The sequence below is a fragment of the Haemaphysalis longicornis genome, unplaced genomic scaffold (assembly GCF_048455015.1).
Source record: "Haemaphysalis longicornis isolate Haplotype H1 unplaced genomic scaffold, Haemaphysalis longicornis Haplotype H1 scaffold_6, whole genome shotgun sequence".
Lineage (NCBI taxonomy): Eukaryota > Metazoa > Arthropoda > Arachnida > Ixodida > Ixodidae > Haemaphysalis > Haemaphysalis longicornis.
The window spans coordinates 149,745,956-150,034,313 of NW_027526407.1; the positions used below are offsets into that span (position 1 = coordinate 149,745,956).

The 288,358-nt window shown below is 48.7% G+C and overlaps 3 protein-coding genes and 1 non-coding gene across 7 annotated transcripts; 2 read left to right on the forward strand and 2 right to left on the reverse strand.

The window, feature by feature from the left end:
- The first annotated feature begins 64,727 nt into the window (after window positions 1–64,727).
- Window positions 64,728–183,617, forward strand: LOC144141196 (USP6 N-terminal-like protein). Of its 4 annotated transcripts, none has more exons than XM_077672755.1 (17): window positions 64,728–64,879; window positions 122,424–122,579; window positions 124,388–124,559; window positions 126,057–126,099; window positions 130,022–130,102; window positions 130,966–130,998; window positions 134,102–134,209; window positions 135,642–135,751; window positions 141,061–141,109; window positions 144,450–144,515; window positions 144,759–144,813; window positions 145,990–146,250; window positions 147,788–148,074; window positions 152,750–152,898; window positions 154,034–154,294; window positions 170,026–170,425; window positions 175,962–183,617. In XM_077672755.1, exons 2-16 carry the CDS (start codon window positions 122,576–122,578, stop codon window positions 170,369–170,371), a joined length of 2,025 nt encoding a protein of 674 aa, XP_077528881.1. In that variant the 5' UTR covers window positions 64,728–64,879; window positions 122,424–122,575; the 3' UTR covers window positions 170,372–170,425; window positions 175,962–183,617. The 4 variants fall into 4 exon arrangements, with proteins under 4 accessions (XP_077528881.1, XP_077528884.1, XP_077528885.1 ...); XM_077672756.1 differs by lacking the exon at window positions 64,728–64,879 and adding an exon at window positions 118,384–118,471; XM_077672758.1 differs by lacking the exon at window positions 130,966–130,998.
- Trnaa-ggc (transfer RNA alanine (anticodon GGC)) lies at window positions 138,539–138,611 on the forward strand. The gene has a single exon. It is a non-coding gene; the product is annotated as a tRNA-Ala (tRNA).
- Window positions 183,618–214,527: 30,910 nt separating the features above from the next.
- Window positions 214,528–263,088, reverse strand: LOC144141987 (cytochrome P450 2A6-like). Its single transcript, XM_077673417.1, has 9 exons — window positions 262,965–263,088; window positions 251,253–251,528; window positions 246,173–246,297; window positions 242,103–242,209; window positions 238,546–238,850; window positions 234,687–234,802; window positions 225,337–225,595; window positions 223,557–223,747; window positions 214,528–215,081 (listed from the first exon to the last, which is right to left on the reverse strand). The coding sequence occupies exons 2-9, from the start codon at window positions 251,516–251,518 to the stop codon at window positions 214,891–214,893; spliced, it is 1,560 nt and encodes a 519-aa protein (XP_077529543.1). The 5' UTR covers window positions 251,519–251,528; window positions 262,965–263,088; the 3' UTR covers window positions 214,528–214,890.
- An 8,779-nt stretch (window positions 263,089–271,867) lies between these two features.
- On the reverse strand, window positions 271,868–275,789 carry LOC144143299 (uncharacterized). The gene is made up of 3 exons (XM_077675072.1): window positions 275,026–275,789; window positions 272,840–273,159; window positions 271,868–272,046 (listed from the first exon to the last, which is right to left on the reverse strand). The coding sequence occupies exons 1-3, from the start codon at window positions 275,787–275,789 to the stop codon at window positions 271,868–271,870; spliced, it is 1,263 nt and encodes a 420-aa protein (XP_077531198.1).
- Window positions 275,790–288,358: the final 12,569 nt, after the last annotated feature.

Sequence of the window (288,358 nt, forward strand, 5' to 3'; positions counted from 1 at the left end):
CTGAAACGTTCGATGCGATCGCACCTGGTCTGGTGCGATCGCACCAGATTGGTATTCTGGAGGTCGTGGGTTCGGATCCCACCTGGCGGGCATTTTTTCTCCACTTTCTTATTTTCCAAATTCTTTATCCTGACCAACTACATCCTCCCCTTTGCTTTCCGTGGTTTTCTTGACTGCCAATTCATATTTCTGTCTTATATATATATATATATATATATATATATATATATATATGTATATATGTAGCAGAACAGAGAGATACGGGACGAGGGACTCGGTAAAGATACATATCAAGGTTGCAGTCGTCATTGCCAGTGCTATTCGGCTTTTTTCGAAATATTTAATAGGGCCGAATGACGTGTGCTTGTCACGTTTCTTTGATTCATTGATAAATAAGCTTATTTATCAATGAATCAAAGAAACGTGACAAGCACACGTCATTCGGCCCTATTAAATATTTCGAAAAAAGCCGAATAGCACTGGCAATGACGACTGCAACCTTGATATATATATATATATATATATATATATATATATATATATATATATATATATATATATATATATATAGCCAAAAAAAGAAAGGCACACGTCTTAAAACGAAAAGGTTGAACGTTTAGGCCGAGGGACCGGCCTTCGTCAGAATAACCAATTCTGGTTATTCTGACGAAGGCCGGTCCCTCGGCCGAAACGTTAAACCTTTTCCTTTTTCGACGTGTCTTTCTTTTTTTTTTTGCTACGACTTGCCAGTGTCCAAGAAATTTTTTCCTGCAATGTATATAAATATATATATATATATATATATATATATATATATATATATATATATATATATATATATATATACATATATATATATATATATATATATATTGAGAGACTTCGACCAGGGGTCCTGGTGAAGCGTTTATTGCAAGGCAACGGTGCAACCGGCTTTGGTGTGAGACCAGCCAAGATGGAGCCCGAAACGAACGCGCCCGTCGGCGAGATGATGGTAATGGGAATGTTCCTGGATGGTGCAGGTTGTGGTGAGATTGACTACTGACGACACGATATCCGATAAGACTGAGAGACTGTGCTCACACTATTTCCCCCCGGGTGGCGAGGCGGCCACCTGGCCGAAAGTCAAGGGGATGGAGAACGGTAGACGAACGGCTTCATACGTGACACGTGCGCAATCTCCACGCCACGGCACCGGCGGTCGGTGACAGCACAAGTAGGAGCTACTAAGTAGTTCACTGGAGAGGTACGCTGAAGAACTTTGTAGGGGCCAGTAAAGCGGGGCATACACTTTTCGCACAGTCCTGGCGCACGGAGAGGCGTCGAAAGCAGCACTTCATCTCCCGTATGAAAGGAGACATCTCGGTGAGCTGCGTCATAGCGAGATTTTCGGTCGTTCTGGCAGGACTCAGTGCTCAATCGGGCGAGGTTCCGACAATGCGCTAGCCGGGAAACAAAACGATCCAGTGCGTTGTCTGTTGTAGAAAACGGGCAGGAAAAGAAAGAGGAGTCCAGAACAGAAGGGGGTGGCGGCCATAAACAAGAAAAAACGGCGAAAATCCGGTGGTACTTTGAACGGCGGTATTGTAGGCGTAGGTTATGAAGGGAAGGATAACGTCCCAATTCTTGTGGTCGGGGTTGATGTAGCAGGAAATCATATCGGAGAGGGTACGGTGGAATCATTCTGTCAATCCATTCGTCTGAGAATGATAGCTTGAAGTTGTTTTATGGGCAGTACCGGCCGATCGAAGGACTTCCTCAAGTACTGCCGAAAGGAATGTTCTGCCACGATCCCTTAAAAGAGTGCGAGGAGGTCTATGGCGCAAAAAGATAGCTTGGAGGAAAAATCTGCCACCTCGGAAGCGCAACCCGTACGGAGTGGGGCAGTTTCCGCATACCTGGGCAAATGGTCTACAACGGTCACGATCCACCGATGACCAGTCGGCGTCAGAGGAAAGGTCCATACAAGTCGATGCCAACACTGTCAAATGGAGCAGGAGGACAAGGAAGAGGTTGTAGCATCCCTGCAGAGGCCGAGGTTGGGCGTTTACGAAACTGGCATGAAGGGCATGACGCAACATATTTAGCGACGCTGGCCGAAAGGCGCGGCCAAAAGAACCTGCTTTTGAATCGGTCGTAAGTCTTGTGGAAAGCAAGATGTCCAGCGGTGGGGTCGTCATGGAAAACTTCTAAGATCTGGTTCTGAAGGCAGCGAAGGATTACTGGAACCCATCTGTCGCCGGTGGGGTGATTGTTGAGGCGGTAAAGAGCTCCACCATTCAGAAGACAAAATTTGTTTAGTCGTCAGCGGGAACGTCCGTTGGTTGGTGATTCTGAACCTTCCAGTTGGTCGATGAGTGGTCGGCAGAACGTGTCGTCGCGTTGTAAAGATACAAGGTTAGAAGGGAGAGTTTGTCCGGTGATGTGCAGAGGTGCCATGGCAATGCTGTTGTGGAATCGGAAGAGGCTAAGGTATCTGGTGGGGATGACTGTGAACAACGGGACAGAGCGTCAGCATCCTTGTGGGTTCTGCCGGACTTGCAAGTGACAGAGAAGTCGTACTCCTGCAAACGCAGAATCCAGCGACCAAGACGTCCCGATACATTTTTAAGCGACGATAACCAGCAAAGGGCGTGATGGTCTGTTACGACCGAGAAATGCCGCCCGTACAAGTAGGGTCAAAATTTTTGCACAGCCCAGACAACGGCAAGGCACTCTTTTTCTGTTATGGTATAGTTCTTTTCAGCAGGGGACAAATTGCGGCTCGCGTAGGCGACAACACGTTCCCAGGAGGCATCGGTACGTTGGAGAAGGACAGCACCAAGACCATGCCCACTGGCGGCGGTATGAAGAATGGTGGGGGCGGCCTCGTCAAGGTGACATAGTACAGGTCCAGAGGTGAGTGCTTGTTTTAGGGTTTTGAAAGCTGTTTCACAGTCTTCAGTCCAGAGAAATGAGGTACCGGATGAGAGCAGCGTGTTAAGTGGAGAAGCTATTGTTGCAAAATTACGAATTAATCGTCGAAAGTAGGAAGCCAATCCAAGAAAACTGCGGAGTTCTTTTTGACTAAGAGGCCGGGAAAAATTAAGAACTACATTGATCTTATCAGGGTCGGGACGGATTCCGTCCTTGCAAACAACATGGCCCAGGAGTTTGATGGAAGTACTGGCGAAGTGGCATTTTTTTGTGTTGAGCTGAAGATTGGCTTGGGCTAGACAGGTCAGCACTTCGTCCAAACGTTGAAGATGTTCAGTGAAAGTGGAAGAAAAATAACAATGTCATCAAGATAACAAAGACAGGTCTTCCATTTCAAGCCACGAAGGACGGTATCAATCATGCGCTCAAAGGTAGCTGGAGCGTTGCATAAACCGAACGGCATCACGTCAAACTCGTAGAGTCCGTCCGGTGTGGCAAAAGCTGTTTTTTTCTTTATCGGCTTCGTTCATGGGTATCTGCCAATATCCCGACCGAAGGTCAAGACTCGAAAAGTACTTTGCGCCGTGTAATGTGTCGAGGGCGTCATCGATTCGGGGCATAGGGTAAACATCTTTCCTTGTTATTTTGTTAAGAGCCCGATAGTCAACGCATAAGCGCACTGAACCGTCTTTCTTGCGTACCAAAACAACCGGCGATGACCAAGAGCTTTCTGAAGGACGAACGATGTCGCGCCGAAGCATGTCGTCAACGTTCTCTTGCGCTCCGACGATGAAACCCGATATGGGCGGCGGCGGATAATACACGAACCATCAGTGTCTATGCGGTGGGATGCCGCTGATGTGCGTCCAAGCTGAGTGGAATGCGAGTCGAATAAAGTTTTGTGCTTATTAAGTAGGCCCAAGAGTTGTTCCTTCTTTTAAACGGGGATTTCAGGGCTGATAGTGGAGGTGAGGCACGGGGACGTAAGTTCTGGAACACAGGTGCGCTGAACAGGCGCAACAGAGCAAAGGGGAAAAGGACCAACTTCGTCTTGGGAAACAGACGCAACAGTAGTGCCTTGAGGAAGCAGAATGGACTGAGAAGTAGTGTTAGTGGCGGCAATGAGAGCTGATCCCCCTGAAAAGCGAATTACACATGGAGGTATTAAGACGCCTTTGCAAGCGAAGGTACCAGCGGCTACAGCAATCACATCTCCGTCGGGATTACTGGCACAAGTAACAAAAAAGACAGTTTCTTGTCCGGGAGAGAGAACACAATCGGCGGTTGCGACCAACCGCGGGGCTGGGACGTCTGATAAAGTGGCAAGGTCGGTGTCGGAAAGGTGAATAAAGGGTTTACGGCAGGAAATTACGGCAGCCGATGATGAGAGAAAGTCCCACCACAAAATGATTTGATGAGCACATGGCGACAACACTGCGAACTGAATATGATAAAGAACTCCACTGATGAAAACACGTACCGTGCAATGTCCAGAAGGCTTAATCATGGCTTCGTTAGCACCGCGTAGGAGTGGACCGACATAAGGAGTGCGCCCTTTTCGGAGACGAGAACACAAATCTGCGTTGATAATCGAAATGCTGGCACCAGTATCTACAAGGGCGTCTACTCGAATGCCTTCAACAAATACAGTCAACGTGTTCAATGGTTGAGCAGGACGATTTGTAATTTTTCCAAGTGACGCAGTTTCCACTCCAAAAACTGCTCCTTCTAGTTTTCCGGGTTGTTTTCATGGAGTCGAGAAGCCGGGCGAAGGGGCGATGCAGATCGACGGTGAGGAGAAGGCGAACGGCGTCTGAAGGAGGTCGAGTTGCGCTGTTGGTCCAACGAGTCCGGCGGCGGGGAAAAGGAGCGACGTGGAGCATACGGGAAATACTGCTGGTAAGGGTCGTAAAATTGGCGTCGGTCGTTGCGAGAAAAATCAAGGTAGGCACGGCGTTCATCCTGCTGGCGTCTCCGACAAAAGCGAGATATATGGCCTCGAATGCCACAGTAATAACACGAGGGACGAGGCTGACTTAGTACAGCATGTTGTTGGGCTAGTCGGTGCAGCATCATGAAAGTAGAAAAAACTGCGCGTAAAAGACAGGACCGTGACAAGTCCTGTCCTGCGCTTGTCCTGTCTACTTGTCACGGTCCTGTCTTTTACGCGCAGTTTTTTCTACTTTCATGACGAGGCTGACGCCAGGCCGAGAAGTAGAGGGACTGCGGAGGAGCTGCAGACAATGGAGCCACGTGTGGATGATAAGGTTGCGGGAGGGATGGAGCAAGAGGAACCGCGGGAGCACTGGGCGGCGGCGGAGGGACGGCGGGAGGCGGCGGGGATGTGGCAATGTCTCGCTTCGGGGGGAGGCCCCACGTGACGGAGGCGAGCTTTTCGCGAATTACCCCACGCAACCCAGGAACGGATGACTGAGGGTGAACACCCGCATACTCAGATGACGGCTGTCCGTAAAGTTCCTCACGGATGATGGACCGTATAAGCGCCCGTAGGTCGGAGTCATGGTGGGAGGTAGTGTCCAACTTGGTCTGTTGCAAACGCAACGACTGTAGATCGTCAAGGCGCTGACAGGTTGTGATGATCTGACGAACACTGGAGGGGTTTTGCATGGCGAGCGCGTTGAATGCAAATGCGTTAATTCCTTTGAGGATGTGGCGAACAAGGTCTTCCTCCGCCATGTCTGTGTTGGCCCGTCGACAGAGGGCCAAAACGTCCTCAATGTATGACGTATATGAATCGCCTGGTTGTTGAATGCGGTCTTGCAATTTCTTTTTGGCCTCTTCTGAACGTCTGGAGGCAGTCCCGAAGATACGACGCAGTTCAGCTGTAAAGCGATCCCAGTCCGTCAAATGTGCTTTGTTGTTGTAAAACCAAGTTTCTGCCACCTGGGTCAGAGACCACGACACGTTCTGGAGCTTGAAGGAGTCGAGGCTAATTGAGTGAACCTGGAGGGATAAAGCCGGCGCTGGTATGCCTAAAAAGAGGATTGGTCACGCAAGAAGCGAACGGAAGAAAGGCGAGTAATTATTGTGGCATACATGTCAACGCGCCTACGCCTTCGTTCAGCCCAGAGGATGCGGTTTTGAACTTAAATATGAGATATGATTCGGGAACTTCGCGTGCGTGGTTGCTGTTGAAATTGGATTCAATTATTGTTACCTTCAAATTATTAAATGAATGACCCGGGATTCCGACGTGACGGGACAAAGGAAGGTTAGGAAGAGACTTGGCGTGTGCCCTATGATTGTTGAACCTTAATCTAAAAGCGTTCGCCGTCTGGCCAATATATTGCAGGTGGCAGGTATTGCACTCGAGCAGGTAAACTACGTTGGCGCTGTCACAGTTAAAATTTCCCTTCAGTTTTACAGAGAAGTGCGAGGCGGTGCTAGAGGCGGTTTTTGTTTTCGTCATGTGGGGGCATACCTGACAACGAGGCTTGTTGCAGGGCCCACAACCGGTCACTGGTGCATGGCTAAGCCTCGAAGATGTCAGAATGTCGCGCAGGTTTTTGTTTCGCCTATAGACAACACGTGGTGGTTCGGAAAATATAGATGCTAGTCGAGGACTTTGATTTAATATGTTGTGATGCTTTCGAAGTATGCCAGAAACATTCGGCACAGATGCGGAGTGAGTGAGAACTAGGTTACTTGAAGGGCGTCGGTCGGCTGGCTTCCTCGAGTTAAGGAGTTCATTGCGGCTCAGCGCTCCTGCTCGGCGAATGGAATCGTCAATTAATTGGAGCGGGTACTTTTGTTTGAGCAGATCGTTTTTTAGTCCCTCACAGTTGGAAAGAAAATCTGTTTCCTTGGAGCATATCCGGCGGAAGCGGTGCGCTTGACTGTAGGGTATGCCCGTTTTCCAGTGCTTAATGTGACTACTTTGAAAATGCAAATATTGATGGGAGTCCGTCGGTTTTCGGTAAAGGGTGGTCTCTAATTTGTTCTGCGAGACAGATACCGTCACGTCGAGGAAGTTGATGCTGGTAGCGGAAAACTGGTGTGAGAAAGAAATGTTAGGGTGGACCGCGTTAAACACGGCTATAAATCTTAGGAGATTGGATTCTCCGTGTGGCCAAATCAGAAAGACATCATCGATGAAGCGCTTGTAAAAAAATGGCTTCAAGTCGATGCTTGCAAGAAACTCCTCCTCGAGGACTGCCATGAAAATATTTGCATAATTTGGCCCTATCCTTGTGCCCATGGATGTACCACTGACTTGAACATAGTGTTTGCCATTGAACTCGAAATTGTTTAGCTCAAGAATCAATCTCAGTAATAAGGCCAATGTGGAATTCTCGACGGGCTTAGGCTCCCGTGATTCACTGTAAGCGTGGATCACCGCTTGTATTCCATAAGAGTGGGGAATATTGGTATATAGTGACGTGACGTCCATGGTGACAAGCAGACAGCCACTGGGAATCTCAAGGTCTAATATTTCAGAGAGAAAGTGGTTGGTATCTCGTATGTATGAAGGAAAGTTAGGGGGAATTTTGTTGATTAAGTTGTCGACATAGAGGGAAATATTTTCGGTAACCGTGCCTATGCCAGATACGATTGGGCGACCAGGGACATGTGCCTTGTGAATTTTGGGCAAAAGGTAGAACCTGCCTGCTATTGGGCTGAGTGGTATCAGAGAACGCACCGCCGTTTTGTCTATTTCTTTGGCCTCCAGTAGTGCTTCGAGGTTTTCCTTGACAATTTCTTTATATTCAAAAGTTGGAACAGATTGAAGAATTTTGTAAAAGGATGTGTCGGATAATTGTCGGTCTGCTTCTTTGATGTAATCATCTCGATTCATTATCACTATTGCTCCACCTTTATCAGCGGGCTTGATTACAATTTCGTGGCGACATGCCAACTTCTCAAGTGATTCTTTCTCTTTAATTGAAAGGTTGGGTATAAAAGGCGTCTGCTTTTTATAGGCTTCAAGCACGTCATGTTGTACTGCTCTAATATATAGAACTAGACATTTATCGCGCTGAGTCGGTGGCGTCCAGTGCTTGGAGCTGGGTAAAGAGCCGGCATTGTCCGTGTTAGGGCGCCTATGAAAGAATTCACGCAATCTCATGTTGCGAGCGAAATTGTCTAAATCTTTAAGAATCTGGAATTCGCTGAAACCTCCCGTTGCTGGACAAAAACTTAGGCCTTTGGATAGTGTGCGAACTTCGATCTCTGTCAGCACAACACTGGACAAGTTCACTAAATTACTGGTGGGGAAGTCACTCTCCTCGGTCATTTTAGAGGATGATGGCATAGGAGGGGGTAATTAAAATTGCTTCGGAGGAGGGACCATGTCGCGAGACATTTTTTTAGACTTCATCGTGGCTATTGAAGACTTTTTCTTGAGTTCAAAGACAGCTAGAGAATCAGATTCATGTTTGGTGAGAAGAGGCACCAAAGTCGATTCTTGCTCATGCACAGATTTAACTTCCGATTTGTAGTGATCTAAAACAATACTGGTTAATTCTAGAGATGCAGAAGTTAGGACATTTTTCCATCTAGCTTGGTTATGAGGGGACAATTCAGACGTAGCGGGTTCTAATTTCAACATGAGACCTTTCGGAACAGCAGATTCATTCAAATAGTGGGTGAGTGAGGTGACGTGCAATTCAAAGCGAATGCGTTTTTCTGCCAATTTTCTAGCATTTTGGAAGTTCCTAGACACGGTTAAAGGAGCAGATTTACCAGTGTCTAAGGTGGGAAGTCAATTTTGGCGGTTGCTTGTTGAGGGCTCAGCATCGCTGCTCCGAAGGTTGTAGCGGCGGGGGCTTGGCTGGGGTCTGTGCGGAGCCGACGGCTGGGGTAGACGGCCCACGGCTGGAGCCGATGGCGTGTGTCTCTGTGGAACCGATGGCGTCCTATTATGTCGGGGGGAGTCCTGGGTTGTCTGGCTCCGTGGATCAGCTGAAGCGAAGCTGCACCACGTAGTATCATCGCTGGGTCTTCGAAGACGCAGGCGCCGGATATGACTGGTCATGATGGCGACTCCCTCAAAACTGACGTGAAGTCCATCGGCAGCTAGTACCCGTGCCGCCGGGAGCCACTCCAAGCCATGGTCCAGGTAGACTGTAGTCCGGGAACGGCGGCAGAAGTTACGGAGCAGTTGATTGAAGCGGCAAGCTTCCTGATTGCAGCGGGTCACCAGGGAACGGTTTCGGCCGCCACGACGGCGATCAGTGCTCCTAGGGAGAATTAGGCTGGCGTACACGCGCGACACTTGGGGCCGCTTCCTGGTGATCGCGTCAAGCAGGGAGCGGTATTCTTCGAACACGGCCGTCGCCTTTTTTGAAGGAAGGTCATTGGTGCCCACATTTAGAATAACATTTAGAGGCGCCAATTTACCTCCTTCCTAGACGCCCCTTTGCATTTTTCTTTTCTCTTTGTTGTACCACTTGCCAATAACTACTTTTAAACAGGGCGCATTGTAGCGCACCTTTTCTCCCAAAAAAGAGGGAGGGCAGTGCATTCCCTCTCATGTGTACGTCTTGCGTTTTTTCTTGTTTTGCTGAATGATGACGTATGATTTCTTTCAAAGAGGGCGCACTGTAGCGCAACTTCCTCCTCTCTCCATACGCACCTATAAAAGCGTTCAGCAGTGTACTGTAAATGTTACTCCGATGAAGACTGGACCACCAGTCGAAACGTTAGTAAACATGTTTGTTTTTGTTTTTTGAGACTTGCGTCGGACTCTACTTTTTGATATATCTATATATATATATATATATATATATATATATATATATATATATATATATATATATATATATATATATATATATATATATATATATATATATATATATATATATATATATATATATATATATATATCGTAACGGAGATAGCCGACGCCTGGGTAGTCGCTTAGAGAGGGGTAGAGGGGTTTATTCACGGTCGAGACATGCACACTCAAGAGCCGAGGGCAGGGTTCCGCGAGACCAGACGCTGAGCGTTCTTCTGCTTCTTCGTCTTCTTACACCGATGCACCGCATACCCGCATAGGCGGATAGCGCTGCGTTAGTTCTACTTGCTCTGAGGCGTCCGCTCATACTCTTCGTTACAATCACCCCCCCGTCAAAGAGGAGCCATCCTGGCGTCTCAAGGGGACGATACGATGAGTGGTTCGACGTAAGTTTTGAGGCGCTAAATGTGAACGAGCTCACGGCCGCAACAGCGCTGGTCGGCAGAAGGGGTGACCGGCTCGACAACGTAATTTACTGGAGACGTGCGTTCAACAACGCGGTAGGGGCCGTGGTATCTCGAAAGCAGTTTAGTGGATAGCCCAAGTGACTTATTCGGGACCCACAGCCAGACGAGAGAGCCGGGCGAAAAGCTGCAGGCAGGTGTGGACTCATCATGGCGAGTCTTCTGGCGAGCTTGTTCTTCGGTCGTGAAGGATCGCGCTAGCTGACGGCACTCTTCGGCGTGTTTCACAACGTCAGAAATCGGCCTGGTTTCAGAAGCATCGGCGTGGTATGGAAGAATCGTGTCGATGGGGCAGGAGAGCTCACACCCATACAAAAGAAAAAAGGGAGAAAAGCCAGTTGGGGACTGTGTGGCGGTATTATAAGCGTATGTGACGAATGGAAGCAGGACATCCCAGTCAGGGTGATCCGACGCCACATACATAACCAGCATGTCGCCCAGTGTACGGTTGAAGCGCTCGGTTAGGCCGTTGCACTACGGATGGTAGGCCGTAGTGGTGCGATGGACGGTACGGCATGCTGTCAAAAGTGCCTCGATGACTTCCGATAGGAAAACCTTACCGCGGTCACTGAGGAGTTCGCGGGGCGCTCCATGACGCAGAATAAAATGGTGAAGAAGGAAGGACGCAACATCGCGGGCCGTAGCAGCGGGTAACGCAGCAGCCTCGGTGTAGCGGGTAAGATGGTCAACAGCTACGATGACCCAGCGGTTGCCAGCCGCGGTTCAAGGGAGAGGGCCATACAGATCAATTCCGATGCGGTCGAATGGTCTCATTGGACAAGGTAACGGTTGCATGGGGCCGGACGAACGCTGAGGCGGGGATTTACGGCGCTGACAGTGTGTGCAAGAGCGAACGTACTGGTGCACAAAGATGTACATGCCCCGCCATTAGTAGCGGAGCCAAAGACGTCGGTAGGTCTTCAGGACACTGGCGTGGGCACAATGAGGCTCACTGTGAAAGGAACCACATATTTCTGAGCGCAAGTGGCGGGGGTTGACGAGAAGCCACTTGCGCCCGTCGGAGTAATAGTTGCGTCGATACAACACGTTGTTATGAATGTCAAAATGAGATGCTTGGTGCCTAAGTGCCCGAGACGCTGCAGTTGGGGTGGCACTGGACAGATGGTCGTAAAGGACAGCGATCCACGGGTCTTTGCGTTGCTCGGTTGGCATGGAGTCAGCGTCAAGGGGAGCTACATAGCAGCTTGCGCTGGAAACGCTGTCAGCATCCGATGTCAAAGGAGAACGCGAAAGGGGGACAACCAGCAAAGCGCGTGGTGATCGGTTACAACGTCGAAGGGGCGGCCATATAGGTAGGATATGAACTTTGTAAGGGCCCAAACGACGGCTAGACATTCTTTCTCAGTGACTGAATAGTTTGTCTCTGCTTTTGTGAGGGGCGACTGGCGTAGTCGACTACGTATTCATCAAATCCGCGCTTCCTCTGGGCTAGGACTCTCCCAACCCGATGCCGCTGGCGTCAGTGTGGATTTCCGTCGGGGCCGTGGGGTCGAAATGCCTCAAGATGGGCGGAGATGTCAACAGACGGCGTAGTGTGGCAAACGCGTCGTCGCAAGCCGGTGACCACGCTGAGAGGCCATTGTCGCAACCGAGGAGCTGAGTTAACGGAGCGCTGATGGATGCAAAGTTGCGTATGAAGCGGCGGAAATAAGATCACACGCCGAGGAAGCTGCGAAGAGCCTTTTGCTTGGTACGTTTCGGGAATTCCGCCACCGCACGGAGCTTAGCTTGATCGGGAAGGATCCTTGCTAACGATGTGGCCGAGGATCATCAGCTACCGAGCACCAAAGTGACATTTTTTTAAATTCAGTTGGAGTCCTGCTGCCTACATGCACGTCAGTATTTGGTCTAGGCGAACGAGATGCGTCGAGAAATCCCGAGAAAACACCACGACGTCGTCAAGGTAGCACAAGCAAGTCTTCCACTTCAGGCCACGAAGAATGTTGTCCATCATTCTTTCGAATGTTGCGTTCGCGTTACATAGACCAAACGGCATGACGTTAAATTCGTACAAGCCGTCGGGAGTAACGAACGCCGTTTTAGGTCGATCTGCGTCTGCCATGGGGACTTTCCAATAACCTGAGCGTAAGTCGAGGGAGGAGAAAAATTCAGCTCCCTGCAAGCAGTCGAGGGCATCATCTATTCGTGGCAGAGGGTAGACATCCAGAGGGTAGACAGATGGTAGAGGGTAACAATATATATATTGTTACGGGGCTAAGGTGGACAATGCGTGACAGCTCCTTGAACCAACGACGATAACGACGACGAAGTGCTTGGCGCGAACCTTGCGCAACCTCTGTCATGGCCGCGCTGTACATAATGTGAATACATCGCTTCACCCCATCGCATCGTTCGCCTCATACAACATATATATATATTGTGAGCATTCGCGACCACACTCCCGGAGGTGGAGAACTCCAGAGGACAATTCCCGCACCTCGTCTTCATCTGTACATACTCATCAGCACCAGCCATGCGGTACTGTTCCATCATCTTCTACGGACATGATCATCATCATCGTGTGTTCTGCGGTGCTTGCGGCTCGAACGCCTCAGTAAACGCCGTTCCTAGCCCTTGTCTCTCAATATATATATATATATATATATATATATATATATATATATATATATATATATATATATATATATATATATTGTAAGGCCGATGGTAGGCGAAGGCAGACCAGTACGCGCAAACTGCTTTATTCGCAGGCCGAGCTGCAAGGCGGCAAGATGGCGACCGACCCAGGTTACCGATGATGATAGTTCGAGAAGGTAGAAGAATCGGTGATGATGAGTATATACAGAGATGAAGAAGCCATGGCCGCAACCGGGCGCCAGTGATGATTGCATTCCACTGGGACATTGCATTCAGCGCTCCGAACTTCCACAAACGAGGCTATATCTCACACTATTTTCCCCCCCGGGGCGGGAGCGGCCGCCTGGTCGCGTTTTACTGCGGATTATGCCGGTGGAAAGCCTTGAGGCGGGAAACGTGGACAATCTCCGTGCCACGATGACGGCGGTCCGAACTTCCACAAACGGGGGTGACGCGATAGTTCACCGGAGATGTAGCCTCAAGAACCTTGTAAGGAGCAAGGAACCGGTGTAGGAATTTTTCGCAGAGGCCTGGAGAGCGAACCGGTGTCCAGCCCAAGACTTCGTCACTAGGTCGGAAAGAAACGGACCGGCGAACAGCGTCGTAGCGTTCTTTGCGGTCTTGTTGGCTTGCTTCTGTGCGCATGCGAGCCAGTCGCCGACAGTGGTCGATCCGAGACACGAACTGTTCCGGGAACGATGCAGAAGCGGACACAGGAGCGGTAAAGAAACAGGTATCAAGCACGTGCGATGGATGACCGCCGTAGACAAGGTAGAAAGGCGCGTACCCTGTAGGGCTTTGAACTGCCGTGTTATAGGCAAAGGTGACTGAAGGTAATATAGTGTCCCAATTTCGGTGGTCAGGGCGTATGTACATTGATATCATGTCAGAGAGCGTGCGGTGAAAACGTTCGGTGAGCCCGTTCGTTTGTGGATGGTAGCTTCATGTCATTTTGTGGGTGGTATTAGAGGCACGAAGCACTTCGGCAAGGATCTCAGATAGAAACATCTTGCCGCGGTCACTTAACAGTACGCGAGGGGCTCCATGTCGTAGCAGTATGTGTCGCAAAAAGAAGGCAGCGACGTCGCCAGCGCTAGCCGAGGGAAGTGGCGCTGTCTCCGCGTAGCGAGTCAAGTGATCAACGGCCGTGGCGATCCAGCGGTGACCAGTAGATGTCGTCGGTAAGGGCTCATACAAATCATTACCAACCACTTCAAACGGCGTAGTTGGACACGGAACAGGCTGGAGGAGACCGACAGAGCGTTTTCGGTGCTGACAGGATGAGCAAGATGCGACGTATTTCACCACACTGGACGAGAGTCCTGTCCAAAAGAAGCGACTTCGAATGCGGTCGTACGTCTTTTGAAAGCCAAGGTGGCCGGCGGTGGCGTCGTCATGAAAAGCTTGCAAGACGCGACTCCGAAGAGAACGAGGCACAACTGGGACCCATGTGGCGCCATTTGGCTGTTGGTTTCTGCGATACAGTGCACCGTCTATGAGCTGGAACTGCCGCAGTTGGCGACGTAGGCGGCTATTCGGTGGACGTGTCGAACCAGCGAGTTGATTCATTATTTTCCGGTAGTAACTGTCTGCTCGTTGATGATCGACCAAGTCGCAGCGGTCGTCGGGCGGTGCATAGTCGACAGGTGCAACTGATGATGGCGGTGTATGAAAAAGTGACGCCATGTCGTTTGAAGACGGCATCAGCGGACACCGCGAGAGTGCGTCTGCGTCTACAAGCTTGAGACCGGACTTGTAGGTAACCGTAAAGTCATACTCTTGCAATAGCAGAATCCAGCGTCCCAGGCGTCCCGACAAGTTTTTCAATGAAGACAGGCAGCACAGAGCTGATGGTCTGTGACGACGGTGAAATGTCGGCGGTAGAGATATGGCCGAAACTTTTGCACAGACCACACAACGGCCAGACACTCCTGTTCCGTTGTCGTATAATTCTTCTCCGCTCGTGTTAGAGAGCGGCTGGCGTAAGTAACAACCCTCTCACGGTGGTGAGCATCGCGCTGCAACAAAACGGCACCAATGCCATGCCCACTAGCGTCGGTGTGGAGGATCGCCGGTCTCGAGTCATCAAAGTGGCATAATACAGGTGCGGAAGTAAGCGCTTGCTTGAGGTCTTGGAAGGCCTTTTCGCAGTCGAAGGGGGTATCAGAATTTAATAGCTGGTTCAGAGGTGCAGCGAGAGTAGCGAAATTGCGGACAAAACGGCGAAAATAGGACGCCAGGCCGAGAAAACTACGCAGCGCTTTTTGTTGCTGAGGTCGAGGAAAATTGGCTACAGCAGAAATTTTGTCTGGTTCGGGGCGTATGCCATCTTTACTGACGACGTGACCACCAAGAGCCTTTATCGATTTGGTAGCAAAACGACATTTCTTGGTGTTAAGAGTCAGACCAGCCTTTGCCATGCAAGTCAACACCTCGTCCACACGCTGCAGATGTTCCGCAAAACTTGACGAAAAGATGACGATGTCCTCAAGGTAACACAGGCATGTTTTCCATTTAAGGCCGCGAAGGACCGTATCTATCATGCGCTCAAATGTGGCTGGGGCGTTGCATAAGCCAAAAGGCATTAAGTTAAATTCGTAGAAGCCGTCTGGAGTCGCAAACGGTGTTTTCTCTTTGTCAGACTCGCGCATGGGGATCTGCCAGTAGCCAGATCGCAGGTCCAGACTAGAGAAGTATTCAGCCCCTTGTAGATGGTCCAGCGCGTCATCTATGCGCGGCATCGGATATACATCCTTCCGGGTAATCCTATTCAAAGCCCGATAGTCCACGCAAAAGCGTACGGAACCGTCTTTTTTCCTTACCAGAACAACAGGAGAAGACCACGGGCTCGAGGAAGTTCGGATAACGTTTCGTTAAAGCATGTCCGCGACGTTTTCTTCGATGACTTTCCGTTCCGACGACGACACACGGTACGGGCGACGGCGAACAATGTGAGTCCCATCTGTCTCAATACGGTGCTCTGCCACAGACGTCTGTCCAAGGTTGGTGAAGATGCAGTCAAATGAGTTTTTGTGTTTTTCGAGCAGCTCAAGTAGGAGTCTCGTTTCGAACGCCGTGAGGTCTTCGCTAATCGTGGCTGCCAGGGTGGGACGTGAGGGGCCGGAATCTGAAGACAGGGCAACAGAAGACACAGAGCAGAGGGGAACCAGAGACAGACTGTCATCAGCCACAACGGAAGCGAGCGTGGTGCCTTCAGGGAGGAGTATCGTCTCAGAAGTGGAATTTGTAGCGACGAGCGGCGCAGACCCACGTGCAAAACGGACAAAGCAGGTCGTGATAATGATTCCTTGGGGAACAAAACGCGCAGACGGAACGATTAACGCATCACCATCACGAATTTGGGTTGAGTGTACTGAAAGGATTGTATCGTGGCCCGGGTGTAAAACGTAATCGGCACTTGCTGTCAAATTCAGTTGTGGCTTTTCTTCCAGAATGTTGGTGTCCTCCGTATCTGCGAGTTCAATTTGCGGTTGCTGGCATGAAATGACGGCGGATGCGGATGACAAAAAGTCCCAGCCCAAGATAAGGTGACGCGCTCATGGTGACAACATTGCACACTGAACGTGATGACGAAGTTGACCGACTGAAATTCGTACCGTGCACTGTCCGGATGGCTTGATCGTGCTGCTATTGGCGCCATGCAAAGAAGGTCCACTGTAGGGTGTTCGAACCTTGCGTAGTCGTGCACACAATTCCATACTTATCACCGAAATACTGGCACCAGTGTCAATAAGGGCATCTACACAAACACCTTCAACCAAAACTGACAACATGTTCGATGGACGCTCCGGAGGCATTGTAAGTTTCCCACGTGATGCAGTTTCCCCTCCCGAAACTGCATTAACTAGTTTTTCGAGTGCTGGTCGGTGACGTAGGTCGCAGGCCGAAGGGGCGACAGCGCCCGACGGCCTGGCGATGGTGAGCGGCGTCGCGTATCGCGTGGCCTACGAGGAAGGTCGCTTGGTGGCTCGGGTGGCGATGGTGAACGGCGTGAGAAAGACGGCTGCGTACGCTGCACGTAGTCGAAGTAATTCGGGCGTACATAATCGTGTTCGTAGGCTGCGTAGCCGCGTCGTTCGTCACGTTGGCGCCTTCGACAAAATCGGGAGATGTGGCCCCGGATGCCACAATAATAGCATACTGGCCGGCCAACGTTGGGGTCGTGGTGTGGCGGGAAATAAGTCGGCGTGGTTTGCAACCGAGGCATGGCGGCCACATAGCCGGGCGGGGCCTGTGTCGTAATGGGAGTGAGCGGTAGAGGATGCCGACCAGCCACATCCGAGTAAGATGGCGTTGCCACAGAAACAGGTTGGGTGGGAGGCGGAAGTACGGCCATAGCCGCGAGCTCCTCCTAAACGATATCCCGTAGGCCAGGCACAGAAGGAGCTTCGCGAACACAGTGTGTGCACTGGGAAATATTAGCGTGAATCTCCTCGCGAATTATAGAGCGTATCAACGCACGCAGGTCTTCATTTCCCAGATGGTGGGTACGAGCCGTGTCTTGACGAAGGCGGATGGACTGTAGTTCGTCGAGACGCTTACAAGTGGAGATCACGTCCGAGACGGTTGTGGGGTTCTGCGTTGCCAGTGTGGTGAACGCGAACTCACCGATTCCTTTCAGAACGTGGCGTACACGGTCAGCTTCCGGCATGTTATTGTCGGCGCGACGACACAGCGCCAGAACGTCCTCGATGTATGAGGTGTACGTTTCATGCGCATGTTGCACACGGGTCTCGAGTTTCTTTTTCGCGCTGTCGCTCCGAGCTATAGAAGAGCCGAAAATCCGGCGGAACTGAGCAACGAAATCGGCCCAGTCGGTGATGGTATGCCGGTTATTTAGATACCACGTCTCGGCAACCTTGGTCAGGGAGAACGAAACATTTTGCCGCTTGAGGTTATCGTCCCAGCGGTTAGCGAAGGCCAGCGAAAAAAGGAGGGTCACGCTGACGGCTGGTTATGATGCACTGGGGAGTTGGTGGAGCCGTGGCGTTCGCCGACTCCAGCGTCATCGCTGTAGTTTCCAGCATTAGGCGGCGACCCGAGCGGAGCTCCAGTGGGGCAGCTTGAGAGGTGGATTACGGGACCGAAACGCACCTTCCACCACTTGTAAGGCCGATGGTAGGCGAAGGCAGACCAGTACTCGAAAACCGCTTTATTCGCAGGTTGAGTTGCAAGGCGGCAAGATGGCGACTGACCCAGGTTACCGATGATGACAGTTCGAGAAGGTAGAAGAATCGGTGATGATGAGTATAGACAGAGATGAAGAAGCCGTGGCCGCAACCGGGAGCCAGTGATGATTGCATTCCACTGGGACATTGCATTCAGCGCTCCGAACGTCCACAAACGAGGCTACCAGTAGTCTCCCAAAATATACATATATATATATATATATATATATATATATATATATATATATATATATATATATATATATATATATATATATATATATATATATATATATATATATATATATATATATATATATATATACAGAAAGATAGGGCAGCAGTCTACAACGCCAAAGGAGGCATAGGGGTGTGGTTAGGCTCCTTTCTTTTTCACTACGGTTAATGAAGTAAACATTTTTTATAATATACAGAAGAAAGAAAGAAAGAAAAACACGCGCCCAGAGTGGGGACCATACTTCATTAACCGTAGTGAAAAAGAAAGGAGCCTAACCACACCCCTATGCCTCCTTTGGCGTTGTAGACTGCTGCCCTATCTTTCTGTATTTCCTCAACGAGCCCCTCATTTCCTTATATATATATATATATATATATATATATATATATATATATATATATATATATATATATATATATATATATATATATATATATATATAAATTTAGAGAAAGATAAACTCACAAAGCGCGCAGAAATAGTGTAAGTCGGATACACAGCAAGAACAATAACAAACAATGTTTTCTTGACTGCCAACCCTTATTTTCTGTCTTATTTCACGGAGCCCCTCATTTCCCCTTTTCTGATTCGCTACATGCTTAGCGAGGGCCTCTGTTCTGGCAGTCTTGGTGCCAAAGGGAGCTTAAGAGGGTTCAACGCTGGTCGACCACTCTCGACATGTCGTAGACACTCGAGTCACGACCCGGGGGTTAAAAAGAAGGTCCCCTTCACCCCGAGTAGTCCGAGTGGCGCTGGCTACCACCCCCAAGTGCAGGAAACAAAAACACCTTAACATAAATACCCGAGAAAGTGCTGGGGAAACAGCCCCGCTGGTAGCGTAGTGGTTATCGCACCAGACCGGTATTCTGGAGGTCGTGGGTTCGGATCCCACCCGGCGGGCATTTTTTCACCACTTTCTTTTCGACTCAAAAAATTCTTCATCTCTTTCTATGACCCACCACAACCTCCCCTTTGCTTTCCGAGGTTTTCTTGACTGCCAACCCTTATATATATATATATATATATATATATATATATATATATATATATATATATATATATATATATATATATATATATATATATATATATATATATATATATATATATATATATATATAGGGAGTAGTAGAACTTTGAAGATTCTCTTTGCTGAAAGTTAGGCCACAATCGTGCTTTTACCTTGTTCGAAGTTTTTCTTCTCTTATATCTCCACTGTGCAACCGACGGGGTATGTGGCGGAGGAAGGACTGCTATGTGCCGCATGATGATGGCAGGCGCAAGGCGCTGGGCGAGAGAAGAAGAGGAACGGTCAGCATCCCGAGTGGCTCGCTCTAAGAGAACGCACCGAGACATCGGTCTGCGCTGCCTTGCCCGTCTCTGGTCTCTGCCTCTTTCCAAGCGTCTTGCTGGTCCCCAGCTATAATCCCCCTTATAGTGTGCTGGAGGTGCAGTCCCCCTACGCCTTTCAAGCCTGGAACTACGGAGCAAGCGCATAATACAACCACTATCCCAAGACATCGGTCACGACATGGCGCCTCCGCAACATGAGTCCATCATGTGCTCCGGATCCCTTCCTCACCGCGACCCTGTCAAGTTCTCCGGCACCGACGACCGCGACGCAGAAGACTGGCTCTCGTACTTCGAAAGAGTGAGTGCCCACAACCGCTGGGATGACCGGATGAAGCGTGCTAACGTCGGCTTTAGCCTTACTCAAATAGCCGAGCGGTGGTTCCTAAACAACGATGCCGACATGACAACTTGGTCTGCCTTCAAAACGAGGTTTTTGAAGTGTTCGGTCGCCCCGCGGTCCGCAAGCTTAAGGCTGAACAGAGCTTACGTGGGCGCACACAGCTTGCCGACGAAACGTACACGAGCTACATTGAGGACGTTGTCGACCTCTGTAGGCGCGTAAATCCTGCTATGCCCGAGTCCGAGAAGATCAAGCACGTCTTAAAAGGCATAGAGGACGGCGCGTTCCAGATGTTGCTCAGCAAGGACCCACAGTCGGTTCGAGACGTCATGAAATGGTGTCTTAGCTACGACGAGCTCAGGAAGCAGCGCATTCCCACCCGCCAGTGCTCCCCGAATGACGAACCGCATCGGGCCTCACTTTCAGCGCTTGCAATCTCATCTGATGTTGCACCGCTTCTTCCTCACATTGAACAATTCGTGCGCGAGGAGGTTGCGCGTCAACTCAACCTTCAGCCGTTGTCATCCACGCCTTCATGCCCGTTGCCTACGTCAGTGCGCCGCGTAATTCACGACCGAGTCGCCGAGGCGCTGCCGTCAGACCGCCAGCCTACGTCCTCGACTGCGCACCTGGTCCCGCCTGTTACTGCCCACCTCGACTCGTCCATGACCCGCCCCCAGCCGTACCCGTGGCCGCGCCTTTCTTCTCACCGATGGCAGCACCGATTCCTTCCGCTGTGGCTGCGCCCTTCGCCTCGCCCGTCGCAGGGCCTTACACTTATGCTGCCCAAACCAACCACCGCCAGCCACATTTCAGCCGTTCCAGTACACCACGAGCCAGCGGGTGCTCCCATATCCTCGAGCGGCAGCTCAGGGCCCCAACCCGTGGCGCACGTCCGATAATCGGCCCATTTGTTTTGCGTGTAACGTTCCCGGACATGTCGCACGTTTCTGCCGGCGCCGACCTCCTCCTACGAGTGACGTTCTTCGGGGGTCCGCATTTGCGCCTCAGTTGCACTCCGCTTCCGTTCCTTCCGGATCAACGCCAAACTCATATTCCCCAGATGGCTTCCCCTTTTCTGGACGCCGTTACCCTTCACCACGCCGCCGTTCTATTTCTCCGATGCGCCCCCGTGGCAACCCTGCAGCCGAGGGAAACTAGCAGCCGCAGTTCCTGAGGCACGAGCTGGGCAACCGTCGAACGTTCTAAGTCCTCATATTTCGCCTTCAAATGTGATTGATGTGATTGTGGATGGTACCCCTGCACTCGCGCTTATTGACACTGGAGCCGCCGTATCTGTGATTCGAGAGACTTTTTGCCGCAAAATTCGTAAAGTGATGACGCCGCTTTCGGGATTTACTCTTCGCACTGCCAACGCACAGCCCATTCAACCGCTAGCCATGTGCACCGCTCGCATTACCATTCAAGCCATCCCTCGCATAGTTGAACTGGTCGTCCTTCGTGCATGTTCTCACGACGTTATCCTCGGGTGGGATTTTTTGTCACATAACCACGCTATCATCGATTGTTTCCGCGCAGAAGTTTAACTGTTTTCACCCAGTACTAGTACCCCGAATACTAGCAGCGTGAAATTGGTTGCTGCTGAAGATGCCACCATTCCCCCATTCTCTTCTGTCACTGTACCTGTGCTGTCACCCGTGACCCCAGACGCCACCGTTGTCTTCACGCCCTCCCGTCTATTTTCGTCGCGCACCAATCTTCTCCTGCCTTTCGCTGTCCTGGAATTGAGGTGTGGTTCGAGCATGATGTCGATTAATAACCCGTCACCTTGCCCGTCCCGAGTGCTTCGTGGCGAATGTCTTGGATGCATCGAGGTTGTTCCACCACATCTTGTCGTCGACATCCCGAACGAGTCCGCTCCGGCCCATCTCGACGCCCTGAGCCCCGACGTCCCTTTTAATCCGGCAGCTTTTCTGCCCTCCATCGACGCCGACCTCACCCAGGAGCAAAAAGACCAGCTCCTGGCTCTTCTACAACGATTCCATACATCATTAGACTGCCAGCAAACATCCCTGGGGTGCACGTCAACTGTCTCTCATCCGATTGACACTGACAACCATGCACCACTGCGCCAGCGACCGTACCATGTATCACCCAAGGAACGCCGCGTTATCGAGGAGCATGTAGCCGATATGCTTAACCGGGACGTTATTCGCCCCTCCACAAGTCCCTGGGCCTCTCCAGTCGGGCTAGTCACCAAGAAGGATGGGTCTATTAGGTTTTGCGTCGACTATCGCCGCCTAAATAAGATTACACGAAAGGACGTCTATCCACTACCTGGAATAGATGACGCGCTAGACTGCTTGCAAGGTGCCGAGTTCTTTTCTTCATTAGATTTGCGCTCGGGTTAATGGCAAGTACCTATGGCTGAGGCTGACAGAATGAAAACGGCGTTTGTGACACCGGATGGGCTCTATGAATTCAACGTCATGCCCTTTGGTCTGTGTAATGCGCCAGCGACATTCGAGCGAATGATGGACAATGTTCTGCGTGCGCTGAAGTGGCGTACCTGTTTATGCTATTTGGACGACATTGTCGTATTTTCACCGGACTTTACGACCCATCTCCAGAGGCTTGACCAAGTTCTTACGTGCCTTACTTCGGCTGGCCTGCAAATGAACCTCAAGAAATGCCGTTTTGCTGCCCGCAGACTTACTATATTAGGTCATATGGTATCTAAAGACGGCATCCTACCAGACCCAGCCAAGCTGCGTGCGGTTCGCGAGTTCCCTAAACCGAGCACAATGAAGGAGCTTCGAAGCTTTATTGGGCTTTGCTCCTACTTTCGGCGGTTTGTCCGGAACTTCGCGTCTATCATCGCACCGTTGACGACGCAGCTGATCGGTGACGCCAAAGAAGTTTTAAACTGGTCAACGGCTTCTGAGAGAGCGTTCAAGACCTTACGAAGGCTTCTGACGTCGCCGCCGATATTGCGCCATTTTGATCCTACCGCGCCCACTGAACTTCACACGGGCGCCAGTGGTACCGGTCTCGGCGCTGTCCTGGCTCAACGCAAGGCTGGTTTTGACGAGTATGTCGTGGAGTACGCAAGTCGCGCTCTGACAAAAGCGGAGTACAACTACTCCGTCACAGAAAAAGAGTGCCTTGCAATCGGTTGGGCGATTGATAAATTCCGACTCTACCTCTATGGCCGCCCATTCGAAGTAGTCACGGACCACCATGCTCATTGCTGGTTGGCATCATTGAAGGACCCTTCCGGACGTCTAGCCCGCTGGTCCCTTCGGCTCCAGGAGTACGACTTTCGTGTTGTTTACCGCTCAGGAAGAAGACACACCGACGCAGACGCCCTTTCTCGTTCGCCATTGCCACCGGAAGCCACGACGTCAGCGCTGGTGTCGAATAGCGACGTGTCGTCGCTACAAATTGACGACATGGCTACCGAGCAGCGCAAGGACCCTTGGATAGCCTCACTACTAGACTTCCTTGGAAACCCCACAATGTCTTCCGCATCCCGCACAATACGGCGCCAAGCAGCGCATTTCGCCATTCGAGAGGAGCTCGTATACCGGCGCAACTATTCCGCAGAAGGCCGCAAATGGTTGCTGGTGGTACCGTGTCACCTGCGCTCACATATATGCGCATTGTTTCATGCCGACGCCCAGTGTGGCCATGCTGGAACACTTAAGACATATCAGCGCCTACGCCTACGCTACTACTGGCGAGGCATGTACACGTTCTTCGCGAAGTACATTCGTTCCTGCACTGACTGCCAGTGTCGCAAGACCCCTTCACGGCACCCCACTGGAGAGCTGCGGCCGCTACCATGCCCGGAACGGCCTTTCGATCGGGTTGGGATTGACCTCTACGGACCCCTTCCGAGCACTAAATCAGGCAACCGTTGGATCATTGTCGCGGTGGATCACCTGACTCGATACGCCGAAACAGCCGCCCTGGCCACCACAACGGCACGCGACGTCGCCATTTTTCTACTCCGGCGTTTCGTCTTACGACACGGTGCTCCCCGAGAGCTGCTTAGTGACCGCGGCCGGGTATTTCTCTCCGACGTCGTGGAGGCGCTGCTACAGCAATGTCAAATTGTCCACAGAACCACGATTCCATACCACCCACAGACAAATGGCCTAACTGAAAGGTTCAACCGCACCCTTGGAGATATGCTTTCCATGTACATATCGTCCGACCACTCAAATTGGGACATGGTGCTACCGTTCGTCACGTGCGCATATAACACCGCCACGCAAGCGATCACAAGCTTTTCACCGTTTTTTTCTTCTGTATGGACGTGAGCCATCTTGCTTGATCGACACTATTTTGCCCTATCGCACCGACGCCTCATGTGCCCCAGTTTCCGGGATGGCGAGATATGCTGAGGAATGTCGACAGCTCGCTCGCAAGTTCACATCAGAAGACCAAGGACGCCAGAAGTCTCGACATGACAGCTCCGCCGCTGCACCAACGTTTGAACCTGGATCCCTTGCATGGCTTCGTGTGCAATGCCCCACTCCTGGTCTTTCGGCGAAATTCCTTGCTAAACACCACGGCCCATATAGGATTCTCGAACAAACATCGTCCGTTAACTACCTCATCGAGCCCGTGACTCCAACCTCAGACCTTCGGCGTCGAGGTCGTGAAATAGTGCACATCGAACGTTTAAAGCCCTACTACGATCCCCTCATCGTTTCGTCCCCTTAAGTCGCCAGGATGGCTCCTCTTTTCGCCGGGGGGTGATTGTACTGGAGATAGTTGTCCCCGACACGACGACATACCTTGCGCTTAGTGTGCGCCAATCTCCACTGTGCAACCGACGGGGTATGTGGCGGACGAAGAACTGCTATGTGCCGCATGATGATGGCAGGCGCAAGGCGCTGGGCGAGAGAAGAGGAGGAACGGTCAGCATCGCGAGTGGCTCGCTCTAAGAGAACGCACCGAGACATCGGTCTGCGCTGCCTTGCCCGTTTCTGGTCTCTGCCTCTTTCCAAGCGTCTTGCTGGTCCCCAGCTATAATCCCCCTTTATAATATGTATATAAGACATAAATAGGAGTTCGCAACAGGGAAGACAGGGAAGCAGACAGGGAACCAGAAGAGACGGTAATACTTCCCCGAAGCTCTACGAATGGCTTTTTGAAGTCGCCACTGTATTTCCATGCTCGTTTAATGGTTTCAAAAAAAGGTTTCGACAATCATTCATCACTCCCTATACCCTAATTTGGGGACGTCACTACTGAATTCCGTCAGTAATGAATGCGAAGCGTGATCGGGTAATTTCGCACCGACATACGTGGAAGGTCGCTGGAGCGCTGGTACCTGCACGCTTCCTTACACAGACCCAGAACAGGCATGGCGTTCCTCGTTCGTGCTGCGAAGCTGGCAAGACAAAGATATGTCCTAGTTCAATATGGCAACCCATTCGCTGGCGCAGATCCTCGTATCGACCAAGCATAAGACCATGAGACAGGGACAAGGACACGGTCTTACGGCTTGGGGATAGCTTCTTCAGGCCTTCCGTTTATCGGGGGTAAAGTTGTATTCCCCTCCACAACATTTGGGTTAAGTAAAAATACAACTTAGCAGTGAAATGCTTGTAGAGTCCCTACGCTGGCGAGGGTCGATGTCTCTGTCTGCCTGTACATCCGTGTATCTATGTATCTATCTATGTGTGTATCTATGTATCCATCTGTGTATTTATCTATCTATGTGTGTATCTATGTATCTATCTATGTATGTATCTCTCTGTGTATCTATGTATTTATCTATCTATATGTGTATCTATGTATCTATCTATCTATGCATCTATATATCTATATATCTCTCTGTGTATCTATGTATTTATCTATCTATGTATCTATCTGTATATTTATGTATCTATGTATCCATTTGTGTATTTATCTATCTATATGTGTATCTATGTATCTATCTATCTATCTTTGTATATATGTATCTGTGTGTGTGTCTATGTATCTATGTGTGTATTTATCTATCGATACGTGTATCTGTGTATCTCTCTCTCGATCTATCTATCTGTGTATCTATGTATCTATGTGTGTATCTGTGTATCTATCTGTGTATTTATCTATCTATATGACTATCTATGTATCTATGTCTATATCTATCTATCTGTCTGTGTATCGGTCTCTCTATCAGCTATGTGTGTATCTGTCTATATATCTGTATATCTATCTATCTATCTGTGTATGTATCTATCTGTCCATCTATCTGTCGATCTATCATCTATCTGTGTATCTATCTATCTATCTATCTATCTATCTGTCTATCTATCTGTGAATCCATGTATATATCTGTCTGTCTGTCTGTCTGTCCATCTAAAGAGATGAATAATTTTTTGAGTAAGAAAGAAAGTGATGAAGGAATGCCCGCCGGGTCGTGGAGGTTCGGTCATCGGTTCGGATCCCACCCGGCGGGCATGCGGGCATTTTTTCACCACTTTCTTTCTGACTCAAAAAATTATTCATCTCTTTCTATGACCCACCACAACCTCCCCTTTGCTTTCCGAGGTTTTCTTGACTGCCAACCCTTATTTCTGTGTTATTTCTACGAGCCCCTCATTTCCTATTCTGATTCGCTACATGCATAGCTAGGGCCTCTGTTCTGGCAGTCTTGGTGCCATAGGGAGTTTAAGAGGGTTCAACGCTGGTTGACGACTCTCGACATGTCGCAGACACTCGAGTCATGGCGCGGGGATTAAAAAAAAATCCCGCGCCTTCCCGCGAGGGGAACACGAGTAAATGCAGAGCATTGGGGCCTCAGTACTGATTAAAGGCAGTGTTGCTTCCATCGCTTCTTCCGTGATGCTGGAGTAGCAGACACGAGTAAACGTGGGCACGAGCGACAACCAAGGAAGGAAGGAGCAACGCAGTGACTGAAACACGAGCGACCGCTAGCCGCTATATTTGCAGCGCGCGCAGTAGAGGGAGAGCAGTACGGGGGGGAGAGCGCGCATGCGCAAGCAGCGCGCGCCCTTCCACGACCCACCGCGCTGCTATCACGCACCTGTTAGGCCGAGACCGCGACGGAGCGAACGGGCTGACTACGACGCATGCGCGCGCCAGCTGCTGTTGAGAGAGAGGAGGGAAGGAGAGGCGCACCTGCTGCGGACACGGAAATGCGCCCGCTCGCTCGTGCATTGAAAATGCTTCATAAATGTCGCCTATTCTTTGATCGCCAAAGCGATTTGGAGTGGTTTGTAGACATTGCGGGATTACAAGCACAAGTTGCTGTCTGGAGTCTCTAGGTTATGTTTCTACCACGCTCGCTACGCTTACGCGACTTATTCAGTAGAAAAATCTATTCGAAAATGCAGTCGAAATGTACGCTGCTAGAAAAATCCAAGGCCAATTGAAAACCAGAGAAGAGTCAGCGAAGCTATTATAGGTACTGAGGAATTAAAATCAACCGCACTTTTTGTCGTACAGCGTAAAGCCGAGGCGCCGGAAGCACTTTTTGTGCTTGGTGAACTAGCCCCAGTAGTCAGCATCACGACTGCACATCTGCGAACGCTTATCCACCTAAGGCAGGCAGTCGCTACAGAGGAGATATTTGTGGAAATTTGGGGGACGCTTTCTGTACGAACGCTATTCAAGAAATAGTTTTCTAAGGAGCTACGAATGCTAAAACTAAATAAAAATGTGAACTGGCTATACTTTGTATGTCCACACCGGCAGCGCTGGCTTATTGGCGAGTGGTCCAATAAAGAAAAAAAAATTATTGGCGAGTGGTCTGGAGCACTAGATGCATTGTTTCGCAATTCGCAAGTTCGAATAGGGCATGTTTATTATTTTTCTAAGTTTATTTATTTGTTTTTGAAGTTGAAGTTGAAAGTTTATTTCCAGTAAAGCACATACAAATCTTTATCAAGGGAAATCGGGAAAAAGTTGCTCAATTGCAACTTGACGGGCCCAAAAACCCTTTCAGCAGCAGGGCAGTGGGGTAACACAATACTCTTACATATAGAAGAGGAGAAAGAAAAAAAAAGAATAAGAAGAATAAAAAATAAAAAAAAGAATTAAAAAAAAAAGAAACATTGCAAAATTGAAAGGCATAGAGACAGCAACCGGTATCATGCACGGGGTAAAAAATAAAGATACGAGAATACCTTCAAACTGCAGGTCATTCACAAAAAAAAAGAAAAAAAAAAAAAACGCGACAGACACAACGGCAATACAGTCACCGACATCACTGTAGTGAATGGTAGAGCAAGTAAAAATATTCAAAGCAACGTACTGGCAATACTAATTGGCAATGGCAGTACTACAAGGCACAGGAACAAAAAGCCGAAAACGAGATAAGAAAAATGTAGAGGGCAAGATTCACAGCGCTCAGACCATTCTAGGAAATAAAGCAATCGTGTAAGCTAGATAAAGAGGTGATATCAACCTGCTTGGCAGCAAGGTTGTTCAGAAGAGTAGGCAATGTGTGGCGAAGCATTTGCATACCGTAATTCGTTCGTGAGCGAGGTACTTGCCAGTATTCTGGTGACCTAGTGCTATACAATTGAACGCGTCGATTTAGGAAGGCTATGTTACATAAACGGTTTTGGCCAGATGTTTGATCCTTTCTATATGCTAAAGCTAATCGATAGTGGAATAAGTGATGAATTTTTAGAACATGTAGTTGTCGAAATAACGGTTCTGTGGGGCATGCGAATGGTGCGTTACATATTAAACGAATTATTTTCTTCTGTAAAAGAAACAACTGATTTAAATTTGAAGCTGATGTCGTGCCCCAAACGAGACAGCAGTAGTTTAAATGACTGAAAAATAAGGCATCGTAGATTATCATTTTTACCTTTAAAGGGAGGTATTTCACACAGAACAGCATTCCTACAACTTTAGAAAGTTTGCCCGCAAGAAAGTTTATGTGGTTAGTCCATGACAGGCACTCATCAAAAATCACACCCAGTGTTTTGACTGAGCTTACAATTTCAATTTTGGAACCAGCTAGCATAATGTCATTTTCCAAGGTAATATTCTTGTTTTTTGCCTGAAACAGAAGGGCTTTCGTTTTATCGACATTTATTTTAAGTCCATTATCAGTGGTCCAGCGGTAAAGTTTTTCTAAAACAACATTTGCCGTAGTTGCAAGGCTGGCAGCACAGTTCGAGGTAAATAACAGAGTTGTATCGTCGGCATAAACCACATATTTGGTGTGGTGATCAACAAGCACTATATCATTGATATAGATATTAAAAAGAAGAGGACCCAGTATGCTTCCCTGTGGAACACCAGCTTTCACTGGTAAACTTTGGGAAGCAGTTTTTATCACAACTAATTGGCTTCGATGTTCCAGATAGGATGTAATCAGGTCTAAGGCGACACCACGGATTCCATAACGACCTAGTTTTTGGAGTAGGAGAGCATGATTAATGTGATCAAAAGCCTTGCTGAAGTCTATGAAAACACCAAGCGTGAGCAGGCGTGTTTCTAAATTTTTTAGGATAAATTCTTTTTGTTCAAGAAGGGCGTGTTGTGTGGATGAGTTCTTTCGAAAGGCGTATTGGCATTCAGTAAGTAAACCTTTACTTTCAAAAAATCCGGAGAGACGATTAAATATAATTTTTTCAAGACATTTGGAAAAGACTGGCAGTATTGATATAGGTCTATAATTTGTCATTTTAGTTTTATCTCCTTTTTTGAAAATGGCAATAACTTTTGCTACCTGCATTTTTTGTGGGAAAACACCGGTGGAAAGACAGAGATTATAAATATGTGCTAGTACCGGAGCGATAATATCTATGCAATATTTTGCAGGTTTAATCTGCAGGCCATCCACGTCACACGCGCTGCTATTGCTCAGCTCAGAGAAAAGACATAACTTCGGCTTCATTTGTGGGGCGCAAGTACATAGTTTCCGGGCAGCTAGTTATGGAAAGACATGCATTAAGATTTACCGTTGAAGTTGCGATTTTCGTGAAGTAATCATTAAATGCATTGGGTAACGATTCACCCCGAACTTCTGTGCCGTTCTGGACGATTCGTTCGATGGTGTGGTTGTTTTGCGTTCGGTTTAGCAGTAAATTAATTTTTTTCCATAGCTTCCTGCCGTCGTTACCGCAAGTTGAAAATTGCTTTTCGTTGTAGCGAGCTTTTGCACGGCGTAGCTCGTTATTTAAATTATTGCGGAAGCTCTTAAACGTTTTTAAGTCGGCTATTTCACGCGATTTGATAAACTTATTGTACAGATCTTTCTTAATTCTAATGTTCCTGTATAGTAACTCAGTAATCCACGGTTTACGAATTTTAGCAGAGCGCTTTTGGTGAGAGCCAAGGGGAAAATGCTTCTTGTAGCAAGTACTAAAACGAAGAAGGAAAGTTTCATAGGCAATGTCTGGTTCTTGCGTTGTGTAAACATCTCGCCAGTCAAGAAGGCCCAGTTCATCCCGAAAGCTCTCAAGACGAGAAGGTGTGATAAGTTGAGTCATGGGGATTTCATGTGGCACGTGCTTTTGGAAGCTTCGATTTAAACTGAGAAAAATTGGCATGTGGTCACTGATGCTACAGGAAAATACACCTGCCTTGACAGTGGAAGGGTCAACGTTTGTGATGAACAGGTCAAGGCAAGTTTCCGTAGTACAGGTAATTCTGGTAGGCACTGCTATTGTATTCAAACAACCGTATGTACTCAGTAGAATGTTTAACTCACGCTTCATTTGACTATCAGCTAGCGTATCTATGTTAAAGTCACCTCCCCAGACTATACTATACTTTAAATCAGACATTTGCAACAGAAACTGCTCAAGGAACGAGAAAAATGCCTGAACATTTCCATTCGGTGGGCGATAAAAAACAGAAAAGACAATGCGACCATAAAGGACAGATAATACTTCATAGTTGTCAGTTATATGGCAAAAGTCTTCAAGGTGGTTTACATGAATATTATCTTTTACAAGAAGACTGACACCACCCCCACGCGAGGCAGTTCTAGACTCTGTGAAACAGTTATAGCTAGGTAGTTTCCACGGAATTGTGCAGGCATCATACCAAGTTTCTGACAACATAATGAAGTCATATTGAAAATCAAAGGAACCAAAAAATGAATCCAGTACATCGAACTTATTTTTCGCCGACTGACAGTTCAAGTGAATGCATCGGGTAGCGTTTTTGTGCTCAGGACCAACATGCGTAGAATATTTGAACGGATCAACCCAACCTGCGCGTGCCATAATTTAGTGCTATCACTTCTTCCAACTTAGTTCATCATGGGTTCAGTCGCTCAAGGTCGGCCACGCATTTTATCAGATGAGCACGATCGCCTTCCTCCTTTCTAACGAACACCTTTCCGTTTCGGTGCCAGGCAAAGAGAAACTGGTTATCACGAGCCCAATCTTTTGCAGTTTTTAGCAGCGTCCTGTTGTGCGCAGTTAGGTTCTCAGACATATAAAGGCCGGTTTGGATTGTTGCCAAGAGCTTTCTTTTTTCCAGCCACAACTCTTTCACCGATTGACGTGCGAAACGAATGATGACTCCAGGAATCTTATCAGCCTTGCACGGTAGCCTGTGAAGCGCCGTAACGGTGCTCTCTGTTAAAGGCGGAAGTTCTAGTTTTGATGCAAGATGGTTCAGCTCTGTCATGAGGCACTCATCTTTTTTCTCTTTCAGTCCATGTATCTCAATGTTAAGTTTTCGCGTCTGGTATTCGAGGTCGTTCACAGCGGCAGATACCCTTAGGAGTTCAGCATCGGTTCGGCATTGTTCCAGCTTTAGCACTCTAGATTTGATGCTTTTAATCTCACTGCCGTGCTTCGTGACGTCTGCAAGAATCTGGTCGTACTTTTCCGACATGTGTTTCATGGATGCTTCGATCTCGCTGACCGTTTTTGTCAGAGGAAGCAACTCATCAAGTTTCCTGTTCATGTCTAAAAGCAGGGTGGAAAAGCGAGTCTCGTTACATTCTTTTACACCAGGCGTCCCAGATGTCCCCTTTCGGCATTCAGGGCATCTCCAAGCCTTCTTGTAGTCTTCCCCTTTCGACTTAAAGGTGGACTCTGAAACACCTGAGCAAGCGCCTAGATGGTATCTGCTTGAGCAATCACTACATGCCATTGAGCAGGCATCAGGCACAAAGGCCTCACAGCATTTGGCACAACAGGTTGCATCCATAGCACTGACTAGGCGTTCGTGCCTAGGGCGACAAGGTTACAACACCAGTAGCGTATAACAGGGCACAATAGTGTGAAACGGCATTAGAATGAATACAATGCAAGCAGTGGTGGCAGCAACAGCAGTGCAATAAAATCTTTCAACGCTTTAGGCAGGTTCAGGAAGAAGCTGACACTAACCTGCAAGAACGTTTTCACACGTTTAGATCGATGTGTCCGCCACACTGCTGCTGCTGCCAAATGCCGGGGAAGACGTCGTCGGGCTTCCTTTATAGCTGCAGAAGATGCCGTCACCGTTGTGGGCGATGTTTTCTACACCTATTTCACCATTATTGCGCGGTAATGTTATTGCTCCACTAACGGGTTCGCAGAACGCCTGCAGACTGACACAGGTGCGCTGGCGAGTTATCGTTGACGGGGTGTTCCCATCAGCACCGACTGCTTGCGGGCATAGGCCGGAATCAGCCGACCCTTGGACTGACACGAACACGCCTCTTACGATACAGGCACGAGCCAGGCTAGCTCCAAAGTTGGGGGAAAAGCGCAGCGAATTTTTGCGTCTCCGGTGACACGGAGAGCGGTCATCCATTGCGTACATCTCGGCTGGTGATTGTTGCGATTCCAAGCCGCGCTGGTACACTGTAAAAAATCCGTATTTTTACAAGAAAAGTTTACGTGCGTTTTGTATGTACGTTTTGTACGTACGTTTTGTACTGCTTCCGTATTCTGAAAAACGTAGGGAGTGTCCGTAATCTCGCAGAAATCCTCCGTAAAGAAACGTAAACAGTTCCTGTATTTCAGAAAACGTGGGAAGTTGCTATAATTCGACAAAAAGAGTGAGGAAAACAAAATTGAATCTGGCTTAAGTGAGATATGTTAGCCGAACCTAATTGCGTAACCTTCAGGGATGATAGAGACCTCATAAATGTATTGTCATGTAGCCATACCTCACCAACTTCTTATAAGTTGGTGAGGTGTGTTGGAGTACTCAACCGAGAGACAGAGAGGTGCTGCACAGCCGGAGCGGTGTACGAGATTCTCCGGTCTTGCGGCGGCTCGTATGTGGGACAAGCTGGACAATGCGTGAATGATCGGCACCACGAGCACGCGAACGGCCTCGAATCCGCTCCTGGCAGCAACCTTGCCCCACATGTTCTTTCGTGTGCGAACGAGCCCTCGTGCGAGCCCCTGTTTGAGCAGTGTCACGCCCTTAAATGGACATTGAAGTGACTTTGCAAAGCTCCTGTTTTGCTTGCACTGCATTGACTGGTTCAAATAAGCTCACTCTTCATCGTTTACCCGGTCGATAAGGCAGTATTTCTTTTATAAAGCCCGAAAGAAGAAAAACTACCACGCGCTCGCCAGCTAACAGCAGTGACGTAAATACCAGGTGCTCATCATTGGACCATGTCCAAGATTGAAGTTAAACCAGTTTCGGCTTCGGTTCTGTGACACAACATACTTGGCCCCCGAAGTTATCGTTGGATGGACATTCTCAATATCTCAGTAGTTGGCATACCGCGCTTCTGCCATGTTGTCGGCGGGAAAATGCGTCAGTTAAGCTACGTACAGACACACTACTCACACCTCTGGTAAGCTTGCGTGCCCGAAGCATGAATGCGTAGGCGGTCCGCGACGTCTTGCGCATACGTCAATTCCGACGGGCCCGAGAACGCCGAAGGCGGCGTCAGGTGTGGCGGCGCAGGTGTGACATCGTCGTACGCGTTACCGCCGGGTATACTTTTTCTCCCGGGAGCACTGGACACCGCGAGCCACACCATGGTTTGTTTAGAATCAGCTGGTGGTGCATGACACGGAATCAGCTTCCGTGCGAGGGTCGATGTGTGCCGCCGTGGAAAGGGGCGTTTGCACTGAACAGTGTGCAGTGCTAGACAGAAACTTGTCAGTGTTGTTTGGCGCACACTTAACTGTTAGCGTGTTGAGATTGTTAGCGTGTTGAGATGAGGATTATTGTTAGTTTTACCTCTACTATCGTTCTCCCCCTTGTTCTTATTTTTTGTGTGTGCATGTGTTGCAGGAGGGTTTCAAGCTGGGCTAGTTGGAAAGACATTCTTGGATAAAAACCAGCGCGAACTCAGACGAACACGAAGGAAGTGAATCCTTGATTCCCAGCGGCTGTCCTTGGGTATCACTTCCTTCGTCTTCGTCTGAGTTCGCGCTGGTTTTTATCCAAGAATGCATGTAGTGGTTGCGTTTTGCTGTCGTAAGGCGTGGTATTTGCGAGTAGCGCAGCTGGGCGGTTTTAAAGCTGTCTTCTTGAGAAGTAGCTGCTGCTGGTATAGCACGGTAGAGAGTTTACCCCTGGGTACAAAGGAGAGTGTCTCCCATTATTCGCGTTCGTTGGCATGTGGTCATGGTGGGGCGTCGCGCTTGTGCGCGAACTAGTGTCTGAAGTACTGAAAAATGAACTTTCAGTACGTGGCAATTGGACAGGAAGTGAACCGCAACGGGGATGAACAATCTGTTCCGCATTCTGAAAGAACCGGCGTCCGTGAGTGCGTGGAGAGACGCTGTTCATTCTTAAACGCTTTGTTATTGGTGCAAGACTAGCCTCATTTTGTACGTTTGGGTGTATGTTTTTTTCCTTAGAGTGAAAGAATGTTCCTGCGTGCGCTTAAAGGAGTACTGACACGAAATTTCAAAGCTGTGATAACTATGTAAAACGCTTCCTTTTTATCAGGAGATATCTCCCAGCAAGTTTCAACAGCAACAGTTCAGCAAAGCATATTTAAAATCCATTTTAATCTTCGCCCGCACGAGAAAGCCCAGAGCGGGCCGACATGACATCATGTACTACTTCCCCCAAACTGCCGACGTTGGGGCTCCCGTGACAAAGCCGACGCGCTGGCTGTGGTTGGCGCGCTGCTCGGGCGTGTGTACACGTCATGGTTTTGGGACTGACGTCATGCTGCCCGGGCCTGTGGGGACGGCGAAGACCTCAGCCGGTCTGGGCGCACGCGTGCGCTCGCTCGCGAGCGCTTCCAGAGAGGCAGCGATGCGGCAAGAATGGTGACGTCATGTGATACATCCTGTTATGGCGGCCGCTCGGCGTTTTTCAGTCGAAACCGAAACTGGCACGAATAAACGACGCCGTAAATGAATGTTTACGCTCCGCTCGACCGTCGAATCTGTCATTCTATGATTAGTGGGCTGGTAGGCACCCATAGCAGCGAAAAAAACGTAACACGAAAATTTCGTGTCAGTACTCCTTTAACGTTTAAGAGTGGATGGTGTTGTTCACTAAGTTGTCCAGTTTGAACATATACACCCTTCGTGGGGTTGGTTGCCTTCAATGGTAGAGAGTGGCACGAATTTGTTCTCACGGGCCCTGTACATGAGGTTGAGCGCTTTCATTTATTGTTTGAAGTTGCGGAAGGCAGGGCTAGGCCAAGGCACTAAGTGTGCCATGTGGTATCCGTTATTGCTGCAGTTGGCCGGTGTTAATGTTCGTAGCTTCGGTGTGTGCAGTAGTATTGTGTTGCAGTAGTACTGCAGTAGTATTGTGTTGCAGTAGTATTGTAGTATTGCAGTAGTACTAGTAAAGACGGCTTGAACAGGAAAGAGGATCGCTCGGCCGATCTAATGCTACCAAAATGGCCGCGAACGGTGGCACTGTTGCGGCGATACTACGCTCCGAAAATTGCCGTTTGTTCGTTCTTTCGCGCTGATATTTTGTCACGGTGGATGGAAAAAGCGTTTTTATGCCATTTGCGACGGTTTTCGGTGGAAAAACCTTGCTAACTCACAGATTAGAAAACATATAGGCCGGATATGTGGCTCAAAAAAAAACGAGTTTTTGGTCATTTTTACGAAGCTGAAAGCTGTGTCCCCCCCCCCCCTTAGTTATTCGATATTTGATTCGATATTCGAAGCTGGATATTCGTTTTCGATTCGTATTCGAAAAAGTTAATATTCGCACACCCCTACCCATCACCCTATGCCACCTTTGCGAAGATGTCGGCACCATCTGCAACACTATGTTTGCGTGGCCCCAAAACCATTTACCCCTAATCCCCTGTGTTGAATAATGGGAGGCGGCGTAGGGCGGCTCTGACCCCCGGCTCCAAAAAGCCCTGGTGGAGCGTGCTGCCGAAGTCACCGCTCGGCTGCGCCCGGTGGTCACCACTCGCCCCTAAATTGCATACTACAATAAAGTATATTCCTCCAGTTCCTCCTCACGTAGAGATTGTATTGCTGTCGTGAATTTTGATGAGGCTGAGTTTTGTTCAATGCCTCCTGTTGTTACTGAACATGCTGCATGGTGTTGGCGTCATTGATACCGCAAAAGTGTCCTCCGCTTCCGGTGTCCATAACATTATTAAATGTTCTTAAAAAAACATTGAACTTATTCACCAGTTACCTTCCTCAAATTTTTCAACAATCTCTTTATGTTACATTCTTCCAGGGGACTAAAAAAGTTTAGCAGTATTCGCTTGAGTTGTGGTGCCCCATCCAAGTGACAATACTGGAGATGCGATGGAAACATGGCCCCATATAGTACAAGCTTCACACTGTTCGGCAAACAAAACCTAAGTTTGGAAAGAACACCAGTAATGCGAGAAAGTTTTGATAACACGAGGTCAACATGAGCATTCCACGACATGTGTTGCTCAAACACTACTCCAAGACATTTCACCGTAGGTACAATTTCAATTTCGGAATTGCCTAGTTTTAGCGTGTGCTGGCAGTGAACTGTACGGTTTCTTGGTCTAAACAGGACTGCTTCAGTTTCATTTGCATTAATTGTCAATGATTTCACTCGGCTCCAGCGTGACAGTTTATCAAGAAGTTAATTGGACATGCGAAACACATCACTTTGGTTTTTCGCGCTAAGAAGCATGGTCGTGTCATCGCCATACATTATAATATTAGCAGAGCTGTCAATATTGACCAAATCATTAATATATATGCAAAATAACAGGGGTCCTAAGATGCTTCCTTGCGGTACTCCTGCAGAAACAGGCTTGAAACAGGAACTATAATTATTAATTATCACTTTCTGCTGGCGATTGCCAAGGTAGGAGGTTAGTACCCAAGCAGCCGAGGCCGATTGCCAATGATTGGAAAGCCCATGGGTCCCCATTGGCTTTCGAGCCGTCGGCCACTCATCGGTAACTTGGCTGAAAGATTGAGTGAGCGCCAAGCAAACGGCGACCGGAAGTAACGTCACACGGAAGGCTCATCGGAAGCCGAGCTTCAGCTGACGGATAAAAGCGCATTTTGACCTTGAGCTTGCCGAGCCCGTGACGGCGACGGTTACAGCGGGTGAACAGGCCACAACGCAGCAAAAAGTAGTTACCTAAAGAGCCACAGCACCGGGCCATGAAACAAAGCGTACTTAAACTAAAGTGCAGCGTATTCAAAAAAGCGTGAGATAGTGTTACACGTTCAGTAGGAATGGGTCTTCTGTGTGTCCTAACGCAACGGTGACCGTCGAACTACTTCAGCGTTGTGCCTTTCCGCGTTCTTTGAACCCGCGGGACCGGTGGACGGACGCGTTGCACCGACGGCTCCGATTTTTTTTTTTTTTTTGTGGCATTGAAACTGCGGTAGTATATACTCCTACGTGTCTGTGAGGTGCGTTTTGTTCTCGGTGGCTCTGTGAAGTATACCTGACTGGTGGAATAACATCGTTTGCCTGCTGTGGCCGCCGCTGAAAACGTAAGTCACCATTTCATTTTTCCTTTCGCGGTGCGGGAGAGCTCGCGCTCGTTCCCGCTAAAACTTCAGCTGTCGTTTATAACAACTGGCGCCCGTGAGTGCTGCTTAGCGTTGTTGGTTCTTGCGAGGAAAAAAGCGGTCACATACATGTACTTCCATTTGTGTAACGGCAGTTCTAGTTATCCTTTTTCCGGTTTTGTGGGAGAACCTCCCCAGCTCTCGTCGGGGCTGGTCATGCCGAGGGAGAGCTCCTCGCAGGCGACCGACGCAGCCGCGCCGGACCGGTTTCCCCGCGACCCGCCCGCACCGTCCGCCCCGGCTGCCTACAGGACCCTTCTGCCCACGCTTCCCACCGGCAAACAAAGTGAACTCTCCGTTTTTCTCCATGGAGACCCCTCAGCGCGACCGTATGGCGTAGAAGACTTTGCTTCAGCCTTGGAGAAAATAATCGACCTGAGAACCATCGAATGCCTCGGACCATTTCAGTACAATCATGTTTGAATGGTGACTTTTTCTTCGGAGAACGACATGGAAACACTGGCGGCCCGGACATAGATAACCGTGAAAGGGAAACGTTGCTTGGTCATAGACCCAAACCAACGCGAGGTCGCCGTCAAAGTGCACTGGCTTCCTCCAAAAGTTCCCGACGAACTGATCGTGCGACAGCTGGAACGGTTCGGCAAAGTGCAACGTGTGGTGCGTGATGGCTGGCGAAAGCCGGGGTTGTCGCACATGACCGGAACCAGCAGGATTTACTATGTGATCCCGAAAAGCCCAACAGCACTGGAAGGCGTTCCCCACCAGGCCACAGTTCAAAAATGCCCGATACTCATCGAGGTGGCCGGCCGGCCGGCACTGTGCCTGCGGTGCTACAACGCCGGGCACTACCGCAGGAGCTGCAAAACGGCCTGGTGCCGCGGCTGCCGCTGCTTCGGTCACGACCAGGCCGAGTGCACGATGTCATACGCGGCCAGGGCGAAGCGGCGAGCGCCCGCGCGGCCCCAGCTGGAGGAGTTTATGGACGCGGACGACATGGCGGCCATGATGAACCCTACGGATCCGGAGGAAACCGCTCCAGCTGAAAGGTGGTGGTGGTGATTTATTAACAAAGGAGGGAAGAGAAAAGGCCTGGGGATATTGTTGAACTCAACGGGAAGTTCACCCTCATACGACCCAGTCCAGGGAAGGGGATTGGGGCTTCAAAGGATAGGAAGAGAGAAGGGGGAAGAGAAGAGCGGTAGGAGAGTGGGAGATAGTCTATATCGCGTTCGTTTAGTCCATGACTCGATGGCTACAAACGCAGCGCTAGTCCTGTTGTAACCAGGAAGTTGACTAGGTGCTGGAAGACCTCCCGTCGGATGGCGTCCGGTCCCGTGGGGAACAGGAAGTCTTCTAGCTTGTGGCTTGGGGCACCGAGTCGCTGGAGTTCGGCCCGAAGTTGTGCCCTTGCGGTGTCGTGCTGCGGGCAAGAGCACAGCAAGTGCTCTAGCGTCTCGGGCTCTGGGCAGTCAGCGCAGGTGGGGGATGCTCGGCGGCCTTGGTGGTGCAAGCGCGCTCCCACGTTGCAGCAATTGAGCCGCAGGCGAAGAAGGAGCGACCGGGCGTCTCTGCTAATGCGTCCGGGCAAGACCCGTGGGGCCTGGCCACTGACTACTCGGGCATCTGGATGCATGGCCTCCACCACTCGTGCCAGGATAGTCCTTGCAGCGTCAAACGACACCACATCCCGGGAGGCTGGAACCCCTGCCTGGCGAGCAGCACCTTTGGCCAAGGCGTCTGCAACCTCGTTGCCCGTGATGTTCACGTGCGATGGCAGCCAGTGAAGTCGCAGTGGACACCCCTGCGCTTCCACCGCATGAAGCTTGGCCGCCAGCGACCGCTCAACGTAGCCGCTAGAGCTGGCTGGCTGGTCGGCGGCACGCAGACGGAGGAGGGCAGACCGTGAGTCAGTCAGGATGATGGCCCCCCGGGCCTGGGTGCCCTGCTTGAGAAGAAGGTCTGCAGCCAAGTGGAGTCCAGCCAGCTCTGCGTGGGTGGATGAGGCAGGGAAGGGCAGGCTGCACACCTGGCTGGTGCCGAGTTCTAGGGCCGTGCAGGCGGCTCCGGCTCTGCCCATTGGCTGTTGTACAGATCCATCCGTGTACACTTGCAGATGTCCGGCAGCGTCGCCCTGCAGCAGGGCAGCCACCTCTTGGTGGACGGCCTGGGGTGGAGTCGACCTCTTACTACGGACCCCCGGCAATGTGGTGACAATGCGTAGAGCCTGCCCCGTGCCTGGGGGTGGTGGCTCCAGGCGTGGCCGCTGCGGCAACGCGATGTGGCTCTCGTACGTACTGAGTAGCATGCCCATCCGAGAGTTGGGCCGGCTGCGGTAGCGCTCAAGGAGTGCCACGCCGTCAGGTGTGCCCTGCAGGCGGTGGATGTGGTGGAGACCCACCTGCAGGGCCCGCATCTGGATGGGCCAGAAGCCTGCCTCCGTGTATGTCGCCGCCACCGGAGATGTGCTAGGAAGGCCCAAGCAGAGGCGGATAGCCCGGCGCTGATCCACCTCCAGCTCCTCCCACCGGCGCGGCTTGAGTTCCACTAAAGGCAGAGCATAGAGGATGGCGGACGATGCCATCCCGTGGAACACCTTCAGGGCCACGGTGTGTGTGCAGCCCTGTCCATGCGCCAGCAACCTCCGCACGCCCTGGTGGACCCTCGTCGTGCGTTTCCGAAGCGCCTTCACCGCAGGTAGCCAGGACAACTGGCAGTCGACCAGGAGCCCCAGATACTTGGCGCTAGTGCACCACGGAAGATTCTGACCGTTCAAGGTGAGCGGCGGTGTCGTCTTGCGTGCTCTGTAGCCCCTCGAGTGGAAGATCATGGCCTGCGTTTTCGTCTCGGACAGCTGCAGGCCACGGCTTGTCAGGAAGGCGGCGACTGCCCACAGCACCCCCTGGAGACACGCCTTCACCTTGGAGAGTAGCCTCGTTGGTCCGTGCGCCCAGATGGCGATGTCGTCAGCATAGACTGCCATCCCCACTGGAAATGCAAGCCCAGCTGGGATGCAGTCCGGGAGTGGAGCCAGGACGAGGTTGAAAAGGAATGGGCTGAGTACACTCCCCTGGGGAACCCCCGAGCTGACATCTCTTGGGCTGCTCGTTGCTCGGCCCACCCTGACTCGTAGGGTCCGGTTAGTCAGGAACGCCCTCACGTATCTTCGGAGGTGCCCCGAAACGCCCATGCTGTCCAGGGCGTCCAGGATGGCCGTATGAGGGACGGAGTCGAAGGCCGACTTCATGTCCAGCAGGAGCAAGAAGGCCACCTCCTTGTCGTGGCGGGCCTGCTCCAGCATAGACACCACATCTCCCAGGGAGTCAGCCGTGCAGCGGTGGCGCCTGAAGCCGCTTTGCTGCTCCTTGAAGACGCCCCGACGATCAGCAATCCACTGGAGGCGGGCCAGGATCGTGTTCTCCATCAGCTTTCCCGCCACGGACGTCAGGGAGACCGGCCGGTACGATGCAGGCTCGGTGGGCGGCTTACCGACCTTCAGCATCGGCCTGACTAGGGCCACCCGCCAAGTAGGTGGAAGGCTGCCCTCCCTCCACACCTGGTTGAAGAGCTGTAGCAGCGGCTGCAGCTGGGTGATGTCCAGGTTCCGGAGCATTTGGTATGTCACCCCGTCAATACCAGGGGCGCAGCTGAAAGGTCATCTAACCCACCCAGCCCGCCCGTGCCTCCTCCTCCCCCACCACCTCCCGTAGTAGAGGAAACCAGCAGAGCCCAGCAAGGAGAGGGCAGCGGTGGCGAGGGGGAGCCGCCAGCCCGGGAACAACAGAAAAAAACTCCCCCTCCCGCAGTAAAGGAAACCAGCAAGGCCCGGGAGGGAGAGGACAGCGGTGGCAAGGAGGAGCAGCCAGCCCGGGAACAACAGAAACAACCTCTGGAAGACCCCTGTCCGAGCGTGTACCCGTCGGCACAGCTAACATCCCTTCCCCCGGAGGGCCCCGTAACAAAGGACCCCCCGCCAGCCCCCCAGGAGCCTGAAAGGACCATCGAGACGCGCCGTAAGGCCCGCGGCAGGGCAGGGATCAACGCCGGACTAGGAGAAAAGAACCCCGATGGGTCCAGCCAAACGCAGCCTAGGTGAGTGCCGTCCCCACAATGAGCCACCCCCAACTCAGACTAACCAAAACAAAAACGAGTACAACTCTTGTTTACCAATTGGACTACAGAGGAATCAAAAACAAACTCGGAGAGGACCCAAAACCTTCCGTCACTGCCCTTCAGGAAACTAACGGCAGACCCAAGTTGTCCGGGTACATTACGTACACAGACCCCACCGAAGAGAATACAGCACTCTTAGTCCGCAGCATTATTGCTGCGACACAACACGGCACTCCCCAACGTGGTTGTGAACACGTTCTCATCGGAATCCACAACCGCAGCATAGGCAGCGAGCAAAACATTTTCGTCCTCAACGCCTACTGCCGCCCACCGAAAACGGATCCCGATTTCGAGAAGACCTCCCAAGGACGCTCCCGGTCCAAGTCGTCGAAGGGCGGCGGCCGCCGATGGGAGACGGCGGAACGACCGGCGCCAACCACGTGGAGCGGCTCGAGGCGTCGGAACGAGGAGGTACCGGGAACGAGGAGGCTCCGTCCGGCTCCGCACGTGCGGAGCCGGACGGAGCGGTCGAGATCCAGAGGAGGACCCGGAGACCAACGCGGACCAGCAGACACCAAGGTGGGCTGGGCTAGCGGGTCTCCCAAAACTCGCACGCTCGATAATGAGCTCCCCTCCCTCACTTCCCCTACCACCCTCACCCAAACAACCCCTAAGAAAAATGCAGAAATCGTAGAACTAAAGCAAATTATTACGCGCCAAAATGCCCAAATACAGGAGCAGAACGCTGAAATCAGAAATCTTACGAACAAGATAGAGCAGCTGGTCGCCAAGTCAGGGCAGGCTATAACAAATGGTCAGGAAGGGATAGCAACTGCAGTTGAAGGACCGCGCAAAATACCGCGCAGGAGGCCGCTCCCTCCGACTAACGACAAGACGCCAGAGCAGCCAAAACAGAAGCAGGAGGCAATGGAGACCGAAGAAGCCCCAGCCCAGGGACTCCGGAACCGGGGGGGCAGGGGGGGCGGTCGCCCCCCCCCCCCCCCAACATTTTTGCACAGGGGGGCAGGGCCCCCCCACTTTTCGACCGCTTACTCTGAAATCAAAATTTTCACAAAACCTATAGTTAAGTGTTCAAACTGGCGGTCGTGTGGTCCAATGCTTTCCAAAAGTCTCTCTTTGCGAGCTTTGCGAGTCTCTCCCCAGGCTCCAGAGGCTCTCGCACTGCGTACTGCCGCGTGAGGTCGTTCTTCACAAACGACAGCAGTAAGTCAAAGACCCCCGGTGTCATCCTGTAAAACTTGAAAAAAAAAGCGTGGTCGCCCTCCCGCATGAGCCGCATCTGAAAAATAAGAAAAAAAGATCTGTCTGGAGGGTGGGAGAAATGTGCGGCATCGTAAAATGCACCCCCTTTCAAAATGCAGAATAGGTCTGCATAGCCGCCGGCCAAGTTTTTTGCCGGGCAAAGCAAGTGCGAAATGTAGGCGAGAATACACTCATGCAAGGCAGAATTGGATGCATAAAAGGAAGTTTATACTTACTGCCGTCCAGTAGACCCCTTCTCGTTTCGTGGCAAGGAAAACCGGTCGCACCCAACAGCCCGGCAGATCACCCGTGAACAAAGTCGCATATCCTTCGAACTGACGTTGTTGTTTCTTCGAGCGTGCGACCATTAGGGAAATTCGCGTCTAAACACCTATCAGATGCATGGGCTTACAAATAACGAAGCACAGCAATCAAAATAATTGCGGAGGGGTGCAGCCCCAGGCGACGGCCCCCTCGGGTCAGCCCAGCCCCAACCACGCTCAGCGCAAGGGACGCCAAAGCCACGTGTTTTCTTTTGTAAGGTGAATTACTTGTACAGAAAACTGCAGTTTTCTGTACAAGGAATTCACGGAATTCAAGGAATTCAATGTGTGGTCGGGTCACAACCTACATGAAAACAAATAAATATACTCCAACCAAATACCTCTTCGAAGCTTCATAGGTTCCCTTTATCAGAACTGACTAAATTTGGTCATGAACGGCAGTTATACAGAAAATGTTTCTTTTTAAATTTTTTTCTCCCCATGGCGCACCGAAGGTCGTGCGTGGCCTTGGAGGGGGAAGCACCAAGAAAACTGCTATTCAGCTTTCCCCGACTTGGCTCGAGGAGAATGCCTCGAAATAATTTATCTCGGTGTCAGTCACCTGCGCCCTTCCGAGGTATATGCGGTGGTCTTATGTTTCGCAGTGTTAAGCTAATGGGCTGCGCTGCTTGACATCAGGACGTCATTGTGTGTCGGCGGAGTCATTCCGGGAAGTTTTGCGTTTCACCGCTGTAAATGGTATGACCGCTGTAAATGGTATGGCACCGCCCAAAGGAATTTCGCAAATAACCCCTCGCGCTTTTTCTTATGGTTTTGTGGGCTACAAGAAGGCCTACCTTTTTGGGAATTCGGGATATCGTCTTGCTTGCCGCTTCGGCGTACACGTAAGGCAGACGTGGGGAGGTCGTCGGGAGATGGGCTTGCCTGGGCGTCATTTCGCTTTTTCGCGCTTCTTGTAATGTGTTGTGCCCGTACTGACCGAGACCCGTCTGCGCCTGCGTGCATGGAAGGGCGAGGAGGCGCGGGCATGGCGAAGGCAGGCCCTCGGAACTAATCCCCCAACCGCGACGAATGCCCTCTCTAATACCACACCTCGGCGATGCTACGTGCCACCGGACATGCCGGGAAGGGAAACGCAAGGCTTCATCTCAGCGGAGAAAATTGGCGCGTCACGCTTTGGAGGGGGAAGCAAGGAAGCTGGAGTAGTTTGAGGCGGGTAGAGAGGGACGATTGTCATTGATTGCTGAAGAGCGCAGTGATATATTCTCCAAAGGGGACAGGTAATCTTCCCCGGTCTATGCAGCACTGCGTGAAGCACAAGCACACTGCAGCACAGGCACCGGCAGACTGCTGCAATAAGTGGTCAATTAGCTCTCCCAGGCGGCAGAACAGTGATTGGTCAATGTATCCTGCAAATGGGTGCTTTAGCTGGAAGTGAGTCGAGCGCGGGCAAAATTCATGGAGGTTTTGCCGAATAAGCACGCAATAAAAGATGGCCATGTTCGTTGTGTGTGTCACCCCTGAACCCCTCTCTCCCATTTCTTAGGAACCGGGAAGGGTGCCGTGCCCGTGTTGACTTTACCATGCGGTCCCCACATCCCCGTATGGCGGAACCCCTCCCGAGGACGGTTTTGCGGAAAGAGGCTTTTTCATTCTTGCGATTGGGTAATTTCGTTTTGCTGCGTTTATCCCTAGCTTTAGAGTCTAGGGAACGGTGCTATAAAATGGCAGGGCCGAGGCTCTCCGGACGCAACAACGGCAATGTCTAAAAAACAGAAACGCCTCTCCGAGTTTTGGGAGAGCTCATATATTAAACCGTCCACGTGCAAGCGATGCCTCGCCTTGTAAGTAAATTTCTTCAGCTTATCTTACTTTACATTGTAACTGATGGCTTGTGTTGGCTGGCAATGTGCACAATTTTTCTGAAATACATGCATGTTGACTTCATGATGTTTACGCGAGTTCATAGTAATTTTGAAGTTCATTTATTTTGCCTCATTTTACTTGTTTCTATTCCACCACTTCCACATTCTTTTGAATAAATATTGTCATTTCCTCTACGGAGAGACATCGCCTTTCCTAACAAACTATTTCAATGGCTTTGTTCGCGCTTTCGTTTTCGTACATGCATTTTGTATTTTTTCATGACACGTCACCCGTATACATTCTTTCACAACCTGTTTTACGATGTAAGAGGTTTTTCTCACACTTGTTTGTGTTGATGGACATGTCTCGCCCTCAATTTTTAACTTGAATGTCGTATCTTTTTGTTACACATCGCATAGCATTGTATTTATTCTTTTACTTATCTTTTAAAAACTGCAGTACTTTTGCCATTGCCCCACCACCTTCCCCTAGTGGCTTTTCCACATGAGCGGTGCCATGAATGTTTGAATTAGAACTTTACAATTCTTTTCTGAACGCGATCGTTCAGAAAAATGCCGGGACAAGTGTTCATGCTAGCTACCATATGTAGGGAGACACCTGGAGATTCATTGTGGGTGGCATTCTTTCCTCAAAGTACACACAGTACACACAAAGTACACACATTGCGTCCAGCATCATCTGCGCACGGCAAAATACAACCACAATAATCAACGTCATTTGCATAAGAGACCCTAAACGCGCTTTGTAAACCCCCGAGCGGACGGTTGAACCTTAGCCCCCCCCCCCCCGAAAAAAAATCCTGGCTACGCGCCTGTTCACAAGGTATATTGCGTCACATTTTTTTTGTCGCCAGTTTGATTATTAATGTGTTTCTAATGACCCTTCGTATTTGTGCTTGGGCTGGCAGCAGGAAACAACTGTCATGAAAGTGAACCAGATGACCATGCGATAGGAGCAGCGAATATTGACGGTACGTCTTTGCGATGTTTTTTTTTTCTACCATGCTATTCATGTGCTTTTCCTACTCTTTTGTGCGTGTCGCGCATTTTTAGCACTTCTCGGTATTTTTTTCAACGCATTATAAAAACGACTCATACAGTGTGGATCGACTAATAAATATTTTTATCTCACTTGCTACAGAGACCCCAGAAACGGTGGCACCATGTGGTGAGGCCCGCTCGGCAACAGACTTCAGTCAGGCAACCTCGAATTGCGGCGCCTGCGCTCCGATGGAAATGGCAAGCCACAACGACTCGCCCCCGCACGTTCGATCACTGCCGCCAAAGAGCTACAAATTCCCACGCAACCACAGTGGAAGGTCCTGTAAATATGCATGGTTTGAGAAATTCACGTGGCTCTCGTACGACTACGAACGCGACGTCGTGTTTTGCCATTTATGTCAACTAGCCTTCAAGGAAACAGGAGAAAAAGACGTTGCAGCAGTGGAACAATGTTTTATTCGCAACGGGTTCAATAATTGGAAAAAGGGTATTGAAAAATTTCAGCGCCATGAGAAGAGCCTATTTCACTGCCTCTCCGCGAGCCGCCAACTGTCGAGAGAAAAGGGAATTCGTGTAGTGCAGTTGTTATCCCAACACAGAAGCAGACAGCAGGAGGAAGCCAGGCAGGCTGTGCGCGCAATAGTGAGTTCAGTGCGCTACCTATGCCGCACGGGACAAGCTTTGCAAGGGCAAACCAAGGATGACGGAAATCTTCTTGACCTGCTAGATGAACGATCACAAGACGTGCCTGCTTTGAAGAAATGGCTGGAGCAGCGAGATAAATGGCTCAGCAGCGACATACAGAACGAGCTCATTGAAATCATGGCGCACACTGTGCAGCGGGACATCATCAAAGACATCCAATGCAGTCCATTTTATGGAATCATAGCTGACGGTACTACTGTCGTAACAGGGAATGACCAATTCACATTTTGTGTGCGTTGGGTAGACGGAATAACACTGGAAGTTCGCGAGGAATTTCTTGGCATGTACAATGCACCCGATAGCAGGGCTGAGACCTTGTATAAAGCCGTGAGGGACATGATTTTGCGTCTGGGCTTGGACTTCCATAACCTAAGGGGGCACTGTTTTGATGGGGCCGCGAACATGGCAGACAGATTTACAGGCGTGCAGAAAAGGATTACCGAAGCGGAACCACGGTCAATATTTGTGCACTGCAGCAACCACTGCCTAGACTTAGCACTCCAGGAGGTAGCAAGAAACTGCGTTGTCGTCGGCGACGCTCTGAACATTGTAAAGGATGTTTCCAATGCAATCCTGGAATCGAAAAATAGGAAGGCTGTTTATTCAAGCGTCGTACTTCCTCCGGGTAATGATGGCGGTGAGCAGGATTGTTCCGGGCCAAGCACCCTACTGTTACCACTGTGCCCAACGAGGTGGACAGTAAGAGTAAAATCAATGGAAAGGTTCGTTGAGAACTATGAAAGGGTGCAGGCGACTTTAACGGGACTGCTAGAAGTTCAAAGCTCTCTAAGTGGCACAAGCAAGACAGCCATGAAAGGGTATGAGAAGGTATTAACGAAGTTCGAAACTTTACTAGGGATTAGCCTTTCTATAGCACTGTTTGGCCCATGCGAGCTATTAGCGAGGATTCTTCAATGCCCAGTTTACCGCGCTGCAGGAGCCAAAGAAGCGGCAGAAGCCCTTTGTGACCGCTTGGCAAAGTTGCGGTCTGACGCATCATTTGACGTCCTATGGCAGCGCACAAACTCAAGGGCAAGAGAGTTGAATCTAAAGGAACCTAGTGTGCCTAGAGTTTCGCAGCCGCCCAGAAGGCTTCAGTTCACAGACAAGCCTCAGGAGCCTGCAGCGCTTGACACCAAGCCGTCACAGAGAAACGAGTTTTTTGCCGCTATCGATCGTATTACCAACGAGATCCGACGGCGATTCGAACAGCCTGGCATGGAGCAGCTGATTGGCCTCGAGCGCGTTTTCGCCGACGCTGCTGAAGGTCGATACTTCGCGGCAGACGACCTAAAGGATCTTTTAGGAGTACACACTGCAGATTTTGACATCAGTAGGCTTTCAGCGCAACTCGTGCTTCTCCCAACACTCCTGCGTGACGAGGGTCCGGCAGCAAGTGAACGCATTCTACAGATACTGCAAGGTAAGTCTGCAGTTCTGCGAGAGATGATGGACCAGGTTGTCCGGTACCTGTAACTCGTGTTTTCTGTGCCTGCGTCAGCTGCTCCAGGAGAGCGATCTTTCAGTGCTCTGAGGCGAGTAAAACATTTTTACGCAATCGAATGACGCAGAGGAGGCTGACACACCTTCTTCTACTCCACGTGCACAAGAAGAGAGCTGCGGAACTGCAATTGGATGCCGTTATGAGAGAGTTTGTGTGTGGAACGGCAGAACGAACCTCAACCTTCGGCCGCCTTTGAGAGCCTCCCCTGCCCTGTCCCTCCCGTGCCAGCCATGAAGCTCGTCTATCAGCGCTAATAGCTTTGTAACTATAGTGTCTACTTTCTTGTTTATTGTAACATTTCTGGAGTTTCGCCCGTTCAAATTTACTTCACTACAGGAGCGAATGCTGAAATATAAAAAACATGTTTTTCCAGCTTTCGAACCCGTTTCATCATTTGCGCAGTCTGCGCAAGCATTCCTTACTTCTGGAACTATTTTTAGTGTATACCAATGCAGAATAAACGAGGATACAAACATGTGAAAAAATACGAATAAATTTAAACAAAAAATAATAGACGTCAATAAAAGTATACCAATTAATAAAATAATAAAATAAAAATATATAAAATGGCCAAATATGAGAAATAAAAAGAAAACAAAACGTACAAAGCCGACAGACGAGATCAAGAAGCTTGCGGGCATAAATTGGTCGCAGTTAGCACAGGACAGGGTTAATTGGAGAGCTATGGGAGAAGCTTTTGCCCTGCAGTGGGCGTAGACAAGCTGATGATGATGATGATGATGAAAATACGGCAGTACTTGCCCCCCCCCCCCCCACTCCCAAAATAGTTCCGGAGTCCCTGCCCCAGCCAACAAGGAAATCGCACAACCGTCAAAAGTCGAGGAACAAATGCAACTCTGGCGGCGCAAGGACGGCTAGAAGTTCGGCTTAACACACTAGAAGCGAAACACGAAAGACTGGTATCGCGAGTTGCCTCGATGGAAGTTAGGATGAAATCCGCGTCGCTGAAACGCGACCGGACGGAAAGGATTAGAGGCCATAGCAAAACGACGAGGCCGGCTCGATATGATCAACAAGGATGAAGCAGAAAACAAACAACAGGAACAGTAAGCGAGGGGGAACCAGGGAGCCCACAGCAATATTTCAATGGAATTGCAGAGGCATCCGAAACAAAGATACGGAGCTTATGTCATACATGAACGCAGTAACAGTCGACCTGCCATCATAGCACTACAGGAAACAAAGGGAAGACCGAAAATCCCGGGGTATGTTACGTACACCGACCACACGGGAATGGGCACTGCGATCCTTGTAGAGAATCACGTGGCGGCAACCCAACACATCACGGCTCAGGCAGGATGTGAACGCACACTGATCGAAGTACATGCAAGAGAAATCGGAAGCAAGAGTAACGTATTCAAAATGACCGTTTACTGCAGACCGTCGCTGAAGCAATATGATTTCGACCGCGTTGTGCAAGAGGCGAAGAGGTTGGCGGGGACCAGGCCGCTCCTGATCCTCGGCGACTTCAACGCCCCGCACACGCTATGGGGGTATGAATTCCAACGCAAGAGAGGCAAAGCTCTCGTCAAAACAATGGAGGACCAAGACGTGGACCTATTGGACGAGCCAGGGATTCCAACGCGAAGAGGGAACAGCGTAGCAAGAGACACTACACCCGACCTATCATGGCTGAGTGGGTCGCTCGACGTCACATGGAAGTGCGAGGACGAAGACCTGGGATCAGATCACAGCATCATCATCATCATGATGCAGGGACCCAACTTCCAAGCCAAGTTAGGAAAAGTACAAATTACTGATTGGGACAAGATGCGAAAATACATCCAGCAAGATGATGTCGAGGAGGAACCCGACGACGGAGTAACAGAAGGACAGTCATACAAGGAGTGGGCAAACAAACAGAAACAGGCACTCGAGAAGTTCACACAAACACTCACGACGACAACGCAGACGCCTTTTGTCGACACCAGACTCATTCGCATGTGGGCGACCCGGCACTCGTTAACCAAAAGGTTGAAGCGGCAGAAGCGAAACAGAAAGCTAGTCCGCCGCATAGCCCTACTAAACACGCAAATATTGGAGTATGCAGCAAAGTTTAGCAACGAAAATTGGCTGAAACTATGCGACAGTCTTCAAGGCCAACTATCAGTGGGGAAGACATGGAGGCTGTTACAATACCTCATCGACCGTACCGGTAGTAAAACAGCAACCAACCGCACGCTGACGAAGGTGCTAAACACGTACGACGGCGATGGCAGCAGACTACTCAAGGCATTAGAAGACAAATATCTCCAAACGGAACAAGGACAGTACCCAACCCCGGAGGGATATGAAGGACCAGAAAATGAAGACCTGGACAGGCCATTTACCATCTCTGAGCTCTGGCTAGCTATCGACGATAGCAATAAGAAGAGCGCTCCAGGAAAGGATGCTATAACATATAAACTCCTGACCAACATGAGCGGCAAGGCGGCGCAGACTCTCCTAGAGCATATTAACAATGCATGGGAGAACTCGCAGCTACCGCCGGATTGGAAGGAGGCCGAAGTCCGCTTTATCCCCAAGCCCGGCAAGGCCCCTGCCATAGAAAACATGCGCCCCATCTCGCTGACCTCTTGCGTTGGAAAAGTGATGGAGAGGATGGTCCTGCGCAGACTACAAGCCCACTTGGAGGAAACGGGACAAATGCCTGGAACCATGTTCGGCTTTCGGAAGAACTTTTCCACGCAAGATGTCATGCTCCAACTACAGGAATTGGTCATCAAGAAGGCGACTCGAAACAGCCCGAGGGCAATCCTGGCCCTCGACCTAAAGGGGGCATTCGACAACGTCACCCACGCCAGCATACTTACAAACCTGAACAAGACGAGGTGCGGACAACGGGCTTACGGTTATGTGAAGAACTTTCTCGCCGCAAGAACGGCTAGCATCGCGGTTGGCAGCGAAAGGTCGGACCCTATTAGATTGGGGGAGCGGGGCACCCCTCAGGGGGCAGTTCTATCACCCCTGCTCTTTAATTTGGCGCTCCTACCCCTGCCCCACATGTTCGAGCAGATAGAGGGCATAGGACACGCCTTCTACGCAGATGATATCACCATATGGACTGAGCAAGCCGGATCCGATGGGTGGAGTGAAGAAACCCTCCAGCTGGCAGCGTCCACAGTCCACGAGTATGCTAAGTCATGCGGACTGAGCTGTGCACCGCAGAAGTCTGAGCTCCTGGTGGTCCTGCCAGGAAGGCCCAAAAAGACACCGCCACCAACCATTTCAATCACAATAGATGGTACGGAAATCAAACCAACAGAGCAATGCCGGATCCTCGGTCTCCTCCTGCAAAGCAACGGCAAGGCGCATGCTGCTGTAAGCAAAATCAAGAACAGCGCCGACAAGATTCTATCCATGCTCCGTCGGGTGGCTAAAAGGAACAGAGGTCTGAAGGAGGACGACGCCATCCGACTGGTACAAGCCTTCATAATCTCAAGAATTACATATTCGGTCCCTTACCTCAGTCTCACCAAAACGCAGAAGAATACTATAGACACGATTATCCGCAAGGCAACCAAACAGGCCCTAGGCATACCTATTTATTCGTCAACAAACCGGTTGCAAGCCATGGGCTTACATAACACCGTCGATGAGTTGACAGAAGCCCATCTATCCAGTCAGCGGGTCCGACTAAGCCAAACGGCCCACGGACGCGTAATACTCACCAAAATAGGATGGCGCATAGAGCCAATACTAACAACAACGCCCATGAACGAGGAATGGAAAGAGGTCATACACACAAAGCCCCTTCCCCGTAACATGACTACGGGGAAGGACGATGGCAGGAGAGAGGCAAGAGCTCTAGCCATTTCCAAGCAACTAGACGGACACCCAGGAGTCATCTACACCGACGCCTCACTACAGAAAGGCAGCGACCGGGCGGCAGTAGTCGTGACCGACAGAGCGCGGCTTGTTACCAGCGCCGCAATCAAGACCAAAGACCCAACGACGGCGGAGGAAGTGGCCATAGCCCTAGCACTCGTTCAACCGGGGGCAGAGGTAGTGGTCACCGACTCCAAAAGAGCGTACGGCAACTACCGGAGGGGGATGATCTCCTCAGTGGCGGCTGCAATCATCTCCAAGAAACGAGCACCGGAGAGAGCCATAGAGCTCACGTGGGTGCCCGCCCACTCAAAGGTAGCCGGCAACACCATCGCCGACTACCACGCCGGAGCAATGACCCTCCGGGCAGGGCACGACGCAGACACCCCAACTCCAGTGCTCACGTACAGAGATATAACAAGATCATATCGTGAAGAGCGGTGCACCCTCCCTGAGCCACACCGCTCCTTGACTAGGGACCAGCAAACAATACTCAGGAGACTACAGGCGGGATCGCTCACACACCCCGTCCTGTTACATAGAATGTATCCCGAGAAAGAAGGGGCCACGTGTCCATTCTGCAAGAACAACACTGGCACTCTTGCATACATAATCGCAGAGTGCACTAAACCCCAGACACCTCTACCCACCACCCCCCTCCCCAACGCCCCACCCCCACTCCACGAGCGATGGGAGACCTTGCTGGCCAGCCCCGCCACAGAACAGGGAGGGCCCCGCCCTGCCGACTCAACTCGTGCTAGCGGCCAGGGGCCAGGAGCTGTTGGCAGCATACGGGTCCCGTGAACAGGGAACCGCCCCGTCCGGAAGTTAAAAATGCCGCCGCCTTTTCGGGCTTCAATAAAGTTTACTACTACTACTACTCCGGCTTTGTGTTTTCCGAACAAGCGGCCGTGCTCCCAGTGCAGGTTCACGACGTTCAGCATGCGTTGAAGCAAGACTCGTGTGCAGTATAAGAGTTGCGGATGTTCTTAGCTGACTTACTTAAACTCTAGCTATAAATGAAGCTTCCGTTTCATTATTTCCTTGAGCAAAGTAAAGATATTGTCGAGCGACAAAGTAATTACACTGCCGCTGGGCTTCTCCGTCGGTTCCGTTCGCATCTGGCGCGTCTGACGAGGCAGACATGTGAACGCCGGCGACAGCAACACCTTAACCAGTTTAATACTTTATTTGTGGCTTTGTTTTGTTACCCCTCAAAATATACCGCCTTCAAAGGTCACAAGGTTTGTATTCAACCGCCAAATTGGCATAGATGCCTTGCAAAAAAAAAAAAAAACCCTGAACGTTCATGCATTCCGAACTCATTGTGTAGTGCGTTGCCTTGTAGTCTCTGGGTCCCGCGTTGTTAGCGAACAAAACTTACGATAATAAAACGTTTACGGCACGACATTTCAGTCGCGAATAAATGTTTATGGGGTTACCATAATGAAATGGAGCGCGAAAAAGGACGGGACAAAAGAAGAATTAACGACGACACGACATCGGGTACAGTAGCCACAACAAAATTTCGCGGAACCGCTGCCGTGTTGCTTTGTGTATTGGACTTTTTTAATTACCTTGCGTGACTGCAACAAGAGTGAAGCCCATTTTCGGTGAAATTCCGGACTGTTTTCTCAAGAACGAGCCAAGTAACTGCTACCGTAGAACGACGTATTGAGAAATGAATAGTGCAGTACGTTTTATGTTTCATAGCGAGTGTTAACAAGCTAGAACTTTAGGCACGGACATATTTTCACACGGACATGTGGTAAGGCTGGTGCAAAGTGCTGTATTTAGTAAGCTGCGTGCATTTAGCATTGTAGTGAACTATTTTTTTGCTTATTACAGGCGCTACGACGTAAAGGTGTTTCCCGTGGACAAGTGGCGGATGCAGCCGAGACAAGCTTTCCAAGCTGGCCTATTCTACAATAGTGCTGTTGAACAACATATCCGGATCTTGGCAGGTCGGATAATTACCGGGGATAAGGGTCCTGTTTTCATTTACCTGAATGCTTCTGTTTTGTACGCATCTCAAGCAGTTAAACGAAGCATAATCGGTTCGCGCTTCATGAGCAGTGCTTTTTAAAAAATTTTCTCGACTAATGTGTATTCTTGCCACTGTTAAGCCAGGTTTCTTGTAAATTTGATATGCATAATAAAAAAACTACACACTCGGCGTGTTGTGTTGCTCAATTGTTTTTGACAAGTCACGTAATTGCTTCGCAAAGTTGATGCAGTTTGTTTATTGTGTCTCGCGGTACCATTTCTGTTTTATACATGTCATTGTACAAAAAATTATTTAACGAGCGCGCTAAAAATAAATAATGCGCTCTCGTTAAATAACTTCCTGTACATGGCATGTATAAAGCAGAAGTCGGGCCGCGAGGCAACTCATAAAATAGGCATTGGTCATAAGGACTAGCCACAAAGCCAAAAATGTGCATGAAAATAGCCTGGGGTCCACTTATAGGCAATATCATGGCAACATACTTTGCCAAGCGTTGTCCAATATTGGCCTTCCAGAGCTTGGCCAATTGTTGGCTTGTCACCTTTCCCAAGCGCCAGCCAATGATGGCGGCCGGGGTAGTGCCAAGCTCGGACACATTGGCCACTGATGATTTGCCATGCTTGGTATTGGCAATTTCTGCTGCCTGGGTAACTGCAAAAAGGTACCACGAAAGCCGTTGTGACTGAGCTTTTCTAGCAAAGTGACATGATCAATGCAGTCAAACGCCTTTGAGTAATCGATGAATATTCCTAGTGTGTACAACTGTTGCTCAAAGGAGTTAAGAATTGCCTCTTTTTGTGCTAGAAGGGCAGTCTCAGTGGAAAGGCCTTTAACGAATCCAAATTGTGCAGTGGTTATTATTTTATGCCTATCAAGGAATGAAATCATGCGAGTGTGTATAAGCATCTCTAGGCCTTTTGAAAATATAGGAAGTATCGCGATCGGCCTATAATTTGTGAATTCGTTTTTGTCGCCTCCCTTGTGCAAAACGATAACTTCAGCCATTTGAAGTTTTTTAGAAAAAGTACCGGCAGTAAAAAGAAGGTTAAAGACATGCTCCAACACCGGTGAAAGAAGGTCTAGAACATACTTAATCGGTCGGATTTCTAAGCCGTCAACGTCAGGGCTACCACTATTCTTCTTAGAAAGAAAAGCACTCACAATTTCAGTTAAAGTGACGGGGGCCAAGAAGGCTGAATCACAGGTGCTTTCATTCATGAAGTTTGCATAATCGGAGTTGTGAGCGCTCTTGCATACTGATATGAAGTAATCGGTAAAGGCGTTTGCTAGCTCGGCATTTGTTGAGATTTCATTGTTCCGGATAACCTCGTGTATCGTGTCATGGCTATTGCCATTACGATTCAAAACAGAGTTAATGTTCTTCCAAGCAATATCTGATCTTTTCATTACACCACTACTGAATAAATTGGGCATGTATCGTCTTATTTCGTAACGCAGGATGCTATTAAGTTTTTTTCTTTGCGCTTTGAACTGTTTGAACTTTTCATTGTCTTTGGTTTGAAATAAATTTCCATGTACAATCTAGTTTTTATGCGGATTTCCTTCAAACACTTTTTTGTCATCCATGGTTTCTTGCCTTTGCGTACGCAGTTGAAAGATTATTACGGGAAGCAATTATAGTACCCCATTTTGAACTATTCATGAAAACAATCGTAAGCCGTATCAGGGTCCGTGGTGCGCATGATATCTGAGAGATATCGCGTCACGAAACCTGTCTAAGTTTGTGCTGCTAAGGTCACGAGTAATCACGCGACCATCTGGCACTTTATGTATAGAAGGAGGGGCAGATAGCAGAACAATAGGAAGATGATCACTAATATGTACGTTAAGAACACCAGAAAAAGAAATACATTCGTGAATATTGGTGATAAAAACATCAAGTAAGTGGAGGAGCTGTTTTGGATGCGTGCAGGCGCTTGAATAGCATTAACAAATCCATTCGATGCCAAACAGGCGTGGAGGTCTCGTTGCGTATTAGAAATTTCGAGGAAATCGATATTCAAGTCTCCGTCTAAGATTAGTTTGAAACGATTTTCGTTCACCCAACCTAAGTAGCTATCGAAAAAAGACTGAAAATTTGATACATTGCTTCCCGGTGGTCGGTACAAAACGCAAAAGAGAGTGTACCTAGATTTTACAGTAAGCACTTCGTAATCGCAAGTGACATAAGAATGCGACGCAACCACATGGCAACGCGAGTTGTTTTTTGCACCCCCCTTTTAGAAGATCGATTGATGAAATAGGTTGTGTAACCGGGAGGTCTGGGTACATCGAGATCGGTTTCGTACCACGTTTCAGTTATCATAATAATGTCATGCTCGAAAGCAAAGGTGGCAAGCAGTGCAAGAATTTCATCCTCTTTATTTCTTGCCCATTGTGCGTTAATATGAATAAAAGACATCGTGTTTTGATTTTGCGCATGTAAACTGCCCACTTCGCGTGGCGTCAGATAAGCGGCTGCCATGACGAGCCGTCGTAGTTTCAGATAGAATAATTACAATCATTCCATTTTTTCGAGGTCGCTGACACGTGTCACCTTCAACGTGCGCGAGGATTCGGTCACATACGTTGATCGTGTCATAATGTGAGACAACCTGCACTTGCAGTTAGAGCAGCCGACCTATACTCATTCAATGCCCGCCTTTTATGTCTGACTTTCATGCTTATGCACATAATATTGCCAAACAATTTGCTCTTGCAACCGAGAATCACCCATCGTTTTGTGTGCCTGGCTTTTTCGCATAGCCTGCATGACGTGCAGAAAGCCAACGTAAAACATGGGCTACGCGGAGAAAATAACGCACAATTCATGCAGCGAAGTCACCTTTTCCCATTTCCAGCAAGGTTTAGGAGGAGGAGGAATAAACTTTATTTCTATATTAGTTCCGGATTATGGCAATGGGGGGTCTTCTCAGTCCAGAAGTCGCTGGGCGGTCGCTGCCAGGTGGGCCCTTTGAATTACTCGAAGCTGATCGCCGGGGTCCGGGCTGGCTAGCATGCCTTCCCACTGCTCATGGTTGGGGGAGGGGATGGGGGAGTGGGGAGGGAGGGTATTTGGGAGCATGCCCACATCATATGGTAGAGTGTGCAGGGTTTGGGACGCTAAGGTTTAGCAAAGAAAACGAAATGAATGAGGTCGAAGGGTTCCAGGAGAACATCGGAGAAGGCTTCGCGGAGCCCTGAAAGGCTCTCGCGGGTCCCCTGGGGTCCGCGGACTCCAATTTGGGAACCACTACTCGACCACAACGCAAACGCGTATAACCTTACGCTGCTTCAAACACGAGCAGTACGAGAATAAGAAATCGATAGTACTTTCAAAGCTTTTCAGCATATTTTGAAATGAAATATTATCAGTACGGCAGCTTTAAATTGACCGTTAAAGTGCTCCGCCAGAATAATTTCGAAAAATATTGTTTGAATCGAATTACCATATGCACGCACATACATAGTAGCACATATAAACTGAGAACATGTGCATGATAGAAAACTGCCATTCTAGGACAGCCTATGACCATATATGTTAACATGCCCGGCAGATCCCTTAACTTGTCAATCAATACCTTAATATTTTAGAGCTCATTCGATGCAGTACCTTAACAACGTAATTGAAATAATGAAAGGGAAATTCTTTATTGAAACAACATTTCGCGGTGACAGCAGTTGTTAACGCCGTGTTTTTGGTCGCAGTCGAGGGCCTGAATAATCATTTGTGTGCTCGTTATATTAGTTTTTTTTCTTTTTGATTTTGTTGGTTGTACAATCGGATGAGTGCTTAGCACTTAGTCCTGGTATGATAACGCCAGTACGCGCTTTATAAGATTAATTTGGGGAACATATGTAACTCATTTTCCTTGCACGATCTTCGGGAGGACGTTAGTCCTGATGTGGCGCAGTTCAGCCTGCCGGTCGGGGTCCATGTTCTTTGGCAGGGGAGCAGTGGTGATGCGTGCTGGGTGGTCAAGGTACAGGCATCTTTCCTCCTGCGATGCGGACGGTGGTGGGTCCGCAGAGTAGCCGAGATCACGCAGGATGGCCCGGCCTTGGTCGGTGCTACGGAGTCGGTGGAAGTCCTAGGCGCTGCGCACTTAGGAGCTCCTCCAGTGTGTTGGTGACTCTAGTGGCCTGGAGCAATTGTGTCGATGTATACTCCCAGTGCTTGCTTTGCCTCACGAGCCATATACGCCGCTACCACCGACATAGTTCGTCCGCAAACACCTATCATCATCGTCAGTGCCGTATTAGGAAACTTTGGGGCCCGGGGCTACTGCGTCCTTGGGGCCCTATTGATGATGATGATGATGATGATGATGATGATTATGATGACGATGATTATGATAATGATTCCGCTTTAATATAGCGGAAATTTTCGAAGCCCATGTTATGCTCTCTGATCAGTGATAAATTATACATAATTTTACGCTTTCCGGAAACTAATTTCTTGGCTTGATGTCTACTATTATATAACGGATTTTATCAGGCGTAAAAGTTAGTATTGTTTGATTGCCGGTCCACCACAGATTCACAATTAATCGAAGCGCCGTGTCGGCCTGCACACGCCATGGTACAGAAGAGTATTTTCTTACAAGAAGCATATTTTATTAAATTAAACCTGTAAGGTTTTAGTTTTATTGTAAAGTTCTCCACCTGCACATATGGGAGGGCTCAGAGTGCGCGCAGGCAGCTGTCACTCACAGACATCTACCAAACAGTTAGCTGCCATGACTTACGGGCCAAAATCCTGTAGGTTACCCGCGCACACGAGGAAGCACGCGGCGGTTAGAACACGCGCCGCCTTTGAAAAAAGTTAGGGAGGGGTGGGGGGGGGGGGGGGGGGAGGGCTCAGACGAGTCGCGCAACGCAACCTTCCTATCGCAGCACGATTAGCACAAAGACGATAAGCAGAGAAATGTCGCTTTTTGGGCTGGGGAGCGGCCCGCTTCGTGGTTTGCGCATGGCCGTCGAACTTTCAGCGGCGATGAACTCCTGTTGCGCAGCTGTAATGGTCTTGCTAGTCGGCAAGCCGTTACACATTAACGGTTCTCCTTTGCGTTGGAGAGAGACAGGTGAGCACGAGAGGTGGAATCAGACAACAGTTTAATAGGGATATAATGTCTCTGCTCAGCCCCGCACTGCTGCTCCCGTCGGTGCCGCGCAACAGTTCCAGAAGTCAGTAGTTCGTTGTCGATCGGTCTGGTCGTCGTTCGGTCGTAACTGGCAGTGGAAACACGCTGAAGCTTCTCGTCTAGATTCGGGGTCTACGACGGAGGCGAGTATGGGTGGACCTCTCGTTTTCGAGTCCTCAACACGTCTGCCGCGTCCACTGTTTTTCCCGCGCTGCTTCAGGGGTTCCTCTCCTCCTGCCGCCGCGCCCAAGCGGGACCAGATCTGCGGCCCACCCTTTGGACCGCGCCGTCCGCCGGCTCATCCCAAAGCGAAAAGCGCACACGGGGACAAACAGCTTAACATCCCCGAGTCGCGGCGGAGGTCCGTTTTCAAGACGGCATCGAAGGGTCCGCACGCAGGATGCGTTTTTAAGTGGACATAGCTTTCGCCATTTCGAAAGAAAACAGACGTTGTTGTTGCTTTGTTTGGCGTCCACACCCGAGCTCTTCACACCGCCTAGGCCTGCTCATTCCCCAGCTCGAAGGGAGCCGCTAGGGTCGGGCTGGCCCGGCGGCCTCTGCGTCCACACGGAGTGGCGCCTAGAGAATTACGCTACGTATGGAGTCGCGCGGAGATGTAGCTTCCGCAACGATTATTGCTCAGACAGCCTGCAGAGGCTACAGCACATAGGCGCGGGCTGAAGCCGAACGATCCCGCGAGTGGCCTACACAAGCTTTCAACATTTAAATAACCATATATACGCTGTCCATTCAGCGAGAAATATCGAGTCGATATCAATCACGCTTATGCAAGTCAACTAATCCACTAGCTTTATTGAACAGGTCGTCATCGCAATGAACTTCCTTGTCAAGCGCTATTCGCCGCGAGCTCGACATGTAGGTGGCGACACCGTCGCGCTGCTAGTGTGGATGCTCCGCAGAGCGGCCCGTAGGAATGCACACTGTGGGCGCGCTTCGTGCTTTTTTCTCGCAGTATGAGCGCACGAAAGGTGCAAACAAGAGTGGTATGCTGTAGTTCGGTTCCTCAACGTTCAATGTATAGCATGGAAGCGGCAGTCAGTTTTTATTACTACGCCAAAAAAAGCGACGGCTCATCGGGAATCTCAGAATGGCCGTAATTGTGACAATGAACTTGTACGCTGTGGCTCGTAGCAAGCTCGATCTTTCCCGACTATGGCTTTGAGCCTTCAATAACAGCATAAATAGAAACAAATCAGGAAGCCTCGATCTTTGAAATTCAGTTTACAACGGCAATCTCAATCGCTTTCACTGGTAGCATGACGCATTCTTGCATTTGTGGGATGCCCTGAAATGGTAACACTACTTAACTGCCCCGAAATTCTTTCTAAGAGCTTACGATATTTTTTGTGTGTTCAAAAGGCAACATAAAATTACTGAATTTTGATCAGCGCAGAGATATAAATGTAACCGCTCTAACGGGTCTTTTAAATGAAATTTTAGCGACTCTGAAGGAAGGTTTGATGAATAACGGTTTCGGATCACTTATTTACGGCTTTCGTCGCAAGTGAACTTGCGAATTGAATTGTCAACGCACGCAGTACAATCAACATCTCATGTTTAGCTAGGTTTTAGCAAAGTGACAAGCAGGTTTACAGTGTGCAAACCAAGCTTCTGGGACCTCACAGTGAGCACAAATTTTCTATTACGGCTGCTCTGTTGACCAATTGCGTTCCTTTTAAAATCTAACAGGTACCTGCAACACTGAGATGTGTTTGCATTCTTGCGTATAAGGTCGCTTACGAACCCTAAAGATGGCAATAAATGAAGTTGCGCTGTTGCAGATGTAGTAAAACATTTCCTTTTTATTTCTCGTTGCTAATCAGCGCAACGGGTTCCCGGTAACTACTTTGTTTTGTAAACTGAATATCGCCTTTGTCTTTTATTTCTTGAGGATTGGTTAAAAAATGAAATTCTGTGCATTTCCTTTTTTTTTTCGTGAAGAGGGGGGAGGTCCTGCCAACGGTGCAAGAGCAGAGAGAACAGAACGCACGTAATGCGAAAAGCCAAACTATGGTTATCAGTATTACTTACAATCGAAACTACACTAGGCGTTGTGTTCTGTAGCGGTGAAAAAGCAGTACTTTAACACGTATTTTTAAAATTAATTAACCCCCCTTTGATCCGAGATTGTCCAGGAATTGTGGCTCGCCTTTTTCAAAAATGTATTGAAAGCAAGCATTGTGGGAAAAATTTTTTTAAAAAATCAGCGAGTGAAGGCACACACGCCCCTCACACATGTGGGCAACAACGTGCATTATATTACGCGTTTTCTCCTCTTTCTTTAAACTTAGGTCCACCTTAAGAGGTTAAGACGTGACCATATTAGGCATTTGGTTATGCTGAGTGAGACACGTTTCTGGACAAGGTGATTCATGTCGGATTTGAAATATATGAAAATGACACACGAAATGCCACATGACAGGCGCAAAGTCACAACTGCTTAATTTTACCGAAAAATCCCCCCTAAATACTCTTGCGCATCCATAGAAACGTATTTTAAATAATACGTAAAATTAGCAACTCAACACAGCTGAATAAATGTTTATTCCTCCTCCTGAGTATAAACAACGACTGTCCAAAAATGGTATTTATTTTAGAAATATACGGGAAGGACACGATCACACAGGCGCTTGCTGGTGTAAAATACGTGCCCGGTAATGTATGGGCGATAGCTCAGGGGTCGTGTGCAGTGTAAATGTTTTTGTTTGTTTCTTCTTTCTATAAGGACACAGCGCAGTTTTACAAGGGTGTGGAATTTGCACGCGTACGCAGGTCTTGTCGCTTCCTACCCGTTTCGCGTACTAAACTTTTATGCTTTAAATAATCACCACGCCACCTTCAAAAAGCACCCTTCGACGTTCCCGAAACGGCAGACGACTGCACTCAACAATAGGAAAAGTGCAATGTGTGGAAGCAATGTTCACACTCAAGCGGTGACCACGGCGAAGATGTTTCGTGGAATTAAACCAGCGCATTAACCCACAACGGCCGCTGATTATTGCGTTTCTAGAGGAAATGCGCAAGCAGAGGTAACTATGTCATTGCTTACTGCCAAACGAGCACACATATTGGTTGTTTTGTCGTGTGCAGCACGCGTCTTGCGCCGCACGCAACGTGAAAAAGCAGACGACGCGAGAGCGCCATCCACACTAGGAGCGGTTCGTCCCGCCGCCGCCAGGGGCCGACTCTGTTCGCGCTCGGGGCGAATACATGAAATTTCTGGCAGAAACTGTGTATGAGCCCGTAGGGCAGTGCTTAAGTTGTCAATAATTACATATAACGTTCCTCCGGATTAACCAATTTACAATGTTCTTCAGACATTATTTCATTATTCGCATGCCTGACCCTTTCTTATACCGAAACGTGCGCGCGGCGAAACGTCCGCGTACTTAGATGTTCGTGTACCGAAAAGACTATCGAAACGACCTGTGCCGAAAAATACCGGAGCCGAGCTCGGGGCCTTTATTATGTGGCTTCTTAGGATCGGTCAAGCTGTGTACCCACGACTTTTGGTCCAAGACGTTTTCTCATAAACGTCGGGAAAACAAGGAAGAGGAGTAGGAATAACTAAATTAAATTGAAATGGACTCGAAGGTTGTCAACCATAACGTGAGGGGCCCCCCACTCCTCCCCAGTGTCCCGAGTCAGTCAGCTTTAGTGTGAAGGTGAGGTTGAAGCTCCCACCTTCAACTTTCAATGCGGGCAGCGAGCACACTCACGATATATTTTTTTGGTCATATGATCGAGCGGGGCCCCTGACAGCGGGGGGCCCGGGGCTGCAGCCCCCGTAGCCCCCCCCCCCCCCCCCCCCCCCTTTAATCCGGCCCTGATCATCGTCACCGATTCGCAAGCCGCCTGCAGACAATTGATCACAAATGACCTGCACCACTGCACAGCCCGCCTCATCAAAGACGCGCCCGACGACCAAACGCACACGTTCCAGATTATTTGGACTCCTGGGCACGAGGGTTTGGCAGAAAATGAACCGGCACATAGGCTCGCCCGAGCAACTATTTACCGGGCACCTTACCAGCTCTTGTCAACCTTAAGCGATGCGCAGCCGTCTTTCAGCCCGCGCGAATATCTCGAGCCTTTTCGCGCGCAGCGCGAGGTACGTATCCCCCCCCAATCGTACACTCAGAAGGCGGCAGTCCGTCCTCCTCCGACAGATACAGACGAACACACTGCCAACTGAACTTCTCACAGTAGTAGTAGTATGAAACTTTAATGAGCCTTATAAAGTAGGAGTGGTTCAGGCCGAGTCCGGGAATCCAAGTGACGACCGGGCGACCGACGCCCTAGATGCCAGCAGTTGCTGGACGTCCAAGTGGTCTCACACATCGCTTTCGAAATTTATCCGGCACCCCTACTTGCTCGTTCTGCGGATGTTACCCAAACATGTTCCACACAATATGGGCCAGTGATCGGCATCCAAAGTTGACCCGCATCAGCCGATTCCAACTCTGGCATCCTGGGAGGCAAGTCTGGCTGGCCCCAGCGCCGCGACACAGCTCCTGCTGACGTCCAGAGCGGAGGAAGCCATGGCCACCGCTTCCCAAGACGGCGCCCCGGAGCAAGGGTGCTTAGGAAAATATTCCTTCCTTCCTAGCACGGTCTCCTTTGTGCTCTCTCTCTTACCAGTTTTTGGGGAAAAAAATTCCCTCGTTTTTTATGATCCCGCTGCTCACTTGGTAGCGTGTGGAATGGCCGCGCGGCCGGCAAAGCCGGTGATAAGTGACAGCAGTCATTTTCACTCTCTCCCTTAATCACAAATGTTCACTACGATGAAGCTCCAAAAATCGCGCGAATCCGCTCAGGGATACTGGAATAGCCGTGAAAGGACTACTCGTCAGCTTCGATGGACCTTAATTTGATTCACTCATCTGTGTTGAAAATTTTAGTGATCTGTTGTTCCGGTAACTTTCACTTTGATGGAACGAATTTGATCGCACCGCCGTTCCGTGAAGATCGTTAAAAAATCCGGAAATTTTGAGTCATTTAACATGCAAATGGCATGCGAAGATTTCTTTTCAATCTAATATATTTCTACACGGACAAAGGCAGTTCTAAGTTCCTGATTGTGCGCGTCTTTTGTGTCTTTTGTGCGTTATTGTTTTCCAACACTCACCCAAATTCGCAATTTCAAGCTGAACCGTAACCGAAACTCACCTCTTCGACGCGTTATTGCTGTCGTCTGGCCACGGCTCAACTCGTTTCCTTCTCACTCTGAGAGATGGCGCGGCGACTGCCGTCACGTGACCCTGGGAGGTGGATGCGCCATGGCCCGCTTGTGCAGCCTGTTCTGTCAGCCCGTTACCAAGTTTTCGTGAGTGAATTGTGCCAGCGAAAAGGATTACCAGGGCCGGCCTATGCGACTTCGCACATCCTCGGTGAGTGTCAGCGTTTTTTTCTTTCGAAATCCGCGCCGCGGGCGACGCGCGGTGCCAGCGCCGACGGTCAAAACTCGCGGAGCGACTCGGCCCCGCTCTCCAGCCCAGAAACCCAGCTTCGGCCGCCGTTTTCTGTTGCTTGTTTATCTTACGTGCAGCTCCCCTAGCCAACTCTTGGCCCGCCGTGGTCGATATTCGTTAGGCTTATGCGCTCCGTGTCTGTTTATTCACGACGACCGTTCATCATTCAGTGGACCGCTTTTCGCGTTCAGCGACTGCCCGTGATGCCGATCGCCGAGATCAATCCGATTCGAGCTCTACCTGACGCCTCCTTCGCTGTTTCGTTCGATGCCGCTATTGCGATTACGTTCCAGCCGCGCGAACTTTCTCGTTCTCCCCCAACAACACGCCCTCGGAGTGTCGCCCACGCAACGTGCAGCGGCGGCAGCGGCGATGTCAAAGTTTCAGCCGGCTGCCGCGGCGGTCGGTATGCCGGTTTGGACGACTTCCTCCTTCAGGCGCTAGGCTTGGAATGTAGCTAGCCCAGTACGCTGCGACGTGCCACTCTTCGAAGCCGGCTTTCTCTATCGGCGGTATGTTTTGCGCGCGGGCGATCAGCTGTTGCATTTTAGAGAGCTTGGAGGAAGCTCGAGTGAAAGGTGACGTCAATCGCCGTGGGAGAACGTTAGCTTCCGATGAATTTGAGTCACACCGACGGCGATCTTCTCCCCCGACGACTTTCTTTTTTTTGTGTGTGTGTGTGTTTTTTTTTTTTTTTTGCTTCGTTTAACGCGTTCACTTCGACAACCACCACCGCCCGTGCATAGAACAGGTGGTGTCGGTGAATGTGGAGGCGGGAGGGGTTCTTCCTTAATCGCAGATTCACCGTTATCAGTCGCTTCCGGGTCCGTTTTTGCGAGTGCGAGCGAGCAAAATAAAAACGTTTTAGGTCCGCGCCGAGTGCGAACGATGCTTGCTGAAACGTCGTGGAACTCTACGCGGCAGAGAACTCGGCCAGCTAGCAACTCAGGCGACGCGACGAAGTCGTCTTCACGTTGTGCAATACTATGATACGCGCGACCGCCTTGTTGCAGATCGCCTCCGGCGGGCGCTGTGCCATATCTCGTGGCGTACGCTTGTCGAAGCATGCGTCGAAGTCGTTCAGCGAGCGCGGCTTGATGGGGCGCGTTGTCCGTATTAATTTAGCGGAATTAATTGCAGTAATAGTAACGAGATATCCCGCGAATAAGTCTCTTTCACTTCTTTAATTACTTACTACGCTATAAAATTCGCTTAATGGAGTTTGCATCTAGTTGTAAAACAACTTCCAGCGCGCGCTACGAAACTTCAGTTGAAATTTCAGCACGTCGTGGTTTCTTTAAGTGTCAAAACTATCGATATCGCACGAAGGAAGTACTGTACGCGTGTGCTGTGGCTGTCTATCAAATGTGCTTTGCAGTCAATCCTGAGTTTAGTGCCGAGATAAGATTAGGACATTGTTTTGTTGACGTTTTGTTGTGGGGCAGTCAACTCCTATTTCCAATCTGAATAGCAACGTATTGTTGAATTGCTTTTTTTTTTTCCTGTTACCTAGCTGTATAAGTACACGAATTTTTCAGTTATCTCTTTCAAGGGTTCATCGCAGAGGTAGTGGGGAAAAGCGGCAGGGAGCAAGTAAACAGAACAACTTGAACGGCTTGCTGATTCATTGTGTTACGTCTTTTCCACGCTTTGTTCTCCATTGCCAACTTGCCAAGATTTCGTATTTAATTTCAGCACTTATAGGGTATTGGGTTTGGGTTGGTTGGTAGTGGTAATCCATGACTTCGTGTAGCGCCAACAAAACGACAAAGGAGGGCGACGGGCACCAGCCCCTAGAGAAAGCTCCTTTGTCCTTGTCGTTTTGTTGGCGCTACACGAAGTCACGGATCACTTGTAGGGGTTTTCTGCCTGCGCACCAGGTTCCGCTCGAGCTCAATTTCTTTGCTGCTTTGCAGTAAACCCCTTGCCTGTTTTGCACACTGATTCCACTTTTGGGTATAGCAACCGTGGCAGCTTGGATTGTTCCAGATGAAGCCCAATCACTTACAGAAATGGGTAGCTCTATTTGCCATGCTTTATGCTTTGGTGAGGAAGCCGCTGACATAACGCATAGAGTGAACTCAGCAGGCCAAGGATAGAGAGGTGACACATAAGTGCTTGGCTTCGAGACGACGATGGGCTGCAAATGTCTGCACATTTAAACACACGGCACCTATTAGTGTAGAACAGCCGAAACTATTGCCTTCGGCTTGCACTGGCCGGTACATTGTCACTCTTTCCTGCGGCATGAATTGGATTCGCACACTGTACGGACAAAGAATGTTATGTGACCGCACATTCTGCGGTACTCTTACAAACGGCCATTAAGCGAAAATCTTTAATTAGAGAAAGCCCCAGTTTTTGTTCTTATTTCGGCACTGGATTGGCGCTACAAAATTCTGCAACGAATCCTTAAAAAGCCGTGATGACAAAATACAACGTCGTTCAGTTTGCATGAACTACCCTGTCATAAACAGCACACTAACCTCAGGTGGTACGGTCACACAGCATTAGAGGCCCCGCTACAATCACCCAGTCACGGTTCGTGGCAGTGACTTTGACCGGCATCCACAAACAAGATTCCGTGACCTCGTTGAAGAATTGCTGGAAAGTGGCTCGGGAGTTGCCGGTGCTTTACAAGTTTTATTTTATATTGACTATTTGCTTGAGGCTTGCAATAGCATTGGTATCACTGTTATAGACAAAGCAGTCTTTTAATGAAACAAACCTATATTTTGTCTTCGTAGTCCTCACTATGAGATCTTTCTTAGTGTGTTATGTACTTTCAAATAATGCTTGGCATCATTTGAAATTACATAAATTGGTATTATTTCAACAACAAACACGATGAAATAATTTCAGCCAGGAAACGGCAGCTGGTACCAAATCATTGTACTTTAGTAGTTGTTCTAGTTGGAAATTTCGAGCTCTGGGTCCTGTTTGGGGCCTGTTTTGTTTGAGTGCTTTTGTCTTTGCGTTTGTTTTCTTTCTGTGCTATCGCAGCTGGTCATATGGCACTGTTCGTGTCTTTTGTGCACTGAGACAGCAGTTTGCGAGTCTAATGCTTCAGAGCAAGAAATGAATATTTCAATTCCGCGCCAGTTTTTCAATGAGTGAATCTTCTCTGCTTAAGGAAGAGCGCCGTCGAAAAATGTACTTATTCCACACTTTAGACTGGCTGCACACAGGCATGGATTTCATCTGAATGCGCCATGTTTGCAAAGAGCCGGGGCATTTGAATTTGCTGTGTTGAATCTGAGGAATGGCAAGGGGGGGTGGGAGAAGAAATGGACTCCAGGCAGCACTGATTCGTAAACGCAATCACTGAGAGAACAGTCGCCGATAGCAGGCAACTGTCGGGGCAAGTTAAAGGGGCTGTGAAGAAAACATACACATTTGTTTTATTTGAAAGATTTGTCGTTTTAGAGTGCCCCCAGTGCTTGCCTAGCTACTTTATTCACTGAGAAATTAATTTAAGCCAAAATTTTTATTCTCTTGTTGAATTGTGTGTTTTGTGACGTCTGCGATGACGTGTCCAGGGCAGGTACTTAAGCGAACCATGCTGACTACACGCTGCGGTGGCTCAGTGGCTAAAGCGTTGTGCTGCTGAGCACGAGGTCGCGGGTTCGATTCCCGGCTGCGGCGGCCGCTTTTCTGATGGAGGCAACAAAGCAAAAACGCTTGTGTGTTCGAGATTTTGGCGCACGTTAAAGATCCCTCGCTGCTCAAAATTAATCCGAAGTTCTCCTCTACGGCGCGCCTCATCGCCTGTGTAGGGTTGGCACGTTAAACCCTACAACCAATCAAGTATGCTGACTAGGGCTGCAGAACGTCTTGTTTATGGTCAGTACTCAGATGGCACTATAACACTGCTCAGGACCGCTGTCCGCACTGGCTTTGTTTTTGACTGGGTTTGTACCTGGCTAGTTTTTGTTACGGTTGGGTAGTAATCGTTTCGTGAAGCATTGAGTATGCTCTACAAACAGCCACAGAAGACAATGGCCAGTGTAAGCCCAACATGGCGCGGATGGCTATGCATCTATAATTGGCATAGTGCGCTATTACACACTTGTGCTTTAGTGTTTACGTGTGTGCTCGTAACTTCCATTATTTGCCCCACCATTCTTACTACTATAAAAGGAATATGCAGTAAATTTAAGTGCACATAACTCGTTCTGCAAGCTTCCCTAAACCGTGCCTAACTTGCGTTTGCTTTTGCCGGCTTCAGCCGATCGCACAACCGCCCGTAATAGGTCATAGGTTATAGTACGGGAAATCAGCTAGCAATTCGTAGTGCTTTGGCGACCCTAGCTTTCTTGTTCAATGGGCCATTCTTTTTCTTTTGGAATAATAAATCACTTTTGACAGCAAAGCCGTTAGTGTTGCTTTCACCAAGATCCTTCGGGAGCGTCGTCGTTGACAACTCTTTTTTTCTTCTGGTTTATTGCCTCACCTATGCGGCGTGCACGCTTCTATTTTGGGTTCAACCTAAGGGTGACGGAGAAGAGTTTGGCACGAAAGCAAAAAAGTTTCGGTCTCAGCACAGCTTGCGAAATTGCATTTTCTTTCTTTCTTTTTTGTATAGAAGATACAATTATTTTTTTAAATTTTCACTTGTGAGCGGTATCGGTAAACACTTTTGAATCTCTTTGAGGTAAGGAAAACAGATCGGTAAAATGCATCCCGTTTATTACGTCCTCGCTGCTCTGTTGTGGGGGAAGTATGAACATTGTGGTGGTTTTTGTGTTGACTCGTCACTGCTTCTGCCAATTTTTATCTACCGATAGACCAGTTCACAGCCCATACTTATCGCATTAATTTTGGCGTTACCTGGCTCACAACCGCACTTAAGTAACATACTGAAACAAACACTAGCAACCCGCCGCGGTGGCTCAGTGGCTAAGGTGTTGCGCTGCTGAGCACGAGGTCGCAGGTTCGATTCCTGGCCGCGGCGCCCGCTTTTCTGATGGAGGCGAAAAGCAAAAACGCTCGTGTGTGCGAGATTTCGGCGCACTTTAAAGATCCCCAGGTAGTCAAAATTCATACGGAGCCCTCCAGTACGGTGCGCCTCATCGCCGGTGTTGCGTCGGTGCGTTAAACCCCACAAATCAAATCAAACACTAGCACCGCCATACTTATTACATTTGGTTTGTGCACCCAATGGTCCGGGCTTCTCGTGTCGTGTGGACTACAATGTGTCAAAAAATGCAGGTTTTAAAAAGTGCCAAATAAAAAATTCGAAACAAATTCACGGAATTCATCGTTTTGTCCTTAACTTCATGTAATCTTTATTTCAACACCTTTAGCCCTTACACTTAGAATTTAGTGCCTATACAGAACAACAAGAACCTCAAAGAACGTTTATTTTGGCATAATACGATTAAACTTTTGTTAAATATTTAATGCCCAGTGTTTAATTCATATGTAGTGCCTGCGAGGAACCCTGTGGTCTGAATAAGCTGGCAAAGTAATTTCTTAGTTCACAGTTAGCATTGCTTGGCTCGTCTAATTCTGGTGGTAAGCTGTAGAAAAATTTAACTCGAGAGATTGTTCCCCTGTAAACAGGGCAGGTTAGGTTTGCGACTTTGCGTAGTATGTGAGTAAGTTGCAAGTACAGGCGCATTGTTCATCTATGCTGCTAGCAACGACTGCTGTTTTTATTTCGCCTGAAAGGTCAAATGGCAGTTGTTCGAATGGTTGGTTTCTTTCTTCAAGCCGGTGATTATCGTCTATGGTAGCCACATGTGTGCGAATGTGTGGCCTTTCATTCCTTGTTCATTCCAGGGATGAATTATCTAAAAAAAAAGCTGTAGTATGCACTTCATCATGACTTTGTTTTGGGGTTGATATTGAGGCCAACAAACAAGTGAGTCATTGCACAGAGTTGAATGGTAATGAAGGTCGTCGAGCAGTGTTAGGCAAGGAAGGTTTCGTATTGGGGAAGTGAGTTATTCCATGGGGTCATGGGTAGTGATAACTTACTGGTGGCATAGGCCTTCCCACTGAGGCAGCTTTGGCGGTTGTCCAAGTGGGCAGTGTTTGCTTTGCTATGTGCTAATTCTGCTTCAAATGCGGCTTCCTTGACCCTTGGCGACCTGTGTAAACGTAGTAAGAAATGCAGCGTGCCATAAATGCAGTGTAATGCAAGGAACTTATTGCGGATCGCGTAGAAAATTCTGCATGTCGGTCATTGTTTTTCGTTGCGTCATCGGAAGTACTGGAATCAGAGCTTCGATTGCGTATACAATTTTAATGGTCGTCAAAGCCGCCCAACCTAAGGTCCCTAAAATTTGAGGGACCTTAGCCCAACCCACTCTCTGTTCAGCCGTATTGCAGTAGCGGCAGTTGTGGATTATCTGCCAGCTGGACCGTGCATTGTCTTTGCTTGCTGCCCCGCCGGCCGGTACGGATTTTTGACCACTTGATTGTCACGGCTGTGGACAGTTGGCCGCTGGCAGGTGGTCGGACACGCCTCGTCGGAGCGAGTCACGCAAAACCTTTCGAAGCGCCCCTCGTCGCCGTCAGCTTGGTCGCTGCCGGGTCGCTTGGTCGTCTTCGTGGCTCCGTTTCTCGCGGAGCTCCGGGTCGTCGTCGCGCCGTGGCCTCGACATTGGGCTGCTCCGATAGGAGCGCAGATGTGAGGAGATACGTGACGGACGGGTTGTCGAAAAGCGCGTATCAGTCAACTAGTGTCTTGTTTGGCGGAGAGTGGAACTGCGTATACGGTTGTACAGCCTCCCAAATTTTTAATAATGTAGCGCGAGCGACGACCGATCGGCATGTCAGCGCCTTATCACGGTGTTCAGCAACGAAATAGGCGAGAGTACGCGCACGCGCATAGGACTATCTGCTGTGTCAGTGTCGTCTGCTACGCTGTTTCCTTGAGAGTAGTACACCCCCTACCATTTTGTTCACGAGAAACCGTGGTTGTTGGGAGAGCATGTGCATATCAAATGCGCGTTTGATTTTTTTTTTTCGGATCACTTGCCCCAACACAGCGTGAGGAATGACACTGGAATGATTAATAGAAGTAGAAGAGGACGGGTTTATTAGCCGGAATGGCCTCAGGCCGCTGTGCGATATAATGCGATAAATGAAAGAAATCCGATAAAAATAAAATCTTGTGCCTTGCGAGATAAGGAACAGAGGGCAATTGAGGAGAACAGCGGAGCAGACGACGCTCCACACAGCAGATAGCTCTATGCGGGAGCGCGTACTCTCGCCTCTTTCGTCGGTGAACATTGTGATAAGACGCTGATATGCCACTCGGTCGTCGCTCCCGCTATATTATTAAAAATTTGGGAGGCTGTACCTCAATTTGAATACTTGCGGTCCATTCCTGGCGCAAACCACGCGTCCAGCAAATCTTCGCTGTTGCCCTGGGTGATTTCTCGGCGTGGGTTTTGTAACTTTGTGCTGTTTTTTTTTTATCAGCCTCGAGTTCACAATGTGCGTGTTATTTATTTCGATGATATCTCCGATTTGTAAACGAGCACGAGTATTGCCGTAGAACGTCGTTCCACGACCCAGTTCGGACTGTATTCCTGATTGCTAAAATCAGGAAGGCAGGTCGAGCGTGCAATTAACGTGCAGTTAACACCAGTGTGCTAACTGCACGGTAGCATTGGTGGCACGATAAAACGAGACTATAGAGCCTGACTACAACTGCCAGTCGTGCGTTTTGGTGGTGGCTTGTGTCGGCGGGCTCCAACCGCACGAACGAGGATCTCTGACGTCTCATAGATGTCGCCGGAGTCGCCACAGTTGAATGTTTTCCCTAATATTTCGATTATTTGTTGGAAGTTTTGGATAAAATTGGCGTCGTTGTTGCCGGGACAAAGCGGTCTTTTAAAGTGCCACACTTGTATTTTGTTTCCATGGCCTCCTGGCTGTCCGCGGATGTCAACACTGATGTCCCATACCGCAGAGCAAAATTCCCTATTTCCCCGCGCGTTTCTCGAATTCCTGGCATCATCATCAGCCTGTCTACGCCCACTGCAGGGCGAAGGCCTCTCCCATAGACCTCCAATTATCCCGGTCCTGTACTAACTGCGACCACGCAAACTTATTGATCTCATCTGCCCACCTAACGTTCTGCCGCCCCCTGCCACTCTTGCCTTCTCTAGGGATCCACTCTGTTACCCTTAATGACCAGCGGTTATCGTGCCTTCCCATTGCATGCCCTGCCCACGCCCATTTCTTCTTCTTAATTTCTGCTAATGCGTCCTTAACACGCGTTTGTTCCCTGATCCACTCCGCTCTCTTCTTGTCCCTTATGTTACACCCGTCATCTTCCGCTCCATTGCGCGCTGAGTCGTCCTCAATTTAAGTTGAACCCTTTTAGTAAGCCTCCAAGTTTCTGTCCCGTAGGTGAGTACCGGCAATATGCAGCAGTCATACACTTCCTTCTTCAGGGACAAGGGTTAGGCTGTCATTCATTATCAGACAATGCCTGCCGAATGCGCTCCACCCCATTCTTATCCTTCTAATTATCTCTGCCTCGTGGTTGGGGTCCGGGGTCACTATTTGGCCTAAGTAGATATATTCGCTTACCACTTCCACTGCCTCGCCACCTATCTCAAACCGCTGTGCTCTCCCGAGGCTATTAAGCATTACTTTAGTTTTCTGCATAGTAATTTTCAATTCCTGTACATTCCGCTAATGCAATTCTGTAGCTGATTGATCTTTTTCGCGGATTCCTTTGCTGTTCAGATTAGGGCGCTATGCAGCGCCGCCTATGTCTACTCACGTACCCGGGTGGTGGGGGGGGGGGGGGGGGGTGCAGACGCCGTTTATGGTTTTAGGGTGAATTAAATTCCCCACGTCTGGTGCTCAGAGACACTTTATGAATTATTGCAGGACAGTGATGCGATAGTATACGCATTTCGCGTTTTGTACCGGACAGCTAAGATGCTTCCATTGCATGCTGACGCTCCAAGTTGAAAATGCCCCGAATGAAAACAGCACAAGATGCTCCGGAGTAATCATCATCATCATCATCACCAGCCTATCTACACCCACTGCAGGGCAAAGGCCTCTCCCGTTATGGGAGATCATTTGCCCTGCGGTAATACCGGAGTAATACGGGCTTGTTTGTTATTCCTAACGTGCCGTTCTTAACAATTTGCGGCAATGCTGTATTAGGAATGATGCGAGGTCCGGTTTACTGACGTATCTTACTCCACGACTCTCGAAATTCCCCGCATCTAGAAAAGATTCCCTTTCGGCCAAAATTGCAGTCGGAAATTCCACGAAATAGGGGAAAATACCTGCACGGAACATCACTGCGGCTGTAAACGAAAATGTTACATTTTCGTGTCCGCTCGTACGTAACCGCGGCCGGTATTCAGCGCCCCTGAGCGGAACGGACGAGGGCGCTCCAGACCGGCCCGCGTGATCGACAGGCAAGCATGTATAGCGTAGTGTCAGTAGATAAACGTTATTTAGTGACTGTAGTATAGCTGTACGTCAGTTGAACAAGATCATCGCGAGTCTCTTCAAGGTCGCTGCTTGAATTTGAAGATTTTTTAGATGCGAAGCATGTCATGCTCGGGGCTGTGTCCCTCCCTCCCTCGTTGTCCTTGTACGCCGTCCGCACTCTACTGCGCATGCGCGTCTCTTCAGCCCCGTCAGCGTTTGGCCTGACGTCAGCGCAGTCCACTATAGATAAAAGAAATAGTTAGGCGGCGCCCAGTTTCGATCCCACGACTCTCTGGCCGCAACGGGAGGTACGTGGCGCTCTTCCCACTGCGCTACAAACCGAGACGGGAGCATGTGCTACGAACGCGTCTTATGTCAAACTACGTCAAAAAGCTACTGATACAACGAAGGCCCCCGCACGGGGCACCTTGAGTAATCTTGGTGACGGTGAGTGGCGACACCGCGTACCCCGAGCCCCCCATACTTAAGCTGTTACCTACCGTGGCGAGAAGTTGAAAGGTGAAGGGTTAGAAGCCGTGAACGGTGGCCGTCGGAGCCCTGGTCAAGCTCCGGCCGATGGGCTCCCTGTCTGTCTATCAGGCTGGGAGCTCCGGGACCTCTTTGACCATCAGGGTAACGTCAAAGAAGAAAGTACCCCAGTTCCCTGCTTTATACTATGCCGCATGGTACTTTCGAAATCCTCTCTTCCAAATGATCGGGCCCCAAAAAGGGCCCGCACCGATGTAATTTTCAAACCTCTGCCCAACATGAAATTTAACACCCCGGACAACTTTCCTCGCTTCTTAGTGATACAATCTAAGAACAAGGAATCTCCAGTTACCTGCAAGTCGGTCTTCTTAATTGCCAAGTTCATTGAGAGTGTAGTTGGCGCGAACTACAAGGCAAAGAAGCTGACATCGGGGGACGTGCTTGTAGAACTATCTACTAAAAAACAATCTGATAGTCTCTTGAACCAGACCGACCTACTTGGCCTTGAAGTAGCCGTAACGCCACACCGGAGCCTTAACAGCTCGCAGGGCGTCATATCTGAGATGGACCTGCTCAATGAAAGTGAGTCTGACCTCCTCGAGGGCATGCGTGACCAGGGCGTTACTGCGGTAAGAAGAATAATGATCAGACGCGATGGCAAAGAAGTAAAAACGAAACATGTGATTCTAACTTTTGACCGAAGTGTCCTACCGGAGTCTGTCACTGCAGGCTTCCTTCATTGCAACGTACGACCTTACATACCCAACCCACGCCGCTGCTTCAAGTGCCAGCGGTATGGGCACAGTACTACCACCTGCCGCGGAAAACTGACATGTGCCAAGTGCGCAGGACATCATGACCCTTCAGAGAACTGTGCTTCTAACGTATTGAAATGTGCGAACTGTGAACAACCCCACGCTGCATACTCTCGGTCATGTGCTAAATTCAAAGCCGAGAAAGAAATCATAAACATGAAGGTCACCCAGAACATTACCTATCAAGAAGCACGACAGAAACACTCAATGTTTTCGCAAAGGTATGCCGATGCAGCTCGCCGGGGGGCGGAGCGGCGTCTAGTCACGGCGGCCACCCAGTACTGCGAAGCAGACTTGGTGCCGTCCCAGCCCCCCCAGGTGCTGCCCAAGGCAGCCCAACCATCTGACACGACACCTGTGGCGCCCGCAAGTGTTGTGTTAGCTGCAAGTGTGAGGAGTGACGGCTCTGCCGTCAATCCTCCTCTTCCGGCTGCCAGACTGCAGGCGGCCATGGACGTAGATGTGGTCGGTCCCACGACCACTTCTGTGTCCAACAAACAGTCGGGGACGGCAGGGGCTCCTGCCTCCACTTCGAACATATCTCGAGGCGGAGCCCGCAAGGACTCCATCCCGTCACTGTCACACCACTCAGATGATGACATGGAGGTAACACCGTCTCTGCCAGTGCCAAAGGCGGAAAGAGAACAGCGCACCATGGCGGGGCGAGGCAAAAAGCCACCAGCCAACCGTGTCACAGGCCCAAGTCAGAACCGATAGATAGTATACATCCAGCCCGAGTCCTCATCTACACCAGGTAAAATCTCCTCCCTAAACATTTATGGTAGCACAAATAATTACACAGTGGAACTGCCGGGGCCTTATTAAAAACCTAGATGATATATATGAAATCCTACACAAAACGCAATCAGCCATCCTATGTTTACAGGAGACACACTTGAAACCTAAGCACACCAATTTCCTGAACCAATACTCAGTATTTAGGAGAGACAGAGATAGCTGCACGCACTGCTCTGGTGGCGTAGCTATAGTTACGCAAAAATCTATCCCTTGCCAATCTCTTCAATTGCGTACCGCCCTAGAAGCGGTTGCAATCCGGGCAATTATTTTCAACAGATTAACAACAATTTGCTCACTATACATTCCCCCTGAATATCGTTTATCTAGCTCTGAATTTGAGTCTCTCATAGATGAGCTGCCGGAACCGTTCCTACTCGTAGGTGACCTGAATGCACACAGCCCACTATGGGGATCTGAACGCACAGATTCCGGGGCCGCTTGATAGAAAAATTCCTCTTCTCATCCGGAGCTTGTCTCTTTAACAAAAAAGAGCCGACATACTACAACACTACACACAATACATACTCACACATAGACTTGGCGATCGGCTCTTCTGTCCTCTTTCCGGCTGTTGAATGGGAAGTGGACGACAACCCCTATGGGAGCGACCACTTCCCTGTCATCTTGAAAGGCATTGATAAAGCCCGTAACAGTTCCATCTGCCATAAAAAGTTTAAGGAATCTGGTGCTGATTGGTTAAAATTTAAACAATTATCTCAGCTTTCATACACGTCCTTAAGCTATTTGGGCATTGACGATGCCTGTGAACTGGTGACTGCACACATTCTTCATGCTGCTGAGGGCTCAATTCCGCAAACATCCGGTGCCACACCTAACACTAGGAGGCCGTGGTGGAATGAAGAGTGTAGGCTTGCACGGCAGGCTCAAAATAAGGCGTGGGGTGTCCTTCGCAGGTACCCCACTACGCAAAACTTGATTTCCTTCAAACGTGCAAAAGCACAAGGAAGACGCATTCGCCAGCAAGCAAAAAGAGATAGCTGGCGCTCTTTCGTGACTTCTATCAACTCGTACACAGATGCAGGCAAAGTATGGAACAGAATTAAAAAGTTTAATGGACGGAAAACACACACCCTACCTTTGGTCAACAGTACAGGCGATACCCTAGAGGACCAGGCAAACACACTTGCGAAATACTTTTCATATGTATCGAGTTCTGCTCATTACACGAATGCTTTCTTACGACACAAAACATCTATGGAGAAGAAACCGATTCGTGATAACAAAAGATCTGACGAACCATACAACACGGAATTTTCCATAACAGAGCTTTTGGTCGCCTTGGGAACATGTAAGGCTTCAGTGCCTGGGGCAGATAGTATATCATACACAATGATACAACATCTGCACCCAGAAACTCTCCGAACACTCTTGCACTTGTTCAACAAAATATGGGCGGCGGGATACTTTCCGAGAGCTTGGAGAGAAGCAGTTGTAGTTGCCGTATTAAAACAGGGGAAAGATGCCTCACTACCTGCCAGTTACCGACCGATAGCTCTGACAAGTTGCTTAGGAAAGGTTTTTGAAAAAATGGTAAATAAGAGGCTAATCCATTTTCTTGAATATAACGGCATCCTGGACAGTTGTCAGGCTGGTTTCCGATCAGGTCGAAGCACAACTGACCAGCTAGTTGCCTTTGAGTCGTATGTCAAAGATGCTTTTATCCACAAACAGCACTGTCTTTCTGTTTTCTTTGACTTAGAAAAAGCATACGATACAACTTGGCGTTACGGCATACTGCTTGATCTCAAGGCATTCGGTGTGTCTGGACATATGCTAAACACTATTGAAAGTTATTTGTCGGAGCGGACATTTAGGGTAAGAGTAGGGACAGTGGTATCAAGAACATACATACAAGAAAATGGGGTTCCCCAGGGTGGAGTATTAAGCTGTACTCTGTTTATAATTAAAATGAATTCACTTGGGAAATCGTTGCCACCCTCAATCTCCTACTCAATGTATGTTGACGACGTCCAAATAAGCTTTAGGTCATGCAATCAGTCCATATGTGAAAGGCAGATACAGTTAGGTGTGAACAGGCTTGCAAAATGGACGGAAGAAAATGGTTTTAAATTGAATCCTCACAAAAGTACATGTGTGTTATTCACAAGACAGCGTGGAATTCGTCGAGAACCCGATGTCACACTGAACGGAGAACGGATTGCTGTCAAGAAAGAACACAAGTTTTTAGGTGTTGTACTTGACGGAAAACTAACGTACGTACAGCACTTAAAGAAACTCAAACAAAAATGCCTAAAAACCATTAACATTTTAAAAGTATTGTCACATCAGTCTTATGGTGCTGATAAAGAATGCCTTCTACGTCTCTTTGTGAGTTTAGTTAGGTCACGTATAGACTATGGAAGTGTAACATACGGGTCCGCGTCTAAAACTGCCTTAAAAATGTTAGACCCAGTACTACATTTGGGCCTTCGCCTTGCCTCTGGAGCCTTCAGGACAAGTCCAATCCAGAGTCTTTATGTAGAATGCGACCACTGGTGCCTAGAGCACCAGCGTGCTTATACAGCACTCCTCTATGCTATTAGGACAATGTCTATGACGAATCACCCATGCAATTCTATTGTGAATGACATCTCATCCGCCCATTTGTATTTAGCGCGCCCGTCGATCCCTGCCCCTGTAGCCTTGCGTGTCAAAGGCCTTGCAGAGGAGATAGGGGTGTCTTTAGATGATGGCATAAAAACCTGTATCGCCGATATAGTCCCACCTTGGGACATGTCAACTATTCATTGTGACACATCCTTTAAACAAATTGACAAGCGTCGTGCACCCCGCGAATTGATTTTACAGCATTTCTTAAGTTTACAACACAGATATCCATGCGCCTCTTTTTACACAGATGCTTCCAAGTCTTCTTCTTCTGTGTCCTGTGCTGCACATGGCCCGGACTTTGCCAGCACAAGGACATTGAACAGAAATTGTAGCATCTTTACAGCAGAAGCCTATGGTATTCTAATCACAGTGGAACACATTACACAGAACAAAATACAACAATCAGTCATCTACACAGACTCCTTAAGCGTAGTAACTGCATTGGATTCCTTTAAGCCCACAAAAAACGTTATTCTAAACCGCCTTTTTAAAGCTCTTATAACTGCCTATAAGTCAAAGCTAAAAATACTTGTTTGCTGGATCCCTGGACACAGTGGCATTCTGGGCAATGAAATTGCTGACCAGAACGCCACTTTGGCGGCCCTACGTAGTGGTGTTGATGTAGCGCAGGTCCCTCACCTCGATCTGAAACCAGTAATCCGGAGGGGAATCCGTAAATGCTGGCAGCACATGTGGGACACACACACAGACAACAAGCTCCACTCAGTAAAACCAAACCTAGGAAGATACACAACAGAAAAACAAAACAGATTCATTGAGGTATCCATTTGCAGACTGCGAATAGGCCACACTTACGGTACACACGCATATCTTTTGAATGGAACACTCCCACCTGTTTGTAACAAGTGTGGGGAACGGCTCACCGTCCTCCATGTATTAATTGAGTGCACATTCTGCAATGAAGCCAGAAAACGGCATTTCCCGAAAATATATACCTACAACATTCCACTACATCCTTCACTGTTTTTAGGAGATGAACCTATGTTTACAAACAAAAGTCTTTTAAGTTATCTTGCAGACATCAAGTTTTTAAAACTCATCTCGTACAGTGCGTGACCTCAGAGCCTACGAGCAGTGAGTGAGGCCCTCATGCTCCCTTTGTCCGCACGGGAGGCCCACTCACGTCGCATGCTCTTTGGCTCGAGGTGCATCACGTTGCACCCATAATCCATTTCAGCCACCATTATGAACATCTTCATGCTTTAGTGGACGGGCCCTCTACACCCATATATACAGTATTTTAAGATGTATCATACTCATTTCATACATATTTTAAGCACAAACATGACTATTGAAAGACCACGTAACATAGTTCTGGCGCTCTTTGGTCTTAGAAACCCTTGCGCCAATAAACCACAAACATACATACATACATACAACGAAGGCACGCGAAGCTGAACGTCAACGGATACGATGAACTGAAAACTAATGGGAACTTCAGTCGACCCCATGGCTGCTTCGCATGCTGTTGTATCCTGTACATAGTTACGTAGTTTCAGTTTCGGTTGCAGTGTTTGGGTTTGCAACACTGTGTCCTTATGCAACGTCTATTAAGCAGGGTATGCCACACGTGCAGCTGTGGGCAGGTCACGTCACTCCTTCATTACACGTACTACTCAGGGTTCCCCTAGTGTAATTATTTCTTATCTTCGTTTCCTTGGCTGCAAAGCGGTCACAATGAAACCTCTCGGTCTTACAGAGGAGCCTTCCCGTCAGGAGGGGCGTTGTGTAATTACTGCCGCTCCTACGTGGGCGTTACTTTGTTCAATTTCCTTGCAGTTCCACTTTTGCACGTATGTGCCGCTTTTATTTTGCTAAAAAAACTTCGAAACGTGCATTAACGAAAGCGCTGTTGGGCGGTCTTTAGACAACGGCGCAGTTAATTTGAAATGTGGGCGTTACCGCTGATTCCCCGTGGCTGGCTGAACGGATGCGCCGAATTAAGAAAACGATACCACGCGCTTATGCACGAACGCAGGCACGCGCGCACACAAAGAGGTGGCTGAGTTCTGCTGGGCTCGGTGAACATACGCGCCTTTTATGAAATCAAAAATGCCGTATCAAGCTGGAACGTCGGAAGTGCCTTCATTTCTGCGTGTTCTTCCGTCCGCGTGCATGTGGCCCGATTGTGCTTCAAAGCGGTATTTCGACCCGCGCTTTCAACCGCACCGGCTGCACTGCGCAGATCAAAGCCCCGTGTAAGTGGCGTCCACTTATTTGGTGCCAGTTGGCTGCTATGTGCATTGGTTCTTCACTTCGAAAACAAGCCGAGTGGCCTAAGCACTGGCAGAAGAGACGGTCCGGGAAGCTGGCTCACGAAGCTATGGCGAATGAAACAAAATTTTGAAGAAATGTGAAATATTTATCGCGAACTAATTATCGCATGTAAATAAAACTCGGTGTCCTGGCAGTCGTGTAGCGGCCAATCGTCATATTTTTATTAAAGCGAGAGTTGCAGCTGTTTTCTGCTGGTGCTCTCAGGATTACCAAGACCACTGCAGCACGTGTGAGAACATCTATCGGTAATGCACGTTCTACTAAAATAGAAGGCACTCAACACAATGCGACATATATACTTCCTGGAACTCTACAAAACGACATATTCCATTATACCCGTCATACATTTTAGCTGATGATCCCATGTTTTCTATGTAACGCGTTTTTGAGCGTTTGTTAGCAGTTAAATTGCTCCTTTCATATCAAACATAATCATCCTGGCCCTGTACCATCTTCATTGCCGTCTGCTTAGGTTCACTTTTCTTTTTACTTTATTTTATTTTTACGTTGACATCACTGTCATTAAATGACTCTTCTTGTTGTTCCTTGCGCCAGTTGGCCTTGCCCAACTATCATCAGAGTTTTTTTAGATGCAGAGCATCTGATTCACTCGCCTTGTCCCTCCGGCGTCGTCGTCGTCGTCGGCGTTGTCCGCCCCTCCCCCATTCTCCTCGCCGCGCCAGCTGCGCTCTCCGCCGCTCACCGCCTCTCCTTTCCGATAACGAACACTCTCTCGCGAGGGGCATTGGATTGGATTCGATTGGATTGGCTTGGATTGAATTGGATTGGATTGGATTTGGATTGAATTAAAGTGGATTGTGGTGGATTGTGTTGCGTCATAGCCGCGGCAGGGGGTTCACGGCACGTTTCACGCGATGGGAGAATCAATCTAACGGAAACAACAACGGAACCCCCTATGCGTCGCATCTACACAGGGGTCCCCGTGAGGGGAGGTGGGAGTTTTTGTGTTGAGCATTTGTGATAAAGTTGGCTTTGCCGCAAGGTCGCTGGCGTGCACGAAAAATGCACGTAACTCTAGCCAACGCCGCCTGTATAAACATTGCCTAACGCGTGAACAAAAAATGGCCAAACAGCCACTCTCCTGTTGCTCTCTCCTACCCTTTCCCGCTCTGTAGCCTTCCTGCGTGCTTTCATGTCCGCCAGCCAGCGCCGCTTCTCGGAAACTGCAACGTAGTTGAGTTTGTTGGAGTTCGCTCAGTTCTACTCGATTTTTCTGCGTTCACATGTACAGCTCGCGCACGCCATCTGCCGCGACCTTTTCGTGCCGAATTGGTCTCGAAACACCTCGAGGAGACGTGTCTTTTTTTTAAGGCGTTACTTTTACCTCGCCGGTGGTTTCGGTGCCTGTTTCTTCCGGTTTCTTCCGCGTTTTTTATTTGCTTTCGCGTACCCCCCGCCGTGTGTTACCGTATTTTCATTATTATAACGCACTCGCTATTGTAACGCGAAATTAAGTTTACGTAAGAAAACTAAAAAGAAATGACTCCACCGTGATTCTACCACGAAGATTTACAATTGGACTTTGGAAGGAGTTAGTGTCCATAGCGATGCTGCTGTTCGCTTTGCAGCCGGTCTAAAATATATGAGCCCGATTGTAACGCGCACACAAATTTAAAGGCTAATTTTAGCCAAAAAGGGGGTGCGTTAGAAACTTGCAAATACGGTAATTGAAAGAATGGTGCTGCTATCACTAACGTTCTTGTGTTTTGCCTCAAATATGCGGGTTTTTTGTGTTCTTTTTTTTTTGTTTGTTTTTGCTGAGCAGTGTTGGTATGTCACCGGTGCACGCCACCCGTTTGAGTAGTTTGCCAATATCTTGCTATAAGTACGTCTTGTGCGAGACTTTTTTTTTTTTTACCTTTAGGCGGGGCGTCTGAATCGGGTGACAGACCTACCGACAGACCAGGTTGCACAAGACAGACGAGAAAGACAGAGAAACCGACGGACAGCGCGAAGCTAACAAGGCGTGAAACTGCGCTCTCGGAGCACACCGGATGGATGCTTCCTCCGTTTTGTCGGTCTCCCGTTAGCCTTGCACGCTGTCTGCTCTTTCTCTCATTTTTTTTTCTTTCTGCGTTCGTACTTTCACTATTTAAAGCCGCGCCGTCGCCGGTGGTGAAAAAGTAGGTGACCGGAGAAAAGAGTGGGAACAGAAGTTGTCCCGCCTCGGGTCGTGTTCGCGGCTAAATTCGACCGCTTCCGCGTCCGTGCGCGCGTCGCAACACGGCCAGAGGCACCGTTTTTCTTCCCCTCACCTAGCGCGGGAGAAAGTGGGCTGTTTACCCGGAAGGAAGGGGGGGAGGATGCGCGCTTCCTTGGGGTAACGGAAGCGCGCGGCGTGCGACAGCGTCGCCAAGCTGTTGGCCGCAGCTGACGACCGGAAGCGGCGGATTCGGCGCTTCGTTCGAAGCGCGCGCGAACGGTGGTTGCGGAGGGCTCTATCGGCTGCACTACGGCGTTGGTTGTTCCAGACAGTGGGGGGTATACTCAGGGGGTGTTAAGGGTAAACCGGCGTCGATAGGGGGACGAGGTTGCTCATACCCGTGCCACATGTACAGGAAAAAATGACATGAAGTGTTTAAGGCCTTAACCGAATGGCATTATTAAGTGCAGAGCACTTGATGGAGGGCTCGCCTTGTCGTCGTAGCTTGCTAACGGTCGATGTGACTGCCGGAATCAAGCGGCGCAGCGAGATAACGGCGTCAGGCGTCAGGGAGTCACGCGGAGGCTTCTTAAAACGACGCGGTTTAAATAGTGATAACCGTTCGGACCTCGTGAACCGCTGGCGCTTGTCATGCATCTCCGCATTGTTTAGCGCAAAGAACACTGCAGGTACATTCCAGGGAGAATTTGTGTATATAACCGGCAGCCCCCGCGTACATTTAGTTAAGAACGCTCGTTGGGTTGGCTTTTACTACAGTAAGCGAAAAAAAGCGGCCGCGCAGGAACAAAATGGCGCGTTGGAAATGCCGCAAAAAGGCTCCAGCCGCGCAAGAAAAAAATTACGCGTTCGAAATGACGCGAAACAGCTCCCGGTGGCGCAGTTCCGGGCAGGGGGCGCGCGAGCACTGCGAAGGCGGGAAATTTGAAATGCTTGCAGTGGGCGGAAAACGGCGCTGCAACCAATTATGGCGAATCACTGCTGTGCACTTCCGACAGTTTTCACATTGAGTGGAACGGCTTTAATTTAATTTTATTTTTTGGCGGGCCGTGCTGCACGTGAAAACGCTGAGGCATTAAATGTGTTCGGCATGATGGTGATAATGACTAAACAATAATTCCACTCATATCTTTGAAGTTTTTAACGTAGAAGAAAACGTATAACAAGAGTTTGAAATTTCTTTTATGTAAGAAAACGTTATGAAAAATAGTTTTCTAAAGAATGGTGTGTGCCGTTTGTAAAAGTGGCTTCAGCAGCTGCCGTCGCCTGCCGGCGGCATCCAACGCCGAAAAACTCAAAACGACGAGTACACCGGCCTTTTGCCGATTTTTTTTTTTTTTTTTTTTTTTTTGTGAACGTCGCCTACTTCAAAACTTCGCCACCAAGAGTAACTTCGGCTACGTTTCCGCGTCAACACTGGTGCTGAGAGTTTCGTTGGTTTCATTTGGGAGAGAGTGGGCTGATTTAAGGCGTTCGTGACGGCGAATGAGTTGTTCGGAACTCCTTAAACCAAAAATGACATTAGAACGAATTGCATTTGATTTCTGCGTGTATCAGTGAATTCATTGCATTAAAACTTAAGGCATTTTTGTGTACGCGTGGCATCGTCGGCCAATGACTATCTATAGTACTTCGACAAGTATCATGACTGACAACACGCGAGCAATGCCATGTGAATCACGTGAACGAGTTTATTCTTGGATTGCTTTTTACTGTACCGTATTTACACGATTGTAGGTCGACCCATGTCTCCAAATTTAGAGACATGACCCGCCGCGGTGGCTCAGTGGCTAAGGCGTTGCGCTGCTGAGCACGAGGACGCGGGTTCGATTCCCGGCCCCGGTGGCCGCTTTTCGACGGAGGCGAAAAGCAAAAACGCCCGTGTGCACGAGATTTCGGCGCACGTTAAAGATCCCCGGGTGGTCAAAACTAATCCGGAGCCCTCCACTACGGCGCGCCTCATCGCCTGCGTTGCGTCGGCGCGTTAAACCCTACAATAAGTCAATTTAGAGATGCGAAGTTGGGGCGGTCCACACAATCGAAACTGATACTTGTACCGCTGCGATGGCAGGTCAAACGAGAAATCGGGGTTTTATGTTTTTTGTTTTAGCCGCCCCCACTGCTGACCCAAAACCACCTAGATTACCGCTCTTCTTGGTGTTGGCTGACTCGTTCGTTACGTGTGGGCGCCTTTGATGTTCGCGGAAAAAAGGGTTAACGGCGGCGTACCAGGTGGATGAGGAGATGACGCGTGCTGAGCTCGCAGGCGATCGTCGGCCAAAAGTGCTTAAGCACTGTGTCAGCAGGAATGGCCCCCTTCCGCTGACTCCTAATTCGCCTCAGCTCGGCGGGGGGCTTTTGAGCGTATTTTTAAATGCAGAGCATTTCAGTAACTCACGATGTCACCCGCGTTGGCGTCCGTAATCCGCACGCGAGGGGCATTGGATTGGATTCGAACTCTCTCTCGCGAGGGGCATTGGATTGGATTCGATTCGATTGGCTTGACTTGACTTGGATTGGATTGGATTAAAGTGGATTGTGTTGGATTGTGTTGCGTGTAGCCGCGTCACGTTGCGTCATAGCCGCGGCAGACGCGCTAGGGCTGGCGCATGTGCAGTACTCTCTCTTCCGCGCAAGTACGCCGACGTCGTCGACTGGGACCGGCTTACGCAGTCCCCTCAACGTATATAAGCGGCGGAGCGCGCGTTCGGAATTCAGTCAAGGGCGTCTTGCTTGGCTTTCGCTTGACGTGACGCTTTGCTTGACTCGAGTAGATGCGACGCATTTACTCGAGTTCCCCCTGTGGGAAGATGCGGGCGGCTTTTTGCGTGGAAGCGAAGTACCGACACGGCCGTCTATGCCTGACTACGGAGTGCGCTAAAGCAAACCCTGCGCTTCGCTGTACGACGGGCTTTCGTATACGCGTCACGACTTGAAAAAATTCCTTCCGGGCGCCGTGGTGTTTTGAGTGTTCTGGTGTATGATTTTCGAGGAGTTTTCAAGTGGTGTGGTACCACGCGGGGCCGTCGCTGCTGGTTTTATCGAAGGGACCCTGCAGCACTTTTTCCAACTTCTTTCTGAATCCCTAAGCGGTTTCGGAACGTAGTCAACAAACGCACCCAGTACTTAGAATAGCAGGTCACAAAGTACCCCTACTGCCAAAAATGACTTCTCTATGCCCGTCAGATAGAAACTTGCTCACGAAAATCTTCTCTCTTTCCTGAGTATTGGCGTTCCTCGGTCACTATAATTGCGTCGTTACGGCGGTGTAGCGGCTATTGAACGCCTTTATTTCAGTTGCAGCGACGAACGCATTCGGTAGCCACTTAAAAAAAAACGCGAAAGCAAAGAAGAAACGGATGGCGTATCTGCTGCGGCGAGCAAATACCGCAGTGCCGCTCCGTGACTTCAGCTTCGCAGGGCTTCCAGACGCGTATGGGGAAAGCGCTTATGGGAAGCGTTGCAGAGTCCCTTTGTAATTATTCCTCCTCTTGCCGTTGTTCAGGCTGCACCCGCTACACGTGCACACGCGAAAGCCTTCGCTTTTGAAGCGTGGTGGGGAATTGTACCATGTCTTCGCTAGTCGCTTGACGCGGATTAGAGCTCGCACGGCGGTTTCGGATGACGCGACGACGTGTGTGCTCCGGCGGAATGACGTCACACTCCCTGCGGCTCCGTTAACGGCCGTTAGCCGACCGCGTTAATTAAAACAACGGCTTCGCGAACGCGCCCGCGTAGCCGCCGCCAGGTGCTAGCCTTCCATCACGATGGCGTAACAATCCAATCACTCGGCGGTGGCGCGTGAGATGTTTGAGTGGCGCCCCCTGGCTCTGACGTCAGCTTAGGGGCTCGCACCGCTGCCGTCTGCTACACTCCGCTTGTGAGGGGCAGCAGTGTCTGAGCTAGAAATCGCCCGCTTTGTTGCTGTAGTGCATTAAAAAGCGCATTTCTAGTGCTTCAGTTATTTTGCCAGCTTCTGACGCATCTGAATAATTTGAAGCTGTATCCCCCCCAAGTATGCTACACACGAGGAGATAGAGAACTCGTGTGTAACTCGTCCTTTCTAGCTTATTCGCGAGGATCAGCGCTCAGAGCTCCTCGATAAGTATTCAAAATGCGAAGGCTTCCCTGCAGAATTTTTGAGGCGCTCTTATGAAGACCCAACAGTCTAATGCTGCGTACCAAGCAGCGCGGGCCCCTACACGCGCATCGCACGTACAGCAGGAAATAAAACGGCTGTCTTCTATTTCTTTTGTTGTTGTTGGCTTGTATCAGATGAATGTATCTTGTTCTTTTTTTGTGCCCCACGCATTAGTTTTTCTGCAACATCCCAAACGTCTTATTAGGAAGGTTGGGGATGATTGGGAAAAGATACTGTGGATATTTTGTTCAAGTTGTATGGCATACATTCCCTTCTTCACAAATTGGCTTTCACTACGGCTGCGTGCAAGAATGTGCATATCCGCAGCGTGCTTTGCTTATTCACATGAAAATACAATGAGGAGGTTTGTGCTACGCCACCGCGATCGCGCCCCAGACAACGTTGTCCACATTACTCGAAGGCGGCTTTTGTGCCCCGAATTTCTATCGTAATGATTATTATCATAACGAACTGACTCTCAACCCGAACAATGATGACATGATTACGGTGTTGAAGGCATTATATACTCGCTAACTAACGCAATAAATAGTATACCTGCAAATAACACAAGAATCGAAACCGATGAATATTTCTAGGCAGGTCTTTATTATTTTCCAACCATTCCAGGCGCAAAGAACAAGTCCTAGTCTACTCGAGATGGCGTTCTAAGAATTAAAAAAAAATTGCTTTTACTCTCTTGTTCTGGACTGATGACCCGGCCCACTAACCGCTCGATTTCATTGTTAAATAAAGTTTTCTCCTCCTCCTGTTCCTCCTCCTCCTCTTGAGTGCAGTTTTCCTATAACGCATATCCGAATATCGGGAGGATATGGCTGTGGGAAATGCACCGAAATATCCCTCCAGGTCTGAACAAACAGAGTGTTATTGTATCTTTAACGTAGACGTGACTCGTTTTGCTCGATGAACCTCATACTGGTTAGAAGCCTCGTACAAAACCAGCGCGCGCCGATACACACAGTGGGTTATTCAACCTATAGTTCTTGCAGCCTATAGTGCAGGTCGGCAAACTTTCATGCCGTGACAAATTAAAGTGATGTGATACAATGTGATGTGATACTTTCGAGCGTTCGGCAAGGTCGCAAAAACTGTTTTGCCATACATATGATTACCGGGAATCATAATGCCTTCTGCCAAAGCCGATAGCCCTGAAGGCCTAGAATTTGTTTTGGTCTTTCATATTCGCTGTTGTCGGATATTATTGCAGCTGACTGTTCCCTTTTCGAAAAATTGCTTAATACAGAAGCTGACGCCTAGCTGCGACTCGTCGCGCTCCGCACAGGACCGGCTTTGCAAGGAAGGGGGCGACGCCGGCAATGTTTCTTCCGTAGCGGTATCAAAAACTATACTTTAACTCACACTTTAAGCTTATTATTATGATGCAATGTTACCCACACGCCAACTCTGGTGCAGACAAGCATCGGACGTTGACCGAGCGCAAAGAAACAGCAGGGAGAGCGAGCCTGAGTGAAGCAGACGACAAATGCGCGATTCCCTAAGCTGACGTCACGGAGGCGTGCTCTGCAGCGCCGCCCGTGTTCGCGCTCACCGCCAATCATAGTTTCTTACAATATAACTAGAGGGGAAACTGGCGCTGCGATCGTACGCCTCAATGGGCGTGATGGGTAATTGTGGATTCGGATTGGCGCTTGATGGCTCGTGGAACTTACTATGGATTGCAGGCAGTTTCGTTTTCGTTTTGGATTTGCATGAACGCATTTGCCTAAGCGGGGTGTTGGGAGGAGTGATCAAAAATACGTTTCTCTTTGAACTGCATGCCTCGCGTGAGCTGACGCCACCCTGAGTGGAATGTTTTACAACCAGAGCTGCGAACTGGGTGGGTTATCAATGCATTGCCGCACAGCGAGCATGAAAACACAAATGACGGCGCTCTGTGCGGCGAAGTTGTCTGCTGATTAGGAGTTGCGGCGCTGCTCATTTGGCAGAGCAATGTATTGTCAAAGCTGACGGCGGTTGCGAATCGCTTGGAACAGCCACACCTTTCGTGCGAACGCCGGCTCCTACGGCGTAGAACAGCAGCACCGGCGGCTGATAGGAACGCAGCTTGATGTATGTCACTATATAACTTCTCCAAAGGTAATCGGTTTCTTTTTTCTTATGAGCACAAAACTACTCTTACTATTACAAACCACCAGCGCCGAAACTTTTGCAAGTAGTTTTTAAAGAAGTCCGCGTCCTGCTGTAGTTGGCGGAAAATGACAAACCTGCTCCACAAACCTTCTCGACTCCGCGTCTGCTTTTTATTTAAACGCGCCGTTTTATTTCGTAAAAAACCGGTTTTTCGTCACTAACTTTTTTGTTCGCCATGTAATTTGTAAACGAAGAACCGGGCACTAAGAGCTTTTTTGTCAAAAAAGACGATTTGCGCAGCCATAAGCCCGTTTTGATCCTACGCAATCCGGTTCCAGAACTACCCATCATTCCCATTGAAGCGTAAGCGCCGCTGCCATGTTCACGTTGACACTAGCGCCAGTTTCCCCTCTAGTTATTTGTATGAAACTCTATGCCGCCAATAGCGTGTAGGACGACCCCGACAGAGCTAGAGAGAGTATACTATTCCGCTGTCCTGTTCGTTTGCAGTTGTGGCGACGTCTTCCCGTCGTCTGCTCTGTTCGACTCCCAACCCCGCGTGGTGCAGCTCTTTTTGTTTGTACCCGATGCCTAATGGCAGCGCGCTTGGTGGGCTAAGTGCTCTTTCGGACCTCACGCGTCGTGGAAGCCCCGTGCCATGTATGCCGACGACGCGGCCGCAGGTGCGGGGCGGAATATTGGAATGCTCCTAAATCACGGCGCCCCAGGTCGCGCGCGTATGCATAGACGGGGAAGACGACACGGGGCAGGACAGATCGATAAGGAACGACCCAACCCGCTCGCTGGTATTTCTCTGCGTTGTTTCCTCGAGGCGTCTTTCGTTACCGCACGGTGTGAAGACACACGTGTTTATAACTCGGCTGCTAAATCTCAAACGGTAACGGAATGGAGATATGTTGTTACGTGCGGGTAACGACGGCCGCTCAGTATGGCCGGCTGCAGCCGCGAACAAGCAACGTCATCCTCCTCTGCCTCACCCAAGCACCCCCAGCCCAGTTAGTTCAATTCACCAGCCCGCCTTTGATAATGCGGACCGTGAGGACCAATTTCGGCGGCGGGGGATATTCTCCTGCTTGCGGAAGCAAATTACACCCAACTCTGATCACGTGTTGGCTTGGTTGCAGTCATAGCGGGCAAGAAGCTTCGAAATATCGGGCTTGACGAGGGCCTCTGCCGCCTACGTTGGGCATTTACGGTTACGCAACCAAGCGTGACTGACCCACGAAGATATGCTGGGCAAGGGTGGATTCACTGACACTCGACAGACGTGGCTGGAGATCTTTGGGATGGCCTCCATCCCGCAGTGGACACAACGAGGCTGATGATAATGTTGATAATGAAACAAGCGCCAGCACCATAGCGAAAATTGCACGGATACATTTCAGAGTACAAGTCACGCAAACGAGGTTCGCAAATTTATTTTTATGCAGTATAAGAAGTACATCGAGTAGCATAATAGAGAAGTACAGTAAACATGAAGTGCGTTGTGCTGCGCGGCTCGAGGTCGCGGGTTCGATTCCAGCCCGCGGCGGCCGCTTTTCTGATGGAGGCGAAAAGCAAAAACGCCCGTGTGTACGAGATTTCGGTTCACGTTAAAAATCCCCGGGTGGTCAAAATTAATCTGGATCCCTCCACTACGGCGCGCCTCATCGCCTGCGTTGCGTCGGTGCTTTCAATCAATCAATCAATCAATCAATCAATCAATCAATCAATCAATCAATCAATCAATCAATCAATCAATCAATCAAGCGAAGAAAAACGCGCACAGAGCAACAAACAGAGTTCCTATTAAAAGGGCCGTGTGAAGAGAAAATACAAGTTTGGTTCATTAGAAAGTCCGCTTTGTCCAGATAACAATGACATCAATCTCATCGTAAAGTTCCAACAAATAATAGAAATCTAACTAAAGTTTGGGTTTGGGCTAGTTGGTTCATAATTAAACTGTGAAACAGCGCTTTAAACGAGGACAGCGAGAGAAGATACACTAGCGCTGTTGTAGCGCTGTTGTCAGCGCTAGTGTCTGCGTCTTCTTCTCTAGCTGTCCTCGTTTAAAGCGCTGTTTCACAGTTTAAATACTAGAAATATTAAAGAAAACATTTGAGGCAGTGGCCACTCCCTTGGCCACTTTCTCGGCAACTTTTCTTTGACGCCACAGAAACTTCTTTGTGCTATTGATGGCCACCGAAGTAACCACATCGCTATAAGACTCATGACTGGACGATTGTTGTGGGGTCTGTAGTTCTGTTCGATCGTATCACTTGGATGTTAGCGCGCAGATAACGCACTGATAACTGTATTCTTATTGCTGGACCCTGTCGCGGCTATCTTGCACTTATACGTTCACGTTACTGTAGCGCGAAATTTGAAAGTTCGTCAATATTTCTTGCCTTTTCTCGGTTGAAAAACGTGTTTCGTGGCTGGAATATAGCTTAGTGAAGTACTGCAGCCTGAATTTTTTTTAAATAAAGGAATTTGTATTTTGTCTTCATGGCCCTTTTAGATGCTGGTTTCCCCTCCCACATGGTGGCAGCGGTCGCTGAATGTTTGCTAAAGGAGATAAAAGGGTTTCATTATCGCGCAAGAGCGTTAACCGGGCAGGCCAACTCCTGAAAGGGACAAGGGGCGCGGAAGAGGAAGTTACCGGTCATTAAAGCGAAATCTTTCTTATCGGTACCGATGGCGTCCTGTGAACAAGCTAATGCACTTCCCCATAGACCGGTTGGTCGACCGAAAAGCCCTGATAAGATCTCTGGACGCACCGCGCATGCGTGAAACGGGGCTTCTCTGATTGTGTGAAAACGGTTACTTGAAAATCGCGGAACAGGCACGTTCTAGATCAGACGATACACGCATCGATCATGAAGGATCAAAATGGTATACCTTACTATTTCAGTATACCTTGCTAATAGTATAAACCACGTACCGGTACACATGTAGATGCGCTTACTTATTGCGAGAAAACACGTCGCCTGCGTTCATTCTTCGTTTGCGTGGTTTGCTGATCGATTGGACGCGCTTTGAGCGAAGGTTCTGACTCAGTTTTGCCGCGAGAAAACTTTCGCGCTTCCCTTAACGTTCTCTAGGAAGGGGCGGCAAAATTTTCTGTATATATGTGGCGCTGCCGGCAACGTGAAACTAATCGCAGGCATACTTGATGTAAACGCACGTGCTTGTTCAATTCGCCCCCGACGAGCTGTCAAGGTTGGCCAGGATCGTCAACCCCTGCACCAGCCAAGGCCGATACGGCTTGCAAGAACAAACGTCGTGACCGTTGTGCAATGTGTGCTTGGAAGGGTCTGTACTGCCTTCCCCCTTCGTGCCGCCCCAGCTGGCCAAACGCGTGCCGCTGTCGTAGCGACCGGCTGAGAGTAGAGCGCGTCCGCCGACTGTCCTTGGGGATCTCTGCAGTCGCTTCGTCATCGTGAGTGCGGCTAAGCCCCGGCTTCGACGATGTCGCGTTAGGGGCTATGAAGACGAAATGCAACGTAGCAGCCGGACAGATACTTTGTTATTTCGCTCACTGGTTGCGGTTTTTCCTAATGTTGGCAACGCTGCTATTAAGTGGACGCGAGTGTGCAGGGATTGGTAGGTTGAAACATCGTTCGTATTGGGATTCCCCAAATAAACGGCTGTGCTTCGGCACTACTGTCTACTGTGTTCTCGTATCGGCGAATGGGAGCCCGCGTGGTTGACACGCCGGGAGCTAGCGTGGTGGCCTACTCCAGAGTGCTGGCAAGATCCCCGAGGAACCCCTGATATCCCGCAGGAGCTTTCACTCTTGTTCGAAGTGGAGGACCGGCGTGCGCTGGCATGCGTCGTGGATGCATTCCTGAAGGTCGCGCAAGTTGGCGGGGGAGTGGGTAACCACCGGAGGCGAAGTCGTCATCAACAAAGCTTTCCCGGCCCCTCTGCCCCAATGACGAGACGGGCACTGCTCATTATTCAGTTCTGTCCACTCATTTCAATGAACACGGGTTAATATCTCCCTAAACGTCGCGACCGAGAGCCATCCATCATATCTGTCCGCCGGCCCGCCCGTCTGTCTGCCGGCTTGTCTGTTGATAGCTGACCGTGATGCGCACTTGGCCGTGTGCTCGTGCGGTTTGCATGACGCCTCTGGTGAGTGGCTTGCTGATTTATAAAGGAATGATTGAATGAATGTAACCATCGCGATGTTTTTCACCGCCGGTCCATCCCGCATCAGACGCATCACGGAAGCCTGCGCCAGTTCAACGCCATCACCGTCGGTCGCATTCTCCGGAATAATGCCGCCGGACGCGTCGGGAAAACGAAGCGGATCCATTATTTCTTCGGCTTCAAAGAAAGAAAAGGTATTTTCGCCATCCTGCTCCGACGGCGGTGCGCCCGTAAGACAATAAACGTTTCCCCCGTGAGGCCTTCGCTCTTTTTGTTTTTCCGTCCGTGCTTTGTAGCGGCATCCGGCGCGGCTGGCAGCGGCAGCCTTGTGTGCGTGAAGAGGCTTTGTTTTGAGACGCGCTGGCTGCTGCGGTACTCTCGAGACCCTCGAGATGCCAGCCCCCGCCGGCACCAGGCCTGCTGCAGATGTTTCTCAAGGCCTGCTCGAGAGCGATCCGCCGCGGCCTTGGTGGGAAGGGAACCCCGGGTTCGCTTCGCGGGACCGGGGTTCGGGTCAGGTCCCGGGGGAATTGAGAGTAACCGTAACTGAACTCGAAGTTCGCTCACGCGTGAACAAACTTCGCGGTCATTGCCGAGTTGTACGGCACTCGGCGGGAGGAGAGGGTTGCCAACCTCCTCCCCTTTTGCTACTTGGTGGGTGACTGCTTTTAAAGGGGCCTTGAAGAGAAACTTTAACTTTGCTTATTTTGAAAGGGGTGGCCTTTGGTAGCTCAATCAGCTCCATTCCATCCGTGAAAGACGTTTTTTTAAACCGAAACAATACAAGAAAGGTTAACATGATTTCACATTTCTCGCCACAGCGACACGTGATGGGGTCAGAAATGGCGCAATATGGGCGAGAACTAAAACCACAGTTGTCAGCGTGTTAACTGCGCTTTAGTGTTCGAGGGATACGATCGCACGGAACTGGAGGGTTTCACTGCATGCCCCCCAGTCCTTTTGCTCGGCGGTGGCCAAGGAGATCTGTGACGTCATAGGGAATCGCCGGACAGTGACCGGGTATGGTTTCCACTGCTTCATCTTTCTTTCGGACTGTCTCCGTTATGTCATTGGGGCTAGATGTTGTACAGTCCGTATGAGGCCGGGGGGGGGGGGGGGGGGGGGTCGCGCCCCCCTGTAACCCTGCTGCGAGGGGCCTATAGACTGATCTTCTCTGGCTGCCACGGGACGTGCTACCACGAGCTACTGGGTGTTCCGCACGGGGAAAACGAGGAAAGGTGAGGTTAGTACACCAACTGGGGAAACTCTTCTGGCTTAGTAACGGCTAGTAGGCCCGGACCTATCTCCTCTGCCGAGCCGCCCGACCCAGCGGCAATGCCACAAGACTCTTGTTCCATTGAGCGATAGAGTAGGTACAGAGGAGGACATAAGAAAAGGGCTCGCAGAACAGCTTCCCCTCTGTGGGAGCCTTGCGAACGTGGTTGGCTTGCCAACGTGGATTTCAGTTAACGTTCGCATACAAACTTCCGGTGTCCGGAGACCGTGAAAAGCAGGTGTTGCAAGTACCCGTGTATAGTGGAAAGCTTCACTGGTGATTCATGAGTACCTTGTGCGGGACAGTTGATCGAGGACGTTAGTACGCATCGGCCGCAGAGCTGGGGGTCGGGAAGGACCTGACCGTCGCCACTAAATAGGGTACTTCCTGTCTCCGACAGTTGGGGCCCAGTTATCGGACCCTATGGGTGAGCGGTAACCCGTGGCAGGGACCGCATATTTGGCAATTGGCACTGTCTGATGCCCTCGCTGAGCAATCAGTCTTGGAAGAGAGTCAGACAAAAGGATTGGAGCAAAATTGCTCCCCCCATTCCCGCCCTTCTTCCCATAACCCATTCCGATGTCCAAGTTCCCGTTCCCAGCAACCCACCCTATCCGGCTTCTTTTTCCTAGGGGGGACAAGGGGGGTCCCCCCGGGCTCGTCCCCCTGGCGGTGGGTCGCAAGAAAGTCTTTCCCGTTAATTTCTCTCCACCTTCGTGTGGACAAAATTCTCTTTGCCATTTGGCCTGTTTTTGTACTGTTGCAATTGGGTATAACCGGTTGTACTTCGTGTGGTACCGGGGAGCTATTGAAAGCTCCATTTACTCATGTCTCCGTTATGACCGGTTGTACTTTGCGGCAGGATTGGTATCACTTTTATCGGGGCGAAGCAATCTTTTTAAGGATCCGAACGTTTTATTTTTTTTTTTTTGTCTTTATGACCCCACAAACAACCCCTTTTGGCTTCTGCGAGCAGGCTTTTATTCAATTCGGCGCGGCATCTGGCCTCTCTGGCCTTCACGAATGAGCCAGTTTCCTCCTTTGTCCTGGTTTAGGTCCCTTTCGGAAGCGTTCGATTTTCCCGCGTTTTTTTTTTTTTTTTCTGCTCGCTCTGCGGCAACGTCCTTCTTCTCACTGTCGTTTCACTCGAGGAGGGTGCGTGTTCATCTGGAGGCGTAATGCACGCTTCACGGGGGAGCACGCGCTCTGTCGTTACGCGCGAATTCAAAATCGTTTTGGTTCACTCGACGTATCTGGGGCGCACGTGATTCCTTTTCTGGTGTTAAGGCGGTTGCTTAAAGTTTGTCGTTATAAAGTTATTGAGGGACGTTATCCTGACTGCGCTTTTTTATTTAGTTTCTTGCAGCCGTCCAGGCCGTTGTGGACGCAGCAAAACCGGCGCGCTCATTTTCCCGGTCTAGTTTCAGTCCATTTCTAGTCATTCAGCTTGTTAAAAATCACGTAGTTTGATCCGTAGCGCTTGGTGCGGCGAGTTGAGTGATGAAAACACGTTTTCTTTTTTAGCTTAAACATTTCTGTGTGGCCTGAAGTATTTCCGCGTGCAGCGCGTGACGTGTCACACTTTTGCTGCGTACGAAAATGTTAGTAATGAAAGGCCCTAGAGGGCCTCGATATTTTCCTATAAGACAGGCAGCCAACAATCGGCCCTATAAAGATATCTTCCAAGCATTGCACATATGTGCATTAGTCAGCCTATTTTAAAAGGATTCACCGTGTGGCGCTCCGTAAAAATACACGGCATCTTATTGATACATTTAAAGGGACACTGAAGTTAATTTGTCAAGCTCCCGTTTTTGCTTGCACTGCGTAGACTGGCTCAAATTAGCACACTTTTCATCGTTTATCCGGTTGACAAATCGGTAATTATTTTACAAAGCGCGAAAGAAGAAAAACTACCATGCGCGGTTTGCGGCGGCCGCACCAACTAAAGCTGTGACGTTGGGAGGAGCGGGCACCGTGATTGGACGATGCCCAAGGTTAGCAATCAAACAAGTTTCGGTTTTGGTTTCGGTTCTGACATCCGATGGCGTCGTTGGATGGGCATTCTCAATAACTCAGTAATCATCGTACCGCGCTTCTGCCATGTTGTCAGCTGTAAAAATGCATAAAGATAAGCCTCCCAGGACGGCTTGGAATCGTAGCATTCACTAGCCGAGACCTACGCAGTGCATGAACGCCCTCCGCGTACCCGCAGACGCCCAAATGTCATGCGCTTTTCCCCCATATTCGGAGCTTGCCTCCCTCATGCCTGTATCGTAAAAAGCGTGTTCGCACCAGGCCAAGGGTCTGTTCATTCTGGCCTGTGCCCACTGCCTGCAAGCAGTCGGTGCTTATGGCAACAGCACGCCAACGAGAACTCGCTAGCGCGCCAGCGCCAGCCTGCGCGCGTCTTGTGAACTAGCTCGTGGAGCCATGAACGTTGCGGCCCAAAAAAGGTGAACTCAATATAGAAAACATCGGCGAAAAACAAAAAAAGTTAACTCATAAAAAAAAAGCATGTACCTGCGGCGATTCGAACTTGTGGCTGGCAAGACACTTGCGGTGACATACCTAGCGCACCAGACGACAAGGCCACAGGGGGCTTTTTTTTTTCTTTTTTATTACCGTTTTTCAAAACACACATCAAGTCAAGGGTATATTAAAAACCGTCTGCCATGCTTTGGCTGACAGAAAAACTTAAAATAAACATCAAAAGTACACAGTTCTTCCAAAACTGGCAGCCATTCGTGGTCAGGGTCTTGTAGCTTGTGGATCTCGTACAGCATGGTTATACTTTGTGCAAAGTACTTGCTCACAGTGAGCGCTTCAGGATCAGCATGGCGTACGGCCATCCTCGACCTCCACATGGCATGCAGGCCTAGGGCCATGATCAGATCGTACGGCACACTGCTATCACTTTGTACAGACAGAAACCGTATACCATCTGGTGAAACGGGCAGGTCTTTCTTTAAAGTCCTTTGCAAGACATCCCAGAAAAAAATGGCGTCCCAGCACTCCGTGAAAACATGCTCAACTGTTTCTGGCTTTCCACATAATGTGCAATTTGTTGGCCAGGGAACAAACAAACCTTTTTCTTCCATCCAAGTTTTAACAGGGAGGGTGTTGGTGTGCAACTTAAAGAAAAATGTTTTCACGGACGCTGGGACAGCCATTTTCTTTACCCGAGAAAAAACATCCTTATCAAGAACAGAGCTGTATAACGATCGATACAGGGGTACCGGGAATAGCATTTCTTTCAAATTCTTGGTGAGCGTCCTCCTCGATACGGTTGTTAGGTATTCGAGGGAAAACCGCACAGAAAGAAACTTGACCCAATCCAGTACCTCCTTCATGTAGCCTTTGATTGTTCCACATCTTTCAGTCGCAGAGGAGACAATAAACATGGGCAATGAACTGGCTAGTGATCTTTGCATGAAAGTTCGTAGAAAGGGTTCTTGCGAGTCTCGTAAAAAGAAAAACCGGTTGACAAGCTGTCTGGCATAAATGTGACATAGGCCGACACCACCTTCTCTCACCCGTCGAAAGAGATTAGTTCTACTACAGCGCTCCCACACCGATGACCATATGAAGACAGCAAACACACGATGTACTCTCTGAACATGAACTCTAGAACAATGAAAGACTTGTAACACGTACCACAGTTTGGCTAAAAGAAAAAGATTGCAGGCTGTGGCACGAGCAAAAACCGACAATGCGCGAACGCCCCACTTTGTTGTCTTTTCACGCAACCTTGCTGTTTCCCCTTCCCAGTACTCGTCGTTTTGTTCGTACTGGTCCAAAGGTACCCCCAGATAGCGCACCGGCGTGCGCGACCACACCACGTTCTCAAACACATAAGGTGCCGATTCCCACTCACCATGAAAAAAAAAACGGTACATTTCGACCAGTTAACAGAACTATTCGTCACATGACAAAAATCCTTGGTTATCCTTATCGCTTTGCTAATACTTTCCTTGTCTTCACAGAAAACGGCTACGTCGTCAGCGTATGTAAGCAGTTTCACCTCACTCGAGTGAAAACGAAAGCCGCGCAACTCAGTGTCATGAATTATTTTTAAACAAAATGGTTCCAAAAACATACAAAATAACACAGGGGGCCGCTGGCGGTAATGGAAAATATCAGGTATATAATGTATAACCAGTTTACATTTTTATTTAGTTGTAGTATTTCAAGCAGCTTAGGTGACTATTTGTTGTATTGCGCTCGTGCAGTAAGCGTCGCCCGAGTTTCCACAGTAGCTCACGTCTAGCAATTGCATTTCGTAGACGGAAAAGCGTTCGCAGATGCGTAGTCGTGCTGCTGACCGCTGTGCTTGTTCGCCCAGCGCAAAAAAGTGCTTCCCACACCCTAGTTTTACGCTGTACGGTAAAAATATCAGTTGATTTTATTTCCTTAGTACCTATATTGACTTCGCTCACTCTTCTCCCCCTTCAAGAGGCCTTATATTTTCCTACTGGCGTACCAGTCAGCGAAGCGTCGCATGTGCGCTTGTGCAGCGCTTGCGTGAAGCGACCTTGACGTGTAGCTAGATACAGTGTACAAACTAACCAAGTAAAGAAAGTCAGATTCTTCTATTCACAAACGTGTCCTGGCTTCGTTTCAACTGAGCGAACGATTTGCGACGACCCGTCGGCGGCCGGCGGACGAAACGCTGGGCCGACTGACTCTGTCTGAAGGCCGGGGAGCCGTGCAGTAGCGCAGCCAATTGCGAGCTCGGCTCCTCGCGACGTCACACGAAAACGCCGCAGAAAATGGGCGAGCGTAAAGAGAGGACAGCATTTTCGAATTAATTTTTTTACTAAATAAAATCGCGTAAACGCGCCCAGGGTGGTCGAAACATGGCCTGGGGACTCCGGACTACAATTTGCGCATCCCGCAATGTTTACATATCACTTCAGTGTCCCTTTAATAGTAGGCGCCAAGGGCCTATTCGGACTGCTTATTGCTGTATTGGACGGAGAACAAGTGCTTTCCCGCAATGCAGAGCGTACAGTAGTGAAAACGGCTTTAAGGAGGCTCGGTGTATAGGTTTGGGGTTTTTGACATTTCAGTGCGCAGCGCCCGCATCTGCGGTTTCGCGGCTCCGTCGTGCCTATTTGTAAGCGAGCGAACGAAGGGACAGAGCGGGAATGAGGACGGCGAAAGCGTGAGGGGGAGGACGGTATGCCGAGACGGCGCGAGAGTGTTAGCAGTCCGTCTGTTCCGCCGTGTACGTAGTTGCCGTGTTCCTTCTGGGCACTTGCGCATTCGTCGCGGTAGGGGGATTAGTTACATGTCCGTGCATTCGTTTAGGTGGGGTGCGCCTCCTCGCCATTCCGACCGCACAGGCGCGGTGGGGTCCCGCTCAGCACAGTAACTACGTAAACGGAACAGACGGGCTGCCAAAACTATCTGTTCTCCCCGTTGGGAACGCGCTGTGAGACGGCCGAGAGAACGAAGAGGCCACCGAAGATGGAGCGAGTAGGAAAGCGGAGGGTGACAGCTCGGCGAACGGCGCCAGACATGGTCCACCGCAGCGAAGGGCTTCGAGACGGCGCCAGAGTACCGTGCGAGAGTGGATAGATTAGACAGACTTAGTTGTGCGTGCGCTTTTCCGTAGCGTATACGCCCCGGAGATGAGGGCTGCGACTGCGCATGCGCAGTACGCTATGCTGCACCCACCCCGACGATGCGTTGCTTGGGGCGTGCGTATTCGAGGGCGTTTGCGAGGCGCTCCGGCCGCCCTCGGGCCGAAAGCCGAATCGCAGCTGCTCCGGCGATGCCGGCGGGAGCAGGCGAGCGTGCCGGTGTTCCGACTGAAAACGCCGACGGTAGCGTGTGTTCGTGTGCTGACAGTGAGGGGCCTGCTTAAATTTGAAAAAAAAAAAAAATGGGCCCATCTCCCCGCGAGGGGGACTCGAGTAAATGCGTCGCATAGGGGGTTGGTGTATTGCGTTAACGTTTAGTGGTTGGGGGGTTGGTGCTATCACGTGTACACCACGCAGCTATCACGCCGCTGAGTCGCCAACGCACGCCGCTGACGACGTAGTTTGAATGAGTCAAGGATATAAGGCGCGTTCGTAGCCTTCCATTCTGTGTCGGTTTTGTGGCGCAGTGGGAAGAGCACCATGTACCTCGCGTTCCGCCCACAGGTAGTGAATGCGTTGTATCAGCAGCGTCCTGACGTAGTTTGAATGAGTCAAGGATATAAGGCGCGTTCGTAGCCTTTGAATCTGTGTCGGTTTTTTGGCGCAATGGGTAGAGCACCATGTACCTTGCGTTCCGCCCGCAGGGTTGTGGGATCGAAACCAGGCGCCGGTAACTGTTATTTCTTTTTGTAGTGTAAGGGGAGGCTGGCTACTGCGGACGCCGACGCACGGGTCACATCGTGAGTTATACAAATGCTATGCATTTAAAACCTAAACTACCCCCCCCCCCCCCACCACTTCTTCTCGCGGCCGTAGCTCGACGAGTCCGGCGCAAGGAATAATGTTTTATTTGGCAAACATTAAAAAAAAATTGCAGTGGCTTAGCTCGGCTATGCCAGGATATACGTAGCGTGAGCTAAGGTTCAACTGGTCATTCTTTTTTTAAGGGGGCGCACCGAGGCAACCACCTTTGAATTTTTTCTTTCAAAGAGGCAAGAGTGTTTTCCACGCTTTCACGTGATGCACTCGGAAAATGAGAACACAACAATGAGAAAGATGTCACCATTTCTTGTGTCCAAATGTCTGTCGAACCTCATTGGGGCTGGCTACAAGGCACAAAAAATGTCCAATGGCGACCTGCTGATTGAAGTTAAAGATAAGACTCAATGTGACAAGCTCCTCAAAGTTGACAAAATTGGTGACAACGCTGTTACTGTCAGTCCTCACCGCTCCATGAACACCGTGCGTGGTGTCATAAGTGAAGCAGACCTCCTAGACCTTACTGAAAATGAACTTCTTGAAGGCTTCCATGAGCAAAATGTCATCAAAGTTCAGCGGATAGTCATCCGCCGCGAAAACAAAGAAATCCCCACCAAGCACATTGTTCTCACCTTTGGCACAACGGTTCTCCCGGAGACCGTAGAAGCTGGCTACGTGAAAATCCGAGTCAGACCTTACATCCCCAACCCGCGCCGGTGCTATACTTGTCAGAAATTTGGCCACGGATCACAGAGTTGCAGGGGTAAGCAGACATGTGCAAAATGCAGCAAAACCGACCACGTGTCGGAAAGCTGCACTGCCCCACCACACTGTGTCAACTGCAGCGGTGACCATGCTGCATACTCACGCTCATGCCAGCAATGGAAAAAAGAAAAAGAAATCATTGCGTTGAAAGTAAAAGAAAACATCTCTTACCCCGAAGCACGCAGGCGTCTCGCTATCACGCATAAGATAGCATACGCCGACGTGGCGCGTCAGGGGGCGGCGTCACGTGCGGCAACTGTCCAATCAGGGACCTCGTTGAGAGGGCCTGAGGAGACATCTTCAGCTCCCCAGGTGCAAACAGCGACACCTGCTGCACCTCAAGGAAATGGTGGCCCGAAAACGGCCAATGTGTCAGCTGCAGCCTCGCGGTCTGCACAGCTGACTAACACCACTGAGACGGTCGTAACTTCACAGGAGAACCGGAGGCCAGCCAAGGCCCCAGGTCTCAAACCGTCAACAAAGAAGCCTTCTTTGGAGGCTATGGACACAAGTGAGCCATCCTCTGCGTCAATCACGCCGAAGGATCGCCACAAACCTCTGGAACGTACGAACTCCCAGGAACTGACTAAAAAAGCAGAGCTCCCTAAGGTGTCTCCTACTGGAAAAGGCTCTGGCAGCTAACAAGCTGAGCCTGTCTTTAGTAACAAACGTCTCAATACTAGCAATGGCTTTTTGTAGTGTACTGCAGTGGAACTGCAGGGGGCTTCTGAAAAACTTGGATGATGTTAAAGAGCTGCTCTGGGAGCATGCACCTTTGGCAGTGTGTCTCCAAGAAACCCACTTAAGCAGCAAACACACAGGCTTTTTACCCCAGTACATCACACACAGAAAGGACAGGCAAAACACCAACCAACCATCGGGTGGTGTGGCTATTATCCTTCATAGGTCAACCACAGCTAAGGAAGTTAAACTCAGGACTGAACTAGAGGCTGTAGCCGTGAGAGTTATATGGTTGCAGCGACTAATAACAATTTGCTCCATTTACGTTCCCCCAGACAAGCGACTACAGAAATCTGAATTTGAAAATCTAATGGACCAGCTCCCAGAGCCATACATAATAGCAGGAGACTACAATGCCCATCATCCTCTCTGGGGCTGTGAAAACTACGACTCAAGAGGGCGAATGATAGAAAAATTACTAGTCTCCACTGGAGCTTGCATATTGAACAAAAAGAAGCCCACATACTTCAGTCCCACGCACAAAACATCCTCATCAGTTGACTTAGCTCTCTGCACTGCTACTCTCTTCCCACTACTGGACTGGCATGTCCTGGATGACCCTTATGGAAGCGACCACTTTCCAATCGTGCTGAAAGAAAAGGTAATGTCGACACATGATCAGAACAGTGTACCACGATGGAGGACGGGGTCTGCTGACTGGAAAAAGTTTCGACAGCTCACCTGTCTTCCACGTGACTATCTAGATTCACTGGACATTGACAGCGCACTTTCCTTTATCGAAAAGCACATAATTGAAGCCGCTAGTGAATGTATCCCACAAAGTTCTGGTAACCCAAAAAGAAAGCCGATTCCTTGGTGGAATGAGGACTGCCAAAGTGCTAGGAAAAAACAAAATGCAGCATGGCGCCTCTTCCGTAACTCTCCCACGACTGAAAACTACATAAACTTCAAACGCATCAAATCCCAATCGAGAAGAGTGAGACGGATAGCAAAAAGTGAGAGTTGGGAGAAGTACATAGAGGGCATTAACTCTTACACCGACCAAAATAAAGTATGGAATAGGATATGCAAGCTGCAAGGGCAGCAGACTTGCCCCCGCCCTTTAGTTGATAATGCTGGTGGCACTCTGGAAGATCAGGCAGATGCACTGGGAGCATACTTTGAGTCGGTTTCAAGTGCAGCGCAATACTCAGCCAAGTTTCTTAAATTGAAACGTAGGGAAGAAAAACTGCAACTTCATCGTAAATCAGCTCTAAGTGAGGCATATAACGCTGAGTTCTCTATTGCTGAGTTCGAAGCTTGCCTAAATGCACTTGGTAAAGCAGCACCTGGACCTGACAATATTCACTATGAAATGGTCAAGAACTTGCACCCAGAAACTCAACTTGCATTACTATCTCTTTTTAATAGGATCTGGAACAATGGATATATTCCTCCAAGGCTGAAAGAGGCCATTGTTGTTCCAGTATTGAAGGAAGGGAAGGACCCAGCAGTTGCATCTAGCTACAGACCTATAGCTCTGACTAGCTGTTTGTGCAAAGTATTTGAAAAAATGATCAACCGAAGATTAATGCATTTTCTAGAATCAAACAGGCTCCTGGATCCATTCCAGTGTGGCTTTCGAGAACAAAAATCCACGCTTGACCAACTTGTGCGCTTGGAGTCCCAAATAAGATATGCGTTCGCGCATAAACAGTACTTTCTATCTGTATTCTTTGACCTTGAAAAGGCCTATGATACTACTTGGCGGTTTGGTATATTGAGAGATCTTTGTGCCCTTGGGATACAAGGAAACATGCTTAAAACAATCGAAAGCTACCTCTCTGATAGGACATTTCGTGTAAGGATAGGCAGCACTCTGTCTAAACCATTCACGCAAGAGACAGGGGTGCCACAGGGAGGTGTGCTGAGCTGCACACTTTTCATTGTAAAAATGAATTCCCTACGCACTGTACTTCCGCCAACCATGTTTTACTCAGTGTATGTTGACGATGTGCAGATTGGCTTCAAGTCCTGCAATCTCTCCTTTTGTGAACGCCAAATTCAGCTGTCGGTGAATAAGCTGTCCAAATGGGCAGATGAGAATGGCTTCAAGTTTAACCCCTCAAAAAGTGCCTGTGTACTGTTCTCGAAAAAAAGGGGCATTGCCCCTGCACCAGAAATCTACTTAAATGGACAGCTGCTTCCTGTTAAAACAGAACATAAGTTTCTCGGATTGATTTTCGACTCGAGACTCTCGTTCACCCCCCACCTGAAGCATCTGAAACTGAAGTGTTTGAAGGCAATGACTGTGCTTAAGATACTAGCACACATGAAATGGGGCACTGACAAGAAGTGTTTACTACACCTGTACAAAAGTCTTGTTTTGTCCCGCCTAGATTATGGATGTATAGTTTATGGGTCAGCCTCTAGCACTGCACTGAAAATGCTTGATCCTATCCACAATCTGGGCATCAGGTTGGCCACAGGGGCCTTCCGCACTAGTCCAGTACTGAGCCTCTATGCTGAATCAGACTGTTGGTCTCTGGAGTACCAGCGAACTTTTATTGGTATTATTTATGCCCTGAAGGTCACGTCACAGCCCGAGCACCCGTGTGACTCCCTGATTAGAGATAACTCAAAAATGCTGCTCTTTTCAAATCGACCTTCCTTAGCTCAACCGTTTCCACTGCTGATCAATTCCCTCTCTACAAAACTATCGATCTCGTTTGATGACACCCTCAAAATGACCCCAGATGAATGCGTGGCACCCTGGGATACAAGCATCATATCATGCGACACCTCATTTAGACAAGTAGACAGGAAAGGCTCACTATTGGAAGTCAAACAGCACTTCGCATACCTCCAAGACAAGTACAAGGCTTCTCAGTTTTTCACTGATGCATCGAAAACCAAATCGGCTGTGGCCTGTGCAGTTGTTGGACAGCATCTTTCAATAGCAAAAACAATGCATAAAAACACAACCATATTTACAGCAGAAGCACACGGAGTATATCTGGCTGTGGACCACATTATCACAAGCAAAACACAAAAGTCTGTTATCTTCACAGACTCACTCAGCGTTGTCACGGCCCTGTCCACAGGAAAGGGCCCCAAGAATCCCACATTTACTGCCCTTCTTAAAGCTCTGTACAAAGCACACCAGCTAAATTTAGAAATCATAGTGTGCTGGGTTCCTGGTCATTGTGGCATAGCTGGCAACGAGGAAGCCGACCAGGCTGCTGCCAGAGCAGCTGAAAGAACCAGTATTGACATCACGCAAGTACCTTACCTGGATATGAAACCAGCAGTAAAACACATACTCCTTCAGCTCTGGCAGAAAGAATGGGACGGAGAAGTAAACAACAAGCTCCACTTGGTACAACCTCTAATCGGCCGATCAGCTGCCAGGGAAAAAAACAGGGCCTTTGAGGTCTGGCGATGCAGACTACGAATAGGACACACACATGGCACGCATTCCTACCTCCTGACTGGTGACCAGCCGCCAAACTGTGCCAGATGTGGCGAGGGTCTTTCAGTCCTCCATGTTTTGGTTGAGTGCTCGGCCATGGAACCAGAAAGGAGACGCTATTTCCCGGAAATGTACCGTAAGAATATGCCACGGCACATTGCAATGTTTTTATCAGACTGTCCTGTGTTCGAGTTCAGCAGAGTTTTAGAATACCTTGATGTTATCGGTTTTTTAAAGCAGGTTTGTTTTAGAAAGTAGCATTCTCGTCCACCTCATTATCTTGTTCATCCGTAGGGTTCTATTTACCATGGCCCTATACACCGTTAGCTCATTCCATGCCTCATCACACTCCTCACTCATCTTTTGGATCCGGCCCTTTACACCGAAGTAATTTTATGCACTATTTGCACTCATTTCATTAGCACATTTTTACCTCATCGCAGCAATGGCGCTCTTGGCCTTAGATGCCCTTGCGCCAAAAATCCCCACCAAAGAACTGGTCATTCTTAGCTTTCCTGGTTGTCTAGGATTAGCGTGATTATCATGCTTACGGCTGCTTCAATGACACACTAACGGTATACGCATTATGTGACAAATGTATATTCATCAAGCGGCTCCGGCGCAGCGTCACCAATCGCCCAGAGCTAAGCGGGTTCCACAGCGCACCGCGGTGTTGCTGCGACGCACCAGCCATCGGTTCCCCACCCGGCCACCCCTCGCATGACCGTCAAGTGGACCGGGCCGCCACGTGCGGAACGGAGGTCGGCGAAGACGCTGGACGCGTGGGGTGTGTGGGAGACGCCGGGCAGCGAGCAACGTTCTGTGTGCCGTGTGACGTCACTGCTCCTCGCGCATGCGCAGCACGGCTCTCCAGGAGCTACGCGAAACTACTTAACCGCGGCCAGTGTAGCTCAACCTAAAAAAAGAAAAAAAAAACCAGGTACAGACCGTAAACCCACCGCTCACTTTTGATACTCAGTCACCCTCAGCACCATTCGGGTCCGTTGTGCCACTCGGGCAGCCGCTGCCCCAGCTGGTCGTCTTCTGTTCCGCTGAAGGTGCTTGTGATTCGAAATTTCGTAAATGACTCGTCCACAACGTCGTCTCGGGCCCGCACCACGCCTCTGATTTCCACCTTGTTATGGTTGCTTAAAAAAGGGGGCGCTTAGATTCGCATGCAATTTTTTTTCAAATCCCTAAAGTAGGGGAGGGTACGTGGAATCGGGAGGGCATGGGGCGGTGGGGTGGGGGGGGGGGGGGGTGCTTAGAATCGCAGGAATACGGTAGTTATCGCGCGCTTTCGTGCTTAGGCTGATGCGGCGACCACGTCGTGAGACGCAGCAGGTATGCGCCGTGGCGCAGAACACTGCAGTTCGCCCTGCGCACTAATTTCGCATTAGGGAGTATCGTCCGATTTTTTTTTTTTTTTCATGTTCTCGCGCGCTAATTGTGCCGCGTTGTTCTGGCCTTGGCCTCTCCGGACCGCAGTATGCTGCGAGTAAAGTAATAGCGTCTCGCGGTGGCTTCGTAGATCTGGCTTTGTTCGACGCACCAAGAAGGCAGCGGACGAAGGCCGACGCCAGTCGCATCCTTACGCAATGGTGGCCCGCTTTGCTGGCGGGCGCGATTACGCGGCTCTGTTCGTTGCGGTCGCAAGGCGAAGGATAAACACGCACCGCACGTTTTGTGCATTGCGTAAGCTCTCTACTCCAAGTGGCCTCTAGGAGGGCTGGATGGAGCTCAATTGGCTAATTGTAGGGTGCGCTCTCTCCGACGCCTTTCGCCGCATCAGTCGCATGCGAACACGGCTCACGCGAGACTAGTCCGATTTCCTTAACGGCCCTGATGGACCGCGTAAGGATGCTGGCGGTATTTGGTGCGGGAACAATGAGCCGCTTGTGATGGCAATGCCATGCATGGGCTCGATTGAGGGAAGATACAAGAAAATTGGGACCTAAGAATGGACTCGGCAAACTCGCAGTAGGAGTGGATGGAAATTTTTGAGAGAGACTTTCGTGCTGCCTGATAATAATAATAATATTGATGAAGATGGTGGTGGGGATGTGGGCTTCTTGTGCAATAAAAGGCGGGGCCTACCCGTTACGGAATTTTGCCTATCGAACTATCGGTCACATCGAACGGTTGTCCGATCCCTTTTAGATGCGGTGCGTCCTTCTGGAACTGTATATCAGCGTCCCTTAATCATTGCATTATGATATAAAATGGGTTCGGAGGCATGCCTGGGAATAACGATTTTAAAGAACTGGTAGGAGTCTGCTTTCGTGTTCACGAGGGACGCTTCGGTGGGTTCAGCAGAAACGCCCTTGGCTGCAACGCTGGATGTGGTAAGCGGTCGGCCCTTCTCTGGCACGGCGAGCGACCTTTTCGTACCTCCATGGCTCCAGAGGCGAGACGTGGTTCCCGCGTGTAGGTCTCCGGCTGCGTGTTTGGCAGCTCGCTTCGTTTCTTCGCCACGACGCCGTGACGAAGGGCAGAGACTGCGAACTTCTGTCACCGCTCACGCGGTGACGGCTTCCTCGCGACTCGTCCCCCCCTCGCCCCTGGGCCACGACGTCACTCCCGCCTGCTCATAGGATATCTCCAAAACCCCCGTGTAGCAGCTTTGGAGAGGGCCCATCCGTCATCCACATTCTCGTTCAGTTCAAAGCACGGCAAGATGCAAACACTTTCCATAGCTGTGCGGATACTGCATTCCACTGCACCCAGCCCACTTTTTAGCCGATCGACTTTTCTGTTAAACGTGTGTTTAATTTCTTTGGCAGATATTTAAGTTTTACAGCATCTTTCGTGTTACCCATAATTATAATCTGGCCCTTTACGCCAGCCATCTTCATCGCCTTGTGTTGATTTTGCTTGGTTTTGATTACCCGTTTTACCCGCCGCGGTGGCTCAGTGGCTAAGGCGTTGCGCTGCTGAGCACGAGGTCGCGGGTTCGATTCCCGGCCGCAACGGCCGCTTTTCTGATGGAGGCGAAAAACAAAAACGCCCGTGTGTACGAGATTTCGGCGCACGATAAAGATCCCCAGGTGGTCAAAATTAATCCGGAGCCCTCCACTATAGCGCGCCTCATCGCCTGCGTTGCGTCGGCGCGTTAAACCCAACAATCAATCAATCAATTGATTACCCGTTTTAGCACTCACCTTTGTGTCTCTCTCAACCACGTTTTGGCGCTCCTCAAAAAGCAGCCATCATCGCCGTCACGGCGGCTGCGGCGAGCAGGCCTTTCTTTCCCGCCCCCTCTACGGAGGCACCTTGTCGCGCCGGCTGGCCACCCGAGACCGCAAGCCATGGATTGAGCAATTTGTTCATGGTGAACAAATTTATTGGCCGCGAATTTGCTCGCTTCGCTGCAAATGTTGTCGAAAGAAGGTAGCCTTCTGCAGGCCCTGTCACGTGACTCCGTCTCCGATTTCTGCTCCCACGCGCCCGCTCTTCCCAACACCAATAGATACTAGATTGTGTTGATAGGTAGTGTTAGATTGCTAGATAGAGCAACTAGTGTTGCTCTCTCTCTCTCTCTCTCTCTCTCTCTCTCTCTCTCTCTCTCTCTCTCTCTCTCTCTCTCTCTCTCTCTCTCTCTCTCTCTCTCTCTCTCTCTCTCTCTCTCTCTCTCCAAAGATGAATTCGGTGGAGCTTTGTTCAACCCAATTTAACTTTCCCGCCTTCACATTGCTCACGCGCACCTGTTGGGACGGTGCGCTTCCGTCTCCCGTTTCTTGGACGCGTTCTTGATTTTTAAATATGCTATCGCAAAACCCAATCCAGCGTATACTCAGTAAAAGAACGCTGTCGATTGCGTACCCATATTTTTCCACAAAGGTGCCCCAGGTTGTCTTTGCCCCGAGTAATGTCGCCATGGTTGGCATTTTCAGCGAAGCAAACGGATACGCAGCCGATTTCTGGGCCGGGCGGAAAAATCGAGTGGCCCAAAGGGGGACGGACCGAAATTGTCGCTTTTAGGTGTAGGCCTTTAAAGAGGGAGCGAGGAGGCGCAGTGAGGGCAGGGTAAAACTGTACTCTCCAAAGTACTCTCCAAAGTACTCTCCAAGTACTCTCCAGCGCGTCTTGGCCTGCCCCGGTGGTGATCTGCGGGGGATGCTATGTGCCGGCCACATCCCCGCCCCGCATCCTTGATCCGTCGAGCGGATCGCTGCTGGGCGGCGCTGTGAAAATAAACGTCCCCGACCTAAAACCCCCACGTCGAGTAGACGACGGCCCCGCGTTCGCCTCGTTGTTCCGCGCCCGCTGCATTAATTTTAGTGTGGCCGGAACGGCACGTGTTGAACACGTGCTCGTGTTATGCCTCTCTTACTCTATGCCAGTGAAGGTTGCACGGCTTTCTAGTGGCCATTGGAACCGTACACAATGTCGAGGTCAACGCTTTGCTGGGTGGTCGGTTTATAAAGACGATTGTCTTGGCCTGCTTAGACCCGAAAATTTTGGTCTGTCTTTCTGTCTGCCTGTTTTCGTCCGTCCTCCGATTCGGCCTTCCGGACAAAAATAATAACACTTGAACGAGAGGTTCATATAGGCAAAACTATTCCAGGCAGCTAAATCTGGTAGCACGCGTCATACTTCTTGTCAACGTTGTTGAGCAAAGAGAAAAAACAGTAGGCATACTTGGGGCGAAACATCAATGCGCAACTGCTACTCGCGGTATTCTTTTAATTGAAAACAATTGTGTGCTTGATATTTGCCATAGCGAATAAAAAATACGCGTTGGAAACAATGTCTTGATCGAAAAACACAAAAAGAGTTCGCGCGAGCCTGGACCTCGTGGCAGTGTTCCAAGTTTAGCAGTAACGAAACTTTCCGGCAGATGGCGCGCAAGGAGCGGAACGCGGCAAAATTGAATTGACCAGCGCAAACCTCCTCTGTATTTATCGCGGGAAGAGCGAAATGGAGCGGGAGAGATGGGCGGAGTAGGTGAGAGATGCATTTGTGTGGCAGAGGCTGCAAAAGACGTCTTTCGACGACGTTTGGGGCGAACTGGGCAGATACGCAGCCAATTGTGCATCTGGTTTCGCTTCTATAGTTCATCTCACAAGCTACCTGCAGCACTGTGGAGGCTACATTGTTATCAATAGTGCGCCCACTGAGGGCGCTTAATCCGCCCTGAAGGGGGTCCTGAAAGGACACTCCCTTCTCCCCTCTCGGCAAGTGGCACCGCACGGCCCCGGCGCCTTTTGTCGCTTCCTTCGCGGTGAGTTAGGCGCCCTGAGGGGGACAACAATGTAGCCTCCACAGTGCTGCAGCTAGCTTCTGAGATGAACTATAAATGATCCATGCAGTGGAAGCTGCAAAAAAAAAAAAAAATATTGTGGAGATGTCACGTGGTTCGCATGATTGGGATAGAAGTGTCACTGCTCGCCAAGTTGGATGCACTCGCAACTCGCTTTCGAAATCAAAGCGGGCCAACGAAGTTCCGTCAATACTATTGGCGAGGAAAAAAAATTCAGGAAACTCAGTTGGTCGCAATTCTGATGATCCGTTTGCAATTTTTCCTTCCGTCGCCAATTTCAAATGTCTCTTTTATAAACGAAAACTAAAAAAAACGGGGATTTCTTTTATGCATCTCCTTTGTTTCAGTACCGGCATTATGTATTGAATCAGACTGATGAACTCTGCTGGAGTAACTGGGACGCCCTGAGGGAACCACCGTCCTTCCGGTTTTTTTCCTTTCAGTTGTATCCGTCGCTTCAGTCAAGTTCGCGCAAAAAGAGACGTCTACGAGCTCAGGTACACGCCAGCAGGGAGAAATAAAAGTGTAAAACGACGCTCTGCGTGACTCATTCGGCGCATTCCTCGGGTATGGGTTTCGTGTGACACTACACTACTGTCACGTGAGCGTGACTCCTCACGCTATATCGTTGTAAACCGCGCATGCGCGCGCCGCGTGTGCGTGCCGAACGTGTGTCGGGGGCTGCTGCGCTGTCGTCGAACGCCTCCTCGGCATGCAAATTGCTGCGCGTTCGAGCGGGGAAAAGGGCGCGGGCGTGGCTGCTGCTCGTCGGCACGCACGTGATGTTGTGACAGCAGGCTGTGCAAATTTGCCTGCCACTTCGACGCTGGAGACGGCGATATTGGCGACCGGTTTTTCCGCACCTTTTTTTTTTTTTCGTTCTTAAGGGGGGGAGAGGGGGGGCACGAAGAAAAATTACAAATTTGGGTAATTAAATTGGCTACTGTCGCAGTGACACCACTTTTATCGCAAGCTCAAAGCAAGTAATGGTAGTAGAGAGTTTTAGCAGTCTGTTCGGTTGGTTACGTTGCTACCGGGTTGGCCGGGACCCGCCTGCGCGCGCGGAAGGGCGAGGAGGTGCGGACATGGCGAAGGCAGGCCCGCGGAACTAATCAAGATGTATACGAACAATAAATAAATAAATACGAACAATACAATAAAGATGTATACCAACGTGGAGGACACGCTTGTTTATGCACGAGTCTATCGTGCGTGTGTGTTTTCATTCCTCGTCTTGGGATTCTGGTGCTGCTCATAAAACGGAGGGTGTTATCGGCCGCGAAACGCGACGTAGAAGACACCTGTCTGTCGCTCGTGTGTGCATACCGCTTGTTCGCGCACGCAGCCGCGCGTTCAGATCTGATTTGCGGCTCTTCGCACCGAAGGAATGGTCTGGCACGCCGGCGCGGGATGCGTATACGATTTATACGAGCTTCGACGGTGGCGGTCATGATAATCTAGCGCGGATAAACGCGGATAGAAGGGCGTTGTTTGGGTGTAGACCATCCCCGAAAGAGCTGTATAACCAGTGTCCCGTTGTCTACACCTGCTTCCAGAGCACATACGTTTGTGGTTATGACAGTGCTCTCCAGGTTCAGGGGACAAATTGACTTGAACATAGATGAACAATGTTCAAGTCTTCCTTATTTTACCTTTCTCGTTGAATATGACGCTGTTGTGTGTCTCCGTTGACACTCGCACCGCGGTGTGGGCGTTTAATAACCAAACACTTCTGTCGACTCGGGCCGTGCGTGATTCGATGTGGCGTACAAAGCAAGCCGTTTATTACGCGCTCTGCGGCGGCCGCGAGGCCAGCCATAAAAAAAAGGGGGCGGGACTGTGCCGGCAAGGTATCTACTGCAGGACACTACCTTGCACCCGAAACCTGTATCGGCCCCTTCGAAACGACGCCGCGCGCGCGGACGTAACTCTTACCCGCTCCTGGCGCAGCCTCGGAACATAAATCTGTCCGGTAGAAGTTGCCTCGAAGCACCGGTTGAGCGGCGCTATTTTCCCTGCACGAAAGGCCCGGAAGAGAAAACGTTACATCATGCGCGGCGGCTTTCCGCTGCTCCAAATCGGGCCTGCGCTGCCTGCGACAATTGATCGCAGTTCCTCGGCCACTCCTTGTTCGACGGTGCCGGCCTGCTCGAAATGAACAGAACGGCCGCGTATGTGCTTATCGAGTCAGGGCCCTCAAAGCCCTAGGGCTCTGGGGTGGAATTCTGAGTTTGTTCGTTTCAAAAGTGTCCATTTCGCGTCCGTTTCACTCGTGACGCAGGTGCACTTGCGAGGCCTCTGGCCAATCACGTGCGCGGAAACCGACGTCACATCCGGGTCGTCTGCTTTCAGCCAATCAGGGCTCGCTCGAAACGGACACGTAATGGGGAAAAGCAGAATTCCGCCCCTGCCGTCGAGTAGGGGTGCGTTCCAATTCACCCGTTAGACGGCTTCGTCGCCGTCTTCGCCATGTTAAACTCCGTTCCAATTCGAATGAAGCAGTCAACTGCTTGGAAGAGACAGCATCGAAGTCAGCAACGATGCAGGCTACCATCCTAACTACGAAGTGACGCCAGCGCCACCTTTTCGTGTACTAATGCGTGACAGATTAACTTATTTTATTGAAATATTTGTGTAATTTGCTAGCAGTGTAGATGCTTTTGCTTAGTTTTTAAATCGCATAATGTTTGTAATAATAACGGTAATATTATTTACGAAACTGCGGCTTGCGTTACTCAACATGTCTGCTACAAAGTTGTCCAGAGGTTGTCGTCTGCGTTGGTGACCGCTGCTAGAGTGAACAAGAACACAGAGTGGATCAAACGCCTGTACTTTCAATACATCAAAAGTGAAGCAAAAAAAACGGGTAAAATTTGTTAGGGGCGCTGCGATCGCAAGACTTCCAAATGTGGCGCAGTGGTAGAATACTCGCGGGAGCTGGCACTTGACCGCCCACACCAGCAGAGCGAAATCCGGGCGACGTCCAACGGCCCGCGCTTGCAACGGGCCGCCGAAATGAAGCCCCACCGAAGCACAGGAGCACGAAAAAACACGTCCGCTCAACTCCGAAGCGACGACCGAACTCCCCTGACGCACCCGCAAAAGCTACCTCTCCGAGCGTACGAAGTACCCGCTAATCTACCCGCTACCCTTCTCAGTTGCGGAGAATGCAAAACTGCATCTAACGTGGCAGTGGTAGAATACTCGCTTCACACGCAAAATTCACACGTTCGATTCCCACCAGCACCACGGTGTTATACCTTTTTTTTTTATTGTCGGTGAAACCTTGGGTAAATACGCTTAAGGGTCACTATATAGGCCTTTAGTACTTACTTTCTGTTCGACACGACATGCAACAGTCATACTTTGACACTGAAAGAAATGTTCATGCTTCCTTGGAACAGACAATCACGGGCAAATTTGTAGTTTGCGATTAAAGAAAAGGCAGCACCGCAATTTTCTTAGCACCGAATATACATATTTACGCCTACCTACACACAGTTTCATACAAATATTATTGTATGAAACTCTATGCACATGCTTTTATTCTATGCAACGTCACACTTGCTGAATCTCCGCCTCATAAGTGCGTGTTCATGCAGCGAGTTGCTTGTCAGAGCCCGGCAGCGCTTTTCACCAAACGGTAAAAACCGAGGGTAGATTAGGCGAAAAACATATATTTGGCGAACTGATGCGCTGCCGATTCATATTTTAGACGAGAGGACTACTCGCTTCACGCCGGTTTTTATCATGTATGCGCTGTCTTCAAGCCACGGGGTGCAGTATCATCCGTGCGATGGCTCCGCGACGCAGAAGTTCGTGAGCAGACGATGCGAGAGTTGTGGGTGGCCACCGCATGACGGCGCCGGCATCGCAAGAATACAGTAATTTTATGTCGCAGGTGTTCACATTCTGTCGAAGATGTTCACAATCAAGTAATTTTCTCTTCACTTTCGCAGTATTAGTAATAAAGTACAGTTATTTATGTAAATAATTATTTGCTTGCTTATGTTTTTATAGAATTTTATAAATATTGATTTGTTTGTTAGTTTGTTTTTAAATTATTCACGCAGAAGCTCAAGTTGCCACTGACCACCGTGTGGCGGCGAGACGATCGCAAGACTTCAGGGGATTCGCCTTCCGATGCCGTTTTTGCTTCATTTTTGGCCAGCTCGTTTGAAACACTCTGTGTTCTAGTTCACTCTACTGCTGCGCCGGTCCAGTTCTGCTTCCTTTAGACGTCTAATTAGACTGCTTCGTAACCTGTGGACCAAGCTGTCCGTGAATTGGAACGCAGCCAAATTCTCACGACGTGAGGGGAGTTCTGGCCAAGGAGGTTTATACAACCTCCTTGGTTCTGGCGCGCTGTTTGAACCCTCATTCCTGTTCGTGCCCGTGGCGCCATCTGGTGTCTTCCACGTGACACGGTGTCTTGATTGATCTGTTCTGTCGGCGGCGGCCCGGGAAGAGAAGAATGAAAGTTCCGCCGAGCTGCTCGAAGGACAGACATGCGGGTACACGGACGGGGCGGGTGCGAACGACACGATGGCGTGCTACGGCAATTAGCGCGAGGTCAACGAGAGTTGTGTTATCGCGGCGGCCGCGTTTTGATTTGCGCCGCTGTATCGAGGCGGCGGCGGTCGTTGAACTTTTGGCGCGAGCCTGCAAAACGCCGCCGTCTCAGTGACCTGAAAATTTGTGGAGTGTGACCTTACTGATGAGAGAACGGTGCATTCCGGGACACAGACATCCAGGTTGAGTTTTCAGCGGAATAAAATTGGCTTGCTTGGCTGCAGTCTTCCTAGCCCTCACGCTCCTTCACTTTCTCCCGCTTGTTTGTTCAGTGAAGGAGGTTCAATGGAGGTTTGTTCAGTGAAATTCAGTTTTCCAAACGTGCTGCTTGGGCGCATGCACCTTTTCCTTTGGCTTTTGTTTCTTGTTCTGCCTAAAACGTATGGTGGACCTTGATATTGAATATTCGGTTGTTTTTTGGACAACCCATGAGTTAAACTTCGCAAGTGACCCTGCGGCGAGGATCGGTTGGTCAATAGGTGATGTTGTGATGATTTGCACGATGTTTACAGTTTATTTACAAGTATGCACAGTTGAAGAACATGGCAGATCGTGGCTCGACAAGAGCCTCCATCAAGCAGGGCTGCCTCGTTCCCCCTTAAAACGGAGAACAGCAGAGAGTGAGGAGGAGCATTAAAATCTCGCACTTTTGTCTGCTTACAGGCCACAAAATCAACCACTCGAGGCACGGTGCTGATAAATGGGCACAAGACCTACGTACTCTCCAAGTATTGCCTCAATGTCCCCCGGCAAATATGAAATGACAATTCTAGCTACACAATTTCAACCAAACGCACAGAAAAGAAGAAAAAACAAAACCTAACGTGGTGCGGCGAGCCCAGAATGGCACGAAAGTGTCTTCAAAGAAATGCGGCCTCCCAAAACCGTCCATCCAGCCAGCCGCCCACTGCCCTGCCTTCCCCCTTGCTGAGGGGCTATACCGTATTTATTCGATTATAAGGTGGGCACGATTAAAAGGCGAGGGTGCAGTTTGGGGAGTCAAAAAAATGAAAAAGGTATATTTATGAGCTTCGAATATAAGGCGGGGTATGACTTTGAGACTACGGATTTTTGAAAAAAACCTCACCTTATATTTGAATAAATACGGTAATTGACCATGACCCCTTCACATAGACGCTCGCTAGAATACTCCGAAGCTCTTGACCGTGAGAAAGGCGAGGTGAGACACCGTGCAAGCTTTATAGACGAGCATGGTTGGTTGCAACGTCCCGGCCTTCAAAGAAAATAGATTAGTAAGTGAGAGGAGCTCCAAACAGCTGCAAATTGCACCTCTCGGGCCAAACTAACCGAAAGGCAGTATTAGCGTCAACACACAAAAAAGAGGAAAAAGAAAGATAGTGCAGGAAAGCCGTGGCAATGGAAAGATCTGCCCCAAATTTAACACCGTGGACGTCCATAATTCTTTCAGCAACACCCTAACACTTTGGGTGTGCGGGGAAGCAATAGCTTTGCAGCCACTATTTGTACTTCGAGGTTGTGGAGTTTACTTCAGTACCACCTTTAAGGGCCCAGTGTGCAGTCAACAGTTCTCTGTAATTTATGCTTTACAAATAATGGTGATGAGGACAACATATCTAAGAGTGTTCAATCCCCCGTGGAGAGGGAGCCCTGCTGGTGTGTTATCATCCGGGTGAACTTCCGCCACCTTCCAAGTTCATTCAAGATGCGAGTTTATGAATCACAAGCCCCCCAGGAGCTGAATACCTTTAGTCGATCGTTCCGGTTTCTAGCAAATCTAAGGTGCCAGGATCTGCCCCCCTTTGTCTCTGAATGGAATGTCCTCCTCCGAGCCGTACATTGTCCCCCACACAATGGCCGCCGTCTCCATTGTTCCTTATCTGCGCTTCTCGCTCGTGCAGAAATATCGGTTGGCACTCCGGGAGAATGCGGTTTATCTAAGGGAAGGGGAAAAAAAAAGACTTTGTGTCGTTGATAGTGGGGCGCAATGCCGATAGGATTCTTGTGTTGCCCTTGCCAAGTTGTCTTGCAAACTGGAGGCCACAGGACGGGCAGGTGGGATAATGTTGGTTATTGGTGTGTTTTATTTTTGTTTAGCCATCAAGCTTAAATAATGACTATCATTTAGACCTTCAATACATGTTTTGGTTTTTCCTTTTGTCTTTTTGCTTAACTTCTGTTCTCGCCATGTGACTTGCTAGACTGAAGTGCATATTGGCAGCAGTTAGTGCTGTTTTTGCGTTCCGATTGTATGGCTGTCTGCCTTGTAGTATGTCATATTGTTGCCAAGCCTTGTTTTGCCACCTCAGTGGAGAAGAGGTGTCGCCAAGGCTCGTGAATTGGTTGGAAAGCTTAATCAACTTGAAGCTTGATGGTATTGTTCTGACTGACTTGGTTGCTGGTATTTCTTGTCCTCGTCTTTTTTTTTTTTTAATCTTCCAACCCAAGCTGCTGTTTAAGCCTTAGCATGAAGCTTTTGCATTGCCTCATCAGCCTTTCAACTTTCTTGGCACTTTCAAACTGTTTTGAGTCTGTGGGAGTTTCAGTAACCCGGTGAATGCTACCTCTTGCAGCGGTTTGGCCTTCAGGTTGTTGTGGGCATTTGGGAGCTTTGCGAGTTGGACGGTTTTGGGGGAGGCACTAAGAAGAATGAATCAATGTGCCTAGCTGGCGCGTTTTGCCACTAGCGCTGCATACCTTTCTTCGCTGTTCCTATTTGTAGCGTCACAACCTGTTGAAGCTGATTTGCAGGGGAACCTGTTGCAAAGCGTAGGCTGCGAACGATGCTGCTTTTATGATTGTCTTCTAAAGGCACTGCTGGGTTTCTCTCACAACTCCCGATTAGTAGAAATGTGAGTCGTTCCTTTTTGTTTGCCGGTTTCTGAAGAAGAAACGGAATCAACTAGCTTGCCTTCTGCGACTACTGCTTTCAGGGTGTGTGCATGGATGGCTCTTTTGTACAGTTTTTTTCCCTGCCCCTCAGCAGGGTTCTCGTTTGAGGTGTTCTTTTTTTTAATTTATTTTAAAATACTGAAGCCCCTCTGGGGCTATAGCAGAACACAAAATACAACATACAGTGTACAAGCAGCAATCAGTTTGGTAAAGATATTAAGCATAGGCAGTGTCTTTAAAGGAGCACTGACACGAAAATTTTGTTACACTTTTGTTGCTTTTATCGATGCTTAATGGTCTGGCGAACCTGAAACAGCACTTCAAATACTTCAGCGCGCGGTAGTTAATTACATTGAACGGCCTGAAAATCGTTTGTTTCAAATTCCCGCGCTTTCATCCCGAACGGCGCATATGACAGCCTCCCGGTTTGACCTCACCGCTTTGTGCGGACGTCACCGGCGCGCGCTTGAGAGGGTGTTGCGCCCGCTCGCCGCTCGTGGGGCCGCGCGCGTGAAGTGACGTCACGAGTTTTTGACGAGCGCTGTCGCGTCACTTCTTTTTCCTCTCCTGGAGTGATGTCACGCTGATGTCCATTTGCTGAGTGCCGCTCCGCGCGCTGCTCCGTCGGTGCGATAAATGCGATCCAATTGAACTATGTTCTTCGCGTCGCAGGCCGCTCATATTTCAGCCACGGTATTCTGTTGAGTGAAGGAAGCGAACTGTGCAATAATATTAACGCCGAAAATTGGTGTCAGTGCTCCTTTAAGATATTTAACATTACAGCATGGTATTTGAACAGCAACTTGAGAGGAAATACAGAATCCCAATGGCAAAGTAAACACTCACAGTAAGCTTCATTTAGTACGCGTCTAAGTACAAAAATATGCTCGTACGAAGAAGAAAAAAAAACCGTGATGTGGTACATTTGTATGATTACAGTGCTTGGAATTTTAGTGAAAAATGCGTCCGAGTCAAGGAACGCATGTGGCCAGGCAACGAATTCCAATGCTGTATGGTTCATGGAAAGGCGCTTTATTTAAACGTGTCTGCGCGGGGATGATAAGGGGGAAATGTTAAGTGCATGATTGCTTCTAGTCGATGTGGGTTTGGCATATGTCACATATTTGTTCAAAGATAGGCGATATGAATGGTGCATTCTCCATTTATATCGGCGAAAAAGCTTTGATTCTATTTGGTGACGGGCAGATAAGGTGGTTCGGTTTAAAGATGATGGGGCGGTGGATGGTGCGAAGTTTGAACGTACAGTCATACTGCTGATAGATAAACCGGATGGCTTTCTTTTGAATGGCTGTTTGTGCACAGAGCATTTTGCACCAAAACTACTAATGGGATTTAAGAAAACATGATAACTGACACTATAGAAGGATTTCGTTTTTCTCCTGAATTCTGCGTAGAATTCACAAGTTCATTTTGTCCCCGAATTCAATTCGCAATTCACAAGTTTTTTTTAGTGTAAACAGAACTTTGGAAAATGTGTAAATAAGCATCTAAAGAAAACATTTTTTTTATAAATGAAGGTTGGCCATCATTTTTTAGCTGTAAATCTCTCACATCCTATATTTTATTGATGGGCTTTCACTGAAACAAGACTGGAAAAAGCCTGGTAGAATGGCATACTGTCCTGTAGTGCTTGGGAGGTTATACAGGTTGCCTTGATTTTTGTAAGTGTGAAAGCGTTAAATGGCCCATTGAGTGGAAAAACCTGCGTAGGCATTGTTCATTGTCTGCAACGACTCCTATACTCCAATCAGCTGGGACTCGTTCCATTACGTACGAGTCAAAAAACAAACAAAACACAAACAAACATCGAGAAAAGGAGCGTGCCAATAGGAGTATGTGGCGACCTGGTTGTGACACTTCATGTCGCTGCGAATGCAATGTAAAGAAAATGATTGCAATGTTGAGTTGGATGCTCAGTGGCTGAGTGCACATTAGCTTGACGTTGGGCCCGACGTTACATTATCAGGTGCAGTGTTGTCAATCGGTAACTGCTGGGCATGTTGTTTGGCTTAGCATTATGAGTACGAAATGTCAAGTTGAAACATAGGCCTAATAAGGGCTGTTGGGCAAGTTGTAATGGAGAGATGAACAGATGCCGAGGGAAAAGGACCACGATGAGGGGATGTGCGGGTTCGTACATCCCGCGCTAAGCTTTGCTTTCTCCACTTCCTCGCCCAGCGACCCAAACAGTCACCAGGGGGCTTTACATGGCTCACTAGTGGCGCACTAGTGCCGCACTAGTGGCGCACTCGTTCAGCAGATGTGTTGTAATAATTTTGCATTCACAACTGATAAGTGCTTAGGTGTCCTCACCCACTTTTGAAGAGCAAGCTTCTGATTTGTTCAGCTTTCCGGTTCCCAGTGTCAGTTCCAGAAATGCAGTAAACAATTATTGGAGTTGGAGCCAGCGTGCGTTGTCCTTGTTGCTAGTCTGTTGAGTGTTTAGTCTGGAAGTTGCATTTAGTAAAACGGTTGCCTGCTGTGATCACAACACAGAACTTGTGTTGCAGTCACTGCCGTGTCTGGTGGATTCTACTGGTTGATCCAGCGTATTGGCTACGGGAGTGTTGCCAATGGAAGATCCCACGAAAGGAATTGCTGAATTTGTCCATAACTGCATGTTTAGTGTTCTGTCCAGAAAAACCTGTGGGTGTGTTGTGAGAGTTGCTTAGTTCATACCAGTTGCAAAACTCCCCGTAGGCCCCACATCTAAAAAAACTGTCTGCAGTTGGCCCCCTGCACTGAGGGTAAACGAGGGCATGCATAGCATGGCGCAAGTGGACTCACTAGCCTGTCATTCGTCTGCAGAAAGCTGGAGCAGTACTCAAGTTCTTCTGGCTACTGCCATAGGTCATAGTAGAGGAACCATGTAAGCTGAAGGGAACATTACCTAATTTGACATTCCTCAATTGGAAAAGGAAGCGTTAAGGTTGTGTTATTAAGTAAATGCTTAGCAAATAGTTGGCACTAGGTGGCACTCCAGCACCCACAACTTGAACGGTGCTTGCACAGCCTGAACTCTGGGGTGCTGTGGCTCGTTGGATGCATGACTGTCATGTTTAAGGGTCCCCCTCCTTGTGCCCTCGTTGCGCAGGCGGGAGCGGTGGCGGCGGCGACCGGGCAGCGGGCTGTGAGGAGCCCCCGTCGTCCCATGTGCAGCACGCGGCGTGGCGACCAGAGCAGCGAGGAGGCACCCTTGGCAGCGACCGGCATGCATGGACGGCCCCCCTCGACGGCCCATAAGCCATGAGTGAGTGCGCGCCTCTCTCTGGCTCTTAAACCAAGAAACTTTATTTTTGCAGTTATAAGGATGAAAATTGGGGGACATGTGTAGTCTTTAATTCTAAATGTGGATATAAAATTTGTTTTTGCACAAGACGACTATATTCAGATTTATTTCAAGCGTTCCAAGCGGAACGTGGATCCCATCTAGTGGAACCTTTCGTTGCTGTTGCCGTTTGATTTCTTAAATGCCGCCAGGAGCTGTAGTAGCACGGGCAACAGCAGGCGACGGTTTTCTGCTGTTTATGGTGTATTTCGTTTGCCATCTCAGAAACCAAGCATCCGTGAATTTTTTAAGAAAGGAACACTGCAGATACCACTCCTGTGTTGATTTTCTGCCTTATATTTGCGTAATGTCTTGTTCTTGTTCAACGGTGTTGACAAGTATGAACATTGACATTGGACTTACACGTTTAGATTTGGATGTGGGTACGTAAGACTATTGCACAGCTTTTGTTTTTTGCTCTGGCCGGGTGGCTGAATCGAGTCACAGACAGACAGACGGACAGATAGACCAAAATTTCTGCGTTTATGTAGCCCGAGAATGACCATCGTCTTTGAAAAGGAAGGGATTGCGTAAAGAGTCATTGCCTGCCCTTACCTACGTAAGAGCCAGCTGGCTTGAGACTTGTGCCAACTTGAATGCCCAGCAACAGGTTATTCATTATGTCCGCTTTTAATCGGCTAGAGCTGCAAATTGCAAGTGGTGTCGGGGATGTGCGGTCGACTCGCTTTAACTTCACTTTTATTCTCTCTCGGCAATCAGGGCTGCTTTATGGCCGGACACTTTTTTCGAAAATAACGAGCCCAAAAGGAAAGTGCACGAAACCCGTAAAAGTGCAAACAAAAAGCACGCTGGAAATGAACTTCTTATCGGATTTCAGTTTTCCACAACACAATTTAGTGTGCGGACAGGGCTTTGCCAGGTTGAGGTGAGCGGGCCAGAAATGCCATGTGCTGGCACTGTGATAAGGGACGCAGAAAGCTTGCTGTGCTTGCAATATATGTTTCCGTCCACCTTTTGGAAATATTGCTTTTGTGAGTGGTGTCTCTTCCTATTGTTGTGTTAAGTTTTGTTCTGTTGTTTGGATTGCCTCTAATGTAATTATAATAAGTGGTGCCGCTTCGCATTGTTGTTACGTTTTGTGCTGTTGTTTGGCATGTTGTTTGCTTGGCCTGTTGTTTGGCCTCTAACGTAATAATAAGCGTTCGCTTTGTTTTGTTGTCCCGTACCGGCGCGCTGCCCGTGCACTGCGCCTCAGCAAAAATGAATGTGGCACCACAAAGTACCATGAATGGTAAGAAAGGTTGCACGAGAAGGTTGGTTTTTGTAATGGCCTTTAAAAAGGCCATGAAGACACTGTGCAAGTTCGGTTTATCAAAGAGGCTGCCTTGTCTCAAAATTTCATCGCAGACTTTAAACAAATGATCGAGATATTAACCAAGGAAACTGGGTGCAGCAGTGGCGATTTCCCAGCCACATCTCTACGTTGTCAAACAATCTTGTTTGTGTAATTGGTGGCCGCCAATTTGAACCATTGCCGAGAAACACCACAGTGTGACTGCATAGAGTGGCCTCGAGTTATCTTTGATTGCATCACTTGAATGCTAATCTGCACTGAACACACCGACAAAGGTTTAGTGCTGGTCCCTGTTGCACCACTCCTGGGAATGTCATTGTAGCGGGAAATTTGAAAGTTTCGCAACACTTCTTGCATCGTTGCTTTGCGGGTGCCGAGTTGTGTTTCACGCGTCCACGTGCCCCGCTGCGTGCAGGTAGTGGTAACCTGAGCGAAGCGGAGCTGCTCGAGCGGGCTGCGGAGGAGCGGGCGGCCATCGTTGCACGCTACGACCGTGGCCGGGACAAGGACAACGTCGCCCAGATCGACCCCTGGGAGGACCCCAAGTTCGAGCTGTACCACGTCACCGACAAGTACGGGTTCATCCAGTGAGTAGGCCTCGCTCCGTCTCCGGCACTTGTCCCTAGCATGTGTCCCTAGCGGGTGTCTTCAGGGAGTGTCCCTAGCCATCGCCTCCTGTGTTTTTTCAATGCCGAGCACATTGCCTGCTTCACAGAGTTTCGGCCACATGCCGTCAGGTGGGGTGGCAAGAGTAACCGGCTTCGATTGACTGTCCGGAATTCGAGAGCGTCAAGTGCCTGGTTGCCCAGGCAACCAATGCGTGAGACCGCCAAAGGGACGGCGCTCTGGCCAGTGATAGAAAACTAAGCACCACTGTGGAGCACATTGCGCATACTTTGCCGCTTCCCACCACGTCGTCGCCCCCCAGAGTGACTGGAGCACTGAGAGGGCTAGCGACTGGGGGACAGTAGCGGGAGTAGCGGAAAGGGCCCTGATGTACATGGCATTATACCGACCCCCTAGTCGAGGTAGGTTTGAGTGTGTGGTTGTCCGATACCAGGTTGTTTTACAATGTCCTGGTAAAGAAATGTGGGAGAAAATATGATGTCTTTGGGGAACAGTGTACAAAGGCTGACGTGGAGCTTGGTGACGGTCAGTGTGTGTTCGTGCGTACTCATGTAGCTTTATCGTAGACAGGTGATGTGTATTTGGTTAGGCTGCCTTTGTGCTGTTATTAAACACAATGGTCATTGTCACAAAGGTTTGACTCGATGTATATTTCGCGGCACTGAGTAGTGAATGCATTGAAGTGTAAACTACCCGATGAGCGCGGAAGCAAGTCGGGTGAAATCTGTTGCTTTGATTAGAGACTGTGAAAATCTGGTGAGCACTGATTTGCACCCAAGACCTCCAATATTGAAGATGTGACTGGCAAACTTACAAAACTTGGTGCCTTATTTTTTTTTTTATTACTCGGTATTGTGTTGTAGTGTCGTACATGGTGAAAGCAATCGCGGCAGTTTAACCTCCACTTATTATAAGGGCACAATTCACCTCTCAAACAAGCTTGCAGGCTATTACTAAGAGCTGTATTTACGTGACAAAGTGCAGTCAAGGGCAACTGGGCCTGGAAAAAAAAGTAAAAAGATGGTATATTTCCAATCTTGAAACTGCGATATGTTGTAGCTTCAGTCAATTGCTGCTTGGCTTGGCTGTAGTAAATTGAGCGTTATAATAGCACCTCCCAGACATTCCTGAGTTGCGTTGTAATTTGATGACCCCCTGGAACTGATGTGTTCAACTTTGTGCTCAGTGAGGTCGAGTTTAAGCTCCCTTTTCAGTGTGTTGATGCACATTGTGAACCGTTGAAGCTGAAATGTGATAACCCATGCGCGCAGTGCGTACCTTTACGTCTAGAAGCAGTAAGAAAGTACTGCCTCGAGATAGCTTCTTGTGCTGGAAATTGTGGTTCGAATTGCATGCAGCTGAGTGTGATGTCTGATGTGCCCTTTTTTTTTTTTTTTTTTTTTTTGCCCGGAGGCAACGCACCTGTTCTTATTTATTTTTTCCACCTCTTCTTGCAGCAATGAGCGGCTACCCGACAGATACACGGTCCACGAAGCCAAGGTGAGTCGTGCGTGTTGACCTCTGGGGTCACGTCGTTGACCTCTGGGGTCACGTCATCGACCTCTTGCGTTATGTTCATTATCACCTCTGGAATGACATGGGCCAGAATTTAAAGGGGCACTGACACAAAAATTTTGCATCTTGTTTTTTTTTTTGTTGCGATAAGTAGCTAGTGACCTGTTTATAACCTGTAGAAACCTCATTTGCTTCAGCGTGCGACGGTTGTTTAATTAGAATGCGGCCAGTCGCAGTTTCGGTTTCAGCGAGTGCCGCGAAACGATGGATTTTGTGGATTTTTTGTGAACAAAGCTGACCACGTGACCGTCGGAGGGATATCACAGAGCAGAGCCGCCGTAGCACTGTCGAATCTGCATCGATGGCAGTTTCTGCGAATGCCCCCACGTACTTATCTCGTGGGGCGCTCAATTAAAAAGTGACCGTGGATGTGACGCAGGCGCTGCGAGTGCAAATGCTACCGCGGCTAACGAACGACACGCGACGCTCGAGACGGTGGGTGGCAAGACGCGTGCTGGGAGCAGCCGGCCGGTCTGCCTACAGGTCCGCCTACAGATGTTTTCGGCTTAGCACTGCGGCGGATATTCGAGTGCCGCTCTCGTAAGCAGTGCAGATGACAATTTTTAATGCAACCCGCCATCGCATCATTAACTCCTTTCTCATGTCGGGACTTGGGGACAATTTCGTGCAGCGGTAACAAGCTATCACTCGAGCTACCTGCGCCGGCGTGGGCCACTTCGCGGCCGTGGCCGCCGCCTGCACAGCGACGGTGCGGCTAGCTCAGTGGGCTTTTCAGTGCCTGGAATCGCTGTAGAACTTTGGTCACGGCCAGCTGCCCGATTAGCTGACGAAATCACGGCGCCTCCGCCGGCAACGACCGGGTCGTTCGTTCTTGAGAGCAGAAGCTCCGCCCTCCGGCCCTCCGATTGGAGCGGCGAGCCGGCGAAAAACGCCGGCAGTGCGGAAGCGGCAAACACAAACTCGTGACGTGTTTGAATGTTGTTTATTTACACAATAACCTCGGGATGTCGATTGCGCGTGGTCCTCTGCTTGCTGCTCGGTTGCGTTTCGCACACTTTAAAATTGATTTTAAATATGTTCTAGGCTGTATTCGCCGCTGATGTTTTGCAGATGATGTATGTGTGTTCCCACCAATCTACCTCCGAAGTTATCTCGCCTTCAAAATTTTGTGTCAGTGCCCCTTTAAGGCGGCGAGTTGTGTGGGCCCCTGTGTCGTCACAGTCCCGGGCGAACGAGGCCTCGTGTTGCAGCGGCTGGTTTGCTGAGACGCCGCTTTGAAAAGTGGCTGTGAAAACAACGGACAAGTGGGCTTTGTTGAAAACACCGCGTTGTTCCTATAATGATAGTACCAGTGTTATCGCAAGCTTCGAACAAATAACTGAGATAGTATTAAGGGAAACAGATGAGGTAGTGGTAACCACTTCTTTCGGGCAATTTCTCTGTGACGCCAGAGAATCTCATTTGCAGGACTGGTGGCCACCGGCGCAAGCCACCACGACCACAAAACACGGCCGGAAGGGCCTCTAGTTCCATTCGATCGTATCCTTGTACGCTAACGTGCAATTTACACAGTGATGGCAATGTTTCTAGTGATAGCCTCTGTTGCTCTCTCCCGCCCACAAAATGTTACTGCAGCGCGGAAATTGGAAGTTTTTTCTTATCCCTTGCATTTTTTTTTTTTTTTTCCCCGGTTAAACGACGCTCTTTTCTGGCTGGCTGGATGGGAGCTGAGTGAGTTACCAAGGACTAGATCATTCAAATTGAAGAAAGTTGTGTGTTGTCTTCAGGGCCCCTTTAATGCATGTGTCGATGAGGTACTTTATCAATAAAGGTAAATGCGAGCTCTCATATGCGGCCATTGCCGTAGTCATCGTCATCGTCATCAGCTAGTTGATTGATTGATTGTAGGGTTTAACGCGCCGACGCAACGCAGGCGATGAGGCGCGCCGTAGTGGAGGGCTCCGGATTAATTTTGACCACCAGGGGATCTTTAACGTGCACCGAAATCTCGTACACACGGGCGTTTTTGCTTTTCGCCTCCATCAGAAAAGCGGCCGCCGCGGCCGGGAATCGAACCCGCGACCTCGTGCTCAGCAGCGCAACGCCTTAGCCACTGGGCCACCGCGGCGGGTATCAGCTAGTTGTTTGCTGCAGGATGAATGCCTGTACCGCAGTCTTTGAGGAGCATTCATTCAAGCAACAGCACAAGTCTAGGAAGATCTGAAGCTGTTTTAATAAAGAAATTTGGTTGAACTTGAAGTTTGTTCAGATGAAGGAAGTTTGCATTGGGTAGAGTGCCGTGTTTGACAGGATTGTGAGAACAGCCTATACACCTGAACTGTTCTGGAAGGGAAGGTCACTTGTGGAGCACTTCACTGCACTATGCCTTCCTTTCACAGCCCTCAGAGAATTTTTAACGGGACCTCTTCAGAATCGCACAACAAGGCCTGCATGTACCTTGGGTTATGCTAGACATTTCTGTGGTGCGTTCCGTGATCCGAGGAAAGCCTAGCCCAAGTTCAGTCTTCACGTGGAGAATTTCAAAGCAAGTAGGGCCATGAAGTGAGCTATGTTGCAGCAGTTCCTTCCTTTTTTTTTTTTTTTTTTTGCATGAGTGAATAAATTGCTGCTGTTAGTCTCAAGTGTGTATTTTCTGCCTGCGAGCACATTAGTAATATAACTGAAGTAACACTGCTTTTCAAACTTGGAGTATTCGGTTGTGATTGCTTCAGTGAATATTTGCGTTACTTTCTGGGGTGTTTGTAATGAAATTTTTACATATCGAGCTTTGACTATGCTGAAGTAATGTGCAGCATCTGCACTGTTTAATGTAGCAAGGTTTTGCTGTACCTGTTTATGGGATAAAAAAACTGACCGTTTTTTTTTTTAAGTTTAAATCCCTTTTCAAAACATCACCTTTTTTATGCCTGTGCAAAAACATGTAAGAAGGTGTAACATTTGATTGCCTTGTTTGGGCCAAGACAGGTCGCAATTCATGTTTACGATAGACAAAAAAAAGAAAAGCGAAAGCCCCAAGTTTTTGGCTGTGCTATGCTAACATTATGCTAACATGGCTGGCATGCTCCAAACATACCTAAGCATTTGTTAGATGTCGTCAATAGCTAACGATTGGAAGTGGATGGCAGCCGTGAAGACGATAGGGCGGTGCGTTATCATCAGCCAAAATTTGTTTTGCTGAAAACAAGCGAGCAAAACAGTCGCCCTCAAACAAATCTGGGTACTGTGTCTTGCAGCTGTAATTGCTCCAAACAAACAGCGTGAATATTTTGGTGCGGTGGGCTAAATATCAGCGTACGGGATAAACCGAAGCCCAGCAGTTGGTTTCGTCTTGCGCAGCAACGCATTTTGTTTTAAAGCCTAGTTGCGTAACGGTTGGGACGTGTAGCTGTTAATTGCACATGAACGGGCTTAAAACAGTAATATAGCTGCTGGTGAAGTAGGGAGTTGTTGACAAACAAAATGTAGCAGGCAGTCTGTCTAGCTGTGCAGTGCACTGTGAGCTGTTGTTGCAGAAGCATTTTATTTTTTGTTTTCTCGCTAATTCCAGGAAGTATCTCTTGATGAGACATTATGGTTTAGCTTTGCCAGACAACAAAAGCCTGCACATGATGCCCGGTGCTGGGCGGGTCTTTTTCACGCATACTCTTTGGTGTTATATTAGTTTGGTTTGAAAACAAACAAAAAAAAGGAGTGGGGGTGCCGAGTAGGATGATGTTTGCGCTGACGCACGGACACACACACTCGAAGCTCTGGGCTAGCCTCGGGCCAAGGCGTGCGTCTATGACCAGAAAGGCTGGAGCCCTGGTTGGCCTTTGACCCATTCGGCGAGGTCGTTGACCCGTCTCCCTTCTTCCTGACATTGCAGGTGCGTGACCAAGAGAACGTGCGGCTCAACAAGTGGCGCAAGATGCTCGAAAGCTGGGACAAGTACTACCCCAACGAGAAGGTGAGCCAGCTCTCTGGCACGTGGCTTCTGGGGCACATGGCACTGTGTGGGCACGGAAGAAACCTGCGGAGCTCAGTCTGGTGTTGATTGATTCATTTTATTGATTGATTGCGGGGTTTAACGCGGCGAAGCTACACCTGCGCTGTGAGGCGTGCCGTTGCTGAGGGCTCTGGATTGATTCTCACCTACTGGGATCTTTGGGATGCGCCAAAGCCTCGACACACGGGCGGTTCCACTTTTTGCCACCGCCTGAAGAGCGATCACCACGGCTGAGATCGAACCCGCATCCTTGGGCTCAGCAGCACAACGCCTTAGCCACCGTGGCGGATGACAATCTGGGGCCAAGACTTGTGGTGGGAAAGGAGGGCCGTAGTTCCTGGGGAGATACAAAAGAAACAGGCTCCCAGGAAAGTACTACATTGCATTGAGGAAAGGATTGTATCCAATCTTTGCCGATAATGCTAAATCAAAAATAGCCTCAGTTTGGGAAAGCTAGTTGTCTTGAAGTTGCCAGTGTGCGTTTTTTCAATGAAAAACCCAAAACATACGGGTATGTCAGTGGCACCAAAAGGTTTGGAGAACTTTTGCAGCACGGACGATAGGAATGCATCGTACACTGTTCTCATGGCAAACGAGGCTGCCAAAGGCAAACGATGCTGCCGGTGTTTGTCGGAGGGGTTCCGCGTGTAATTTCTGCCGAGCTGGGCCACTGTATAGAGTTATCAGTATCGCGAAAGGTAGTGTGTCCCCCTGTACTAACTGCTCTTCTTCTGCCTGCTGCATCTCTCTCTCTCTCCGCTGCCACTTCTTCCTCCTCCTCCTCCTCCTCCTCTTCTTCTAACCTACTAAAAATGGCCTCCCAGGAGCGTACAAAGAGCACCAAGTACACCACCAAGGTAGGCCTGGGCTTGCCCCACTCCTGCACCACTCTTGCACCAATCTCGTTCTGCTTTCTTCAGTGCGCACATCTCTTCGTGCAGTGTTGGCTAGCCTAATCACGTCCAAAGATGTCTACATGTACAAACACACGGTATTGACCAAATAAAGGAAAGACTAGGCATCGGGGCTTCTGATAATAGTCTATGCCCGTTACAACGGACCCTCTTAATTAATCCGGAAAATAATGTCTGCTGTAGCCGAAGTACGCAGTATCCGACATCCGACCCAGAGGGGAAGGAGGGGGGTATGAGAGCTAAAGTGGCTACTTCGACTGATATTGCATATACATAGTGCAGAAGACACTATGTTCTTTCTACATGCCTGCAGCACCTCTGCACAGCATTCGCATGAGGGCAAAGAATCACGTAAACACCGTTTGCAAAGCTTAGGCACCAGCACTGGGGAAAGGCCTAGCGCATGCGGCGGTCAAGTATGTAAAGACACATGATAACCTGAGCAAATAAAGCAAAGATATAACTAGGAAGGATTATTAACCAGCCATAAAAATCAATTGTGGCCATCAGAATTAGTTTGGCTCTTCTAAATCCCTTCGTGGCGAGGCAGGTTTACCCGAAACCGTTTGTCAAACAAATCTGATCGCTGTCTGAGGTTCCCCCAAGGCAGCTTCCGCATTTTTTTATGATTTTAGTCTGGTCATTGAAACAGCTGTTATGAAATAATCTGCTGAAGGACAGCTGTAAAATCGAAAGTTAGACCAGTTGGATTGTGCACGGCCACCGGTAGATTGCACACAATGGATGGGAACCAAACCCCCCCACTTGAGGCATTTCTTACCTTTTTCACCGAACGGAATTTTTACTTAAAAAAAACTGTGACGAGGGCAGACGCACCTTTGGGTGCATCACTTTGCGTATTCGATAGCTGTTGTTCAATCTCACCGAAGTCGCGTTTATTGGCCGTGGCCTTGTTCTTGACGGTCAAGCGGACTGTCGGCTCAGACAGGCCTGTACTTCTGGCAATGTCGGCCTGTTTTTCCCCACGTTCGACAGCTTTAATTACGCTTAATTAATCCGACATTGAAATTAGCTACTCTGCCGTTCATGCCACTGGTCGCACAAAAAAAAAGGCCAGTGGCACTGGCTTGGCTTGGCTTCTCCGACGAGCCGGCTGCCAATAATGTTGCCAGATATAACCGTTTTCTTGCCAAACTAAACAAAGACAAAGCATATCGGGTGCCGGCCCTGCAGGAGTCCGCTATAGACATTCATTCTAAACAATTTTTGCCTAAAATTTGGTCTGTTGTAGCTGATAGTCTGTTGTAGCCAGGTTCGTTATGAGCGGAGTGGACCGCATTTAGAATGCATGGGGACCAGACAACCGGAAGTCCATTGTTGCCTTATCCACTGTAATGAGCGTAGACTGTAGTTGGGATCCCATCATCACAAGCAGGCTTGTATGATGCTTGCTACGCGTGTTTGTCATGATGCTTACTTGCATATCTTTTCGGTTGTCGGAAATGAACGGTCACTTCCCTTCTAGCATGGGATGTGAGCGAGACAAAAGGAAGCGCTGTCTTGCCCTTCTCACGCCCGTTGTCGTTTAGGCGCTTGCTCGTGTTCCACCTGGTACCGGGATGGCTTTTGGAACAAGGAGCTATGTGCTACAGCAGTAGGCTTTGCTGTTGCTTTGAACCATTCAGGTTTGTTTACATTGCTTAGAAGAACAGCAAACTGAGCGAGATAGTACGACAAAAACTGTGCAAAGACAAACAAATGGATGCTACGAGCTCAGCGCCATCCGTTTCTTCTTCGATAGCGTTTGTGTTTTGTGCAGTTTTTCACGATTGATCATATAGCCAATGCTTTTCATGTACTAGTAGTGGTGCAACAGTGCGAGCAGATGGGACAAAGAACAGAAACAACAACGCAGTGCTCGTGTTGTTTCCGCTCTTTGCACTCTTTCACCACTATGAATCTGAACCAATTGTCCCAATTCTCAACTCTTTGTTTAGGTTCTGCTCCCTGTACCGTGCTTGGGAATTTTGGGCACGCGTTATGTGCCAAAATTTTCACCACTAATGGGGGAAACACAGGTCATCGACTCCCCTCTGCATTGCCTATACTCTGTTCACTGCCCTTTTTACACACTCTTATCTTCCATGCTAAATGCATGCCAGCTCACTGCCCTGGTTCGGTGCAAATGTGTCGTTACCTTTGTCTGCTCATGCTGCGAGTTCGTTCTGGTGAGGCAACCTGGTGTGAACCTGGAACTGAAAGGTGGCACCACTTCAACCCAGTGGGTGTAGTAGCAGTGCATAGTAGTTACGCAAGCACTTGGACGGCATTGGCTAGCGAGTGTTCACCTCTGACCTCTCTGCGTATTCAGAAAGGCCACGAAGGCAAAATGCAAGCTTGGTTCAGTGAGAGCACTGCTTTGCGGCGATAACAGTGGCACCAATTTCATCGCAAACTTCAAACGAGTAACCGAGATGTCCGTGAAGACATATGGAGCAGTGGCAACTTCGTAGCTACCGTATTTATTCGATTGTGAGGCAAGATCGCAGTTTGGAAGATAAAAAAAGTTGCCACGCACGCATGCACACACACACGCTCTGAGCTTCGCATATAAGGCGGGTACAGCTTTGAGGCCACAGATTTTGGAAAAGAACGTCACCTTATATTCGAATAAATTCGGTAATTTCGTGGCAATTTCTCTACGACGTCCCGGGATCTTGATTTTGCAATTGGTGGCCACTGGCCAAGGCCACCGCCAAGAAACACGGCAGGTTAATTGTGCAGAGGGTTCTTTAGAGGGTTCCGTTTGATTGCATCGCTCGAATGCTGACACGCAGTTACGACACACTGATAGCTACATTTTTAGTGCTTGCCCGTAACACGTCACTTTAGTGGGAAATTTGAAAGTTTTCCAACATTTGTTGCGTTCTTGTGTTGTTGGAGAAGCGTTTTTCGTGGTGAGTTACCAAACGCTCGTTCTTTCAAGCTGAACACAGTTGTGGCCCCCTTTAGGCTGTCACAGTGACTGGGCTGCCTTTAGTGTGAGCTTCTTCCCTGACCCACCCGGGTGGATTGTTTCCTACAGCTTCGGCGGCGGGTGTACAAGGGTGTGCCGAACGCGGTGCGGGCAGAGGTGTGGCTACGGCTGCTGGACATCGCCCGCATTAAGGCCGAGCAGGAGGGCAAGTACCTGGTGAGTGGCGGCGGCCGTTTCTTTTTTTTTTTTTTTTTTTTTTTTTTTTTTAGTGTAGGGTGTTGATACTTGCTGCCAGAGTCAAAAACTGGGCGCTCGTAAAACTTCATTTGGAAAATGTTTGGTGTAGCGGCATCCGTTTATTGACGCTTTCCTAGTGGGACCGATCGGTCGATCTGGACGCACGGCGTGTGCGGGAAACTGGGCTTCCTGTGTGTCAAAACGGTTACTTGAAAACAGCAAAGAAGGAATGCTTCTACGACACACACGTCGATTGCGAAAGAAGAGTGCCGAAGCATGCTTTTATCTCGTAAACCACGTATTGGTATAGCACACTTAGATCGTTCTTAGGTGCGTTGCACTTTAGTGTGCGAACAATCCTCGCACGGGTTCATTCTTCGTTTCCAATGTGGGCCTTTCTAGGTTTGATGATTGATTGGACGCACTTCTCACAGCTTTCTTTAGGAAGGCACGGCAACGTTTTAGGCTAAGAGTGCTTGCTCAGGCCTCTGGTGACCTACCAGTGTGCTGGGGATGTTGCAGTGGGCTTTACACACACACTGTAGCTAGTAGGACCGGTCGGTCTCCTCGGGCTGCAGCGAGGGAAAAGCATTGCACGCAGGTTTGCTCCAGCCGGCCGGCTGCCTGCGGCCGCTCACTCGCCGGCTGGGCCGACTGGAACGTCACTTGAGCGTGGCCGTAATTGAGCCGCGGTCTTCTCCATTTCAGTTTCAGAATATCCGATTTTAATGCGTAGCATTCTTTGCCAAGTACCCCCACAGCCAGGACCGTGTAACGCCCTGCATTTCCACAAAAATGCAGGTTTTGCCAAAAAGTTCCTCCTATCGTCGTTATAATAACGTAAATGGAGATAATTGGTCAGACAGGCTTTAGAAAAACTAAGAGTAAAGAAGATATAAAAAAATTATGGGAAGTGGCAAAACGTATAACGCATGGCATTTCCACAATAAGGCAGATATCGGGAAAGTTCCACCCGTAATCATTATAATAGTGTAAATGGAGATAATTGGTCGGACAGGATTTAGAAAAGCCAAAAAATTTGGCTGGAAAGAACTCGCACTCAAGACAAGCGTCATAAGAATGCTACGCATTAGAAGATAATTCTCTGAATTTCTGCAGAATTTTTTTATAATTGTTTGCACCGTGAATACACGCATTTCTTTCAGCTGTCACATTTTGTATCTTGCAGTCTTTGTAGGCAGTCTGTATGAAAATGAGGTGTTCAAGAGGTCGAAATTTGGAGTGCAGTTGACCTCTAAGTGCTCCAAGTAATCTGATGTGGGAGTGGATTGTTGACTCGATAGGAGCGAGGTTGGCGCGTGCGAAGAAGCGCAACATGTGAACAGAGGTGTGGGCAGGGGGGACCCTTGCTTACCTCTGACGTCCTCCCTCTGGGTGTGGCTGCATGCAGGAGATGCGGGAGCGAGCGCGCAAGTGGTCCCCGGACATTCGGCAGATCGACCTGGACGTCAACCGGACATACCGCAACCACATCATGTTCCGGGAGCGGTACTGCGTCAAGTGGGTGTCTATTTTGTTTCCTCTTACTTCACCCTTCGGGTTGTCCAACCAATCTTGTTCTTCCTGGGGGGGTTATGTGCGGTCGCCTTCACTTGTGTCTCCAGCGGGGCCAAGGACATACGAGTACGAACTGAGCAGTTTGACCTTTTTAAAGATGTGTCTGGTTGCTCAAATAGGAGGTGGACAGAACTACCGTATTTATTCGAATATAAGGTGAGGCTTTTCCCAAAATCTGTAGTCTCAAAGTCACACCCCGCCTTATATTCAAAGCTCAGTATATATATATATATATATATACAGTGAAATCTCGGTGATACGAATTCGGTTGATACGAATTTCGTTGTGATACGAATTTTCGAAATTCCCCGGCCAAAATGCATTGTGTGCAATGTAAAAAAAATTCGGATGATCCGTATGCATTTATCTCTGCGTTGCGGGTGATACGAACGCGCGAGCAGACGGCTGCGGCGTGGACGAGAGGCGGGAGTGTTGGTGCGGCCGTGCGGCCTTGGTTGTGCGTGGGCACAAAAGCATTATTCCTCCCCCGTTGACGGTAATCCTCCTTGTGCGGAGGTGCTGTTCCGAACGAACCGAAAGTTTCGCCCTCTCGATGCCTGTTCTTTCTCCCTCCCTTCTTTTATCTCCCGCTGCAATCTCTTCTCTCTGTACCTTTCGTTTCCGCTGGCTGCAGCTCGGGTGCCTCTAGCTTCCTTTTTTTTTTTTTTTTTTATTATACTTCTTGAATAAACCGCGGCAATCAAGCGTTCCCTCATTTCTGACGGCGATTACCCTCGCCATTTTGCTTTCTCCGCATTCCTCGCTTCCGTCTATGCCCCGCGCTCGACCTATCCTGTTGTCGCCTTGCCTGCGCCACTTGCGCATCGATTATGTTGAAGCGTGAACCGTATGGAGCGTTTTCTGCTCACGAAAACACGCCGCAGGCGCGCTGACGCCGCCGCGAATATCACCCGCATGCTGCGCGCGGCGGCAACATGGCGGCGTCACCGGCCGCGACGTGGTGCGGGTAGCTCGACCGACCGCTTCTGATCGCTCTTTATGATGCCACTTAAGAAACAAATGAAGTCGCTTGTACAGTAAAGGAGCTGCTGATGTGGGCGAAAACGACACTACAAAGCATTGTCGGCGCGGTTAGGGAAAGCGCCGATCAAATATCCGCAACCGTGGTAAGCCTAAACATCTCCGGCGGGTCCAGCGGGCTGTCTAAAGCGCTTTCAAACTGCCGCCGTGAAAAGCGCGCCTCCCCAATGGAGCAAGTCGGCAGGCTACCCCCACTGCCGCGCGCGTCGCGCATCATTTTTCGAGCAAGGTAGAATCTGACGCTGGGGCGAAATCGTCGACGCAGGCGTAAAAATAACGCACGCGCCACGCCGACGCGCACGAATTGCATGCGGTTCACACTTGAGTTGTGTGCGTGCGTCGCGTCGGCGATGAGCGCGCGTTCTTTTGACGCCCGTGTCGACGATTTCACCCCTGTGTCAGATTCTACCTCGCTCGGAAAATGATGCGTGGCAGTGGGAGGAGCCTGCCGACTTGCGCCAATGGGGAGGCGCGCTCTTCACGGCGGCAGTTTGAAAGCGCGCGCAGCAGCTGGCTCGGCCACCTCCGCGGCGGATATTTGGCGCAGATGATATTTTATAGTGCAGTTTTCTCCAACACTGTCAGCTCCTTTTTACCGCATGAGCAATTTAGTTTACATCTTGACCTGCGTTTTAACAAAAGGTTAGAAGCGGTCGCTGAAGCTACCTGCACCTCTTCACGGCAAGAGCCGGCGCCATGTTGCCGCCGCCTGCCGCATGCGCGGCGCATTTCCATTTTTCCTCGTTTTCTGATGATACGAATTTTCGGGTGATACGAACTTTTTGGCGCTCCTTGAGATTCGTATGACCGAGATTCCACTGTATATATATACCGGGTGTCCCAGCTATCATGCACCATGATTTTAAAAAAGAGTAGAGGCGTAACTCGAAGGTAACCAGGTGCATATTGTTTGCAGTACTGTGAAGAAGCGGACAGTATTTTTTTCTTTAATGAGACTTAACTAATTATAATTAATTATCTAACTCGAGGAATACTGTCCTAATCACTAAAGTGTCAATGAGGCACTTGTAGGTAACCACGAGGGGCATCTAACTGCTGCATTTTCAGCGATGAACTAATTGCGTACTCATTTATTCTGATTGATAAATGAAACCCTTGAAATATAAAAAATACCACGTGACGGCGCCTCCGCGCGCACCGTAAAGCGACACCCTCAAAGCAACGTAAAGCGACGCCCTCTGAGTTAGCCAGAATGAAATAGACAAAAGAAAGAAAGAAGAAATCGCGACCGAGTTTGTCCCTTATCTGCACACGCGTCCCGCGAATCTTGCTGCTGCTGCTCCTTCCATGCATTCTATTATCAAGGTGATGCGCTGTCTCTTCGGGCGGGTAACACGCGAAGCAGTTGCTTTCAATCGGCTTTGTTTGGGGACGCTGCTTTACAATGCGCGCGTAAGCGTCGTCACATGGTGTTTTTCATATTTCGCGGACTTCCTTTATCAGTCAGAATAAATGAGTACGCAATTAGTTCGTCGCTGAAATTAGCGCAGTTAGATCGGAAAGCAAAGAGGAGGATGTGGTGGGTCATTGAAACAGATGACGAATTTGGAAAGACAGAAAGTGGAGAAAAAATGCCCGCCGGGTGGGAACCACTGGCTACCACCCCCAAGCACAGGAAACAAAAATTCCTTAACATAAATACCCCAGAAAGAGGAAGGAAAAATAGCCCCGCCGGTAGCGTAGTGGTCATCGCACCAGACCGGCATTCTGGAGGTCGTGGGTTCGGATCCCACCCGGCGGGCATTTTTTCTCCACTTTCTTTCTGTCTTTCCAAATTCATCATCTGTTTCAATGACCCACCACATCCTCCCCTTTGCTTTCTGAGGTTTTCTTGACTGCAAACCTTTATTTCTATATATATATATATATATATATATATACAGTAGAATCTCGATGATACGATTCTGGGTGATACGAATTTCGGGATGATACGAATTTCTGAAAAGTCCTGGCAAAATTGCATTGTTTGCAATGGGAAAAATTTCGGCGGTTACGAACGGACCTGCGCGGCCCGGCGGATGATACGAATGAGCCGGCGAGGCACCCGACTGCCGAACAAGCAAGTGACGGCTCTCTCTCCCCATTTGTCACTCTTCTTTCTCCAGAAACGGCCGGGCTGTTGTTTTCTGCTCGCGAAAACGCGCCCCGCATGCCCCATGCGCGCCGCGAAACCTCTCGCAAGCTGCGCGCGCCGCGGCCGGCGGCGGCAACATGGCGGCGGCTTCGGCCGCGAAATGGCACGGCCGCTCGAGCGACCGCTTCTAGCCACTCTTTAAAATGCCGCTCAAGGCAGACACGAAGTTGCTTGTGCAGTAAAGGAGCTGATAACATTGGCGAAAACGGTACTATAAAACATCATCCGCGCCGCTAGTGAAAGTGCCCATAAAATATCTGCCGGAGTGCTAAGCCTAAACATCTCGGGCGGAGCCAGCCGGCTGTCTCTAGCATTTCGCAAGTCGTCAGCGTCATTTTCTGACCGAGGTAGGAGATACCGCGGGCGCGAAATCGTCAATGTGGCTGTGAAAATACAGCGCGCGCAAAGCCGAGGTTTGCGAATCGCGGGCAAAAACGCACCATGCTGTTCATGCTTGACTGTTGTGGCGTGTAGCGAGCTTGGACACCGTGAGTGAGGAGACAAGCGCGAAGCTAGGCGAAGCGTTACGCGCTCCAGAAAGGACTGCTTTGTGACATGGGGGTTTAAAAGAAGCAGAAAAAATCACGGATTTGTTCACGCGAAAGCAAGAAAAGAAATAAACGAAAACTTTTTTCAGCGCTCAATTTTTTGGTCTGTGTTGGTTCATACGAATTTCGGATGATACAAATATTTTTCGCGGTCCCGCGAGATTCGTATCATCGAGATTCTACTGTATATAACATATAACTTCGAACAAGGTAGCGACCACGATTATTGCCGACGTTTCGGCAAAGAGACTTGCCTTCGTCAAAGGTAGTGACCACGATTGTTGCCAACGTTTCTTTGCCGAAAAGTTGGCAACAATCGTGGTCGCTGCCTTGTTCGAAGTTTTCTTTTCTTGTGTTCTACCACCTTCCAAGTTTTGTATATATATATGGCGATTTTTTGGCTCTCCAAACTGCACTCTCGCTTTATAATTGTGATCGCCTTATAATCGAATAAATACGGTACTAGTCTTTTGGGTCTTGTGTCTTTACCAGTAGCACTTTTTCTGAACAACATCCTGGTATACTAAAAGGCATGCAAAGGCTAAGAAGAGGAGGGGCTGTTTGTAACTACTAACTTGATGCTTTGGGATTCAATGCTGCTGCGTCAGAAATAGGGATGGCTTTCGTGTAACAAATGTGTTTGACCCAATGTTTTGCTTCACCTGCAGTAATGGGCGGTCCAACTTGGCCTCTGCACAAGTCCACAGGGCTCACTAGCAGGCACATGAGCATGTCAGCTGTGATGGGTAGAAAAAATAAACGGAGCTTATAGTTTGTTTGTTTATTCATTTATTTGGTAGTTTATCGACACGGGGTGCATCAAGAGGAACCCCTGTTGGGATGAAATGACGTGGAAAGTTTGGTCTGCTCTTCTTACTTTGAGCAAAATGTAGACCGGTGTTCGGTGTGCAGCCTTTCCCCACAGTTTAGTGTTGAATGCATCCACAGCTGCAAGGATGAGCGTTGTGTTTTGTGAATGGTTACAAAGATGAACGAGGATGGGCTAGTTGTAGTTTTTCTCGCAAAAGGGGCTTGGCAGCCATTGAAGGCGAAAGTATTTGCGGGCCTCTCTGTGGCCAACAGCAGTGGGAAAGCACTGGGTGGGTGCAATGGAGAAATATGATTCCCACAAGACTTCTCAAGATGGTTTCGTGTGCCTGGTGGTGTGAGCGCACGAGTCGTACGAAGATAACGCATGCCGACACTTCACAAGCCAAAAAGACTGCCCCTTTATTGGTCGCAGCATGCATAAGCAAACTGTAACAGCAAGTGGCGCTACATAACGAAAGGGGCTGGGCTGTGGTGGCCCCTACAGTTGTGATTTCTTGTGCCGAAGCCACGCCTCGAGTATTGGCCACACGTTAGTGGATTAGTTTCGATCACCTGGCCTGCCTCAAGTGTGTGCCAGAATCTCGTACATGTAGGCATTTTTGTTTTTTGGGAGGGAGGGTTCACTAGTGTTCTTGACCGTGCCTAACAGGTTGCCCCTGTTGTTGTGCCTCTTTCAGGCAGCAAGCCCTGTTCCACGTCCTGGCGGCGTACTCTGTGTACAACACGGTCAGTGCTGCGCGCTTTCTCTTGCCAGTTGTGTAGTTTGTGTTTGCTGAGCGTGTTTGTGCCATGTTTGAACAATGAACACTTATTTGAAGGTTTTTAACCATGTGTTAACAATGAACAATGATTGTGGGACCCGTGCTCCGATGGGAGCAGCTGCAAGCGGGGTGTTGGGAACGGGTACTGGGGTACGATGAAGTACACCCGAACCTTGTTGTGGCGAAGTTGAAAAGGAGCCGTAAACATTCCGTTATATCCATTATAACCATTTACGGCACCGTATGCTCAGTTGTGTGCTTGCTTGCTGAACACGCACAGTGCCTATTTTGTTATCCGCTAGACATAGCCGGGAAAAAGTCCGTGATGCTCCTTCGTTTCGGACATCACATACGAAAAACTTCCTCTTCTGCGGTGGTGCCGTTTTCAGCATAGGCATGGGTGCCGAACAAACGACGTTTGTTGTATCCTTTGACAGGGCAAGTTTACTTCGTTGCAATGAGGTTTCAAATGCATGGGTCTCTGTGGAGATTTCAAGGGGAATTTCATTTACTTCATTATATCCATTATTTCGTTACATCCCGTAGGGTAGCTAGTGTACTCTGAAATTGGAATTTTTCTGCGCTGCAAGGACTGTCGGTGATTTTGGTTATTGGTTTAGATACCGAGATATACTTTAGGCTCTCGTGGGCATATCTGGCGCTTGTTTTGTACCAATTTTAGCCTTTCTAAAACCCGTTTTTTCTGGAACACCAAAGCTTCGCATTGATTGGGCATTTGGGATTTTTTTTTTTTTACCATTGAACCTATAATAGCACTACTAATGGCATTACAATGGGAAGAAAACATTGGAAGAAATTTGAGGCCAACGTGGTCTGCAAAAAAAAAAAAAAAAAGGTTTTACTTGCATTCACGGGCTTTACAATAGCTGGCACTGGAACTATTTATTTGCCTGTTTACAATAGGAATTGCACAAAGAAAAGAACATTTTTTTTTCAGGTAGCATTTACTTGCCTTTTTTTTTTTTTTTTTTGCCTATGTGATCACAGTTTTTTAAGTTGTACATCACTGGTGGAATTGTGGTTGCATGTAGGATCACATGACTGGAGTAAAAATACCACTGGTTTTTGTAATTATAGTTGCTTTGGGTTGGGTTTACTATATAGTAAAGCATCCTGTATAGACGAAATAGTGAGGTTCTGGCTCATTGAATCCTAGCTGAGCGCAATCATGTTGATTAGTGCAGCGGAATTTGAGACTTGAAACGGGAAGGCTTTTTGCTGTAAATGCCAGAAAGGACAACCCCTCTGTAGAAAAATATTGCAGATTTAAAAATTAAATCTTTGCTTGTGAAATTTTAACCCAAATCAGATTTGAATTATACTATACAATGGCAATGTTTATTCAGTTGGAGTTTTAAAACATGATATTCGCACACCTCTTAATCCTGTTTGATGAAATACTGTCAAACCCTAGCGATGACGAAATACCACGAGTACGAAATTCCCGCGGCAACAAAATATTTTTGGACCCCCGCGAACATCCTAGTATTTCACAGATGCCAATTTGTGGCAAAGTTCGTCAGCAGGTCAAGGTCGACTTCGCCTGGATGCTCGGGTATGCTTAGTGCCGAGAAGCAGGGAGAAAAAGCTGCAGAGATAGCGAACATTAGAGATGTTTGGATGCGTTTGACGTGCGATTTGGTCGTTCTTAGGCATGCACGACGGCTGCCAATGAGCCATGTCCTGTAGAGTGTGGGCTGAGCTGTGAAATTGCTGCAAGATAGGGCTTTTAAAGTACTACAGTTAAACCTCGTAATAACGAAATTGAAGGGGCGCCGCGATTTGCTCGTTATAGCCAATACTTCGTTATAGCCGTAGCCGGCATTTACTGCAAATATTATGCATTGTAGTTACCTAAAACAAAAAGCGGGCGAAATGGCATCTTGCTGCACGGCGATAGTCAGTAAAATAAACACATTCCGGAGGTAAAAAAAAAAAGTCACGAACCTACTTTATTGCAGTTCAAAACTCGTATTTCAAACAGACTTGGCTACGAAGAAGTCGGTAAATGGACATTGATGCACCTTCCTGATGTGAGCGATGGCTCCCTCAGCTGCGGCCACTACGTTCACGCCATCTTCGCCACCCTCGTGCGCGCCGAAGTAGCGACGCAGCACGTCCACCGCATCTAATGCCTCCGACATCATTCTTAGCGCTTCTTTTCAAGCCATGTGCAACAGCGCTGACGATGGACTCTCGGTTGCTCACGAATGTGGACAGCGTACTCGTCCACACGTCAAAGTCTCTTGCCACCTTACCACGAAGTGCACCTTACCTTCCTTCGCGCCCGATGCGACGGCTTTTATCATAGCCGTCTTCTGTTCAAGCGTGATAGCCTTTCGCTTTCGCTTCCCGCCTGTCGCACTCGCGTTGTTGGAATCACGCCGGCAGTACGATAAAAGATAAGGCTGAAGACTGCCAAAACCCACGCACACACAACTACGCAGCGACGTCGGCGATACGAACAGGGGAGGATTGGGGGGAGGGTAGAGGAAGGCGATGCAACCGCGCGCGCCGTGTGCATTGGGGTTCTTCTCGGGCTCACCGCGGATAGTCCGCGGATTTCCCGAAGCCATAGGGATACGTGGGAAAATCAAACGTCGGACTGCTTCTCGGGGAGCCCGCGGTGAGTCCGACACTGTAAATCGAAGGGCCCCATTGTCTGCATGTTGGCGCAGCGAGAGGAGGGTGGGGGCTTCGCGGACGCAGCGTCCACATGGCGCGCTAGCCAGCTTTGCGTGCGTGGCGGGAGTTTTGAACTGCTAATACAGTTGCCGCGTCACGCACTGTCTCAAATCCGCGTTGCGCACTGTTGTAAAATTAGCTCAAAATTTGATTTCTCAACGAAATTTGTTCGTTATATCCCGTAACGGGGAAATTTTACCTCGTTAAAACGAGGTTTTAAATACATTGGTTTCTATGGGGACTTTCAAGGGGAATTACGATTAGCTCGTTATATCCATTATTTCGTTATAGCCCGTCTCGTTATAACGAGGTTTAACTGTATAACCGACTTTCGGAAATAAATGTTCTGTTTTCAGGTGAATTTTCTGTTGCTTATCCTTCATTCTTGTGGGCAGCGAAATTTGCGCAAAGGTGGGAATTTCTTTGGCTTTGCCCAGCAGTTTCGTTAGTGCGGGATTCGACTGTATTTCCGTGGTCGCGAGGGCTCGGCTGTCTACGGACACCCACAGTTGCTAGAACCAGATTCACGGGCAATACTAAAAGTGTTACAAGGCCATGTTCGTTGTGTTAACCCTGCTGTGTCCGTTTCCTTCCTCCAGGAAGTCGGCTACTGCCAAGGGATGAGCCAGATTGCTGCTCTTCTGCTCATGTACATGAATGAAGAGGTGAGGCTCTTGTGCTTCCCCCAAATGGACGCGAGTGTGTGCTTTCCCGAGTTTTTCTCAACTAATCGTTACTTATCGGCCTTGCCTACTGGGATGACAAAGGTCTGCCAAAAGTGGGCTCGTGGTTGGAAAAGTAGTTTTTAATGAGTGAACCCTACCCGCTGCCTCGTCTAGCTTTGCGTAGATGGCAGAACAGGTCGTGTTAGTTATCTGCCAACCGGTTCCACGTCTTTTCTCTTGCAGGACGCCTTCTGGGCCATATCCGTGCTCATGACAGATGAGCGGCATGCCATGCACGGTGGGTGCTTTGTTTGTCTTGTGACGGGTTGGCTGTTCTGCAATGTGCCGAACTGTCTTCCCTGCTATTTATACCGTATTTACTCGCGTAATGAACCCACTTTTTTTTTCCAGAAAATTATACATGAATTTGGGGGGAGGGTTCATTATGCGGGAAAAAATTGCAACAGATTTTTTTAAAGTTTAAATTCCGCACAATGAAGTTGAGAAGTGCATTAGAGCCTTACCATTTTCGTGAAAACACGGGGGTGATTATGTAATGGAATTTCTTTTTTATTCTGAACATGCCAGTGGCCTCCCTACTCGCCATGGAGCTGTTCTCCTCACTGAAATCGCTAGCGGGTTCACATTCGTAGTCGGCTCACAGCGCACCGTCTTCCGTGCCATCAAGGCACTCCAAAACTTCTTTTCTCACACCCGGAAACTTCCCTTTTTTGGGCCCACGAAACACACAGCAGACCTTGTTCACCGCCCAAAACCCTCGTTTTCGCCCGTAGCGTACACGCGCTGGGTCAACACTGAAGTGCCGCCCAGCCGCACGGTTTCCATGTGCATCAAAGCATGCTACACCACCTTCAGTTTAAAACAGACTGTGTAGCTCATGTACTGGCCCGTCGCACGGAGCGAACCAGGAGCTCAAAAAAAAGGTCGCAACATGGCTGAGAAACAAAACCACAGAGTGTAATGGCGAGGCAACGTAGCGGAACAGCTAGAGTAGAGTGCGGAGTACATTTAGTGCTTCATTCGCACGACGGGAAAACCGGCCAGAACGGCAAAGAGCAGGGAAGGAGTGCGGAGTGCGTTTTGCGCTTTGTTCGCACGCCGCAACGTTTTTAGGGCGCAAGGTTTGTTATGCGTTCAGCAGGTGGCGCACTGCAAGCGTGCAATTTTTAAATTGTGAGCCACAGCATTCCTGCTCACATCTCCGGCTACTGGCGTGATTTCTGCGTGTACTGTGGCGCGATATCAAGTTACTTTGATCGTCTACAACATCAGCAACCATGCTGAGATAAAAACACATCCCTGCTGCATTTTGTATTCAAAGTGACAAAAAAGTAAATTCTCAAGAAGAAAAGTGGGGGGAGTGGGTTCATAATGCGAGTAAATACGGTAGTTCTTTTTCCCCTTGTGGGCGTTCCTCAAGGTGCTGAACTGCCTCTCTCGCTGTTCGCTGCAGGCTTCTTCATCCAGGGCTTCCCGAAGCTGCGCCGGTTCCAGGAGCACCACGACCGGGTGCTGGGTCGGCTGCTGCCCAAGTTGAAGCGGCACCTGGACCGGTACGAGATGCACACGTCGCTGTACACGCTCAAGTGGTTCTTCCAGTGCTTCCTGGACCGGGTTCCCTTCACGCTCACGCTGCGCCTCTGCGACGCCTACGTGCTCGACGGCGAGCCCGTGCTCACCGCCATGTCCTACACCCTGCTCCGCCTGCACCGCAGTGAGTGGCGCCCGGCCTTTACTGACCACGTCCTTCATTCACTCGAGACGCAACCAGCCGATTGCGTCTAGTTCTGTTCGGCTTCACTGCACTTGGTCTCAATTTGATAACCACGTTCTTAGTGATGGCCAATACCACGTCACTCTTGCCCACAATACTCCGCTGTAGTGTGAAATTTAAGTTCTTTCGTATTCCTTGTGTCCTTTTTGTTTAAAAAAAAAAAAGCTCTTTTTGAGGCTGGAAGCTGCGGAAGTTACCAGAGCCTAGTTCCTTTAAATTGAACCAGGTTTTATGTTGTCGTTACGGCCCCTTTAAAAGACACTTGTCTTGGTCCCCAGCAAAGCGAGGAGACTGAAACCCCCTCCCTTTCCCCACCACCCTTGTAACGCCTGCAGAGACTGTGCTGTTCAGAATGGTGGCCTGCTGAACAAGAACAACGCCTGTTTCTCACACAGTGGGCCACTTGAAGGCTTTTGACTAGGGGTGTACGGATGCGGAATAGTAACTTTTGAATCGAATATCGAATATCAATTTTTTTTTACAGGCCTCGATTTTTTATAGGTTTTTGTGCAAAATCAGGAGCTACTTCGCATGTTCGAGAGACATGACATTCTTTTTCAACCTGGAGAACACACTTTTCAACTCGCATTGGCGGTACTCCAGGAATCCGGAGCAGGCACGATACGCATTTGGGAGAGAGAGAGAGAAAAAAAAAAAGACGACTTGCACTGGAGTTGCCGTACTGCAATCATAGGCAATGACTATTCAGAGCCGCGAAACTCAGTAGCGAGCACTTTGCAGGTGTGAACAATAGGACGCGAAAGCAATCATGGACCACGATAAGGCACTTCTTCGGAAGCGTGAAGCGTGAATAATATGTACCGGAAGGAAAGCTCGCGCTACAGTCACCGTCAACAAGCCTGCTATCCCCTGTGGTCTAAAAAACAAGTAAGCACGCAGTAACCATACACCAACTGCATTAAAAACAGCCAGAACCGCTTTTCATTTTAAATTAACGGAAACACTATCAAAACGGCGGTGGTCTTTACTGGAAGCTGCCCTAACCTGTAAACATCCGGTCGCACGATTCAAAGTGGCGGCCAGAGTCGACGGTGACGGCTCGAAAAAAAGATCTTATTGACACAATCGCAGATTACTCCGTGCAGCGGGATAAAATTTACGACCTCTGCAAGGCCTCGAAAGCGCGATTGGGATGAAACTTGCCGAGGAGACGGTGTAGCAGCAGTGTGTTAGCGTGCGCCGACATCTCTCGCTTTCGCAAAGCCAGGGAACGTTCGGAAACTCCCCTCGACTATAGAAAAATCGAATAGTAAATATTCGATTCGTGAATCGAATATTTCGCGAAGGTACTATTCGATTCGTATTCGAGTATTCGCACACCCCTACTTTTGACTTCAATATTTGGAGTAGCAGATAAGTGTGGTTGAAAGGTATCTGGACCCCCTTGACAAAGGCAGCGAAGCTTTGCAGTAAGGAGAGACCGAATCCCGTGCGCCCCCTCCTTCCGTGTTCGCAGAGACGCTGCTGAAGATGGGCATGGAGGAGATGATCGACTTCCTGCAGGCGCGCCTGGAGCAGGACTTCGGCTTCCACGACGACGCGGCCATGGAGGCCCTGCAGGACGCCATGGACGAGCTGCGCAGGCAGGGGCTGGCCGTGCCCCCCGGCCGGGCACCCCCCGCAGAGCTGCCGCAGAGGCCCTTCGGCCTCGAGCTGCCCCCCTCCGCCTGCCTGCCCCCCAGCCGGGGGGGAGGCCCAGCGGGAGCAGGGTCACCCCGCATCCGGAACTCCAACAGCCGAACGGTGAGGGGGACGTCGCTAAATCAGCAGCAGCACCACTGCCATCATAATGTCGCCATAGCATCTTTGTTTCATCACATCTTCGTATCATCACCATATAGAACCATCATCGTATAATCACCATCATCATACTGTCATCATCAGCCTGGTTGGGTCCCAGCCAGGCAGTTACCAGTTGCAGAACTTTTGTCTCTGGTGAAGACCTAGAAGAGAAGTTACACATACACATACTGAAATACCTGGGAAGGACACTGGACATCAACTTGTCGGTGCATAGCGTTCGTCCCGCGGATAGACACAGGACCACAGAGCGAGAGTAGGACAAAGGGGAAGCGGCACTTCCATGGGTGGCTGGGAAATGTCAAGCGCTTGTCCTAGGTTAAGCCAGCGGCATCTGGTGGCAAGAGAGGGAACTGCGCGGCCCCAGTATAAATTGTGGCCGCTATCATTTCGTATATCAAATGCCACTACCCTCTTCACCATTGCAGCTACGAAGTTCTGTAGTCCGCCTTGGTTTACATTGTGACATCATCTGGTTAGGGATAAATTGGTCGCAGTTAGCACAGGACTGGGATAATTGGAGATCTGTGGAAGAGGCCCTGCAGTGGGTGTAGACTGGCTGATGATGACTATTATTATTATTATTATCATCTGTTTGCTTACCCACGCTTGCTGCAATGGGCCGTTTTGCCTCTTATATACATCCTTACTCTCTGATAGAAACATGCAAAACAAACACTCAAATTGTTGATGCCTAGTGTATGTCTCGTGTATGTATGTGCTAGCATAATGACTTCCGCAGGCAGGCAGACGCAGAGACTTGTGTTGTTATAAGCAGCACCACTAGCCTCGATACTGCACATACTGCAGGGATCGGAACTGTAAAACGGCGTGGCAGTATCGCGCTCAAAAAATGGCTCCAGAGTCTCAATATAAATCAACACTTGTGTAGAAATGCAGTGAGCAAAGACTCCCTGATAAAGCTCCCATAATTTCGTAAGCTGACACTGGAAGTCGTGGGGACATTTGGTTTTAGCCAGAAATTTTAACTTTTATTACCTTCTGAGTGAGGAACAGCACAAAAAGTACAGGACGACGAAAAAGTTTTCCCGAACTGCTGACATCTGACAATAGTTGAACATTAAGTTATTGTAAGTGCCTGTTATGAGCAGGTTGTACTGTTTTTGTATGGCTATACCTTCTGCATATCTCGCTCAGACCTCGTACTCTGCTGTATAACAGTGCAATTAGCTTGGACAAGGGGAACAGATGAGAAGCTTTGAAGATAAAGGAGAGTAACTAAAACCAGTTAACCAGAAAAAAAAAAAAAAAATATCGCTCGGCGTAGTTTAAAACATTTCAGCTCGTAAGACAAGCATAGAAAAGGGCCACATACACAAGGCACTGACTGTGAATTTCGTTAGAAACGTGCAGAAGATAACGCAATTATCTGCACCGAAAACAAGAACTGCAACAACATTTCAAGGGACCCTGCAACCATTTTTTCAAGTTTTGTCTGAATCTAAATGCTTTCAGAATGTAGTCAGTGGGTGTAATCAATATTAGAACTGGGGAGTGCAAAGTAGCTCAACGACAAATTACTGCTCTGTGTCCGTCAGATGACTTGGCCTTATCAGTTCAAAAACCAGGGGATAGATGTTCTTTTAGATGCGAAGCATCTCATGCTCTGAGCTGTGTCCCTCCCTCTCTTTGTCCGCCGTGCGCACTCTACTGCGCATGCGCATCTCTTCAGCCCCGTAAGCGTTTGGCTTGACGTCAGTGCAGTCCACTATAAATAAAAGAAATAGTTAGGTGTGCCCGGTTTGGAACCCACGACTCTCTGGCCGCAATAGGAGGTACGTGGCGCTCTTCCCACTACGCTACAAACCAAGACGGGAGCATGTGCTACGAACGCGCCTTATGTCAAACTACGTCAAGAAGCTACTGATACAACGAAGGCACGCGAAGCTGAACGTCAATGGAAACGACGAACTGAAAACTTTAGAGGAGGATGTGGAATTTCCCGTGGGAAAGCTGTGGCGGGAAGCACCACGCGCCTTGCAGCTCAACAAGAAAAGAGGACGAAGGGGGCGGGCACCGGGGTAGGAGCGTGAGCACGCAACAAAGAAAGATGAGAACCAGGAGGTGTTCGATCAGGTAACGCGGGTGTCGCTCTCTTCGCTGTCTCTACATGGGGGTTCACACTACGTTCCCATTCGTACTCCAATAAATGAAACAACATAATGTCAACACAATGGAACCTACACGGAACCCCCATGATGCTTCACATCCTCCTCATGGTTCCCCACGGGAAGATGGTGTAATTTTTTATAGCCTTGTCTGTGTTATAGCATACCTTGTCCCCTTTGTTATTGCTGATGGCAACTTCCGAGTGTAGAAATTGTATTATTGCCTTATATTTGTATACTCTCAAATTACGATTTCTGTCCGTATACTGATCCTATGTATGCTATACGTAGAAGTGTTTTTTCTGATATCATCCCTCCCTATGTAATGCCGTTCAGGGCCATTAGAGTACCTAAATAAACAAAAATGCATAGTTAAAAACTAGCTGAAAGTATTTTTGTTCCCCTGTACCTGGCGTTGTTCGAGCACCCAAGGGACGTCATTCGAGCAGTGTCAAGGCCATTTGCCAGCTTCAGGCTGAAAGTTGGGCTAGTTGGTGTTGACTTAGATGCATATTACCAGCGAGTGTCCCGTCTGCTTCTTTCCTCGTCCCTGTCTGTTTTTTCGCTGGTAATATGCATCTTGCCAGCTTCCTTTTACTTGCAGTGATAGCACTTTAAAGAAAATTGCAACAAAGGCAAAGCATATGCTGTAATACAGTGGAATCTCGGTGATACGAATTCGGTTGATACGAATTTCGTTGTGATACGAATTTTCGAAATTCCCCGGCCAAAATGCATTGTGTGCAATGTAAAAAAATTCGGATGATCCGTACGCATTTATCACTCCGGTGCGGGTGATACGAACGCGCGAGCAGACGGCTGCGGCGTGGACGAGAGGCGGGAGTGTTGGTGCGGCCGTGCGGCCTTGGTTGTGCGTGGGCACAAAAGCATTATTCCTCCCCCGTTGACGGTAATCCTCCTTGTGCGGAGGTGCTGTTCCGAACGAACCGAAAGTTTCGCCCTCTCGATGCCTGTTCTTTCTCCCTCCCTTCTTTTATCTCCCGCTGCAATCTCTTCTCTCTGTACCTTTCGTTTCCGCTGGCTGCAGCTCGGGTGCCTCTAGCTTCCTTTTTTTTTTTGTATTATACTTCTTGATTAAACCGCGGCAATCAAGCGTTCCCTCAATTCTGACGGCGAATACCCTCGCCATTTTGCCTTCGCATTCCTCGCTTACGTCTATGCCCCGCGCTCTACCTATCCTGTTGTCGTCTTGCCTGCGCCACTTGCGCGTCGATTATGTTGAAGCGTGAACCGTATGGAGCGTTTTCTGCTCACGAAAACACGCCGCAGGCGCGCTGACGCCGCCGCAAATACCACCCGCATGCTGCGCGCGGCGGCAATATGGCGGCGTCACCGGCCGCGAAGTGGTGCGAATAGCTCGACCGACCGCTTCTGATCGCTCTTTAGGATGCCACTTAAGAAACAAATGAAGTCGCTTGTACAGTAAAGGAGCTGATAATGTGGGCGAAAACGACACCACAAAGCATCGTCCGCGCGCCTAGGGAAAGCGCCGATCAAATATCCGCATCCGCTACCGTGGTAAGCCTAAACATCTCCGGCGGGGCCGGCGGGCTGTCCGGAGCACTTTCGAACTGCCGCCGTGAAAAGCGCGCCTCCCCAATGGAGCAAGTCGGCAGGCTACCCCCACTGCCGTGCACGTAGCGCATCATTTTCCGAGCGAGGTAGCATCTGACGCAGGGGCGAAATCGTCGACGCAGGCGTGAAAATAACGCACGCGCAACGCCGACGCCGCTTGTGTTCGTGAGCGTGCGTCACGTCGGCGATGAGCGCGCGTTCTTTTGACGCCCGTGTCGACGATTTCGCCCCTGCGTCAGATGCTACCTCGCTCGGAAAATGTTGCGCGGCAGTGGGAGGAGCCTGCCGACTTTCGCCAATGGGGAGGCGCGCTCTTCAGGGCGGCAGTTTGAAAGCGCGCGCAGCAGCTGGCTGTGCCACCTCCGCGGCGGATATTTGGCGCGGATATTTTATAGTGCAGTTTTCTCCAACACTGTCAGCTCCTTGTCACCGCATGAACAATTAAATTGTTTACATCTTGAGCTGCGTTTTAACAAAAGGTTAGAGGCGGTCGCTGAAGCTACCTGCACCTCTTCACGCAAGAGCCGACGCCATGTTGCCGCCGCCTGCCGCATGCGCGGCACATTTCCATTTTTTCTCGTTTTCTGATGATACGAATTTTCGGGTGATACGAATATTTTTGCCGCCCCTTGAGATTCGTGTGACCGAGATTCCACTGTACTTAACTGTTGCGGCAAGAAAACCACGTGGTGTCACTCCATGCCGACGGTAATGATAGCTTTCACAGAGCTCCCAAGGAAAGGAAAGAGTGTGAGTGTTTACTGCACGTGTTGCAGAGTCCCTTTAAAGCCCAGCAAAGTCAGTTATCCGGCCTTTGTTGCCTGGTGCATCAAGAACAGCCGTCTGTCGAGAGTGGTGGTGGTGACAACGCCCGTGTGGTGGTGGTGTTGCAGCTGACCAATGGCGGGAGCCGGGCGTCGACGCCGTCTGGCCGGGCCACCCCGGCCGGTGTGGAGGACACGGTGTCGGAAGGGTGTCCCGCGACACCCGTCGGGGGCACCAGCAGCCTGCTGCGCAAGGGGGCCTCCCCGCTGGGGCGCCGGTGGGTGTGCATGCTCCCTTCTCCTCCTCCTCGGTGCCGTCTGGGTGTCGCACTTGCCAAGGGCGGGGGCAGGTTTTTGTGCACAGTAACGGCTCCATGAAGAGAGAATACAGGTTTGGTCGATTAGGAAGACCGCGTTGTGCTGGTAACGGTAATTTTGGAAAGCAGGTGAAGCAGGGGTGACTCTCTGGGGATTTCTTGGTGGCGTCACAGAATCTTGTCTGTGCTACTGGCATAAGCCACTGCCAGAAAATATGAGTTGCGATTGCTGGGGGGGGGGGGGGGGGGGGGGGGGCCTCTGGTTCCATTTGATCGTAAACTTGAATGCTAATGTGTAGTTAATGCAGTGATAGTTACACTTTTAGTGTTGGTTCATGCAAGGTCACTTCTGCCCATGTACAGTGGTGGGCAAATGAAACGCAAATGCGCAGATAATGGATGAGAACACACAAGTGGCGCAATTTTTTCTGTGCAAGTCCAATTGTCACTTCTCTCCGTAACAGTGGCAAAGTTGATAAGTGTGGCCTTCCAAGAATACCACAACTGCGTCATTGTGTGATCTCCACGAACCAAATTCTTCCATTTCACCTGTTGGGGTTCATATTTTTGTGTTTGCGTTTCATTTGTCCATTACTGTACGTCACTGTAATGTTAAATTTTAAAGTTTTTTTATATTTGAGGCCACTGCCTCAATAAAATGTGAGAGCACTGCACAGTTGGTAGGTATTCCGTAATTTGCACATCTGAGCGAGGTGTGTAAAGTTTGTTTTCAATATTCTTACTTCCTTGCCACATTGTTGCCATGGTGCTACCGGAACTGCCTTGGTGATTTGTTGGGATCTCTTCTTCATTAAAGGTACTTTTTTGTTGGCCAGCTCTGTGTCCGTGATCCATTTTTTGCTCTTTGAGCATTGTTTTTACGTCTCTTTTGATTAAGAACAACCGAGTGGCTGATCCAGTATTCTTCCACTCCCATTTCCCAAATGTGGTTCTAATAATTCTCATCTGTCGTGTGGAATGCAGTTAGTTTCGTTCCAATCGCCATGGCAGGCTGTTGATGACCCGTTTCTGCATTTTGTCTGTGCTTGTAATGCGACCTTGACCTCTGACCCCCGACCTCCCGTGTGGCCCGCAGGGGTTGCGACCTGGTGAGCGAGGACGGGGCCAGCTCGGTGGTTGACCCCCTGAGCTCGCGCAACTCGCTGGCCGAGACGTCCCAGACCTCGGCCGCCGACCTCTCGAGCTTCTCGAGCCCATCGGCCACGCTGCGGCGGACGCCGTCGCTCTACGACAACGTCGACTACCACGAGAGCCTGGCTGCGGCTGCGGCTGCGGCCGCGTCTACGCCCGTCGTCGTGGCACCCCCCGCCGCTGCCACCGCTGGCGTGGCCACCCTGTGAGTGCCGCCGCGATTTGTCATGAACAGTGTCAGGGGGGGGACTAAGCAAACCCGCCCGAATGAACGCATGCGGTTCCCAGCTCTGCCGGGTTGACAGCGTTTGCTATCATTGCAAGGCCTGAAGTTCTGGAAAGTGTTACACCAAAGCCGTATATGGCTAGGTCCTAATCAAACCTGCATCTGTAAACAAAGCTACCATGGGGGGAGAAATTTCGTTTCCACAGCTAGTGTAAAATGCTCTGCACCTCTTGATGTAGAGAGAGAGAGACAAGGCTCTTTATTGAAAAAAAAGCAGAGTTTTGGCGGCTTTTGCAGTCGCCTACATGCTTCTCTGCTAGGCGTCGGGGATGTAGGGAAAACAGGCCCTAGAAAGAGGTGGGCAAGGAAAAAAACAAAAACACTGGCGTGGCTTGACGGGCTTGGCGAATTATTCTGCAGATTGTGTCACAGAATTCACAATTTTTAAATGTGGCCAATGTCCTCCAAATAAGAAAACAAACTTTTTAGTGCCTGACACTGCTTTGAGGGGCAAGTCCATGGCCCTAGGATGGTCTTCAAAGTTACCGGCCCTTGATCTAGGCGTTCAGTATCTTCAGAAAAAACGGGATCTTGGTGCCAAGTAGGCCACACAGTCTAATAAAATATGTTCAGCGGTTTCTACCGAAGAACAGTTATCGCAATACGGGTTGGTCGTCAGTCCGAGGCGAAAAGGGTAACTGTTAGGGTAAGCCGAGTTCAGTCGTAGGCGATGATATAATGTCTCCAGCCTGCGAGGGAGCTGTCTTGGAAGTCTTGATTTCAATTCAGGGTCAATTGAGTGCAGAAATACTTCATTATTCGGTTCGTTGCGCCATAGCTGTACTGCACACCCTTTGCCAAAATTTTCTAGGCCAATCCTAAGCCTTCTCGACCACAAAGAATTCAAAGAATAAGCTTCATCTTCAAATGTGACAGGTATTTTCTGACAGTAAGAAAGAAATGTGTTTTCTCTAGCTTTCAGGCATAAAAAGTTTCAGCCTTGCTCAGGACGTAAGCTTGTACAGTGAATTTTTTGTGGCGTGCGCACCTTCGGCTTGGCCTAGAAAACTTTGACGAAGAGTGTACATAAATAACTAAATCACATGGCAATTGGCCACTGAGACGACTCTGTCATTATGCCAAGCTGCATCCATTTGTCATGATTAGTTCACGGTGAGGTTGTGAACGCCGCAGCATTCCCGTCTGCTGTCAGTACGCGGCTGCCTACAAAGGGGAGCAGGGTTGGGAAAACGGCTGCGACTCGTGTTTTATCGAAACTGCTCCCAAACAAGTTATCGCAATTGGCTGCTAAGAAGACACTAACATTGCGCAGAGTTTCACTCATATTTCTAAATTACATAGTTCGCAGCAAAGTTCATATAAATTATGTGGAATTCCCACCCACTGCTACAGCCTCAGTGGTCTTCAGTCTTCACAGTTGTGGAAAGGCTGTAAATTTTTCAAAACATTGCGAGCACAAACGAAAACTGTTGAACCTCGATATGTAATGGAGTCACCGGGACTCTTCAATCTTTTTTGTTAAATCGAAAACTTCGTAAAATTGAGAAAGTATTGAGAAACTGAGATTTCCAGTTTGGATTTCCTAAGTATTGAGAAATTGAGAAACTGTGGTGGAAATCCAAATTTGCTCATTGATTCAAGAAACTCTGGAAGTTGGGTTTTGTAAAATAGAGGTTCAAGTGCAAACGAAGAACATGCAAAGAACAAACAGGATTACTACTTGTCCTGTGGGTAATCTTTATCGTGAACTCGCCCAACAGCAGGCATTATCAAGTTGTGGAGCTAGTACTACTAAAAGGGCCGTCGGTACGGATTTGAGTTCCACTGAATCTCGGCCGAGAATGTGTGAACATTTGTTCTTTTTCAACATTCAACCAAATGATGCATTATTCGCTTTTTGTTTTGTTCACTTCAGTCGGAATTTCGGTGTGAAAAAATTTCGTACTCAGTTCTCGAGAGCGAAATTGGTCAGTGACTGCTCGCATGTTGTGAGCTGCACTCCCTGTGCAAAAAGAGAGCCTATACCTGCTTCTTATTATTTCTTTTTACTTTGCCCTGTGTTTCCTTCACATGTTGCATGCTCAGGCAATAAACACTAATAAACTCCAGCAAGCACAGCCAATAAACAGTAATAAAATAATGATGGATGCTCAGCCAATAGACACAATTTAAAGGAGCCATGCAGACACAACACAAGTTTGGTTCATTAGAAAGATTGCCCCGTTGGAATCGTACTGACACTACTTTTAACGCACCCTTCGCTCAAATAAGCTATAGTATAATGAGGGAAAAAGGGAACGGCCATGCAACCCACTAGCTCATATCCCGCAACAGAACCTATGATGTCATATGTAGCTATTGGCTGAGGCCTGCAAAAGCAAGCACAGATTAGGCAGGGCTTATAAGCTTGCCAAACGAACTATTTGCGCTGAAATGTAATGCCTGTTTGTTTTCCAGCAGTAAGAATGGCGGTGGGATAAACAGTGGAAGCTACGAAAATACACGTACACGAAGCAGTACCAGTGCGCACTGCTGTTGGTACTGGGTGCGCCATGCTTGTTTTAGCTGCACAGCAGTCCGCCACTTTGCAGTCGTCTTACACGACACTGGCCGATTCGCGTAAGCAACGTCGTCTTGCGTGATCCTGTTGGTCGAGCATACCCCATGTTTCACGAAACGATACTTTCTACAGCAACAAAGACAAGCCGGGTGAAAATACGGTCAAAAACAGAGAAACGGCAGACAACGGTTCGTGGATGAGTATGGTGGCGCCATCTGGGAGGACTGACGGTAACAACTTGCCCAGGCTGCAGAGCCTAATGGCGCACTGGAAGTTCGTTTGCATACACCCACTTGTGACTTGGTGGCAGACGTCGCGAAAACACGCGATTTCACAGGAGAATGGAAACTTTAGCTGAAATTGACTAATTTCTCAGTGGGTACGGCACCGTTTGGTGTCGAACAAACGCTGGAGGCACTATAAAACACGAAATCTTTTGAATAAGACAAATTTATTTTGTCTGCACGGCCCCTTGAAATGCACTTGGCTACGTGTGCCATGACAGCGCTCAGATACAGTCGAGGGCCTGATACGTTGTTTGCAGTGACTGCTTCGGCTTACCTAAAACAGATTGTTAGAGGAAGGAAGGAAACAAAACAGAAAATGCGACGTGAGAGAGCAAACACTAGGCACACGGTGTTCTGTGAAAGCCTGCCTTTGCAGCCTGCCATTTAGCTGTATATATAAGATGGTTTGATTCGTCCTTTTGCTCGAACAGAAGGGCGAGCGGATTCAGCATTTCTGTGCTACCGACCAGTTCAACTTGCACGCAAGGCTGACCATCATGGAGGAAATTTCTTGCGTAGTTTTTAAGCTCCTCACTGATAGTGACATCAATTGGTGTAGGATTGGATTGGATTGGATTGTCAGGTAGCTGCAGCACAGTGTGGGCATAGTAAAAGAAAGGTCTGGCGTGAAACGGGTGTGTTTTTTGGGAGATCTTTGTTTCGGTCGTACAATCGTACAAAACCATCAGAATTCGGGAGTCTCCCGGACAGATCGGGAAACCTGGCAGGTATGGCGTGCGACCTTGCTAACTCGGCCAACCTAGTGTTTCATATATCAGCTGTTTAACTATAGTCTAGTCGGGTGGTTCGTTTGCACTGAACCGCACGCACTGATGGCCCACTGGGTGATTGGGCACATGCGAAGCAGCGGTTTCACCCGAGCAAGTGATGAGGAAGGTGCAAATGGCAGGCCAGTGGCTGAAGGTCACTGCGACGCGATGAATGACCTTCAAAGGTGTACTGCGGAAGAGCTTTTGCTATAAAATGTTTCCATTTATCGGTGGCAACTGTGGCTTGTACATTTTCAGCGTTGCGTGCCTTATGAAAGCCACCCTTGCAGAAACATCTATGAAACCTTGTGCAGAGCATTTCGTTGCGCAAATCTAGCCACGTTTACATGAATGCGACAAGTAGCGCATCACATCACATCGCATCAATTTTCTAGCGCATCGCATCCATGTAAACGGGGCTAATGCGCTAGGAAAGCGCATCGCATTAATGCGCCAGACCGGGCTGGATTGAGACGCATAAGTCGACTTTCAAAGTGCATGTAAACGCAAGCGCATCACATTAGAAATTATGTCGACAAGAAAAGTAAGCCCTGCAAACGCAGCTTTGCATTTAAAAACGTCTAAATCGAGTGTAAGATGCCAGAAAATGCGAGTCGTGAAAAAAGAACAGAACCAGCCGTGCCGGGAGCTTTGGAAGCGCCAGAAACGCTGCTTTACCTTCGATGTGCGACACCGTATGGCGCCACCATCGCACCAGGGGTAATGCGCTACATGTATACGCTAGCGCATCGCATTACTCATGATGCGCTAGGAAATCTGACGCGCTGCTATCGCATTCTGTCGCATTCATGTAAACGCGGCTTCTGGTTCACATTGGAGCGTATTTGCTGTTACATTTTCAGCATAGGCCTATGCAACACTACGATAGAGGCACAACGGCTAATTTGTCAGCTCAACTTATGGTAACCAGATGCCAAGTAGGGTTCCAATTAGTGACATGCGTGGTTACTGTGTAAGCCATTAAGCCAGGAATAATTGCAATTCATTTCAGCTGGCCAACACGCTTTCCCAGTACTTGGCATCGGCACAGCAGCAACGCAGCCTGATCCAGTGGCCAGACTGTGGAGGCCACTCACCCTTTTATTTTGTTTTTAATTTCATCTTCCACTCAATAAACATTTTACTCGCCTGTTGCAAAGAATCTTGCAAGGATTACTACACGTATAATGAGTAAAAAAATACCTCGGAGCATTTAACTCTGCTTACATGCTTTGAAAGCGAAACCCTGGTGACATTTATTAGCAAGTTCTGTGCTGCAACCTTTTGCAGTCGAACCTTGTTATAGTATAGTAGTATCCGGATAGTACTAATATCCGATATTCATTGTAGCAGTAGAGCTAAAAATCTGTTCAAACCAATCGGTAACCTGGCTCCCGCAAATATCCGGGATAAGTGATAAAAGAACGCATCATTTTCATCTTCGAACCTACCATAAATAAGGTAGTGCTTATCTTTCCCCTTGCGGCATTTCAAGCTCAATGAACTAGAACATGAAATGGAAAATTACAACAGTACAAAGCTCATTTGACAAAACAGGCCTGCATCCTTATTTTTTCGAGAAAGGATGTGATCTTTGTCTGGTGGCTACTCAGCGCACTGAGCAGGATGAAGTTTTCCTCAGTGTCCACAAACAAGGGGGCCTTTTCTACTTATTTATTATTTATTTATTTATAACATACTGCGGACACTAGGTCCAAGCAGGGTGGGCGATACAAGTGAGCACAGTTCAACAGCAATACACCACTTTATGACAGCACATTTGTGGTGGCTAGGTCATTCCACTCACTGATAGTGCGTGGAAAAAAAGAAAACTTGAAAAGGTTAGTTCGTGCAAAGTAAGGAGTAAGCGCATGGGGTTGGCAGTGCCGGGTAACTCATGTTGTTAAGGGCGATAAAAATAGTGAAGGGTCGAGTGCTAATTTGTTACCTACGAGTAGGGAAAGAAAGTAAAGTCTGAATTGCTGTCTTCGAATTTTGAGTAAAGGTAGGTTGTTAATTTTCATTAGTTCGGAGAGAGAGAGAGAGAGAGAGAAAACATTTTATTGAGCATCTCCTTAGGTCAGAGGATACTCGTGGCCGCAGGCATGAGCCGAGCGGTGACGTCGGTAGCTCGGGTGACCAGGGTGGTTTGCACGCCTGGGTCCGGGCTACGCAGTGCCTCCTCCCACTGCTCCTCGGATGTGATTAGGGGAAAGCTATTTTGAGGGCAGGCCCACATTATGTGAGGTAGATTGGCTGGGGCGCCGCATAGGGGGCAGTCAGGTGTGGGGTATATTGACGGGTGAATGTGCGTTAGCCTTGCGGGGTTTGGGAAGGCGTTTGTTTGTAAGAGGCGCCAGATGTGTGCTTGCTCGTTAGTTAGGTTTTTTTCAGCCGGAGGGTAGACCCGGCGGCAGAGGCGGTAATGTTGCGTGATTTCATTGTAAGACACTAGTCTGTCCCTTGCAGATCTGGCTCCGTGGTTTGGATACAGGCTAGCTCCCGCCCGGATGGTGAGGCCTCGGGCCATTTCGTGAGCTGCCTCGTTTCCGTCGAAGCCAGAGTGCGCCGGTGTCCAGACCAGTTCTACGGGGGACAAGGGGGGATTTCGGTTCAAAATTTTGAGTGCTGCTTTGGAGATTAAGCCGGCAGCGAAATTTTGAATTGCGGTTTTAGAATCAGAGATTATTGTGGTTGGGGTGGGTTGCAGTGAAAGTGCTATGGCTATCGCCGCCTCTTCCGCTGTCTCAGGACTGAGGGTCTTGACAGTTGCGGTATCTAAAGGGGACCCTCCGGCGTTTACTGCGGCGATCGCGTAGGCCTCGTGGTGTCTATACTCAGCTGCATCAACATACACGACGTTGGGTTTGCTTTCAAATTTTGTCTGAAGAGCTCGAGCTCTTTTTTCCCTTCGCTCTACGTGGTGTAGGGGATGCATGTTTCTTGGGATTGGCCTAATGATCAGGTTTGCATGCGTGTCATGCAGTATCGGGAGTGCGCCAGTTTGTTTAGCAGGATGTTTGATACCTAAATTATGCAGGATGTGTACTCCTGTAGGGGTTTTGGATAATCGGCCATATTGATTTAACAAGTGGGCTTCAATAAGTTCTTCGGCTTTATTGTAAACTCCTAGTCCCTCGAGTCTGGCTGTGGAGGTGCACAGGGGCAGGTGCAATGCGGATTTATATATTTTTCTGATTAACTGGTTCACTTTGTTGAGTTCTGCAGTGCTTGGGTTTAGATATGGTAAAGAATAATTTATTCTACTGATGACAAATGCTTGTACCAGCCTGATCCTCTCATCTTCTTTTAAACCTTTGCATCTGTTTGAAATTCGGCGAATCAGACCGATTGTTTGGTTGATATGTCTCTCGATTGTCTGGAGGAATTTAGTGTTTACCCTGTTGTTCTGAATTTGGAGGCCCAGGATTTTTAATGATGAGACCTCTGGAATGCGATTGTCGTTAATGTGTATTTTAATGTCGGGGTGTTGCTGTTTACTTCGTTTAGGGGGGATTAGAAGGAGTTCAGACTTATTTGGTGAACATGATAATCCTGCCTTCTCTGCTTCTTCTATTACCACCTGTGAGGCCTTCTGGAGAGTCTCCTCTATGTATGCGTCACTACCACATCTCATCCACAGAGTGATATCGTCTGCATATAGACCCTTCAGATAGCCTAGACACGGCGGCAATCCTGGCACTAGATCTTGCCAAGGCTTTCGACAATGTCATTAGTTCGGAGGGTGAATCAGTTCGGGAAAATTTGTTATGTATAAACCGCACAGCTTTCCTTTGAATTCGTTCAAGGTTATCAATGGGGCTTTTCGATTTACCGTCCCGGACTCACCGCGGATAGCCCGCGGGTAGTCCGAGGATTCCCCGAAGCCATAGGGATACATGGGAAAATCGAATGCCGGACTGCTTCTCGGGGAGTCCGCGGCGAGTCCGAGACTGTAAATCGAAGAGCCCCAATGTTAACTTCTGTATACAGATCCAAAACAGTGCATGCGTATTCGAGCTTGGGTCTTATTAATGCTACGTAAGCTAAAAGTTTAACGCTAGGCAAGGCACTTTTAAGTTTGTGTTTTAGATAACAAAGCTTTCGGAAGGCAGAAGAGCAAACGTTGTTGATGTGAAGGTTCCAGGACAAGTTATTTGTTAGTGTCACGCCTAAATACTTATAGTTATTCACCTCTTCCAGCGGAAAAAACCCACTTTGTACACATGCTTGAGTGTTGTTTTTTTACGAGTGACAGGAAGATACACACAGCTTTTCTGATGGAGGCGAAAAGCAAAAACGCCCGTGTGTACGAGATTTCGGCGCACGTTAAAGATCCCCAGGTGGTCAAAATTAATCCGGAGCCCTCCACTACGGCGCGCCTCATCGCCTGCGTTGCGTCGGCGCGTTGAACCCTAAAATCAATCGGGAAGATACACACACTTGTTAGCATTAAGAATCATGCCCCATTCATCACACCATTTCAGAATGTTTCCTAGGCTATTGTTCAGGTCGTCTTGATCAGTTGCCGAATTAACATTTTTATACAAGATACAATCATCCACGAAGAGTCGAATCTGAACACCAGGGTTAACTACATCTACAATGTCATTGATATACAATAGAAAAAGCATGCGACCTAATACACTTCCCTGTGGTACTCCAGAAGTTTTGGACACCGGGAGTTTTTCCACGTAGCTTCTCGGCCTACTGGTTAAATATTTCTTTGTTATATCCGATAGTGCGCGTACCTCTCACAGTTTCGCTTTCGTTATGAGAGAATAACTGTCACTGCAATGAAACGTGGCCAACCAAAGTTTGTATTTAGTTCGCTATAGCCGATAATTTGCTATGTCAGTGTTCGTTAAAACGAGGTTCAACTGTATGTGCATCTCTTTGTTCAGTTTCATTCCTTTGTCTTTTGGCGGGAATTACTTCGACCGCCTTCTAGTGTACTAAACCATGTACGTGTCTATTTTCTTGCTTTCGTTTCTTTAGCTTACAGAGCGAACTATGGTAGCTAGCAGACTGGCACACACCACAGCTTCCCTCGAGTCTGGGTTCTGTGCGGCTGGTGTGCACCTGTCCTAATCACGTGACATCACAATCAGGTTTCATGTGGCAGGCATTATTGTTGTACACTTCCAATTCACAGTTTTGTGAGTCTTGTTAAAGCAGTCACATTAGCCCGTTGGAGCTCCTGATTTCAGGTCAATCCCCCGAATGTATATCGTGGATCCGGGTTCAAGAGCCCATTTTGGTAGCGTGGCTGGTGTTTCGTAAACATTGATCAGGAGACTGAAGCATGCTGATGGAGGTGAAAAATACATACCGTATTTTTGTGCGTATAACCCTCACCAAAAATGCGAAAATTTCAATGGCAAAGTAGGCAAGCAGATAATACGCTCGGTTTTTCCTTTAGTCCAGCTTCACGGCAATGTGCGTTGCACTGTGAAGGTGACGTTGTGTACAACAGTGAGGACTGCGGCCCAAGTGATAGCTCTAGCGGAAGCAGTGACACTGAGTGAATTGTGACTTTCGCCTTGCAGTCAGTGTATTCTACTTGCTGAATATACGCTTCTTCTGTCCGCATAGTATGTGATGTGTTGCTTGAGCAGTAGTTTTGGTGCAGCCTTTCCTGTATAAAATGTGCGGGCAATACGCGAGGATAACACGCCCGCTGATTATATGCAGGGGCGGGTTATACGCGCGAAAATACGGCACGAGTATTTACATGAGTATACAGGTTTGGATGCTGTGTCTCGAATTGAGTTGCCGAGCTAGCAACAGTTCGCAGTGCACCGCACCGCCTTTTTGTTCACAGCAATTCAATTCCAAAAGTCAGGTCCAATGGGGAACCCAAAATAGGCCCTGACCATGCCCAAAGCTCTACTACGGGACTATGAGGGCAAGAAGGCGTTGGCACCGTTCAAACGGGAAAACCTTTTGTCAAAACTTAGGGCACACCTAAGTGCTTGAGGTTTGTAGCTTGCCGATTACCCATTTCAACGTTCGGGCTGGGAATGTCGCCTCCTTCGTTACGCTGCTGTCGTCTTCCATTCAGAGAGTTCCACATGCAGGGCTGAGGCAAGGTAGACGATCAGTCTTCAATGACGCGTCTTCTCTCTTCAATAAAGAGTCGCAGGCCGATTCAAGCACTGGTGGTGAAAACACGGTACAGTTGAATCCCGCTACAACGAACAATTTCATTGAAGCGGAAACTCGTTGAAGTGAATCTGCCCCAACACACCACGGGGCAAGAAAAGTAGTTCCGTATATTATCAGCGTCAATGGCCACTTCAAGCAATGTTTAGAAAAAGGAGTGACGAACAGTTAGGTTGTGTTTGTTCCGATAACAAACGTACCCATGGTTATCTTTTTTTTTTACCTGCACATAAAGTGCGTTACGAGGGGGGAGGGGAATGCAGTCGCAAAACATATTGCTGTACAAGGCATATCTACCGAGCTGATTAGTTGCAGATTACTTGCTAGGCCGTCAAAAGCACCCCCCCCCCCCCCCCCCTCCGTCCCCCGCCCGGGTCTCGCTTGTGGCAAGAGTGGTGCTGTTATCTTATCCTCTGATTTGGCACAGTGGCAACTGACCTTGGCAGGCAAGCTGCTCGCGCTTGCATTTATCGCGGCCGTTTACTCGCAACTAAGAAAGGATGACGCGTATTCAAGACTAAACACACAAAAAAAAAAGGATTTTTGCTTTTGACTTGGAAGAGCTATAGAAGGAAAACTGCAATGACAGCTGCCCACAACACAACGGCGCCGCTCCAGCAGCAGAGCACACTCAGCGCGATTTCAACTGGATACGGATTGGCTGTAGCTGCGGCTTTTAGAACCGGGCCTGTGCCTCGTGTAAAGACAGCCAGCCACATTGTTATCACCATCAAACAATGGCGTCCATCTGCGAGTCTGTTTTTGTTTATGGATTGTGGTGTGGCTGTGCAGTGGACATCTTCGTTGAAACTAAGCACCCTGAATGTGTAAAAAGTTACAGATAGCCAACATTATGCATATTTTATTGTAAAATAAATGTTCAAACCCAAGTGAAGTGAAAATTTGGGAAAAGTGAAGTGAAAAAATAAGTGAAAATATTCGGTGAAGCGAAAGCAAGCCAGACAAATAGTTCGTTGTGGCGAGGACTTTGTTGCATTGACTTACGTGGCTTGCAGACGGGGAATTGGAAACATTCTGTTGAAGTGGAAATTTCGTTGAAGTGGAGTTCGTTGTGCTGGGGTTCGACTGTAATTAGCGTCGTCTCTTGTCAGCTTAGGTATGTCGGGTTGCCAACCTGGTCATGACAATATGTGCACCAAGATAGTAACAACAAGAACAACGGCTGCTCTTCTACTCTGGCAGTGTGCGTAGATGGTACAGTTTGTAGAGCACTAAACTGCTACTTTGGGGGCCCTGGTTCAAATCCCCTCAGATCACACACGTTCTTATTGACTTCCTACTGTGCCAGCCATTATGTTGATTGGACAGCCACAGCAACAACGGCGCTTCTTTCACAGAATGGGTTATTTCAGTCTTTTGCCATTACACGGAACTGAAAGCTGAAGATGACCATAACTTGTCATGCCATATTTGCTGCCAAATGAATATCCTTAATCATAGCAAAGAAATGTAAAAAGAAGTCACGTGGACAGCCTTATGTGCCACCTTTGCAAGAAAGTTGTATGTGCTAACAAACCAAAGCATCATCTTTCTATTGGAGAAGACTTCACGTGAAGTATTTGCAATTTGCCCGCAAACGTGCTTCAAAGAAGAAATCGGTTATTAAATGTATTAAATTTTAATACATTTAATACACCATGCGTCGTATGGTAGCTTCAACATGTATGTTCAGTAAGTTGCTGCAAATTTGCGACCACTAAACAAGCAGCTGTTGATTAGGAAAGCAGCCAATGAGAAATGGAATTTCCTTACCAAAGCATCGCATATTCATAAAATCATTTGGCCCCAGCGAACCATTTTTGCATACACTGAAAAGGAAAGTTGTAAAAATGTGCTTTAATGCATTCTCAATAGGTTCATATTTCATGATGATACAGCTTAGATTTTGCTGCTGTAGAAATAGGAGATAATTTCATCAGACAGCTTCATGTTGGACGAAACGCGTGAACAGGAAACTAGGCCGCGGATGGCAATCAGAAGAGTGTTTATTCAAACTTTGTGTGCAGTTCAAACTTTTCTTGTCTAGGCAGTTTCTGAAGGTATCGAGCTGCCTGCTATGTCGGCATTCAAGATGACACTTGAAACAAATTGCACAATTTGGTTATCAAGCCGTCTGGCACTCATTAACCCTTTGAAGGTCGGATTTTTTCGCCAGATGCGACCCCCCAGGGTCGATTTTTTTATTGCTGATTTAAATTATTCGGGTGAATCAATTTCGAGAAAAAAATTGTCATAATTTTTTTAGGGTGGCCATAAAGTGACAAAAAAATCATTTGTGTTATTACTTACATGTGGTTTATTCATGAGTAACAGAAGAAAAACCCTAAATAAAAACGAGAGAGTAACAAGCCGGCACCTTTTGAACGCATCGAAATCAAATAGACATCAGTTTCGCGGGTGCAAAAAGCGGGAAGCACCCGGAGGACGATATCAAAACCAGCCGCTGCGCCCGCACGCACGGCCGGATGCGCAAGCGGCCGCACCGCTCCTAAAAAGTACAAAAGAAAAAGGAGAAAAGAGCCTCACCAGTTTCGCAGGCGCCCTTGGTCAGTGACAGGCGCAAGAAGTGCGAGGTGCCCGGTGGGCGAAAGGGGCCTTAGGTGGGCGATACCCAGCACGCCCCCTCGTTACCGGATGCGCAAGCGATAGCCGGCGCGGCGCTGAAGTAAATCATTAAGAAATAAAAAGGAAGAGCCATCAGCGCAAGAAAATAATTTGACGTATTTCCGCAGTGTGGCAGCACATGCCAAGTGAGAGAAGTTGGCGAGAAAGGCGTGCTTTTTGAACATACGAGCAATGACGTACATTTACGTTATTGACCATTTTGAAGGTGTTTGCAGAGGACGTACATGTACGCCCGTGACCCTGAAAAGGTGAATGTATGTGGCAACTGGAAAATACTGCTGCGAGAACAGTTGTTTGAAAGCCCTCCAATGTCCAATGGCGTCGCACTATACATATTCTATAAAACCACATTAATTAGGCACATCAGCAATTTAACCTGTCTATTCGATGTGCCGGCTTCCTTGACCACAGCTGGAGTCAAAGGGACAGCCAATTGCTTTTTGTGCAGTACATGTCCTCTAGCTCACATGAAAGCCAGCATTTTGTATAGGGGGATAACCACAAAAATGTATAAATAAATTAGCAGAAGCAATTTTAATTTGTACTAAAGTGTCTGAAGTCTGACAGGGGATGCCAAATGGTATCTAAACGTGACACTACTGTTCGAATGCAAACAGCTTCAATGCAAACAGCTTCAAACAGTTTTGGTTTCAATGCATGGTTCTAAGACCCCATAAAAAAGAGGAAAAACTGCTCTTTATGATTGCTTTAGCTGGAGAAACGTTTTTAAACACCCCTTTTCATCTCGTGCAGCGTTGCCAGCATACCTAAAGCTGCTGGTAGATCTAAAAATTCCTCTTTTCAAACATTCTAAGGCACTATCAGGGAAACCATTTTGGTTTGAGGTGCTTCGAGTGATGTCCTCTTACTTGGGATAGAAGGCGTATTTTCCACAAACATCGGACGGCTCTCCATTTGAGCTGGCGTGGTGCTATCTAATCTTCCCAGCTGATCGAAGGCCAGACTGGCAGATGTGGGAGTGGTTTTTACGGCTTCTCCTGTGTACATTGTGAGCGGCGTCACTCGCGCTGGTGTTATAGTGTGCGATGACACGTGCTCTCAAGTTAAGCTTCAGCGAGGTCAGGATTAATAAAACTTGCTGCTGGACTAGTTGGTTCATGGTCATCACAAAGGAGGTTAGCGCTTCAAGAAACACGACACAGGACAGAAAACAGACTGGACGGGCGCTTCCTGTTTTAGCGACTGTCCTGTCCGTTTTTGTTGTGTTTCTTGAAGCACCAACCTCATTTGTGACAAGGTCAGGGTGTGCATCATTGAAGCTTCTTGTGATGGTAGGTGGAGCGACTTCCAAGGAAAGAAATCTGCAAAGTGTGATTGTGTTTCTGAATGTCACCGGAGTTCAGTAGGGCTGTATCACTTTCTTAGTGAGCACGAAGCAAACGGCACTTTTGTTTCTAGTAGTTTCGAATAGAAATGAACACGTAGCGAATTTCAGTGCGATGGCTGAAATTCACAACTTTTCAAGCACGGTTCAGTGGCGGTCCTGTCGAAAAATGAAAGGCTCGTTTAAAAAGGTATTGTGAAATTTTTTACCTCACCTGTCGGTCGCCATACCTGCTAGGTTTTTTATCACCCTCAGCAACTTCCCTTTGTGAAGCACACACGTGTGACCTTCGAACTGCGCACACGAAGGAGATAGGGCCATGTGAGCTAGTGCCTCAAATGAACACTTTTCTTGCGTGACCGTCTTGAATGGAAGGTTTCTTAACCTTCTTAATACAGTCGAACCCCGCTACAATGAACGCCGCTTCAACGAAATTTCCGCTTCAACGAAATATTTCCAATTCCCCGTCAGCCAGCCATAGAAGTCCATGCAACAAAGTCCTCGCCACAACGAACCATTTGTCAGGCTTGCTTTCGCTTCAACGAAATTTTCGATGATTTGGGCTGGGTTTGAACAATTATTTTACAATAAAATAAGCATAGCGCCAGCTATCTGTAACTTTTTATACATTCAGGACGCTTAGTTTCACCGAAAACATGCGCGGTGCGGCCACACCGCCACAAAAAAAAAAAAAAACTCATAGGCGGACGCCATTGTTTGATGGTGATAACGATGTGGCTGGCCGTCTTTACATGAGGCGCAGGCCCGGTTCGCCAAGCCGGAGCTACAGCCAATCCGTATCCAGTTGAAATCGCACAAATGTGCTCCGCTACTGGCGCGGCGCCGTCATGTATGCGTTGTGAGCAGCTGTCCTTGCCGTTTTCCTTCTACCATTCTTAATAGCCAAGAGCAAAAATCATGTTTGCGTGTTTGGTCTTGAAGCCAAGTCATCCTATCTTAGTCATGAGCGCGCAGTTGTGTTAAATGCAAGCGCGCGCGTCTAACCTGCCAAGGTCAGTAGCTGCCGCGCCGTGTCAGATGATAAGATAACGGCACTGCTCCTGCTACAAGTGAGAGGGGGGCTTCCGACGGCCTAGCAGCTATCTGCAAGTAATCAGCTCGGTGGACACGCCTTGTTGTACAGCAATACGTTTTGCGCCTGCATTTCTTCACCCCACTCCGCAACGCGTTCTTCGCGTGCAGTGAAAGAACAGATAACCGTTGGTATGTTTGTTATCCGAATAAACATGACGTTATTGCGCGTCACTCCTTTTTCTAAACATTGTATTATGCTGCCAATGATGCGGAAGCATACGGGGCTATTTTTCTGGCCTTTCCGTGGTGTGTTGCGGCAGATTTCGCCTCAACAAATTTTCGCTTCAACGAAATTTTTCGCACGTCCCGTCAATTTCGTTGTAGCGGGATTCGACTGTATACTTAATGTGACATTACATGTTCAGCTGCATCTTGCAGCCTGTGTTCTTGACTTCATTTAGATTTTGTTTAGAGTCCGGGCTTCAGCATGCAAAAAAGCGTGCTGTGACCTGTTTTGTGCAGTGATTGCACCCCACATTTGTGTCATGTTTCACAGAAAAGGAGGTACTTGTTAGGGCTGAATACTTTTAAATTTTCTAAATTTTTCGAAGCAAGTACCGAATAATGAATTATTCGATCAAATATACAAAGAAAAAGAAAAACTAACAGTTCCCCGGTTTGATCCCGGCCGCAGTGGCCACCTTCTCAGGCGGGGATGTAAAGTAAAAATGCAAGTGTGTGGAGCTTTTGGTGCATGTTAAAAATCCCCAGGTGATCAAAATTAATCTGCAGCCTTCCACTACGATGCACCTTGTAGCCCAGGTGCATCTTCGGCACATTCAAATCTTTTTTTTTTTTTCCTGTCTTGGCCACCCCACCAGGTCCGTGGTTGACGGGCCCATGGAAGGTAGCGGTGGGGAGGCTGTGCGCATCTACGTTCCCTACCATGGCAGCGGCAATGCCACCGGAGGCAGCCCCAGTGCAGGCCAAGTGCCACCCAGTGCGGTCCCAGTGGCAGCAGCGGCGGTGGCCAACGGCGACGTGACGCCCACTAACCCGGAGGACCCCAACAAGATCACCATCCACGTGGACTTGCACAGCTATGCGGGTAGTGGGGGAGTGGTGACGACTTGCTGCGACAGCAGCGGAGGCGACAGCGGCACCCTGAGGCAGCAACACTCGACGGGCAACTCCACCTTCCACCAGGTCACCACCACGGACCTCTGAGTGTGCCACTGGGGCTCCGCAGGGGGTCGAACTGGGCCCCTGACTTTTGTGTCGGTGAGTGGGAGAGCACAGGTCACCATTTGTGTAGTTTCATACTAATATGTCCCAGAGGTAAATCTCGTTCCAATGTCTTGGTGAGCTGCACTTTAGTGAGCATGCCATCATGTTCCAAGCAAGAACATTTCATTGCTGGCAAGGACAAGCTCAAAAGTTGGCTATGGCTGCAAAAAGAAACAATGTTATTGCAAAAGATTACTTAGTTGTTTGGTTAATAGAAAAGGGTTTTGTTTGTCAGGGGTTGTTTGGAAGCTTCTTGCAAGATGAAGAGAAAAATTGTTGCAATTTTTTGTTGATTTCGGCTTCAGGAGCGAAAAGAAGCCATGTGGCAAGCTAAGCCAAGTACAGTCGAATCCCGCTACAACGAAATTGACGGGACGTGCAAAAAATTTCGTTGAAGCGAAAATTCGTTGAGGCAAAATCTACCCCAACACAGCACGGAAGGGCAAGAAAAATGGCCCCACATATTTCCACATCATTGGCAGCATAATACAATGTTTAGAAAAAGGAGTGACTCGCAGTAACGTCCTGTTTATTAAGATAACAAACATACCAGTGACTATCTATCTTTTTACCAGCACACAAAGAGCACGATACCGAGGAGGAGGGGAGAGGTAAAGAAATGCAGGCGCAATGCGTATTGCTGCACAACAAGGCGTTTCCACCGAGCTGATTACTTGCAGATAGCTGCTAGGCGGTTGGAAGCCCCCATCTCGCAGGAACACGCCGTTATCTTATCCTCGGACTAGGCACCCCAGCAACTGACCTTGGCAGGAAAGCCGTGCGCGTGTGCATTTAAGGCAACCGCGCACTCGTGACTAAGATAAGATAGGATGACCGGGTTCAAGACTAAACACGAAAACATTTTTTTTGCTTTTGACTTTGAAGAATTGTAGAAGGAAAACTGCAAGGATAGCTGCTCACAACACATACATGACGGTGCTGCGCCATATTCGCGTGATTTCAACTGGATACGGATTAGCTATAGCTCCAGCTTGTGCCTCATGTAAAGACGGATCGCCCCATCGTTATCACCATCAAACAATGGCGCCCACCTATGAGTTTGTTTTTGTTTTGGGTGGCCGTCTGGGCGCACCGCGCAGGTTTTCAGTGAAACTAAGCGTCCTGAATGTATAAAAAGTTACAGATAGCTGGCGCTATGCTTATTTTATTGTAAAATAATTGTTCAAACCCAGCCCAAATCATTGGAAATTTCGTTGAAGCGAAAGCAAGCCAGACAAATGTTTTGTGGTGGCGAGGACTTTGTTGCATTGACTTCTATGGCTAGCTGACAGGGAATTGGAAATACAGTTTACGCCCATTACAACAGACCCTTTGAATCCGGAAAAAAACGTCCGCTGTAGCCGAAGTATGCAGTATCCGACCGGGGGGAGGATATGAGCCCTAAAGTGGGTACTTTGACGACATTGCATATGCATAGTACATACACCTTGTTCTTTCTACACGCCTGCAGCCCCTCTGCACAGCGTTCCCGTGAGGGCAAAGAATCGCGTAAACATCGTTTCCAAAGCTTAGCACCGGCACTTGGAAAAGGCCTAGCGCATGCGGTCAAGCATGTAAAGGCGCACGATGAGCTGAGCAAATAAAGCAAGAATATAACTAGGCGCAATTATTAACCAGCTATAAAACATCAGGCGTGGCCATCGGCATTAGCTAGGCTCTTTTAAATCCCCTCATAACGAGGCAGGTTTTCCCGAAACCGTTTGTCAACAAATCGGATCGCTGCCCGACATTCCCTCAAGGCAGCTTACATTTTTAGCGATTTTAGCCTGGTCATTGAAACAGCTGTAATGAAATAATCTGATCACGGACAGTTGTAAAATTGAAAGTTAGACCAGTTGGACTGCGCACGGTTACTGGCAGATTGCGCACAATGGACGGGGAACAACCCCCCTACTTGAAGCATTTCTTACCTTTTTCACCGAACGGAACGGGAACGATGCATGCATTGGAATAATAAAGACCAAACTTCACTGAACCAGAGTTTTTATTACATAAAAAGACTGACGAGGGCAGACTCGCCTCCAAGTGCACCACTTCGAGGATTCGATAGCCCTGTTTTCAATCTCACCGAAGTCGCGTTTATCGGCAGTGGCCTTGTTCTTGATGGTAGAGCGGATCGTCTGCTTAGACAGGCCTGTACTTCTGGCGATGTTGGCAGTTTTTCACCCATGTTCAACAACAAAATCAGCTACCCTGCCGCTCATGCCGCTGGTCGCACAAAAAAAAAAGCCACTGGCACTGGCTTGGCTTGGCTGCGCCAACGACCCGGCTGCCAGCAATGTTGCCAGACATAACAGTTTTCTTGCCAAAATAAACAAAACAAGCACAATGGGTGCCGGCCCCGCGGAAGTCCACTATAAACATTCAGTCGAAACAATTTTCGCCTAATATTTAGTCTGTTGTAGCCGATAGTCTGCTCTAGCGGGTCCGTTATGAGCGGAGTGGACTCCATTTAAAATGCATGGGGACCAGACAAACCAACAGAAATGGTCTGTTGCAAGCGAAAGTCCGTTGTTGCCGGATCCGCTGTAACGAGCGTAGACTGTATTTCGTTGAAGCGGAAATTTCGTCGAAGCGGACTTCGTTGTAGCGGGATTAGACTGTGGAGACTATTGTCGCTGGCTGCGACAGCGGCAGTCACGACAGCAAGTGACTGCAGTGACAGATTTCCCTTTAGTGTATATTAGTATGAAACTGTGTTTCTATTGTGTGCTCTGAAACCTGTGTGCGTAGTCTGAAGCTTAGCGCTGCGTTATTGCAATCCTCACGTCAAATGAAAAGAGGCGCACTGCTTAATACTAGCGCAACTGTCAATCTCCCGTGTCCATATCAAAACAAAGGATGCTTACATCTGCCACTGTTTTGTGACCACTGATCGGCGCAGAGATTGCACTGGGACCTGTGTGCCAATTAGCCCTTGTCGAACAGATAACGAGAACAGATTTAACGAGAATTAACTAACAGATAATGAGAAAAAATCTGGGAGCAGCTCGGTTAGTACTGCACATCTTTTTCTCCTTTCTGTCTTGTAGTCGGGTGTTCGAGCAACTTTAAAAGGTGCAGTGGAAAGCAATGCAGGCCTGCGTGCCAGTCCATAGAGGTGAGCTTGAAGAGCAGCAAACGCTAGGCAAGCCCTGTTCCTACAAAGGAAGTTTGACAGCACTGATCCTAGCTGTAAGTCCAGTGGGGGGTTGCGAGTAAGATAGTGTGTGCTCTCTTTTGTTTACCTGTCCAAAGCAGTGTATGAGCATGAAGTGGGAACTTTGACCACTATTGCACATAATGCTGCAGACACTTCGTAGTTTCTACACGCCTGCAGCATCTCTACATGGCATTCAGACGGGGTGAAAGAATCGCCTAAAGCGCAAGACACATGCACGACGGCGCCGGCCAATGCGATGCACGACTGGTCGATAATATCGACTAGCCGCAAGCGTGAATTTGAGACGCATGTTCTGATGCGTGTGTGTGATGCGTTGTCGGCGTTGCTCTGCCCACTGTTTTTGCTCCATGGTTGCCTCCATGTTTAGGTGCACTTCGGCTGATTCAGTAAGTGCAAGAGAGATCCGAGCTGGAAAAGGAAACATTTATCAACTTGAAGTAAAAATTGGTAGTGCTGTTACGTTATACATTGCATTTCACGTGTTCGTTAAAATAGTGTGGGGACGTTTAGCACCGACGATTCTGCTCATTCATGCTCTTGGTACCGCTGGCAACATGTCTACCAGGCGTCTGTATTGTCACTGTTCATGCATAATGCATGCCACGCTATGCCATCCCTATCTTCCCTGAAGCTTTTAGTCCCCCCCAACTTCACGCAGCCATGAGCCATCTAACCCACCAACACAAGCCACTTCTGAAAAAAAAAAAAAATTAAATAGAAGGCAGAAAAAAAAAAAAAGCACCGTAGGGACTTTTGGCGGGAGCGCCTTCTTGCTTCGCAGAAGCGGGCTAGCGGAGAGTGCGGTGGTGCGCCCGTGCTCCTCCCCTCAAAACATTCGGAACTGCCACTAGCGCCTTCTCAGGGCTTTGAAAAAAAGCTTTCACAGTGGCGTCATTGTGGCGACCACTTCGCACTCTCATTGGCAGCGGCGGCACAACGGTCGCAACGATTGTACAATTACATCGGGCCCGTCAGTTGCGCGTCGTGATGCCCGTACGACTAGCTGACGATGGGAAAACGGGTCCTGTACAATCGTCATGATCAGTCGCGTGCCAATCGCGTGCTGTCGTCGTGCATGTGTCTCGTGCTCGACGCTGTTTTCGAAGCTTAGCAGCGGCACCCTTTAAAAGGCCTAGCACATGCAGTCGAGTGCATAGAAACGCACCCTGCACTGAGCAAATAAAGCAAGAATATAACTAGGGGAAATTACCAACCAGCTAAAGGCCAGCAGAATTAGCCGGGCTCTTTTCAAAACCTTAGTGATGCGGCTGGTTTGCCCGAAACCGTTCGTCAAACGAATTGGTTTCCTGCCTGACAATCCCCCAAGGCAGCTTCCGCAGTTTTGATAATCTTAGTCTGTCCAGTAAAACAGGTGATGTGAAAAAAATTGATGAAGGACAGCTGTGAATCGACAGTTAGACCAGTTGGACTGTGCACGGCCACCGGCAGATTGCGCACAATGGATGGGAACTATTCCCCTGCTTGAGGCATTTCTTACCTTTTTCATCGAATGGAACAGGAATGGTGCATGTGTGGGAGTAATGAATGCCAAACTTTAGTGAAGCTGCACTCCTTATTACATAAAAAAACTGTGTCTAGGGCAGACTTGACCTCTGGGTGCGCCCCTTCGCATATTCGGAAGCGCTGTTCTTCAATCTCCCCAGAGTCGTGTTTTTTGGCAGTGTCCTTGTCCTTGTTCTTGACGGTCTAGCGGACCGTCTACTTATACAGGCTCATAGTTCTGGCAATGTCGGCCGGTTTTTCGCCGTGTTTGGCAGCACTAATTATGCTTAATTTATATGCGAGTGGGATCAGTTATCATGCCACTCATGTCGATGGTCACAGAAAAAAAAAAAAAAAATAGCCACCGGCTTGGCTGCACCATTGATCCAATTCTATGCCAACAATGTTGCCAGACAGTAGTTTTCTCGCCAAAGTAAATGAAGAAAAAGCATACCGGGTGCCGGCACTGCGGAAGTCTGATAAAGGCCCATTCACACTCACGACGAAGCGACGCGATTTCTGTCGTGGCAACAAAAAATTGGTCCAGACCAAACGACGAAAACAATCGCCGCGCGACAAAGCAACAGAATTCCCGTCACTTTCGCTCGCTTTTGTCGTAAGTGGGAACGGGCCTTTAACATTGATTCAAAAGAATTTTCACCTAAAGTTTAGGGCAGTCTGGTATAGCCGGGTCTGTTATGTGCGGAGTGGACTCCACTTAAAATGCATGGAGACCAAACAAACTAACAGAAATGGTCTCTTGTAAGTGGAAGTTTGTTGTTGCTGGGTCTGCTGTAACAAGCGTAGACTGTAACAGGTGTTTTTGTCCGTTCCCCCCTCCAGAGCGGACGATGGTTGCTGCACTCGACACTCCTCCTCCTCCTCCTCCTCCTGCTCCAAGAAAAGCGGCTTTACGGACACTGCCTCCGCCGGACTCTTCTCTGTGGGCCGTTTCTGCCTTGGTGCTGGTGGCTCGCTCGGCTCGCCAACGGCCAACGCGCTTCCTTCCGGCGAGCGCAAGTTGTGCCCACGGCCCGCCGTCTACTCCCTAGTCTTCGGCCGTACTCCAAGAAGACTGCCCGAGACGTCGGCTACCGGTATCCAGACTCTTGCCGAAGATGTTTCGTTCAACTGCAAATCAACTCTGGTTACCCCGTTCGGGGTGCCTACGACCGCTGAGAAATTATCGCACAACTTGTGGGACAAGGGGCGGGTAGCGTGAAGGGGGTACGGCTTTCTTTTTTTTCATTGTGCGGCTTGTGGATTCACACCCGGCCTACGCGTCGGCTTCTTTTCGTGCTCCGTGTCTCGCCGGAGGAAATTGCACTCAGACAAACCGGTCTTGGATCCCCGCCCACTGCCAGTGGTTCCGCTCACGTTTGGTTTACGCGACGTAATAATTGCCGTCGGTCTATTATAAAAGTGGCTTCGGGTTTTGACGGGTGTGCATGCGTTGGCGCCCTGGCTCTGAGTGACTTTCGTGTTGGCTGGTGTCTAATTTTATTTTTAACTTTGCGGACTCTCGCTGCTACTGCTGTTGATTTTTGTGTTGGCCATGTGACGAATTTTTTTCAATTTTCCTTGAGAACGAATGGTTTGTTGTTCATTGACAGCTGAGCCTGCCCCAACAGGACAAGCAAGCATAGCTGGGTTGGGTTTGTGATGCTTCTGACGACAGTTGATAGTACTGGTTTGGTTAGAAGACATGCCACTTCAATTTCGCGTTTCTTAGTTTGACGGAACTCTTGACCATGCCAGAAATCTTGACCGCTAGCTGTTCTTGGGTTGTGACGTATTCACAAGCCTGACCTTCCACTGTACAAAGGCTTTTTTTTTTACTCTTTTTCGGGGCTCTTGTCACAGAAACAGACGTCGCTGCACGTCAGTTATGAGTGCGCACACACGAGAGCACGCATGGCTTGGAATGGCGACGTTTTGGTGGACTTACTGCCCTGACATTTAGCTAAATACCCGAGAGACTAAAAAGTGCGACACAATTGTCTCGCTTTCATTCTATTCCGTTTCGTCGTCTATTTTTGTGCGGCCTATAAAGCAGCAAGTTACAACAAGAAAGCAACCTGCAAGGCAATTGTTTTGCGACGTTTTTAGTTGTGCTTCGACATTAGGTAGCGTCGTTCGTATGCGGGCGATGCTATCAAAGTGCACCGTGACTCCAACGTGGCGCCATCTGGTGGAAGTGTCGAAAACTGGTAAACTGTTGCGGCAATTTAAGATGCCTCACTTTGGCATAGTCGACTTCAACCATGGTTGAAATTGATAGTTTGGGAGGGCTTGTTTCTTCTCCGACAGTGATTAACTTTCTCAAACTAGTGCCATTGGTTGCCCGTCAGATTTGAGCAAGGAAACGGCATCAATGTTACAATGGCTGAGTGGGAATTTCCGCTTGGAGTCGGGGTATACTTGATAAACGACCACCACTTGGCCTTGTTTGAGACCCTCCGAGTAGATTTGTGCCAAACTAGTGCTTTTTGAGCAGCCCTTTAGTTTGAAGCCTAGGGCGTGCTTCTAAAGTCGTTTGTGGTTGTGACCGACTGACTGACAGCATTTTTGCCAGGACACTTGCAACGACGTCACAGCTGACTACTTTCACTGTGGGTCAGTTGGCAAAATGCAAGCATAGCCAATAATGCCTTGTTTTTTATGTTTTGGCTGACTGTATTTAAGTTTGCGTGGAAACTCAGGCCAGGGAGTATTTTGTCGCCCATTGCTGCAATAAGACGCTTAATTAAGCTATTGGATTGGCAATGCCTAACAGCTTAGCGTAATCTAACAAAGGAGGCTAACATGCACAGCTGATTTATATTTATAGGGGTTCGTTAGCTTTCTTGGTGGGCTTGCCTAGAAGGCTGTATTTATAGGCGGTGTCTTCTGGAATTTCGAATTTTGTGGATGTTTTTTCCTGGAAAAATTGGGCGCTAGTTTCAAAGTGGCAAACTAAACAGAAATGGTGTTTTTGATATTATTGTTTTTCGAAAATTTTGACATTCTATTTGTGCAAAGTAGAGGACGTGGTTTGCTACCATTAGTGTCTTGTTAGACCCAAAATATTTTGACCAAGCTTGTGTACATCAGAGAATTGGCAACACAAACACAGTCTGGCCGGGTACATTGCTGTGCTTGAGATCATATTTTTTGGTTAATAATGTAAATCCAACATCTATCGTAGGCCGGCGTTGGGTTGTCCTGTAATTTTCTCTGGTGTCAAGTAGTTACGTTTAGTCAATATTCTTCCAGTGTACATGCGTGAAGTCCATTCACTAGCAAAGCTATTGGCACGCTGTCACCGAGGTATTTTTGGTTTTGTAGTGATCAAATCATTCACCGAAGTGTCGTAATATTTGTTGTGATCAGGAACTACTGCTAAGCGTAATGTCTTCTGTGCACATTTCAAAAACAAAGGCCTGGTGTTAGCTTCTGGTTGTGTTTGTGTGTGCCGTGTATTTCGTCGAGTTGTGTGATTGGTTGTCTGATTTTCGCGGGATGCTTGCTTTGTGCTGTTTGGATTTAGACGTCGCTGTGGCCACATGGAGGGACTTACTTTTTTTTGTTGTTGTTGTTGTTTACAAAACTGATGCTGTGGAAAGCTACATCACTCGTAGATTGTACCCCACTAGGTAGAAATGCCCTACTTTTTCTTTTTAAACAATTTCAAGGGAGATGTAAAAGCAATGTCCCAAAAATGTGTGAGCACTGCCGTTTCCCACGTCCTAATTCTTTCGAAATTTACTTCGTCCCTTTCTTGGTCCTCACATACCTCCTCTGGCTAAAATAACCTATAAAACCTATAAAAAATAACCTATAATCTGTGACCAGACCTCTTGTCCAGGAGTATGAATGGACATTAACTGGCAGTCTGGCAGATCACGCAACAGAAATGCTGTCGCGTGAGAAGACTGAGAGGGGCGTTGAAGTTGCGTGTCGAGGACCCTTCGTATGGCGTCTTGTGGCGCGCGCGCCGCAGCACACCCTTTGGCAGGCAACCGTTGGCCGTTAAATTCGAGCAGGAATCGGCTGAGGGGGGGGGATTGGCATAAACGGGCCTCCATTGTGAAGTGCAACCACTTTTAGACTTCGTGGAAGTCATTGCCGGGGGCTTGATTTCTACCGTCAGTAGAGCACAGAAATTTCCGTTCAAACGCTTTCTTAAAACTTTATCTCGAGACAAACAAAGTTGTGGCGCTGATGCAGAAGTTTCTTCGGTGTGTGGGGTTCATTGCAAAGTTTTATGCATTGCTGTTCATTATCAGCAATAGGCACAAATATGTTGCTGCTTACTCCATGGCTATTGCAACTATGGCTGCGTAAAGAGGTGTTGAGTACTTGCTTCGTGTCGAGCTTCGATGCAAGGCCGGAAACATATCTTAACGGCAAACAGTGTTTGAAACCCGCTTTGAGGGACTGCGTACTTAAACCTGGCGAATGCCACAGACATGGAAATAAGGCACTATTTAATGCCTATTTAATGCCTGTTTAATACCTATTTAATGCTTGTTTAATGCCTATTTAAGGCACTATTTAATGGTGTGTGTGCAGAAGGAGTGGTTTGTGTGCACGTATTAAGATTGGCATTGGCAGTCTGCTGCTCTAAGCTGTGTTTTCAGCAGTTGCGGGGTCGTCCTGGTGTTTTGGAGCTGCTGCGATTCAAACCTAAAACTTTCACGGCTAGTCTTGCATGAAAGGCTGTCCAAATTGCTGAATCAGACAATTTTTCACGTGGAGGTGGAAATAATTTGTAATTTGAGACTGGTTCAGGGTTGTAAGATAGCGAAGTGTGTGTGTTTGACGTGTAAGATGGGGCTGATAATTGACGGGTGAAGCTGTCACATGGGGAGGCAGGTTTTTGCCATTCGTGTGACAGTGTCACCGGTTGTGGCGCCTTCCGAATGCGAGTTGCGAGAGCAATAGCTGCCCCCTTTTTTTTTACTTTTGTAGCAGCAGTCGACGCCTTTTGTACGTCGCGTCAGATGTTTAGCAACAATGTTGTTGAGGCTTGAGTACTAACAGCGGTAGTACTACTACGAGTAACAATAAGCAACCCCTGTGGCTGTAATAACCTCCGGGACAGGCCTAGCCCCGCCTTGTGTGGAAACGTTACATAACGGTTGCTTTGAAATGCATCAGGCTTTGTTCATTTGAGGAGACGGGTGGTTAATTGTTCGTTGCGTGTGTTTCAGCATTTGCTTGCCGCATAGTCAGTTGCTTAAAAGCCAGCTCGAAAATCTTATTTCAAAGCATTTATGGTGACTTTACACACAGCCAGTGCTTGATAGTGTTTCGTTCGTCATCGGCACGGTCGTTTACCTAAGGCATCGATCCTGTTCTGGCTTTGAATTTGGGGCCTGGCTTGTCGTCTAGGTGGTAGCTCTGGCCAGAGTGATGTTCCGAGCCGGCCGGGAAGGCTTTACAAGCAAAAAGTTGACCTGTTCAGGGTTACAGCAATAAAGAACAAGCGTTGTGCAATGCAAGGTTCTTCGATTCCACTCTTGGTTTGTGCTGCAGTGAGCAATAACGACCTGAGCCAAGGCTGACAGACTGACAGTCGCTGGGGAACTCCGTCGCTTGTGAAACAACTCTCTGGTGAACTCTGCAAAAACAAGATAAAGAATGCTCTTTTGCTAAGTGACGTGTGTTCGCAACTCATCATCTTCAAGCACAACAGCCGTCATTGTCACTTTGACCGCTTTCCTTTCTTTTTGGCTTCATCGTGCCTGATAATTCTCTCCAGCACATCATCGTTCTGCCTAGTACTTCAATGTACACACTGGTAACCTCAGAACATCACTTCCCTCCATTGACTAAAATTCTCTGACTGCTTGCATGCCTGCCTATCACAAAATGCCAGCAAGTCGGATGTGTAGGTTGCAGACAGTGATGCTAGGGTCTGGCAGAAACTGCTTTGTACTAGACGGGGTCTAAAATACCTCCTGAAAATTCGCCAATCCCTGCACCATGGTTTCAAGAGTGAAGAGCATTTTTCCAAAGCCCGCACTCAAGTGCACGTTGTGGCTTTTAACTTGCCTGTGACGCTTCCTGACCAGTTATAGTGGTTGCACCGAGAAACCCAGCTTTGTCGTGTTTGTGTTACGTGTGCAACTTCTGTGTTTTCAGAACGGTCACTTCTAGCAGTCATGGGTGGGGCTTCGAACTTCCAGCTTGTGCGAGTCGCGTCAGTTTGTGTCTTTCATTTGGGCTGGTTTGCAAATGGCGGCATGTCCTCCTTGTTCTACTGGTTTCTCGTTACCGTGGCGTTTCGTTGTCTACTTTGGTGCCACACACTTCACGCCGAAAAGGGTTAGTGTTCTCTGTTTCTGTGGCCAGAAGTGCCTCGGTGATCACTTGTTTTAGTACTTCAAGGGGGGCAAAACAGAGTAGACAATCTTCGGAGGAGTGTTTGTGTGTTTGTCGTATACACTTTGAAACCGGTCTTGTCTACGTTCTTGTGCCCTGCCTTCTGTTTGCGGCGGTAATTCTCAGGTCACTGGATTAGCACTCCTCCCTCCGTTGCCGCAACAACTTCCGGGTGGTTTCGCATAGTTGAGGAGCCCTGCAACGACTTAAGGAACAATCAGCACTCTCCTAAAGCACACTCGGGGGACACTCCAGTTCCCCTGATGGGAGAGGAGGGAGCGTGCGCTGGCACTACGGAAAAAAAAAAGCACACAATACGGAAGAGTCCGTTTTCATGCGTCAGGACACTTGTGTTGTCACAGCCGACGTTTCGCTTCCGCCTTGACGTTTGTACCTGCCCTGGTAGGCACAAACTGGTAGGCACAGAACGAACGTCAGCTCCAGTGTGGTGGGCCTTGATAAGGCACACACATACATGTACAGCATCCAGACGTCGCCGATGCGTTGGCACGAAACCATGCAATACTTTGCCTGTCATGGAGTAGGGTTTACTAGGTCCGCAGTGTTACTTGCCTACCAGAAACTGTTGTGGGTGGAAGCTGTCACGTTCGGGGTAGACGTGTGATGTGACGGGCTACCTCCAATGACAGAGGGTTTCCGGAGGTGGACACTGCTAACGAATAACTTCTGTACAGCTGTACTCGCTTTTGTAGTTTGGCCCGGTCTAGCTCAAGACAGTTTGACAGGCTTCGTGGGGCTCTAGAACTGGCACCAGTGTACACTGTGACCTTACTTTGCGTGTGTAGTGCCATTTGAGTGTGCGCTGTGCAAAAAAGGCCGCTGGTTTGTTCCGCTTCACAGGCCTTGGCAGTCGGCTCCGCTGCGGCTAACAAGAAAAAGGAACAAGACGGCATGTGTTGTACTTAAGCTGCTTCTGTTGTCATGGAGATGCTTGCCGCAGAAATGGCCGTCGAATGGCCGCTGATTAATTTCGCTGTAGCAGCGCACGTTTTCAACTGGCCAGTCGAAGCTGTTCGGACGTCTGCTCCACCCATTTGTGTGCTTGACAGGGCACGCAACTCAAGCAATACCTCGAGAATGTCCTCTCTCGTGTGACTTCTTCGGCGGAACACGCCTGTGGTGGCTTTTCTAATAAAAAGCTGCGGGGCGGATTCTCGGGCAGCTTGTATGGGAAAAACGTGGCACCTGGTGTATGGTTTCGGAACTGTGATTCAGGGTGCTGCTTCGAAAGGGGACGCATGCGGTCTTAACGCTCTGTGTGCTCTTACCATATCATGCGGGGGAGCATCGGTACGCTGCCCCGGGGTTGCCGGGTGTTGTACGGGGATGTGCCGGATTCGGCCTGACCCTGTGGCGTGGAGCGACTTGTACAGCGTTTCCTCCCAGGCGTGTACATAATGACCGATCGATGCCAACCTAGCCGCGTAGCCTTCAATAACTGACCGGGATACAAAAACGGCCCGCTTTCTGTAACCGTATCCGTGCGCTTTGGTGTGCAAAGCGCTTGTGTTAGTCATGTCTGTTGATAGCGACTCTTTAAACACAACTGCCATGTGTAGTGAACTGTTGGGTTTTTTTTCTGCCAGTGTGCTTAGGCTCTTGTGCGTCGCAGCACATTTGGTGGTACCTTTAGTTTGAAATGTTTTTTTTTTTCTTTTTCGTGAACTGGGGTTCCGATTTATGCAATGAGACTTGTCGCATTTGGGCTGCAAACTTCGCTCGTACTCAATTACACGACTAAAACTCTAACAAGCCTGGCTCGTATATTCATAGCTAAGATGGCTGGTCTGAATTTTCTGGTGCGTTCATTAATGCATTCGACTGTCGAGCTCACAAGGACAAGTACATCTATTCCAAGGGAGTCATTGGGCAATACCTGTGCTCGACTCATTGAATGTCACCCAGTGGGTGAGAGTTTGTTTCTTCTTTGTTTTGTCCCCTCGCCTTGGGAGCTTCACTTTCTGTTCGACTCTGTGAAAAAGCAGAATGGCTGCCGAATACAATGAGACGTGGTCTGTGTGTATTGTAGATAACACAAAAAAAAATTCTCTATACATATATGTATATGTAGAGCCTTTTGGTACTAAATAAATTAATTTTTATAATGAGGATGTGTTTTCTTCCTTGGAGCGTCTACTCTCTGCATGGAACGGGCTCTCAAAGCTGCGCCGTATTAGTATCAGGGGTGTATAACCTGCGTTATCAGTTTTTTCCCTTTGTGCAGAGATGTCTGGCGGCCAGCAGCTGAAGCAATCTTGAGTACAGGCAATTCAATGGCCTATTCTGTATCATTCGTCATAAGGCATTTTTTCGGTGACTGCTTTGTTGAAAAGCTGCCTATGCAATCGTGAAATTGAAAAGCTTCGAAATCTTAATTGTATGCAATCTTTTACCATTCACAATGTAGCCTATCTTGACTGCAAGTTCTTTTTGTGTGTTTGGTTCTTAGCAGTGCATTAAACATTTTTTTTAGCAATAAGAAATTCACAGACTAATTCAAAAAGTAAAAACAGATTTGGCGCTTCGGTACCCTTGCTCAGAACGACGTATATTGAGAACAAGGTGTTAAATAAAATTAAGATTAAGTTGGAGAAGCCAGAGGAAAAGTGCATTGGCCTTGACTCCCGCCAATGGCCCCAATGCCGAGATTCCTTTACAAGCCCTGGTTGGCCAGCTTGCCACTGCAGCGACAAAATCGCCGACCTCCTCCACTTTCTGTGATCCTGCCTCGCCTTGCGGCAACGGGCCTCCGCATACGTCGCATGGATACATGGCCACCATCATCGTTCACTCCTTGACTTCATCCACAAAGCGAAAATTTTCATGTACATGTAATCAACTTTTGTCATCAACTCGTACCTCATATTGTGGCAAAATAAACTCCAAAAAAAGGGTGCTGGTTTTTGAACCACCAAATCAGCAGCAGCAGCAACACCACCGTTGTCATAATCATCTTGAGCCTGCCCACCTTTGTAAAACACTTCTGGAGCATCTGTCATTGGAAAGCTATTCATCTCGACCAACCAGCCTCGCCCTTCAGCATCGGTATTGACAAGAGGGCATATCAACTTGCAGACTCCAGTAATACATCCCACCCAGCAGCATCTTTTATCAAACCTACTGCTATGGTGAGGATGGTGTGTAAACGAAGGGGTAGTTAGAAGGTGTGTTCACGAAGTAGAGCGCGCCGCTCAGGCCACGAACGTAAGGTCTGTCTGCCTCTAGCTGCACCTCTGCGGACCCGGAGTGTGCCCGGTCTTGTCTTTTGGATGCAACGTAGCACATTCTATTTTTTTTTCTATTCTTCTATTCTTCCCCTGCAGCTGAGACACTGTTACAGTATCAAAAACAGAGCGAAGCTGTACTGGATTCCTGGCCGTGCAGGAGTACAGGGAAATGAAAGGGCTCACCCGTGAATGCATAAGCTCCCAGCAACGGTTGCCTCAAGCCATCAAAAGCGTCGAATCCCATTACCACACCCGATAGTAGGACGACAGCAGCAAATCCTGTTCCAACAAGCACAGGCTGTAACTCAACACGCTACCGAGGCTACATCTCAGATGTGGTGGAAGAACACCTCCGTTTTTATGCGCCTAAATTAGAAAACAATTAGAAAACCTAGAAGAGAAGAGGAGCAACGTGTCCCGATGAAGCTGTCTGCAGAAGACTGGACCAAGGCCTCTCAACTTCGCAATTGTTCCTAGAGTCCCTTCCGCTGTCTTTCAACAATATATTGCTCCGCCGCACACCTTCTGTTTCTCTCTTTTTTTTTTGCTTGTGTTTTGTTGTAAGCATATGGCCACTCCTGGCTGTCTTATCTGTGCTCGAAGCGTGTTTCCTTCTTATTTTGTATGCTGCACAGGCTCTGTTCTGTTATTTGATAGAGTCGCCACTAGTTTAGGATGTTCTTCTTTGATTGCCAGTGTTCCAGGTCTAATTCGATAGTTCCAGGAACAATAACGTGGAAAGATAAATGCTTGCAAGACAAACGCCGCAGCATTCGTTTTCACCAATGCTTGACTGTGCATATGGCTTTATTGAATGCTTCTTTGCTGCTTTTTTTTTTCTTTTTTGTTTTTTGTGGAGCACAGGTTCACTCCACTAGATTTTGTTTATTTACTTGTTTGTTTACTGTTTGTTTACTGGAAGAACTCAGCATCATGCTTGGCTACGTGACACTATTGTCTCACCCTCTGTCTCTGCTGCGTTTTCATCCCCCACGGGCACCCAAGCGTGGCGCTCTGAAAAATCCTCTCCCCTCCTTCAACGTGCCAGCTTACTCTCTCTGCCTCGGGCCAAGTTTGTCCTCCTGCATTTAGAGCCAAGCTCCATTAGAACCACGCGACGCGTTTGACACAGCTGGCCACCGAGACACACCCCAACCAGCGCCGTCTACTGGCTGTGCTTAGAACACTCACTGTATTCTCTTGAACAACTGCTAATACAGCGCCGCTGTTCGGCATCGGTAGTCTAGGGGTAGAGTTGGCGAATGTCACGCTAAAGCTTTGATTGATTGATTGATTGATTTATTGTAGTGTTTGACGCGCCGACACAACGCAGGCGATGAGGCACGCCGTAGTGGAGGGCTCCGGATTATTTTAGATGCGAAGCATCTCATGGTCGGGGCTATGTCCCTCCCTTGTCATTGTCGTTGTAGTTGCGCCGTCCACACCCCCACTGCGCATGCTCGGCTTGCTGAACGCCCGGTCCCTTCTGTGGCTCCTGGAGCGACAGTGTTGCTGGTGTCATCCTGGGCCAGCACGAGACGAGCACGCTTCATGCGCCTTCAGCGTTTCATCGTCATCGGCAGCGGCGTGCGTCGGCGAGTCTCGGCGAGCCGTGATTACAAGCAGCCCACAACCATCCGGGGAACGTGCATCGACCTCATCTTTAGCAACTTTGGGGTTCATCCACTACAACAGCCTTTGACTTTGCATTTCACAGACCATAAGGCGGTCATGATCAAAGTGGAACGCCAACCGCAGCTCGACGTCACCTACGTTGAACATGATGATGATAATGCCTAAATAAAGACAAACTCATACCACCTACACCGTCTCTCTCTCTCTCTCTCTCTCTCTCTGTCTGTCTGTCTCTCTCTCTCTTTCTCTTTAATGCCTCTCCTCTCTGACACTCCCACCCTCCTCAAATAAAATTACACGATCTTCCCGTAGGGGAACCCTGAGTAGTATGCGAAACAGCCATGGAGTCAATGCAATTTCCCATTTCGTAGTTACGGTGAGCAGGGGTGAGACAGCTGCGCATATTGCGCAGTTTTGATACAAATTTGTTTTCCTGCGCCAGGCTGCTCCAAAAGCTTGAAAATTGCAAAAATTGCGCCAAACTGCTCCAAAACAGCCCGAGAGCCAAGGATTTTAACGCTTCCGTCAGTTTCAGGGGGAAAATGCTTACTGATGGCATAATTTTCCAGCACCCCCAAGGTCATGCTGTTTGTAAAGGTTTAATTGATTGATCATTAAAAAAAACGGCATAAAATCGTCCCCGAGACAGTTTTTTTTTTTTTTTCAAAAATGACAATGTCGGGTTGCACATGTTGCACAATGTCGGGTTGCACATATTCTGCGAGTGTTCAACGTTTTCCGATAGAAAACCATTGCAAATTCCCGCAGAAAAAAATACTGTGTACGGAGGCGACAAACTGCTTGTGCAAGTTGATGAAAAAACAGCAATTTTCGGGGCGCCGTATCTGCATTTCGCCCATGTTTTTTTGCGTAAGCACGACGTAAGCAATCAGTGACGTCCTGCACCTATATCTATGACGACATGCAGTGTAATTTGACGAGTCACTCATAAAGATCGCTACCAAGGTATCAAATATTGTGCAAGAAAGATATAAAAACACTTGGCATGTACTATAAAAATAAAGACGGTAGCAAGGCTGAAGAAAAACACAATTTTGGAGGTCAAATTTGGCGTTAACACCACAAGGCGATCGAGTAACGTTGATCCAAAAGCGAGCGAAAGGCGGATGTCGAGCTAAACAACATCACACAATTTTTACCGTATCTATTTATTTCTTTCAATCGCTTTTATTAACATAGCTGGGCTCTCTGCTTCAATGCAAGCTTTGTTGCGTTATCACCTCCTCTGCCGCCTAAAGGGACTTTACTGCCGCCACCGCCGCCACGCCATCGTCTGCTGCATGGAGGAAAGAATACTCAGGAGAGGCCCCTAGCATCCCAATGCATTGCGAAAAGTGTGAAGAAAGTTACGTCAGTTTTCTTGAGCCCATGGACAATGTTGCTTACTCGTTTACAACTGCGGCGGCCAAATTTGGGCAAATAGAACGGACAAATTTTTAAGGCGCTTGGTATGTCGCTGCCTCGCTACGCTTGCAAACCAACGCAGTCGCTACGACAAACGTTTTTAAATTAGGCCAGTTTGAAAACTCTGCCGTCGGAGGCGTCTGCGTTCGCCATCCTGCGAGCCTGTTGCTATGACAACGACAAACGCTACTTTGCCAGGCTTAAGAGCTGAAAAATCGTCCTTCTATCTCAAAAACGAAGGCCGTTTTTCGATTGAAACTTTGGGTGAGGGTTAGAATGGGCAAATTGAAGGCGAAATCAACAGCTTAGAACATGATATCGCAGCGAGGAATTAGCGACGAAGCTGTTTTCGCTTCGAAGCGGGAGGGCAGGGCGACGCCATGTTAGTCAAATCAAACCGGAGACAGCAAAGTATGATGGGATAGAGTGCTGGGCTCCGTGGGCTCAAGTCATGGCGGGACTCGGCTTCACAAATGTGACGTCAGGGCCTCTCCTAACCTTCATAGAGTTTCATACAATAATAACTCTATGCTAACCTTTTCTTTCCTCCATGGTCTGCTGCTACGTTACAAGTTTATGGCGCGATCACAGAAAAAGACGGCCGCGACCATCGCTTCTTTGACACATAAGAGCAGCGAAGCGTTTCGCCTGATAACCGCGGAGCGCACCGATGTCGCCGATTCACTCATTCGTCAAGCTCGACTGCAATCAGCGCTGTAATGAACTATATAGACACTTTTCATTGTTATTTTTCTCTTGAGTTCGATCATGTGACCCAACATCTTACTAGGACAAGTATGGACAAATGCCATGCATTGGGTTCTCTTTGTCAAGGAGAGGCTTGTACTGCCCTCTTATGTTGCGGTTACGCCAAACAAATAATTTTTATTTCATTGCCAAACATAAAAGCAAAATACTGCATGTTATTTGTATGTTCCTTGATCGCAGACTTGGAAGCAGTTGAAACTATAATTTGTTTCGGTAGGAAACATGCTTTAAACAGCGCGCATGCGAAACTGCGCCTGCTGCAAATTGCCGCACATTTCGCGGCGCCGTAAGCCGGGACAATATTGTGCCCTATTTTGCTTGTATTTTGCGACAAAAACATCCGCCATTTTCAAGCTGTTACGTAGCATTACGTCACTTTTACGCAGGCTGAAGTTGCCAACGCAAGACGCGTAATCGTTCCCGCCAACTGTTTAAATTACGTCACGCCTTCTAAGCAAATCACAGAGGGGGTGTGTATTACAAGCCGTATTGTTGTTGAATAGCAAAGCCAGGCTTGCGTTGTCATGTCCGCTGCATTTAGTCTGGTTTTTCATTGCCGGCCAAGAATTATGCGCCTTTAGTAACGAGAAATAAGGCAAACTTTAGAACTGGTGTCCGTAGACGACATGAAACGTCAAAATGACGACAGCACACACAACCGCTTTGTCAACCGGAAGCACGTGACCAAGATTGAAAGCCAATCAGAAAAGACTTCCGGAAAATTGCCTGAATTGCCGGCAATTTGTGCAGTCGAGAATAGGGCCCCGGAACGACATTACTGGGCGCCGCCATCTTGGTGTGGTGAAGATTGGAAAACGTGGCCGCTGGGCGAAGCAGTTGCTCGGGGTTCGGGCAGAGTGCTCTTCGCCGATTTCTGCCGTGGTTTTGGTTATGGAAGTAGCTGGATTTGAATTTAGTCGTTTGAGTTGTTGCGGGAAGTTGCGCGACTCGAAAGACGGGAGTTCAAAAACAACGTGGTGCCCGCGAATTCGCCATGTTTCGGCCTTGAGTGCGAGGAGTGGTGCGTGCTTGAAATGAAATTTCGGACTCATTGCAGTGTTATAAAACGCCGAGTTATTGCTGCCTTTGGCAACGAGCTCGCGCGCCGCAGGAATGGGGCGATCGACACTGCCGAAGTGGCGGCGCAGGCTATAGATCGCCGCAAAATGTTCAAGCAGTGTCCGATAGCGGGACGGGCTATTATTGCACGCTTGTACTAATGGTTGATCTATCCGAAGTGAAATTTAATGCCAAGAGATAGGTGGCTAAACATACCAACGCTACTCAAATTACGATCGTAGTGAACGTGCACCTTGGGGATTAAAATGGGAGGGCTGGTAGGGTGCGACGACTGTCAGCAAACCCACACTTTGCGCAATTTTGGCCGGGGCTCTCTACTCTTGTGCGTAGGGCCAAGTATGGGATTACAAAAATATTAATTTCGGCATCCACATGATAATAAAAATGCCTTACGATTGCTTAGTTTTTCAACTCAAGATCTTCGACGGCACTTCCGTACTAGCACAGAGCCTAAGAAGTAAAAAAAATGGTTTGTGAAAAGGTAGTGCAGTCCGTACCTTGTGATGCTCCGGTGAAAAAAACCTTATTGAAAGGCTGTTTCAGTGTTATATGCACGTTCGAAACCGATTAAAAAGTGCAGTTTTTTCCTACAAGTTGCCAAAAATTTGATTTTTTAGGCTCCTAAGGTGACATAAATGTCGTTCTTCTGCTCCAAATCAAGATTCTCCTGCTCCAAAATCGAAATTTCGCTGCTCCCAAAAGTGCTCCCAAAACTGATTTAGCTGTCTCATGTGGTAGTTAGCATGGAAACCAAACGGTAAATATAACGGTAGCTACGTACTTCAACCTCACGGAAATGCAATGTCCCATTTCGTAGTTACGGTAAGTGAAAAGTGTGGTGTTACCATGGAAACCAAACGGTAAATATAACAGGAGACGTACCTCAACCTCACAGAAACTACGAACTGAAAACTAATGGGCACTTGAATAGACCCCATGGTTGCTTCGCATACTACTCAGGGTTCCCCTACGGGAAGATGGTGTAATTTTTTTGACCACTTGGGGTTCTTTAACCCTTTGAGGGTCACGGCCGTACATGTACGGCATCGGTAAACACCTTCAAAATGGTCAATGACGTACATGTACGCTTGTATTTAAAAAAACGCGCCTTTTCGCCAACTTCTCTTGCTTGGCATGTGCTGTCACACTTCGAAAATACGTTAAATTTTTTTCTTGCGCCGGTGGCTCTTTTTTTTTTTTTTTATGATTTACTTCAGTGGCGCGCCAGCTATTGCTTGCGCATCCGCTAACGAGGGGGCGCGCTGGGTATTGCCCACCACCGAGGAGACGATGGAGCACATTGTGATGCTGTGTCCGGGTGTCTCTCCACCCCCAGTAGAGGGTGCCACCCTACCAAAGGCACTTGGGTTTCAACCACCACAGCCCACAGACGACGCCACCGACAGTGCCATGTGTACAAGTGCGGACGCTGTAGTAACCTTGACGAAGCGCCGCCTAACGCACTGGTGGACAATGGTACGCAGCTGTCCGAGAATATAGGACTCTGTCGTGTGATCGGACTTTTGCTTGTTCGTTTTTTTTGTTCGCCTTTTTGTTCTTCACTTAGTGTTGTATCTGCTCCCTCTTTTCCTTTTTTTTCTTTGCTGTTTGCGTCCTGTCACTTCATTCATAGTTCTTTGTTCTGCAGTGATGTTTTTGATTTATTGTTTTCTCTTTTTACTTAGCCCATTGTTCCTTGTTCTTTAGTGCTTTTTTGTTTTCATGTTTGGTCTGGGTGACCCTATTCTGAGGCGCCCGCCCGCTTCAAAGGGAACGACCGTCAAGTATCTATCTATCTATCTACCTTGTACCCTGGCGCCTCTCGCTTCTTGCGCCTGCCACAAACCAAGGTCGCCTGCGAAACTGATGAGGCTCTTTTCTCGTTTTTTTTTTATTTTATTAGCGGTGCGCCGTCTATCGCTCCCGCATCCGGCCGCGCGCGCCCGCGCGCGCCGGCGGGCGCGCAGCGGCTGGTTTCGGTATCGTCCTCTGGGCGCTCCCCGCTTTTTGCGCCCGCGAAACTGATGTCTATCTGATTTTGATTCACTGAAAAGGTGCCGGCTTGTTTCTCTCTTGTTTTAGATGCAGATCATCTGATTCACTCGCCTTGTCCCTCCGGCGTCGTCGTCGTTGTCGTCGGCGTTGTCCACCCCTCCCCCATTATCCTCGCCGCGCCAGCTGCACTCTCCGCCGCTCACCCCCTCTCCTCTCCGATAGCGAACACTCTCTCGCGAGGGGCATTGGATTGGATTGGATTGGCTTGGCTTGGATTGGATTTGGATTGGATTGGATTAAAGTGGATTGTGTTGGATTGTGTTGCGTCATAACCGCGGCAGACGCGCTGGGGCCGGCGCATGTGCAGTACTCTCTCTTCCGTGGTTTCCTCTCCTTCGGGCGCGCTGCGCATATAACCGGTGTGCCGTTCTCCGGCGAAGCAACATCCACGCTTGGCTCAAACACCTAGAGTCCACGCCGCTTTACAAGTACGCCAACGTCGTCATCGACTGGGACCGGCTTACGCAGTCCCCTCAACGTTATGCGCGCTATAAAACGCGGTCCCTTCGCCGCTACGCTTATGCGTCGCATCTACACAGGGGTTCCCGCTAGGGGAGGTGGTTTTTAGTTAGAATTTCTCTTGTGTAACACCATAATAAACCACATGTATGTAACAACACAAATGATTTTTTTGTCCCTTTACGGTCACCGAAATTTTTTGATTATTTTTTCTCCATATAGATTCGCCCATAGAATTTAAATCAGCAATAAAAACATCGACCCTGGGGAAACGCATCTGGGGAAAAAATTCGACCCTCAAAGGGTTAACGTGCGCCCAAATCTCGTACACGCGGGCGTTTTTGCTATTCGCCTCCATGATAAAAGCGGCCGGGAATCGAACCTGCGTCCTCGGGCTCAGCAGCGCCATGCTAAAGCTACGTGCACACTAGCGTTGAACTTTCCGTGCCACTGTGCCAACAGCCGCTAGCGGCGTCACACGGCAGCCTTCACCCGCATCGCGGCGTGACGCCGCTGGCGGCCAGGCACGGCAGCACGGACATCAGCATCGTAACCGAGCGAGCGAAGACAAAGAAAACAGCGGAGAAAAGTGTGGCGAAAGTGTGATGGGGGCATGCTGGTTTCAACACTTCCTGTTGCTACGTCTCATGTTTGAGCAGTTTTTTTTTTTCTGTATATATTTCCCTCATATTTTATTTACCTCCTTAAATGTCTTTCTTTAATTACCTTGTAATTTCTCTCTGTGAGCGCCCCTTTCCTGGCCAATCCCCCTGAGTGGGTATGAGCCATCTCTTTTGGCACCACCACCACCATGCTGGGCCGGGGTGACGCGCTGCGAGAGGACGCCGTAGCAGCACGTGCCGTCGTGCGCTCGACGATGCGCCGTCTATCGCCTCCTGAGACGCAGTTTGCGCCCCCGACGCAAAGGCTTACCATCGCTTCCGTCGAGAAAACCCATGGTGATTGCTGCCGCAGCGCACTGCAGTGCTGAGCTCAGGAGTGAGTGCAGAACAACGAGTGAGGCACCCGGTATTTGCTCATCCAAATCACGTGACATTTGCGCGGGAGGTTCAAAAAATTTACAACATGCTCCGCGGCAGCGATGCGGGGCGAAATAACGGCGGAGTAGCGTGTGCCGCCGTGGGTTCACAAGCGATCACTTCCTGAGACGCACCAGGAGCGGTATTCTCGTAACTGTCCCTTTTGAAAACGTCCCTTTTGCGCCCCTTTCTCGTGACGTACTTCCGGTTAAGCAATGAGCGTTTGCAGTAAGTTTGCCGCGCTTGCGTTATGTCACTTCCGGTTGTTTGCTTTTAGCCAATCAGGGCTTCCCAAAAGGGACACTTTTGGAAGGGACGCAAAAGGGACAAAACTCGGGAATACCGCCACAGATATATGCGCCGTGACCTTGAAGACTGCACTTCGCGCTGCGCCCAGATTTTGCATTAGGGAGTATAGAATCGCCAGCCATTTTTTATTCGCAAAGACAAGGATTTTTTTTTTACTCCAACATGGCCTCTTACGTCCATTGTATGCATTCTTTCGGAAATATAGTTTAGTGTCTCTATAGATCGGTTTAGCGTACGAACACGCTTACAGTAAAACATTGTTATAGCGAAGTTGAGGGGGGGGGGTCATATTACTTTGTTATAGCCAATGACCATTTCAACCGACAATTCTCATGCAAGAGGTGATGTACTCACCACAGAAACTCGTAGCAGCCCGCGAAAACAAGCAAGAAAAACAAACGAAAAAAAAATCACATACTCGTTACCTTATTCACGCCAAACAGCTCATCCATGATCATAGACAGCACACGAGCTGGCGGCCCACTTCGCCGAGAAGAAGTCCTTGATAGGTTTTTGCCGCGCCTTCTTCAACTGAATGATGGCTTCTTCAGCTGCAGCCGCGACTTCGAGTCTGTCCTCGCCGCCATCGTGAGCGCCAAAGAAGCGGCGCGGAAGGTCTGCTGCATCCAGGTGGAGTGCTTTGAGGAACAACCAGGCACCCCCTGGAGCTTGGGAGAAACGCACCGTCGCGCGCTGCCAGGTGCTTGTAGCCATTTTAGTGCGCTGGAGTTGGGGGCACCTAGCTAGCGCGAGTTTACAATTACCGCATCCGCGATGCGACGAACCCGCCGTGCCCTTATATATAATGCATTGACCCGATCAGTACCAAAATGGATCGCAAATGCTCGTTGTGGGGAAAAAAAAAAAAGGTTCGTTATACACACTGCGAGGAAATTTTAGCTTCATTAAAATGAGGTCTTGAACACATGGGCGTCTATGCGAATTTCAAGGGCAATTACAATTGCTTCAACATATCCATTACTTCGTTATATCCCATTTTGTTATATCGAGTTTTTACTGTATTAGTTCTGCGATTCTTCTAGAATGATGCATTAAAGTTAAAGGGGTGCACGTGGAGTGCGTCTAGGCGGCCACGTTTTTCAAATGCGCCGGCGCGCTCTGCACCACACCCGCATGTAGCATCTTCGTTTGGTACTTTGTTACAGCTTGAATGCACCTCCCCCTTTACACTCTGTCCACATCTGGCCTTAAAAGTGGCCGAAACAGCGCTCTACGTCCCCCGTAATTTCCTGCGCACGTCTGCATGCGTGATAGCAATGTTTCGGTTTGCTATTGTCTCGGCTTAACAGTAGCAGCCCAAGCAACCGCGGACCTGGACGGCCACTGTACGCCCATGTTTGGATGTACAGTTTCGGACGTACAGCGCACATCCATACACGGACGTACAAGTCCGAATGACATCCGCCAATGGACGTACAAGTCCGAATGACATCCGCCAATGGACGTTCAAAGTTACTGCGAAGCATCAAATACCGGCTTAAATTGAATATAAAAACAAAAACAAAAACGAAAAAGCTACTTTGCTTTTCAATTAAAAAGATTTTGTACGTCAACACCCTGACTTGTATATTGCAAGTTTCATCTGCATATTTCAAAAATTAAGACTAATATTTTACTTTTTTGAAGCAGCCGCTCACCGTCTCCAACGGTTATCTGTTTGGAAAAGGATATATAAGAATGGAGAACCACTATGAATGATGTGAAGCAAGTTCACTGCGTTCATGTATGCCTTTGTTTTTGTAGAGCCTGTGTTGCTGTTCTCATTGTCCTTCTCTTTTTGTTTCGTGTCTCTTTGCCCTTTTTTTCTTCTCCTGGTTTCACGTTCGTTGTCATCTTACCTCCCAAACATGTCACCGACACATCCACTCTAAGAGCTGCTCCTGAACACTCGGCATGACGTGTATATTTAGGTTTAAAAAAAAAAAAGCCTGTCTGCCCGGTAGTGTGTTGGCCTTGTGCATTGCAGTATTCATTGTGGGAACTTCTCGCTGTGCGATTCTGGAAATTTTTACTGAACTGAACATTCAAAATACATCCGATTTTGGACGTCCGACTGGACGTACGGAAGTGTTAAATCCGGACGTCCCACGGACGCGTACATGGTACGTCTGTCGGCACTAAAACGGACGTCATACGGACGTCCGCTAGAGACGGAATGGACGTACACATTGGCCCGCCGACGGACGTCCGGTGATTGCTCGGGAGTAATCGGACACCTTTTGCGTTAACATTTTTTTAAGCGAAGCTTATATGGCTACGGTTCTCTGAATTTTTTATATCCAAGAACAAAAACCTGTCAATCGATGGTGCGCGTGCCTTTGAAGCGATAGGCATCTTATAGTGCGAGACGTTGGAAAACGAACGTCCCGGTCTCAAGCACATGTGACCACCAAAGTCGCACGCAGTTCAAAACATGATTTGGACCTCAAGCTTGTACGTCTCGTCAGTTGGATATACAGTCATGGAAAAATGAAATACAAACACGAAAATATCAACGCAAAATTGAAAAACACTGTTTGTTGAGGTCAAATACAGGCGAGACATTGGTATATTTGGCTAAATACCACCGAGTCATTTAGCCAGAAAGTACGGCCACTCTGCGTAGTTTAAATTCGCCTTGTTTGTTTTAGGGGAGAAGCCAATTAAGGGCTCGGACTTTCGGCGTCTCCTGTCGTCGTCGTCGTTTCATGTAGTCATGGTACTAAAACACCGGTCTGGGACAATCGTTCTCCAACGAGTCGCGCCAGAACATAATGCGTACTGAAAGAACACGCCGGTACACTTGTTTTCTAACGCCTCGCGTTAGAATGTTTCATCTCCGTGGGCACAAACGAGTACTGAAAGAACACACCGGCACACTCGTCTTCCAACGCCCCACGCTAGAACGCTTCGGGCTTCAAAGACAGGACTTTTACAGCAAAGCTGTGCACCTCTACCCCCCAACGGTTTCATCTCCGTGGGCAAAAACTCAAAGGCGCCGAAAATGCATTTATACACTGCATGCTTCGCCCCCTCCCCAGGTTTCACATTGGGGGAGATGGCCCGGGATTTTTTCTTCTTGTAACTTGTTACCGGCGCATTACGATCGCTAGAGCTTAACTGTTTGTAAGGGGAAGTAAATTTCCATCCGGTAATTCTAGTCACTGTGGCGATATCACGCGTGAAGGCGCGCAGTGCGGTTCGAGCTACTCGCGGAGTGTACTCTTCCCTATCCATACAAATCCAAACTTTAGGCTACGATATGTTTGAAGTCGATAGACAGCTGCTGACTAAAATAATTCGTATTTGTTTCAAGATTCTGTTTGAAAAGCTATACGACACACCTCTCTGAAAAGAAAGAACTATACATTTCCGAAGCCGGTAAAAAAAAACAAAAACAAAAAAAAACGCACTCTCGGTGGACGCACGGCCCCCATTAGAAGAAGCTGTTGGACTTTATTTCCCAAACTGGACTCTGTATATAGTTTTCTGTAGTGCATCGCGTCATGTCGTTTTTTTTTCTGCTTAGTACTGGTATACTCGGTTACAACTTAAGAACGGCACCGAAGTTTCTGCCGTGCCTCATCACCGCAGCCGGATGTCACTCCGCGCAGCACAAGTAGCGCGTTACTGGGAATATTTTGAACATGGCACGAGCCGTTTTTGTATCTTGTTGGACCTAATATGCTTATAAACTACTGCAGCGACGGCAAACAAACTACGTGAGAAAAGGCAGACGATATCACGCATTCGTGGCAGTCTCCTTTCAAAACGCGCGCGCCCGTTGACATCCGGGTCCGTCGCTTAGGCGGAGTGATATCGTACATGAGCTGGTGCCGTTCTTAACTTGTTCCCGAGTATAGTACCTCTGTCCTGTCTTGTTCACTGTTTCTTTATGTTGCTTACACCCGGTGGAAAAATGGCGCAATAACAAAAAAGTTTCTACAATCACAAAAGTATCATCATCATTGATTGGCTCGGGGACTCCTTACCTTTAAAACACAATTCCGAATCCTCTGACTACCCTGAGTTACGCCGGTACTGTTTAATGTTGTAATGGGTTCAATAGACAGCCTTAGAGCAAGTGGCAATGGTTCACTTTGCGTTTTAGGCAGCTCATACGTCACTATTTCTACGGAAGCGGATCATTGATTGTGAGGTTTAGCATGCTTTACCCGGACCCCAGATTAAATACGAGGGCTACCGATCGTTTTGCCGCATCCTCAAAGCACAATGCAATTAATTGATGAAGGTAAAGATTTGTTTTACTTGCGACCAATAAATTTAGTTCGTCTTGAACAGATCCTACCAAACTGGCCGTGGTCGATCTGGCGGCAGGCGGCTATCGCGGATCGCTTGTCGAAACATTCATTTCGCGTCGCCTAAGCAGGTTAGGCATTCATTGGCTTTTAGATGCGAAGCATCTCTTGCTCGGGGGGATGTCCCGCGTCCGTGCCCCGTCCGCAGCGCCTCTGATGATGATTGCGGCAGGATGCCCCTAGGGATTCGCCAACCAAAGAATCCATCACGAGATAGCTTCGAGTTTAACCACCGTCGTCATCTTCCCGTAGGGGAACCGCTGAAGAAGAAGGAGAAGAAGACAAAGCTGCGAAGTGGAGGGCGTGTACGTTGCTCTCAGCCGGTGCACCAACGTCAACACCCTTTACCTCACCAACGCTGACGGATACTACCGATTCTTCCACAGAGACGACAACATCGACAAGAACATGATGGACGAGTTTCGGCGCCTCGAGAACCACCGCCTACCCACCGTAACACAAGAGTGCTTGCGCGCCTTGGCCACCGGTGTGGACCCGCGGACGCGGGATTCCTTGTGGCGCTACTAAACACCAGATCACTCAACATAACGGCAACGCAATGGAACCACACGGAACCCCCATGATGCTTCGCATCCTCATCAGGGTTCCCCACGGGAAGATGGTGTCCGCGAAGATGGTGTCCCGGCGTCGTTACCATGCCCAAACTGCGTGCGACTTTGGTGGTCACATGCAGTAGCGTCGCTAGGGGGGGGGGGCCGGGGGGGCCCTGGGCCCCGGGTACCAGCCGCCTCGGTAGGGGGGGGGGGGGTGCCACTCGTGCCTCTCCAGATGGTGTCCGCGAAGATGGTGTCCCGGCGTCGTTACCATGGTTACTTCAAGAGTAAGCATATTCGCTCACGCTAACAAAAGTTATTACCCCGACGAGACAGAACTATTTGTTGGCTCGGCGGCTTGCGATGACGACATAGTCCGACCTCGTCCGAGGCGAAGCACTCATTTCATGGTTGGCCGCCGGAATGTCCGCGGTTTTTGACGGCGGCGGTTTGGTTTAGAGCGTCGTCGTTACCATGGTTACTTCAGCGAGTGGGTCGCACATGAGACGACGACGTCCTTTTTTTTTTTTAAGCTACGTTTTCAGTCTTTACGGACTTTGAGCAGGAGATACTGGTGATTGCGGAAGTCGACCTTGCATGCGCGAGAGTTTCCGTGAACGTAACTTATTTTTACCGTCGCTACAGCGATACAGAGGCTAGAATTTCTACCGACTGTAGTAGCGAGCCCCCTGCGCCGGCGAAATGTACGCTCGCGTTTTGATTAGATTACCGAAAAGTTCCGAGTGAACGCCCTCCCCCGAAACATCGCCCACCCCCTTTTACGGGTGAAATATTCAATTTACTGAAAGACGCGCGCCCACCCCGTAAAATCCATGGCTTTAGCGCCGATGAGTGAACAAAACAAACCCGAATCATCTCTTCATGTGTAGATGCGGTCACTTATTCGTCCTTTCCGCGCTTGACCCGAAATTTCGCCCATCTCGTATTTTTCACTTGATATCACTGTACTTAAATTTGGGTGGCCGTTCTTCCGGAACTTTACGGCACAGCAAATGCGCTGTGCTCTGCGCTTCATGCAAGCAATCTTAGTTGATGTTGTTTACTACATTCTTGCTAAATGATGATCAGGAGCACGATAAATGACAATTTTTTTTAGAATGAGCGAGCAAAATTTCCGCCCCTACTCCAGCCTCCCACGCTTCCAATGGTTCAGATGCCTTTATGAACTAGCATAGCTCTTTTATGCTTTCAAAATCGTCTTGGGCAAGGTAATATAGGTAACTGCGGAATCATTACAATATATCTTACTCATTTTATATCGAAATATTTAGTGGTGGCGTGAATTCTGGTTAATGCAATACTTGGTCCTAATTCTTCCCTCTAGATGGCGGCGTCAACGTCACGTTCAACACGTTCATATCGATGAAGCGGGGCAGTTCAGCGTCAGCAGCGACCACAACCGCATAAAGGTCAGCTTCACCACATCCGCTTGGAGGGAGCGGCGCAGGGAACAGCGTGAGCCTTCCCGGCGGTTTCTTCCCACCTCAGCGTACGAGGCTGTAGCACAGGAATTCGAGCTGCGTACACAAGCTACACCACCAAAGGGCTACGAACAATACGTGGGGGAACTGCGGCGCATCATGCACGCCTATGAGATTCGCTCCAACTCGCGAGGGGGGGTGCAGCGCAAAGGCTGGTGGGACGAGGGGGTGAAGGCGGCCCTGACCGCGCGACGAGCAGCCAATCGCCAGCACCGGGCCGCGGTGACGGCAGCACTCCCCACAAGCCAGTGCCAAATGTTGTGGGAGCAGTACCTAGAGTGCAAGCGGACCATGCAGCAGGCCGTACAACGGAAAATCGCGGCTCACGATCACGGCCAACTGCGCTCCATAACTACTGCCGGGCGAAAAAAGAGTCAAAAGTTTTGGGCGTACGTGTCAACACTTGACCGGAAACCCACCCCACCAGAGCTTCGGGATGAAACCGGCGAGCCCGTCAGAGACATCGTGGAACACCTCACCCGACACATGGCGCAGCTGTACGACCCCTTGCCGCCCAATGCAACTGAAGAGCGAAGTGAAAAGTGCGCTCCACACTGCAGTATCGCGGACACTTACGAGTGCGACTGGCAGGTGTCTCGGCGCGCGCTGGACTGCGCACTTGCCGGAATGAGCTCGAGCACGGCCCAGGGTCTGGATGCAATACCGGCGGGCTTGGTGAAAAGCCTAGGGAATGTGGCCCGCGACACACTGGCCCTTATCTTCACCGCAGTCATCGCCGGGGACCCGGTTCCAGCCGACTGGCAGTGCGGCCGCGTGCGCCTCGTCCGCAAGAAAGGTGGGGATGCTGGTAACATACGGGACTACCGACCCATCACGGTGACCAGTGTAATGTACCGCCTCTTTACCCTTGTGGTAAAAAGCTGGATGAGTGCCTGGGCGGAGTGCTCCGGGGCCCTGATGGAGCTACAGAATGGCTTCCGATCCAATCGCCGCCTCGAAGACAATCTGTTCACCTTGAGCCAGACAATTGAACTGGCACGGAAGGAGTCGCGTAGTCTCTTCGCGTGCTTCCTCGACGTCGCGAAGGCGTACGACAGCGTCCCTCACGAGCCGATGCTCAGCCGAATGTCGGCCCTGAGTATGCCACAAACACTGGTGGACATCCTACGTCGGCTGTACGAGAACAACACCGTAGTGGCCTGCCTGGTGACTCCCAATCGCAGTCGGTACCGGTACATCGGGGTCTAAAACAGGGCTGTCCGCTCTCCCCCCTGCTCTACATGTTGTATGTATCGGGGCTGGAGCGAAGTCTGATCGACTCAGGACTAGGATTCCCGTTCCAGTTCCTGTACGAGGGACTACCAGATACTTGGGTGCTGCCTGGACTGGCCTTCGCGGATGACCTGGTGCTCCTGGCGGAAACCATCCCTGACATTCAGAGGCTCATCACCCTGAGTGCCTCAGATCTCTCCCTGCTTGGCCTCTCCTTCAACCCCAAGAAAACCGCGATGCTCCAGTTCTCCGGAAGTCCAGGAGTGAACACCGCCGTGCTCTTGCCAAACAACGACTCCATCCCCTGGGCGACCGAGTACCGGTACCTTGGGGTGATACTCTCCTCTTCGTCGGATCTCCTGGGGGCTCACGAAGAACACCTCAGGCAGGCCTGTCGAAGAGCCAGTGCTGTGCTCCGCCGGAGGTTAATGTGGGGGTGCAACAGATACACCCTCGTTCGCGAGCTGTGGAAAGCGGTCCATGTCCCAGCACTGACCTTCGCCAACGCAGTGGTGTGCGTTTCATCCAGCACCCGAGCGTGGCTGGGGCGTGGCCAGCGCGAGGTGGGACGCGTGGCGCTCGGCTGCCATGGTCGCGTGGCCGTTGAGGCCATCCAGGGTGACCTAGGATGGTCGTCTTTCGAGGCTCGAGAGGCAAGCAGCAAGCTGGCCTTCGTGGCTCGACTTCGGCGCATGGACGATCAGCGGTGGGCGCGTCGTGTCTTTCGATACATGGGCTTCAAGGGCACCCAGACTGTGTGGACCTCCCGAGTACACACGCTTAGTCGCAAGTTCGGCTTTCTTGCAGAGCCGCTACAGACATCAGGCGTCCAGAAGCCGAGCCACGTGGCGCGGAAACGTGTACGCGAGGTAGAAACAGGCCAGTGGTGCTCGGCCATGCTTGCCAAGTCCACCCTGGAGCTGTATCGCTCTTACAAGTCCACCCCAGCAGCGGAATTGTTCTACGACAACGACACTGGGAGTGCACTGCTCTTCGAGGCACGCGCGGGAGCACTCCGCACCCTCCTCTACCGTCAGCGCTTCGACTCATCCCCAGCAGTGCAAAGTGCCATCTGCCGAGCTTGCGGGGAAGCACAGGAGAGTGCGGAGCATGTGATGACCCAGTGTGCTGTGTTGTCGCCAACCCACCCAGAGGGCACCACTCTACCGCAAGCGTTGGGACTCGAGACCTGCGACAACGACACAAGCTCCACGTTGGTGACGACGTCGAAGGAGAGACTGCGCCAGTGGTGGTGGCGGACCCGGCAACCAGGGCCCAGAGACAAAGGCGCTGCACACGGTGACACTGACTCATAGGGAACCCAGTGATTCGTGCAGACAGTGCCTGCCCTATGCCATGCCTATCCTTCCCTCTGATAATCTCCTTCCTGTAGATATAGTTTGAAGCGACGGCTAGGGTGCAAAAACTGTGCCCACCCGATACAAAGGGGATAGCCACATCACCATCATCATCATTTCGATTTTTTAAGCTCTACAGTAGAAGTATACGGATCTTTTAAAAAAAATTATTGTATTGTGAGAGTTCAATCTAAGACGTCTAAGATTCAAGCCATTTCACTTCAAGCGTAAGCGAACAGTTCTGGGCAACAAACGTTTGTGTCATTTGCTTTGCGACAAATTCGCCAGATGTCGCTACTCGGCAGAGCCGGTAAGCCGGAATGCAGAAACCGCAGAGTGCAATCCTTTCGTTTTCAGCGGCGAACGGCTACTCTTGCTTCATTTAACACGGTAAACGGTAAAGCGCGCTAAGGACACTAGGCAACAGGTTCATTCAGAAGGCCGGTGCAGCAAACCACACTTTCCTGCGATCATGACTTGATGGGAAGCAATGAAATGAAACTTTTTGCAATGAAATGAAACTCTTTGGCAGTTGTCGTTACGGGATGAGCATGCTCTTGCCCTTGTCGCGATCGCCGCAGAGAATCAGCTGCGACAGCGTTTGGGCTTGAACTGATTTATTCAGCCCGCGTGAGCGCACTTGAGCGTGCGCCTCGTGATCACGAGCAGTGCCCGGCGTCGTCCAAGCGCTGCATGCGGAGCTCCTCCTCCGTCGTCGGCGTGGCGCTCCCTTGGCGCGCCGTTCGTTACCACCTCTGAAACAACGTCGAGGCTACGCTCGAAACACAGATGGTGCAAAGAATCCTTTCGGGTACAGCGTCCAAGAAAGCAAATGCAAAGAAAACTGAGACACGGAGTGCTGAGCGATCACGCTGGCTGCAAGCGTCGTTGCTCCTGCGCTCACTGTATCCTTCTGCCGAGAACGGAGGAGCGTCAAGCCCGGTTTGGCCCGGTGTGTAAGTGCTTTACACTCCGGTATAAAACAAATATGTGTGACTGTGTAAAAGCACCCACACACAAAAGATGTTTTTTGTAGCTTTCTGATGTTTTTACGCTCGTAAAAAATTGATTAAATCAAGAGCGCACAAACACGTCACGATTAGTTCAAGAAATAGCCATTGCGCTCCGATACCATCGACCCCCCAAAAAACCCCATCTCAGGGGCCCTTTAAAGGAGCCATGAAGACAAAATACAAGTTGGGTTTATTAGAAAGACTGCTTAGTCCCGATAACAATGATACCAATATCATCGCAATCTTCGAAGAAATAGCGGAGATATTAAAGAAAATGTGTGAAGCAGTCGCGACCCCCTAGCCGATTTCCCGCAACTTTTCTATGACGTCACGGAACCTTGTTTGTGCGATTGGCGGCCGCCTAAGAGACCTGTCGCGACGACACATGAATGGACGTCTGTAATGGGGCCTCTAGTTCCATTTGACCGCATCACTTGAATGCTAACGTGCAGTTAACGCACTGGAAATTATGTTTTATTGCTGGCCCATATGACGTCACTCTTGCTCATAACACGTCACTGTGGCGCAAAATTTGAAAGTTTTTAAATACTTCTGGATTTTTTTTCGTTAAAAAAACATCTTTTGTGGTTGTAATGTAGCTGAGTGAGATACTGAATCCTAGTTCTTTCAAATTAAACGAAGTTGTATTTTCTCTTCATGGCCCCTTAAGTCCCGGCAGTGTGTCGCTTTTTCTCTTTTCTGCCTGCTCAGTGGCATGGTTTGCGAATCGTGTTCGCGCATACAAGAGTTTGGTTGAACTGTGGAACTACCTAGAACCACTAAATAAGCTACGCTTCAGAGTAACGTCACTAGGGTGCGAAAGTGGAGCCTCGTCGAAGGAGCCGTCCCGAAAATATTTCCAAACCTGCTTCCTTACCTATCCGAACCGCCGGCAAATAGAAAGAAATTTCCACGCCAAAACATGCAGATTGTTGCACAGACCTCGTCTGCACAGAAAGCCAAAACAAGCGCTAACGGTGCAGCCGAAGAAAGTCCTGCAAATTTATACGTGCTGGCAGCGAGCAGTAAACCTTCGTTGAGAGACATTGAAGGAGTTCGTTTTCCATTGGCGAGCTGGCGAAAGAATGTTGGCAGAGATTACAATAGAAGTTATGTTTTTTTTTTTGTTGTTGTTCAGAAAAGAGAGAGATAGCTTCTTTTCGTTTAAAAGTGTTTCAATCGGGGAAGAAGTAACTATTTCGGTCAGCTGCTGTCTCCGCTGCAGTACCTAGAAGCTCTGTCAATAGCGTAAATACAGTTACTATGATCTCATTTACCGGCATGAAGGAATGACACGAAGTAGAGGAGATTATAATAGCGGTATTTGCACTATTTACAGAGCTACTAGGCACTGCAGCGGAGACACAGAGATACGGTTTGTTCCGGGCGCACTGCGATCGTCGTCTTCGTCTTGATTCCCTTCTCGGCCCCATCACCACGCGAAGCTGATACTTGACATCCTATTCTTTTCGCCAAAAGGGATATCCTGTGAAAATATCTCCTTACCTTGAAACTAAAAAAAATATCCACTTTTTGGTTCTTTTATTCAACCGATAAAGCTTTTTTAACGAAATGATGACAATGTTTGCCAGCCTTCACTAATGTCTCTGCATAACGCACCAGCCTCATTTCCTGCCTAGAGGGTTAGAATATGCAGCCGCCTCAACAAGAAACGTAAATTATGTAATGTGAAATGTCAGACGATGCTCTAAACGAACGCGGAAGTGCAGCCACAAAGCCGCGCGGCCTTTGAAATGCAAGCGGCTACTGCGCAATGGTTGTCGCTGATTGAGCGCCGTAGCTCCGGCGACATGTGGCTAGACTTACCACTTACAAGCGTAAATAAAAGGTTATAAACACGGTGATCGGCATATTTCGCGATAACGCTCGCAACGGCAGTACAGATGCGGCCCGCGCTGCTTTCGCTCGGGCTTCCCCAGCGGCTGAAGGGAGCCGGTTGCGACGGCGACGCCACCTGGCGCTGTGGGTCGCTCGGGCGCCGTATTGCTGGTATGGCGGAGGCGGAGAGTTTTAAAACTGACCTTGGTTCTATAAACGTTGGGTGCGACGGCGGCCATTTTGGTGCCAGTCGTCAGTGTTGCCAGCTTCATGCGCCCAGTTTCCGCCGACCTTGACAGGCGGCATTTGTCCGGGCGCCGCTTGGCAACCATGACATCTGTGTTTATTTTTCGAGATGCGCGCCGGCGCGAAACAGCCGGTACAGCAGGATCAGGCTGAGTTGCGCTGTAGCCACTAGTTATGCTACGCTTATCTAGTGGCAGTTGGTTTCGCTAGGCCACAAGAGTTTCACTGCATGTGTGATCTGACTACCATGATTTACGGTTTGTTAGTTATCGCATGGTAAAAATGAATGGTTGAGCAAGCGAGTAACGTCAGCAAACATTGACGTATCCTCTATATCAGTAAAAGAACTCCGCCTAATGTTTGTATAATGATGTGTTGTGGAAACTTGTACTTGTATCTTATTTTTTTTTTTGTGTTCAAATGACAATGCAAAACCTCAATGTGTTTTTCTATGAAAGCTTGTAATGCTTAGCCGCATGCTTCGTACGCCGCCCCGTGCTGCAGGGGGTCAGGGCCTCTCAAGCTGTTTCCACAGCTTTTACCTGCCCTCCTCGTAACATTTTATTGTTGCGGAATAAAATTTCAATTTCAATTTCAATTTCAATTACATTCCACGGACGTTTTACGAGCGGCGTTTTGTTTTGTGTTCAACTTTGTAGCTGTTTTGCATAACAACGAGTCGGTCCTTTACCGGCCATTTCAACTTTTCTATTTCAATTAACGGCTCTAGAAAATCCAACCAATCTGATACTGGCTGCTGGACTCTCAGTCCCTCAACAAACTCCGTGGGGTTAATTACACTAAAGTGATGATTAAATGACAAAGCCTAGCCGAAGGCACGGCTGGTATGTTTATGTCGTTGTGTGTTGTACCACATGCAGAGTGTGGCTATTGTGTTGTATGTACGTGTGCGTTGAAGACTGGTAATAAAGAAAAAAAAAACTCCACTAATACTCGTCGCTTTAACGAAATTCTTGAAGGAGGTGATTACTAGGACGTTGATTACCTGAAAATGCAAACACCCATGTATCGGTAATACCCCTTTCAGCGCCCGTTTAAAAGAGAACAATTCTGGAGAAAATGAGCCAAATGGTAGTTGCTGGAGTTAAGACATTCGGCTCCTATCAAGGCAACATAAGGTGACACGTCCACAGGCATCGTCATTGTTCCGTCGGCTCTGGCAATTTACTACAGTTACGAAAATCAACATTCGACTGAGTTAAGCGCCTTCAAATGTGTGAAGCACAACTGCCCGACGAACATGAGTTGCAACGCTCCATCAGAATGCTCTACCAGGCGGAGTACTCTTTCCTCGAAAGCCTGTTTTTCCGCGTGGAAGGTTGTTTAAACCTGAAGAAGGCAACCACGCGTGGGCCGATTCGAAAGCACGTTTCACGAGTACACAGGCCCCCGCTTGTTATTTCAGTCGACGGTATGCTAGAAGGAGTTCCAACAAACCCCTCTGTACTACGAAGACACCTTGATTTCGTCGGACGCCTAGAGAAATTCGAAAACAGCCACCTTAATCATGCCTATGCAGGCGCACTTCGTGAAAAAATGAATAGAAACATGCATCCCGAATTTCACCGCGGCAGACCACAGCGCAGGCTCAGCAAAATCGTTTGCGAGCCCCCAAGGACGTTTGCTGCACTGGCACACCGCCAGAGCTTCCGTGGCTGTCTGTATTTTTAGGTGAAGACAGCATTGAAAAAGTGTGGGCGACGTTGACAACAGAAGCTCAATCCTGCCGATGACTTCGTAGCATGTGCTAGTAGTTACCGAATTGTCTCAGCTTGCAGCAAAACTGACCAATCGGGCATGACACTCAAAATATATAGAAGACACCCGCAGACGTCCTTCGAAACACGCCAGTTCTATGCGAACTTCACCCGGTCACGGCGCTGTCGGCGGGAGATAATAAGCCCATGTGTCGACGCGCACCGTAGCCCTCCGGACACGCCTCAGCAGGCAGATTCGGCCCGGATCTCTCGCTTACCAAGAAATACTCGAACAGACAGCCTAGTACGCCGCACGCATTTGTAATAGGAGGCGGTGGGCTGGCGTCTATTAGGACCCATACTTCCTTGGGACTGAGCATTTTGGAGCAAAGCTTACTACTTTCGTCCAGCGGTTTCGCCGCGGATGCGCAAAGGACCTTTTGACCGCACGCGACGCACCCCTCGAAGCGCATCGCGTGATTCGCCGGGCCCGCTTTCGGCGCTGCGCATAGGGCCCCGTTTTCAGTCGTTCTGCTCAGCTAGCGGCGGTGGCCGCCGAGATTGCGGGAGCTCAGCTCGAGCATCAGCAGCCTACAAACCTCGCCGCCTCCCGCGCAGCGCCGCTCGGTCGTTGAACGTGACTTGTCTTGCGCCCGGCGAAGAGGAACGGCGCGTTCGCCGCGAATGAAAGCGAGGCGGGCCTTCTGTGAGCGTTGCACGGGGCCGAGTGGCGTTGAGCCGTGGCCGGCAGATGCAGCTACATCAAAGGTTAATTAAGCGAAACCAAGACTGAAACAGACTAAGCCAAGCTATTGTTTTGCATATCAAAGTTTCGCTGAGCTAAAACACAGCCATTTTTTAATGCGAAATATTTCACAGTCTATTTCATCAAGAAATGCCCCTTTCGAGAGGCACTGGCCTCACTATGTTATGTGACGCGGACAGGTCCCCCCTGAAAAAGAAGCCCTTCCAATATTTAATTTAGCTATCGAGCAGTGGAAAGCTATTGGCGGTAAGCGCGACCACGGGTGGCGCTGCAAAGCGCGTCTCCATGACGTCAGCTTAGGGATTCTCGCATTTGTCGTCTGCTTCACTCAGGTTCGCTCTGCCTGCAGTTTCTTTGAGATCGGTTGACTTTTGACGCTTGTCCGCACGAGATTTTGTTTGTGCTGAAGTGTTTATGATAATAAAAGACTTAGAATCGCATAAACTAGCTCAGGCCGTGTTTTAAAGTATAGTTTTTGGTGCCGCTCCCGAAGAAATACTGCTGGCGTCGCCCCATTCCTTGCGAAGCCGGTCCTGTGCAGGGCGTGAAGAGTCAGAGCTATGCCTCAGCTCCTGTATCCAGCAATCTTTCGAACAAAGGGAACAGTCCGCTGCTAATAACCGACAACAGGAAGAATGCAAGACCGAAACAAATTCCCAGGCCTTCGGGGCTGTCGATTTTGGCAAAAGTCATTGCGCCTCCCGGTAATCGTATGTAAGGTAAAACAGTTTTTGCAACCATTCCAAACGCTCGAAAGTATTGAATCACATCACTATAAATTGTCATGGCATGAAAGTATGCCGACATGCACTATGGACAGCAAAAAATATAGGTTGAGTTTCAAATAACCTACTGTGTGTATAGGCGCGTGCTGCTTTATGCCAGATTTCTAACCACTACGGAGCCTTGTTGAACAAAACGAATCACGTGTACGGTAAAAATACAGTAACAATATGTTTACTGCCACTAGGAGGTATATTTTGGTACTTCTCCGCAGCCATAACATCTCCATATTTAGATATGCGTTACAGTAAAATCGCACACAAGCGGAGGAGTAGAAGGAGGAGGACAGAACTATTTAACAGTGAAATCGAGCAGGTTAGAGGGTGGGGTCCTCAGTCCAGGACAGAAGAGTAAGAGTAATTTTATTCAATTTATACAACGCCATCCCGAGTAGGCCCGGATTTGTTCTTTACGCACGGAAGGCGTGAAAAATAATAAAGAGCTGCTTGTACATATCTCATCGGTTTCGATTTTTGTGGTACTGAAAACCGGCACGTATACTATTTATTGTGTTCGTTAGCGTGTATATTAAGCCTTTAACATCGTAATCATGTCAAGACTGCGTGGGTCGAGGGTAAGTTCGTTATGATAACGATGGTGAAATTGGGGGCACAAAAGTCGCTTTCGACTACTTTGGACAACGCTGCCTGCGCCGTTTTGCAGTGGCCTAGCAGAAACATTTTCATTGCAGTTTCATGTTAATAAACAACGAACGCTGCGGATATGTACCTTCTTCCACATAGCCATAACGAAAGCCAATTTATGAAGAAGGTACTGCACGCCTTACAGACTGAAGAAAATGTCCACACGAACGTTTTGGGCCTCCCAAACACCCCCAAACTTACTAATAGGACGTTTGGGACAGTGTAGAAAAATAATGCATTGGGCACAGAAAAAAAACCTTAATCTAGTGCAAGTCAACAACAAGAACACGAATAGAAGACAGCCGTTTTATTTTCCGCTATGCGATGCGCGTGTAAGGGCCCGATGCTTGGTGCATAGCATTAGACTGTTGAATCTTCATAAAAGCATCTCAAAATACTTCAGCTAAGCCTAGCAACTTGGATTCTTCTCGAGGAGCTCTGATCACTGAACCTCGCAAATAAGCTGGAAAGGACGAGTTACACACGATCATCTGACCTATGCGCTGAAGAAAGTTGTTCGCTCTCTCTTAGTGTGTTGCAAACTTGTGCGGGATAGAGTTTGAAATTATTCAGAGGTGTCAGAAGCTTGCAAAATAACTGAAATACTGGAAATACGCTTCTAAATGGACTCCGGCACCAAAGCGGATGGTTTCTAGCACAGGCACTGTTGCCCCTCACAAGCAGAGTGTAGCAGACGACAGCGGCGCGAGTCCCTAAGCCGACGTTAGAGCCAGAGGGCGCCACTCAAACATCTCATCGCCAATTGTTTACAGTTGAGACTCGGGTGACCAATGCTAACTGGTTTCCGCGGGGGGGGACTCGACGATCGCAGCAGGAACCCTGGAATCAGGGACCCCATCGCCGGACATCATGGGAAATGCTACAGGAAAAAATGAGGATTACTGTGCTTCCTAATGAGAAATTTGTGCGCAGCGCGAAGCCGCGAACCGCAGTCTTCTCGGTCACAGCGCATAGCTGCTGCGCCCCAGGATGCTATCGCGTGATCAGCGAACGCACGGCAGCGCGCGCTACATTTCCGTTATTTCGCAGCGCATCGCTGCCGCCGAGAATGTTGCAAGTCGTGTTTGAACCTCCCGCGCAAATGTCCGCGATGGTGAGCGTCTGCGTCGGCGGCGCGAACTGCGTCTCAGGAAATGAACGCGTCATCGTCGAGAGTATGACAGCAGGCTTTGCTATGGGGCCATCTCGCAGCGCGTCGCCACCGTCCGGCATGTCTCACTGCCTCCCCCTCACGCTTTCGCCATGCGCCGCCGCCGGCGAGCGCCGGCTCGGCATACCGCCCTCCTCCTCACACTTTCGCTGCACTTTCCCCCTCCGTTTTCTTTCTCTCTTCGGTTCTCCGTTCGCTCGCTCGGTAATGCGGACAACGCCGCAGTCAAGCTACAGTAGTGGGCGCAAAAGTGGTGCGCACCAAAATACGACAACCCTTCCAACCTGTAAAGAGGGAAGTCCAGGCAACCTGTCGCTCTGGTGGGATTCTCTATCTTGCGGTTTAGCTATTAGCTACGTTGGATTATAAGAAAAGTGGTGGGATCTCTAGGTCCCAAAGGACAAACTATCGGTGGGTGGAGACAATGACGCCTCTGCTGCGCCGCACAGGTGGCCGCCGAAAAGCGCGTGGCGAGGAATATACACGACTCGGGAAAGAGGCAGGGCGATTGGAGAGGAGCATAAAGTGGGGCTGTGGTCCTAATCACTCCATAGATGGCTATGCTTCACTGTGCAACATACAATGTGGGAAAGCCAGCTTACAAAGCCCGAGCGTAATCACACCGATCCCCTTAAATTCGGCTTCACCTCTAGACATGCGTAGGTGGGAAGATATTTTTCCTGGGGCAATATAAGCTGTCACATATCAAACATTGAAACCCTAAGTATCCTGTACAAATTTGTTTGTGCGCTGAAAACTATTGGTCTAAGCTCGGTGTGTCGTCACAGACGATCTGCTAAATCTGCTAAAGCCATACGCAGCTTCGCTGTAAAGCGGCTGGGTATGCTCCTTTGCGTGCATCGGGTGTAGCCCGGACGGAAAATGTCGGGGAAGACTACGGCGTGCAAGGGCTTTTATCCACGCCTATGAGGCTGCGTAGTGTTTTTCCAGCTGCGAAAGAAAAAAATTCCCCACGCATTTCCCCGTGGGGGAGCATGTGAAAGTGCGAATGCACGAGTTGATTACGCAGGGGCGGTAAACGAGTGGAGTGGAGAGGGTACGCGTGGAGAGGGAGAGGGGACGCGCCCTCACGCGGCGCAACCCGTTACTACACCCGCGCAGCAGCGAGCGCCCGCGCCCAACCCGCCGGGAGCGCCGATGAACGCGCCCTCACGCGGCGCAACCCGTTACTACGCCCGCGCAGCCGCGCGCGCCCGCGCCCAACCCGCCTGAGCGCCGTCGATGCGCGCGCCCTCGCGCGGCGCCGCTCCGTTGCTACGCGTGCTCCGTTGCTAGGGGAGAGGAGGAGGAGCGCGGAGAGATAACACCTGCTGGCGGAGCGGGCTGCGGACGGCACGCCGGACGGATGACAAGGGTCGGTAAAGAAGTGCATTCGCACTTAAAACAGGATCCTTTACGACGCTGCGGTGTAAGGGCTTTGGGGGTAATTACCCCACGGCCAGGTTGGTCCACTGCAGGAACAGTGTAGTGTAGCAGAGTCCCTCAATGTGCACCTGTGCCAGAACTCCCCATAGGCGCCATATTGAAAAAACGGAGTGAGACTGCCCCTCCCCCTGCGCCGGTGGCAAACAGGGCAACGCGGGGCAAGTTGACTAGCCTGTCATCTGTCGGCCGAAAACTGAAGTGGTACTTTAATGCTTGCGGCTGCGGCCGCAAGTCATATAAAGAGAAACCGCCGACACATAAGTAAACGTGAGCTAATTTAACCTTTCCTCATTTATACAGGAAGTTTAATTTACTTTACTTGTGCTATTCAGTAAATTTTTTAACAAAGTTCACTTTTTGTACCATAGGTGCCGCGTCCATACACTCAACTCTTAGCTTCAACGAAGCAGGGGTGCTCGCCCCCCCCCCCCCCCGCCCGGACTCTAAAGCGATGTTTCGCAACTCCGTTGTATTGAAAAAATTGGCTCCATCTCCCCGCGAGGGAACCCTGGTGTGATGCGGCGCACCTGGGGGTTCAATTGGCGTTTCCATTGGGTTGATTCTCTACATCGCGTGAAACGTATTGTGAACGCGTAGGATGCCTTCCATCACATACGGATGTTCTCATACACGGGACGATGGAGGCAATTTTATATTTTCATGCACATGCATACGCGAAATGAGAGAGTACACGTGTTTTAGCGGCCACCACCCAGCGCGATACCCGCTTTATGATACCCGCTTTATACCCGCGATACCCCAGCGCTTGAAGGAGAGGAGACCGCGGAGGAGAGTCGCGCATGCGCACCGGAGCAGTTGTTAACGCAGCGTTAACGCAGCGAAGCGCGCGCCAACCAAGCGCGCCAGCTGTCGTTATGCTAATGCGCCGGAGTGAGAGTGTTGCACACAGCTGTGGGAGAGGCGAACGGAGGAGGGCTGCGGACGGACGCCGCCACCGCCAACGACGACGCAGGAGGGACATGCTTCAGAGCAAGAGATGCGCCGCATCTAAAACTCTGTTGTGTATCTCTTTGATGTGCGGCCACCGATACGTGTGCCAGACAGGGTGTCGTTTAAATGTGCGCCTGAGAAAGCACGGAATAGCTTTGCAAAAGACGCACATTGGTTGCGAAAGCTGGGGGTGCGATCCTGATTTTAAGGAAAATGAAGTACTGTTTCGCATAGAGATTTGACACTGTCCGAGGTTGTGGAGAGGTATGACATGGCAGAGTGCCTCGGTAATGTTGAGCCAAAGATGAATTGATTTTTCCGTTAACAATGCTCTAGCGTACAGTGCCTACCTGGCTGTTTTCATCCGAGACACCCGTGCGCAGTTACACTTAACGTCTTGCCCCTCATTGACCGGTCGCCTACGTCTCGCCTCGTGTGAAACTGCTGTCTTTCATGGTCAATGCCAGGATATATCCAATGTGTTCTTCAATAAAAAGTTTAAATGTGAGTAATGCCTCGTTCCCTTGCTTTTTCTCTTGCCTCCTGTTTGCAAGAGCTGTTTGTTAGAATAGCTCAAGAACCATCCTGACCGAAAGAGGGAGAATGGTCCTGGTTTGTAACGAGAGTTATTCCTTTCTCCTCCCTCCTCGTTTTTCCCTCGCCGGCTGCACGATGCGTGGTAGTAGGGCTCCGTCTGTTTCGAGAATAAGGAGGGACTGTCTCTGAGGAATGGTAGTCGTGACTTGGGCAGAAGTATTGGAGAAATTAACCGCACGCATTTACATTGGTTTCGGTTGTCGTGCAGTGGTTCTTCCCGTGGTATAGAGGAGTTACGGTGTACGGATATGCATGCTCGTCTGAGCTCCACAGGACATAAATTCGCAGAAAGGCAATCGGGCGTCGTGTTTTAAGGCTTCCGTTTTTTTTTTCTTGAAGCATGAAAAACATCTGATTTACGTCGTGTGGCCTGACCGAAGAAATCGAGACCTCTCCCTGAAACGTCAGTAAACTTATTTTTATTTTCTAAGTCTTTCTCGTTTGTCTCTGTCTCTACTAACCTTATTTTTTTCGCGCTCTGTGTGAGTTTTTATCTTTTCAGTCTATATATATATATATATATATAGCCTGTAGAAGACTTGTCTCGAAGTCGAAACGTCGAAATAAACCCTCCGCTGTTGCTGTTACCGAGGTTTCTTACTTTGTGTTCACCACGCCTTCGGCCCCATCGCCAGCATGCCAGTTGTTTATATATATATATATATATATATATATATATATATATATATATATATATATATATATATATATATATATATATATATATATATATATATATATATATATATATATATATATATATATATATATATATATATATATATATATATCAAGTAATTAAAAGCACGGCACCGATCTCTTTATGGATCCAAAGATGTTTGATTAGGGATGCAACAGGGACAACAGACAAAAACTGAGCATTAGAGAAAAGCAAGTCCCAATTTATTTTTATTTACATCTCCCACAGGAGTTTGATGATTCATTTCCGTTGAGGTCTTCGAAATACTTCAGGCTGTACTTCTGTTTGGTACCGGTTCTCCCGTAGTAAAAAAACTGCGGTGTCCTTGTTTCACAAGCTAAATTACCGTAAGCGGGAAATCGTTAAATAAATGTGCCCTCTGACCTTTCTCCACAAACTATATTGACCGGTCTATGTGAAATAGTTCACAAGGACAGCCACCGCTTGTTTGCAGCTTGACAGTCAAATGCAGGGAATGCATTTTCTCCCAGTGTTCACATATGGAAAAGAAGCAAAAGAATCTGCTGCTGGGAACCACGCAGCCCTAAGAGATGTTAGAATTGCGTGGGAGGAAGCGGAGCTTAAATGGAACTTGTTGAGGAACCATTAAATCCGGAGAGTTTAAGTTAATCTTGACGTCGCGGTCCGGAACTACGCGGTACTTCTGCAGGAGAAACGTGGTCATCAGGAACACCTCCATGAGGGCGAACATCTCTCCGGGACACGAACGACGTCCTGCAGCGAAGGAAAGAGCGCAAGTTATGTGAGGAGTGCGGCCTTCACGGATTTTTGAAAAAGCATTTACTGGCGTAAGGTTTACAGGCAACCCTGGGAAAACGTTGATGACATTTGAGCATAACTGGAGAAAAATGTATCGTGAACCTGGTCCTCAAAAATTACAATCGATCCAGATGCGTAGCCCGGAGTTGCTCCGAAGTTGCGCGCTGCTCCGTCTTGTGTGCGCCACCATCGGCCGCGGCGGCGTCCCGTGGTTGGATTGGCGCGCCGCAGCCGCCTACTAGACAGGCGTTTGCGAAAGCGAACTATGTTGATAGCTCTGGATTCTTAATACGTAACATACTTTTCCGAGTATCCCACAGACAGGACCGCATGATCGCTATAATGGCGTAAATGGCGATAACTGGTCGCACGAAATTGTGAAAAACTAAAAAAAATAAGAAAAATATTAAGAAATTGCCGAAAATGGCAAAACGTACAAGACGTGGCATTTCCACAACAATGCAGATTTCGCGAAAGTTCGCCTTCTAATCGTTATAATAGGGAAAATGGAGATAATTGGTCGGACAGGCTTTAGAAAAACCAAAAAAATTGTAGGAAAAAACTCACACTCAAGACAAGTGGCATTTGTAGATATTTGTAAACCAAATCGTTGTAAACCAAAAAATTGGCTGAAAAAAACTCACACTCAAGACAAGTGGAATTTGTAGATAATTCTCGAAATTTCTGCAGAATTTTTTTATTGCCCAAATGAGCGAAATAGCGTTGAATTATTCAAGCACGTTTTTCGACGCATCTGGGTAATGCGGCGCCTCACCGTCAAAGGTCGCTGCACCCGCAAAGCAAACATAAACCCCGTAAACAAGGAGGCTTACGCCGTTGCCATTCAGGTTTTCGACCGCTTTTATTTAAGCTTTATAGCTGTGTACATGTAAATATAGTGCAACTACTTCAAGAAATACCCGTATGACATAAAAACCTGGGCAAAAAGGAAGCGTTAACGCACGCCAGTTGATTTTTGTGCCCCCTGCACTTAGGAACTACGACATGCTTACCTCAGAAAAAAAAGGACGTGCTTGTGTTATTAGAAAATTCTCCTAACAAATTGACCGGTTCATATCAATGACATTCTCAGCGAGAAAGGTGTTTACTACTCGCTGAAATAACCGTGAAAGAGGTGGTTGCTGTATTCTTAGCGCTACGTCCTCCGCGTGCACTTTGCACTAAAGATGAAATCAAAGCTTCTTTACCACCGCTCCTGTATTTTTTTAGGTGCGTGCACAATAGCTGCGCTTGGTGGTCTGCCTATCGCATTGCCCTAGGGAAAAACGAAATGCGATAAACGCAGACACCAGGACAGGTGACAAGCGCTGTTCTCGAACGCTATTTTCCTATTTTCCGTGAATCACTTTCAGCAGTGAGTTGGTTGAACTAAGCTGTCGCTATTTCTGGACAAGAAATAGTTCTCGTTGCATTAATTTCAGCAACCGCAGCGAGCGATGAAAAACGCGAGTTTCCGATAAATCTCCGCGTTGCTGATCCAGCGTAGTTCCATTGCAACAAAGAACGAACAAACAAACAAAACAGGTGAGGTAGCAGACCGCAATACTCTACAAAATACGCGCCCATCAACACGCATAGGATTTGATAATAAAATCTTTAGCTGCAGGAAGTGACAGCAAGGCGCGGTGGCGGAAAAAAAGAACCTTGGTGCACAAGAAAAGAAGGCAACATTAATGTTTGTGGACATCAACAAAATCCTCTCTCATTCCCCTGCTCGGAATGAGTAACAAGATTTCCAAGACACGAAAAAGCAGTACCTTATAACTACCAAGTACCGGAAACAGACTGGCGGTTTATAACCGGGTCATCTGTCTTCAGCTATCCGAGGTACGTGTTTTGCATTAGGCCGGTGGGGAGATGACGGAAATCTTGGATCCGTCGATCGTCTACCACCAACAAAATGGGCACTGCGTGCACATTTTGTTGGTGGTTGACGATCAAATCGCCCCATGTTAAAGAACAATTTACACCCGTTTTCCGCGCACGGACGTACAACGAAATATAAACAAGCACTTCCTTCACGCGACGCGCACCGCATATTCCTCGTGTTCGCTGGTCATGAAGGGATGGACATGCTTAAAATCGAAACGGCTTTGTTTCTGGAGCATAATTAGAGTAATTGTTTGCACAGTTCACAACATACAACTTCGTACGCACGCTACAAAGTCACTGTCACGGCATAACTACACCAGCATTGCCTGCTTGGCTGCCCACTGCGTAGTTTGGGAAGCACCTACGAGACGGCGCAGCAGTGTTGATTGACTGATTATAAGGTTTAACGCGCCGACGCTACACAGGTGATAAGGCGCGCCGCAGTGGAGGGCTCCGGATTAATTTTGACAACGTGGGGATCTTTAACGTGCGCCGAAATCTCGAACATAAAGAGTTTCCCATTCTCACTTGATGTTTAAAATTCGCCGAATCCTAACCAATGAAAGAATTCTTCGATGGCTTGATTCTTACCTATCCCACCGATACCAACACGTTCAGATAGCAGATAAAAATTCTACTTCTGCTCCCGTGCATTCCGGGGTACCGCAGGGCTCCGTCTTAGAACCACTTTTATTTTTTATTTATCTAAACGATATGTCCTCCGAATCTACTGTGCAGTGTCGTTTTTTCGCGGATGACTGCGTTGCGTACCTTCCCATTCAATCAAGAACAGATTACGCCACCCTAAATGTATACTTATCGGTCATTACAGCATGGTGTAACTCCTGGAAAATTAGCCTCACCATAGCAAAGTGCGTCAAGATGACCATAACACGTAAAAAAAACCCTTCGGAATTCACTTACATGTTAAACAACATTGCTCTAACAACTGTTAACCAGTACAAATAGCTTGGACTAACAGTCACTTCTAATGTGAGCTGGAAAACGCATATCGAAGGTATAAAATCAGCAGCACTACGGCGATTGTGGTTCTTAAGGCATCGCATGAGACACTGTACCAGGAAAACAAAATTACTCGCTTACACTTCATTGGTACGCCCATTCTTGGAATATGCCGACATTGTATGGGATCCTCACACACAAACAGAAAAACACTTGCTTGAACGAATCGAAAATAAATCCCTTCGGTTCATTTGCCAAACGTACAGTAGACACGTTTCAGTCACTGAACTCCGTAATAGATCCGGTCTTCCCACATTAGAGTCCCGTAGAAAGGTACATCGCATAAAATTCCTGTACAACATAGTCAATGGACAATCAGGACTCGCCTTTAACAAATACATGCAGTACAATTTACCTCACGAAAAACTCCGAATGATAAAGCCATAGTGATGCCGCTTACAAAAGCAAATTCTCGGGGATATTCTTTCTTTCCACGAACAATTTACGATTGGAATGAACTACCCCGTGACGTCACTAGCATTGCATCGCCCGACGCATTCTTATCAGCTGCCACTTCCTGTTTGTACTAAAAGCTGTCTGGTCACATGTGCAGGTTTCAATTCCTCTTATACTGCTTTTCCACTTCGCGTTGTGAACAAAAGTTGGATTGTATTTCGATACCGCTCTTGTGTTGCTCCTGTAACCCGAGTATACATGTCCCACGCAAGCCTGTTATGTGATGATCTTATTTCTGTAGCGTGAACTGTACTGTGTTGCGCGGCTGCAAGTATGCAAGTTTGTATCACTCCTGCCTTGGCCACCAGGAGGTGGCTGGCAGTATGTATGAATTAAATAAATAAATAAATAAATAAATAAATAAATAAACAAATAAATAAATAAATAAATAAATAAATAAATAAATAAATAAATAAATAAATAAAACACAGGTGCAGCAGTGTTTTTTGCACACTCCCTGCAGTGATAATTACGCGATACGGTAACGTCAATGCGTTGATTTTGCATTATTTTGCGATATCAATAATGATAGACGTGTTAATTCACAGTCACACATAATTGATGGCTGCTTAGCATCCACGCGAACATTCCGACCAAACTTTCAAAGGCGCTCAGATGAGAATGGCTCGACTCGTTGTCAAAGCAGTGCCGCGCTTCACGCGTCGCCTGCAGTGCACAGCGGGCGTGTCCCCGGAGCGTGACGTCAACGGTCATGTGACCACCTGCGCACTCTAGAGGCATTTTCTAACACCTGTGCTACACGGCCATTCCAAAGGACCCATTGTAAGTGTCCCATTGTAAATGCACAGGGCGCACTTGCAGGCGAGCGTTCCATTGTCAATTGAAAACTGGCTGCACTGGAGCAAGCAGTGCAGCATGTGTTCATTTTTTTACTGACGGTAGCGCTCTGCACTGCTTTGCACGCATATTGCACTAATCCGCACCAGTTAAGGTGAAGAAAAAGCCGGTACTCTCTCCCTCGTCTAGTGTTAGCGAGGGAAGAAAAGGAAGTACCCCGGAGTATTTTTGTCTCCAAAGAGGACACATTCCTGAACCAGGGGCCAGGGCAAGGAATGCATGTGACACAAAGGGGCAGAGAGGAAAGAGGCTAGACATGCATAAAATCCCGGGCCATCTCAACTGATGTGAAAACTGCGGTGTATGGGGGTATTCTTGGCGACTTGGCGCTTCTGCCCACGGAAATGAAACCGGTGGGGGGGTGGAGGTATACAGCTTCTCTTGAAGCACGAAGCGTTCTAGCGCGAGGCGTTGGAAAACTAGTGTCCCAGTGTGTTCTTTTAGTACGCGTTGTTGTTGTTGTTGTTGTTCCTTTTCGAGTGGCACATACCCACGTGGGGGATTGGCCAAGAAACGGGGTGGCTTTTTGGGGCTAAATCGCCCACCTCATGGCCCTACATAATCAGCCTGTAGGAATTGGGGAAACGGTTACCGAATTATATAATACGTCTAAAGAATGAATCAGTGAATGACGTAATTTTTGGGAGAAAAGGCTAAAAAATTTTGACCGAGTTAGCAGGACATGCGTCTGGTCTCAGCTATGTACGCGTGAATGGCCGCAACAATCCCTCTATGACAAAACCCCAGGGATGTGGCCCCGAACGAAAGAAGCACCGGCATCGACAGAGGAAGGCCAATACGTTGAATTGGTGCGGCTAGATACCGTTTCCGAATGAAAGAAAAACCGCGGCAGTACACGAAAAAGTGTTCGATTGTTTCAACTTCACCGCAAGCAGCCCAAAGACCGGAGGAGGTGAGACCAGCGCGGTGCAAATAAAAATTAAGCTGCGGTATTCTGCATCTGATACTGGTTAAAGTTACCTCACACTGGCGGGACTCGCAAAATATCGCATTCCAAGTGTAAGCAAGATGGGCATAGTCATCCAAGCCTGTGATAGTACCTTCCTGTGTCATCCCTAGTCGTAGAAATCTGCGGAACCTTGCGCGCGCCAGGAGAAATGGGGTAGGGCTGAGGTCCACCGCAGGGCCATCTAAAGCTGAACCGGCCAAAGAGTCAGCCGTTTCATTAAGCCATAGGCCCCTGTGCCCTGGGACCCAGATGAGCCGGATGTCGCGTAAATGGGGAGGCACAAGGCGGCTGGAGGTACGGATAAGTAATGAATTTTTGGGAGATGTTAGCGCGGTACAAACCGACAGGGAATCAGAAATAATAGCAACATTTAAATATTGTGGAGGTAATTCTTCTAAGGCCATAACTATTGCAAAAAACTCAGCTTCGAATATAGGAGTAAAATCAGGTAAACGATAAGAAAGTGACCAATTAAGTTGTGGGCTGAAAATTCCCACGCCCGCCCTCTCCGCACGTTGCGATGCATCCGTTGCATCCGATGCATCCATGTGAGCGTAAGTTCCCCAGATGCTCATCCAACAAACCGATTAGTATCCGTGTGGATAGCAGTTTGGCGTTATGGGGGAATACGTTATCGAGGGACAGAGGAGCAGGTACGACTTCAGGTAACATCGGAAGAATTTCCGGAAGACTGATGTTGAGCGGTGAAAGCAAGCTTTGGGCATACACACATTGAGGACGATTGTATCGAGGCCATGGATAGTTAAAAAACAATGCTGGCTGAGCCACCATCATTGACAAAGGTTTGCTCAAAGGAGACTCGAAGATTCCCATCATAGTCTGCACTGTTAAAAGTTTAAATCGAGACTCTAGACACGGCGAGTGGGCTTCTAAATACAGAATGTTGTTTGCGACATATCGCGGTAGGCCGAGGCATAATCTCAGTGCTCGTCGCTCCAAAAGAATAAGAGGACGGAGTTTGTACGTTGCTGCACCCGAAAAGAGGACACACCCAAATTCTAAAATGGGTCTTACATAACCACCGTATATAAAAAGAGTAGGGTGTCCCCCCGCATGCCAATTTTTCTGTTGCTAACTCTACGCAACAATGCTAGAGCTCTTTCCCCTTTTGTCGAAATGTGGTTTATGTGCGGGCGCCAATCAAGCGTACTGTCATAGATAATACCCAGGTACTTCAGAGCAGTCACCTGAGGAATGTTCTTCTCGCGATAACTCAAACAAAGGTTAACAGGAGTGGATAATGGAAACACCAGGACCGCGCATTTAGCGACGGTAATGGACAAATTCAAACCTGTAATCTACCTCTCGATAGAACCCAGATATGCCTGTAATTGTTCATATAGATCGTGAATATTCCGCGCAGCAGAAAAGAAGGCTATGTCATCAGCATATACATAAGAGCAAACTGCCTGATTGATTGGAATAGAACTCAGCAATATATTAAAAAGGATAGGAGAAAGAACGGATCCTTGCGGAGCACCCCTTGTTTGCTGTCGAGTCGATGAATTAAAACAATTTTGGGAACAAAAATATTGACGACCAATTGAAAATTGTTGTATCCAGGAAATGTTTGTATTTGGGAAGACCACAATCCTTGAGTTTGGCAATCAGGACGCTATACTCCACGCTGTCATATGCCTTGGACACGTCCAGTATGACCAGCGCGCAAACCTGCTTACATCTGCGGGAAAATTGTATTCTGCTCTCCAAGTCAACGTGAGCTGACCAAATAGAGCAGCCTGGGCGGAAGCCGATTTGATGGGCACTAAGGATATTTTCTTTAGAGAGGAAGCGGAGTAAACGGCCATGTAAAATTCTCTCCACCAACTTGACCAAGTTGCTAGTCAGAGCGATTGGACGAATGTTGTCCGGGATAGTTCCTAGACTAGTACGCGTTACGTTCGAGCGCGAGGCGTTGGTGGGGGAGGAGCAATAAACTATTGCAGTATGCAATTTAGGGGCTGGTGGTGCCCACTGGTCGCAGCAAAGCGGTGATTTCGGCAGCACGTTCCACCAAGGCTTTCTAGACCGGGGGTCTAGCCGGGTCAGGGCCCGCCATTGATCAACAGGGGGATGAGGGTAAGGGGTTTCAAGGGCACGCCCACATAGCGTGGCAGATGGTGTCAACATCTCCGCAGTGGGGGCGTAGGAGTGACGGGTACTGATCGGGGTATATGCTGTGCGCGGCACGGAAGGCTAAGTTCGAAGGAGTGGCCACAAGCGTTCTTCCTTTGTAGAAAGTGAGGAGTGGGAAAACGAGTGTTCCGGTGTTTTAGTACCGTAACTAGCGCCGCTAGCCCTAGCCCCTAAATAAAGTTTTTCGAATGTTTAGTGTTACTTGGGACGTGCGTGAATTTGAAACTGGGCTTCCATTGCGTCAAAACAGTTATTCGGAAATCGCGAATAAGGAACGCTTCTACATAAGACGACGCACGCATCGAGCATGAAGATACATGAAGAAGAAGAACCATTTTGCAATACCTTTTCAGTGCATGCTATGCCGTTGTGCTGCTGTTCGATTCCCGGCCGTGGCGGCCGATTTTCTGATGGAGGCGAAAAGCAAAAACGCCCTTGTGTACGAGATTTCGGCGCACGTTAAATATCCCCAGGGGATCGAAATTAATCCGGAGCCCCCCACTATGACGCGCCTCATCGCCTGTGTAGCGTTGGCGCGTTAACCCGTACAATCAGTCAACTAGTATGCCATTATCTCATAAATAACGTATAGGTATGCATTTAGATCGTTCGTAGATGCGTTTACTTAGTGGCCGAAAAATCATCGCATTCGTTGGTTCGTTCTTCCTTTGCGATTTGGGTATTTGAAAATGTGGCAGTCGATTGGGCGCATTTCAGCGAAGGTTTTTATGCACTTTTGACGTATTTTTGATGTCAAAAAGCTCTCTCGCTCTTATCTTAACATTCTTTAGGAAGGGATGGTAAAGTTCTTTTTTTAGTTAGATGACGCAATTTGAGTGCGGCAGGTGTCTGCTTTCCTGGTCGCCTTTTGGAGATGCCCACCGATTGCGCGCTTTCTCCAACCTGGCAAATTTGGTTTTCGCGCCAAAAAACAACTCTGAGTCCCGGGAATCAGTCGCTTTTGGCATCGTAAGCCTCGCAAGGAAAGTAGTTTCACACTTGAGGATATGCGGGACGGGTTGCACCCGCTTCTCGCATCTTGTGCACCGGGAAGACGCATAATGAGGACTCACCAATACTGAACGGAAGAAGCTGCTCAGGCTTTGGCGACACGATGGATCCGTCTTCGTTCAGAAACCGAGCAGGGTCGAATTTTTCTGGGTCCTTCCAGAACGTCGGGTCATTGTGAACAGCCCACAGGTTTGGAAGAACAGTGGTGCCCTTAGGAATGAAGAATTCCCCAATAACGACGTCTTCCGAGCACCTGGAAAAGGCAGTGGAATGCCGTATGACACGACCCTCGAACGATTCTAGAAATTCGCAATTCAAATAAATAAAGAGTAACAGTATTACGCTTGTGCGGTATTTTCAGCAATATCTAGGACGAGCTGTCGTACTCCGTGCACACTGGAACAAACCTATTAGATGATATTATTACGCAATCACCTGTGGAGCGAGTTATTTTCCTCCGAAGGAAATTGTAACAAGGGGCATGCCACGGCACTTTAATTCTCAGAATGTACCGACTTTGTCAAAGCCATTGCGCGCGCATTTTTGAAATTGCGGGCGTTACTATTGTCAGTAGGGAGATTGCGCTGAAACTTGTCACAGGGACAGACAGGACACAGAGACGGACACTTTTACACGAAGACGGCGCTAGATGCGGAACATGAAGGCCCGAAGTTTAGTTAAGCTTCATGTCTGGCTAGTTGGTATAGCATAGTAGAAGGATTGAGCTGGGGCTTGTTAGTTGCGCCGTCTTCACCTAAAAGTGTTCGTCTCTCAGAATCGTCTGTCCCTGTAACAAGTTCCAGCGCAATTCCCCCTACTGTACCAACTAGCCCGACACGAAGCTTCACTGAAGTTGAGTTCTTCACTGTTGAGTTCTTGTAAATAGGTCTGCATGCGCTAAAAGGGACCCTGCAACACTTTTTCAACTTTTTTTCTAAATCTTTGAAGCTGTCAGAACATAGTCAACAAACACATCCAGTTATTAGAATAGGGGATCACAAGGTACCTCAGTCGAAATTTACTGTTATATGCCCATCAGATAAATGGGCAACCTGCTCAAAATTTTTTTTCTCTTTCCCGAGTTCTGGCGTTCTTTGAACACTCGAATGACGTCATTACAACAAAGTAGCGGATATTAGCTGCTTACTTTTAGTAGCAGCAATAAACGCATTTGATAGCCACTTTAGAAAAAGCCCACAAGTCAAACCAAAAACGGAAGGCGGATCTGGTGCGGCGAACAAATCACGCAGGACCGCTCTGTGCTGGGGACAACTACATCTCTCACGATGCTTCCAGACAGGAAGGAAAGTGTGACAGGGTTTATGGAAAGTGTTGCAGAGTCCTTTAATTATCGCGTCGTTGTCTTGGCAACAGTGCCTTCTGTGTTTTCGCGCGTATAACCCGCACCAAAAATGCGAAAATTTCACGTGTGAAGTAGAGGTGAGTATTGTATGCGAGGTATTGCCTTTGGTGCAGCTTCACTGCAATGCGTGTTGGGCCGTGACGCCCCAACAGCAGTAACAGCGGCTAAGTTACTGTTATCCCATTGACAGTGCTTATTTTTCACACACCCAGGTCAACAATATACCAACATGACAAAATGAATGTTGGAAGTCTTCTTGCTGGGTATGTTTTTTTGCATAAACAAATGTGTAATATTCCTTGAGCAGTGTATTTGGTCCATCCTCTTCGTTAAAAATATGCTGGCAATACGCAGGATATATATATTTTTTTGCGGCGACGGAAAGTGGGGGTGCGGGTTATATGCCGGGGCGGATTATACGCGCGAAGATACGGCATTTGGACAACCAGCGTTCACATCAAAGGTGTTCGCCAACTCACTCCCTGGCCACTCCCAGTGGAGAGCCTGTCTTCCATCGGTCCACCTCCCAGATGCAGGCGAGAGTGAAGGGCATCCGCTTCCGGTCCTCCCACGTGGGGCTCCGCTCCGATCCGACCACGTCGTCGATCTCCTTCTGCACGCGGGCTTGGATCGTGTCAGGGTTGTTGGCATTCACGAGCAGGTTCCAGTACACAGTGCTGGCTGTGCTCAGTGTTCCGGCCAGCAGAAATCCAGTCACGTTCCCGACGAGGTTTCGATCTGCGGAGATACGGGAGACGTTTCTCATAAGCGTAAAACACCCAAGGAAGCACAACACATGCGCGCTAAATCCGTTCATCGGATAATTAAAATTTAAAATGAAGAAATGGGGCTGCGAACTATCAGAATCGCCGAAAATATAAAAGTTTATGCGTGACTTTGCTTCAGATAATTTACATTGAAAATGTACAAATGGGACTGCAAACTATAAAAAATTGCTAAACTATCAAAGTTTAGGCGTGACGTTGCAACTTCAGGAAATATACATCCAAAGTGTAGAAATGGGGCTGCAAACTATCAAAAATTGCTAAACTATCAAAGTTTAGGCGTGACTTTGCTTCAGGTAATTTACATTGAAAATGTAGAAATGGGGCTGCAAAATATCAAAAATTGCCTAAACTATCAAAGTTTAGGCGTGACGTTGCAACTTCAGGAAATATACATCCAAAGTGTTGAAATGGGGCTGCAAACTATCAAAAATTGCTAAACTATCAAAGTTTAGGCGTGAATTTGCTTCAGGTAATTTACATTGAAAATGTAGAAATGGGGCTGCAAAATATCAAAAATTGCCTAAACTATCAAAGTTTAGTAAAATATGCTGTTGGTCTAGATGGTGCATTGCTTAAGGAAAACGAACGCTACAAACCAGGACAGAAAAAAGCACGAGGTCGCGGGTTCGATTCCCGGCCGCGGCGGCCGCTTTTCTGATGGAGGCGAAAAGCAAAAACGCCCGTGTGTACGAGATTTCGGCGCACGTTAAAGATCCCCAGGTGGTCAAAATTAATCCGGAGCCCTCCACTACGGCGCGCCTCATCGCCTGCGTTGCGTCGGCGCGCTAAACAAACAAAAAAAAAGGACAGAAAAAAACGAAGAACGACGAGACAGATTCGCTACTAACAACTGATTACCCGATCCTACCGGAGTACCGGATCCTAGACAAGATGTGATAAAAATATGTGATTGTTGTCTTCAGCAGTGGCTATTTTGTTTTATCGTATCTTTTTAGATCGCCTATTTTTTTGTGTATGTTTGTGTGTTTGTAGACAAGCTACTTATACCCCTCTTTCCTTGGAATAAATCAGTTGTTAGTAGCGCGTCTGTCTCGTCGTTCTTCATTTTTTCTGTCCTGGTTTGTAGCGCTCGTTGTCCTTATCAAAGTTTAGGCGTGACTTATGCGAGATAGTATCGCTTTCCTATACCGCATGTAAAGCCTACTCGAACGTGGGGCCGTATGTCGTAGCCACACCCTGTCTTAAGCACACCATAAAACTGCATGCATCCACCATTGCAGCTTTCTCATGATGTTTCAGTAATTTCCCAGGTTGTCAAGTAAGCAAAAAAAAAATCAACTTTTTTCAGAACTTCTGGAAACTGGCGTTCAGAATTTCACGCTCATATCGTTGTACCAGGGTTTCGAAGCTTCGAAGAATAGCTGCCGACAATTTATAGCCTCCCCAGTGTCCCAATGGAGTGTTGATGTCATACAAAAGTTTAGCCGGTGAGTAAGGCGTAGTGCGATAAAGATTTTTCATAAACTTTGCTTCAGGTAGTTAAAAATTTTAAATGCTCAAATGGGGCTGCAAACTATCAAAACTTGCGTCATGTGCTGTGAACAAAACCCCATCTTAAGCTTGGAATTGGTGGCATGTTTAAAGTGCGAAGTTTAGCACACGAGTCAAATCTACAGGTATGCCTAACAAATCATTAGCTGTATGAGCTATAAAAAAGAAAAATATATTCCCGTGATAAATTGTGCAGGAAACACTTTCAGATTGAGACACTGTGTCTCCGGCTTGTGGCATTTGCTGATACATTGGCAAGGTGAAAAGAATTTGCCCCTGTATGTACATGTCTGCATACACCAGATTATAGTCACGAGCCTTTGTTTTTAAACTCTACGTTGAATTGTTCAACAAAAGATATTTGCAGAACGATATCGCACGTAAAGTGAAGCACACTCACAACTTCATTTATCAGCCGTAAGAGGTTTAAAAACGCAACCCGGAACAACAAACCCAAATACTCCGCTATTGCCACACAACTGCGCGCTTCCGGATCTTTGATTTGCCATTGACTTTCGGTGTTGCTTAAATTCAGGCTTTTGAAAAGCTTAGTTGACAGTCCACCTAGGCATTGGCTGTACTGTTTTTGACTATATATTTAAACGAGTGGCGCAATGCTTGCGGTGTGACTTTCTAACCAGCTAAAAAACACAGCTGTACAAAGCGGACTAAACGTTGATAAAATGGCCGGGAAAAAAAATTACTTAAATGTTGGTCATAATGGTAATCAAAGCCAGGCCTCTGGAATGCTAATGACTATCGCAGTCACCGCACCGGTTCGTATTTATACAGTGGAACCCCGATTATACGACTTTCAATGGACCACAAGAAAGTGTCGTATGACCGGGGTGTCGTACGACCGAGGTGCGTGTAAATGCTGGCCTAGTAGACGGTCTCACGCGACAGGTGGGCTAAAAACGTTTTAAGCTGCTATATTTAGCGCGTTCCGGCTTGATTTGCAAACCTTTATCTGAAATTCCAAGTTAAAAAAAAAAAGAAACGCATATGCTGTGCCCCCCTCCCCTCCACGGCATCCGGGCTAGTCCGCCAGCCAAGCGCCGCGCGCTACGCGACACCTGTGCCATTCGGCGCTATTTATAGCCCGCCAGCACGGGCTCCGTGCAAGAGATAAGACCAACGTGCTCGAGCTAATTGAGAGGGGAAAAAGCGAGTGTGATACTGCTGAGGCTAAGCGAAATGAACGAATGTACAAGCGGAGATGACTAAAACTTCGAGAGTAAACCGTGTTGCTGTAAAAAAAATTATAGCGCGGTTTTACTACAGTGACATGCTGCGGCGGTCATCGTGCAACTCAAAATGACGGTGCTAACGTATTCGTGTCTCCACCCTTGCGGCGGACGCGCGTGAATATAGGCAACCTAGCAAAGAAAGAAGCGGAGTGACGACGCCTCTTTGAAAGACTTTGATAAGCAGAGAGCCCAGAGAGGAGGAGAGAGCGTCATGAAAGGAAGAAACTCGGATCGAGCAGGCGAGGAAAACGGGTGTTCAGTCATCGCCGTGGGGTAGCGTCGTAGTGTTTTCGCATTCGTCGGTGGTTCGATGGGAGCTTCAAATTCACGGTCCGTCACCCACCTGAACCCGAACTATGACTTCTCGCGGTTGTCGCACTGCAGCCGCGTGGGGCCGTCGAAGGTGAACTCCCGCTCACGACTACCAGCCTGCTTGCGTGCGTCTTATCAGCAAGTGGTCTCGCCTGCATGCGGACCTTTGCATATCAAGCAGCGTCAAACAGGGTTTAAGAATAAATGCCGGGACGAGGTGGCGAAGCCGTGAGATTTGGGAAAAACGCCGGTTTATCCGCGCCAGGGTGCGTCGTATGAAACGGACCGCGTGCACCCGGGCGTCATAGCATCGGAGTTTTTATTGCACTGTTTCTGTGGGGAGTTCGGCGGGACCGGTTTGATTCGTCGTACGAAACGGGTCGTCGTAAGTCCGGGGTACGTACCAGCGGGGTTCCAATGTACATTACTGAAGGTTATGTTACAACTAAAAAAAACAGCAACAAATGGTACACACAGCTCGCGGCACAAGTTCTATGTTGCTTGCCACGACGGTAAGCTAAACATTACGGTAACCAGGCATTAAATATGAATATAGGCGTAACAATGCACTGTATATACACAATTCTAAGTCAACTGTTTTTCCAAATTTCGAAATCTGAATAAGATTGGTCGACTTGCAATCGAAACCAAAGCAAGCGAAATATTGCATCGGGGTCGCGATAGCTGTGTTGGCAGTTTGTATTGACTCTACGGCTCTGCTTATAGCATTCGGCTAATCCGCGCGCTTCAGAAAAGCATTCCTTTTTTAACCTTTCACTGCACGCACCACACCGTTGCCTCCCGACCACATTCACATTCCAATTGTGGAAGCCGCAGCCATTCCCACCCAGTCCCGCCCATCTTGTTTGTAAATCAGCGCTAACTTTTATTGCGAATCCTACGAATTAACTAACCCAGCAGAAGGCTTTATTAAAGTAGTACTGACACGAAATGCTACAGCTGAGATAATTATGTAAAATGCTTCCTTTGTATATGGAGGCATCTCCCTGCAAGTTTTAACAGCAACCGTTCAGTATAACACATTTTAAATCCAATTTAATCTGCGTGCACGAGAAAGCTCAGAACGGATACCCTTTTGCAATCGGCATCAGCATGACGACATCTACTCATCCTGGCCCCAAACTGCCGACGTGAAGGCCCCCGTGACGTGGCCAACGCTCTGGCTGCGGTTCGCGCAGACGTGGGTATCACGTCATGGTTTTAGGACCGACGTCATGCTGCCCGGGGGCGTGGAGACGGTGAAAACCGCGGTCGGTCTGGGCGCACGCGCGTCTCCCCGCCGGCAGTTGTTCGGCGAGAACGGTTACGTCACGAGCGCCCTTCTGTCATGGGGGCCGCCTCGGTGCTCGTTTTGTCGAAACCGAAACTCCCACAAATAAACGAGGCTGTAAATAATTACTTACGCTGGTAGCACCCGTCTAATGTGCGTGTTTATGATTAGTGAGCCGGTAGCACCCAAAACTGCGAAAAAAACGTTCACACGAAAATTTTGTGTCAGCAAGCATTTTCCCCCCATGCCGCCGCCGTACCGTACCATACCGTGGTGGCGTTTCCGGGGGGAATCAGTGGGTGATAGAAGAGTCGACACCGATGACGCGTTAGGCGCATTTTCTTGTTTTGTGGAGCTGGCGTGTTTTACGCGTTGCACGCTCAGTCATAGGCTCCCCAGGCCGCGTTCAAGAAAGCAGTTATTATTTACGGCGAAGAAACCAACTGCGCAATGGGCCGCAAGTTCGACGTTTCGAAACGGTCGGTGCCGGAGTGGCAGCGGCAGCGACTCGACACTCAACTGAGACACCCAACGAAGAGGCTTTCGCGGGTCGAAGTGGGGACGCTTTCCCGAGATGGAGGGACTGCTGTTGCAATCGATGTTGTTGTGTGGCCGTTCGCGACGTGCGGGATTTTACTCGACAACGATTGGCTGCGGGACAGAAGGAGCGGTGACGGCAGCGCCACCAGTGTAAACGACGACGCAAGCGGGGACGAGTCGCGTATACCCTCTCGGTACAGTGAACTAGAATACTGTCTAGTTCACTGAACTCTGGGCAATAAATTTTCGCTTTGAAACTTCAAGCGCGTCCATCGGTACGTCCTCATTTTATTTCTTTTCCGGCTTCACCATTTGTGGAGGTCGAATTATATTCGAGCCGACTTACAATCGTGTAAATACGGTACCCACTGAGGTGGTCTGGCCAGTGGTGATGACGGCTGCTGTCAATGGCTAACCAAACACAGCGGCAGGAAAGAGTAGCACACCCAGGGCGCACGGACACCGAACGAAGCGATTGAAAAGCGCGAGGCAAAAGCGGATCGCGGTGGAAGGCTTCTCAGACGGCCAGAGGGTGTAGCTCTTCGGCTGCCTGGAGCGGAAGCAGAGCTTCTCAAGCGACAATGTGACGAACCCTCCCGACAACTCGAGGAGGTGGAATCGAAGCGTCTCAAACGTCAAAAGGATGAGGCCCTCCTCAAAGCAGCGCGAAACTCCAAGTCCTCAGCGGCATTTAATCAGACATTTATTGCTTTTGAAGTCACGGCTCGCAGTGCGTGCTTAGTGTCCTAGAGATGTGTTCAGTAACTTGCTTCACTGCAATAACATTTTTCGTAACAAACAATCAGTAGTAATACCGCATTCCAGTTTTTTTGTACCGGGGTAAAAAAAAAAACTGAGTGGCAAGGAAAAAATATGTGATTAATTCGTCATAGGAGTCGGTAAAACACGAAAGTGAAATGTGCAGCGAAATCGGCAGCTGAGCATGATTTGTGGGTCGGCGGCTGTCTTGTGGGTGTGCTTGGTGAGCGACGTACTGCTCGCGGATCGCTTCGGCAAAGGTTACTGGCGTCACTTCCGTGACGGATATTACATCAGTGAAATTTCGGGGTATCGCGGCATAAAACACTTTCGTGTTAAAATATAAAATCCAAAAACGAACAACCCTAAGTATAACGTCCTCTTTTGTTCTAAAGGTTGCTTCCCCGCAAGAAGACACTGTGTGCAGGGGTGCACCCTTTACAGGCCGCTTGCTTCATTATACTGGCGTCACTTCCGTGACGGATATGACGTCACTCAAATGTTTGTGTATCCGGGAATAAAACACTTTCGTCTTAAAATTGGTTGAAGATTACGATACCCCCTAATGCGAAATTTGTGAGCAGGGAGAACTCCGGGTGACGGCGCATACCCGCTGCGTCTCCCGAAGTGGTAGCGGCATCAGCGAACTCACGAAGACTCTGGCGTTGCATCGCAGCGCGTCGCCGCGGGGGACCACGTCTCGTGCTTTCCGGCAGGGATTCATCGTCCTTTTTTTCCCCCTCTTCCCCAACTAGGCTACCAAGCCCCCCGTATCATTAATAAAGTTTCATTCATTCATCGTCCTTTTTTGCTGCTCGCTCTATCTTCGGTGGCCACTTGGTTCTCTCGGTCATCTGGTTGCGCGTATCCGCATACCGCCCTCCCCTTTACACTTGCTCCACACTTTCCTCCTCCGCTTTCCTGCTCGTGCTATGTCGTTCGTCTTCGGGGTCTCGTTCGTTCACTCGGTTACAACGAGGTACGACGGCGCCGTGAAACCACAGGAGAGGGCGCTTAACTGCTGCGCACTATAAATCAGTCTAAAAGACCGCTTCACAGGTCTCGCCACACCTACAACTCGCACGTCAGTGACACTAGAACAAACTGAACAGCAAAATAAGAACAGGTGGCACATGAACAGCAATTGTGCGCATATAGTGTTACAAGGAAGAGATAACGAAGTGAACAATTACAGGTGCCGCCATGTTTGCCCGCCTTCAAAGATGTAGCACATCGAGTGACACAGTCGTGCTCGCGCCAAGATGGCGGACGCCCATTAGTGGACGAAGAAGTGGACAATATACCTGTTAAAAATATTAGAAGAGGAAGAGGTGGCAATTAGCAGCTGCCCTCAACTATCACCATCATTGTAAAGTCCCATCCGCCATTAAACGAATCACCCACGTCCCGCGGTCCCCGCCTCGGTTCTTCAACAAAGTGGTGCCGTGACCAGGATCAAAGGATAACACAGTTGAAGACCCGAGTGCGGACCGCCATCAACGATGACGCGAGTGACACGGCTGCGATGGGACTGAACGGTGACCGCTGACCACGGGCCTTAGGCGGACGTGACTACCCACGGATCAATTGAGGGCTCACCAAGCAGGTGACGACCAGGCGCCCTCACCAACGCTACCGAACGGACGCCTGCGGGGACTAACGGAATCAACGGCTTCGGTTTCCTGCCTACCATGACTCTTCTCGACGACCTACAGATATTAACGACGCCGAGCGTCGACATGGAGGCCCTGTCCGAACGAAGAAACCTTATCCGGAACGACGCCACCACACTGATCAACGATATAAAATCACGGATGAACGCCGAGGCGCCATCAATCGGTAAGCTGATTTGCCTCAAGAAGAGCCTGATGGAAAAATATGAAAGACTAAAGAAACTGGACAGTGAAATTGAAGAGCTCGTCGAACTGGATGATTTAGAAAAAGAATATGAAGCCGCCTATGAATTCGAAGATCTTATCCTGTTGACCAAATTTAGAATGGAGCGATTGTTCCCGGAATTGGACAAGTATTCTACCGATGAAACTGTCACAATAGCCCTGAAAAGGCAGGATGGTATCGTAAACGTCAGTGAATCGGCCTTGGAAAACAGTCACCTTAAGAACGAAAACAGCAATTTGACGACGCCTCTGAAAGAACTTCATCATCAGCCAGAAGTCAAGAAACAAGCTGTTTCCTTCAAGCAAGGGACTAGTTTAAGGAATAACCAAGTGGAGGCACCCGTTCCTGTTGCTCGCTCAGATGACTGCAACCCCAACGACGAAAGTTCTCGAGTACCGACAACAGAAAGGACGAGTAACTCGATCAACGAGAACGCTGTGCGGGAACCTGCAGAGCCATCTTGTGTGCAAGGTTCTAGCCGCAAGCAAATAAGATCAAGGCGCAAGGAAGGACCTAATGAAGGACCAGCAAAACCACAAGTTAACGCAGAAGCACAGCACAGTTATCGACGCCACAAAAACTCTGGCTCACCTATGGAGACGCCTAATAGATGCCATCACAGCAGCACGCCTTCAGAGGGCATTTCGTTTACCAAGGTAGGACGTAACAAACATCTGAAAACCCCTACGTCCAAACCAAGGCTGCGCAGACGGCATAACCGAAATGCCCTACGATGTGCAGGCAAAAATTCCCCAAACGCGGCTTCACCAAAGCAGGTGACGAAAGGCCGACTGGTCGGTAAAACGAAAAAGACAAGAGAAGCATCACGAAGAAGGATCAATCTACATATGGAAAGAGTGAGCCAGTACGTCAATAACTCGACACGAAAAACGATCCTACGCTCATGCCACACGAAGCATGCACGAACATTGCCAGCTCATCCAGGAAAGACGATGGTCAAGACAAGCCGCGTGCCCTGGCCCAAGTCCACAAAACGCGTGTGCCACAGAAGATGGAAACATAGGTGGAAGCAGAAGAATGAACAATTATTGTGCGGCTAACACGGACTTGACATCGTTTCTGATCACAACGGACTGTTTAGTGAACATGAACAATGGTGTTTTTTGCGTTGGCTACAGCTGAAAAGTTAACTCCTCATATTAAGTTAACCTCCTTCTACTTATCGGCCGGCCGGGAGGATGTTAAAAATATTAGAAGAGGAAGAGGTGGCAATTAGCAGCTGCCCTCAACTATCACCATCATTGTAAAGTCCCATCCGCCATTAAACGAATCACCCACGTCCCGCGGTCCCCGCCTCGGTTCTTCAACAATACCAAATGAAACTGACACATAAAATTGAAAATAAAAACATTAGTCATCGTGGTGTTGCCCCAAGCAGCGTGTTGAGTTCCGACAATGTTATGCATGCGAAACAAAAAAATTCGCGGTATGTGTTTCGAGCGCGCCTGTTAACATACCTGTAAAAAGGGGCTTAGAATCCTTCCTCGATTCCTGGATCTTTTTAACGTAATTTTGGATGAAGTCGTCGCTGACGTCGGCTGTCTGCTCCTTGAGGTGAAGTTGAATTTGTTTCCTTTAACGAGAACAGTAATAGCACCAACATTACGTACTGGCGCAAGTATACTTGTCTTTTCGTGAACGACATAGTAAATGCACGCAGAAAATTTTGTACAATATTCAAGACAATAAAAAGTGAACAAGAACGGCAATACGAGCACCTGGCATGCCAGTAGAAGCTGTGAAAACAGTACAGCGGGAACAAGTAACGGCTTAACTGGCCAACATCCTTCCGTACTCTATAATACTGCAACGTTGAGCTGTACAGTGCGGCTAGTTTCGCACTCTTACTTCGCGGTATGGCGGAGTATAAAGGTTATAAAGGTATACGCGGTAAGTATAAAGGTTTTTGTTGAGAAAATATTGTCACGAAGAGAAGACGAAGAGGACGAAGTTGTGTGCGTGGGCGTGGCTTTGTTTGGTGCGGTGATGGACGCCATCATGTAAATATACCGCTACACATTCAACCATTGTTCCTGTCATTCGTCCTGCGCCACGTAACATTTTGGTGGATCAGTAAGACGTGTTGCTGGGCGAGTTGGTTCATATTACAGAAATAAGGTTTAGCGCAGCGAAAGACACGGACGGTAAAAAAAACGGGACGGGCGCTCTCCCGTCCTTTTCATCGTCCGTGTCTTTCGCTGCGCTAAATCTTATTTCGGCATTTTGGTGGAGTGTGCGGGATCATCCCCATCCTCACCTCCGCATCGCATCGTCTCAGCCTTGGGCGAAATCTTCGAGGGACCGTCGGCCATGTCGGGCAGACTCAGCCCACTGCGACCTGCATTTGACCACGTCCCCCGCCCCGTGTCCCCAGCCCGTGTGCAGCCAGTGAAGACCAGCCGATAAAAGCCGAGAACAGACCAAAGAAGACGCCGTGTCCCCAGCCTTTTCGTCCGACGTGGTTCGAATTCCGCCGATGGTTCGTTACTGCTTGAAGACATCGCTTCTGTGGGGCCAGGCATCAACAGGGACGTCATCTTCATCTGTGGCGGCAGGCAAGTCTCCACTGTATGTTTTCATCGCGTCGCTCGCCGCATCGCAATCCTCACGTTGCCTCGTCATCGACCGGGACGGTCGCCCTCGACCCGGGGGGTGATGTTACGGGACTAATGTGACAATGCCTCACAGCCCCTTGACCGAAGAACGATTACGACGACGACGTTCCTGGCGCGCATGTTGCGCGAGGTCTGTGTCATGACCGCTACAAAAGATTCATTACTTATCCGTACCTTCAGCCGCATTGTGCCTCCCCATTTACGCGACATCCGGCTCATCTGGGTCCCAGGGCACAGGAGCCTATGGATCAATGTAACGGCTGTCTCTTTGGCCGGTTCAGCTTTAGATGGCCCTACGGTGGACCTCAGCCCTACCCCATTTCTCTTGGCGCACGCAAGGTTCCGCAGATATCTACGACTAGGGATGACACAGGAAAGTACTATCACAGGCTGGGATGACTATGCCCCTCACACTTGGAATGCGAGAGTTTGCGAGTCCCGCCAGTGTGAGGTCACTTTAACCAGCATCAGATGCAGAATACCGCAGCTTAATTTTTATTTGCATCGCGCTGGTCTCACCTCCTCCGGTCTTTGTGCTGCTTGCGGTGAAGATGAAACAATTGAACACTTTTTCCTGTACTGCCGCGGTTTTTCTTTCATTCGGAAACGGTATCTAGCCGCACCAATTCAACGTATTGGCCTTCCTCTGTCGATGCCGGTGCTTCTTTCGTTCGGGGCCACATCCGTGGGGTTTTGTCATAGAGGGATTATTGCGGCCATTCACGCGTACATATATGAGACCAGACGCATGTCCTGCCAACTCGGTGAAAATTTTTTAGTCTTTTCTCTTAAAAATGACATCATTCACGGATTCATTCTTTAGACTCATTATATAATTCGGTAACCGTTGCCCTAATTCCTACAGGCTGATTATATAGGACGATGAGGTGGGCGTTTTAGCCCCAAAAAGCCACCCCGTTTCTTTGCCAATCCCCCACGTGGGTATGTGCCACTCGTAAAGGAACAACAACAACAACAACAACAATGGCCGCTATGTCCATTCTGTAAATAGATCGCCTCACCCCATCACATCGTTCGTGTCATCTGTGCCCTGCCGCCACGTCACAATATTTTCCAGTTGTGATAAAAAACTTGAACACAAAAAATTATTTCTGGAGAACAGCAGCTTTTTTGAATTGCAGACGATGCTGTTACGGCAAGTAGGTTTAGGGGTGGTGGTATCCCAGCAGACTCAGTCACTGCGTCGCTCTTAGTACGTCACTACAATCGCGAACACGTCTGAATCTTATTACCTCACTGCTCGTGCGACCTTCGACCAAAAATTAGCAGTGGTCAAGAAGGAAGGACGTTAAAATATGGTCATTAACCTGTTTATTACCTTACAAAATGCGAGTTCTTTTGCAAAAGAGTTTACATTGTTACTAGACTTGAGAACTGTGACAGGGGAGTTTAGTTCTGTTAGTATTTCAGAGTTGAACAGATAACGGGATTCATTTTTAACGTGCCACTTTTAAGATGGTGTAAAGCTGGCTCCTTCGACTTAATTAAAAAAAAAATGTCCGTAACGTGGAGGGGGAAGTGTATTGATAAGAAATGAGCTTCCTGTAATTTAGATCGGAAATGACAACAGCTGGTGGGCCTAAAGCCATTGCAGTTCTCTCACTTACGTTTCTAACAAACCATGCGTGAGCAGTTGACAGCAACACATAAATACGCTCAAAATGACCACTTAGCGAGAACGTTGGTTGGGCGGAAGGTTAATGCCCGAACTCTGCGATAAATTTGGCCCTAGCCCGTTTCTTAACTGGAGGTACATGCGTTATTGAGCCTGTTTCTCGATAAAGCCGTGAACGCACAAATTATTTTGCATCACCAGAAACAATGTAATATTTAAACTGCTGTCTCGAAAGCAGTTACAATCCGCTCAATCCAGGCTCTTGTAGCTACTCAATTTTGATGGATTGGTTGATTGATTGATTAATTAATTGATTGATTGATTGATTGATTGATTGATTGATTGATTGATTGATTGATTGTAGTGAACGTCGTAGTGAACGGCTCAGGATTAATTTTGACCACCTGGGGATCTTTAACGTGCACCGTAATCTCGACCCAGGGGCGTTCGCGCTTTTCGCCCCCCCCTGAAAAGCAGCCACCGTGGGCGGAATCGAACCCACGTCCTCGGGCTCCGCAGCACAACACCTTAGCCACTGAGCCACCGTGGCGGTGCTGCTCAGCCTTACATGACGTTGTGATGTTTACAGAATAATTGTATTGTTTGCTCAATTTTGCAGCCAAATTTTTGTAATTTTTCACGGCTTTTTCAAATAAGAAGTATTCCTTTCTGCCGGACTGTTTGGGTGTTAAAACCATCTTTTATGGGCGATTCGCTCATTTCAAAGCAAATACATTTAACTAAGCTCTGTATTCATTGCGGCGTCAAGAACTAGTGTAAAACCACACACATTGCTATATGGGAGACGCTCCCTTGACGTTTCTGACAGAAACGCTTGAGTTCTCGTAGGTGCTCCTCTCTCTCTCTCTCTCTCTCTCTCTCTCTCTCTCTCTCTCTCTCTCTGCATTCTTTCTCTACCTCCCATCTCTCTATTTCTCTGTCTCTCCATCTCTAAAAAACTCATTCAGTGAGCAGAGTGTGCGTGGTGCTACGGTTCCTTCTACCAATAAAACGTCTAGAGAAAAAACTCCCCTGGGGAGATCGCACCACGACTGCGAGCCTTACTCGTTGAACTTCTCCAGCTCCTTCATGCAGGCGTTGACCTGTCCCAGTCTCGTGAACGGCAGGTGTTCCAGAATCCGGCGTACGATGGGTGGTAAGAAAAGCTGTATGGGCCCTTTGAGCAGCGGCCAGTACAGCTTCGCCACGAGACGTTGAAGCTGGTGACGCTCAGGGTGGTCTATGGGAAGCCGCTTGCCGTAGACGAAGGAGGCGATGTTGTTCAATGCACAGGGCTGAATGTACTCCTGCACGTTGATTGGCGCGCCCTTTGTGTTGCCGATTCGCTTCTCCAGGTGGCTGAACTCGTCCTGCGAATGCGGGACGTACAAAAGCGCACTCAATACGCTGAATGGGTGAAGGAACATTAAATGAAGTGTCTGGCCAGGAAGCGGTAGCCGTGCGAGGTGTTACCCGAACGGTAAAGCATTTTCAGGACGTTTCACCCGCGCTGCAAATTAAACGGCGGCCAAAGCATGGTGGTGAGGACACTTTTGTGGATGACGCCGAATGCGATAATGTAGAACGCTGTTTTCTTTATTAGATGCAACGCATCTCTTTAACTCGCCTTGTCCCGCGTCGTTGTCGCAGCGTAGTCCGCATCCCTCCCCCATTCTCCTCGCCGCGGCAGCTGCGCGCTCCGCCGCTCTCACCGCAGCGCCATCTGTGCGTCAGCGTGGTCAGCGCGCAGCTTGCGCTCGGCTGCGCTCGTTCCCGTCGCCGTGCCAGCTGTGCGTTAGCGCGCAGCTTGCGCTCGGTTAAAAATTTACACCCTCTTCCCGCGAGGGGAACCATGGGGTAGATGCGACGCATCGGGGGTGAACATGCTGCGTAAATATGATACAAAACAACAGCAATCCACATGCTGACATCGCTAACATAACGGAAACGCAACGGCAAACCCCGATGCGTTGCATCTACCCCATGGTTCCCCTCGCGGGAAGAGGGTGTAAATTTTTTTTAGTTTGTATTTCAGGAAAAGGGTGTAGCCCTTGCGGCGAACCCACGCATTAAGTGCGACCAACTGGAACGTGCTCGAGAAGCTCCGCCATTATAGCTCTTAGGGTTCTAATTTCTAATTTAGTACTAAGTTTGCTTAGGAGGATGACCTGCCTTCTACTCCACCGCCGTAAAAAGCAAATGGCGGCTTCTATGGTTGCCCACGTCAAGCTTGACAAAACCACGATAACTTTTGTCTTCTTCTCCATGGTACCCCTCGAAACACTGAGAGAAAGCAAATACAGGTTTAATTTCTGTATATTCTGTCTGTATAGGGCCAAAATTTGAACATTTTTCAGCTATAAGAATTTCGCCGCAACACGCGAAACATTCCTACCGTGACAAGGAGAGCCTCTTGGCTCAATAAAATACTACCTCTCGCTAGCCCGCCTAGATATATACTTCACAGTGTGGTGGCGGCACAACGTCAGCCCTCTAAACAAAACCCCCATGGACATATACGCATAGACGGATATCTCCCTTTACTGCAGAATACAGCTCCTGCTGCTCCCCAGGAAACATTGCCCCAGAAAATCAAAATTGTTGATCATAATTCCACGCTCGGCTCATCCGCCTCCCTGGTTACAACAGCACTGAGAGGCTACTTTGATTTGCAATAATGAAATATGGTGCCACAGCTACAGTGGACGACAGCTGCGCAAGGGCTGGGGGGGGGGGCTCTAGAATGTACTACAGGGCCGGCAGCTCCAATAAAAAAAACTGAACTAGACAAATTTCTCTAGATCGCAGACAGAGCAAGTGTGTCGCGATATCTACTATTTCGCACTGTGCCGTTCATCTATTTACTTTGCTTGTGTTGGTGTCACTGGCGTTCATCTATTTATTTTTCTTGGGTTGGTGTTACTCTTTTTTTCGCGTCGTTTACTTTTCGTTTTGTTTCAGCGTTTACATTAACAATTCTCTTTTCAATTGTACTTTTTATGTCCGGACTATGCTGGCAGCATTCTCTTGTTTTTACTTCCTTTTTTTTTCAACGCTTCTTGTTTGTCTTCCTGCTGTAACCATAATGTCTAATATTCACCACTCATCAACGTAGTCACCCACCATCTGGTGTAGCAAGCCTTGTCCCTAGCAGGGCTGACCTCACCAGTTCACATTAAAGAGCCCTCTCTCTCTCTCTCTCTCTCTCTCTCTCTCTCTCTCTCTCTCTCTCTCTCTCTCTCTCTCTCTCTCTCTCTCTCTCTCTCTCTCTCTCTCTCTCTCTCTCTCTCTCTCTCTCTCTCTCCAATAAAAGGGTGCCTTCACCAGCCATTTAAAGTCCCAGCGCAGGTCGCCGCGAATGGCCTGCGCGTTTTCACAGTGTTGTACTACCTCTGAAATTGAAGGGGAGTTTAACCCGCCGCGGTGGCTCAGTGGCTAAGGCGTTGCGCTGCTGAGCACGAGGTCGCGGGTTTGATTCCCGGCCGCGGCGGCCGCTTTTCTGATGGAGGCGAAAAGCAAAAACGCCCGTGTGTACGAGATTTCGGCGCACGATAAAGATCCCCAGGTGGTCAAAATTAATCCGGAGCCCTCCACTACGGCGCGCCTCATCGCCTGCGTTGCGTCGGCACGTTAAACCCCACAATCAATCAAATGAAGGGGAGTTTAGGGAGGGCTGGAACCTGGGCTGAAGGGGCGGTTGTCCCCAACGCACATTGTGAGCGACTGACTCGCCACTCGTCGAACCGGCCGGGTGGAGCAATATGACAGTGTCCCTACCCACTCAGCACGACGGATGTATCCAGCCCCAAAGGGAGGCAACTGCGTATAGGCTGCATGAAAGGCTTCTAAGAAGCGGTGGTACTTCCGGATATGCATCAGTTGTTTTTATTGTTTTAACAAAGACTCATTGCAACCGGTATTTTAATAGAAATGTTGCTTTGCGACATCTGCTGAAGGTTTAAGGGCCACCTGACCGCATTCCTATGGCACCTACTAATTCATAACCCACGGGCTTAAAAAGCATCGTGTACAAATACAGAAAGTGATGCATGGAAGTGTTCCCAACGGCCCAGTTTTCTTCTTTTAGATGTGTGTCACTTCTTTACTGAAATAAAAATTAAACAAAAACACATTTTGGCTTACCCAGCTTTCCCTAGATGGCGCTAGCTCTCTAGCAAGCGAGACTTTTTTTTCTTAATTTCAGTACAGAGGGGGCAATTTCCAAAATAAGTAAACTAGGCCGTCAAGGGCACTTTTCATGGACCTGCAAAACTTTTCCTACTGGTTCACGATGCTTTTGAAGCCCGTGGGCCATGAAGTAGTAAATCTCATAGGAACGTTATCCGGGGAGGCCCCTTAAGGCGTCTACGAAATTTCAGTTCACTTTAAGCCACTGAAAGAAATAATGCACACGAAGTTAGAACACAGACGTTGGAGCTACGGCCTAAAATCGTTGCACACTCAGAGGAATCTCATTACTGTGTCAAAAAGGGCGGTTTATATTTCTGGTAGCGACAAACTTTAAAGTTTCCGCCATATTTACCTTCCGCAATTATTTCCGCCAGGAATGACGTAACCAGAACTACACAACCTGCGCCCACGCGAAGGCCAAGTACTCTTACCATCATGTTGTCTTCCATGGCCGTCTTGGCGAATCCCAAGTCCCGCAGCATTCCGAGACAAAACTTCCTGTTGGCCACCCAAGTTTCACCGTTGACACTTCCTACACCTGCAATGGGAAGAAATTTCCCAAACTGTCCATGACAGCCAACGCCGTCTTCATTGGTGAAGCGATATTGCACAGTGAACCTTACCAATGGTCGTTTGCCCGGCTATGAGAATTGCGGCTTCATCATGTGGCTTCATGAGCAAGTGGCTATCGAATGCGTTTATTGCTACAGCTAAAAGAAATCCGGCCAATAGCCGCTGCAGCGAAGTAATCAGTTTTACAAAGCCATAGAACTATTCCTAATGGCCTCGTATCCTTCCTTTAGAAATAGATCACTTCCTTAATGAAAAAAAATTCCGCCACCTTCCCACGAGGGGAACCCTGGGGTGATGCAAGGCATCTCACGGGGTTCAATTCGCGTTTCCGTTATGTTGGTTACCAAAATGTGGTTGAAGTGTAGTGAACCTTAAATGATGCTCAATGACACGTAGAGTTCCAAGTACGTAAAGACCGTCTTCATCGGAAGATTCAAAGGAGTCGTTGTCGTCAAGCGAAGCACGAGCGAAGTCAAGCGGAGTCGAGCAACTGTGTCAAGCGAAAGAGCGCGCTTAACTGAACGGGCGCCGAGCGCTCACCGCTTTATATGCGCGCTTGAAGGAGAGGAGACAGCGGAGGAAAGTTGCGCATGCGCACACATGCGCGCACAAGCGCGCCGGAGCACATGCGAACGTAGGCGAAGCGCGCCAGCTGTTATGATAATGAGCCCGAGAGAGCGCATAACGCACAGCTATCGGATAGAAGAACGGAGGAGGGTTTGCGCATGCGTAATGAGGAGTGCGGACTACGCCGGTCAACGCGGGACAGGCCGAGTGTAATAGATGCCTTGCATCTAAAAAAATTAACAAGGAGCACATTTTGTTTCGTCTAGGTTTTACCAAACTTCGCTAGCTGTCGGGCAAGCAATAGTTTTATTTCTTTAGTTCAATACAGCTGGGGCGACATATTTGGAAAACATAGCAAACTAGGCCATGGTGAATACTTCTCTGTATTTGTGGCACTTTTTGTGTTGGTGCAAGATGGTGTTTAAGCCCATCGGTTACAAAGCAGTTAGTCCGATATGAATGTTATCAGGTAAGTTTCTCTTAAAGGGGCCCTAAATAGGCTTCCGAAGGTCGCGACCAAGCGCACAATTTTAAGTAGGGGCCGCACGAACATGCAAGAAAGACCTTTCTTTACCTAGCTGTTTATCCCCGTCGCCATTCTGACTAACTCTGACTTAAAACTGCGACTCAGCCGCGGCCTCTATATGACGCTGCAGGCGCTGAAGGCTACGGCGCCGGTATTGCGAGGTCCCCTTAAATGCTGCCGTCAGTCAGCGTACCCGGCTGCAGGTGAAACGCGGGTGCACGTTTCGACGGTTCTGGCGCGTGGCACTCCGTCACGGCGTATCTTTGGAGGGATGAATGTCGATCGCGGCCACCCGTCCCACGAGCTCATCTGAGTTTGTAGATATAGCGCGTCGTTTAAAGCGTCTGAACAACGCTGAAAAACACGGAACGTTCTTTGCAGGCCGAAACACCGCTACACGGCATCTGCCTGCACGGTAGTCAAGAAGCCCACTGTGCGGTGTATGTACGATACGGCGTGCACCGCAACTTGTCAGCGCTCGCGAGAGCAGGACTATTGCTGAAAATCAATTTACGAATGCGTGAAAGAGGGTGATAGAGCGGTGAAAAATCGCGCTAGGGATCGTCGCCGGTGCGGCTTCGTAAACCTGTGACCGAATAACTGGGGCGATGATAAGCCTTTCCTGCGCGACCTGGCCTCGTAGGAATCTGTTCGCCGCGACAGCGCCGCCTGCAGAAACGCCAGTGGGTCGCTAGTTCTCGGTGCACATCTTCAATTACTCTCATGAGCGAGCATGTTGTGTTTGGGACCCCCATTTTGGCATTCAAAGGATCGTTTCCCCTATTCTAAAGCTGACGCGCCGACGCGAGCACGGCCAGCGCGGAAGCCTGGCTATAGTGAACTAGATACTCTAGTATTCTAGTTCACTATAGCCTGGCTACCTAGCAATGCGGACGGGACCGTCGGGCCGGCGCAGCCAGTAGTGGGCGGGGCATGGCGTCGGCTGCTAAAAAAGCGTGACGCACCGCCAAGCGGAGCCAATGGCTCCGCAAGGGCAAATGCCTTGTCCTGTTTCTCTAGGTGGTTTCGCGCCGGATCGGTGAGTTGATAGCTTCCACAGTGCTTTGGAGGTGCGAGGAGAGGGTGAAAGCTGGCACTTTTTAATGAAAGATGACTCAGCTAATACTTAACACTTTTAAACCATTTTTTCAGCAGGACGTTCCTTGGATAGTACTCCAGCGATTGCGCATGTAAAGGTGCGATCTTTGGAAGCCTCTCGGACGCTGCTGACTCCTGCGCACTACACCGGGGTCGTACTGTCACCGCTACTGTCGTTCCAATGCTTAACAACGGCGCCATGTGATATCTCAGAGAACCAAATCGCTTGATGTGCCCTCCCTTTCATCCACAGCTTATGGTATGGCCTTCCACAAGTAATCGCAGATAACATTAGTTTGAATCTTCTTTACCGTGAGCTGCATTTGAGCAGTGCCAAGTGCACAAGCCCATTCTTTCGTCCTCCGCCGTTACGGCATACGCTATCCGGGAGCCGATAAAATCCCGTTTTCTGGGAGGTGCGCATTTAGACAATAGGCATTTAGACAGCCGTGTCGGCTCATGAGGTCGGCCTATGAGTGTGGTCTTCGCACGTGTTGTTTTACAGACGATAGTTTTTCTTGGGCTACTTAAACTCGGAAATTTTGGCCTCCCTGTCTGTGGGCCTGTCTGTCCGTCTGTCAGTCCCTCGATTCAACTAGTCACCCGGCCGAGAATTAAAAGGATACTTGAACAGAAGGTTTATATTGTCAAAACGTTTCCGGACCACTCAATCTGTAAAAACACTTCATACTTGTGAACGCTTTCCAGGAAAAAGATTCGGAATATTTGAGGCCGAACGTCAACATATAACTGCAATTAGCAGTGTTTTTAATTGAAAATAGACCTGTCATTGATTTCCGCGATAGAAAATCACAAAATGCGTGTTGAAAGCAATGTTCGACCCAAAAATACGAAAAGCGCTCGGGCGCTTTGTGGCAGCACTCCAGGAGGTCGCACAGCTAGTAATGAAAGGTTTAGTAGTGGAACGCGCTAAAATTGAATTCGCTTGAGTGAACCTCCACCGTGTTTATCGTGGGAGGAGCAAAACGGGAGAGGAAGGGCGGGGGAGAGGCGAGCGACATTTGTGTGGCAGCCACGGAACAAGACTATACCGTCTTTTGACAACATTAGAAGCTGGGTAAGCAGATGAGCGGCCATTTTTGTCCTAATTAGATACTACATAATAGTGAGACCATTGGTGGCCTTTCACATTGTTGAAATGCACCGCCGGTGATGACAGTTGTCAGTACGTCTGTAGGTGGAGAATGTGGCGAGAAGTGCGCTTAAGAATACAAAGAAAAGATAACAAGGTTGCCTAGGCATTCCCTAAGGTGAAGTGAAGGAGAAAACGTTATTGTCTAATCGGAAACGTGCTCTCTTAATATTGTCAACAGGAATTTTCCTTTTCACTCTTTTTTCCACAAATATACACTCCCTCATCGCAGCACTCTCCTCTTTCGTCCACTTAGTGCATAGACCGTTCTTTTTAAATCAAATTTATTCAACTCAATTTTCCCGCTTTGGATTTGCGATGGGCCATCCCTTGAGACACCACGAGTGTTTTCATAATTGTTCGCGCTTACAACAGTTCAAGCCGGCGCCTTTTGTTTTCATGCGTTTTCTGATATCGCTTGTCTTTGACGTCGTTTTAAACACTGCGGTGTGTCCGGTATGATTTTCAATTAACTTGCGTTTAACAACATATACAAAGCGTAAAGGCAGCACTGATTTCTGTTTAGGTGAATAGCGACACGGACAACGTTCAAAATTGTGAAAAGCAATTTGAGGCGAACTTACCGCTGTAGTATTCTCGCTTTAAGAGAAAGCAATGAGAGCGGTCCAGGATTTGCTTAGTGTTCATGAATTGCTTGACTGATTTGAAGTCGTTAAGAACGACAATGTCTGCAAAGTTCCACTTAAGCCTGCGAAAGGAGATAGAAAAACAGGAAATACTTCACAACAGTCCTTACTGATACTCTGTTGCACAAACGTGAGATAAATTCCGCAGGTCCTAAGATGTTCGCTTACTAAGAAACATCTTCCTCTGGTTAGGACCATGATAAAGTACAAAATAGGGCTGAGAGCGAGCGCTCGTTGAGAGCGAGAGCTAGGCCTCGAAAATCGCTACTTTTTGTCTCAGACGTGTTTCTGAGTTGAAAATTGAATATTGACAGCCTTCAATGAGCCCGTAGTCTGGCCTGAAAGCAACACACGTGGAAGAGTCTTTTCACTTCAATCTCTTCCCGCTTCCAGTTTCTGCTAATATAGCTGCGAAGTGGTTAAAGTCGACGTAAAAACGCAATGATCATAGCTAAATCATCGTTACACCGCAAAATAGGAAACGTTTGATTGATGGTTTGATTGATTCAAACGAGTAAAAAAATTACGCCCATCTTCCCGCGAGGGGAACCCTGATGTGATGCGACGCATCGGGGGGTTCAATTGGCGTTTCCATTGGTTGATTCTTTATGGTCGTAACGTTGCCTTGAGCGTTTGGGGTGACGCTGGTATTGAATTGCGTCAATCCACTCGTTGAAGGGACCGTCGCTTCCATCACGTCTTCATCGGAAGAATCAAGCCAAGCACGAAGTCATCAATCGAAGTCACGCGGAGTCGAACGAGAGCGAGCGCTCACTGAACCGCCGCAGCGCGCTACCCGCTTTATATTCACAGTGCCTGAAGGAGAGGAGACAGCGGAGGAGAGTCGCGCATGCGCGCACTTGCGGGACGAGAGCGGAGCGAAGCGAGCGAAGCGCGCGCACGCAGCTGTTGTTTATGATAATGAGACAGGGTGAGAGTGTTGCGCACAGCTGTCGGAGAAAAGAGCGGAGGAGAGTCGCGCATGCGCAGGTGGCGTGCGGACGCCGCCGACGCCGATGCAGGAGGGACATGCCTCAGAGCAAGAGATGCGTCGCATCTAAAAAATTCCGCCACCTTTGCAATTGAAATGCGAAGAGTGAGGAAACAGCAAAGCTGGTTGTCTTCACTAGCTTTAGCATAGATATTCATAGGTATGCCCCTTTCTTAAGGGAAAGGTGGTTAAAAAGTGAAGTTTTTTTTTTCATTTTTCACTTTATTTAGATTTCATACATGAAAGCCAAAAAACTGCTTGGACCCGTAGGCAGAGGCTAGTATAGGGTCCAATCTAGGAGTACAAGGCACTAAAACAAAATAAAAGCACAAGATAAAAGTGGTAAACAAGGAGTACAGGGCATTCAAACAAAATCTAAGCACAAAATAAATGTGGTAAAGAAAACTACAAAAAAATTAGGGCATTACACTTGTATATTTCGTTTGCACATTATAGTATACGCATATATTTATTGATATGTACGATCACGTGTGATCTCAGACTAATACACTTGCATACTTATACACATGTAAGAGTACAACAGTGAATATACAACTTTGATAATACAAGCAGTTTGAAATGTACAGAAGGATAACAACTGGTAAATAGTATTTCCCAAGACCTCCTAACCACGATATAAAGGATTACCAAGTGCAGATCCTATATTCTAGAGCTTTTACCGGTTAAGGAGGTTCCTTAAGAAGAGATAGAAAATGTTTTTTAATTTGATGGGCAGAATTGAAAGCCGATTTTATTTCCTGGGGCAAATTATTCCAAATTTTGGCTCCGATGAATTGTAATCGTCGTTCTCCATATACGTTATTGGTCGGGGGTAGGTTGTAATTACCGGCTAGGGCATTTCTGGTGGGGCGGGATGAGGAACACAGTGTGGATGCATTAAAAGGGCGATTATACCTTATTACATTATTCATCGCAATGGCTGTTTTGTGCTGACGCAAACTGTCAATGGGTAAAATCTGAAGTTTGTGAAACAACGGTGCACTCGGGTGATCATAGCTAGAGTGTGTTATTATTTTTATCGACCGCTTCTGCAGTTTCCGTAATGGCTCAAGGTATGTGGTGTATGTCCAACCCCATGAATCTATGCAGTATGATAAATAGTGAACCAGTGAAAAGTACAAAATTCTCAATATTTCCTGGTCAAAATAATTTCTTGTTTGTTGCATGGCAGCCGGAAGATAACCTGGAGCAAACTGAGTTTATATTAGCTTGACAGTGCAAATAGTTGTCAATAACTACCCCAAGGTATTTGAATGAGGTGGTACTTTCGAGTGCAAAATTATTTATTTTTACTTGAATACTGTCTAAATTTATCGGCTTGTGTCGTGAATGTATTATCATGTATTTCGTTTTTTTCACGTTTACAGTAAGTTTATTTGACATGAACCAATTCGATATATTTGCTAGTTCAGCATTTGTTTTTATCTCGATTTCTTTTATACTTTCCCCAGTAACTATCAATGCTGCATCATCCGCATACATAAGCATCTCAGCAGAATTGATAGCCAGCGGTAAGTCGTTTACGTATAGAATAAAAAACAAAGGACCAAGGCCAGATCCCTGCGGGACCCCTGTCCGTAACGTTCTTTCGGAAGAAGTGATGTCGCCAATGGTAACAACCTGACTACGGTTGCTGATGTAACTAGAGAAGAATTCGAAGCTCTTATCTCGAGAACCATAGTTTTTTTAATTTTTTTTGTAGAATGCAGTGGTCGATGGTGTCGAATGCCTTTTGTAGGTCAAGAAACACGACGGAAATTAGCTTATTATTATTTAAAGACGTGTTTAGTTTTTGGGTCAGAGCTTGAACTGCGGTGGAAGTTGAAAATCCCGGCCGGAAACCATGCTGTTTGCGGACATAGTATTGTATATTTTTCCAGGAAGTGGTTGATTCGAGAGGAAAGTATTTTTTCGAAAATGTTGTTGATTATACTGAGCACCGATATCGGGCGGTAGCACGAAGGGTCGGATCGATCACCGTCTTTGAATGCGGGAAATACTTTGGCGGTTTTTAGAGGAGAGGGGTAGGATGAAGTGGCTAGTGAATGGTTAAAGATGTGGCACAGTATTGGGCCTTGTACAATTTTCCATATTTTTTTTTGTATCACCATTCGCATGTTTAATCAAACCGGAGTAATTCTCCACGCAAACGGAGTTTTTAAATCAAAGTCCAAAATCCACCCCCCTCAAGTTCCGAATCCAAACTGCCAAAGTCCGAATCCAGAGCCCACTTCAGCTCAGCCGAAGTCCACAGCCAACGCCCGCTCTACGCACCCAAAGAAAATGCTGTCGTCACCGAATGCGATGGTAGTGCAGTCGAATAGACGCCGGTTTTATAACGCGAGGAACCCATGTTCTATTTCGACCACGCGTGAAGCGTTTGCTTCTTCCGAGCGGAGTTTTCTGTTTACGATCCGCACGGAAGGAGCTCAAGTTTAAACAGCTCCACGGTTAAAAGAATTAACTGAAGGCACATGAAGAATTAATTGAAGACACTAGAGTCAGGGAACAAACGTGTGTCAAGGACATATTAGTAGAAATTAAGAAGCAGAAATGGACGTGGGCAGGCCGTGTAATGCGAAGGCAGGATAACCGTTGGTCATTAAGGGCAACACAGTGGATACCTAGAGAAGGCAAGCGTTGTAGGGGTCGGCAGAAGGTTAGATGGGCGGATGAGATCAAGAAGTTTGCGGGGATAAATTGGTCGGAGTTAGCGCAGGACCGGGGTAATTGGAGATCCAGGGGTGAGGCCTTTGCCCTGCAGTGGGCGTAGACAGGCTGATGATGATGATGATGATTGTAGATGCATGAGCATCTCTTCCCTCTCCCTCACAAACGTCCCGAAGGGCGCGCCTTGCTCCAGGTGGCGCTTTCGCCGCGCTGCACTGGCTGCACACTGCGTTCCAAAGAGCGTGCAATCGCTGGCGGTTGTCACACGACCCGCCGAGACCTTCGCAGGGGCAGGTGGAGCGCGGCGCTTCGACGTGACGTCACCTTGGCAACGTCGGCACCGTTGCGAAGACGGCTCTCTCCACTACTGCTAGCAGCTCTCTCCACGCGCTCTCTTCAATCTGTCGTCCTGCGAAATGTCACTGCTCGATATTTCAAGGGGGCCGCAAAGACGAAACACGACGATGTTTGATTTTTTAAAAAAAGAACTAGCTTTTCGTAACTCACTCGGCGGCATCCCAGACACAAAACACGTCCTTTTAACCGGGAAACGCGGGGCCAGCACTGAAACACTTTTATCCGCCTGTTAACTGCACGTTACCATTCACGTGACACCATCAAACGGAACTAGAGGGCCCCGCTACAATCGTCGCCCAGTCGTGCTTCTTGGCGGTGGCCACCAATCACACAAGCAAAGATTTCGTGACGTCACAGAGATGTCGTTGGAAAGAGGCTGGGGAGCCACCACTGCTTTGTCTGTTTTCCTCGATTCCTTGATTTTCTTGACTCCCGCTGGAAATTCGCAATAAAATTGGTATCGTTGTTACCGGGCCAAAGCAATCTTGTTAATGAACCAAATGAACTTGTTCAGGGGCGAAGCCCCTTAGGGGCTTGGGCTGTTGGTGTCTCCTGTCGTCGTCGTCGTAATCGTCGTTCGTCTCATGTAGTCACGGTAGTAAAACAACGGGAAACTCATTTATGCCTCGCGATAGAACGTAACGCGTGCTAGAAAAAAACACCGGGACACTCGTTTACGCCTCGCGCTAGGAAGCTTCGTTCTTCAAAGACACGAGATTTTTACAGCAACCCTGTATACCTTTACCGTTAAGGGTTTCATTTCCATTGGCAAAAACGCCAAGGGTGCATTCTTCGCCCCTCCCCAGGTTTCACGTTAGCGGAGATGTTCTGTGTCGTCTTCATGGGCCGTTTAACAAATTTTGAGCTCTGCGAAGTGGCGCGATAACTTCCCGGCATGATGCATGCCGCACTTACTGCTAACGCAGTATTCCTTCTGACACTTCACGCGACGTGACTGAGCCAGCCGGGGCAACTCACCTGATGACTGGCCCGAGCTGTTTCGCCCACTCCATGGCCTTCTTGCGGTGGAAGCCGAAGGCCAGCACTTCCGCATGTCCCCGGATGCTGCTGGCCGGGGGCATGGGCGGAACTCGGGTTCCGGGCGGGACGCGAGCTCTCCACAGCCAACACCGGATGAGCCCAGCAACCACGGTCAGCAGAGGTACGAAGAACAAGGTAAACTGGTACGGAGTCCACACCCCTCCGGCGACGGCTCTGCCGTCATGAGTATTGGCCCAGCTCATGGTCTTGTTCCTGGAAATACGCAAACAGACATGGATTTTAAATCAAATTCATTTCCCTTCGTTTGAAAAAATGAAGGTAATGCCGCGAAAAGCCACTTAGAAGCGGCTTGACGAGGCCCCAGCCCCTGCCAACAGCAACATGTCGTGACCGTACGCGTGATTAGTTAGAGTTACACGTTTTGTGAAACAACCACGGTGAAACGTTTCGTATATACGGAATTGTGGGGATGCGGAATTCATAAGCAGTGATTCATTGATTATGGGGGTTTAACGCGCCGACGCTACACAGGCGATGAGGCGCGCCGTAGTGGAGGGCTCCGGATTAATTTTGACCACCTGGGGATCCTTATACCGTGCGCCGAAATCTCGAACACACAGACGTTTTTGCTTTTCCCCTATATAAGAAAAGCGGCCGCCACGGCCGGGAATCCAAACCGCGTCCTTGGGCTTACCGACACAGCTCCTTAGCCACTGAGCCACCGCTGCGGGGTTAATTGATAAGCAGTATTGCACAGCCTAACGTAATGAATACAGTTATTTTTTCCAAAAACACGAGAATCAACTGACGTGTCAGAACTGAAATATTTGACAGTTTTTGTGTTTGTATCCTTATCAAAGCGCGAAATACGACTGCAGATATATTTTTCTTTATTTCTTCCGTATACTCCGTATACACGAAATTTATGGGGACAATGTTCACGAGTTTCGAACTCTTATGACCCAGAAGTAAAGCAATCAGCGTCCGCTCTTGTTCTTGTATTTATTAAGTATTTCAATTTATATGTCACCTGAACGTGATGGCGTATACGTCCATTTTCCCGTGGAAAAGAGCACTTAAACACGTTTTTTGTCAAAGAAAATAACTATTCCCCATTTAACAATCCGGGAAAGATGCAGTGGTGAGAGTGGATGATGACTGCCATCAGAAGGAACCTCGGAGGAACATCATCATTGCAGTATAAGCTTAAAGTATCAATGAACCGGCTAGGAGTTTGGCGACATGGTTAAAGCGGCAGAAATACACGGACGCAAGAAAGGCGACAACAGAAGCGTTGTTGTCAACTGATTTACTGCAATGCAAGTGCAACGACATGTATAGGGAAAAGAATGTGAGCGGATGTTCTGTCAGGCGAATATTCTTGGACGAAGCCGGGAGCGGACAAAACGAAGAGAGGAAGTGATTGTGCCAGCCACACGTCCCGAGACGACTCGATACCACCCGTTCGTAGCCTCCTAATTGGTCTTGTGAACTTGTGAAGTTCTTCGCACTGCTCATCTGGGGACATTTCAAAAGTGAAGGCTTTCCTGGTGGGACCGACGGCGTCCTGTTAGAAAGCTAATGCATTTTTTCATAGACCGATTGGTCGACCTAAAAGCTAGAAGACCTCCGGACACACGGCGCGTAATTGAAATCATTGCGTAAAAACGGTTACTTGAAGATAGCGAAAAAGAAGAGGTTCTAGATCAGACAATACACGAATCGATCACGAAGAGGGACTACAATGTTATACCTTTATCTCATAAAGCACGTATCGGTATACATTTAGATCGTTCGTAGATGCACTTAATTAGTGCGCCAAAGATCGTCGCACGGGTTCGTGCTTCGTTTGCGATTTGAGTCTTGGAAGGTTTGACGACCGATCGGAGGCACTTTCAGCGAAGGTTTTGATGCACTTTTGACGCAGTTTTGATGTGAGAGAGCTTTCGCGCTTCTCTGAACTTTGTGTAGGAAGGGACGGCCATTTTTTTTTAATATGTGTCGTTGTACCTCATCACAATAAATCAGTTGATAGCAGGGCTTGTCCAGTCGCTTCTTTAACGCTTAAACCACGTCGCAAAGTTCCCGCCAACTCGCCCAGCAGCCAAGGTCTTATTAAAGGGGCACTGACACAAAATTTTGAAGGCGAGATAACTTCGGAGATAGATTGGTGGGAACACATATACATCATCTGCAAAATTTCAGCGGCGAATACAGCCTAGAACATATTTAAAATCAATTTTAAAGTGTGCGAAACGAAACCGAGCAGCCGGCAGAGGACCACGCGCAATCGACATCCCGCAGATATTTTGTAAATAAACAACATCCAAACACGTCACGAGTTTGTGTTTGCCGCTTCCGCACTGCCGCGTTTTTCGCCGGCTCGCCCGGCTCGCCGCTCCAATCGGAGGGCCGGAGGGCGGAGCTTCTGCTCTCGAGAACGAACGACCCGATCGTTGGAAGCGGAGGCGCCGTGATTTCGTCAGCTCATGGGGCAGCTGGCCGCTACCAAAGTTCTACAGCGATTCCAGGCACTCTGTTTCTACTACTGGTTATTACCATTGGATGCGAAAACGCGCCGGAGGCATGAAAAGCTCACTGAGCTAGCCGCACGGTCGCTGTGCAGGCCGCGGCCACGGCCGCGAAGTGGCCCAGGCCGGCGCAGGTAGCTCGAGTGATAGCTTGTTACCGCTGCATGAAATTGTCCCCAAGTCCCGACCATGGTAGCTTACATGAGAAAGGAGTTAATGATGCGATGGTGGGTTGCATTTAAAATTGTCATCTGCACCGCTTACGAGAGCGGCACTCGAATATCCGCCGCAGTGCTAAGCCGAACACATCTGTAGACGGACCTGTAGGCAGACCGGCCGGCTGCTCCCAGCGCGCGTCTTGCCACCCACCGTCTCGAACGTCGCGCGTTGTTCTTTAGCCGCGGTAGCATTTGCACTCGCAGCGCCTGCGTCACATCCACGGTCGCTTTTTAATTAAGCGCCTCACGAGATCAGTACGTGGGGGCATTCGCAGAAACTGCCGTCTATGCGGATTCGACAGTGCTACGGCGGCTCTGCTCTGTGATATCCCTCCGACGGTCACGTGGTCAGCTTTGTGCACACAAAATCCACAAAATCCATCGTTTCGCAGCACTCGCTGAAACCGAAACTGCGACTGGCCGCATTTAAAATGCCTCTAATTAAACAACCGTCGCACGCTGAAGCAAATGAGGTTTCTACAGGTTATAAGTAGGCCACTAGCTACTTATCGCAACAAAAAAAAAAACAAGATGCAAAATTTTTGTGTCAGTGCCCCTTTAAGGGCCGCGAGCTGTAACGGACAAAGCTTGTAACGAAACGTACCGTGTCGGAGAGACCAAGACCCATTCCGAAAGCACTTCGCGGTGCGAGGGGACCATGCACCGGCCGTTGCCCGTATTGACGGCGCCTTCTAACTTCCAAATTAAATTGGTCCTGAAAGGCGCTTTGAGCACACTAAATGAACTAGAACTATCGTTAGGTCAGGTGGTAAAAGCCCGTCAATTCGAACTCGAAGGGGACCACAAAATTGTTCGAATTAAGCGGAGTTCGAATTAGCGGGCGGCCGCTAGAATTAATGGGAATCGTACCACACTGCAGGGGCAGAACACAAGGAAGCAACTTCTGGACTCGTTATCGCGAATTAGACGCTACTACACGTTTGTGGCAGGTGATTTCGTAAATAATGTTTCGTAAATAATAGTGGCATGCGTCTGGCCGGAGCACTGACGCCAGTGGCGCGGCGCCCTCTGCAGAAGCGAAATAAGCTGTTGCAGGAGCATAGCGCGCGCGCCACACTGCTGTTTTTCTGTTTCGGTGTTTTGCATCTCTAGTAAATTTGGTTTGATTTGGATTTGCAACACATTGTAATCACCCTGAGCCGACTTCTTCTGCGAGGAGCGATGGAAACCAGGGGATCATAGTTGGAATTAACCGTTCTGGATACCGACGCGTGCGAATTATCAGGCGTTTCCCCAATTGAAATAGACAGGGCTGGGCCGGGACAAGGGTGTGAGTTCGCATTAACCGGAAGTTCGCATTAACCGAGTTCGAATTACCGAGCTTTAAAGGAGTACTGACACGAAATTTCAAAGCTGAGATAACTATGTAAAACGCTTCCTTTTTATCAGGAGATATCTCCCAGCAAGTTTCAACAGCAACCGTTCAGCGAAACATATTTAAAATCCATTTTAATCTTCGCCCGCACGAGAAAGCCCCGAGCGGGCCGACGTGACATCATCTGCTACGTGCCCCAAACTGCCGACGTCGGGGCTCCCGTGACGAAGCCGACGCGCTGGCTGTGGTTGGCGCGCGCTGCTCGGGCGTGTTTACACGTCATGGTTTTGGGACTGACGTCATGCTGCCCGGGCCTGTGGGGACGGCGAAGACCTCGGCCGGTCTGGGCGCGCGCGTGCGCTCGCTCGCGCGCGCTTCCAGAGAGGCAGCGATACGGCAAGAATGGTGACGCCATGTGATACATGCTGTCATGGCGGCCGCTCGGCGTTTTTTTGTCGAAACCGAAACTGGCACGAATAAACGACGCCGTAAATGAATGTTTACGCTGCGCTCGACCGTCTAATCTGTCATTCTATGATTAGTGGGCTGGTAGGCATGCATACCAGCGAAAAAAACGTAACATAAAAATTTCGTGTCAGTACTCCTGTAACTGTATAACATTTGTATACGTGCAGTGGGAAGCTCACTCCTTCATTGCAAAGTTTGTTGCCGCGTTCCCACCCTCTCCTGCGTTTCTTTGAGCTCCGCCATCTTCCCGCATGTACGTCATCGATTCCCCCATGTGCGTCACCAAGCTTAAATCTTGTGATTGGACGGCTCTTTTTTCTCACTTCCGGCGAAGGGAAGCGTCGTCTGCTCAGTGTCGACGGGTCGCGGCGGTGCCTTTGGTTAATTGGCGCTTCCTGCAACCCGATTAACTCTGTCGTGTTCGCCCATATTTGTTTTTTTTACTCTATTACCAGGCTTCTCGTTAAGGCACGTTGGCTAGGCAGACACGACGACGACACCACGGCGACGCCGACTCCCAAGTTGGCAGACCGACTTGTCACACGGCGCCCACGGCAACACGCACAAGTCGGCCGATCGAAAGTCCGCGTGGTGTGCCTGGCTCGCTGACCGAAGATGCCGACAATAGCGATCGGCCGAACGGTCGTCGGGAATCGATCGTGAAGTCAAAACTGCGCGCCGACAACATTCGTGCTGTAATCAATTGGACTCTGTTCTTTCAGTTCCTAGAATGTAATAAACATAGTAAGGTCCATGAAGTTCATGGACCTTACCAAGTTGACATTTTCAAATTCTCCGAGTTTTCCAGGTTTTCCCTGACTCTTTTAAATTCCCTGAGTGACACAGAACTCTGTTTTACGTCAACACAGGCTGACACCACTACACCAGTTGCTGTCACCCTCTAAAAAGCACCTTATAAAATAAAAAAATGACACAATAAAGTTTGAATGCTAATCAGTAACTTTTATCTTATTCAAAATGGAAGCATGAGAGTGGTGGTAAAATTCACGGTGAATGCAATATCGAAAAAAAGAAAGGTAAAACCGTACTGCCGTGTTCTCAGCTCGGACTCAATGCCTCAGTGCTGTATTCCACTGCTTTAAGGAGTTTATTTTGGTTTGATGAGGAACACCTGCATCTCAAACACCGCCACGTTAGGTGCCCTTAAACGCCGCCATACTTCTAGCATCAAAACGCTGCGCAGGATGAGCGGGAAGAGTTTATTTGGGATTCACATTGGAAATCAGAACCACCTTAACTACACCACGCTATGGTGACCCCACGTGAAGTTCTTTGGCGCGCAGAGAAAGCTGCGGAACAGAAACATGTTCTGTCTTTCTACGCAGCAGAATTTAGTGCCAACTTGCAGTTAAAAGTAACTCTTAAAACGGGGTACAATGTCTATATTTTATACTTTATTTATGTATTTGAAACATAGCCGCGAACTTTTAAGGTTGAAAATTAAGAGGAATGTGTTTTTATTATTACGCCAGATTCAAGACTCAGATTCGCAACGTGCGTCAACTAATTAGAAGCCACAGTAGATGGTGCCAGGTGTTCCAGCATAGGATTGAAAGCTACTACTGCCCCTGCCCCTGTAGACTCCCTTACGCTGCCGCAACAAGCTATCGCAGCGCGCGACGTTTTCTTCCGCCTTTCAGGAGTCTGGAAAACACGCCAGAACACAACGGGAGGTACAGGGGGTGACTTGCAAGCTGCATGAATCTGCCCACTTTTGAATTTCTGTTTCTTGAGCCTGCATTACCATGAATTTCGCTTTCTTTGCAAAGTACAGCTAATTTTCCCTAATAGAAACACAAATTTCACGAGTTTTCCCTGAATTTTTCCACACTATCCAAAATCCCTGAGAATTCCCTGTTATCCCTATTTTCCAGGTTGGTATCCTGAACACCTGCCATGCGTATTTCGGCTTACGACACTTCGGTCGGTTCGCTTTGGCGACAATCCCTTGCCCGGAGTTGCAAACTGCATATTCGTGTGCGACCAGCAACACTTGTAGAAAATATAAGTTCAGTTAAGAGCAGAAGAGGAGTTGCGGAAGGCTTTTTAGGTAATGGAATCAATATCGACCAAAGGTTTTGGCGTAAAGTGTAAAAAACTGTGGTGGATTCCCCTGTCATAGGAATCGGTAAAACACGAAAGTGAAATGTGCAGCGAAATCTGCAGCTGTGCTTGATTTGCGGGTCGGCGGCTGTCTTGTGGGTGTGCTTGGTGAGTGACGTCCTGCTGGCGGGTATTTTCGGCAAAAGTGTACTGGCGTCATTGCAGTGAAGGATATTACGTCAGTGAAATCACCGTGTATTCCGGCGTAAAACACTTTCGCGTTAAAATATAAAACCCGAAAACAAACAACCCGAAGTGCAACGTACATTTTAGTACTAAAGCTTGTTTCCCCCAAGAAGACTCGGTCTGCAGGGGTGCACCCTTTACAGGCCGATTACTTCGTTGTACTGCCATCACTTCCGTGACGGATATGACGTAAGTGAAATCTTCGTGAATCCCGGAATAAAACGTCCGTGTTAAAAAAGCATGGCGAGCGCTATTCCCGAAGGGCGAAATTAGAGGCGCAGCCCAAACAGCGCTATTGGTGCAGATCATATGGTGTTGGCTTCATGGGACCTTGTTGCGCAACTACTATTCAAGAAGTGTTCAGTTAACCAGCCAGGAAGCCTTGAAATCAGATAGAAAACATTGACGTGACACTGAGGGTGGGTCTCAATGTAGTATAGTACAGGTTGTTCCCTCGCAATCTCCGGTTGCTTTAGGGCGGGGTGGATTAAAGCCTCGCGCCCGCTCGATCAAAGGCGCGGGTTCGAATTCCGGCAGAATGTTGCTTTTAAGTGCAGAGAACTTTAAGGGCTCGCCTTGACGTCGTAGCTCGCTCGCTGGATCCAAGTAAAGCCTCACGGCGTACCGTCTTAGCGGAGTCCCATCGTAGCGGCGTCCCACAGACGCTTCGAAAACCAAGCGGTTAATGTATAGTCATAATCGTTTGAAACTCGTGAACCGCTGGTGCTTGTCATACGTCTCCCCATCATTTAGCGCAAAGAAAACTTGCAGGTACATTTGAGGCTGCATATGCGTATTTAACCGGCATAGCCCGCGTTCATTTAGTTAGGAACGCTCGTTGGGTTGGTTTTTACTATAGTAAGCGAAAAGAAGGGGCAGTGCAACGCCGGCACGTGTGGAAGGAAAAGCAAGCCCACCTCCCAGCGAGGGGAACCATGTGTAGATGCGACGCATCGTGGGGTTCACTTGGTGTTTCTGTTGGATTGATTCTGAAATCGCGTGAAACGTGTCGGGAACGCGTATGATTATTATGTTTTATGATTATTATTATGTTTTATAGGCCAATCTTGGTCAATCTCTCTAAGTGGTATGCTTGGGGCTTCGCTGTCGCAACGACCTTTACTCCATCATTGTTGCTGTAAGTGGGAGCTTCTTTTCTTTTCTTGCAAGTGTTAATTATTGCCCCATCACGCGTTGTATCAGTAGCATCTTGACGTAGTTTGGATGAGTCAAGGATATAAGGTGCGTTCGTAGCGTTTGATTCTGTCTCCGTTTTGTGGCGCAGTGGGAAGAGCACCAAGTACCTCGCGTTCCGCCCACAGGGTCGTGGGATCGAAACCGGGCGCCGCTAACTATTATTTTTTTTAATAGTGTAGGGGGAGGGGTGTGGACGGGCAACGCCGTATGGAGGGACAAGGCGAGTGAATGAGATGCAGTCGCATCTAAAAGAACTCCCACTGGCGCAGTTTCACGCAGTGCTCCTTCGAGCACTGCGTAGGAAAGGAGAGACCACCAGCAGGCGCAGTTTGCCTCACCTAAGCGTGGAAAGGCGGGAAATTTGAATTGTACTGGACAAACCTCCGTTCCATTCATAAAGAGCGGAGTGAGACAGGGCGGCGAAGAGCATGATGGGTGGTCTGTAGTGAGCGGGTATACAGCCCATTATGACGAATCACGGCTCTGCACTTCCGACACCTTTCACATTGAGTGCGACGGCTTTAATATTTTCTCTCTCTGCCTTCCAAGTGGAATGGTTTGCGAATCGTATTCCCGAATCCAAAACGAAACTTTTTGGTTAAACTTTGGGACTACCATATCAAACGTGAATGCATGGCTTAAGTGATTGGAACGATTTGTTCAATTTTAAACTCTTGCTGTGTATGTATAAAAAGGCAACTGTACTTTCAGAGGACAAAATCCTGATGCATGTATTTTGCAAAAAATTGGCATATCTGTATATAGAGTAAACATAATGTCCTCCCATTCACTTAAACAAGACACCAGGTAGGCTTGAGAGGGGGGGGGGGGGGATATAGGGCAGCAGTCGGCAATCAAACACTCCACATATTGTAACTGTCAGCACGGAGCACGCAGAACCTGAATGAACAGCCTTTATAGAGAGAAAAAGGGCTCCAGTCCACCAGGAGAAAAAGCAAGGGTGGACTATATGTTTTGGGCGATCATATGCACAGTCGAACAAACAGGCAGGCGCCCACAGCACCCCAAGTCACACTACTCTTCCGAAACCGCATTTAATATATGTTACGGTGTACTTGTCTACCAGTTGATAAACCCAGGGTCTTGTAGACGTTTCCCTGAAAGTAAGGGGGGAGGGAGGGAAAATGGAATGCACGACGCACTTTTAAAGTCCCTGCGCCGCACCGCGCAACCCCTCGGCTGCTTCTTGTTGTGGTTAAATATGCTTAAAACCTGTCGGAATAATGGACTGGAATACTACAACTGACTCTGTACGCGCGCGCGGCGTTACCACAACACGACCAAGCTCGACACTGGCGCGAACGAGCGGCCAATTAAGCAATATATAAACAGACGTCGGTTTAAAGTACATGTACGAGCTCACTCTGACAAATTTTGAGGAGTTTCGTTAGTCATTCCCTTACATATTTTAGGCTCCAATACAATATGTACCAAGGCATGTCGACGCCGCGAACGCGTGGTGACGGGTTTTGTAGCGTAAGCTACACTGGCCGAGGTTGAGCAGTTTCGCGTGTGCCGTGAAGGGCCGTTCTGTGCAAGCGCGAGGGACATTGGATTGGATGGATTGGATTTGGATTGGATTAAAGTAAATTGTGTTGGATTGTGTTGGATTGTGTTGCGTCATAGCCGCGGCAGACGCACTGGCGCCGGCATGTGCCCGGGTATGCGCCCCAATTGCGCTGTAGCCAAGTCTGGCGCTGCACCGAAGCCGCTTGATAGCCGTTTCGCGTGGCTCGTGAAGAGCCGTGCTGAGCATGCGCGAGGAGCAGTGACTGGACAGGACTGGCTGGACTGGACTGGATTGGATTAGACTGAATTGGACTGGACTGGACTGGACTAGACTGGATTAGACTGGACTGGACTGGACTGGACTGGATTGGACTAGATTGCTGAACCTTAGCTCACGCTAAGTATATCCTGGCATAGCAGAGCTAAGCCACTACTAATTTTTTCTCTTGTCGCGTGATCTTCCAGCGTGGTGTGGAAACGTAAAAGTCCCGCCCCGTTCCTTCCCTCAGCTTTTCCAGCAGTGAGCGGGGTGCAGGATTCATAAGCAAAATGGTGAAAAAAACGGCCCGAACGGAGAACAGAAAGTCAGACGGCCCCGTCGCAGACGATGCTGCTGTGCAGAACATCGCAGCAGCAGACGACACCCGCGATGTTCTTGCAGACGTCACCGAAAAGTGAGGCATCATGGGCAGTCACGCTCTGGTGGTGTGAGGAGGTGGACGAAACGAGGGAGAATCGCGGCGCGGGCGAAAATGCGATGTTTTGATCGGCAATAACTCCACTAATACTCGTCGCTTTAACGAAATTCTTGAAGTAGGGTGATTACTAGGACATTGATTTACCGGAAAATGCGAACACCCATGTATCGGCAAAACCTCTTTCAGGGCCCCTTTAAATTGTTATCATTTATTAGGCTTGACCACACGAGGCTCACATTCGCCGAATCTTTTTCTTGGGATGGGGAAACGGCGAATCGTCCGCAACGCGGAGCCGACCATGCGCTGTGGGCGAGCACAACGCCACCGGAGGAGCGCCGGCGCGGAAGACGCGTAACCAAACCGCTCGGCGTGCAAGAAGCTCTGTGCGTGGCTCACGTCACGTGGCATTGTGAGCCGTCGTCCCCGTGTCGGCGTGACATAAAAAGACTGTAAAGGGGCATCTGAAGTAAATGATGGTGTTAGAGCACAGCACAGACAACCATCATCAAAGCAAATTAGGGTCCGTGCTCATGGTTTGGGCTTATTGGTAGAACATGGCAGGTAATGGTAGCGCTGGCAGAACAAGGACAAGGGAGTGGACACACACAAGGCGCTTGTGTGTGTCTTGTGTGTGGCTTGTGGGCCTCGTGTGTGTCTACTCCCTTGTCCTTGTTGTGCCAGCGCTTCCATTATTTGCATACACAGGAAGTCCTGCGGCATTCGGCGTTCTGTCAGCCGGTATCCTAAAGGCCACAGGGCGAGGCGTCTGCTTCGACTCACTTCAAACCCGTTGTGCATTCACAGCCATGATATGCTTGAAACCTGCCGGAGGTGGATGGCAGTACCAGGGATTTATACACCCCCCTAACACCCCAACTTACGCTTTCCAAAGAAGGACATGACCCCCTCCCCCCCCCCCCCCTAAAAAAAAAAGACACAACGACGAGCGCCAAACCCGGGGACTTATACACCCCCACCCCACAAAAAAAGTCCCCCAACACCCCCCAGGAGGATTTAGACACTCCCCCCGCCTCCCCTCCAAATCGAAATTCTGGATAAACCCCTGGGCAGTGCCGCTCGAATGCCCGCCTCATCGAAGCCTGAGCTTGGCTTCGGGCTACGGCTGCATGTTGCGTATCGTCAGCGGGGTAAATTAACACCAAAAATGCGTTTCCTTTAAAACTTGCGATTTGTCCGAAACACGCATTCTGAGCTTGCTATCGGTTCTAAATGTTTAAAGTTCTTTCCCTTGCTTACTCGTATTCGCAATGGTAAATTAGTCACGACCGAAGAAATCAGCGTAAAGAAATCGATAAATGCGCACGCATTTGCGACCATTTTTAATCTCAGTTTCGCACATTTGACTGAGACAGGAGAGATCAGGTTGGGGTAAAGGTTACCTTGTGCAGTCCAAGCTCTGACCTGGCACGGGCCGTGGAATAAGTGTGGGCTTGGCTGGACAACGAATGCGAGTGCAGAATGAAAGGGAGACGAGATGCCAGAAAGGGGCCGGGGATGTTAGCCGCTTTTTGATTGATTTGCAACTTGCTGGCACAGAAATGAACGACAGTCTGTCTCTGTGGGACGGCTGTTGTACGTCTCGTATAGACGTCTCTTTTTTTCCCCGCTAGCCCGCATCTGTGCTGCGTCGCAAAAAAAAAAAAAAAAATGCTGAAGCACAGCATGCCGAATTCAACGTAAGCAGCACTGATTAAAGGCCATCCGCAGCGACATTTTATTTTGGACAAATTTGTTTCGACGGGCAGTGCATACTACTAGAACATAGGCAGCGTTGTTGACTTCGTAAAACGCCCAGTCATTTAGTTATAAGTGTTAAAACATGGTTGACACTCGATTCGGTTCACATGATCGAAGAGTTGAGGAAGTCAAAATACCAGTAAGAGTTGTGCTACAAAACAAATGACAAATGAGCCTTGAATTCCAAATTGGCAATGCTTTATCTCGCGTAGTATTGACTGACTCAGGCGCAGTCCTAACGAGCAACTCCTGACGCTCGTAATGGCTCGCATGGCTCGTACGACATTCCCACCGCCTGGACTGGCTTACGAGCGCTGGCTTGGTGTTAGAACAGTCGACTCTCGATAATTACAAGTTGATTATTTGAAATGTTCGTAAAGCAGCAGGTCAACTGACACTCGCGCCAGTGTAAGCAGTCCTCTCTAAGTACAAGTTTGTTTTATTCAAAAAAATTGGTGTTTTATAGTGCCCCCAGCGCTTGACCGGATGCAAACGATGCTTTATTCACTGAGAAATTAATCCATTTAGGTTAAAATGTTGATTTTCCCGCGAAATAGTGTTTTTTCATGGTCCGCAATGACATCACAGGAACCGACCACTCTGCAGCCGATTCTGAAGCCTTGTTTACCGTTAGTGAACCTAGATGGCGCCACCATACCATTGCAAGCCGTTTTCTGCCTTTGGTTTGTTTTTGACCGTATTTAAACCTGGATTGTTTTTGTTCTGGGATAAAAATAATCGTCTCGTGAAACAAAGTGCTCGCTCGACAAATATGGTCAAGTAAGAGACCGTTGCTTGCGTCAATCGGCCAGTGTCGTCTGAGACAACGAGAAAGCACCGCAGTCCCGTGCAGCTAAACCAAGCATAGTGCGCGCAGTACCAACAGCAGTACTCATCGGTACTTCTATGTTTTCGTGTACTTTCATCACGCTGTCGCGGCGCGAGGGACAAAGGCTCTCTTAACTTTTCTGTCTGACACGGGACTAACCGATGTTCTTTAAACTTGGGATCCTCAGATTTTTTCTCCTAGTGCTGTAATTTTTGTCTACGTTCAGAACTGATTTTATTTTCTTCTCCCTCTTATTCATCGTTGGTGCGCACTTTTTCCCCTCTGCTTTTTTTTTCACCTCACTATGTTCACCCCCATCTGAAGTAGCAAGCTCCGCCGTTTGTGGGGCTAACCTCTTCAGTATTCATTAAAGTTTTTTTCTCTCTCTCTCTCTTTCATAACTTCCACTGGTTGTCACACCATACTTACTGATATAAAAAGAATGTGCGCTAAATTTAAGCGCAAATAGCTCGTTTGGTAAGCTTATAGGCTCTGCCTAATTTGCGTCTGCATTTGCCGGCCTCCGCCAATCGCAGAGCTGGCCGGTGTGACATCATAGGTTCTGTTCCTAGTGGATCTTGTGGGTTGCATGGCCATTCCTTTTTTTTTCATAATTATATCGCTTATTTGAGCGAAGTTTACGGTAAAAGTGGTGTCAGTTTGATTGTAACGAGGCAATCTTCTTAATGAACCAAACTTGTTTTTTGTATTCACGGCTCTTTTAATCTTCCGTGTTGCGCACAGATCCGTGTGAGCAGTTCGAGTGGTGGACATGTCAGACTTCGAATCCGGCGATAAGTCTGAACTTCGCGTCATATTGCGTCGAACTGCCGACGAAAGTCTAGATTGTGAACAAAATCAAGAAGGGAGGTGTGTCGTCGACAAATGGCAATGCTGTTGAGCTTTCTGTTTAATTGTAGGTTCTGTTGATTTGAAGTTTTTAGCAGTCCCCAGGGACTTCGTTTTAGTGGGAGTCGATAAAACTACGACTGACTTTTATTCGTGGTTCGTAGTGAGATGAAAAACCACACAGGGGTGTAGTCGTTCTAACAGTCACACGTCTTATTATTTGTTTGTGGACGAACCCGATGAAACACGAATTACACCTTATTCTGCAACCATCACCCTCCAGTGGACGCCCATGCATTGGCAGTAATTCTAAAGCCTTACAACTTCACGGGAAACTATTTATGTCAATTGAACTTGGCGCAACCATAAAGTGGTCTTAGCGGTATTTACTATGGTATTTACGGTATTTACGGTATTTACTATGTAAAATTACCGTATTTACTCGATTCTAAGCACCCCCCTTTTTTTTTCAAGATCGCGATTTCGAAAGTAAGGGGAATGCTTAGATTTGAAAAACGTAAATATCCCCCCCCCTCCCCCCGCCCCGTTCCTTTTTTGCAGAGCTGTCTCAACGAGACAGGCGCAAGGAATAAAGTTTTATTTGGCACACATTCAAAAGGAAACTAGTGACAGTTAACCCACCGCTTCCGCCTGATAGTCTCTCTCACTACCATACGAGTCCCTTGTGCCACCATGGCCGGCGCTCTCAGTGTACCCCAGCCGGCCGTCTTCTGTTCCATTGCACTGTTTTGTAATTAAAAACTTCATTAATGACTTCGCCACAACGTTACTCGGGCCCGTTTCCAAGCGTATGAAATCCACCTTTGCCATGGTTGCTTAGATTTGCATGCAAAGTTTTTTCCCATTTTTTTTTGCGAAAGTAGGGGAGGGTGCTCAGAATCTGGGGTCACTTTGTCCAGCGAGTCATCGTGGCGGTGGCCAGGCAGGAGGACCCCGGCGACCCGGTGACGGGGAGCGGAGGACCCATGGCTACATCTGCGGTGACGACTCCGGCCAAGTCATGAAGACCTAGCAATAGGACTTCATTCGCAGGCCCCAAAGAAGTTTTATCCAATCCAATCTATTGAACCTGGAGGTGTTTAGAATAGAAAAAAATACGGTATTTACACACTCAAGGTGATTTTTGTCTATAACGAACACCTTTACACCCTATAGCAAAGCATAAAAACGACACCCTTTTAAACGTTCTTACAAACGACAAAATACCCTGTAAAAGGGTGTTTTATCGTGTTCTGGCTAGGGTGTAAAGGTGTTAGTTAGGGACAGTAAAGTTTCCATAAAGGCTAAATATAACTACAATGTTGATTAGATTGAGATTTGCAGAACATTTGAGAGAAAGTTGGCTTTTCGGCAAAGCGTATACACTTTGCTGGCCGAACACGAAATAGCGGAATCCCGAGGAGTGAGTTACATACGGTCTCGCTGTAACATGTCGCATAGCAGATAACGCCACACGTGCTGTCGTAGCTCGCAAGCAGCAATGAAGAGAAACTGACACATCAGCTGGCCAGGTTCGTTGGCCGGCTAGCGCAGTGCATTCATTCCCAGTGCAGCCGCTGCCGCCAGTACAGCCGGCCGTCCGGCGCATGCGCAATCCACATCCCATAGAGGCGCGCGCCTTTCTTGGGTACGTTCGACAGTAGATACCCACCAACAGCAGATAATAAGCACTCTAAGTTTACAAAATAAAGCCCCTTTCTTAAGAGAATGATGGTTCAAACGCGGAGACGTGTCGAAATGGTGGCGCGATCGGGCAGACGTGGGCCCCATAGCGCGAGGGACCCACCTTCGGGTGCGACCACGGGAAGCGTTCTTGAAGTCTTTCTTGGGGTGCTTAAACCCAGAAATCTTGGTCTGTCTGTCTGTTTCTTACTCGATTCAGCCACCCGGCCAAAGTGAAACGAAGTCTGCGCAATAGTCTTAAATACTCACCGCCAAATCTAAACGTCGAAGTCCAGTTTATATGTACATACTTGTCAACATTGTTGAACAAGAGCAAGACATTACGCAAATATAAGACAGAAAATTAATTCACAAGGGATATTTACAGTGTTCCTTTCCAACTGTCCGTTCCAACTACGGAAAACAAACACTATTATTTTCTGCTGCCACCATTTGGAATGCCTTACCCCCTTACCTTAAATTGTACCCCTCCCAGTGCTCGTTTTATAGGTCTGTAAGAAAATTCATACTTGGTACACTCTCATAATCAAACTCTGATCGCCTGCTTCATTCCCCGCTCAACCTCAGGTATAGATGGTGCTTCGTACTTACGTCACAAGAAAAAATATAGATAACTTCCTGAACTACCTACTGCGCACATGCGCAGTACTCGAATTTTACTACCAATATATAACTATTTGTATAAATTTGTTCCTTTGTGTTATATTTTTATCGCTGTGTATACCGCCTCCCCAATGATATTTTTGTTTGCATTATGAAACGGGAAGTCCCCCTGTCGGATTTTTCCATGGGACCTCCTTCTGTAAAACCCTGTTTTTGTAAAAACTGCACCGAACTACTCAATAAAAACAATGTCAATGTCAATACAAAATTCATAGATGCTTGATTTTTGCGAAATGAAATACTACATCCACTGCAGAGAAAAAAACACTGTCGCCGGCTGTCGCCCGCGTCACTATAGCTTCTGGGGGCATTTTAAGAAATCGAGTGCAGCAGTGACGAAAGGTTCCACTAGATAGGTTCCATGCTCCGCTTGGAACGCACGTGGAATAAGGCAACGGGATTCTATAAACGCGTGAGTAGGGCGCCTCGATTCACGCGCGTCTCCGCCGTAAGCAGCGCTGGCATCGAGGCATCCGGTCTGGAGCAGTGCGACGCGGTAAATTTAAATTGACTTGAGCAAATCTTTAGCGTGTTTACCTTGGGAGGAGCGCGACGCAAGATGAACAATATGAGAGGTGAGCGGCAAAGTGAAGGGACGCAGTTACGTGGAAAATTTCGACAAAGACTATCGTCTTACATTTGCAATGAAAGGTGCAGACACGCGGCCAATTTTTTTTCTTGAGGCGCTTGAGGTGCCTTCGCTTATCACCATCATCGTCTTTTTAAACACATTTTGTAAAGTTGGCTTCCCTGCAGGACGCTTTGCGCGACAAACGATGTCATCAGTGAGGCATAGCAATGTAATTACAAGAGGGGAAAATCACGGTAGCAAAAGAGCGCAAGCTGTGACGAAAGCTGAAGAGGAAGAACACGTTGTTTTGCCACCATGACTGACATTCACCAACTCGCCCCACTGTCCAGACTTATGCTAAAACCAATCTAAAACGGGCAAAACAACTTTAACTGAAAAGAAACAATCCCGCACTTACGCTTACCGCAGTTAGTATCCACTGAGCTATATCTACGAAAAAGTTGAAACCGATCTAATGGGCACAAAGCCATGTAACTTGCGCAACTTCAGAAAAATTCTTAACCACAGGTTGCCTGCCGCCCATCAAACCACCTTAGTGTCCAAACATATATTAACCAAACCAGCCGAAACCGAAATAAAACGGCCGAAACCACTAAAACGTACATAAGAACTGGAACTGACCAGAAAGGGAACACATGTTCGCGATATTTTATTTATAGGGCACAAATGTGCTATAAATAGATAACACGTGTGACTAAAAGTCTGTTTTAAGCAAATTAAACAACTATCAAAAAGAGCGCTTGACGGAGTTAAACCAAGCTTCACAAGATTGCTAACCAGAAGCGGAACCTGTACATCAGTACATCGGCACCCGAGTTCGCCCAGACGGAATCTAAATAGCATGTGGATCTATGTTCAACGGGTCGTTTCCCTCGCCGGCAATGAAATGTAAATTCGCGGCCGGGCTGACTTACGGCCACAGATAAAAGCTACTATTCCCTTCATGCTAACCCCGTTCGTTCGGCCAGAGGCATGGATTCTTCCCTGCATGATCAGCTGCGAGGTCATCTCACGTGATCGTCATGACCGCCATTTTTTTAGGGGCGAAGCTCCTTCTGCTCGGGGCAAGTCCATTGGCGCGCCGTGTCCACTAGTTCTCGAGGCGACCGCTAGAGGCATAGCTGTGCAATAGTTCATAGGTCGCTAGCTAGATGGCGCGCCGCCGCTGAAGGCGGCGCGGCACACACCTGTACAGAAAGGTTATCGCGGGAGCACCGAGCAAGCAAGACCAGAGCGCCGTTCCGTGGCATTTTTTTTATTCGCGAAGATGAGATTATGCTGCACTCCCTCACCCCTTGGCTGTTGCATAGAATTCGCTCACCCCGTTCTGCAAAGGCCGACTGCCGCAGTTTTTTCCTTCATTCCTTTTTGGGAGACGTATCCGCGTTTTGTACCTCGGCAACCTGATGACACCGAAGATACCTCGGTATTGCGGCATTGCGGAAGCAAATTACAATTTTTTTACACAACAATGGTCCGGCATGCAGGCGTAGTTACCCTGATAAGGCTGCGTATCAGTGCCGATGTCCATGTCGATGACAAGAGAAAAGGATAAAGAAAAAAAGGGCCCATCTCCCCGCGAGGGGGACTCGAGTAAATGCGTCGCATAGGGGGTGGGTGTATTGCGTTAACGTTTAGTGTTTGGGGAGTTGGTGGTAGTGAATGCGTTGTATCAGCAGCTTCTTGACGTAGTTTGAATGAGTCAAGGATATAAGGCGCGGTCGCAGCACTGGTTGAAGGTCTTGATTCCATCCCGTACAACGCTGACTCCGACGACAGCATCTGAAGAGAGCGAAGGCGATGACTGGATTGGAGCCCCGCACATACCCGATTTTATCTGGTTCGAAAGAAATTGACAGCGAGAGCGAACGCCGAGAACCGCCCCATCACGGCACGACGGCGCCACGACCACGTCACGACTACGTCACGATCACGCCACAACTGTTGTTGCTCCCGCGCCAAACTACGACGCATGCGCGCCCCACCTGTTGCTGAACGCGATCCGAGCACGCAGAGAACACGCGAGGAGCAGCGGAGAGCAGGCGAGGAGGAGTGGGGGAGAGGGCCAAGGAGATACAACCTCCTTGGAAAGGGCGCACCTGGAACGGCTGTTGCGGACGCCGAGGCACGCCGACAACGCCGGGTGACATCGTGAGTTAAAGAAATGCTCTGCATTTAAAAGAAACGAGCGTGGCCTTTATCGTTCTTGACGTCCGTGCGCGCACTGCCTGGAACAGCCATTGGAGAAGCAAACCTAGCACAATCTCGTTGTGGCTGATGCTAAAAAGTGTCACGCTAAGGCGCTGTCGTCGCGGTCGGTCGGCGCTCTCGCGATAACCTTCACATCGATCCCGACTGTACTCCTCCGTCTCCGCTGCTCCGCTGCATACTGGGGCACCCTTATAACAACGTGTCGAGTCTTTATATGATATGTGGACGAATGTTTCACGGTTTTACCGATAAGCATTGGAGCTTCGCCCCACTCATCATCATTCACTTCGTGGAGATGGCGGGATTTATTAGATTTTGCTCTTAACGGGCGGTGAAGACAAAAACCGTCGATTTGCAGGCATGAATTTACACTTAACCTAACCATCACGCTTAACTTCAACTTTGCTAATTCACTCAGCTCCATTCCAGCCACGAAGTGCGTTTATTTAACAAAAAGAAACGCACAAAACGTATTGCAAAACTTGTAAATTTTCCGCTACATGACGTCAGTAGTGACGCAACAATTACGGGAATACTAAAAACATCGTTACTAGTATATTTCTCTACGCTAGTATTCCTACAGACACCGGTATACAATCGCGAAGTAATGTTTCTTGTCGATTCCGCAGGGCAGACGCCAATCACCCAGGCAAGATGACGTCATAAAGACCTGACCAAAAGGCGCCTGGTGCGTTGCCACTGCTTCATCCATTGTCCTTAATATCCGGATTTTTTAACCCGAAAGTGTTGTATTTCCGGACACACCAAGATTTCTATGACGTCATATCCGTCACGGAAATGACGCCAGCACAACGAACACAGGAGAAACGCCAGAAAAAGTTTCATTGAGGCGAATGGTGCTGCCGTCTAGAAGAGGTGAAGCGAAGTAGTGCATCAAGATGCTAACAAGCGGGGACAGTTGGCGTAAGCTGCGTCGTAGCGATGCCGATGGGCGAATGGCGCGAACGCTGGCTGATTTTATGCGAAGGGGAACGCCATCGGGCAGCGGAACGCGTTCGCGTGTGCGCGATTCAATCCACAAATTCTACCTCTCGCTTTCGACAATGTGAGCTCGTCACAGCGCAGCCGTCTGCCGTATACGCCACGGAGCAGCACCGACATGGTCGCACCTCTCCTGAAGCGACCCGCTAGCAGGACGTCGGTGCAGATTTCGCTGCACATTTCACTTTCGTGCTTTACCGATTTCTCTGACAAAGGAATCAACCGCAGTTTTTGGAGTTTCTGATAAAGTGTGTGTCATTTTTATAGGACAAAGCAGTCTTTTTGTTGGAGGAACCTTGTACTTAGTCTTTATGGGATTTTCGCTGGTCGTATGAGGCTCGCTACCGTATTTTTCAGCCGTCATGTTTTCTAGGTTTAAGTTTTGCATAGTCTTACTACACGAGAATAGTGTAGAGACGCGCCCGGGTAGCGCGGACGCCGCTCGCCGGGCCGAATGTGGGCGTGAAGCCCGCGAAGAATGACCCAACAACGCGCAGTTCACGAACAGCAAAAAGCCCCGTTTATTGCCCACCAATGCCTGTATACAGAGTGGGGGCGCCACCTCCCAGTTACTCCAGTCAACAGGTGGCGTCCTCTACATCCCTCCTTCCGGAGCTCTCAAACACAAGTGCTACAAAAGAGCACCACCAAAAAAGAGTCCTTGCAGCAGTCTCACAAATCTAGTCTCCGAGGGGTCACCACGCGCCGGCCGTATCGTGTGTAACGGTGGCCTGGCGATCCTGCAGCAGGTGCAGGAGCTGGAGTGTCCGGTGCGTGACCGGTTGCTGCCCGCTGTGGTCCGGGAGACAGTGCAGATGTCGGGGCCGCAGGGTTGGGGCTTCCCGTGTCATCTGAGGGTGCTGACTGAGGATTGCTGCAGGGGAGGAGGTGTCTGCGGTTTCTCACTAGTATGCCACTGGGTGTCTGGACGATGTACGAGCGTGTTCTCTGAGCTGGGCTTAGGACCGTCGCCCTTGACCGCGTGTCGCGTACCCATACTTCCTCCCCATCGTCGAGAGCACGAAGGTCATGCGCTCCGTGTCGGTTATTGTAGTCTCTCTGTTGTCTTCGTCTCTGGGTGGCATCCCTGTCATTGAATTCTTTCACCTTGGGCCAATCTGGAACAAGGCTTTGAGCCGTGGCTGGCACACGAGTTAGCAGAGAGCGTCCCATGAGCAGTTGAGCCGGGCTGTAGCCAGACACACCGGGAGTGTTACGGTATGCTAGCAGAGCCAGAAATGGGTCTGTGGCCTTCAGAAACAACTCATTGATTGTGCGAACCATGCGCTCTGCTTCGCCGTTGGACTGCGGGTAGCGTGGACTGCTCGTGACATGTGTGAAACCGTAGGTCTTCCCAAAGTCCTCGAAAGCATTACAGGATAAATGTGGCCCATTGTCGCTGACGACAGGCACGAGGATGCCGTGTCGGGAAAACGTGCTCTTGATTGCAGAAATAACGGCGTCCGCAGAAGTGGACCGGAGTGTGATGACCTCTGGGTAGCGAGAACGGTAGTCTACAACAACAAGGAAATCTTGATTAGCAAAATGAAACAAGTCTATGGCCACCCTCTCCCACGGAGCTGATGGTGTCTCGGTCGGAATCATGGGCTCACAGCGTTGGACACGTGTAGAAGCACATGCTGGGCAGTTCTCTACGGCTGCTTTACCCTGGCTGTTGAGACCGGGCCACCACACAGAGTCTCGGGCCACCGCCAAGCATCGATTGACGCCATGATGACCATCATGCAGCAGGTTCACGATGTCTCTGCGTCGTGCTTCGGGCACAACTAGACGTCCACCCATGGACAGCACGTCCTCACAGATGGTGAAGTCCCCACGGTGCTCCCAGTAACGAGTCATGTTGAGCGGCAGCCGGTCTCGTCGAGGCCACCCCTTCATGCTGTATGCTTTCAGCATTGAGCACTCGCCGTCTGAAGTTTGGTGAGACTTGAAGTCTTCAAGACGACGGCCAGGGTTGAAGGAAGGGCTGCCATGACCAGAGACACAAAAAGTTCTGTGCTGTCCACTTTGGACGTAGAAGAGCCTTAAGGATCCCTAGAGAGGGTGTCTGCAGTGGCCAGGTACTTCCCTGGAACATACTTGACGGTGAACAGATATCGCATGAGCCTTATGCGAAATCTCTGGATGCCAGGGGGCATGAGGTCAAGATCGACGGAGCCAAGCAACCTGACGAGCGGCTGATGGTCTGTTTCAACGACAAAGCTGAGTCCGCGCAGGAATTCCTCAAACCTCTCGATGGCCTAAAAGACAGCAAGCGCTTCCTTCTCAATCTGATTGTAGCGCTGCTCAGCGGTAGTCAGTGCTCTTGACGCGAACGCGACAGCCCGTCGCTCTCCCGTCAGTTGCTCCTGCAAGAGAACCGCGCTTAGCCCGAACGAACTGGCATCTGCCGACACAAGGGTGGGTAGCTCCGGATTGTAGCTGGCCATACAAGCATTAGATGCCACCATTCTCTTCAATGTCTCGAAAGAGGTTGCTTGCGCTTGGTCCCAGGTCCAGACCGCATTCTTGTTCAAAAGGAGCCGAATCGGTGTAGTGACGGCAGACAGGTTCGGCAAAAACCTTTAAATGTGGTTCAGCATGCCAAGGAAACGACGGACGCCTGCGTATCTGTCGGCGGTTTCATGTTCACAATAGCAGATACCTTGTCGGGGTCAGCCGAGATGCCACTGGCGCTTACCACTACACCAAGGAACTTGACGGAAGATACCCCGAAGGAGCATTTCGTGGCATTCAACGTAATGCCCGCTTGTTCTAACTTGCGAAGGACTGCTTGGAGTCTGCTGTCGTGCTCGGAACGGTCCCTGCCGAATACTAGAATGTCATCTACCATGTTCACACATCCTTCCTGACCCTCTAGAATCCGAGACATTTGGCGCTGAAACACTTCGGGAGCGGAGGTGACGCCGAAGGGCAGGCGGTGGTAGCAGTAGCGTCCAAACGGGGTTATGAAGGTAGTCAGTTCCTGACAGCTTTCAGTAGCCTTACTTGATGAAACCCCGATTTTGCATCAAGTTTCGAGAAGACTTCGGCATTGCCAAGACGCCCAAGTACCTGGTCCACCGTGGGCATAAGGTGTCTCTCCGGAAGAACTATTTGGTTCAACTTCGTGAGGTCGACAGAAATTCTGTATTCTCCATCCGCTTTGGGTACCAGCACAATACCAGCACACCACGAGGTTGGCACTGTGACTCGCCGGATGACCCCGTCCCTTTCCATCGCGTCTAAGTCCTTCTTGACTACGCCTTCAAGGGGAATAGGGATGCGCCTAGGAACGCTGAGAGAAAATGGGACCGCTCCAGGCTTGATGCGAATGTGGTATTCTTCAGGCATCTCGCTAAGGCCTGAGAACAGCGAAGCTGCGGCCTTGTCGGACGTTGGGGGCCTGTTCAGAGCTTCAGCGTCTTCCACGGTGTCAACAAACTGGACGACTCCCAGGTCCACTACCGCCGAGTACCCCAGCAGAGGAGAGTCAATGTCTGCTACGACGTACAATTTTTTGCACACCGTCCGGCCTCGCCACGACAGGGTAGCAAGAAACGTCCCGAGCAACTTTAGGCGGCAGCGGCCCGGCCACATCAACTGTTCATTATTGGGTTTGTCTAGGTATACTGGGCACCCCGCGAAGCTCGGAGGTACGACCGAAGCGTCCGCCCCAGTATCCACCTTGAATTGAAGGGGGCGTCCGTTGACATGAACAACAACGTGCCGGCGTTCTATTTGCGATGCATCCACGGCGCAGAGCTGGATTTGGATTAAGCGCCTAGTACTATTCGAGCGGCAAACCGCCGCGAAGTGTCGGTTTTTGCGACAGTGGTTGCATGTGACCCACCGTGCTGGGCACTCCGATCGCGGATGAGGGGCGTGGCCGCAAAAATCGCATGCCGTCTTCGGGCCGGCGCGGTACTCGGGAGGCCGACAGACGTTACTTCGTGCAGTTTCGCACGCTGGGGCGGCGGCCATTCGGTACTGCTTATTCGCAACGGCGTCGACGTTGAGTGCGTCTGGTGCGAAGCCTGTTCCCTGGCACCGCCTTTTCTCATTTTCAGCGTCTCCGTACTGACGCGCTTGGATGAGCGCCTCGTCCAGTGTAAGCTTTGGATTGCGGCAGAGCTGGTCGTTCGAGCGAGAGTCAAGCAAACCTACGATAAATCTGTCCCGAACCAGCCGGTCGTCAATTTCCCGAGAGGCGTAGTTGCATTTCTTCACGAGATTTCGGAGCGCCGTGAAAAACGCGTCGACTGACAAGCCTACCGCTTGCGTGCGCTTGTGGAACCTGCTCGATTCGTATACCTCGTTGACGGGGTGTACAAAATATCCCGAAAGACTCGTTGTCACGCCGGAGTACGAGCGATAGGCCTCGGCGTCTGACATGAGAGACGAAAGCACCTCGAGACCTTGGGGACCCATACAGTAGAGGAGCGTGTGTACCTTGGTTTCTTCGGGGGCGGAGGACAGCCCTGAGGCGAAGGAGTAATCCTCGAATTGTTGAAGCCACGCGGTCCATTGGGCTGGGTTGTCGAAAGTGAACTGCGGCGGAGTTCGCAACTTGAAGCTGGCGGTCACGGCGGAAGCGGCGGCTGGGTTATCCTGCATGTTGTACGGTTGTCGCAGGATCCCACTCCTGACACCATGTAGAGACGCGCGCGGGTAGCGCGGACGCCGCTCACCGGGCCGAATGTGGGCGTGAAGCCCGTGAAGAATGACCCAACAACGCGCAGTTCACGAACAGCAAAAAGCCCCGTTTATTGCCCACCAATGCCTTTATACAGAGTGGGGGCGCCACCTCCCAGTTACTCCAATCAACAGGTGTCGTCCTCTACAAATAGCATTTTTGAATGGTCGAAATTTCGGTGGCTCTTTGAATTTAAATTTGTGGGAAAGAAACCGAGGCGCGAGTTTACGCCCTGAAAGCTGGCCGCAAATGTGAAGATGTACCCAAACACCACAAAGCATTCACGAACGAGGCAGGCGAATTCCCTGAGCCAATCTTTTCCTTAGTGCTGATATATGCCTGACAGCTGCGTTGCGATGACTTTGGTGGCAATGAGAGTTCCATTATAGCTTCAGGGAGAGAGAGAGCGAGAGAAATGAAACGTTTATTGTCAGAGCATTTGCGGTGTTTTTGTAGGAGTGGTTTTCTGTTGACAGGAATCCATGAGCTGCCTTAACACCGCCTGCCCTCTCTGTGAGCAGGAGCTGGTCCGAGAGGTAGGGGCTGGGCAGCAGTGTCTCCCACTGCTCTTGAGAATTTGGGGTGCGGAGAAGGGACGTTGGATGCTTGTTTTTTCTACAGTCTAGGACAATATGGCCGAGTGTACCTGATTGTTGTCAGCATTTGCATTCTGCTGGATATCGGGTGGGGGATATCCGGTGTAGCCTCATTGGATAGGGCAGGAGTTCTTTCTAGAAGTCTGACTGTTGCTTCTTGGGACGTCGTAAGGTTTGAGTGAAGTAGTGGGAAAGTCCGCCGAATAAGCTAGTGATGTTGCGTAATTTCTTGGTAGGTTAGAAGTGGTGTACGAGGCTCGACCCACGTCCTTCGAGGCCTGGTCGGCAGCTTCTGGGGCCAATAAATTTAGTGGGCAAATTCGTCGCCCTTCGTGGAGGCATGTGCAGGCGTCCGCACAATCCTTACTTTTCTATCGGGGAATATGGTTGAGAGCATGAGGTGCATTTCTGGTACCATCCAACCCGACCTGAAGCTGCCACACGCTTCCTGTAAGTCAGTTACGATCGCCGTGGCTTTCGTCTCCGTGAGGGACAGCGCCACAGCTAGCTACCCCGCTTCTGCAGACGGTATAACAACTTGGACTGACTTCCTCGGGAGACTTCAATACCACCTGCAGCAAGCAGCCGTCGTTGTAAAGCAATACACAAAGGAAAGCGGACTCGAGTGTTCACCACAGAAGTCAAAACTCTTGGTGGTCCGGCATCGTCTCAGGGCTTAAGAGACATGCGCCAAAGTTAAGCTGCTACATCACCAACTTACAAGGGTTGATTGATATTAATGATCATAGTACTGAAGTCTAAACAGTGATGACAAGAACTAGATGACTCACTTCTTGTCTTGCTTGGTTTTGAGATCATTGTAAATTGTTAGCGTGCAACCTTGTTTTTTATTTTTTATTTTATTTATTTTCAAGGATTGAAAGTACATTAACACATAAGGTGGAGGGTAAGAGGCTACAGCCTGAGGAGGCCCTTCCTCCAAAAATAGCTTGCTCCGAAGTCGGGAGCAGCACACATCACAAAATCAGGTGAAAAGAAAAAAAATAGATATAATATTTGCTTACCGTACTTACCCGATTCTAACGCGCCCCCGATTCTAACGCGCACCCGATTTTCCTGGCAAAAAAAAAAACCAAAAGAACTTGCACCTCCAATTGTAACGCGCACGGAACTTTGTGACCCAGGCAAACGAATGCGAGAGAAATTGGCGATTATATTTCCCGAAGTAATCTCACTTATCTCACTCCTCGTCGCTTTCCGCTGACCACAACATCTCGTCCTCGGTGCCGTCAAGAGCGTTCGCGATGCCACACTTCTGAACGAACATTCAACCATGGTCGATGGGATCGTGGCCCACGCCTCGCACGCCCATCCCGCGAGCTTCTCCAGAGGCGCCCGCTTCAGCCGACCGCCCGTTTTGAACGCATGAGAGCCGCTGCTGTCATTGCTGTTATCAAGCGCGCAAGTGGAACGATTTGACGATTTCTGTGAACGCCGATAGAGAAGCCTAGGCGCCTATGCTTCCTGCGTTCGAAACATTGTTGCTAAAGGCTTTGGCGCCATCTTGAGATGGCGACGGCGATGGGTGGGACGAAATTTTCGCTGTTTCGGTAGTTTCGGTTTCGTATCCGATTCTAACGCGCATGTGATTTTTCGGCCTATTTTTCCGGAAAAAAGGTGCGCGTTAGAATCGGGTAATTACGGTATATCATGCAGAAAAGGAACAACATAGCTAGCACATTTTTTGAAGCCCAAAAAGAAAGAAGATGCCACCGTAAAAGAAATAAAAATATACACACACACTAACTATACATTAACAATTTTACCGCATTAATTTACAAATCAGCAGAAAAGAATGAAAAAAAGACTGACATGCACACGTTTAATAGGGCCTAACAGCTCAATTGAAAGTGAAAACACGACAAGACAAGTTTAACACAGAAAGTTATTCAACCTAACATAAAAAACAAGCATTATTAAAGTAAGAAACGCAAACGTAACGTAACACTCTTTCCACGAAAATTATACTGTCTGCTAACGCATTGTAAACTGGACATATCATTGTAACAATACCTGAAGCAAATGTTTTTGAAAAGTTTTATGGATTTAAACTCTTTAATAAGCTATTCAATCTCCTCGTTATTATTTATTTATAAAAAGTCTATGACCTGATATTGCTTCAAATGAACGCCATATTTCGTGCTAACTCTCGGCTTTATATAATGTCTTTTTCTTAGGGGGTACGCTGTCTGAGGTGAAGATTCTAGATTCGGAAATAGGTCGGGGTGTTCATAAAATATGTGGTGGATATCCTGCGCACGTCTTAAATAAACCAAATCGTGAATTTTTAGAATGCCAAAGCTTCTCAACTGTTGTTCTGTACTTTCTATATAGGATAGATTCAAAATAGCGTGATAGCTTTTTCTTGTAGTACAAGTAAAGCATTCAAATTTGAATTTGTAGTAATGCCCCTAATCAGAAGACACAAGTGCAAGAGGGACTGCACAATAGCTAAATACAACTGCTTTTTAAAGGAGCCATGAAGACAAAAAACAAGTTTGTTGTATTCGAAAGATTTCGTGTTTTATAGTGCCCCCAGCGCTTGTCCGGATACAAACGATGCTTTATTCATTGAGAAATTAATCAATTTAAGTTGAAATTTTGATTTCCCGCTAAATCGTGTGTTTTCGTGGTCTGCAATGACATCACAGGAACCGACCGCTGTGCGGCTAGGGTGCCTTTATTCACGCGTCCGCCGTACAGAGCAGAGACACAGGCAGAGAGGCTGGCGCCACCATTTTGGTTCATCCGCTCGCCTTAGAAACAAATCGTTGTATCAAAACCGCGCTAAAATTATTGCCGCAACGTGGTTTACTGCCGAAGTTTGAATCGTCTTATCTGTTTCGCGTTGCTGGGTCTTGTGGAAAACGAAAAGAAAAACGCGTTGAGCACTTTGACCCAATTGCGGTGGTAGGGGACAATTCAACGGGTGTCTCCACCCTGTACGGCAGCGCTGGCATCGAGGTACCTTACGGCAGCGTCCGCGCGTTTGTTTACGTTACTGAACCTAGATGGAGCCACCATACCGTGGCAAGCCGTATTTACACCTGGATTGTTTTTGTTCTGGGAGAAAAATAATCGTCTCGTGAAACAAAGTGCTCGCTCGACAAATATGGTCACGTAAGACACCGTTGCTTGCGTCAATCGGCCAGTGTCATCTGACACAACCCCAAAGCCCTGCAGTGCTGTGCAGCTAAACCAAACATAGTGCGCGCAGTATCAACAGCAGTACGCATCATTACTTCTATGTTTACTGTGCTTTCGTAACTTCCACTGTTTGTCCCACCCTTCTTATTGCTTTAAAAAGAATGTGCCCTAAATTTAAGCACAAATAGCTCGTTCTGCAAGCTTATAAGCTCAGCCTGATTTGCGTTTGCTTCTGCTGGCGCCAACCACAGAGCAGGCTGGTACGATATCATAGGTTCTGTTGCGGGAAATAAGCGAGTGGGTCGCATGGTCATTCCATTTTTTCCTAATTATATAGCTTATTTGAGCGAAGTTGACGTTACAACTGGTGTCAGTATGATTCTAATGAGGCCGTCTTTTGAAATAACCAAACTTGGGTTCTCTTCATGGCTTCTTTTAGCCAACAGGGTAACAAACACTTAAGCTTCCATAAAATACCGACAGAACGCGATACCTTCGTACATATGTGATTGACATGATCATTTCATGACAATGTATTATTGAAAATATCACCCTAGAAACGTATTGAGGGGACCACATCAAGAATGGATTCCCGATATCGAAGCACTGGAGCAAAATCTAACTGCTTATTTTTTGCTCTAAATACTACGAATTTTGTCTTTTTGACATTTAGTTCTAGTTTATTTCCTATTAGCCATTTGGATAATTCCTGAAGCCAGAAATTTGCATTATTGGTAGTGATTTCGTGGCTGCGTCCTGTAAAGAAAACATTACTATCGTCTGCATAAAGAACTACTGAGGGGGTAGAGGGTAAATTAACTACATCATTAATATACAACAAGGATAGAAGCGGCCCCAAGATAGACCCTTGGGGAACACCACTCCCTATCGTTCCGAAACTGGATGCATGTTTCCTAGAATCTAAGTAACTACTAACAAGGTCAAGTGAGGAACCTCTTATCCCATAAAATGGTTACTTGCGGATCAAAATGTAGTGCTTAACAGAATCGAAGGCCTTCCTTAAATATAGAAACAAACCAATGGTGAATAGTTTATTTTCTATGTTGTTTATTATTTGTTCCTTTATACTATGTATTGCCATTTCAGTGGACTTCCCCATTTGGAAACCGTATTGTTCTTTCACAATTACTTCTTTTTTATTAAAAAAAAATATCAGACGTGTATTAATCACATTTTCAGCCACTTTTGAGAATACCGAGAGGACAGAAATCGGGCGGTAATTTCCAAAATCGCTACAGTTACCGCCTTTGTGTACCACTGAGACTATAGCGATTTTGAGCTTTTCAGGGAAAATACCTTCTGTGAGCATCTGATTACATATGTGACTGAAAACAGGTGCAATTATATCTCCTACATATTTAACTGCTTCCGCTTTAATGCTGTCGGTGCCGGTTGAGCATTTATTTTTAAAAAGCTTTATGAATTGGAAAATTTGAGTAGGGGTTGTGGGAGATAAAAACATTGTTGCCGAATTGTTGTCAACCAAGTAGGCTGTAGGGTCTACTTCCCTCGAATAGTCATTTACAGAACTGACTGTAAGGAAGTACTCATTGAATTTGCTTGACAGAGGCACACCGGAATAAGAAGTACCGTCCGCTCGCATTTCAAGTGGGACTGTTTTATGTGATTTCGAAACCAACGAATTATAGGTTCTCCAAATTTGCTTTACTGATCGCTTGTCACTAAACATTTTAGCATGGTAACTTTCCTATGCTTTCTTGAGATCAGGGGTCAGCCTATTTCTAGACTGTTTATACAAGGACAGAGTATTTATGTCCAATTACTTTTGAGAAACTTAGCGAACAGTTTGTTTTTTTATCTTTTATTCTTTTGCACAATTCCTTATTTAACCATAAAGAACGTCAGAAAGACTTCTTGCAAAAGTTAGGTCTATACACGACCCATGTACAGTGATTGGTTCATGAGAATCACTAAAGCACTTCGGTTCGAACTTTTTTACCATGAACTGGTGGACCACTTCTTTTCTGGGTTGCACAAAGCACTCACCGACGACTGCCACTGGAGTTTGTTGCATTCCCTTTGCAACTTTTGCTCCTTTTCCCGCTTTTCTTACAATGTCCCGTAGATAACATTCCCTTCTCTGTTCCGCTCGTCACTCCCCTGTCGAAAAAGTCCATATGATTTTTATATGGGCCCCATAAAATTATATGGGCCCGTATGAATTCTAATAGGAATCCATTTGAATTTTTATGGGCCCATATGACACGGACCCATAAGAGGTCTACCCACAAAGGAATTCTTATGGGCGCATATGATATGACCACACGGATTCTTATGCCCACATACGATTTGTACCCCATAAGGGGTCTATCCCCATATGAATTCTTACGAGAACATATCAACCCCTATACAAAGTTATACAACTACTCTTCGGACTTCCTGCCCATAGCGTCCCTCCTAACAACGCTCAGTCATTCCGACTAATTTTCCACCGTATAATTTCGACCCCTGAGAATAAAAGTGAACATACCTCCGCTTAACTGAAAAAAAATTGCGCCTAAAATTCGCCTTGTTGAATGGACGCTAGCCCAAATTAGCAGCCGACGCTCTTATCTGGAGAAATTTCAGCCAGAACGTGAAAAACGGAGGACACTCGTGATGACGTCTGTTCTTCTGCAACGCTGGTCGAGAATTCTCGAACACTGATAGAGAAGACCAGCACATCGTGTCCGTGCTTTGTTCTCGATCGTCCTTAATCCCTCAAGCTGAAAATTGCCGCTATACTGAGCCACCGCGCCCAATGCGAAGCAACTCTGATTTGGCCCACATTTTTAGTGGTAGCTCACCTACGCTTCACCACAGTTTGAGGGGCGAAGCGTCCCAGGGGCTCAGGCTGTCGGCGTCTCCTGATGTCGTCGTCTCATGCCGTTACGGTGCTAAAACACCGGCACATCGTTTTCCCACGCCTCGCGCAAGAACGTAGCACGTACTAAAAGAAATGTGTATAATGGACAAAAGCGGTTCAAAATAAACTAACATGATAACCCAACAGGTTGTCACGCTGCACCCGATGCCATGTGCGACAAACACGTGATGAACTACTGTGTTACAGAAAATTGATCTCTTTTTGCGAGAGGGACAACGAGGGTACGCTCACACATTTTTCTTTTCGGCGCTCTATTTCTGCGAGTTCAATAATTTATCTGGTTATTTTATCTTTGTGTTTTGCAATGACCTGAGTTTCTTTAAAGATTGGGGCGCAGCCGCGGCAGTCCCGACAGTGGACACCTAAGTGGCCACTAATCGTCATATGTACGTTATAGTTATGTTCTTTTAATCTTTCATTAAGGCATCGTCCCGTTTGGCCTTCGCACGTTTTCCCACAGGACAGCGGAACTGAATAGACGACGCTTTTAACGCTTTCTACAAAACGGTTATCGTGCTTTACAGAGCAAGACGGCATTGTTCTTTTACTCTCGAACCCATGGCAGAAAGCTTGTTAGGCGCAGAAAATGCAACTTTACACTAGCTCTTTTTTTTCAAATTGTGCGCTATCCGGTGCATGTAAGGAATAACAGTTAGTTTATCACCTTGGTTGCGTTCTAATGCTGCTTGGCTGCCCTGTTCCTCGCTCTTTAATCTCTGAATTATTGATTATGCTACTAACAGCAGCTTGGGGTACCCCGCTATCAGAAGCCGGTCAACCTGTTTGCGAAAGCTTTCTTCCATGGAGTGGAAACAAGACTTGTGCAGGGCATTTTTAAAACACATGTTTATGATAGACCTTTTCACGAGTTTCAATCATTGCAGTATCAGAGTGGTGCTGCCTGAAACTTAGTGAACATTTTTCTATTTCTATGCTCTCTCCCTATCTTTTTCTCTTTTTTGTGCACGAGCGTATATATCTGACATGCCGAAAAATAAAGTCACTTGTAAGTCTACGCTCTTGGTCGTCACTTTCTTCTTGCGTTTAGTCTGTATTTAGCTGTTCCCATCATTGTAATTATGCACCAACTTCCCCAAGCCTTAACCTTTTGTGTTTTTTAGTACGCGTTACGTTCTAGCGCGAGTCGTTGGAAAACGAGTGTCCCCGTGTTTTAGTACCGTGAATACTTGAAAAGGCGACAGCCCGAGCCCCTAAAATGCTTCGCCCCTAAAACAATGCCATGAAGGTCCATGTTATGATCGTACTGTACGAATCCCATAATAATTGCCGGTGCTGGTGGAACATCTCTCTGGCCTGTGTCATGGCGGCAGAAACCTCGGTCGCCACAATCCAGCTGATATCGATTCACCCCTGACAGGTCAAATAGCTCTGCTGTTTATCCCCTGAGGCAGGCAAGAATTAACAATCGTCAGGGGCAGAGTGAAAAAGGCACAAGTCCAGCTGCTATTTATTGACAGCTGGTAGACTCTGCTTGTGACAACCGCGCTCCTAATTAGGTATCATCCTCGCCTATCGCATTCATTACTGCTGTGCTGAAATGGAGCGAGGTCGGTTTAAATTGCCTTTCCCGCTGTGCGATCTCTCTCAACCATCAGAGTATTAAAACGGTCACAGCTGAGTGGAACTGACGGCGCTGTCATTCAAACAATTTCGCTGAATTGGCGCCGTGCATCAACGTGCACGGAACGCGCAGGCATGTTTTGCGACCAAAACGAAACATGCCGAGATGCAGTTTTATGCCTAATAACATAAGGGAGTGCGTAACTCATCTTCGCAAGTTAGTGCATTTACGCGAGTGTGAGGGCTGTATTGAGCACAGGCCTGGTAAAGTATAAGCGCTCGTTTACCGGTTGTTTTCAAGGTGGTACAGGGCTACGCGCCCATCCGGCTACGACGACCAGGTAGTGGAACGCTTCTATGAAGATATGGAATCGGCATGGATAAAGTAAAAACACAGTATACCATAGTTATGGGGGACCTCAATGCTAAAGTAGGCAAGAATCAGGCTGGAGACAAGGCAGTTGGGAACTATGGTCTGGGCTGTAGAAATAGCAGGGGGGGACCTACTTCATTTCTGGGCATTGTGGCACCGGCCCTACAAAAACAGTTTAACAGCCTTAAAGACGACATCCAACAAGTAACACATCAAATACAGTAATTCACTAAAATGATGACGCAGGAGGAAGCGAAACACAGAAAAAAAATCTCTTTAGATGTCCTTCTCGCCGTTTCCTCCTCCCAAAAGGCACTTACTCCTACTCTACACCCAAACGCACTCACTGCTACTCTAAGCAAGATAATCGGAAGACTGTTTAAATAATCGAATAATCGAATCGTTTGAAATATCATCTTGGACGCGCGGGCTGGTTCCACCCACCTCAAACTGGCTTCCGCCCAAATATCGAAACTCATGACTTCTTATGGCTCCTGCGGCGAGTCATCAACCGCAAATCTAGAAAATGCATCCCAGATTACGTTCTCTCTTTAGACATACGCAAGACTTTTAACAATGTTAGCCAAAACGGCGTTCTACAGGAGCTGTTCCAGGCCGTTCCAAGTGCCAGGGCACAAGCCTGGATCCGCAATTTTCTGCAAACATCGCCCAATACAACTCAACTCTCCAGGCCGTGAAGTCACCACTTACTACTTAGGCCGATGAGTCCCTCAGGGCTCCATACTCGGACCATTCCTTTTCAACCTTGCTATGAACAGTCTGGCCCGGCAGCTCGAAAAGGACACCTCAGCTCCATTCGCCCTATACGCCGACGATGTCGCCGTCTGGACAGGAGTGGCCGGCTACGATGGCTAGGAAGCCACGCAGTCAGAACTTCAGGCTGCCGTTTTTAGCCTAGAACGCTCTTTGTCTGCCTCTAACTTGGAACTCTCACCACACAAGACAGAATTTGTCAACGTCAACGGCAAATGTATACTGATCCATCTTATATCTTGACCGTTCATTTCGACGATACATCAATCTCATCCCAAAACGGGACCGTCCGACTCCTCTGTCTCGAACTGAGCAGCTGCACTAGCCCTCAGGCACGGATTTGGACCCTTCGTACCACCTGGCGTGCTACGAAGAATCTTATTACTCTCATCTCAAGCAAGTACAGTGGTTCAAAACAAGCCTCGCGTCAAACTCTCGCCAGAGCAGTGGCCCATGGCCGGCTAACATACGGTTTTCCAATATATTTCTTCAGCCCTGACATCTGCGTGATTTAGAAATACTAAATCGTTCTATGGTCGGCACCATCACGGGTCTCCCTCGACACTAGGAATGATATTCTAGAGTTGGCAGTTCATCTACCCCCGCTACGACAACTAATGGAGGAAACTCAGCTACGTTTTCAAACGCGCCTCGAGTGCTCACCGCAAGGACAAGCAATCTTAAAATGAAACGCATTGAACAGCGTCTTCGAGGGGCACCCTTTCAAGGTACTTTCCCCCATGGGAACATACACCTTTTGGACTCATCAGACGACGGCCTATACGGCGCTCCTACCCGGTGGCTAGAGACCATCTCGTTAGACGTATACGGCAAGAGAAATACATTGACGAAATTTATGTTTTCACAGACGGAGCAGTGGCCAACAATGCCGCAGTGGTGGCCTGGACGTGCCTGAATTTCCACCCCTGGATGGGTCCTGCAATAGCTCCCAAATCCACGGCCTAGTAGCAGAAGCTTAAGTTTTCGGAATTCTTGGTGCCCTTCAAAGCATCCAAGAGAATCGCCCGTCACTTCCTCAAGCCAAGCTACGCGTAATAATGAACTCCATTCCATATTAACAGGGCTACCGACACAGATAAAAAGAAGAGGGCACAAACACGGCGCTGACTAACAACTGAGTTTTATTGCTTAGGCCAGTGGTTTTTATACACACATGGGCAAAAACAACAAAAAGGAAAAAAGAGAAGGAAACACTAAATTAACACGTGACCATATGAGAGCGTGAGCGTGGCATCATGCTGACTTTACGTATACTCACCAGTTAATCTACTCATGGGGCAAGAAGTACAATCAACACAAAACACAAGCCCATTTTGTAATCAGTTTGGAAACATGATAAAGATTACCATGGTGGGGCTTACTGCGCTAGGAATCTACATTCTTTTTGTGTGAGGGCGATAGATGGGTTGCTTATGCATTTATCACCTAACTTGTTAATTTCTGTGGCCTCTAAGATTTCTCGCATGATTTGGCTGCCATGCTCGCCTATCACTACGCTCTGGTCCCAAAGGGGCTGGCATTTGCTAATGCAATCATGACAATGCTGCGTGAGGTGACCATTGAACGTTTTTGAAACATTGTAATGGTGTTCCCTCAGCCTATCATTCAGGCATCGGCCAGTTTGACCGACGTATTTCTTGCCGCACGAGAGAGGCACAGAATAAACAACTTTTTCTGCGCAGGCAACAAACTGTTTGTGATGCTTCGCTGTACACTTGTCACGCATAGTGAGACGAGTGTTAACTTTACGACACATTTGCGACAGTTTCAGGGGAGCTGAAAATACAACTTTTACATTTCCGCCATTTCCTACTTTTTTCAGGCCATGAGCAATTCGATGCATGTACGGCACCACTGCAATGGGTTCCTTCTTTTGGGAGCTGGACTGAGGCTGTTCCTGCTCCTTTTCTTTTTTCTTTAGATCATTCAATATGGACTCTGCTACGGCTGCCTGCACACACGTTTGGTACCCCGCGGCCGATAGGCGCTGTGTTTGTGCCTCAAAACTGCTCTGGATGGCATGGGGGCAGGATTTCCTTAGCGCGTTTCCAAGACAAGTCTTGACAATTCCTCTTTTCACCACGTATGCTGGCAGTACGACCCGCGTGGCCACAAGCCGCTCCTTCCTTATGCGTCGGCTCACACGAAACTCGTGAAAAAAGCAATTGTCAAAACTTGTCTTGGCAACGCGCTAAGGAAATCCTGCCCCCATGCCATCCAGAGCAGTCTTGAGGCACAAACACAGCGCCTGTCGGCCGCGGGGTACCAAACGTGTGTGCAGGCAGCCGTAGCAGAGTCCATGTTGAATGATCTAAAGAAAAAAGAAAAGGAGCAGGAACAGCCTCAGTCCAGCTCCCAAAAGAAGGAACCCATTGCAGTGGTGCCGTACATGCATCGAATTGCTCATGGCCTGAAAAAAGTAGGAAATGGCGGAAATGTAAAAGTTGTATTTTCAGCTCCCCTGAAACTGTCGCAAATGTGTCGTAAAGTTAACACTCGTCTCACTATGCGTGACAAGTGCACAACCAAGCATCACAATCAGTTTGTTGCCTGCGCAGAAAAAGTTGTTTATTCTGTGCCTCTCTCGTGCGGCAAGAAATACGTCGGCCAAACTGGCCGATGCCTGAATGATAGGCTGAGGGAACACCATTACATTGTTTCAAAAACGTTCAGTGGTCACCTCGCCCAGCATTGTCGTGATTGCGTTAGCAAATGCCAGCCCCTTTTGGACCAGAGCGTAGTGATAGGCGAGCATGGCAGCCAAATCGTGCGAGAAATCTTAGAGGCCACAGAAATTAACAAGTTAGGTGATAAATGCATAAGCAACCCATCTATCGCCCTCACACAAAAAGAATGTAGATTTCTAGCGCAGTAAGCCCCACCATGGTAATCTTTGTCATGTTTCCAAACTGATTACAAAATGGGCTTGTGTTTTGTGTTGATTGTACTTCTTGCCCCGTAAGTAGATTAACGTGGGAATAAACGTAAAGTCAGTATGTTGCCACGCTCGCGCTCTCTCAAATGTTCACTTGTTAATTTAATGTTTCCTTCTCTTTTTTCCTTTTTGTT

Excerpts from the sequence above, each read along its gene's own strand:
- LOC144141196 (XM_077672755.1), top strand. Across the intron at positions 130,999-134,101 it reads GCACCAAGTACACCACCAAG|CTTCGGCGGCGGGTGTACAA; the intron begins GTAGGCCTGGGC and ends TGTTTCCTACAG. Across the intron at positions 144,516-144,758 it reads TCATGTACATGAATGAAGAG|GACGCCTTCTGGGCCATATC; the intron begins GTGAGGCTCTTG and ends TTTCTCTTGCAG.
- LOC144143299 (XM_077675072.1), bottom strand. The coding sequence starts at position 275,789 with ATGCAGGATAACCCAGCCGCCGCTTCCGCCGTGACCGCCAGCTTCAAG. Across the intron at positions 273,160-275,025 it reads CGATCGGAGTGCCCAGCACG|CCCTTCCTTCAACCCTGGCC; the intron begins GTGGGTCACATG and ends TGGTCATGGCAG. Across the intron at positions 272,047-272,839 it reads GCCCGGTCTCAACAGCCAGG|CAATCCTCAGTCAGCACCCT; the intron begins GTAAAGCAGCCG and ends CCTCCCCTGCAG.
- LOC144141987 (XM_077673417.1), bottom strand. The coding sequence starts at position 251,518 with ATGAGCTGGGCCAATACTCATGACGGCAGAGCCGTCGCCGGAGGGGTG. Across the intron at positions 234,803-238,545 it reads GAGCTGGAGAAGTTCAACGA|GAAACAAATTCAACTTCACC; the intron begins GTAAGGCTCGCA and ends TTCTCGTTAAAG. Across the intron at positions 225,596-234,686 it reads TTCTAAGCCCCTTTTTACAG|ATCGAAACCTCGTCGGGAAC; the intron begins GTATGTTAACAG and ends GTATCTCCGCAG.